Source organism: Melopsittacus undulatus, chromosome 13, assembly GCF_012275295.1.
Source record: "Melopsittacus undulatus isolate bMelUnd1 chromosome 13, bMelUnd1.mat.Z, whole genome shotgun sequence".
Classification (NCBI taxonomy): Eukaryota; Metazoa; Chordata; class Aves; order Psittaciformes; family Psittaculidae; genus Melopsittacus; species Melopsittacus undulatus.
The window spans coordinates 2,809,371-3,071,883 of NC_047539.1; the positions used below are offsets into that span (position 1 = coordinate 2,809,371).

The following is a 262,513-nucleotide window of genomic DNA, read 5'->3' on the forward strand; positions in this document are numbered from 1 at the left end:
GTCTAAATGGCATTTCCGTCCTTCTAAACAGTCATAAAACTTTGTGATGGCTTCTCTTGAGCAGTGTCTCTTGCTTGACATTAGACAGTTTAAATAGACCTGAAGTTGGGGGTACCTGGAGCCCTGTGTCCAGCTCTGGGGCTACCAACGCAAGAGGGATATGGAGCTGTTGGAGCAAGTTCAGAGGCCATGGAGATGCTGTGAGGGCTGGAGCAGCTGAGAGTTGGAACTGGATGAGCTTTAGGATCCCTTCCAACCTAAACCACTCTGTGACTTTGTGATTGGATGAAAGTTCTTGCTCACAGATTTTATGTGAGATGTTTGCTTAACAGTTGCCTTTCTTCCTTGCCTCTTTGGAGTAAGTGTAATGTTCCAAAAGGTGGGCACTTGGTGCACTGCAGAAAGGAAGTAGCTCACACTAAATATAGCATTAGCCCAGTCAGTGGCCTTATTTGTTTCACATAGTTTCATCTGCCAGTTCCTGTGGAACAGCAGCGTTCTGAAGCGTGGACGATTTGTCTCAGTAGGGGGGCCCAATGGCTTTCTCCTCTTGCTGCACTGTCTGTGAGTTTGAAATGTGAGGAGATTACATGATATGGAACCAATTTCTCCCTTTTCTTGGCCAGAAGGAGTAAGCAACACATCCTGGAGTGGCTGATGAACAATGAGTTGTGTTGCTGTGGGGTAGTAAGAGTGTCCAGCCAAGGAAAAGCTGATAGAGAGGATGTCTTCTTGAGGATGGCTTCCTTCTTTGTTCTGAAATGTGGACTTATTGCTAGTGGTGTAGCCCCTGGCTGCTGGAGATGTTCATGTTGCTGCTGTGCCTGCTCTCAGACCCTCACCCCACGGTTTAACCTGATGAAATGAGCAGCTTATCCTCCTTTGCACTTTGCAGACAGCTTGTTTTCATCTGGTCGTCTTTTATCCTGACTTGCAAAGCTCTTGTCCAGTGTCTTACCTGTGAGATCAGCCTTCTCCAGGGCAGAATCACTGGTGGGGATTTATGCTGCAGTGGATTTGGATGCATTTGTTGATCAAACTGAGATCAAGCATGCTTCAAGGTTCTCAGCTGGGGTCTCTGTCCTTGTGAAATTTGGCTGCTCTGGAATAAAAGGTGAGCAGATCTTCTGAGCAAAGGAGAACAGCAGAAAAGGGGCTGTGTTTTATCCCCCAGAAGCCTGGGAGGTTGTGACTGTGCAGACAAAGCATGCATAGGCAAGGTGACCACTTAGATAGAATCGCCAGCATTTAGCATGGTGCTTGATACAGTAGGACATCAACTCAGGAGTTAAATTCTGACCCAAAGGTGGATAGGTGGGTTGAGGTTGTTCAAATCCAGCTCATTGCTGTCAGTATTCCCTTTCTGCACTGTGTATTGATCGCATCTGGACAGAGACTCCTGTCAACATGGAACTGGCCATTTGTCCAACCCCAACAGTTGTGTCCACACAGAGTTTGGAACCTGGGAATTTTCCCCCATAGACTTGGTATTTTTGATTAAAAGCAATTTCTGGTATTCTTCTGAGGATGAAGTGTATTGAAGAATCATTTTGCCATGTGGACAGGGCTTAGCTTTTACTTTTTCTCTTTCAAAACCCACAGTGATTGGTTAAAAAGGCAAAGAGCAGGTCCGGCTCAAAGCAAATAAACACAAAAATACTACAAGATACAGCAAAGCATCTCCCAGAAAATGAGTCTTATCTCAGCAGGATTTCCTGGTTAAATACTTGAGATAAATGACGTTCATTTAAAATAAATGTAGCTAATCCAGTGTTGCTCCAGGGGGGGCTTGTGGGGTGAGTGGAGAGAGATTTAGATCCTTGCAGGGCTCAATATTTGTCCTAATTTACATGAGTATCTTACTGGGTTGAAACTCTGTGGGACCCTATTCTCTTATTTAAGCCAATAGAAGTTAGGCTTGATTACCCCTGTGTAAAACCCAAATAAAGGAAGAATCAGTCATATGGTTACTAAATTTGCATCAATTTTTATTTATTGCCTTAGTCTGTTTCAATGCCCTAATGTCACTGTCACAGTTGTACTAAGTTGATTGTTGTATTTAAGATCTAGAACCTAGAATGGTTTGGGTTGGAAGGGACCTTAAAGCTCATTCAGTTCCATGCCCCTGCCACAAGTTGGATTCTATGTCTGTGATTTTATGATTCTCTCTGCACTGTCAGTAGCTTTAAGTTTGGGTGTATGGGAGTGTGCATGTCCAGTGCTTGGCCTTACAGACCTGGTTTTGCATTTCAGAGCTGCTTCTGCAGCCGTGACGGAGGTCTCACTGCTACGACCAGAGCTGTAAGCAGAACAAGATCCTCAGGCAAGTGGTCTGTTTCCTGACATGACACTTCATCTTGCAGCGCTCAGTAGCACTGTGGCTTCCTGCCCAAGCAGAGCCTTGCTGTTTCCTCCATCTGTTTTAATTTAAAGAGGGAGGGGAAGAAAAGCCAGCCTGGTTTGTCCTTTGTTCAAGGGCTGCTCATAGCACGGTGCTGTCGTGGACAGGACTTGGGCAGAGCAGAGCTGAGCATTGTGGCACTGCACAGCCTTTCTGAAAGGAGTTTGCAGCCACTTGAGAGCACTTGTCCCTGATGATTTTTCTGCAGCTTCAGCAGAGCACTTTCGCACCAAGCTTGTGTTTGGGGTTGGTTTGGTGGTTGCTGGATAATGTTCTGGGACTGCAGCTCCTGCTCTTGGCATCTGAGGCTTTGCTATGGAATAAAAATGACCAAGTAAATGTGTGGAAGGAAGGACCAAAGGGAGATATTTGTCCGAGTCTGCTCAGTCTTGTCATGTTAAACAGTAAAGATTACTCAAGTGCTTAAAGTAATGAGGGGAATGAGCTCTGCTGTAATGAGTTTTTAATTGCATGCAGAAAAGGCTATTGGCCCCACCTGTCAAACCTATTCAGAGTTCTGCTGCTGTTCCAGCCTGCATTTACATAAAGAGAAGGTGAAGTTAAACAAAAACCTCCTGTCCTGGTGCATGCTATAAAATAAATCCAGACAACGTCCAATTTCCATGCCTGGAAAAAAACCCCACACTGACCACTTAGTGTCCTCTCCTTGTGAGCCACGGGTCGGAGGACAAGACACAAGGTGCAGATGGTGCAGCGTGGCTGGGCAGGCAGTGGCAGGGCTGACCAGCTTGACATCAATGAGTCAGGGCAATTCCAAGCACAAACACAGTCTGTGGAGACTGGAGGGAGCAGCCCTGAAGAGGACTTGGGGTGACGAGAAGCTCCCCATGACCCGCATTCAGAATGTGCTTGAGCCCAGAACCCCCCCGTGTGCTGGGCTGCACCCCCAGAGCGTGAGCAGCAGCTCTGGGACGGGATTCTCCCCCTCTTCTGCACTCTGGGGAGACCCCCCCCTGCAGTCCTGATCCAGCTCTGGGGCAGCAGCACAAGAGGGACCATTCACGTGGTGCATCTGGAGAGCTGGTGTTAAATATTGGGGTTGGGCTGCATCACTAACCATTTCCATTCTTGCTTCTCAGATTCAACTGACACTAATAAACCCATGTCCTTCGTTAAATCAACTCGAAAGTGATTATTAAAAGCAACCACCAAGAAGCCGGAATCCAGTCCAGTGAGGAGGAGGCGTGCATGAGAGCTCGTGTATAGCATTTGGACAATGCTGATGCTTGGATCACGACTGGTTTTGTTGCAGAGAGCGCAATCTATCAACATGTCATTTGAGGCTTTTTTTATTTGTCTTGGGCCAGGGCTGCCCTGGTTTTTAAACAGAGACTCTGTCACTCAGCAGCTTGGCCGAAGTTTTGTTCTTCTGTTATTTCACATGAGCCTCAATTAAACAAACGTTTAATTTATGGGCTAGCAGTTAAGGAATTTCTCTTGTTTGGTAATGAAGTTGGGAAGCCTGGAGTTACAGTGTTGAGAAACAAAGTGCTGTCATATTTAGCTCCCCAGTAATCGTTCCTTCACCATGGATTAAGATGATTGCTGGCTGTCAAGATCTCCAGCAAGGAACCAGATTGTGGTGGAATAAATGTGCTCCTCTCTGCAGTGATAATCATCTTGGCACAAGGCATTGCTTGACTACAGTTGTGCACAGTCGGCTCTGACACAGCACCATGGGAATCCAGAGCCCACCCAGTGCAGTTGCTCTGGATTCACACTGGTGTAACCCAGAGTGGCCTAGCTGCTTTACAAAAGGCTTCTACATGTCAAGGCCAAAAGCTCTGTGGCATGATGAGGCTGCTAAAAGCACCCTTATTAAGGACTAATGAAGAGAGCATCCTTGGTGTTGCTGCTGCAGGGGAGTTGGAGGAAGAGCTTAGGATGTACAGTGGAATGGTTCCTTTCTTTAATACTTGATGTCTTAATAACTGTCTTGGTACATTACTGCCAAATACAACGTGACCGCCCTAATCAACTGCTCCCGTTTTAAGTGGTATCAGCAGTGTTAATTAACTAAAGTTTTCAGAAGTCAGGGCAGTTGAAAGCTGATGTGCTTTCATTTGGTGGGCTGCTAAGCTGGTTTTCATTGATTTGTGCTCGTGCATTAATCAGCCATCTGAGCACTCAGTTGTTCCATTTGCCTCTGTGCTTTCTTTGCTTGTAAATGATATCTTTGAAGTTTACCAAAAGAATGAGTCACGTTGTAGCTTCCTAAGAAATTTCCCCCTCTGTAGTCATCCATTTTTCATGCTGCTGAAATCATAATCTGTATAATGAACGCAGGGAAAACACTGCTGTATGAAGCCATGTCTCTGCAGCTGAACTTTGGAGGTACATATCCTATTCTTTCCATGGCTGGCTGCTCTAATAAGAGAATGTTTAAAATCTCTTTCAGACTTTTAGAGCCAGGCTAAAACATTAACATCCATCCCTGTTCAGCACTCCCTGACTTGTCTGAGCTTGTGCACAATCAACCTGTTTCCATGCTGGATCTGAGCTACAGTGCGTGGCTCTAATACCCTTCGCTTGGGCAGTTTAATAGAGGAAATGCCTCATAAATTTACTAGCAAGAAAGTAATTGCTTCCAAAACATGCACAGTTTTTAATTAGCTTGGGTCTGTTTCTTTTGTAGCCCTGTTTGTGCACTGTTGACCTTGCTCTAATTTTAAGTGTTTGCAAAGGATCTGTCTTTTATTGCTGGACATGATATATGCAACTTCAGTGCACATTATATTTTGGGAGTGCATCATTAGCTGGGACCAGGTCCCATAAACATTGCCTGGATGAAAATGCCTTTTAAAAGAAGTGTTCAACGCAGAGGAAGACCATAATCATAGATAATCACTTGTATAACAAACCCTCTTAATGTTTCCTGTGGATGTTTGTGATTCCTTCAGCTCTCAGTGTTTCACAGGCTCTTTGTGGAGTGGTGGGATTATAGAAATTCCTCAGTTATTCCAGTGGCCTTTGACCAAAACAATCCAAGCTACTTTCTAATGTCATCAAGTCAATTCTACTCAGCAGTAAACAATAAGAGTTTCTCTAGAGCACCATCCTCAGCCTGGATTTCCACCCTCCCTCTGTGTGTGCAGGAGGTGCAGGCAGAGATGGACTTTCTTCCAAGCAGTTCTCAGTATTTATTGAGTTAATTTAAGCAAAAGATAGTAAGACTAAGGTGAGCTGGAGGGAGTTTTTCCAAGTGCCTTTTTGGGTGTTTGCTCATGTACTCAGCCCTGAAAAGTAATCTGTGTGTTTGCTGACTGTGTTTGCACTGTCTTTACTGTGCCGGTGTTATTTTTGTATCTAGCTCATGGCCCTCAATAGCCAGGGGGGATTTCAGGCAGTTTGGACAAGTGCCCTCAGTCTCTATTTATTTACTCATTTATATGTTTTAAAAAGGGTCTGGAGTGCTGAACTCCAGGCAGTTGCTGTAGCTGTCATCATCTTAGGTGAGGTCTGGAGCAGGGAGCAGACAGGAGCACAGTCAGTATCCTCCTTCAAATGCTGCCACCCCCCAGCAGGCCCTTGGTGAGCAGCCTGCAGACCCTAACATGAACAAAGCTGCTGATGCCAAGCCAGAGAATTAAAGACTAATGTTGGAAACTTTGCCCCATCCCTGGCAGTGCTTGGGGATCCAACCTGGCCTTGAGCACTGCCAGGGATGGGGCAGCCACAGCTTCTCTGGGCACCCTGTGTCAGTGCCTCAGCACTCTCGTAGTGAAGAAGCACCACAGTGATTTGTTGCATTGGTTGTTCATGAGACTTTCTTCCAGGCATCTCACATTTTAAAACCAAGTAACCTTCTTGAAGGTCCTTTGGTAGCTCTAGAGCATGAGCATTTGAATGCATTCAAAGCTACTTTTGCAGGATAAAGACTCTGACCAGTGTTTTACTGCTGGGGAAGACTGGGCACAGTTTGATGATGTGTCACTGAGGGAGAGACCAATTTTTGATGCCATCTCCAAATTTGTACCTTTCCATAAGATACAGAGGAAACGAGAGACAAACCAGCTTGTTCTCAGGGTTTGCTGGGCTGATGTGTCTGCACTGCCCTGAGCTTGTGGAGGGTCAAGCTGACAATGATGGTTTCCATGTTTCTTCTCAGGGTGTGACTTACTGCGGTCCCCTGGCACAAGGAGGTGGTGCACTTTGTCCAGCAGCTCACTGACCTTATCCCTGTGAAACTGCCTGCAAGCATGAGCACTCAAACTGTCTCCTCAGCTGTCACAAGGAGGTGAGGCTGTGCCAGGGTGTGATACAGGCACTGTGCATCTCCTTGGAAATGCTGCACAATTGCCTTGTTTCAATGCATTTATCTCTAGAGTTAGCTGGGTACTTCTTCTGGCAGGGGGGAAACATAGTGTGTATATTTCAGAGAGAGCTAAAGATGTATCTGGTCATAACAACTCAGTGCTACCACAGCAATTCAGGTTTGGAGGAAGGTGATCTAGTTCAAAAGGAAAGCATCCTCTGTAACATCCACATGTCAGTGTCTTCTGTCCAGTTTATTTCTCCAAAGGAAGTTCTGTTTCAAACTTGGATTCCTTCATAAATGTCATCAACAAAACTTGAAATACAAGTGAAATGGCAAAAAAACCCCAACTTAATTGTAAAGGATACAGGGTATGAAAAAATAGCAAGTACAATTTTGCTCTCAGAGCTTCAGAAAAGCTCAATAAAAAGATAATAAAAATGTGAGATAAAGAGCCAGCTTGGCAACTGGTGGAGCAGCTATTTCCTATGCTAATTGTGATGATTTGGCTTCTTGCATATTCCTCACTCGTGTTTGCTGAAGTCATGAGCGCTGTCACATCCCTCACTGATCTGCTGTCTGCAATGTAAGAAAGACTTAGAACTACTGGAGCAAGTCCAGAGGTGTCCATGAGGATGATCAGAGGGCTGCAGCAGCTCTGCCCTGGAGGCAGGCTGTGAGAGTTGGGCTTCAGCCTGGAGAAGAGAACTGCGTGGAAACATCAGAGCAGCCTTCCCGTATCTGAAAGGGGGCCTATAAGGATGCCAGAAAGGGACTCTTGCCCAGGGACTGTAGTGATAGGATAAGTGATGATGGATTCAAACTTAGGGAAAATTCAGATTAGATATAAGGAAGAAGTTCTTCCCTGTGAGGGTGCTGAGGCGCTGGCACAGGGTGCCAAGAGAAGCTGTGGCTGCCCCATCCCTGGCAGTGCTCAAGGCCAGGTTGGACACGGGCTTGGAGCAGCTGCTCCAGTGGAAGGTATCCCTGCCCATGGCAGGGGTTGGAACTGGATGAGTTTAAGGTCTCTTCCACCCCAAACTATTCTGTGATTCTATGAACTGGGGTCTGGCTCTAGTGTGTGGTGTTCTTTGCATTCCCATGTGAGGCAATTCCCAGCGTGCACTGAGAATAACTCCTTAAAATTATCTCTTACAAAATATCCGAAACATTTTAAATCTGTGTTTAGAAATCATCAGAATCTCATTGCTGCAAACTTCTGCATGGTTACAAAGCTGTTGCCATTTGCAGTTTTATGGGAACAGCTGTAAAGGAGCCAAGAAAACAGGGAAACCTGGATACCTGGACCTGTTTTAACTCACCTCAAAGTTGCTTTGCTTGCAGTCTTAGTCTTGGTTGTTGCCACAGGCAACTGCACCTGACAAAGCCTTGAATGCAAATACTCTTTTCCTGGTTAAAGGTGAAGGAAACACATTGTCACCAAACTTACTGATGCATCATTTAAGTAACCCCATTAGTAACAAGAATAGATTGATACCGGCCCAGGAGGAATCCAACAGCTGCTTTGCTTTCCAAAGCCATTAGGAGAGGGCGTCTTTCGGAAACAATCTATGCTCGGTACTAAAATAACTAATAAAAAGAAATTTATTTCTGTTGCCTTTAATTTTGAATTTCAGGCTCCAGTGGAGAATAAAATTTGTCAGTGTATATTATTTGCAGAAAATGTGTGCTCTGGGAGCAATCAAACCCTCGTGAGTAATTGCAAAATCAAAGGTGTCTTTAAAAAGTTAAGGAGTTGCAGGAAGATGGTAATAAAAATCATTAGGAAATGTGATTTAATTCACTGTGTTCTTCGAGGTCTGAATTTTGAGGCTTTCAAACAATGCTCAGATGAATAATTTCAAACTCTAGTATTGAAATGCCAGCCTGTAGGAAAGAGTCTGGGAATGCCAGGAAAATAATGCCTCTTGCTTGCACCCTCTGCTCCTCAGTGTAAGGGGAATCATTGATTGGCACCTGCTTACCTGGTGAATAATAGTTTAGATCTGAAGCTCTGGAGTCTCTTAAGGCCAGGGGTTTATACAGAAAAAGTGCTTTTAGGTAGAGGAAACTGCAGTTTTTAGGTGTTTTGTTACTTTCTTTTCTCAGGAAATCAAGAAAGAAGTTAGCGATAGGAGCTGTTGTGGTTTTGGGTACTTCAGTATCTTAAAAAGGTATCAATATGCTTCCAAGTGTCTTCCCACACACCCTTCCCCTTTGTTTATGCTTCCCTACTGGCCAGAAGTGGGTTCTTGGTGTCTGAGTGTCCTATTGCAGCTAGAGGTGAGGTACTTGTAAAGACCCTCAGGACTTGGTGGGTCTTGGGAAGTAAGATGTGTCCCACTTAACCTTGGATCCGGCACTCCTGCACTGTCCTAGGAGAGCACAAAAACTCTCATACACTGAAGCCTTACAGGAACACATTTGTTTTCCAGTTACCCTTCACAAACCTTAGAGCAGCTTCCAGTGCCTAAACAGGCTACAAGAAAGCTGGAGAGGGGCTTTGGACAGGGGCCTGTAGGGACAGGACAAGGGGAATGTCTTTAACCTGCCAGAGGGGAGATTGAGATGAGCTCTTAGGCAAGAGGTTGGAACTGGATGGGCTGTAAAGTCCCTTCCAACTCAAACCACTCTGATTCTGTTATATCCACTTTTTGGGGGGCAGCTGGATGTCAGCCTCTGTAAGCCTGAAGGATAAGTGATGTCAGCCACTTGTGAGTTTAGCCCTCCCTTGGCTTGGTCTGGGCTCCCATGGGTGGGAAAGTTCCTCTTCTGTGCCTTTTCTGCCTGCTCCTCCCAGTTTTCACTTCCCCCTGTGTGCTGGTTCCCAGTCTCTCCTTGAGGTGAGTCTTGGCTCTGTCTTGGTTATCTTCCTTTAAAAGTAGTGCTGAGTTCTTGAGAAATCATACTTGCTTTGTAGCAAATCCTATAAACTCAGTGGTACAACAAAATCTAATTTATTACAGTGCTTCTGAACTAATTGGCTGAGATATTGACACAGCAGCAGCTTTATAATATAACAGTTAATTCAAGTAACCTTTTCTCTGGAGACACCTTTGGTGGCAGCTTTACCTGGGCTCTAACAATAGGTGTATCTTCAAGACAACCATAACAAGTGGCTGACAAGGAGGAATGTGCTGCAGCTGCCTTGCAGCAAAGGTTTGTTTTGAATAGAGTTTTGGTCTTGATAACTTCCAGAATAACACCTCCCCCCCCCCTCTGCTTTGTTGATTTGCTTTATGTGTGTGTTGAAGCAGTTGCCTGCCAATTATCTCCTATTATGTTCACTTAAATATCTACCTTGCTTTGCAAGTGGGTTGGTTTCCTGCCACATTCTCCCTGTTGCTCTCCAGCTGTGAGTTTCTACTAGAATCTCAGAATTACAGTGTTTTGGGTTGGAAGGGACCTAAAAGCTCCTCCAGTTCCAACTCTTTGTCCTATCCCTACAGGCCCTTGTCCCAGGCCCCTCTCCAGCTTTCCTGCAGCCCCTTTAGGCACTGGAGCTGCTCTCAGGTCTCCCCTTCAGGAGCCTTCTCTTGTCCAGGCTGCCCCAGCCCAGCTCTCTCAGCCTGGCTCCAGAGCAGAGCTGCTCCAGTTCTCTCAGCATCTCCATGGCCTCTGGTCTTGCTCCAACAGCTCCATTTCCCTCTTGTGTTGGGGGCCCCAGAGCTGAATTTGTATCCTGCAGAGTGCAATTTGTACCATACCATGTGCTGCTGCTGAGACTGGTCCTTAGTAAGTCTGTTGGTACAAGAGAGCATCCTTGCCTCCTCCCTGTGCTGCTGGTATTGATGCTGTGTCAATTATCCATGCACAGCACAAGCGATAGTCCTGAAATCCTGTTGTTTTTTGCTTTCTTTGCAGGTCACACTTAACAGTGTGAAATGTGTGGCTGGTGAGCTCAGAAAATTGGTGGCCATCGTCCTTTTTTTCCCTTAATAAATGGGTTCATGTGATTGCCAGTAGCAGACCTAAACCTGTACCCTGAATCCAGATGTTCGCTTTTGGAGCAGATACAATCCCTTTTCTTACCAGATGGGTTATTTCCCAGGTAGATGTGGTCTGGGTTAACATGGCAGGGTGAGCCTGGCATCCACAAAACCACCCAAGGCAGATGCTTTTAGGAAGGTCCCCATAATCATTTCATTTCCCATAACCCAAATGCAATGCTGTGGTACACAGGGTACCTCCAAGGCAGGTGCCATGGGTAGCTTGAACTAGAATGAGCTAGGTGGAGTTCGTAACCTGGTCAGAGATGCTCATTACGCTCCATCAACCGGGAAGTCTTTCCAGCAAAGAGGGAATCAGCCTTTTCCTTCCCACTGGGTTTTCCAGACCCACTCGTATCTGTACCATGGGGGATTGGATGGAACATGATGGCTTCGTGTGCATCCTGGCTGCACTTACAGAAGGCTTGAGAGGTTGGGTGAAAGGCATTGAAGTTGTTCCATGCTGAGCATTTCATCTATATTTAGGGAGGAAAAGGAAGCACTTAACTACCAGCTGCAGATCGACTGACAAGGGTTATATTAGAGGAAAATAGTCCATCACATTTTATTTCCTTCCTGCCTTACAAGTCATTTGGAGAGTGCAAGCTGTCCTTGCGATCCAGCATCCCAGATCCAGGATGTGGATTACATTCTCTGCCTGTTCACCCCTCAGTAACCCTGCACCTATGACAGCATCACAATATAAGGGGGAAAACAAACCTAGGCTGCTACTTTGTGGCAGAAGATCACTGCATAGGTGCAAGATCCCTGTGTCTGCAGGAGGCAGAGGGGATGGGGCTGCTCCCCAGCTTGAGGTCAGGGTGTCTCAGTAGCCAAAGAACAGCCTTGGTACAAGCATGGGTATGAAATGTTAAGTTTCCTGAAGGTTTTCTTTCCTTCTGTTGTCTCTTTCCAAACAGGAGGGTGGCTCTGCTGTGCTTGATCTCTCAGTTATTAAAAGAAGATCACTGTTGTGCTAAAGTAATCCAGTTTTCATCCATTGGAATTAAAACTGTCTGGATGTAGCCCTGCCTTAATTGGCAGAGGAGATGTTCTCCTCTGCAGCGGGTAGGGATTTAACAGAAAGGAGTCTGCAATAATGAATCATTTCTTTAGAATAACTCGCACGAGATTAGATTTAATAAATAGAAGGTAATGAGTTCCAGAGGAACAGTCCCACAGGTGAAGGGCTATGCAGCTCTGGTGAGGGTCAGATCAGCCTTGGTTTGGTGTCTCCTTTTTGTTTCACTTGGAAAACACAATGGCAAATCCCATTTCCAGGTGTTCTAGTTGCCAGCTTTGGATGGAGGTTCATCTCCTTTAACAGGTCTAATTGCTAATGAGCACTTAAGTCACTGAATGTATGACTACAAGGCTACTTTTTTTTCCCATCTAAAACTGATGGAAACTGTTGGTACATGATGGAAGCTGTTAGTGCATTGGTACTGCTCAGGGACAGCATTTGCAGAGTCATGGAGGGGTTCCAAGCTCAGGTATTCAAATGGCTCAGTGTAACTGTGCAGGTTTTCATTTAGCCCTGAGGACGTGGGATGTAGCGACTCTTGCCTCATGCGCCTGGTGTCCTGTTAGGTTGCTTATATCTTCTATTGCAAGTATTTGTAACTTAATCACCAGCTTAATCCTGATTTCTTCCTCCTGAAGCCTAAGGTTACAAATTATAATTAAAAAGAAAAGCTTTTTAGCTTTTTAACAAGTATTATGACCCTATTAAGTTTAATTTATCTACAATATTTTGTGTTCTTTTCCTGAGCGGCTCCAGTTCAAGTCACTTCCACTGCTGAACAAAGGGAGCCTTAAATAACTGAGCCTTAATTTGGTGAAAAACCATATGTAATAATTCAATGAATTATTGGTTTGACTTCATACTGGTAGGTGGCAAAATCAGAGCAGTTGTATAATGTTAGTGCTTTGCACTCCCATTATATATGGTCTGTTTAATAATACCCCATGTGAAAACGTAAAAGCTGTTTTGTTTATTGCAATAATCGGCTGTCTTCAAATTTACATTAGGGAGCTTAGGACTGGAGCCATCAAGATCATTTTTTCAGCTGTCTTTTTGATGTTGTGCCCAGAGAAGTGGCGGATGGTGGAGATCAGCAATAGAAAACCAGTAGCTGACACCTGATGCATTGCACACCTGGAGTGGTAACCAGCACCTGAGTGACACCTCTGACATGGCATTATGCTCTGCTCTGACACGTCCTGTTTCAGGTACCTGAGGTCTCCAACGCTTCTAAGCCAACTGACCTTGGAGCACCTCTGCTATTAGGAAAGGCTGAGACCGCTGCACTGTTCAGACAGGTCACGAGACTTTGTCTGCCCATTACAGGGAATCCAGATGTGTTTATTACCCCACCAAAGGTGTGGATGTGGCTCACAGAGCCACATCTCTGCCAGCTTGGTGCTATATTGGTCTGTAATGGTCCTTCACAACCCCTGTGCTGCAGCAGACCTGGGTCTGTAAGAGGAAATAAAACAGATTGATAATAATCTTCTAAAAATTATTATTTAAATTATTAAATAATTTATTATAATTTATTATTAGTTTTTATCTACATTATATAGAATTCCTATCTTATAATGGGATGCTTACATATTATTTGCATTATCCTTTATTATAGTATTGAATTATTCATTTTAACATAAATTGTATTAAAGTAATTAATCATAGCAGGGTGCTAACTCCTGCCCTGCTGTGTGGCCGGTTGTGGCTGCAGTGTAAAAAGTAGCCAAGCTGGATTAACTTTTGTATTCATACATTCACATATGTCCTTGCACATTGGTGCATTTTGATGCTGCTGAATTGTTCCAGCTGCTGCCAGGGGTTGCAAGGAGAGGACCATTTCTACTACAGGTGTTTTTCAAAGCATCATCATAGACTGGTTTGAATTGGAAGGGACCTTAAAGCTCGTCCAGTTCTAACCCCCTGGCATGGAGAGGGACACCTTCCACTAAACGTGGAATTGAAAGTAAGTAACTGACGTGTGCACAAAGCCAGTCTCCAGCTCCCAGGATGGTGCTTTTCCTTAACAGCAAAAGAATACATTTAAGCTCAGTAAAAGAAGTATTTCAAGGAAAGTCACTGAAAGATAGGCTGATGATATCCTGACTGCTCCTCCAAAGATAGGTTTTCTTCTCAGATGAGGATTTAAATGGAGTGCAGTAGTTTTGGGTTTGTTTTTAAATCACGCTGCATGTTTAAATGCTTATGTGGTGCAGAGACTGTGACCTTTGCAGGCTCTGAATGCATTACTTCCCTTAAAAAGGATTTGTGCACAAGATTATTTTAGGTTTGGGGTTTTTTTCCCCCACATATGCAGGAATAAGGCAGGATTTGTATTGTTGTAACCTGCTGTCACGTCTGTAGGGAGTGATGGGTGGTGGGACCATTGGGACTGGAGCTTGGGGACCAGACTGTGGGGACCCTGGTTGCACAAGCTCCAATGGGAAGGTGTGGGCTGGCTCCCACATCATCTCACTGCTCCAGCAAAACTTGTCTTTCCAGACCACACAGCCTGGCTTCAGAGCCAGCTGAAGGAGCTTTTGTCTGGTTCTTTTTATGCTGCTAGCTTAAAAACCACCTCAGAAGGTTTCAGCCATTTGTCTTCTCTCGATGTATTTATCACCTTAAAAGACTTAACCAGGTAGTGAAGAATTCAATAAAACCCCTCACTGCATTAGTTTGAAATAACACTGATGTTTAGCACTGGCTTGCCTCTTATATGGATGAAACTGTTTCGGGTCTTAAATCTTTTGTTATCTGTGGAATAATCAGAAGACTGTTAAAATGCAATCTGTAAATGTTGTGGGCAATTGAGGCTGTTCTCCCCCACCCCATGGTTGTCTGGTGTTTTTATTCCTCAGCAGAAGTAATTGCTCTCCATGACACACTTAAAGGATTGCTCCCATTTCTTCGTTGTTTATAGCTGTGCTATTCCAGCACTACAAATATTTAATATTATTTAATCTGCTTTTGTAATGAAACCCAGACAGCTTTTGCTGGGTTGCTGTGGTGGGAATGGTGTCATCGCCTTCATCTGCAGGCAGCATCCCCCAGCCTTGACAGCTGTGTTCAGGAGCTGCACATTCAGATGGAGTCAAAATGACAGAGCTTAAACCCTCCCTTTGGTGCCCTAGCCCAGGTGGCTTTTTTGTCCTTCTGTGATAGGTTTCTATTGGTTGGCCTCAGGGCTATCTAGGGTCCCATCTGATGTGGTAGGAGCACTGCATTAAGGCAATAAGCTCAATAGCTTATGTGCCAAGCAAATCTCCCATGTGTCATGAGTGTTAAAGGCTTTGCTGGATGCTATGGGTTGGGGGGGGTTGTTGTCCTTAGTTTGTGTGAGAATCTGTTGGGTGTTAATGAATCAGGTTTGGGGAGAGCAGGGACTCTTACACATGGTGTGAACTTGTTACCTGGCACCTCCTCACACACTGGGAGGGAAGTTCAGGTCTCCTGAGCCTGGATCTTGTTTGGGACCTCCTGCCTTACGGGTGATGCGTTGCCTCTTCTGCTGTTGCTTTACTTGTGGCTGCATATACAGGGTAGGACATATCTCCTTGGTGACCCATAGCCTCCACCTGCACATATGAAGGATGGCTTTCCAGTGAGACTTGCTCCTGCTGTTCTGACCTGTGCTTTCACATCTCCTTGCGGAGCACAGCTCCTGCTGGAATGACACAGGCAGTGATAGATCAGCATTAACAATGTTTGATTGCAAAATTCTGCAGGTGTCAGCAGTTTTTCCAACCAAAAAAGCTTTTAGCTCTTGGGCAGGAAGTCAGGTGCCATTTTAAGTGCAGAGCCATCAGGATTTAAAACATAAACCCAAACAGGGAGTCCGTCTCTTTTCCTCTTTTTAACTTTTCTTTTTCAGGATGAAATACATAAGAAGCTCTTAGGATAAATCCTAATTGAGGATTCAGTCAAGGCTGTTGCTAAATGAACAGAGCAGGACTGCTACACAAATGCAGCTTCAGTTCATCAAAATAAGCAGCTCTTAAAATTCTCATGTGGAAAGAGGATTCACATGATTAAACCTCTTCATCACCTCCCCGTTCCCAAAACCAGCCCTATTGCCCCTTTCAGGAATCAACCAAATCCTTCCCAGTCCCCACAGCACACAGCTCTGGTGTTGCCCCTGTGTTATTTTTCCCTGGAGTTAGGGAATCCCAAACTGATTTGGGTTGGAAGGAACATCAAAGCTCATCCAGTTCCAGCTGCCTGCCATGGGCAGGGACACCTTCCACTAGAGCAGCACCAAGCCCTGTCTACCCTGGCCTTGAGCACTGCCAGGGATGGGGCAGGGAGCAGGCTTCAGCTGACCTTGGAAGAGTCCCTTTGTTAAGATGTACCTGGACATCATCTCAAAGTTACACACTTTCTTCAGGGCCCAAACCAGGGTCTTTCAGGTGTGTCACCTGCAAATGCAGACAGACTTGAGAAGCCTTTGGGATGCTCTGTGGAAGGGTTCCTCCTCCAAAGCAGGGCTATAATGGTGGTAGGTAGTGGGGGGACTTCGAAGGATCCAGTAAAGCACCCAGCAGTCAACTAACAGTCAACAGTACTAAATGAGAAAGCTCTAACAGCCACCCTGTATCTGTGTGTGTTTTCAAACCCTGTGGATAAATGTGGCTGAGAAACAGTGAGTTCTGGGTGTTTGTCTACCTGCATTTATGGGGTTTTTCCCTCTCAAAGCAGTTACCCTGCAATAGCTTCTGGATGGCTTTACCCTGGACATTGTGGTCACTAGAAAATTGAAACTTACTACATCTGGGAAAACAGTTTAATATGCACCCAGCTTATCATAGCACACATGTGGTGGTTGGTGTTTCTCATTGCTCTCTGGCTCAGCAACGTGCTGCTTTTCCTTCCAGTTCGAGATCAATGGCAAGTGGAGCACCTAGATCAACTCTGACCACTTCCAGGAGCTGGTGAGTGCAGGAGCAGAGCTGCAGCTCCCAGACTTTCACAGTGGCCAATGGTACAGCCAGGATTCCTTGCTGGGCACTCTTTGGGTCCAGAGAGAGGGGATTCAATGCCTTGGATGTGAGATACCAGCGGAAGACCAAAGCGAGGGATATCTGGGTGCCGAGGATGGGGCTCACTGAACTCTGGGCTGCTGAGGTTTGGTCTCCGTTTCTAGGCTAACACTGATTCTGAATCTATTTACCTAGACTTCTTTGATGTTTGATATGGAGAAGGAGAGTAAAGCTTTTATTTGATCTTTTTGCCCTGTTTTTAGGGCTCCTTGGATGAAAATACTTATATTGCTTTCTTATCTCAAGATACATCACAAATGGTGTATGCTGGCAGTTTATCCTAACTGGCAGCGCAATGAGGGAGGCAGTGGCTGTGGTCTCCACAGCAGAGAGGATGAGGAGGGGGAACGTTCATTTGACTTCTGTGCCCTGATGCAAAGAGAGACTGGCTTGTGCTGGCACCATCTTGGCAGCAAAACATTCCACATCCATAAGGATAAGTGCCAAGGGGACTTCAACACCACAGCTTTCTTGGATCTGTGCTGGTAAGACTGCAGATGGATCTGGATCTAAAAGCCTGAGCCCTGCTGGAAATATCATTGTGCTGACAGTAACAGATTTATGTCTTTTAAAAACTGTTGCCAATTCCTATGAAAACCCCCATCCCATCCACTTGGGAATGCTGTAAGTAACAGCACCCCTATTAATGTTTTCTGCAGTTTCTGGTATCTCTCCAAACATCTTCCAGGTTCATGGGCTTGGCAATGAATGTTTTCCAAGTAGTTTTATCCCATTCCCCAGCAGCCCTAAGCAGTGAATATAACTCTTCAAAGCCCTGTTAGGCTCCGACTGTGTGTGTCCAGTGTCCTGCTGATGGTGAATGCTGTGGGGAGCCAGCAGGCTTGGCCATCAGTGGGTGGCTTCCTTCGCTCCACGCAGGCAGATGGACAGCATTGCTGCTGGTTTGGGTAATCTGATGTAAATAAACTGAATCCAGCTGCAGAAACAGATGCAGAGGTTGGGGGAAGAAACCGTGGTCATGCTCAGGTGTTTGTGTTTTCCTGTTGGGCTCCAGAAGCAGAGATCAGAGGTGTTCCCAGTGCTCCCACCTTAAAGATGAGGTCCATAAGCCTGCAGTTCCCAGTGGCACTGTAGGTGGTGAGTGTTCCTGAGACTGTGATTCTTCTTTTTTTAAAGCACCTGATTTCTTACTGTGTAAAAATTGTTTCTAAAGACAAAACAAAATAAAATTGTTTTCCTTTGAGCACTTTTGGTGTCGCTGCTGTACGAATCTGTGTAAGAGAGGATGCTAAAGGGATTTTAAGGTCAAAAGCACTGATTTTGCTGAATATCTGCTTTTTTTCTTAATAGCATGTGAGGTGGAAGGGGAAGGCATCTGTATGTCCATTGGACCCTTGGAAACCTTACAGCAGCCCTAAAGAAAACTGTGGTTTTTCTGGGCTGTGGCATTGGCACTATTCCTCCTCCCAAGACCCCACTGAGACACACAGATTGCTGCTTCTCAGTGCTTCTCCACAGGCCACTTGGTTCAGTCAAAATAACACATAGGTACTGTAAGAGGCCTTTGCCTGATCCTCCCTGTGTCCTCACATTGCCTCCATCCTTCATCCTGATCCTTGCTGTGTCCTCACATAACCTCCATCCTTCTCCTGTGTTCTCCCTGTGCTCACTCCATCCTTCTTCCTGATCCTCCCTGTGTCCACACAAACCAGAGTGTTTTGGAAGGGACCTTAAAACCCATCCAGTTCCAACCCCTGCCATGGGCAGGGACACCTTCCACTGGAGCAGCTGCTCCAAGCCCCTGTGTCCAACCTGGCCTTGAGCACTGCCAGGGATGGGGCAGCCACAGCTTCTCTGGGCACCCTGTGCCAGCGCCTCAGCACCCTCACAGGGAACAGCTTCTGCCTAAGAGCTCAGCTCAGTCTCCCCTCTGGCAGCTTGAAGCCATGGTCCAGTTTGCAGCCCTCCTTGGCATGCTGCATCTCTGTCCAGCCTTGCTGCCATTGTGTCCTGCCTCAGAGTGACTCATCTGGGATGGGTGCTGTGTTTTGGTTTTGGGTGAGGATAAATATATTTGTTTCTGAAAATCTTCAGCTGGAAAACGTCCCACAAACAGAGAATTGTCATCCATCAGCTTTGTCTTCATCTGGCCGAGCTCCTGAATCATTTATGAAGTCAGAGCCACTGTTGTGCCTCGAGGGGATAGGAAGGAGATAGCTGAATTAATGGAGGGAAGGGCGTCTTGTTCATTTTATCAGCTGAGAACTGAGCCAGGAGTTGGCAAAGGCTGTGGCCCCGCAGGAGGGGACCGGACCCATCAGTGAGAACATGAGCTGCTCTTGCAGCTCACTGTGATGAAGGGAGGCAATGAATTCAAGGTAAAGCTTTCAGAAGCCTTGGGTTTATGGAGCTAAGCGTTCCTGGAGGTGGGAGCTCATCAGTTCCTTCCCTTCCTCCTCTTTGTCTGTCTCTTCCCCTTGCCAGCCAAGTGTCACTGACTGGCTAGAGGTGCCAGGAGCTCCTAGGTCTTATTTCCAGCATTGATGAGACATAGATGGGCCAGGTTGGATGGGGATTGGAGCAATCTGGTCTAGTGGAAGGTGTCCCTGCCCATGGCAGAGGATTGGAACTGGATGAGCTGTAAGGTCCTTTCCAGTCCAAAGCAGTCTGTGGGTCTATGGAATTTCAGGCTTTTATCGGGTATGCTCAAAACCTTCCTGGTACAGCTGCTCAGCAAGCAGATAATGGTAAACTAGTGCTCTTTCCCCCATCTCCCACCCTGCCACTGCTTCTGTGTCCCATGACCCTCTCTTTGCTGTGTGGGAGCAGCTTGAAAGTTTACAGAAATATGTTCATTTGGGGTTTATTTTCAATAAAAGGCAAGATCTGTAGGAATACAGCCCAGAAACAGACCCACCAGCACTGTATTTCATTGAGACACACATACTTTGCTCATGCAAAGATGCCCCCAGTAATTCCACGTTTATTCCATCCCTTGAATCATGCTTATGAACAGATGACCCTGTGAATGATACAACGTGCTGTGGAAGCAGCAATGCACCTGGCAAAAGCCCCTGGAGGAGGAAAACCAGCAGCAGGTCATTTTATCCAGGTGGATCTAGTTTGCTGTAAGGACAGTGGGAAGGAGTGACTGGGGCAGGGCAGCTGGGAAGGTTATAAAATGCACTGGGGCTTCCTAAATGGAAGGAGTTTGGTTTTGAGCTTCAGAGGTAGAGCTGTGAGCATACAGGAGTTGATGTTGAAGGATGTTTCTGCTTGCGGATGGTGCTCAAGGTGAGTTTTGTGGCCTGGTGGGACCAGGGATGGGGATATGCTGCCAACTGGACAAACTGTGCTGGTGGGGTTAGTGGTGACCATGGTTTGAGGTTCCTTGGCCATACTCCTTGGGCACTCATGAGGTGAGGGTTGCTGGCAGCTCTGCTCTGCCAGACCAGGCTCTGTGATGGCAGATGAGGAAGGTGCACTCCTCATCTCATGGGCTAAACCCTCAGAGTGGGGTAGAGGTGGCAAGTGAGTGATGGATGGGAAACCTGCTGGGAGATGGATATGAGATGGTGCAGCAATTGCTCTTGTACTTCTCTGCATTAATTAAATTAACTAGCAAAACTAAAACAAGGACCCCTGGGATCCTTTTGAGATCTGCTCTGGCTGTTTGGGGGTGAAAAATAATCTCCATTGGGATCTTTGGCATGCACAAGGAAGAACTAAGAGCTCATCTCAGTCTCCCTTCTGGCAGGTTAAAGCCATTCCCTCTTGTCCTGTCCCTACAGGCCCTTGTCCAAAGTCCCTCCCCAGGATACTCGTAACCCTTTTAGCTAATGGAAGACTGAACAATTTGTAGGATCATAGAATGGTTTGGGTTGGAAAGGGCCTTAAAGCTCATCTACTTCCAGCCCCCTTGCAAGTGACTTTATTCTGGTCAGCCTGTCTCAGGTATGTCTTTTCTGCTAGTATTCTAATAACAAGTGCATCCAACTGATGATTGCTTGTAATTGTAACGCTGTGAAGCTTCTGTAAGAGCCCAGCTGAGCTCTGTGCAGTCAGCTGTGTCTTTCTGAAGCAGTCTTGAGTATTTTTACCATGTTTTCAAGTTATTTTTGTAGTTAGGCTCTTCAGAATGAGGAGGGGTTGGTGCCTTTTTTGTCCCTGTTGGCAGCCTTTCCTGGATGCCTGATCCAGCACTGTGACGTGCTGAGTTATCTTCAGAAGAGGCTTTGTCAGCACATACCAAGGTGACCATAGCAGAGAGCAAGAAGCTGTGGGGCAGGGTTTCTTATGGCAGCTGATGTGGGGGGTTAGGTTTGATATCCCTTTTGTTGCCAGGGGATGGGAAGTGTTTGCTTCCTAGGCCCCAGATAGACCAAGACCAGTGCTTTACCCCAGCTGCCTGTGCTCACCCCTGCGGCAGATACTCCTTGGGTTTGTGTTTCTCCTCCCTGTTTTCTCTTTCTTCCTCCCAGGATTAACCAGAGATCACAGGAAACATCCAGACCCTTTTGAAGAAAGCCTTGTAAAGCTCTGATCCCTTCAAAGACCCTGTTTGATGTTGCTGTGAAGGATGCTGTGCATGTTTCCCTTAAGGGGCTCGTTGAGGCCATGGGTGGGATGTTGGTGTTTGCAGCTGCTTCTGTCTCTGCCTCTGGAAGGGTCTTGGGTTACTTGGGACTGAGCCATCGCAGGACCATTAACACAAACCTGGCACCAAATAAAGCCATTTCTCAGGGGTTTTTCTCGCTATCTTAACAACTTTGAGTCTGAGATCCTAAGTTTTAACCAATGAATGGAGGATCAGTTCTGTAGGAACACTGGCAGCAGTCAGCTGCTCCACATATGGAAATGATTTCAAGCTCACATGACATATATGTGCTGAAATCAGATCAAACAGAAGCAGTGCTGAGAAAACGCAAAGATTAGTAGAAAAATCAGGAGAGCTCGAGACAGATTCAAGTATTCAATAATCTTTTATTTTAATGGTATTTAATATTTTCTGGACTGTTTCCAGATTTGCTTTGTTGCTGCTTTGATGACATCATGTGGGTTTTTTGCATGTTTCCTATCTTCCATCTAAAGTCTTCAAAGTGCTTTTTGCTTCCCCATGTGGCTGTGCTGGGTGGGCTTTGTGGTCCTTGTTCTCCATGTTTCCCTGTGCCTGGAGCCTCCTTGCTCCCACCACAGCCAGCCAAGCTTTGGGGGTGGTTTAGCTCCTTATCACATTGGATCTTAATAGGAGTCATCCTGAGTCCTTCCTGCATCCTCCTGCAGTGAAAGCAAATGTGCTCTGCTGCTTGTACCACATAAGCCACCAGAAGATGACCATTTTGTTTTTCCCAACCTCTCCAATGTCTCTTCCTGGGGGTTTGGTTTGTTTTGTTTGAGTTTTTTTTGGGGATTATCAGTATTTTCTGAAAGGTGTTTAAATTGTTATCAAAAAAATCAATCTTTCCCCAAGGTTTTCTATATTTAATCAGCAAATATCATCCAATTGCGTGGGGATCAAGTAATTATGTCTCTCTCAGCAAACCTACTTCTCTTTCTTTCCCCAAGGGGAGGCGAGGGCTTCCCTCAGGATTATGTGATTAAACAGAGGTTTAAAAGAGAGATCTTGCTTTGTTACTTAAAGAGCTTAGCTTGAAATCCTCTCAGAAGTGAGCTACACTTTACAAGAGTAAGGGAACTGTGAGCTGATCACCCACCTTGGGTCCCACTCAGTTGGGCACCTCATGTCTGCATGGGGAAGTGAGCTCCAGGGTGGGATCAGCCCCATCCAGGGTCTCGGAGCAATCCTGATGTCCTTCACTGTGGTTGGTCACCCCTACTTTTCTCCTGAGATGTGCTTTGAAATGGCTCAATGTGTCCCCTCTGTTTCAATGGGATGTCAAGCATTAGGGGGAGCCTGATGCTTTGAGATGAGCCCAAGTGTTCTTGATCCACTAAGACCATGGGAATTGCAGTTGCATCCAGAGGCATCTCACTGTGTCTCTCCTTACCCTGGTGAAAGTCCATCACACCCCTCTCTGTTTGGCATTAGGTTGCCCCACATCCAGATCTGACTTCACTGGTGGATTTCCCTGGTTCATTCCTGCTTCTGCTCCACATCACCCATGGCCCTGTGCCTGTGCTCCACATTACCCGTGGCACTGGAGTGCCAGTTTCCTGCTGGCTCTGCTTTGGCAGGTCAACAATCACACATTTTATCCTAAAGGAAGGTTGAAATCCATGTCACACTTGTGTGTATCTGCCCATATACACATTTATAGGCATATATTCAAGGCACAAGAGCTATAAGGTCTCTGTGCTACCAGTAAGCAGAAGGGCTGCTAGAGAGAAGGACCCACTGCATTAATTCATTCGGTACAGGCAAAAAGCATCTGTAAAGCTGTTACATCTCCTCAGCAATAGCTTGCCATGCTCTGCCTCTGGAATGTTATGTGCATCTATAGCCCAATAGAGAAGTGCTGCCCATGTGCTAGTCCCACACTCTTGGCAGGCATGAGCACTTAGAGAATAACACCCGGAGCAGTCATCAGGGCCAGTATCTGATGAAAAGAGATGGAGATAGCTCTGGCTTGCTCTTTGTCACCAGCTTAAGGCCAAATCCCCAGCTCTGAGCTCTCCTAAGGGTCCTGGGCATAGGTGGTAATTTCTGAAGGTTTTACCTTTGTAAGCAGTGTCAGGAACAAGAGGTGGGAGGTTTAAAGACTCCTGTAACTGATGGAAATCAGGGAGGCTTCATAAAAGGACTGGAAAGCCTTTTACAAGCTTTTGCTCCTGTGTTTGCATTTGCCTTTCATTTCATGTTACCCAAGACTGTAATTTCTGTTCAGAAGGCAGCACATTTGGGGGATTTGAGGGAGTTTTCTGCTGTATGGAGCTGTCAGCTGTAATGCAGCAAGTGGGGAGGATGTCACCAAAAGAGGACTTGGGTTTTCTGGCAAATGTGCACTGTGATTTTGAATGAGAACACAAGGAGAGGGACTGATCTACCCCAGAGCTGTGCCCGTGTGTTGTCTGGTTCCCTGATGAGAACTGGTAAACAATGGAGAAATGCAACAGGAATATCCCAGGTGGAAATATGAGCACCTGCTGTGATGGACACTGCTGTGGTGGCCTGAACCCCAGTTAAACATCCAGCTGGCAGCATCTGCAGTGGCTGTTCCCAAGGGTGCTGCTCAAACAGCAGTTACAGGGTTTAGATGTGAGCATCACCCTGCAGTGCAATGCTGGGGGCCTCAGTGTCCTCACCAGCACTGCTGTGAAGCCAGGACAGCATCCTCCCTGAGCACTGGTGCATACCCACAGCCCAGTGCAAGGTGCACCAGGTATGCAGCTCTCCTGATAATTTAGCTTTGTGTTTTACCATTCTTACTACCAATATGTTGCCCTGTCCCTTTCCACCAACCACTGTTAAAGCTGGTAGATGCTGCTGAGACATGTTATCCCTCTGGGTAAGCTGGGGCCAGGCTCTGGTCACTGAAACCGCATGGATATTCACCAAGGTTTGGTGAAGGGTGCATTGAGGCTGTTCTCTTTCTCTGTGCTCTTCAATGGGTGTAGTGTTCCCAGCAAGACTCCACTGCAGGCAGCTGTGGAGCTGGGGAAGTGTTTGAGTGCAAATCAGGGCAAGGCAGAAGGAGAAAAAGGAATTCAAGGAGATACACATCTCCCAGAAGCCTGTGTTAAAAGAAGACAGTAAGCTGGGATGAATGATGCATGAGATAAAAAGCCTAGGGACAACAGGGAGGGAAAGGGAAGAGTTGCGTAAATAGGGGAAATATATGAGCAAGACAAAAGGGAAGAGCCATGAAAGTGGGAATGTCATTTATCAGGACTTGTTTCATATTTGCAAGAAGAAATAAATCCACTAAACTGAAAACCTGATGGCAAAAGTTTCAAGTCTTGGAGGGTGGCTGGCATAGAGGGATCAGTGACCTGGGTCCAATGATGCTACTTGCAATTGTTTTGCTTATACCAGAGTGAGCAATGGACCCGACCAGCCCTGCCTGGGACTTGCCAGGTCCCCCCAGCCAGTCCAGCACAGACCTCCTTTAAGTGGGCTCCTTTGAGCTGTAAGGGAGAGGAAAACCAAAGGGAACAGAGCCCTCAGGCTCTTAAACTGCTAAATTGAAAACATTTAATCTCATCAGTAGTGATGATCTAAATAGATATACTTGTGTGTGTGTGCATGTGTGTATGTATGTATGGTACAGGAGTAGGGGTTCAGTGAAGGGCTCCCAGAGTCACTTTTCCTTAGAGACCGTGCCCAAGGAGGAAGCAGAAGGATGTCTGCAGGCATGGACACCAGCACAAGAGCTCTGCAAGGCAGAGCAGTGAGCCAGTGCCTTGTGAGCGAGAGGTGCATGTCTGAAAGTAAGATAGAAGCAGGGGCTGAGGGTGACTCTGTGCTGGTCCCCTGCAAGAGCAAAGGATACCACTCATGTGGCTCATGGATGGTCTTGCTCTGGAGCAATGGGCTGTGGAGGTATCCAGGCTAATAAAAAGCTGAGTTGGAGAGAAGGTGGGATAAGAGCTTGGACTGTAGCTGTGTTGATGGTGTCTTGGTGCAGGGAAGGAACAGACAGCCGAGGAGGAGGAGAGGCAGTGGCTGTCCTTCCACAGAGCACTGAGCTGATCTCCTTAGAGGCTTGTCTGGAGATGAGGCTGTAAATCTTCTGTGCACTGCAGGTAGAAGTAGTTACAGGATATTCATCACATCCTGTACCATGGTGCAGGAGCAGCTCTGTCATCATAAACCTCTGTTACTGTGCCTCCAGTTCATCAGATGCTTCATGCACTTTACACACTGCTATTCCTTGTCTCCAAGGGGTTACAGTGGCTCCTGTGGTGCTGTCTGCAATCATGGCTGGGGTTGGGGGGGTGCCTTCTCTGGCTCCCACCACCTGTGAGACATCAGGAGTGCATGGCTGAATCACACTGCCCTGGTTCACACAGGGGGCTGTGTCCCCAGAGTGCTACAGCTCAGGCAATGGGTGTAAGAAAGCATTGCTATGGCATTTTATACCCCTTGGACTGGATTAATGCAGCTGACCTTAACACTCTCTGATAGTCTAATGGCCATTGGTGTATTCTGCTGATGTTAAACCTTTAACACTAAAACCAGGCTTTTGGAGAAAGGTCTTTGCTGCCAATGACAGTGTGTGAGCTGGATAGAGAGAAAACAGCTGCAGTCTTGGAATGGGTTGGGTTGGAAGGGACCTTAAAGCTCACTCAGTTCCAATCCCCTGCCATGGTCAGGGACACCTTCCACTAGAGCAGCTGCTCCAAGCACCTGTGTCCAACCTGGCCTTGAATAACTGCGTCTGATTCCTTCCCCCTTCTTTATGACCCTGCTGAGCTTTCTCAACCCCCCCTCCAATACAGAAACTCCTTTTCCAGAGGTTGTTTCACAGCAGCCCCCTAATCTGGAAGATGGGCTCTGGTGCATGGCCTCTTGGATGCATGGATCTTGCTCCCTCCAGGGTCTTTACACCTAGGGCTGTGTTCTGGTGGTGGGTTGACTGCAGGGTGTGTTTGCTGAGCACTTGTCTCCTGGTCTGTGCATCCCAGTGTGGCTCCAGGAAAGCATCCCTGGAGCTGGTGTCTGGTCTGTGCATGGCTCTGCTCCATGACCTGTCTTTTCTTGGTTGTAAATATTAACAATGTGAGGCAAGTGGAGTTAAGAGATGACATTAATGATTATGAAGTTCCTCAGCAGCCTTTTTCCTCTGGGAAAGGACAGTGGAATAGCACATCTTTACCTTCAGTTTGCAGATGCTGGCTGAGTGCCTGGAGCAGTCCAGGAGCACTGGCTGGGCATGGTTTCCTCCTGTAGTCTTTGCAGAAGGGGTGAGTTCTGGTGCATTGCCTGATGCAAGTTTGAGGTATCAGCTCCACCATTCCAGAGCAGCAGGTAAACCATATTCTGCAAAATATAATGACCATAGAACCAAGTTCACCTCCAAAATCCCAGACCCAAGGGCAGGCAGGCTGCATCTGTGGCTTGGCCAGAGCTTTCCCTTCAGTATGAGCTCTAGTGCTTGATTAAAAATGCAAAGCCCCTGGTGATAATGCTCATCACTCCTCTGACTTGGATTTTTGCAGCAGTCTCAAGGCCCAGCATAGCAGAGAGCCTTGGGAGCTGTGTGTTAGCTGCTGAAGTAACATTCCAGTTAAAGGCACAGGCAAACATCAGCAACTAAGGAATTACAGCTGCAGAAAGAGAATGGTGAGAAAACAGGAGTAATCTGTTTGTAACTAATGCTGGAAGGAGGACTCAGGCTTAGTCCCCACACTTCATTCTTCCCACTGCAATTTGGCAAATGTCAGGAGCTTTGGAAAGTTCACATTTTCTATACCTTTGCTTGAAACACAACAATTCTTCTGACTGTTCTTGCTCTCTGCTTCATTTCTTTGTGGAAAACCCATTAAACACAGAAAGGTCACATTCTCCAAAGCTCATGGTGAGCATGCTGCACATCAAACGTGTGGCTCTGAGCTTCCCATTGGAGGCTGGTGGATGTTGGAAACACTGAGGTTTCTTTTGGTGTCTGGCTGGGAGATGAGTTCTCCGGGAATCCCGTCCATATGTTCCCACTGCCACCTTCACCATACTGAGAGTCAATGTGTCTATAGCCCTTTACAGCATCTCTCTGTGTCCTTGTGTGCAGGCTGCAGATCCTGAGAGATCCAAGCTGTTGCAGAAATGACCTGCTCCTCTGGGAAACTAATGCAGCTGAGCCCATAACCTGCCCAAACCTGTGTTTCAATGTGCAGACAGCAGCAGCAACAGAGCCACCAAGGAAAGACCTACCTAGAGGTCAGAAGGTCCTGAAACTGGAGTCCTCTGCCTTGCTGTTTGACCGGCCAACATGGAAGGGCTGAAATGATAACCTCATGTTGACCTGTCTCTCAGTATCATACCAGTAAGCTTAGAAAAGCCTTGCTCATAACTTCACACTGTCAAGTTCCCTGAAATCCAACCAACAAAACCAAGGAAGAGAGGAAAAGCTCTGATAAGGTTAAAAAGAAATATATGGTAGCGAAGGGAGGAACTATCTTCCCAGCAAAGGAGCTGCTGGAAACATCTTATGCAGAACAGCTGGGCCTCCATGGTACCACATGAGGATGCATTTCTGAAGTTGAAAGGGGCTGCTTGATGTTAACTTCATCTCCTACCAGACACGATCCTCCTTATGCATCAGAAAGAACACTTACACAAAAGCTAATGTGAGTGTTTCCTGCTTTGAAAGAGGTACTTTACGCCATGCTTGAACTCAGCTAGGGAGACAACTTGTTTTGCTGTGAACTCAGCAGTCTCAACCTGCTGTGATTAAAACACAGCTTGCCTTTTCCTGGTATAACCAAGTGGGATTGCTGTGCCTGCTCCTCACGAGGTCCAGGGGAGATCCTAAAGCGCAGGACTAAGCCCTTTCAGTCTCATGTAGAGGGATGTAAAGAAGCTGGGAAGAACAAAACCAGGCCACTGACAGTCTCTCACCTCCTTGCAAGTGCTCTTTGCATGGTAGCTCATTATCTTCCACCAACGCCACTAAGGGCAGCGGATGCGGAGGGGGTGACATCCATCATTAATGCCCTCAGGAGAAGGTGTCCAACATCTGCATCTATTTCTGATCTCTTTGAGGCAGTTGTAAAACCCATGAGTGTAACTCTGACACACAGAGTGCTGTGATTGCTGCTGCTTGGAAACAGGAGGAGAGCAAATCCCCCAGGAGAACAAGAAATTGCTCTGCATGATCCTTAAAATACCATGAGGTGCTCTTGTCCCATCATTTGAAGTGCCATACAATTACTAGTAAAGGCATTAGTGGGAATGGCAGTAATTCTTCACTGTGAAGAGAAAATTGTGCTTTTCTCCACGTGGGTCCCCAACAGCTCTTGGCCAACACTTCATTAACTCTCCTTTTTTTATCATCTTGCTCTATAGACTCATTGCATCCGTAATCACTGCAAACTTTGTGCTGCAGGCATCAGGTGTTAAGCTCTTTAGTCTTTCATCTCTGCTGTGGATATTCCTCCTTTCCTGAGCTGCTGGGACCTTTTGTTGAGCAAGCTTGTGGTCAGTCTGGGGTCTGCTGAGGCCATGTGCTTTAGCTGGAATGAAAAGCTGGAGCAAGGTAAGGTGCTGTGGTGACCCTTCTGTGAATATGTTGGTGTCACCACTGCTTGGGTTGGTATTGCAAAGCCTGAAGCAGGTTTTCAACATCTGCTCATGGCACAGGGATGTCCACTAGAGCAGGTTACTCCAAGCCCCTGTGTCCAACCTGGCCTTGAGCACTGCCAGGGATGGGGCAGCCACAGCTTCTCTGGGCACCCTGTGCCAGCGCCTCAGCACCCTCACAGGGAACAGCTTCTGCCTAAGAGCTCAGCTCAGTCTAAATAATATCTGATCTAAATTCCTTGTTCTCCTTGTTGTAGCCGGGAACCCAGTGGGAACCTTGGATTTGGGGGAGGGTGGAGGAGCACATTTGCATTGCTCTTGGCTCTGCACTGTGGCTGAGTGAGTCAGTCTGCATCTGTCTCTATGTATCCCAGGCCCAGAGATGAAGTTTCCTCACCTGTGATCTCCTAGTGTTGGCATTTCCTTCCCTGCTTTCCCTCAAAATCAATGGTGCAGGCAGAACTGCTTTCTTATGCCTGCTTTAAAGCTCACAGAAACACTTCTGGAGGTTCTCTTAAATGGGTGCTCCTTGGTTTTTTTCTTATGGAAGCCTTCCAGTTTTACAGCACCGAAAGTCACTGTTGGATGACAGGATTTTCTTGTGCATTATGTGTTTTCACTTATTATTTCAATTATTTTGCCTTTCTCTGCAGTTTACTTTGTATTTTATTCTGTAATGGTCTTGCTGTGCCTAAGGATCTTTGGAGCTCTAATAATAATTGTAGGAGCAATAATGTAAATCATCTTGGTGCTACCTGCATGCATCTGGTAACTTTCTTTGCAATGCTAATAACAGAGATAGACTGGATCAAATGGGGTGTTTTGACATTTTCCTTTTACCTCTCAAAGGAGAATTGCCAGATATATCTGTCATTCCCACACATGTGGCAACCCAAGCAATTCAGCATGTCACCCATGGCTACCAGGTGCTACTGTCCTGTTTACAAGTTGTTAAAGGCTGCTGCTGAGGCTTTTTTATACGGTATATTAAATCCAAAAGCTTTGATATAGGAGATGACTGCTCAAGGATTCCAAACTGTAGCATTCATTCACTTAAGGCACAGTTCCTGATGTTGTGAGGTATCCACACAGACTTTGTATAAAGAAAAAGCCTAGAGATGTATGATTGTCTGAATCATCTCTGGCCATGGCAGTTTACAGTTTGAGTATAAAAGATATCAAAGACTTGGAAGAAATTGGTTATTAACTGTTCTGCTTTTGGACAGGGGGTTTTAGAGCGTTTTAGACTTGTCCAGCTTCACACCAGAAGTTGTGGCTGAGTCATGAGCACCATTTCCAGAGCAACAGTTTGGGGCTGCAGCCACATCATCCTGCCTCTGATGGGAATTACGTATGTGTGATATAATATCTTCCTGCCTTCAGGTAAGGATAGAACATTCTGTAGAGAAGAGGGAAGGGAGGCTGGTGGGTTGTCTGATGAGCTCGGTGCCTGTGGGACTGAGCTTTGCTCATCATGTCTCTGGAAGTCTTGGCTCTGTAAGCACAGGCTGGGAGCTGCTCAGATGAAGGTGGTTATTCCTCATGTGTGTGTTGAAGATCCATACCTCACCTCAGGCCCCCAGGATCACCATGGATTTCCCAACAGAACACCAGCAGAAGTGTGAAGATCAAATCACAGAATCATAGAATGGTTTGTGTTGGAAAGGACCTTAAGATCCTCTAGATCCAGCCCCCCTGCCATGGGCAGGGACACCTCACACTAGGGTGTCAAGTTCAAGCTGTTTGGCTGTATCACAGCCATGAACATCCGCTTAGGAGGTTGGTGTGGAGCTTTTGGGGATACTGGTGCTGGGTTGAGCTGACTGCAAGTGGCTTTGGAAGAGCTGAGTGATGATTTCTGCCACTGATGGACATTGCTGTACAAAATGCCCCACTGGTACTTTTGTGTTTGAGAACTGATGGGCCAGTGGATCATTTGGAGGAGAAAATGGACAGATGGAAATGCAAATTTGAGTGAAGTATAGAGCCTGCAGTTCTAGAGCTGCCTATGTCCTGAGCTGGACAAGTAAGAGGAGATCAAATGGATCAAAATAAGCTTTTCTGAGAGCAGAAACACTAATTGGAGGGGGGAGAAAGGCAGCAGCCCTGGAGGGGTTTATCTGTACCTCCTTATCGGGAATTAGGTAGCATTATCAGACAGCCTCTCCTATGAGGCTGATTTACTGATGAAGATATAACAGATGGGTCTTGAAGCAAGGAGCTGCACTTGGATCACACCCTGGGCACCCATTTTGTGAATCACAGTAGCAAAGTGTCTGTCTCCAGCCATCCCTCCCTTTTGTGCTCACTAAACATCTCTGCTGTTACTAATGTGCTGGTCAGCAATGAACTGGCATTGCGCCATAGCACACATCCATGTCCCTGATAAATGCCGTACCCACACATCCTCTAGGCAGGAGCTGGATCCTCATTGTCATTGCTTTGTTCTCTTCCATGTTATACGAGTCCATGTCTGCAGCCTCCTGTCTTTAATTCCTTTCTGGGTCTCTGTTCGTTGTTCCTGGGCTCTATTTACAAGCTGTAAGTGCAGTCACTGCCCAGACTGTGCTGGGCTTTAGTCAGTGGCTCAGAGCCACTTGAAGTGGTTTTCAAAGTGATGCTTGAGCCAAATCCTCAGGGATGTTTGCTTGTAGAAATGGGATTTTGGACATTTTTTTCAGGCTGTCCTAAATCCCATTTCTGGAACAGCTGAGGCTGCTGGGACAGAGGTGGAATTGATCTGCATGAGTCTGGCCAGAGGCTTTTAAAGATGCTTGTCACAAGAGGGACTTCTTCATAGTGAGTGACTTCCAGCCCCTGAGCTCCGGGCTCTGTTTGACCTGTGTAAATATTCTTCAGGTCCTATAGCTCAGACCTCATTGGCAGCCCTTGGAAATTAAAGTCCTCCATAAAATGAAATTCAGGTTTCCTAAACCACTTTTGAAAATGTTGCTTAATGTGCTTCTTGCACCTTTATTTGTGTTTACCTGGACTCTCCATGGCAAGTTTTCTAACTCTCCTGGCACCTTCAGATGCTGGTTCCTTTTCATTTTAGGTGCTAATTATTTCCTCACAGCATTAAGTGCTTCAGCAAGCTGAGCAGGCTGGTTCCTCACTCTTCTTTTATACCTCCATCCCATCAAATAGTCATGATCACTTTGGCTCATTACACTTTATATCCTGGACTCTAACTGACAGCGCGCTGCCAAGCCCAAGCATCCCTGGAACTTCTTGCTGCTAACTCCAGATATCAGACAAGATTTCTAGAGTCAGGCAAGAAATGCTGTGGGCTCTTCCCCCACTACCCTGAGACTTCTCCAGAGGAGGTTTTTCAGCCAGATGTGGGTGTTGAGGAGGTTTTGGGGGTGCCAGGAAAGAGCCCAGGTAGCAACAGGGCACAGGTTCTTGCCAATGGGTACTCCTGGAGGGATGCTCTCAGCTGAATGACAGCCCCAGCTGATAAAGGTCTTGCCATTGCTGTTAGCACTCGATCATTTCAGTCTGGGTTTTGACACTGTGTCCCTCTCCAGTCCTAAGATAATGGAAAAGGAAATTATATATATATATATATTTGAAAAGAAATTGCATCACTTCGATGAAGTCAAGAGCAATTGTACCAAGGCAGGGTTTGTTTCCTTGTCTTGTATCGCTGAATGATCCGGCAGGACTTTGATTTGAACTTGACTTTGTCGCTTTAATAGAAATGTGTTACATCATGTCTAATGCTTTATCAGCACCTGTAACGCCATCAGTCATATGAGGAGTATAATGACATAGATTTTTTTATGGTGAATAGCTGCTGTTGTTTTGGAGCTGATCCCATCTTAAATGGATTGAGCTTCCAAAACACTCCCAACCCTTTGGATTATTATTATTAAATTTAAGTGCATCCTTGAATGAATTGGCTTTGGAATTATGTTTGAAGAGAGAAACTTTGTTGTGAACCTGAAACCTCTCTCACTTGATCGTGCACCAGAGGGCACTGCATGATCCACCAGGAAACATGGATAAACCTCAGCCAGGATTTGGGGGGGTTTGCATGTAGGAAGCATTTGTGCTCACATTTGGAGGACTTCCCTGGCTGGTGCCAGCAAGACCACAAGGTTGGAGAGTCAGACAAGCCTTTTCTGACACGTAATTGTATCATGGAAGTTGTGCAGGTAACACAGAGTCCCTCAATGCTGTCAGAGTGTGCCCCAAGTAGCAGTTCCCATGTTACAGTGATACCAGGAAGGGATTAATACAGAGTGTGGCTATAATAATAATAATAATAATAATAATAATAATAATAATGTGATCACTACTATTGGTAATAGTTTTATGGGAAACTGGAATGGGACTAATGCCCAGAAACTTCCACTGTCAGTTTAATCTGGGAAATAAACTTCCTGTATTTCAAGGGGTTACCGTGTAAGTTCGCATCTCTGCAGTGCAGTATGGCACTGGTGTGATGGCCCCATGGCAGGTACCCTGGCACTGCTTGTGCTGCCTCATTTCCTTTAAACTTGAAGGTTCCTGCAATCCAAATAAGCCCCCTAGGACAGAGGTTTCATTTTTAGCACATCGCAGTCCTGCACTGTGCAAGCCAGGCTGCTTCTGGAGCTGCCAGGAGCTGTAAAGGAGTAATTGAGCTGGAACCCACTCCTGCACCTGCTTTGTATTAATTGTGGGCAAAATCCTGAGGCTTTTAGTCACTCACTGAACAACCACGGATGGAAAAATGCTTCTAGGGGAGGAGGTGTTTGCAAGGGCTGTCTACAGACGTCTCCTTAGATAGTACTTATTGGAGGGGAGTGTAGTGGAACCCACCCCTAGTCTTTGCTTGTGTAAAGGCCAGGGCATTATACCCAAGCTGGGGATTTCCTGCTTTCAAGCTGGGGATTTCCTGCATGGAAAGATGTGCTCATGCACTGGGGATACTCTTACATGGGCCTGTAAATCTATGGGGAAAACAGTTCCCAGGCCATCTGCCAGCTCCTGCGTGATGGCCCCGAGGATGTGGTTCAGATGAGCCAGTCTTGAGTATTTTGGCTAAGCCTGTGCCATGGGAGCAGGCTGGAAAGGAAGACCTTTGGCTGACCACATATCCAGGAACAAGTCATCATCTGGGTTCCCCCCCCAACACCTTATTGCTACCATACTGACCCTGTGCCCTGTCACCCCCAATGCTTCCAGCATCCCTTTTTCTTTAGCATCCTTTCGCATGTTATTTTCAGGGTTCCACTCCCAGCTATGGATGGTTGCTTTGGCAGTATAGGACCAGGATGGGAAGGGCTTCATCATGAAGGTCCCTTCTGTGAGGCCCTCTGCCTAGCCAACCTGCCTGGCTCCATAGCAAGATCTATCTCTCCTTGGATGGTCTCTTCTGACCACCCACCTCCTCTACCAAAACCATGAGACAAAATACGTCCAAAGGCAACTCTCCTGTAGAACAGGTCCTCTTACATCCTCTGTCCCCAAGAAGATCCTGGGTGGCTGCAGCATGGCCAGAAGGTTGTGGATGGATGTCTGTATATGCCCAGAGGAGCTGTGGCTGCCCCATCAAGGCCAGGTTGGATGAGGCTTGGAGCAACCTGCTCTAGTGGAAGGTGTCCCTTCCCATGGTGGAACCAGGGATTGGAACTGGATGAGCTTTAAGGTCCCTTTCAGCCCAAATCATTCTGTGATTTTAAGGTAAGCAGCTAAGCACTGGGGCCCCATGTCATCTGCATGTTCTTTCCAGGTCATTCAAGCTTTTTTCCATCCTATCACTTCATCTGCTCACATTCAGGACCCACCAGCATAGTTCAATTCCTTCTTCACCCCAAAAAAGAGTGCTGGGGTGTCCACAATCTGCTCTCTTTGTGCCTTTCCTCCAGCACAGGTGATAGCTGGTGAGGGGCAGACAGAAGAGAGGAGCCTGATGAGGGGGTAAAAGGCACATGAAAGGTTAATCTTTGCACTCCAGGGCAGAATTAAGTTACTGCAATCCCACGTACACTAATAGGAAGCTCTATATACTGATACTTGTTGTTGTCTTGTCCTAGTCCTTCAATTATTTGATTCATTCACATTTAGCATAAATACAGGATTAACCCAAAATGAGGATTTAGGAAGGAGAATCTCTTACTCTTTATTTTTAATCTGAAATGCATTCAGAAGATTCTCTCTGGTGATTGAGGGGACGTGATTTCGGTAAAGACACAGGCATGGGGCAGCAGAAGCAGCCCAGGGGTGGATGGGGCAGCCAGAACAGTCACTAATACCTGCTTCAAATAAACCCAACACATTTCTCTTTCTCAAGACTCCTCAATAAACTCTTCCAGCCTTGTTGGTTTAACTTCCTCTTTTGTCTTTCTTTCTTTCCCAAGCAGACACTCAGGACATCTCCTCTCCACTGAGGACTGCATTAATAGATGAATCAAGGCAGAGGAACATGAATGCCACATCTGCCTGCATGCCAGGTCAAAAATGAGGGTGCACCATCCCATCTCTGCTGCCTCACACTTTCTGAGCCCTCTGCATCTCCTGGTAGATGCTAGAGCTGGAGAGACTCAGCCCTGTCCTGAGCAGCCCCACGCAGAGCCCTGGGGATGAGGCTTCATGGGTGCCCAGAGGTTATTGCCTCTGAGCTTTCTTTGGTGTGTAAGTCAGGCAGGACCCCTTGTTTTTCCTTTGAGGTTTATTTTTGTGTGCCAGAGGAAGCACCAGTGGGAACTGGTGTTTCTGATGAGCTGTCCGCTTTCTAGGGTTCAGATCTGCACCAAAAGCCACCTGAAACTATGGGGGTCAAGGCACACGGTGACAAAACTCTGCTTGGCTCACCCACTGTGCTGTGGGGTAAAGGTAAATGAATCTGGAGGTGACTTTGCAGCCCCTCCACTGGGCCCTGCAGACCACCTTGAGCAGCAGGGCTGGTCTATCCCTGCTGTCTATGAGTGTTGAATCTGGACAGGCAGTTCAGCACCGTGCATTTGACGTGATGGCCATCCTGGTGGGACAGCACCTTCCACCCAGCACGCAACAGTGAGGATAACTTGCTGCACTGGTTTCTACCCTGGGATCCCAAAATGAGGACAAATTTAGCATAGGTTGAGATTGCTGTGCTAAAAGGATGACGCAGAACCATTGCCATGGAGACAGAAAGCCAAGGTAAGCAGCCACGCTGCTCCTGGCAGCAGAGACTTCACTCCTGGTCCTTCAGCTTTTGCTTGGAGCAAGGGGGGAAGATTAATTCCCCCCACTGCAAACACACAGTTTGGCATCGTTTGCTGGTGCTTTTGTTTTAAGCAGATGCCTCTGCTCTGTATGGGATGTCAATATTCAAGCATGGGCTGCAACGTTCCCTCCTCCTTCTCCTTTTTCTCCTTCACACACTTGTGTGCCAGCTTCACACTGAGCAAACACAGGTTGTGCAGTGTGCGGCCGGATGCACTTACACAATTTGGTAGTGTTAAGTTTTGCTTAGCATGGTCGTAATAATAGCACCACTTCAAAGGACTGCTTAATGAGTCTTGTGCTGAGTGCTCAGGGTTGCTCACATGAGAGCAGAGCAGGAGCTCATAAAAATCCAGTTAGTGGCTGCAAGCATGCTGTGGATCTTGGAACCCCAGGCAGGGTTTTGTGGGGCAGGCAGCAGCCCAGGGGTACAGCATCCTTTGCTGTAATGTCCACCACACCAATATCCACCCAAAATCACAGCAGAGAGTGAGCATGGAGAGGCTGGAAAGTGCTTGAAGGATTCTCTCCTTGCCAGGATGTGTTTTCTTTTCTTAGAAAGAAGGGGGTCAAACTTCCTTACCCTTTCTGAGGATGCTTTCACATAGCCCGTGTGGGATGCTGAGGCTGGGTTCTGGTGCTGGCAGGGGATCCTAATTCCTGAACAGGTGCTGCAGTCAGGTGCAAATAGCTGAGCACCCTTTTATTCCAGAAGCTGGTCTCCCAACAGCTAGGCTTGATGCCCATTGCTGAAGGTTCACAGTGCCTGTGCCAGGCTGGGTCTGCACTGGCATCCCCAGGGCCACCCAGCAGGACTTGTGGCCCCAGGACAGGGTTCCTGGTGCTGGGTGTGAACTGCTCAAGAACTGGGTTTGGCCACACTGAATGTAATGCTGGTAAAACAGCACATGGTAAAACCATGTGGATGGGGAGGTAGCTGTTAAGGTCTTGTAATCAAACCAGAGTCTTGGCTTGCATCATAGTACATGTGGGTGAGCTCTGTGTCCTCCTAAGAGAGCAAAAGAGAACAAAATGACCTGACCATAAATGTATGAAACATGCATGAGGGGTAAAATATTGTGTGCTCTTTGCAGAGATTCTCTTTGGCTTTCCCCTCCTATGGGAGCCTGGCTTTGAGTGATAAAGGGATGGTGATCACATTACAGCCACAGCACAGGTTGGCAGGTGGGAATTGCCGTGATGGATGAGCCCTGCAAATCCATCCAGTCCTGAAGGTGTTGTGCAGAGAGGTCATGCTCAGGAGCAGAACAGATTGCACAGACCAAGCCTTTATTTGAACATTTTACTGATTTAAGAGAACTTGAAATTCTCCAACTGTGTCTCTAACTCAGTTGAAGGCAAAAAAAGCAGACAAATAACTCTGAGGACAGCAGAATTGTCAAGACCTGCTTTCCTATGGAATTATAGCCTTAAACTCTTTACCTAGTAATCCCAGCTCATTCCCTTGTCCCCACTAGTTAGGCAGGGCAGGTGGCACCATGTACTGCCGCTGGTTCACAGCTCTGTTTGCTGATGGGTTGGACAGGAGATGTCTTGCATATGACAGGGTTGAATTTGCCTCTTCCTCTTAGGGATGTTATTTTGGTTTTTCTTGCTTATCCAGCCACTTGTCATGAAACTTGCTGGAAGTGCAGATCATTGAGATCTCTTCTGTGGTGTGAAATTGAGTTTGAGTTGGCTGATATATGCAAAATTATTTCAGTGAAAAAGGACAGGCAGTTAACTGGGTGGATGCACTGGCTCTGGGATCTTGGCTTTTCCTTAGGCTCAAGCTAGGAATAGCCATAAAATGAGAAGCAATTATTAAACCTGTCAGCAAACAGCTTCCAGTTTTTTCTTTTACATTTTGAAAACTTAAACCAGCCTATCAATAAGATTTCTTCTCTTCTGCTGTTAGAAGGTGATTTATGTCCTGAAGCAGGAGGATTTAAGTCTCTTTCACATTTTCCGTTCAAACTGTTTGCCAGTGGAATTAGTGATTCCCATCATTTACACACGTGCAGTCTTTACATGGGTTCTGCTTATACCTTGCTGTCAGTGTCTTGCACAAACCATCACCCACTAATTGTGGAAATGAAGAATCCCTTTCTTTTGTGTTCAGTTGTGAACAGCCATTAGCTGGAGCACAGATACTGGGGGTTTATGGATCTTCACCCTATCCCCTTGCTCTAGTCCTATAAAGCTTAAAGCTGATTTCTGTCTTGCAAGACAAGATGAAGGTTTTTTGCCAGATTTGCAGCTTTTGAAAGGCTCTCTCCTTGGACAGGGACAGGCTAAACCCTTTCCTTGGCTGGGCACAATCCCACTGCTAACTTGCTTTCAGGAATGCCGAAGCCATTGAGACAGATGGACACATGCACATCCACATGGCATGAATCCAGTTTCATTTGCTAATCTGGGTAAAAAGAATCATGATTAAATTAGTTAAGTACCCCTTTATTCTGTGAGACAGGTGAGAACTTTCTCCATGGTCTGGTCTTGAGCATCAATGTCCAAGTAGGATTTAGAAAGTCAGCAAAAGGAGACTTTGGGGCAGATACAGCAAAGTGGATTAATCATCTGTGTTTCACCAGCTTTTTTGTTTGTTTCCAAATTCCTTTTGAAGTTCTAAATAATCCCTTGTGACACTTGGTGAAAGCAAAGGAGGTTTTCAAAGCTTTGCATTTGAATTCAGGAGACCAAAACTCTGCCTCCAGGTTTCCAGCATGTTTTATTCTCTTTGCTTTTCATCTTTATTAAAGGGCTGTAATTTGTGTGATTAATTGCAAATGCATATGGGTATATTCTTGGCCTTACACAGTATTGCACTTTGAGAGTCCATTGTCTGCCCAGAGCAGATATACTGAAACCTGCTTCCATGTCAGCAGAAAAAGGATTTTCATATAGAAGTCTCCTTGGATTATGAATTAATTAAATCAGAGTTAAGGGCTCCAGCCAGCATGGCTGTTCTGTAGCAATTTGTTACATCAATGAAACTCTTTAGTCTGTGCTGTGAGAAACACTGACTGATGAGAGAAGCAGCAATGGGGTCTTCTAGCCTCAAAACCTACACAAGTGAGAAGATGGTTTCCCCTCCTGAAAACATGATGTAAAGAAACAAGATGTATCGTCATGCATCGAAACCACACTCTAATGGCAAAAGTTAACACATTGGGTTGAGAGCAGAAGAGTCAGCTCCTCTGTGTGTTCAGCCATCCCTGGCCTTCCTCACCATTTAGGTTTGAGAAGGAATTTACCAGCAATGTGATGTGGATTTTGGACAAGATCCTGCACAACTCTGTACCTGACTGATAGGCTTTCTGCCACCCCACTGTTTAGACTGCATATGATCTCCCAGCCTTGGTGCCCTTTGCACCCTACCCAGCTGCAATCAGACCCAAGAATCTGGGGAAGGATGGTTGAGATGGTGTAAATAACAGAGATGCCTTGTGAAAGGACAAGTGATGTCCCTGCTTGCTGCAGAGTCTGGGTGCTCTGTCAGAGTAAATGGAACAAAGGTCTGATCCAGCCTAGCAGCTTCTCTCACCTGAAGTGCCTTTGCCTTGGTGCTTTTTACGTGTTGCTGTAATGCCCAGCTCTATCTGTTCATCTCACCTTCAGAACCCCACTGTTCTCCCCAGTGTCACGAGAAGCTATCCTTGAACATCCTGGTTGGAAACAGAATCAAAGTGACACCACTTCCACAAAGAAAACAGCGACTGACCAGAAGTAAAATGGGCTGCTGACCAAGCAGTGCTGCAACCTCACAAGCTCAGCTGGGTCTAGCATTGCCAGCACTTGGTAATGCAAATACCTGCCAACACCGAATTCTGCCCCAGATTACATACCTCCCTTGCTGCAAGCCTTTCAGGAGACTTGTTGCCCTCCAGAAACAGGACCAAATGCAAGACTTAGGTTTTTGTAGAAAAGAAGACATGAGAACAATGAATCAAACCACGACTAATGGCATGCAATAAACCCAACACTGAAATCATGGCACATGAAGGGTTTTGAGCTCATTGTGGAAGGCAGACCTCCTGTGTCATGGCCATGGCTCAGCTCACTATAAAGGAAAGAGATTAATATCTGACAGTCAAAAGCCAAAAGATGCAAGAATCCAGGGTGGAATCACACAGAGGTTTATTTGTCCTTTACCATAGACTTAAAGGTGACTGAAATGAATAAAGTCTATGCAAAGTTCATTTCAGAAACACGATTCTGTGGCTGAAAATACAAACAAGGCCAAGGATCTTCCAAACACTGCACAGCCAGGAGATGCTGCTCAAGCCTGGCCAAGCCTGTGCCTGACCGCCAAGGCACTTGATCTGGAAATCAGACATAGCACACATCATCACTATGAAAAATATCACACGTGGTCTATACTTCAGGCTACTTTCCAGTATCTCAAGGAAGAGATCTTTTAATTGGAAGCCTTAATGTTTCTCGTCATATTTAAAATTAGAGCAGAACAGCAATAAAATTGGTCATGGGATTGAGACAAGTTCTAAGGGAGAGAAGGAAATTTATTCCTCATTTTTACATTGGAGCATCCTTTAGGAGCCCGTGAACATCAAATAGGACATTACAAGGATTAATAATTAAAGGAACAACAGCTACGTGTCTCTGAGATACACACAGGAAAGCAACAGCTCAGGTCGGAGGCTGGAGTCTCTGTGGACACGTTTTTTCTGCTGGCATTTCACCTCTGCCTGGTACACCTCATTATTTAGAAACCAGGCTCTGCCAAGGAATGTCTTGCCTAGCAATTTGCAGCTGATAGCTAACATCAGCATTAGCCTGGGAAGTTGTATCCATGCTTGTTATCAGATTGATTCTGAAGGAGGATGCAGAGGTGTTCACATAGATTGCAAGTGGTTTGAATAGACGTGTTTTGGGGGGAAACCCTCCATCCACCAGAAGAAGCCCTTGTGGAGTGGTGATAATGCTCCAGCAAACCCAGTCACCACAGGTCAATGGGACTCACAGCTCTACTTGCCCAAGACCTGGGAAAAAGCAGGCTCCAAACCTGCCTCCTCCCTGCTTCCAGGAGCCAGATGGATGTCAACAGGCTATGGCGACGAGACGGAGCCGCTTCGCTCCCCGGTGTGGCCTCCAGCCAAGCAGACTCCTCGTCACGCTGCTCTGCAGAGCCGGCGGCAGCCCCTTAGCCAGCAGTGTCTCGCCGGGTGCTGACGATGGTTCTCAATGTTGTCTTGGAGAAAGGAGTCTCCAACTTGACTGTGGTTTTCCTAACCAGGCCCAATTGTGCTTCCCATCCCTCCTCATCCTTCCTCCCTCCGTTGCTGGTAGTCTTCTTGTTCATTAAAAACCTGCTAATTATCTCAGCAGCCTGGAACTGGGTTGCAGCATGGAATTAAAACCAGCTTTTTGTTTTGGCATCCACCACCTCATGTAATTAATAAGACAACAGAAAGCCAGAGCATGTGGGTCAGCCCTGTGTGCAAGGAAGGGATTGATTGGGCATGGACAGCACCAGAGTTGATGGTTGGGATGCTCTGAAGCTGGCCTCAGCAAGGATTGGTTGCATTTTGTCCCAGAGATTAGGCTTTCTGTCCTGGTTGTTTCCCTTGTTTTTCCTCATTTAACTCATAATCTGGACAAAGTAGTGCTCAGTTAAAACCTTGCACTCAATATTCAGCTCCTCTGTTGGGTAAGGAATAGGGAAGTAGTCCAGCAAGACTTGACAGAGTGTTTTGGCTGTCTATGCTTAGCAGATCGGGATGGTCTGAGAGCCTGGACCATTGCAGATGGGCATTTTGATGGAGATCTGGAAAATGGCTGAAGGAACCTGAACCCAAAGGAGGGATCAATGCCGCCAGCCTGCCCGCCAGCACGAGGTCCTCTGCGTGCTGCCTTTGGCACGAGCAAGCAGCCATCTAATCCAAATGGAAATGCCTCCCTGCTTGCTGGCTGCAGGCAGGAGAAGGCTGAGGACCCTGTCTTGCAGAGCTGAGCTGGGGTGACGCAACCCTTCCCCACAGCCCCCCTCCACTCTGGGCTGGTGATGGAGTGGCAATGCCTTTGGGCACTGTCGCAGAGCAGTGGCAGCACCAGGACGGAGAGGACATGACTCTGAACTCACCAGAGCATTGGTAGAGCTCAAACTTTGCATCTATAGAAGCCCAGTCTCCCCTCGCCCACCTCTCGGCCGGGAGCATCCCTGCTTGCCACCCACTGTGCCTGCCCTCCAGAGCGCTGAACTACTATTTGTTGCTACTGCTGCTGAGTAGCTACTGTTGCTGCTTTCTACGGACTTGCTCAGCTGCCAGGATGCCCCTGATGGGCTGCAAGCTGCTGCCGGAACTGTCAGGCCAAGGTGGGAGAGCATCGCTCCTGGGGGAGCAGCAAAACCGAATTGGGGTTCTAGCCCTTTAAATCCAATCTGGTACTGCAAAAAAACGGGCGAGCAGCAGGAGAGAGCCTTCAGACTCTTTTAATTAAAGCTTGTACCATATTCCATCTTCCCAAGTCACAGCAGTCACTTCTTCAGGACACCTCAGGGCTCGCCGGCACCGCGGCATGGATGGGGGGAGTCGCTCACCTGGGACCGGCGGCAGTAGGTACGCACAGGCTGCTTGCATGGCTTCTCCCCCTCTCCTCGCTGTCAGCTGGAAGCATCCCCCTTTTTTTTCCCCCATGCCTTTTCCTTTGCCGAAGAGAAAGTCTAACGCGTTGCTTCTGGCTCATGGGGACGGAGGCAGGAGGCATCCTCCTGCAGCACACCTTGGGGCAAGGGGCTCCCCATCCTGCCACCGCTGCTCTCCTCCCTCCCTTTTAAATAGTGCATGACATAGAGTTGGGTTTTTTTCCCCTTGCTCCTTAAATCAAAATGCTGCTATTCAGCAGAACATAACTTGGGATGCCTGTTTCATAAATCACTGCAGAAGTTGGTCCCTGTCACGCTTTCACCGACGATTGCCCCCACTGGCTCTGCTCCCGTCTCCTCTCCCCTTTGCCTCCGCTTGTAAGTGCACCAGGTTAAGAGAGTTTTCCCATATCCTTTCATGCGCATTGCACTCTCAATGCAGAGCATTTCTTAGGAGTGAAGGACCGAATACTGGGGTTATTAGGAAAGACAGCATTATATTCACTCTGGAGTCTCCTCTCTTCAGCAGTATAACTCGTAGAAGCTTTAGCTGGCCTTATAAATTGCCCTTCAGCAGGAACACTGTGCACAGGGACATTTAGCTGCTAACTATCTCAATCACTGATCGATTTTTCTCTCCCTCCTCCTCCTAACCGAGTGATCTTTTAATTTGTATTTCCACGTAAAACAGCTATCTCTTTAAATTCTGTATTGCTGTTCCTTCGTCACTGTCTCAGGTTGATGCACCAGGAGGGTGCCCTGACCTTAATAAGAGCCTGTTTTCCTGTTTGCAGCCAGGTCCCAGGTGAGTGTGGGTCCCAAGGAGCCTGTCTCCTACATGGATTCCTGGAGGGAAACAGATGCTGTGCCAGGAAAACATTTATCCTGGTGCCTATCTGAGTTTAATAACACTTTTGACAAACAACAGACGTCCTCGAGGTTTGAAATAGGGTTGAAAAAGCATCCACTAATCTCCCTGCGAAGTGCTAGATGGTGGCCACCACTCTCAGTAAATCAGGAGATGAGCTGTTTATGTATAGCATGTTGAAATCTTAGCACAGGAGAAAAAAGATCCTTCTGCTAATCCACCAGCAAAAAACTCTGCCTTGCTGTCATTTCACAGGCTTGTGTGGGGGATATTGCGAACTCAGCACGGCTCGAAGCACACAGGGTTTTGGGAACTGTCAGGGGAAAGGGACTTTTTTCTCACTGTTGGTATCTGATGTAAATGAGAGAGTGATGGGACAGGGAACTTGCAAGTGAGAAAGGCAAGTGGAGCTGTGTGTCAGTGTATGAGCTGCTGAGCAGGAGCACCTGGTGATGAGGTGGTTGTTTGGGAGCAGGATGTTTTGACTTGAGCAGTCAAAGGAATGAGACTTAGAGAGGAGGAGGCACAGTGGAGGTGTCAGGACAGGGTGGAACCTGCGGCACAGCCCTTAACTTATAGGGGTGCAGGGGAAAAGAAACATCTTGTACCCTGGGGTTTTGCTTTGATCAGTTTTCCTGTTTGAGGTTCCTTCTGTCACTGGCTCCCATCTCTTTGGTAGCAATTTAACCATTTGTGACTTTTGATGACATGAGGAAGGATCTTTCCCCTTGCGACCGAGAATTAGGATAATAGCTCCCTTGTTCCCAAATGCAGCAGGAGAGCAAATGACTTGGCAAGGAAACCTGAAAGTGCCTGAAAGTAAAAAAACCTGTTCCTGTGGTCTGAGTGGGGCTGCAGACAGACTCTTGGTGGGTGAAGCCCCTGAAGCCTGTTCCATTCACCTTGAGGAGCTGGAAACCCCAGAGTTGGATTTGAAAACCACCGACAGATACAAGTGGAGTGAGGAAAGATGAACAAAATGTACATCTCCCTTCAGCAAAGTGACTCAAGCCTCTCAAGCATCCGGAGGGTGGGGAGCAATTATTTATAGTGCCATCAGCAGGGATTTTAGAACGAGATGAAGGGCTGAAAAGTTTGCTGACTGTTAGGGAATGAGTCCTGGCATGGATTGATATTTCCTGGGCCCATCCATCTCCAGCGCTACCAAGTGTGCAGCCTGGAGACCCTGCAAAGCTTCACTGGGGTGGGACTGCACTGAGCACGATGGCAGCGATAAGGACCTGAACCTGTCTGCAGGATGGAGTTTAAATGTCACCTACAACTTCCACTCTGAGCCACCTCTGCTGCCCAAGCCTGGATTTATCTCTTGGTGGATATCTGGACTTTGAGGGGAGCAGCACTCAGCAGGGGAGGGCTGGGTGGCCAGGTTTGGCTTTTTCATTCTGATCCTATGAACACTAAGGTTAAAGCTGGGGGGTGGTGGGGGGGTGGGTTATTTTCAATATCAGCAGTTAGTGTAACTTAGTGATTTGTGCTTCATAATTAAGGTCTGTGTTGTGTGTTTCAGAACCACTCTTGACCCATGATGAGAAAAGAAATTAGAGGGATTGGCAGGCAGAGAATCGCTCACCTGGCATCACTCAAATGAAAGATGACCTGCATAAGATTTGCTCTTTTAAATTAGGAAAATTGAGTCTGAACTCCTCTTTGCAGCTTTGTGGTGATGAAAGGGCCTCTTTTGTCTGGATTGGTTTTTTTATTCCCTTTCTTCACAAGGAATGATGAGTTGTATCAAGCTTGTTTCTCCCTATCTGGGCAGATGTGCTGGAGGGCTGAGATGGCCATTGAGACTGTTGCAGGTGGAGAGGGTGAATTGGAACCTCACAATCCTTCAACAAGTTTCACAGTCACCAGCATCTTGCACAGATTAACTGTGCAATGAGTTCTCTGTAGTCCCAGAGCTCTTTCCTCTCCCCAAGCTACTTGATAATGCTATGAGAGACCAGTCCCCAAGTGGCCTCAAAGATCAGAGCTTCATAAAAGTCCCACAAGGCAATTTGCTCCATCCTGCCCTACCTGTCAGTCTCCAACCATCTGAGATCTTCCTAGTACAAACAAGACCTGAATTTCTGAGGAACAAGCAAAAATTATTGTAGGCAATAACCTTTCCTGCTTCCTTCACCCCGTACACTGACAAGAGCACAAATACCAAAAGCATAGCTCTCATTTTTGCTGCTTCTTTGCTAGCCACCTTTAAACAAAAGAGAAATAGCAGTATATCTGGAGCAGGAAGGGACCAAAACGGATCTGACTGAGATAAAACCTAAATTTACTCTTTCTAGCTGCTGGAGTTTAATATATTCTTCTATTCAGAGCAAAGGATGTGTGTCAAACTCATTCTACATCTCTGGCAGGGTATTACAGCTTGAATTAGTATGATAAATTAAAAACAGTCATAAAATTCTAGAGGTCTTAAATCATAAAAATGTATCATGTGAATGAATTTGCACAGTTATTAAGCATAATGTTGGAGATATAAACATTAGCTTTGTGTGTCAGTGTAGCAGGATGGGAGCAGTCAAATCCAGGGGACTCGGCATGATCCAGATGTGGCTCATGCTGATTGTCTGGTCATCTTTGCTGATTATCTGGATGGTTTAGCTGGCTTCAGGTCACCTTCCAGGCTAATCCGCTATCTGATGTGGTCTTTTCTTCTTTAAATTGCTATCTTTTTTAAGTTCCTTCATGATATGTTTTTCCCCTTTAAACATCAGCAACTTTCAGTGTATTATTTGGAACCTACATTTTAATGGAAGGAGAGGTGAGATGCTGCACAATGTAAACCTTGTTTTCCACGGCCACCCAGAGACTGCCAAAAATCAATTATCTGCTAGAGGCTGATCTTTAGAAAAATGTGAAGCCAAATTGTATTAAAAGCCCTAGGGATCATTGAAAGTAGGTTTTCAAGAAAGCCATGTACAGGTATTGCCCAGACTGATACAGGTTTCACCCTTCAGATCCTTTTGTGCAGTGACCTAGTGTGCTCAAGAACTGAATTACTCTGAGTTAGTTCTGGCTCTGGCCAAAGCATTGACTCCAGTTTAACTGAGTGCTTTGGGAGCGTAAGGCTCTGTTTCAGAATGGATTAGAAAGCCCTTAGGAGCTGCAAATGCTTTACTGGAAGCTGGTGGGATGCCCCCAGGTGATTTTGCAAAGGATTCTCCTGGTAACTCTATTGCAAGAGTAAAGACAGGGATGGTCCAGCACACACAGACCTGTAAGTGAAAGGTTGTAGGGTTTAAGAACAAGAAAGCTGTTGTGCTACAGGACAGGTGCTGTTATGGAGGAGATACAGAGCCTGGTGGCCTGCGGATGCTTGCTGTTCATAATGATGTTAACACCATTAACAACACCACTGAATGATTCCAGATCTGCAGCCATGCCCAGGGGTTGGTGGCTGGTGGCTCCTGGGAAGTGCAGAAGTTCTGCTGTGGCCGATGGGCTGGTGATGGAAATGATATTGTTATGTGTTATACATGTTAACATGCTGCAACATGTGAGCTGTGGCAGTGCCAAGCAGCTTCTGTTAGGGTTGCATTGCCCCTTGGCACTACACATGCTGTCCATGCCAAGCTGTGTTATTTTTATAAGTCCCTTTCAGTGAGCTTTCCTGCAAAACCCTGTGGTTTGGAACTGAAACTGTAGATCCAAGTTCTATTGTAATGCTAATAACACCAGTAGGTTTAACCCTAACTGATACTGGCCTCAGAGAAAAGTCCAGAGCAAAACCTGATGGGACAGGACCTGGTGCAGCTCTGGGGGACACATGCACCCTCAGCACAGCACCCTGGGCCATGGGGAGGTAGCTGGGGTGTAAGACAGGCAGGAGATCCACTGCTCCCACCTGATGGAGCTCAGCCCCATGCCTCTGTGCTTTCTAAGTCTCTGATGAGTGTACAGAGTGAGAAAGAAGGTTCAGGCAGTTTAGATAATTCTCAGCCATGAAAAACAAGCCAAAAGAATAGATGGGTTCTTTCCTGCATCGGATTGGTCCATGGACTGAAGGTGCAATTTTGCTGATCAAATAAATGAAAATGTACAGTGCAGGGTTTCTCTATAAAAATGATGACAGGGTGTGTGAGAGGATGCTGTGAAGCAAGTATAAAGCTGGAGGCACATGCTGGTCCTGAGATATGTCCCCAAACAGAGGTGGAGAGCAGTCAACCATAGCAAGCATCCTTTGCATCAGTGTTTGTACTGCACAGCAGGCTCTTGATCTAATAGCAGGACACCAGGTCTTCTGGGACCTGAAGAAACCAGAGTCTGTCACAGTGGCTCCCTCTTCCCCCCCCCATCACCTCCTCCAGCCACTATCACCCAGGTGCAATAGACGTGTCTGCAAACAGGAGGGACTCAGGAGCAACCAGGGCTTGGTGAGAACAGCTGATGGGAAAAGGTTATGGTCCATGTCCTTGAGGCCCTCTGCTATTTCTGGGGCCTGCCAGAGGCACCTGATTATATTGGGAACAAGGATTAAAAAGGCCAGTGCTATGAAGGTATGTGACAAGGCAGAACATCCAGCCTTGCTGTGCAGTTTCTTCAAGACAAGCCTATGAAAGTCCCTGAAAAAACGTATTTATTTTATTGTGATAATGTGCTTAAGTCAGATTCACCAGAGAGGATTTAAAAGAACAGATTAGCTGAGTCTAATAGTGTGAATTATGAAAAGAACCTGCTCTGTGCAGAGCACAGGGTCACATTTGATGACTCACTAGGCTTTTTCTTGACCATTAGTTGAAGACTTTATGTCAAAAATGTGATCCACATAAAATAGTTGCAGTCTGATGGAGAACATCTTCCAGCTCTCAGTGTCCAGTAGCTACAGCAGGAAATGTTTTATTCTCTGTCAGCAGAAAAAAGCCACATAGACTCAGAGCAATGGTACAGGAGCTCTATGCCTTGACATAGCCTCTATAAATAGGGACAACAAATTCCCCTCTCACTTAATATCCTGGGGAGGGCAGGAGCACACATGTGTTGTCTTCCCAACTTTATCACCCATGGAAAGAAACTTCCTGGGCTTAAATCTGTGTCAGTTTCAATTTTTCCTTGAACCTCTCTCTGCTTTTGGTGATTATGCCCCTTCTTTATAACCATAATTGATAAAACTCTTGGTGCTTCTGAGCATTATCATGTCTTGCAAGAAAAAAATCAGCAACGTAATTGTGCACTATTTGCAAAGATACTTCCTTGGGCTTTGTTTAAGTCTTCTCTTGGTAATTTTATTGGATACCTCATAGAACAGCACGTGTTTAGAACAGCACGTGTTTGTTCTCTATTCACTCTAATAGGTTTCTCCTACACCCCTTTCAATCACCTTTTTGCCACACTGAGGGGTCCTGATGTGTTAGCCTCTTTTCATGCAGAAGCTTCTCTTTCCAAGCTCACTTCCTTCCTCTCACCCTTCCTCATTCTATTGTCTCCTATCTTGAAGGCATTGACTAGAAGTTAATTCATCATGAAGGTGCACAATGGATTCACATAACAGCATAGTTTGTTTTGTTCTCTATTTCTTTGCCAGAAATCTCTCACCCTCCATTTACTCATGGCTGTGCTGAACTTGGAGCAGATGTTTCCAAAGCAGTGTCCATATTCCACCACTGAAATTCAGCTCCTTTTCATTCTCCAGACATTGGATTTTGTCAGATTTTTTTTGAAAGCAAATCAGATTTTGTTTATAATGATTAATTTTGTGTCATTAATAAATGTTGTTTCACTCCTCACACACCTCCAATCCCCAGATGATTTCTTAATATATGAGCAGATCTATTTTACAGGTCACTCTGTGATTGCAATTGGAAGTTGCTTTCATTATGAAACCAGACTTTTTATCTTTTTTTCCTGTCTTCTTTTCTTGTCTCCTTCATAATGAAAAACAACACAAACAATTCACTTAACCCTTCTGCTATGACCTGTCTCTCTCAAGCATCCTTTTTGTTCGGTCATCACTATCAGCCACACCATCTCCATGGCAAGTGTCCTTCCTGTAATGTTTCTGAAGATGTTTTATTATTACCTCTTATGTCTTTAGAAAGATGTTGTTCAAAACCCTTTTGGCCTGCTCTATTGTTCTTCTCCATGCAGTTTGTCATGTTCAGAGATCTATTACCTCCTTTAATGAGATCTGTGCTTTTTGAGACATGCATTTTAACTCTGCCTCTGCTGTGGAGCTGCACAAAATATTTTCCTTTTTAGTGGCATATAATTATACCAGGATTGCACTACAGAGATTTAGAACATTTTACTCTTAATTCCTTATTTATTTCAAGCACCTTCTTAATTTTTTAAATACTTTATGTATAGTGTATATACACGTACCTATATATATGTGTGTATATATATATAGCTGAAAGAGGATAGACTGAGGTGAGCTCTTAGGCAGAAGCTCTTCCCTGTGAGGGTGCTGAGGCGCTGGCACAGGGTGCCCAGAGAAGCTGTGGCTGCCCCATCCCTACCAGGGTTCAAGGCCAGTTTGGACACAGGGGCTTGGAGCACCCTGGTCTGGTGGAAGGTGTCCCTGCCAGTGGCAGGGTTTGGAACTGGATGAGCTTTAAGGCCCCTTCCAGCCCAAAGGAGTCTGGTATTCTATGATTCTATGGTACATACTATATATATAACATAGTGTGTGTGTATTTTAGAGAGCATGCCTCAACTGAGGCATACTAGATGTAGTCTACCCTGTGTGTGCCTTGGCATCACGTATCCTGACCAATCAGCCTCCTCCCACCAAAATCTGCATGATGATTGTATTGGTATCCCCACCCAAATGAGTAGCCCCATGCTTTGGCTTATAGCAGCGATTAAATCATTGAAGGCAACTGCTCTGAACTCTGCTCTACACTCCTGCCTGCTTTGGATAGTACTGATCAATCAGCAACAAGTCTCAGAAGGCAGCAACACCAGCTGGAGGTGCTTATAGTTCCTCTTCAGCCACTGGCCTACAGAAGATGGGACCTTGGAGGGGGACCTGGGTTCCAGCCCTTTGCACCATTTCTGTGTCCCATTTTGACCCAAGGCAAGCCCTATTATTTTCACATCTCCAGAAAGCAATAGCTCTATTTAGAGGTAGAATCCTCCATACTGAATGAAGTCATAGTATTAACATCAGTGCTTGTATGGGCAATTTAAAAGCCCTTTTATTTTCAAGACGTTGCTGCAGGACTATTCAAGTGGGACTAAATTAAGTAATAATTGAAATGTTTGAAGAAAAATGAGTATTGGTGTCAGGGTCAGCATTAAATATGTTTTGCTAACATCTTGCAGGAAAAATCAGATGAAAATTGCAGTGCCCTATGAGATGAGTACATTTATTTCAGAGTAAATAAGTAGAACTGGAGCAAGACACACAAAAGCACAGCTAATAATACGTATAATCAAATAAAAACTTGTGTACAGTGATATTGCATGAGGTAAAACTTTGGAGTTTAAAACCAGAACATGTTTTGTTTACCAAACCCCCAAGAATGTTTGAAAGCGTGTATGACTATAATATACATCCCATGCTTTATGGAGTACTTACTTAACATATATAAGCTGGAGAAATGAAGAACCTTTTGACAAATAATGTCTCAAAGCGCTGCTGAGAAACAACATAAGCACAGGAAGAGTTGTTTTACTAAACTCACATGAGCACACACTGAGGTTAAGCAAGTTCACTGGTGTTTTTAAACACCCCCACAATTGCTTTCTGGAGCCAGGGCAAAGCTGCATGCATGGATCTAGAACAACAGGACAGTTCTGTGCTTTGCAATTGATTGCAACAGGAGCATCTATTGCTTCATACTTTAACACGCATCAGCTTGTTCTTACAATGGCATAGAGCAGCTGTCAGAGGAGCACTATTTAAGACGCCAGGACAGGTGACAAGGTTTTTGGTATTCAACACCGTGTTTCTGAATGCTGGGATCGAGCCTTAATGCTATCAGAGCCCTGAAGGCAGTAACTACCCTAAGCATCCTCACCTGGGGCTCAGCCATAGCTCTGTCAGGAGCCCATTTAAGCTCAGCCCTGGGCCTTTACATTTAGTTTGTGTTGTGTTCCAACTGTGTCAGTGCTCAGCTGGTCTTTGCTTTCTGGAAGGCTCTTAGACCTATACTGCAGGTAACTTTTCTTCTACTTTGTCTCCTGGATGGATACTGTAGCTTTATTTTCAGACCCATTTGCTCCTGGCTGAACTTTTGGGTTAATCTTGGACCTAATTCCTCACCTTCTCTGGGTGCTCTCAGCACTCAGCTTTGCTCACCAGGTTCAGATCCTGTAGGATCTCTAATAGTGAGGGCACTGCTGGTACTAGGGCCACCCTTGACTCTTGGTTCTTTTTTTCCTACCATGAAGCAGATCCATCTTTGCTGCTCCCTGACAAATACACTTGGTCAGGCATTTAATCTCTGGATCTATCCTCCTGCTAGTATAGGTAGTAGTGGTGTGGATTAGGGTTGGGTTTTGCTTTGTAGCTGGCTTTACTGGGAGCTAATGCTATGGAGGTCAGGACGAGGATGTGAGAATGGGGTCAAAGGGGCTGTCTTAGCTGGATAGATGAGCACATCTGTGTTCTCAAATAACTACTGAACACTCTCTGATTAAGTCTGGGCATCTCTTAGATTTCTGGGTCTTGATTTGTGCAGCCCTTAGTCGACAGGGGCTGAAGCTCAGAATAGCTATTCTACACTTATTCCATTGGCTTTCCAAGTAGCCACCCTTATAAATACCTGCTTAAGCTTAGCTTAGATCCAGGCCTGCCAGATTTTGACCTAGACCCTATTCCTGTTTGGTGCTCTCCCTGTTGACCACACTTGGCTCTTTGAGGATGGTAGCCTCTTGATCTGGACAAGGTGTCAAACGGGTGGTTTCACCTCTGCAGCAGAAGCATCTCTGATGAATGAGCTGCAGCACAGCAATTACACTCTGGAAGTTGGGTGAAAGGGAATAGGAATAATTTGCAAGTTCTGCCAACAGAATCCTTCTCATCTTTGTTGTTGTTTTTTCTCCCCATACCTTGGCAAGGCTCCTTCCTGTTTTTCTTTCATTACATGGCAAATTCACAATAGGAACAGGAGGTCATTTATTTCAAATCCTCCATTTATAATTGTGCTGATGCTGCCAGTTGCTTTTTCTGAAGCCTGTGAACAATGTGCAGTTGGTTAACAGTCATAATTAGAAGTTTTCTGCATTTCCAGGAGCTCTTGAGCACTCAGCACACTCGTTCCCTAACATCCTGCGGATCCAGAGTTATGCTACTAAACTGGGTTATGTCCAGTGAGCCCCAGAACTGCTGCCCTTCAGGTTTAGAGAATAGTATATGAAGGCAAAAAAGGAACAGTTGGAATGGAAGATCCCTTACAAGAATCAAATGATGTCTGGATTTATAGAGAAATACTGTTTTTGACAGAGTTTTCCCAGAAATCTTACAGGATCAGCTGAGGTGCAAAGAAAGGAATAAGAAATGATTCTTGCAGATCCATGTAGTCAGATAAGCATTGCTTTGTGGACAGAGAAAAATACGAACTGCTGCCTAGGAAGGTACAAATGAATGAATTTCAGCTGGGTAGGGATGAAAAAGTCAGCTGCAGGGAGGAAAAAATATGATCTCAGTCACATTATGATGCTGACAGTTCTTTTCTTCTGCCAGAATGGTACCTTCTGGTTTTGATCTTAAAGCACAGTTTGAAGTGTTGTTTGAAACTGGTGAATTCAGATTTAGAATAATGGTTTACTTAATTTTTGCAGCAGATCATTCTGGTTTGTATGGTAAGTTCTCCAGGGGGTGGAGTGGAGAGCTGAGTAACCCGCATCTCTGGGCTGGGAGCAAACAAGCCAGAAAGGACTGCTGGAGATAGATGAATTGGGTACAAACCCAACCCAGCTTCAGGCTGTGGTGTGGGTCCTGTCTATGACCCTCTTCCCCTGGGTTGCCTGGGGCATAGTAAATGTCTTTTGCAGTTCTTGACCACATGAAGACTGTGATTTGCAGTCTCTAGGGTCAGTGAAGCACATCAGTCTTTGATCCAACAGTGAGTCAGAAGGGGGGATGTGTTAGCTGAAGGCATCTCTCTGTTTAAAGAAAGATCTTAGGTCAAGGACTCTTGCCTCCTAGTTGAGTTCCCTCCAGGATTGTATCATGCCTTTGGGTGGATTTCTTTTATGTTCTCCTTTTGTTTTGCTAATAAATAATTAGATATTCACTGGACATGAAGAAACAACGATTTACTGCCTAGTTTTTCCTAGTAGGATGAGATACGGGTATTTAAGCATTTCTTGTAACTGAAACCAAACCAGCTTCTGATTTTGGATAGCCTGAAATTGAAGCATTCACTTTTGCTCTTCTGAATCTGACTGATGGATCCAATGCTCCCAGGCATGGATCACTTGCCTCTCATTTGTATGTCTGAAGCCAGGGGGGCTCAGAGCTCCATCATAGCCACATCGGCTCTGCAGCAACCAGTGGTGTCTGGTGAATTTAGTCTTTCTTGTCAAATGTTCTTGGCCTTTATTAAGTGCCTGAATATGAAGTGTTTTGCATTAGTCATCATCTTCTGTCAGGTTTGCTTTTTCTTCATGGCTTAAAGCCATGCATGAATTTGGGATTGGATCAAACAGAAATTCAGGTTCTGCTTGAGAAAACCAAGCGAATGAGAAGATGATTGATGCTTAGATGGACTGGAGATGACAAAGGCAGGGGATCTTTGCCTTTACCATTGCACAATATGACTTATGAGCTGCAGGTTTTGCATTTTGGTAACAGCTGTGTACACACGTGTCTGCTTCAGCTGCAGCCTCACCATTACCAAAGCTATTGTCCAGCCTGAATCCTACTAAGAATATTGTCAAAGAGAATTTAAGGCATTTATTTAACGTGGTAAGGCACTGAAACAAGCTGCCCAAAGAAGTGGTAAATGTTCCATCCCTGGAAGTGTTCAAGGCCAGGTTGGACAGAGCCCTGGCTGACATGGTCTAGTGTGAGGGGGGTTGGAATTAAGTGGTCTCAAGTCCTTTCCAACCCAAACCATTCTATGGTTACTGAGTGGAGGGATATGCCTGTGGTGGTGTGCTTCCATCCTCACCAGGAGCAGAGCAGCCCAAGCTACAACCAAACTTTCCAATACTCCAGGTGCCAAGTGCATTTCTTGAGCCTGTTCTCCAACTTAAAAGGCAATATATGCACTAAGAAGAAAATCCTTACATCAAAGCGCCTGTAAGCTGTGTTAGTCATCTTGGATGTTACTGAGCACCCTATGAATGAAAGTGCTTTGTGTATGTAGGTGATGATGATACGCTATGTCCCTTCCCACCTTCCAGCTATCTCTTGTATCTGTGATCCTTTCTTCTGCCTCCGCTGGAAAGAAAAATGAGATGTGAAAGGAAAAAAGTGTTCAGGGAAATCTGGAAATCCAGATGTTTCAGCTTCAGTCCAAGCTATGTCCTTTATGGCTTGTAATGAGGAGCACTGGAGTGACTGAAAACCCTGACCTGCAGCCAGCCATTGTACCTGCTCTCATCTAAATCTCTGAGAGGTGAAGTCTGGAGCAACTGCTGATTTTCATTTGAAGTCTTAGGGTTTGAGCTATTAATAAGCCTGGAAAATAACCACATGTTCTCTGAATTATGTAACAGATGTTAAATTCCCCAAGATGAAGAGGTGTCAGCCCGATGGAATAAGTGATGTGAGGACCATTCTTTCTCCTTTGAGCTGACTTTCTCCTCTTATTAGCAAAATTGGTTATCTGCTGGTGGAAGTAAAAAGGTAAATGAGTATAACCCCAGAAGCTTTGACCCAATCCCACTGTTCCCTCCCCTCTTTTCTTTGCCTCCTGTGTGCGTTACCTGCCTTTCCCCAGCATCAGGTTTTGAAGACAAGTGCCATCCAAAGCGAAGCCCCATTGAAAGAATGTGTTATGATGAAGAGCTGTTGAATGAGTCACTGCACTCATGCTGGCAAAGTGGGCTGAGGAGCAGGCCAGATCCTTACGTTTGGCAGCGAGAGCGAGGAGCAAAAGAGGAAAGTAAATCTGAGGCCAGGAGCACTGCAGCATTTGGCCAGCCGAGGGGGCTGGGTTGCAAATGCTTTCCCACTTAACCATTTCAATGATACGGCTGCCACCAAGGCAGAAATGTGTTCAGAGTATCACTGGCATAGGGGGAGATGGGCTGAAGGTGGATACAGATGATGAGCCCTAGACAGGGGATTAAAAAGCATTTTGCTTCTGTCTTCCTTTTGACAACCAGTTTTTTTAAGGTGCCTGTCTTCCTGATGCTCCTCTGGCTCCATGTGGGGATGGGTCCTCAGCAGCTCAAGATGGCATTTAACCAGGATTCCTCTCTTCCTAGTATCCCTGCTTTATGCCTCTTGGTACCTTGCATAAATACGGAGGGAAGCTGTCATCTTCTGTGTGTAACACAACTGAGCAGTCCTTTGGGAGAGACATTTATAAATGTGGATTGAAGACAGTGAGCCCCAAGGGTACCACGTTTTCTGTAGGTGTAGATACACAGCAAGACTGATAAATCGGTCTCTGTGCTGATAGAGGTGCCTGTGCTCTTGACTGTGACCCTGCTGGCTGCTCTCTCTGAAGGTTGACTTTGCTCAGGCATTTATGTGAGATCTGCTTTAGCATCTCCTGTTACACACCCACTGGCATGACAACCACCAGTGCTTGTTCTGACCAACGAACCCTTTCCTCCTGGGGATGCTTCTGGAGAATGTAGCTCAGGTCAGAACAAGCTCACAGGGCAAAGTCCTGCTGGAGGTGTCAGGTGTGTTCTACCACCACCACCATTAATGGGGTTGTAGAGAAGGACCCTCATGGATTCCTTCCTCTTTTTCATGCCCTGCTACCAAGGAGTGGAAGAAGTTGCAGAAAGTGAGTTTCTCCTATATGTGAAATTCAGCAGGATTGTGAATGTAATGGGGATCTCCCAAGTACCAGGGTTTAATCTGGGCAGCAGACTACCCAGCACAAGTCTGGGTCCCCTATGCAAAGAACTGATTGTCAGCCATTTTAAAGTATTAAAAGATAAAGATGTAGAAAGCCAGGTTTTGAGTGGTTTCACCATTTCCCCACAGTTCTCCTTAGCTTGCCCTTCTGGACCAGTCGACAGTCCTGCATTCTGTTATTCACTTCTCGCTACTGATTAATGGGCTTCTAATGCCATTACTTATTATGAAACAATCTGGAAGATCAGCTATTATCTAGGAAGGAAAATAGACAACTTCTTCCTGGCATTAAGTGGTTGGCTTTGCAGGGCAAGGTACAAGGGTCACATTTATAAGAGCAAGACACTATTGGCCAGAAAATTTGCAATGAAAGTCATCTGTAAATTTGCAACCTCCAGACAAAAAGTGAAGTTCAACTGTAAGAGAAGGAGTTGTGAAGCATGGAAACAAGTGGGGTAGCTGGTCCAGAAAATTGAAGGACCAAGTGGAGCCTCAGAGAGGCAGTAATTACAGTGGTAGTAGTAATAATAATAATAATACACCTTGGAAGCCTGGTCTTGTGTCAGGTGCTGAGCAATTGCAGATGAAATGACAGGTAAGTTCTTTCTTCAAAGCCAAGTGGCAGGAAAACAAGGCCAAACAGCTTGTGATAGATAGGAAAGGGAGACGAGGCTGGCAGCTGGCATAGGGAGGGTTTGTCTCAGGGCACCAGCAGGCTTGTGGCTGTTATACAGGTGGTTTTAGGAAAGATAACAAGGTGCATGTGTGGATCATTGGGGCATTTGGCCATGTGTGAGCACCAGCACAAGGGAAGGAAAAAAATGCTTCTTCAAAGTGTAAGAAAAGCCTGATAGTAGCTGACATTGTGAGGTGGCTGAAGGCATGGGCCAATCCCCAACAAGTAGGGATGATGGGGCAGCCAGGTACAAGCCATGAAGGGTCCTAGTAGTGGGTACCCTAGCTTGTCTTGGATGCAGAAAAGAAGGAGTAGTGTGAAGAAGTATGTCCATGGTTGTGGGGAATGATGTTTGCAGGTGTCTTGAATGGCAGTGTTGCAGCAGGTGGTGGTTGGTGATGTCTAGGAGCTTAGTGGCATGGTGCAGAAGGTATTGGTCAGACTTGGAGGTCTTGTGTATTGGGACTGGAGAGGAGATGCTTGTGAAGGGGATACTCTGCCTTGGGCTTCGGAGGATGGGGAAATTGTGGTGGGTGCCTTGCAGATATACCTGCATTTCACTTGGCAAATACATGGGCGGCCCTGGCTCCTCCTCCTGTGCAAGAGTGCTTGTACCCGCATACTTGTAACGTAGGAACACTGGCTGGACTCAGCTTATTCCTTAGTACAGCAGCAATATCTCCATGGGAGGGAGGTGAAAATGCTCTTGACTGTGTGCAAGGACCCTGTGCTCGAGGCTGGTGCTGGTCAGAGTGTTCATGGAGTCCATCTTACTGTCAGGAGGACTCATGGCATCGTATATTCATGCTCAGAGGCACAGTGCCAGCATCTGCCCAGTTCTTCTGAGGAGATGCCTGCAGATGCTGCAGGTCTGCTCTCTCATGACTCCTGGGCTGCACTTGAAGCCAGCCCTGGCTCTTTCATTTGCCTTGTGCCAACTCTGTGCTGCAAAACATATGAGCAAATCACTGTTGCCCCCTGGAAGGAGCAGGGCTGTGTCCCACAGCACACTATTCCCATGGCATTTAACATTCTCTGCAAACCCAGCTTTTTATTTAGAACTGAACATCTGTTCCAGATGTGGTTATTCACTGCCTGCATTGCTGCGCTCCTGCCATTGTTGTCCTGCTACACAGGGGAAGGCTGGCATGAATTATTGAAAGATTGAGTTTAAATAAATGATAAACGGGTACAGTGCACGCAGTTGAGTTTCTGTCTGCTCCTTACAGAGTCACACTCCTGGCTTTAATGTCTCCATGATGAACTCACACATCCCTCAGAACCTGCCGTCTCATCTGCCTGATGGGGCTGATCGAAGAGCATGGAGAGGGGCAGCCCAAGCATGAAGGTGGCCGAGGGGACGAGTCTCCTGGGGAGAAGGAGGAGCCACAGCAGAGGAGCAGGCAACCAGAGTTTCCCTCCTGGCAAGTGCCTTTCTCATCTCAAACCATTGAGAGCTGCTGTGGGGGGATGCTTGCTGGGGACAGTTGGTGTGGTGGGAGGGATGCTGCCAAGGGTGGGCAGTGGGTGCGTGAACTGGGAGTCTGTTACTGTAAAGGACCCTTTAGTTAAAATCCTTTAGTCAAACCTCATCCTGGTGAAACATCTCACGGGACTGTGCTGAACACAAACCTATCCAGACCAGCTACGTGCACATGATGTGAGGGCAAGGGGCGCACTGAGTTTGATCCCACTGTGGGTCTTAACTAACCAAACCCTCCCTTCTCGCTGGCTTTTGGCTTGGAAGCCTGAAGAGATGTTTTTGGAGGCCTGAAGGGATTTTTGGAAGCCTGGTAGCCTTGGAAATGGGTTTTGTCATTATTTTTCTTTTCCTCACCATTTTGAAGAGTGGCTTGACTCACAGTTGCATGAGGCTGTGGGGATTCGCAGCAGACCATCTGTTTCAGCTGTTAGCAGTCATTAATTTTTTTCATGTTTTTTGCTACTTTTGAAACACTTTGGGGGGGGGAAATATGTTCTGATGGCACCAGAGGACTTCAGAGTTATGAATCCTCCAACGTTCTGTTTTTTTTCCCAGGCAAACAATATACATTGGATGCGGTTGTTGTATTTTTATTGGGCTTTCTACATGGGGAATTGGTTTCCTGTGGGCAGGCAGGAGGGCACAGTGTGTTGTTTATCTCCCCTCCACCATGCGTTTGGCTAATACCAGCCTTGCTGCTACACTGCAGCATGTCTACTAAGGAGGTTTTTTGTGGTTAACTCTAATACAGAAGAGCTTTCATTAAATTTATATATATATGTATGTATATAGTGAGATTTTCTTTAAAGCCTTCTTCTGTTTCTGGAGCTCAGCACTAGTTAAATCAACCTTATTGTCTCCAGTTGTTCTTCTTGGAAACTGGAAAACTACTCAAATCTTGACAGGTGTCCACAGCTGATGGCTCAGGTTTGTGGATCAAGTGCCGGGGCATATGGCATGACAAATAATAGAGCAAATTGATCCTATTGACATTGTTCACCCTCCAACCTGCACACATTTATCCTTGTGCCTTGCTCTTGCTGTGTGACATCCTATTCCCCGAGCCAGCTCCTCTCAGTGTCGCTGCTCCCCAGCCAACGAGTTTGGCTCATCAGTGTTTGTGCAAGGGGTTGTAGCACTGGTTTTGCAAGACCCTTGGCTTGGTGTGATGGGCAGGTGTCCACTGTGGGTTTGCTCCCTGTGTGCTTCATTGGTTTGTTCGGCTGGTGCTCGTGATGGAACATCATTCTGGGCTTTGATCAGGAGCCTCACTGGTCCTTTCCTTGTTGCTTGCATGGGGTTTTTGATGCAGCAAAACTCTTGAGTTTAAGGGGTGCTGAGAAATGGCAAAAGTTGGCAGTACGAGGGAGTGTGCAGTATCTTTCTTGAACAGGGGAAGTTCAGGCTAGATATAAGGAAGAAGTTCTTTACTGTGAGGGTGGTGAGGCCCTACCAGAAGTGGTAAATGCTTCATCCCTGGCAGTGTTCAAGGCCAGATTGCACAAAGCCTTGGATGACATGGTCTGGTGTGAAGTGTCCCTGCTGCTGGCAGGGGATTGAAACTGGATGAACTTTGAGGTCCCTTCCAATCCAAACCATTCTATGGTCTTGCATAGTAACATGTGGTGGGGAGATGGTGGCAGCTCCTCGGAGAGGATGTTGAGTCCTGGCTTCATGCAAACATTAAGCTGTGCCCTGGTAATGGGCAGAGCAGAGACCTCTGCGCTGAGTTTATGGCTGTTCTAGTTTGGATCATACATCACTGAAAGGAAGAGTTGTAGGATGTAAATCATTAAACATGAGCCACGAACCTCAAACGTACCCTTGAGTCTTGTGATGGTGGGAGACTGCAGAACAGAAATGGAGCGTCTTTGACCTGCCTGTGACACCTGAGTGAAGTGACAGCCAATGAGCCATGGAGTGTTTCCAGCCATCCATTAGGACTGAGGCTTTCAGCAAGATTACAAATGTGTCCTTTGAGCTGGCCAAAGAACAGTTACTGTTTCTGGTGTGGGAGCTGGTTCTGTGCACTCCACAGCCAGCACAGGGCCATGCTGAGAACAAACCCAGTGTGTGCCAATGCAGAGTGAGTTGGCACCGAGGGACACCATGGGGAGGGTGTCCTGCTGCCTGCTTCAGGGTGGCATGTGCTGCCACCTAACCCCGTAAACCCCAGATATCTCCATAGTGCAAAGCAAAGAGTCCATAGGATGTGCCCTGAGAGCTAGGCATGACAATACTCTTGCATGGATGTTTTTGGCTATGGCTTGGGTCCACCTCTTGTCTTTTGCATGCAGAGGAGCAGGGCATGTCACATCCCTGCCTCTCTTGCTCTCAGTTCTGAGCTGGGAGCATGCCCGGGTGATATGGGGCAGCCAGCGCACCGTGGTGCCTGCTTCAAGCTTGCCAGTGGAAGGTGGAGGAATGCACATCTGGAGGCTTGGAGACATTCGGTGCCTGTGTGGTTTTCATTTGGAGGCCTTTCCGTTGCTGATTGACTTAATTAAAACTGGGGAAAAAGAAAGGAGAACAGGCAGAATTGGACTTTGTTTTTGGGGTTTTTGTTCTGTTTTAAGTAAATCCTGGCCTCGAGGGGCTGCTGAGCCAGTTTTCATCTTGAAATTTTCCTTTTTAATAACAATTTCATTTTTCAAGTTCCCTTAAAGAATTCTGAGCTGTAAACTCAGAGGAGGTGTTAGATGCTGTAAACCAAGCCCTGGGTCTCTTAACTTGCTCAAGAAGCATCTTCTGGTTTGCAAAGTCAAATTTCTGGAGAGAGAAAAAAAAATCATTTATTTTCCAAAATCCTATTGCCATTTTTGTGATTTAACTGAATTCACCAAGATACCTAAAATAACTCTCCTATTTTTTTTGCCACAGCGTGGGGAAATGAGTGCTGGTGCTTGGCTGTGGGATGTTTTCCCCCTTCACCCTACCTGCTGAAACCCTGCTCCATGCTATGGAGGCTTTCTAGAACATAGCTGGAGATTTGCAGATGTGACGAAAAGGGAGGAAGATGATCAGCAGTCCTGGAGCCCCCATTTGTTGTTCATGCCCCATCATGTGTCTGCTTGTGCTTGCAGCCATCCTCTTCCCTCCATCAGGTCAGACCTCAGTGCCTATGAGTGACCCTACTTGCAGCAAAGGGCTGCTTGAAAATCACTGCCCAGATGCTGAGCAAGACATAAAAGTAAGAAAAAGTGAAGAAACTCTCTCCCCATCAGGAAATTTGCCCATTAACACCCCAGACACAATAATCTCAATGGAGGTTTTCCCCTCTGAAACAGCTAAAATGTCTCTCACTGATGCAAAGTCTAAAAATAAGCGTGTTCTCCACAAACAGCTTAAAGATGTTGAAAATGAAAAGCAACAAAGGATGTAGAATGTCTGAGTCACTAAATTACAGGGCTATCTTTCTAAGAGCAAAACAAAACAACCCCCCCTGCTCCTGCTCCCCAGCCCTCCCTGTTGAAATTCATTGTGAGGTTTCCCAGTTATGTTTGGGGCTGTTTGCCCTGTGGTGCCTGTGCAGAGAGTCAGCTTATTTTTGTGGGCTAGTGAAGGGCTTGAAACCTTATCCGTTTTCATTACAGAGTGTGCCAGAGCTGCTCTGTATAAATAAAAGGATTGAAGCCAGTCTGCTAGAAGCATGAACAGGAGGTGCTTTTCTCTCCCACATGGGCATTTCTGTTGGTTTTTATGGGAGGGGGACACATCCCCCTTGCATGAGCTTTCTGGACGTCAAGTAGGGAAAAGTGTAAGTGCACATCCATCTCAACGACGTGTTCTGGCCCTGGTTAAGCCACAAGTATTTGGATTCTTGGTTGGGAGCAAGCAGGTTTTTGTGGGTGTAATCGCATTTGTCTATAGCTTTAGTTTGTTTGAGATAATGTGATTAAAGAGAGTTCTTGGGTTGTTTTGGTTTTAACTCCTTGAAAGTCTCCTTTCATGATGAGCTCCATTAGAGTGGACTGTGTTGCAAAACTGAACCTTTTTTAGCATTTGCAGATAAGCTGGAATCAAAATCTTGGTGTTTGAGGCAGCAGGAAAGGAGATGGACTGATGCCAAACCTATGCCTACATCTGATGTTTGCAGCCAGCCCCAATCTCTCTAATAGGCTGAAATGAAACCTTGGATTCAAGCAGATGGTAGGGCTGGAGATGTGAATCTGCCAGTGCTGTTGCATTCCAGACCTGCTTTCAGGGTGAGCAATACCCACACACTGGGGTTTGAAAGAGGTGGAGGCTGCCCCTTTACCCGTCATCATCACCTTCATCCATCTCTTCCTTGCTGTGTCAGGGAAAAGACGAGTAGCAGCATCAGGCCAGGCTGCAGTACCTGCCTGGGTCACTCCTTTCCCAAATAACCCATCGATTGATTACTCAGTTGCCTGCATTGGCAGGTACACTACAGGCTGTGCACAGTGATCATAAATTCTGGAGCAGAGCTTGCTCAGCAGTGATTTAATCTGGATCTTTAGTTCTGAAATGCGCTAATTAAACTTCAGGATAAAGCATCCAGTGCAAAAGCAAGATGAATAAAAAGTGAAAATGAAAGTTTCTCCTGGCATAATTAACCATCATTAAAACATGAACATCCAGGCTAGGGAGCAATTGCACGTCTTCCACTAAGTGTTTCATCAGAAAGAATGGGAGGAAATCAAACAGTATAAAAAAGTAGGCTGGAAGTTGAAAACCTTATCCCACTCGTGAGACCTATTAGACTGTGAAGTGTTACTGAACCCCCCCTGGAGTGAGTGAACGTGTATTTCTCAGGACGTTTAAAATTGGACTGGTTAGAAACCCCCTCCCTGACACTGTGGGAGATAATTGCAGACCCTCCTCTCTTCTGTGGCCTTACAGATCCATCTGTTTTAATTACAGTGGGTCACCCCTAACTGAGCAAAACTGTTTAATTTCAATAGAAGACTCTTTTTTATCTCTAAATGTGACCCTACAGGCCTTACATCTAGTTATTATGAGGGATATTTTTAAGACACTAGCCTCTTCTAAATCACACACTGGGTCACCCTGCCTCCCCTTGGATGATGTGCTTATTGCTGCTATATTTACCATGTGCTCACCTGATGCTTTGGCCACTGCTTTCCTTAGTCTCCAAAAAGGCACCTGAAATGAAACTGAGACCCACACAGCTGTGGGCTTGCTGAGCATCTTCATGTGAGCTGGGTGGTACCCGCATGTAGTCAGTGTGACTGGTGTACAACAGCTTGGTAGCCTATTACATCAAGTGATAAAACACTTGTTATTAGAGTGACAGCTCAGTGCTGACAGTGACAACTCGCACTGGTCCCCAACAGGCAGCCAGGCAGGTCTCTGACAACAACCTGCCCTGCCTGGCATAATTTCTCAGTGCATTACTTTGTCACCTTAGTATTATATTGTCTCTCACTGTATCATTTTCAGGAGCCTGATGCAGCAGTCTGTGTGCTGATTACTGAGGTGGTCTCACAGAAAGCACACCCTCCATCACCACCCCCTGGCCACTCCACCAAGGATGTCTTATAACAGGGTTTGCTGTGATCAGCTCTGTATTTTAACACTGAAGAAGAGGAAAGGGCCACTGGCTGGTTGTATTTATGCAGACACAGGCTTGGAGGTATTCTGGATATATTTAGGAATCAGTAAGAAATGAGAATCACAGGCTGGTTTGTGTTGGAAGGGACCTTAAAGCTCCTCTAGTTTTAACCCCTATGAGGCTGAAAGGAAGGAAAGGGGAAGGATTTTACATCAGAAAAGTACAACACAGGCAGGATGTGAATTAAACACCTTTGAGCCATAAAACTGATGCTTACTCTGAAGGCTTTGTTCAGTCCTTACGTGATTGTGGGAGTGTTGCTGTAGATGCTGGGTGCCTATCCAGGCTGTCTTCCAGATTCAACCAAGGCAATTTTAGTCATGTTTGGTTTCCATTAGAGACTCTTCTATAGTCAACTGTTTTCACTGTGAGAACATCCCTCCTGGGTTTAACCTAAGCTGTCTTTGTCCAAATTTCACCCCACTGTAGCACCCAGTCCAGCTTCCCTCAGGTATGACTGTTTCAGTGGATTTGCCCATGCTGGGCAGTGCTTTTGGTGCCTTCATAGAGGCAGCTGGAAACACAGGCCAGCTCCACCAAGCTCCGGTGATAACTATGGTCAGGAAAGGTATCTCCCAAGTGCTCTGTGGTGGTAGTTTTAGTTCAGCTGAGAAGCCTAAGAAAATGCCCATCAAGCTGGGAGGAGTGCACTCCTTCAAGTACTTGCTCTTTGACTATGGAGAAGTCAGGACTGTCCTAGAGCTGCCAGCATCTGTGACCTGGAGCTGCTTGTCCTGCTCCTCTGCCCTCCTCAGCATCAAGGAGCAGGTCAGGCAGGCTGGCTGAACTGGGACACCAGGTTCAGAGGCGCACACCTCTGTGTGCACAGGAGAGATGTGCAGACATGGTTTCTTCATCTCTAAAAAACTCCAGAAACAAAACAACTTACACACACACGTGCTTAAAAGAGACCTGGAGAGTATTCAGGCATCCAGACTTCTAAGGGGCTCAGCCCCAGATGGGTGATTCTGTGAACATGGACTATTTGTAGTTGGTGGAGTAATTGGGGTTGTAGACTAAAAGGGTTGGTGGAGTAATAGGGATTGTGGAGTAACACGGGTTGTGGAATAATAGCGGTTGTGGGTTTTCCTGCCAGCTCTGGGAGGGAGGAAAGGTGGGAGGTGGTGGAAGCCCGAAGGCAGAGCGGCTGGAGGGATGGACGGGGCAGCCGCTCCCTCCGCATCCCTCGTGTAGGGGTGTCAGTGAGCGAAGCACGGAGGTGCCGGCCAGGAAGGGGTTAGCGGGGGCCTGCCGCAAGGTGGGCCGCGGCGGAGGGGGGTGTTCCCCGGGCGGGCGCTGCGCCGCCGCCCTGGCCGGGGCTGCCGGGGGGGAGCGCGGGGCGGCGCGGAGGGGCTCGGCGGGGCCATGGGGGGGCTGAGCCGCAGCGCGCCGCCCCGCGCTCGGCATTAGCCTTCAGCATTACCTATTTCCATCCCATTTTTACTTTAATTTTAGTGTATTTATTTCATTTAATCCCCCCCTCCCCCCCCCCCCCCCCCCCGAATATCTCTTTCTCTGCCTCCTTCCTCCATCCTCCTCTGAATAACTCGGTCAGGAGCGATCTGGAGGAAGGGGGGTGGGGGGTTGGGGGGGGAAGAGGAGCCGAGCAAACCTGTGGCGGAGGAGCCGGCTGGTGGAGAGGTGAGTGGAGGAGGCGGGGAGAGCCCACAGCGAAGCATGGGGAGCATCAGTTGCTCCACGCGGTCCCCGGGTGGGGGTAACCGGTGCTCCACGGGTGACCGACCTGTTGGCCACAACGTGGGCTCCCCCAGCCCCACCGTCTGGCTCAGACGGGGCGGTCCCCAGCGGGGTGCAGCGCGGTTCGGGGATGGCGTTTGGGGTGAGGGGGGGGTCTGCGGGTGTGGATGCGCTTCCCCTCCAGCCATCCCTTGGTACCCCATCCCTCCGTGTGTATGGTTTGTTCACGGGTGGTTTTCTCCCACCTCCCCTTCCCCTCCCTCTTTTTGGTGTTTGGTCCCCACGCATGTTTGTGAAGAGGGGAAGGCAAGTTGCCATGGAGCAGTGTAACATCACTTTTTATTGCCAAAAAAATCCCTCTTTTTCTTAATTTCTGGGCCTCTTGCCTTGTCCATACCGTGGGTGATGTAATGAGTGCTCGGTATCTATGCGGTGTCCTGCTCTTGTGGAGTTAGATAAGAGTGAAGATCCCAGAGCAGAGGCAGCATCCGCCATCTGTTTGAATAAATGGGTCTTAATGAATCTGTTAAAATTGTACCCGACAGAGGAATCTGGCCCCAAACACCTCCTGATGCCGCTGTCAGCAACCAAAAGGCTCCCAAAGAGAGCCCTGCCTGTCACCTAGATGCCTGCTAATAGCTTTAATGTATTCAACCCAGCCTCGTTTTATTTCTGATATAATTTCAATCACCAGATTTAATACATGATTTGCAGTGATTGCCTCCTGATTTTCCCCACTTGAGCAGCAAAAGGAATGCATTAAGAAGGCTGAGCTGCCATGCTTTGCTGGTGTCCTGAGTGTGAGCTGCTTCTCCTGTTACTCACCAGCAGCTCAGACCTTTTCCACCCACCAAGTTTGACTGTTTTCCATGTAGCAGCTGCATCCCCCTTAGTCCACGCTGCTCTGTGTCGCGCTGTTCTTGCGAGCTTGTCACGCTGTGCTTGCCAGCTTGCTCTCGGTGGCTTTCGGAGTGTGTTGAAAGTCATCAGGATACAGACGGGCTCCGTCGGGAAATGATAGCAGGACGAGATCAGCTGAGGGAGCTGCTTGCTGAGGTCTGCCCGGGCTGGGGTTGCCTGTAACTCCACTGGAGGAGAGGTGTGCGATCCTGTCTCACTCAATGTGCTTGCTGGACTACAAGAGGATCTCCTCATTCCCTGGGAAATCACATTTCCCCATTGTTCAGCTGTAAGATAGCTGCACAAGGCCGTGATTGGCAAAGGACTGGATCACCCAGGTGGCTTACATCACGTAGGCAGCTGCCACCGAAATGACACTCTTGATTGAAGGCCAAAGGAACCATATACGTAACTGCTTGTGATTAAGCTCCATATGATGCCTCAGAGCAAGTAAAAAACCCCTCCTTCATCTCATCTTGTTTGTAACGAGACAACCATTGCAGGGATATCATTTGGGTCATGTTGTGGCTTTTGGGGGATTTTTTGGTTTGTTTTGTGTTTGGTTTTTGGTTTTTCTTTGCTTCTGGCTGTAAACTTCCATGATCTGCACCAATCCGCTGTTGCACCCTTGCGTGATGCCCCATGAGAGCCTGGTGCTGTAGGTGTGCTGGTAGCTGGGAACACAGATTTTACCAGGTAAGAGCTCCCAATGCCATTGTTTTGTTTAAACAAGGAATATTCCAGCTGGCTTCTTTTGTGGATGGAAAAGGTCTTTGCATGCGTCCTTTCCCCACTGGCATGCATGTTTGTGCCTGGGAAGGGTTTGATAGGGGAAGCTCAGTCTTTTCAGTTTTGGAGTCTTTGTGGATGCTTAACTGTTTCCTCAGAGTCTGCACTGTACCTGTAGATAAATGCTTTGCCCTGGCTCTGGAGAGGCAGTTTGTGTATCTCCAGGCAGAATCCCAGCTGGCCAGTGAGGGATGGGGAACGTGGTGGAGGGCTCATTCTGCAGGAGCTGGCTTCTGGTGCTGTACTCTCCGGTGATGTGTAGACCTTGCCTGGTTCTCACAACACCTTCCCTTAACTTTTCAGTGGGGCAGGATCAGGCCCTGGCCTGATCCTACAGACTGATGGAGTTCATCAGTGAGCAAACCCACTGTGCAAGCATCTCCCTGCTAGTGAATCCTAGTGAGAAACTTAGCTTGCAGAGAGAAAGAATAGCATTTAAAGTGAAATAGTTTGCCCAGGTGCTAATTTAACCAAAATCCCCATCCTTTCCTGTCTCAGCTATGCGGGGAGCAGGGCCGTGTCTACTCTCTCCGTACTCACACTCTCCCTGACTTCATTATCATGCAGTTTTTATCCAGTCATAATGTGCTTGAGGATTATGCTGATGCAGCGTGTTCCTGTAATATCATAATATATGGGTATATATAAATACAGATGGATATATAAACAACATTTTTGTGGCCGCCTGTCCAGGCTTCCCTTCAACAGACTAAATCCCAGTCCAGGCTTGGTACCTGTAAATGGCTGGTCCCATGCATCTCCCACAGCCTTCAGAAAACCTTCCCCTGTAAGTTACAATGCAATGCAAATCCTCTCATTTTATTTCTCTTGAAATGGCCTAATTTCCAAGCAAAAATCATTCCTTGACCAGTAGCAAGGTGGTAGTACTCTGCATGTCTTGTCTTCCACAGTTACTGTAAACTGAATAAAATACCCATTGAGAAGCTACTTATATTAGCAATACCAACTGACATAATTCTGGTCAATTTGTGCACATATAGCTTCATTGATTCAGCATGAAATATGCCAGGCAATCTATTAAGCAATGTAAAATGAAACAGGCAGAGGCTTTTCAGAATATGCTGGGAATACTGAATGGATCTGGGAGCATTTATTTTAGCCAGGTGGCTTGCTAAGGTAAAGTGAAATGGTTTTTGAGTCCTGTAGCCAATACCAAGTCAGTTTTATACACTCCACATTTAAAGATATATTAGTTAGCTCAGGTGTTAACTGGGGAACTGGCATGAAGAAGCTTTGCAAGACTGGGTAGCCTTTAACTGTATTTTTAACCCATGAGTGTTAAAAGTGTAAGCAAGAAACTAATAGTGGGTATTACGCAATAGTACTTGGGCTATCATAAGAAAAGGACAATAGAAACAAACTGCTTTATAGGTCTGCTTCTAATTAAACACAGTCTACTTTGATAAAAGCATGAAAATGTGAAAATGTTTCTCAGAATAAATACATTAAGCAAGTGGTAATTAAAGCCACAGTGTGGATTTAGTCTGTTGAACCTAAAGTCCATGGGCAGGACACAAAATGTATAGAAATTCAGTGGGTGGTTATAAAGATGCCCTCTCATTCCTTGAACTTAATGTCTGCTTTGTGGAGGCTTACTGGGCATAATTGTATATACATTTTTACAGCATGATAAAAGAAAACCTTAAGCATCTGCACTACATGCTGTCATTAGGTCTATTCATAGATGAAGCTTTCAGGCAGCATATACCTCCCTTTTTCCTGCATTATCGGGCCATTTAACCTGGGTGGAGGTCTTGGATCCACACTGTTTGCTGCCTGTGGCCATACCCTGCTGTGCTGGCATCTCAGCCAACCTCCTGGGGTGTAGGCATTGCAAAGTGGGGTGTCGAGGCATGGGTGCTGCTGTGCTTGCATCTGAACCACCAGCACTGCACTGGGACCCAGCAGCACTTGGAGAGACATTGCTGGAGGTGCTGTTTTGGGCTAAGAGATCCATTTTCCTCACCCTTCTGTATTTCCTTCATCATCGTGTGTGTTTATTGAGGTTCTTCCCTGTGGTGTCTGCAGGAGGGTTTTGGCTATTTGTAAATGCAGCAGGGGTCAAAATGTGGCTGCTTTGCCTGCAGTCACCCTGTGTCCTGGGGTGGCACAGGTGACATTGTGGTGGGCATGTGTGCTTGCAGGGAGCTGCTGTGTGCAAATAGTTTCCTCAGGATCTTTTTATCCTTGTTGCTGGCACGTTAAACAGTAATGTGAGCAACCCGAGAAGCTGGAAGCTTGCTCAGTTGAGGGAACAGCATCCACTGATACTCTGCACAAATTCCAGTTTGGCTTTATTCCTTCCTAACCTAAATTCTCATTGCATTTTATACTCGTTCCTGCCAGGGGCTTGATTCTGCAAAGAGGTCAGTAAGGCAGAGCCTGGCTGAAGTTAATGAGTTGCAGTGAGCTTGTTGCCTGCAGCAGGACTGACTCTGTTTGCAGGACCACAGCTGTTTGCATAGATACGGCCATCAGTTTGAAGGGTTACCCAATCCTGCAAAGCCTTAGGCAAACAGCTAAGCAAACAGCCCATTGGCTTGGATGAGCACTGCTGGTGCTTGCAACCTGTCCCAGTGAAGGTAACTGGAATTTTGCCATTGCCTCCCATGATTGCTGTGGCTCCCCCCCCAAGGGAAGTGTGTCCCATAAGCATGTGTTTGAAGACCCAGATGTGTTTGTGCTACTAATTGTCAGGCTTTTCAAAGGGTTTGAGGGCATATCCAGGGGCTACCAGAGATGTTACAGTAATGTGTTCTTTGAGATATATTTGTCTTCATCCTTGATCTTAAGTACTCTGCTGTGACCCCTTTTAAAAGCTGCACTTTAAGAAAAATATCCTCTCTACCCTTTTTTCCTGCAAATTGTTGACCTCTGCCAGGGCAGTGATTTCCCCATGGAAAGCTGTCGGCATATCAACTATAATGCAAATGAGATTCCAAATAGTTGATCATCCCTGCCAGGTATTAAAGTTGGGAGTAGCCAGCCCAAGAGCAAACCCCAGGAAAAACAAGAAAATGAAGTCTCCATAACTGTTTTCAATTACTCAGTCTCGCTGCTTCTCCTTATGTTTCAAGAAGAAACATGCAAATCTCTCTGGGTCTAACTTGTTTACAGAGTGCTCGTGGGTTTAAAATACAGCCAGCATCAGATTTCTGTTGTACATTCCCTTCAAATAAATACTGAAATAAAAATAAGGATGCTGTAATTTGTGCCACCCCAAGAGCTAAATACTGCGCTCCAGCAGGAAATGATCATTTTGGTTTCTTGGAACAGCTTTACTATAATCTCCCAAAGACCAGTAGCTCACAAAGGAAGGAGTGCAGGCTTTCTCAAGGCAGCTCAGCTCTCTCTGATAGTACCTGGTTTATTGTGAATTAAGGTCTTGGATGATGAGGTGATCAGATCCTGTTGAGCCCAGGGTGTGCTTCAGAGCTTTGCAGCATTGGATCTCCAGGGCTTACCTTTTTGAAGATGTTCCATTCCTGCTGACTTCTGTGCATGCATAGATGTCAATGCAGGTTTGGGATCTACCTATATAGCTCCCGTAAGCATCAATATAGGGTAGTGGTTGGTGTTAAACAGCTGGTCTGCCTGGGCAATGCACCATTTGATGGATGCCCTTGTCACCTCTGGCAGCAGTGTTACAAGCCCTGTGCATCCTGCAGCTGACTCCAGTTATCTGCATGAAGTGGTGCCATGAACACAACAGTCTCTGAACCACTTTCTCACCATAGCCCGTTCCTGGCTTAATAGCAGTTAACAGTAACCAGCCTGGTGGTTCTGGAAACTTCTTGCTGGGGCAGGTCTTCATTTGGGTCAGTTGACCCTCTCCAGGCAAGTAAAGTGTGATTCTGGTTTTAGATTTGGATCCTCTTTTAAAGCTGGGCCATGGTTTGTTTATGAAGACACTTTCTCAAGGAAACTAATAGCCCCGAATGTTGGCAGTGGGAAAACGCTTGTTGTGTATCTTGGTTTGCATCTTGCACTATGATCCACCTTAATATATATGATTATTCCAGTGTTCGGGTTACCCTTGCCTCTTTACTTTCCTTCTTGCTCATTTATGTGTGTTGATGGCTCCAGTCCTCATAGCTCCTGGGAACCTTCTGTAGGAACCATCAGCTATGGCTTTTAAAAAATACCCCTCACCAGATGTCCAAAAGCCTCCTTTAAAGAAGAGACCTGGCATAAGTCATATTTATTGGGAGTAATTAACCGTCCTGTTAAAAACCTTAAATATTTTAGCATTTCATTAATAATACATAATCAACCAACAGGATATTTGCAGTGTGTTACTTTGCTGTAAAAAAAAATGCCATTATTGATACATTTCATGTTTATAATTACTCATTTGTGACGCACTAGGTCTGTTATGAATAATCCATTGTATATTGTTTTCTTAAATAGGATGCTTGCTCAGTGTGCTGGGGGTGCCAGGAATCTCTGCTAATAACGTCTTCATGTCTGATTTATGCCTGTGAATTGAAGGCAACTAGACATGATTAGATGAACAGAAGCATGCTCAGAAAACTGTCCTCAAGATACTCTCAATAAGCAAACCCTCAACAGTTGTGAGTGGAGGAGGAAATGGTTGAACAGAGCAGGGAAATGTGTTGAAAATGCTTTATAGGGACACAGGGGACACTTCCTCACTGTGCTGACATTCTCTTCATCTCAGCTAACGTGCCTGTGTTTCTTACTGCCAACAAGGACCTTGTTACTCTGTGCTCTATCAGTTAGATCTCTATTATCTTCTTGTGTTCATCTACTTGGAAAAAAAACAAGCTGGGTGTTTCAGAAGAAATCTGATGGTTTTATTGGTGTAATTATCTGAGCAGATGCGGGTGATGGTACAAATCCTTTCTGGCATCACTGATTTGCCATGTGTGCTCCACTAAAAGTGCTTCATGTTGACTTTGTCCGTACCTCCATCTCCTGAGTGATGGGGAAACCGACTGCACGGGTGAGGGCAGAAGTCCCTGCTGCATCCTAGCAAGGCACCCCTGGGGTAGGCACAGGTTGGTCATTTCTCCCCTTGGCAGTATTAACTAGTCAGTTTTGGAAAGGGAATAATGAACTGAAGGTGAGGTGGAAGGTGCCTGGGACAGTGCTGAGGAGCTGGCAGGTCTACCAGCTGCAGGTGGCATCATCTTGGCATTGATGCTGCTCAGCCCCTTGGGCTGCCTTCACAGACTCCTGGATTTTAGGGCCCTGGAGGAGTGTTGGAGCATCTAATCTGGAAACCAACGTATCACAAGCCATTAAATTTCACCCTGTTAACTCCAGTACCGAGCTTGGTAGCTTGCACTTGCTAAAGCGTGTCTTCCAGTAAGGCATCTGGTCTTGTCTGGGAAACAGCAAGGTAGTAATTCTGGTAGTTTGTTCCAATGGTTGATCACTTTTGCCATTAAAAATTCTTGCTTAATTTCTAATCTGTATGTTTCTAGCCTTCAGCTTCCAGCCACAGAAGCCCTTTGCCTGGAGATTTTAGAGCTTTTTAGTAGTCTGCATTGTTTTTCTCTCATAAACTTTGGCCATGTCATCAGTCTTTTCTTGGAAGCCCCTGGATGACGCACACTATGGGTCCTGTTGTCTTATAGAGGAGCTGAACCCATAGGAGGGAACAGGAAGCTGGTGCATGCATTCTGCAGCTTCCCTAGGGATAAAAGCTCCATTTCCAAACTGATCTTTTCATCTTTCCAGATGAATTATTGAAGGGGGAAGAGAGGAAAATTCAGTGATTTTTGGTTTGTTGCTGACTTTTCTTTTAGCTGTTAATATCAGCTCAGAAGCTTTCAAACCAACTGTGGTTTAGGTGAAGATGGGAAGGTTTTACTAACCCTGGCTAAACTTAACCCCTGGGGCAGCAGAGGCTGGGGGCAGCAGTAGCAGAAAGTGGTTCAGTGGCAGAAAGTGGGAGAGGGCAGCAAAAAAGCTAAGGATTGCTGGCTGCAAAAGGCAAAGATGAGTCTGGGGGCTAAGAGGAGCTTGGGTGAATGGATGAAATGCTGATGAGTCCTTATGAATGACTGGTCTTTAGTTATGCAGGTTTAAACCCGTTTGGGAATGGAAAGAGGTCTTTATCCCTTTAGAGTGTGATGTGCTTGCCCTGGAGATACAGAGCTATCAAGTCCTTGCAGTTGTCTCCTCCAGGCAGTTTAAGGTGAGGATCAGCTTGGGCCATAGTAAAAAAATAACAAACAACAACTATGGTTTTAAACACGTGTTCTCACATGTTCAGCTTTCAGAGAAAAACGTGTATATGTTGTACTTGACCTGGTATCCGCAGCTCTTCCTTTCTGCCATGCAGAATTCAAAGGCAGCCGTGAAGCATCAGTTGTTTAGTGATGTGATGTCTTTTCAAGTGACCTTCCTCTTTTTAATTTCAAGTTTTCTGGAGAAGGTGGGGAAAAAAGAAAGCACAAAACCATCTGAAGCTCCTATTGCTTTGTAGTCCTTGAACTAGGAAGTCTGTCTCTCATGAAGTGCCTCTGTGGCACTATATCCATTAGACTTGTCACTCAGATCTTGGTTTCTGTATTTCAGAGGACTTTTTTCTGTCTTGTATCCTTAAATGCTGAAAATGGTCTAAGGGTTTTAAAACCCTTTCCTCCACAGATTGCCATGGGGAACGTTATTGCTAGTATTCCAACCCAGTATTTACCAGCAAGGAGATCTCCTTTTTCTTAGTCATTGTCTGAAACAAGGGATATTTTCTTAGGTTTATACCAATAAATCATCACATACAGCAGGAATGCTGTGTACAGCGTGATAAGGATGAGGGTAGATGTGAGTTTGGAGGGTCAGGGTTGAAAGTATTCCCAGTGTCCAGTTTTAGTCTCTACCTGTATCAGCACCAGCAAATACATAGTGAATCCCACATGTGTGTTTGTGCACTGTGCATTGTTGCAGACCAGACATCTTTGTAAAAGATACTAAATTAATCTGGATGGATTAATGTCCTGAAAAGTCATGTGTGTTAATGCCCTATGATAACCAGCCCTGCTCCCAGAGAGTGAGAGCACTCCTGTTTTCCAGAAGTAAAACTCTTTCAGAGGAAGGTTTAGGGCTCACTTGCACTCACAGCCCAATGACTTTGCATTACAGTTGGAGGAAATTTGGCTTCCAAAAATGGTCCTGTGTGTTTACTGCTCTGCGCAGGCTGCTGAGGCGGGCTGGGAGCAGGGAGGCTCTTGCTTTTCTCTTCCTGCAATAGATATGTTTATATATAGCCCAAATGTGCCTTTCCATGTGTTTTGGGGAATTTGGATTTATTGGTATCAATAGTTGGAAAATACAAATTTCCTCAAAGATTTTCCTCCCTGGGAGGATCTATTTTAGGGCTTTCTTTTAAGGCTCCCTATGCACCAGATCTTATTTTTCTCAATCTCAAGGCACCCTTCCAGGACCCACTTATATTGGTTTTGTAGCTACAGCAAAAGCCATCTGCCTGAGCACACTTTAATTCCTGTGTCTCTCTACACACCAGAATTGAGACCGATTAAACAAAGACTTCTGCATTTTATTGCAGCAGCTTAAATCTTTACACCTTATTACAGAGCTCTCGATGCTCTCCTTCTTTGCATCCTCCCCATGCCAAAATGAAACTCTCTGGGCTATCCAGACTTCGCTTTGGGAGCTTGGGCTCATATTTCATTGGAGGTGCCAAGTTTTTGCACAAAGTAAATTAAAAAAAATTAATCTTTAAAGCTATTTTTAGCAACAGTGAAGGCAGGTGATAAGGGACAAAGTGACTTAGTGCATTGCCTAGATGAAGGACTTTGCCAAACCTACATGTCTGCAGCAAAACTCTTGATCTGTAGTCCCTTAACTATATTGGCTACAAACATGGACATGTTTGTTCATATTGCTCCCATGCTAGAGAGCATGGGCTAACCATGACTCAAGCTGTTACTGTCTCCTTGGGAGAGAGGGAAGGGGCTAATGCATGGACAGCGATGAAAGGAAGATGTACAAGAATAGCAGGGAAGACTCTTTGGGAAGTCGGTTGTGTTCCCTGACTGATGCATTGTGCCCAGAGAATGCAGATCCAATGGCCCAGGAATTTCCCAGGTGATATTTAGGTCGTTATTTGCTCTTCCCTTTGGATCCAGCTAGATATTACACAGCCTACCTGTAAAGATCATGGCAATCCTTCAGCTCGGGGGAAAAGGAGATAAGTTTTTCAGAAGCCACTGCTCTTATTTGTTTTGGATGTTATAACATTTCTCTGCCCAGGGAGAAGCATCTTTAACACCATTACTTCATTTGATGAATTTTTAAAGGGTTTTAGAGCAAGCTGGGGGACTTTACAGCTCCTGTTCCAGTTTCCCTACCATCTGGTTGCTTCCTGGATTTTCTATGTATTCCTGTTGGGTTTTTTAGCCCAGTTTCCTAAGAAAATGAAGCTTCTGCTGTTGCATTGCACATGTGTGCTTGTCCACCCATGTATTATGTATTTTTCCCATGTTTTTCCATGCCATCAGCTTGAACCTTCTGTTGAACCTCAGCCAGATTTGTGGAGAGATCTCAATTGTCCTGACATATTTTCCTACCAGCATCGTTTCTGCCTGTGCTGTTTGATGCTCATGGGGCAGTAGCTGTAGGGCCAGTCAGGGGTGAGGACCAGTTAGACCAGATCACAACCTGCTGGGCAGCAGCCAGAATCTACCAATTACACCTGCACAGAGAAAACACAAGACACTGGCTGGGTGTAATACCCAGGCAGTGCCATAGATGTTGTGCGTTATGTGCCTGAGGCTGTAACACCAGGATCAACTCCTGGACATCATTTTGTGCTCCACACAAGAGAAAGATTAGCAAGAAATCTTTTCCAAATTGATAACCACCAAGAGAGATCCAGGATCAATACAAATTGATCCTGATTCCATCTTATTGACTGATATTTAAGCTAAACCTTAGAGTTTAATCGTTGTGTATTGGGTCTGAAAGCCTTTTTTAAAGACATATAACAGGAGCTGGTGATGAACGCAAAGCAGAGCGAGTGTAGACATGTGAGCATCGTGTAACTGCTTTTTTATCCCTGATATTGCTTACAAACCTTCTCTAAATTTCACAAATGTGGTTGTGCTGAAAGGAAGGAGCAGAGCTGGCAGTGCTGCTGCGCCGGGCGTTATGGGGGATGTAACCTGCTGCTGAGCTTGGCACAGAGACTGAAACCTTGGCAAGGTACTATGGTAACATTTCCATACACATGTTTATGGGTTCTTTGAGGGCTTTTTGGTTAAATGTCAATGTTTTCATCGTATTATTCAAAGAGATTTAAGTGCTCCAAAATCCCACTGTGCCTTTGAAAAGTACTTTCAGTTTGTGAGGTGCTCAGAGGAAAATGTGTCTGTCTTGACTGCTCGGTGATGGAGAGCAAAGCTCACTGCTGAGCTGCCTGCATGGGGGCTTGCTGTGCAGCTCTGCAAAGCAGGGCAAGTGCTGGGGCATCTTCCCCATTCCCATCCAGAGGAAGTGAGTGCACATTGCTTCAAGTTTAACATGATGAAGACACAGAAAGCTGTCACGCCCTGCACTCCAGCATCAGTGTCTGCTGCTGACTGAGTACTGGGTGTGGGATGGATCCCATCAGCACCAGTGTGAGTTTACCTAGGGTCTCAGCTGACACTGGAAGGAGCAGCCATAGGCAAGCTTAAGGTTACCATGTTTCTAATATGGATGTTTCAGTTAAATTCAGAATGAGACTGGACTGATCTGACTCTGCTAGGACAGACCTCTTGTTTCCAGACAGGTGTTGGGCACCTACTTCCATTAAGCTTCTTATATGTTTCAACACAGGGTGATTTGCAAAACATGGTGCTTTTCCTTCTGAGATTCCACATCCCACACCCTTCATTACCCTCGCTGGCCATTTTCTGCCTCTGTGCAGGCTTGGTGTTGACAGCAGGCTCCTGTCTACAGGATGCTGAGTGCTCCTGAAGTGCAGCTGCGCATCCTTGTTTGAACATCTGGCGCTGGCGCTGCTGCTGGTCCGTTTTTGAGCATCTCTTGTTAACACTGGAGGCAGGCTGAGAGCTGCTGAATTCCTGAATCTCTGCAGGGTTTCTGTTCAACAATATTCCAATTAAAAATATAATACTCGTAGGTGGTAGAATTTAGGATTTCTCACAGTCAGGTATCATGGGTCATCACCCGCAGTGCTAAAGTGTATTACAGGCTCCCAGGTGGGAACCGATTTGAAGCACTTTAGCCCTCAGGAAGATGCATTGTCATTTTTTTTAGGTGGCTAGAAGGCAGGGGAAGTGGCTTCTGAAATGCTTTAGTGCACCTGAATCCATGGCTTACAGCTATTCCAATGGTGGGAGTGCTCCCTTCACCCAGGGCTGTCCCCAGCCTCATGGGCTCGTCTCACACTGCATTTGCAGTACAAGCTCACCCTGCCTGGGCTGCTGCAGGTGTTAGATTTAAATCTTTTCATTCGATAGGGTTAATCAGTGTAATTGCTTTTACACTGGGCATGTGATTATTGGGTGAAAACATGGATCGATTGTTGCCTGAATACTCTGTGGTGGGACTGGAAGCTAATGAAGATAGTGCAAAGAGCTGGAAGGGTCTCTCCAGCCTGCAGTACCAAAGACGGCATTGCCTATGGGTGTCCCTATGGGTAGGTGAAGTTCCTGTCTTGGTGTAGAGCACTGTCACAGTGAGCAATATATCAGAATGAAATACATTAATCGGCAAGGGCTGGGAAATTACAGCTAGGCTTAATGAAAAAGAAAACCTTGTTTACGGTTTCTAATGTGCTGCTGAAGAAACTGGCTCCCAAATAAAAATACTTAAAATTACGATTAGGATTTATTTACATAATTACTGCAAGAGAAATTCTGGGTACGTGCTAAGCAGCGCAAGAGAAACCTCTTTGCTTCCCTGTGTCTTGAGCTTAGTTTGCTCTTGGTGAGTCTATTAAAGCTTCTACTAACTCAGTGAAGCAAGAAGGCATTTGTTCCAAAATGAATGCATATATATGTGTGTATATATTTTTTTCTATTGACTGTGGTAAGAACATATGGCTGAGTAAAAGCCAGATCATCCTTGTAATTGTAGTGTTGGCTGGAGAATGATTCAGTAGGTGGCACTTATTTCTTTATGGCAAAGCAAGTGTGGCTGTAGTGAGAACGCCTTTGGAGTTTGTTACCAAGGGGCTTTGTCCCCCACTGGTATGAGAGAGATCTGCCAAAGTTGCCATAGAAATTTATCTTAATGGTCTGTTCCCAATGGTACTGCCCAATGTGTCCTGGCCACCTTCCAGCCCCTGCAGAAACCCTGGGCCAGATCTTCGGATGGTGCCTGTGTGCCTCTGTTGACTCTGCTGATTTATATCTGCTGGAAATGTACAGCAGAGATTGCAATAGGCCCATGATGGGGCTGCGCTGATTGAAACCAGCCAGGGGGATGACAAATCTTCCTCTTAATATTTCAATTGACTTTGGCAAACTTGCCTCTTTCTTGTGTATCCTAAATCAATGTGTAAGTGCTGCTGACAGTAATTTCCACTTTTGTCTGTGCAGATGGTTGCCCTTCACCAGGCTGCGGTGTTTATACCTGCTAAGTTTGCAAACACTTTTCTGCTACAGCCTCCCATTGAGCAGTATTTTTCTTTAACTGTCATATTTGTGAGATGAAAATGTTCTTTCTTGGGCCCAGCTTGAATGTGAATTTCCTTCTTTCAGCAAGGGCCACTGAAATCTGGAGTGGAAGTGCAACCTGCAGCTCCATCAGCAGGATGCTCTGGGTGGGGGATTTGAACCATCTTAGGGCTCTAGGTGCTCCAGAGCAGGGTCTGAGAGCTGGTGTCCAGACTCTTTCAAAGTCCTCCTGCTGGATCCTGTGACTTTTTAGTTGCATGTCAATGTAGATTCCTATGCACTACATAATTATTAGCAATCTTTAGGCTGAAAGCTGCAGTATAAGTGTTGGAGTCTCATAGGCCTAAGGCACTGCTATCTCTGCTAATTCTTGTTTGGCATACAGAAGAAGCTGCTGCTTTTGTGTTTGTTTAGCCCCTGTCTTTGAGGCACTAAATAAAATCTGCAATCCATCAATGGTGCACCCAACTTCAGTGTGGGTTCCCTGGGGTAGGATGCTTTGGTCCAGCTACTCTTTCAAGGCAGGCTGTTGTACTTTTAAATAAAATAAAGATTAATTAAAATAATTGAATATAATAAATATTAATAAAATGATTAAATATCATTAATAATTAAAATAAGCCTTTCTCTTTCCATTTCTCTTGTGCACAGGGAGAAGATGCCATTCCACCATGTAACAGCTGGCTTGTTGTACAAAGGCAACTACCTGAACCGCTCACTCTCCGCTGGCAGTGACAGCGAACAGCTAGCGAATATCTCCGTGGAGGAACTAGATGGTGAGCCTTGTGGTTTTCCAAAGGGAGCTGGGAATGGGGAAGGGCTCGTTTTCACCTTCTCTGTAATGTCTTCATGCAATAACCAGAGGTATTCTCCCTGTGAAGCAAGGAGCAAAAGGCAGGTCAGAAGTGAGATAGCTCAGCAGATCAGGGACAAAGAAAAGGTTCTAATCACGATCATGTTGAAAGCTGTGGGCTGATTGTAGCCTCAGATTCTGTCCTTCTGCTTAGCAATAGGGCAGCTTTTTGAAAGAATAAGGCTGCTTTTTATGGGCAAAACTCTGTAAGAGTTTTGCTAATATCTCTTTTATAAAGATGTCTCTCTTTAGCCTTTCCTGAGAACCTGCAGAGCAGAGTGTGTCTTCCTGTCAGGTCTTCTCATCTGCTTTGTGGCCTTTCAAAAGTAAGGTTTCCCTCTGTGCTTCAATATAACAAGATGCACAGGGATGGCTTCTGGCTTAAGAAGCTGGAAAGAGCTGTCAGACTCCCTTTTCAGGGTCAGTGATGAGAGCACAGACCTCAGGCTGGCAAAGGCTATCAGGAAGGTTGTCCACATCTGCTGTCTGTATGATCCCATAGTTTCCTCCCTGGAAGCTAGCTGCTGCTAATCCCTTCTGCCCAGCAGACAGGATGGGAGGCCAGGTAGGCTCCCAGTCTGGTCTGTGGAGGGAAGGTCTCTTTCATAGGCAATTTGTGGCTCACTAGGGGCACTTCTAAGCTAAAGTTAATGCTGTTGACAGCTGGTCTTTGAGAGCTGTGGAACAAATTAAAGCTCTTGGTTTGCTTCCCAGTGGGCATTTGGTACAGGCCACGATCATAATCATACCTACTGAGAGTTTGAGGAGGAAATGAGCAAGGGAATGGTGCAAGGTGGAAACAGACATTCCAGGACATGTTGGAGGCATTTTGGCAAAACAGAAGGCAAACATTTCTGCTCACCCTTCCTCTTTTCACCTGTGCTTTGGTAAAGCAGACCTTGGTTTTCAAGCCTTGTCAACTCAGAGCTTTTGGATTTGTTTTTGTGTTACATTAACTTATCTTTAGTACAAACAGTGCTTTCTGAGTATTTGTAACTGCTTTCCATCTTCCCAATGAGTATATGCTGAGATGCAGTTCAGGTGAGAGATGAAGTGTGAGAAACCACTTTCAGTGCAGCTTAGTTAAGACCCCAGGAACACAAGAACATCAGAGGCATCTTCTGGGCTCTTCTACTGGGTTACAAGTGGTTTGCTTGAAGTTTTATGTTTTTGAGCAGAACTGAACTGGCTTAGCTTCTGTGCATCCTGTAGACTACAAACTACATTGCAAGGTGAAGATTAGTTGTTGTTCCTATTCAGGATGACAGGGGTTGGCTCCGCAGACAGGAGAATGTTGGATGCAGTTTTGCAGTTTATTTCAAATGAGAACAGGGATTTTTCTGCTGTGCCTACCCTGATTAGAGCATGTCTGCTGCAATTACCTATGAGATTTGCAGGCAGCTGTCAAGAGCAGATTCAAGTGGCATCAGGGCTGCAACCCACTGTCAGGGCCATCCCAGCGCATGAGGGAAACTTGTCCTTGATTTGTGCCCCTGCTGTTTGCATGGAAATGGTCTGTGGCTGGACACGGGAAGGAAGCCCAATTTCATTTCCATCCTTCCCACGTCTCCCTGTTGCCAACCACATAGGGCAGTCTGCAAGCTTCACAAGCCCTCTTGGCATCACTTTCCCATCGACACCTCTAGGGTGAGAGCTGTTGGAGAAAGCAGAGCACAGCCCCATAGCCAGACCAGCCTTCCCAAGGAGAAACCAGTACTCGAGAGGCTGTGCATCATTTCCTTCAATTAATAGCAAATGAAATGAACGTAGTGTAGAGGAGTTGCCTTTTGAGAAGGCAGCAGCCGAGTCACTGTTAATGCAAGTGCTGCATTCATTTAATGTGGTCAGTGCCCCATTATAACTGTGCTATTGAACTGGAGAGCAGCAGAGTTCATTCATCTCTGTTCACAGAGTATCCCCCTCGTTCTTCAGGAGCATGGTTAGAGCTCTTTAACTAATCATCCATTTATTCTCTGGCTGTTAAGCACAGGCTTCTTGTTAGAATTTAGTCTTTTTTTTCCTGACAGCCTTTTACTTTACAAAACCCTATTTTTGAGAGCTTTATGTCTTTGCCATGAAGATATGCCCCAGTTCTAAGCCTAGCAGAGAAAAGCTCAACCTCAGACCATGTTTTTTCCACCTGTAAACACAAAAGTAGTACCAAATTGATAAGTGTCTGCTAAAGCCAGAGCAGCAGAAGAAGCTGGAGATGTTTTTCTCTTTGCCAGCTACCAAAGTACAGCCCAGCCACTGGAAATTGTGTGTAATATTAGGTCAGTAGTCACTATTTAGTGTGTTTCATTGCTAATACATGACCACTGCCTAGATGTGCTGGTAATTGGTGACAGTACAACTGTTACCTGCTGAAGAAACCAGAAATGGTCTTTATGCCTTTAAGCATGAAATAGCTCAGAATGAGTAACAAAATGTTCTTTCTTGAGAAGTTAATGTCAGTGTATGGGAGCTTTGTGGCTATATCAAGCTGTAATAGCTCAATGCCAATAACGTACTTGCATTTAATCTTACAGGCTGGGAGAGAGATGCCAAATTCTCCTTGGTTTCTTTTTTGATGAGATTTTTGTCCCAAGGGAGTTCCAGCCTATTGAGAAATTCCAGTCACACACATTAAATTATTAATGGTTAAGTCAGTGGGAATTTTCCATAATGCTCCTCTGCATTCAAGGCTCCAACAGGTGCCTGCATTTGGGAAAGCGGTGCAGGTTTCAGATGCGCACGCCCCATTGAGAGCTCAGGTTGCTGCTCTGCCTCTTCTCCAACCGGTTATTTTCCCTCCTAGAACAACTTTTCTGACTTGCATCAGCCATCTGTCGACTTTAACACCGCTTTAAATACTATGCTGGCAGCAAGGAAAGAGGCTGGAGAGATAGCAGGTCACTCTGCTGATGGCTTGCCTGTTCCTAGCAGCGGTGTTTGCTATTTGCAGTTCTGTAGTAGCGTGAGGCTTTTTAGAAGCTGTCACTGTCACAGAGGGAATTAACTTGCAGAAAGCTATATTAGGTGATACTTAGCTTTGTAACATCAAGTGAATGACGGAGTTGAAAGTGGCAGGCCATCCATAACCTGTCTCTTGGGGACCATAAAGTACAGCGGGTTCTCAGATGGATGTTATTGCCATATGCTTAGTGGTTTCTATGCATGGGATTATAAATTAAGGCTGGGAGGAACTGTTTTACATATAGATTTTCTGGCTATTGTTGGCTGGCATAAAATTGTGGCACAGTTTGTGCATACTCTGTGGTTTCCACATCCCTTTTAAAACCAGCTTCTGTCTTCACATAATGAACAGCTAGGAGTATTTTTAATAAAAAATGGTGGATGGAAATAATCATGTCAAGCTTGAGTCATCCACCTCCATAGGCTCTATCTAAAGGGTATTGTCAGGAGGTAAAAACATCTCCATAGTAGGAATCTGACAAATATCACCTGAAGGGAGGCACATGCATTTTAAGTAGGCTTTTCAGAAAGTGCCTGTGAAATGTGTGCTAGGCAGTGCCTTGCAGAGAAAACCCAAAATGTGAACCACAGCAGCAGCTGTTTGTCCAGAAAGATATCCTGATACATCCTTACCTGACCCAGATTCCTTTGAAATCAGCAGGGCCCATACAGGAGGAAATGTTGCTGCGTGGCAGCAGGACAGCTATTGGCATCTGGTGCCTTAGACCACATAGCCTCTGCTCTAGAAGGGGTCTGTGGTATCTACAAGGCTTTTTCTAGGCTGGGAGTTGGGTTTTTTTGTGGTTGTAGACCTCAACCTAGCCTGCTCAATGCACCCCTTAAGGTTGAGATCCAGAGTGGAAATGCCATTGTTTTGCCTGCCTAAACTGGCGATGTCAGCAGGGCAACACATGAAATGGGGGCAAAACTGCTGCTTGTGGGAGCTTGGGGTGCAGTGAACTTCAAGACAGGAATCTGTGGACTTCCCTCACCAGGGGATCTTTCTATTGTTATAGATTATACACCACGTTGCAGGATGTGTACCTCTTTCCTGCTTATTCCCAGCAACCACCCCCTCTGTCACCTGCAGAAGCCCTTAACTGGGTCACTCTTCACTGGCCTCCTGTGTAACAGTCAACCATGAGCAGCTTCAGCATATACTGGAAAACAGCTCCTGAAGTAATTCAAAGAGCATGGTTAAATGATGCCCATATGGATTTTAAATTAATAACTGTCTCTGGCATACCAGTAATGCAGGAAATGCCAAGTGGCTTAAGGTGTGTTGGGGCTGCAGGCAGTTCTGGAGTGCCAGCAGCATGGTAAGGTGGTCAGTCATAGGGCTGATGACATGCTTGGTCCCTGCTGCAGGGGACAGAAGGTAAGATAGCCCCACATCACAAACACAGCTATGCCATCCCGATCCTTGGATATTGTAAGTCCCGGGAAGGGAGGGACCATGATGCTCTCACCATGCAGTCTCATTTTGGACTTGTTATTCAGCAGAAACCCTGTTAGCCACAAGGATCGTGTCTGATCCAGATCCTAGCTCTCTCTTGTGTTATCAGAGTCCCTTGCTTGCAGCAGTCAGGGCTGCTGTGCAGCTCCTCATATCTCTCTCCAGGTGTTGATTTTTCTCCAGGTCTGTTTGTTTGCTAGCAGAGCTTTTGCTCCTGCTGATGGGCACAGGAGGCAGAGGGGCAGGCAGATTCCCTCCAGCCTCAACAGCCTGAGCCATGTCGGCAGCTCAGGCTGATTATCTTTGGTGTCTCAGGTGAGATCAAACGGTGTTTTGGAGAAGTAATGTGCTCCAGAAGGGAAACCCAGGGGGGAGAGTCATTAGTCACTTGACTGACTCATGTAACAGCAACAGGCTGAGTCTGCTCTGTTTTTGTCCATGGGAAGGAAAAAAACATTTGGGAAAGGGGAAAGACAAACAAGGATGAAAGAGCATCTGCTGGTGAGGAAGGAGTTGCAATGATATTCTCTTAGGAGACATAGCAAGGTTTGATGCATGTGCTGGGGTGGAACCACCCCAGGGTGCTCTGGATTTGCGCATGGGTCTCCAGGTCCACGCAAGCAGCCTGTTAATGAAGTGAATGAAGCTCATTTTCTCTTTTGCAGAGTTCTTTTTAAAGAGAGGTTTATCCACAGTGTCTGTGCCGTGAGTGGTGATGGCTGGAAATGGAGTAATTTCTGTCTTATGTTGGGTTTTATTAGTGTTTCATGCCTCTGAATATAAAACTGTGGCAAATCTGTGGACAAAAGCAGCTGTATCCTCAGTTCTGCTGAGCTCTTACTCATTTTCCAGTTATGTGTTTTAATTACAGTGTGGGTTTCCTTGGGACTCAGTAGTTTCAGTCTCCATTGAAAATGCTAAAAACTGGTGTAGTATTAATGTTCTGTAAAGCATTGTTTTATTGTAAGGTGCACGTTTACCCCAGGCTGTGCATGGCCAGTGGAGGAGTGGAGTTGTTGATGGAGGAAATTGTGGCTACCTGTGCCAGGCTGCATTCTGGCTCAGCTCTCATGATGTTCAAGGGGATTCACTGGGGCAGAGATGTGCAGTTCTAATTCACTATGGTCTGCCCCAGCATCAGCTGTAGCCTCCATTGTTGGCATGGACTAGCACAGCTGGCAGATGGGAGGCTCGTGCTCCACTGCAATGCATTAGGCTGGTCTCAGTTCCCCTGCCCTGGCTTTGGGAAGCTGAATTTAGTAGCTCTTCCTGCCCCAAACAGGCAAAGATACTGTATGGACACCCAAAGAGGCTGAGCACAGGGAGGTCTGGCACCTCTGGGCTTCACCAGAGGGTAAGACCATGTCTTGAGGGTTTTAGCTGCTGCATTGACTTAGGCACCAGTAAACCTTGAAGATGAGAGTGGATTTTCTCCAGCACTAGAGACCCTCAGCAAGAAGGTGGCAGAAAGCTATTGACTGGGGTGAAAACCTCCAGAACATCAAGTATTTCCATCCTCTAAGGCATTGCAGCCCAATCCCTACACAAGACATCAGTACTATGGCAGGTTAATTACCCAGGAAGACAAATGAGGTTTTGGGTGCAGCCTCGGGATGGCTTGCAGAAGCTCTCTTCATCCCCCCTCTGCCAAGGGAGATGTGTCACCTGGACTCAATGCCCCCAAATACGAGAACAGACATCAGCATTGTCTCTGAGGAAAGAGTCCTTACAGTGAGAGAGTATAAATAAAATGAGAATGGCTGCCAACAAATTAGAATTACAGGGACACCATCTGGACAACAATTAAAGAGATTGTTTGAGCTCCAGCTATGCTGACATAGTTATAGGAACTGGCTGGCAAGTGAGTTACTCGTGGTGGATATGCAGATATCCTTGATCTGAAGCTTGAGGGGTTTTGGCTTGTTGTAGTGGAGGAGACTCTATGAGCTGGAAGAAGATAGTTTTGGGGAGACGGATGCAGACTGTGTCTTCATCCAGCTCTTTCTCACTGCAGAGATGCTGCTGAGGCCCTGATGCTCCCTGACATGCCATGAATCCTCCCTGACCAGTGGTCCTCGCAGCCCTTTCATTCGCTTGTGAGCTGGGCTCTTGGGCTCTCAGTGGAGGGAGCTGATAACTCACTGCCTGTGTTGCCTCAGGCCATGGGAACAGAGCAAATTCAGATCAAGAGCTAAACATGCTTTAAAAGGCATTAAATCTTGCTGTGACACGTTTATACAAATTTTAATATGGATTTTTAATTTTTTATGCAAGCTTCTAGACTGGATCATTTATTTTACAAGTCCCTTCAATCCCTTGCCTTAAAACCCAGGCTTTAGCAAGTCACTCTGGTTCTAATGGGTGTTTCTTTGTGGACTCGGGGGTCTCGTCCTTACTTTACTGCTCTGGAAATGTACTTCCTTGGCAGTGGCTTTCAGCTGTGCATGGGGGAAGAGTGGCCAGGGTAGAGTTACTGCAGTCCAGACCCATAAGGATGTGGGACTGGAAACAAAGGAACCTAAATGTTCTGTCTCCCGTATTTTCCAGATGAAGGCACAGGAGAGCTGTGGATACCGCAGGGTGGTTGTATGTTCTACACTGTCTGCACAGCCAGCCAAGTGGCCAGTTCCCAGCACGCCTTTGCGTGTTGATCCAGCTCCCAGTGACCTCGTTTGGGATGTAGTCAGTCTGTCCAGAGCATCTTCCCCTGGCAAAGGGAGACCTTAGACATCCTGTACATGGCACTGAATGGGTCACTACTTATCTCCTTCCCTGAAACCTCTTTACTGATTCTGGTTTATTGGGCTTGGGGCTGATGAGTGGCTTGAAAAAGGCCTGGACAAGCTGCTGTTTGAGTGAGTTGGAAGATGAATGGCTCAGCATGTCAGTGAATCCCAGCTGCACAGACCTGAGTGTGAGGACCCGAGTGCTGGCCTGAATGGTTGCAAAGTGCAGAAGCAGGATTGACCTGAGGGTCTCATGAGCACTGTCAGGTATCTGGTTGCACAGACAGTGTCTTACAGTTAGTCAGAATCAGGCTTTGCAAGTCTCTTCTTTAATTACCATGTTAATACTTCGATAGTTAAGGATTTTGAGGTTATGATGCTGTACATGGGCCCTTTTTGTGGTTGTGATGCTGTGAACTCTCAGACGTCCCTCCAATTTGTGGAGACTGAAATTTCAGCCAGGCTGCATTAGTTCACTCTGTATTTCAACACATCACCTTTAATCAAGTCATAGCAAACCATTAGCAAACCTGAATCAATTCCCTTGCCTGCACTGGAGCAGGTACCTCACCAAAGTTCAGACATCTGCAAAAGGCCTCTGTTCTGCACTGCATCTAGAGGCTCTCTATAGAGGAACATTCAGAAAGAGTTTTGCACCCTAACTAATGAGGCTCAGGGGTTAGATACACAGAAGCAGAAGCTGGAGTCCAGGTACCTATTTGTAGCTCTTCACTGGGATAATCTGGGTACCACTGATCTTTGTGTTCCTCAGTTTACCCAGCAGCAATACTTGTGAAGGGGGAGGAGGGCAATCTGCCTACCACTACTTGGGGTGCTTCAAGACCTCTGGGTCAAGCATCATCTGTGGGTCTTGCTCCCCATGAGCAACAGCTTTGTTTTGGCTCCCCATTCCCCTGCCACTGTGCCTCTGGTTTCAGCCTGTTGGTGATATGGGGGGGAACTGGCCCAGAGGATACTGTCTTGGCACAATGCTGCTGAAGAAATGACAGGGAGAAAACCTCAGTGATGCAGAGAGGGTTTCACCTGGCTTATTTGAACTGATTGTTTTTCCAAATGCCATCCAAAGCAATGCAAAGTCAAGCTCAGTGCTCCTTGCCTTGGTTTGGCTGTTTGGGCACCTGCTCACTGGTACCCAAGAGCATCCTGGGCCTGCTGTGCACCTGGGCAGCAGCAATCATCCCCAGCTGCTCTTCACGAACCTGCTCTGCTGACAGCACTTGTGGTCCCTGTTCTCTTCCCCCTGCTTATGAGGAAAATGAATTTATCTTTCTGAGGGTGAGGCCAGTGGCTCCGGCAAAGCAAGACGCCTCTTTGCAGGATGCCAGTGATGGAGATAGGCAACAGTAATGCAGTGAATTAATCAAACAGACCTAGCCATCTTCTTCCTCTGGCTGGAAATCTCTGTTCTCCAGTTTTCCTTGTCCAGTTGTGGGTCCTGAGACCGTCTCAGCCCTTCGTGAGATGTGAAATGGGTGCAAAAGCCAGTGTTAATGAAGGAGTTGTGTAAGAATGTTCCCTCCCAGGATTTGCTCTGGGTGGTTTCCCAACAAGTCAGAGCAGAGGAAGAAAAGAGGAGAGGAGCAGAGGGCAGCAGGAGAGGCTGCACTGCAGCAGGAGGGGGCAGGATGGGTGCTGGGTGAGAGGGAGTGGAGGGGGCAGAGGACAGGTTTTGGAGCCAGAGAGGAAGTGAGAGGATGAGCAGCATCCCGTGTTGTATTTGCTGTTCCTAAAGCTAAATGTGCTGGCAGCCAGAGCCATGTTCAGCTGTCACAGGACCGTGTGGCCACAGCCAGATGGGTACAGGGGAATGGAGCAGGAGCCCAGCAGGGGAGCACTGCTTTTTTCAGCGTGACCGGCTTTGGTGACATCAAAGAGGATCAGTGCAAACCCTTTGAAGTCAGACTTAGCTCCTGCCTTGTGTGAAAGCAAAGCAGTGCAAATCTCCAAGGGTGACTGTGATGCTCTAAGGAGGTGGGTGCTGTGCAGGTCTGCAGGGAGGACTGTGCAGGTAAAGTGATGCTCCTAAGCTCAACCACCTTTGCTTTCTGCTCTGACATTTGATGTCAAGAACACATCCAGCAGCACAGGGCATGCAGCAAAGCTCATCAGTGCCAGGCAGAGAGAGGCAGTTCATAAAATGCTTTGGGAGCCTTCTGTGCCAGGGCAGCCACTGCAGTGAGGGTGCAAGGACTGAAATCACTGCAGTTACAAAGGCTGGTGCCAATCTGGCTCAGAGTTTTCACTCTCCAAATGAAATGAGTTAAAACTATGCTGGGTTTTTTGCAGACTAAGGTCAGCCCAAGGTCTTACACCTCCCAAGTGGCTGGGTGATACTGCTCCATGCAAGGCTGTGCTCCGGGTGCAGCAGAGAGGGCTCAGCCAAGGACTGTCTGGGCCCCCCTGGTCCTTCCACGTGTGGGTTTGTGGAGGATGAACTGAGTCAGGACCTTGCTGTCTGCCTTGGTCTCCTGTTCATCCCCACACTGAATGACTGTTGCACCCTGGGTCCAGCTGACAGGACAGAAAGAGAGGGATTGTGTGGTGATAGTGGGACCAGTGGCAGGACTCATGCGAGCACCACATGAGGCAGCACTCTTAATGAGTCCTGACATGGGACCACAAGCCTCAGTTTCCTCCAGTACACAAAGTCCAGGCTTTCACATTCAACAGAAGGAAAAATAGATAGGACCAAACATCCCTCTGGAATTTGAATGGATTTGATAAGTGATGGCTTGCTAAATCCTGCCTGTTCCTGGAGCTGGGGTGTAGCAGGCAGCCAGCATTTGGAATTTTCCATCTTCAGTACTGCAGAACAGCACAGTCTCTTGTTTCCTTTATGTTGATAAGAATTCCATTAAAAACACACAAACAAACAAACCAACCAAGAAAAAAACTGAAGTCTTGGTAGTAAAAGATATTTATGTCTGATGTTCCTGAATGCACATCGTTAGCATGTCATTTAGGAAAAGCCCCTCTTTCTAAATAAGCCATTAGCACACAAGTCTATTAGCAACATGTGGGATGAGGCAGTATGTTGTATTTTAGGATTATTCTTTTGGGTAATTTCTATTTAATTTACTAGGAAACACAAATCTCATTACTTTTCTTTCAACTAAATCTAATCCAGGGCATGAGATTTTCTGAATAGGTTTGGATGGGGTGGGGGGAGGAAACATGGCTGTGTAACTGATTGTAATTGCTCTTACTTCCTGGAGGTAAAGAAGATTTGAAGCATCTTTTTTCCTCAGCAGTTCTTCCTCTTTGCACATAAGGAGTAAATTGTGCTTTGCAGGGACACCATAATTTCAGCCTTTGAAATGCGAAACTGTGTTTGCCAATGCGTCTGATGGATGAAATGTCCATCACAAGTACTTAAATGCAGCTTGTCACTGCTTTGTAAATTGGATTTCAGTGTTGCAAAAGGGAAAATGAGGAAATAGAGAGTTGGAGGATACTGCTGAAACCACTTTGGCCCTCGGGGAGGTGAGCGTGCGATGGGTTCAGGTTTCCCTCCCTAAAAGCACCAGGGAGGGACACCTCACACTAAACCATGGCACCCAAGGCTCTGTCCAACCTGGCCTTGAACACTGCCAGGGATGGAGCATTCACAGCCTCCCTGGGCAACCCATTCCAGTGCCTCACCTCCCTAACAGGAAAGAATTTCTTCCTTATATCCAGTCTAAACCTCTGCTGTTTAAGTTTCAACCCGTTACCCCTTGTCCTATCACTACAGTCCCTAATGAACAGTCCCTCCCCAGCATCCCTGTAGGCCCCCTTCAGACACTGGAAGCTGCTATGAGGTCTCCATGCAGCTTCTCTTCTCCAGGCTGAACAGCCCCAACTTTCTCAGCCTGTCTCCATACAGGAGGTGCTCCAGTCCCTGATCATCCTCGTGGCCTCCTTTGGACTTGTTCCAACAGTTCCATGTCCTTTTTATGTTGAGGACACCAGAACTGCACACAATGCTGCAAGTGAGGTCTCATGAGAGCAGAGCAGAGGGGCAGGATCACCTCCTTTGACCTGCTGGTCACACTCCTTTTGATGCAGCCCAGTATACAATAGCCACAAAAGTTCAGAGGCCTAGGGCAGGTATGTAACTTCTGTTCCGAGCTCAGCTGTGCAAATAGGAGATTTTTCAGTTCACCAGCCATTAAAACCAAAAGAAACAAGAAAGAGGATCCACTTAAATTCTAGCCAAATCAGTGCATTTTTGGGTTTGCATTTTTTTTTCCCTCCATGAATCAGAAGCTGGGGAAAAAAAAATCTCATCTGATCCAAAACAAAGTGTTTCATTTAGAGTTTGAGCTTTTTGAGCTTTATTTCTGCTCGGAAGATGTGGCAAAGTTGTAGGTTTTGGCTCGCCAAGTTACGTGCTTCCATTAAAAGAGTGAAAGCAAAACATTTTCTTTCAGTAGGAGCCTGGACACACACCTTGTGCAGCTGCTGAGAGCTGATGAAGTGTTTCAGAGAGGCTGAATCTGTGTTTAAGGTGAAAGCACTTCAAGGGACAAATTGTCTTGTGATGTGTCTTCTCCAGCCAAGTCAATGGCAAAGTGTCGTGGTAGGGTGAGAAGGTTTGAGCAAGGACCTCCAGTGTCCTCAAAACTGGTGGCATCATGACTGGGTCATCTTGAGACTTCCTGTCCTTGGGGTCTTACTCTTTCAATGGAATTGTCATACACGAGGTCTCAGAAGTGAGCCCACTCAGTTGCTTTGCTGATGAGCTCCCATGAACTGAGTCTGGTCAGCTGGGGAGCCCGTGAGGACGGGGTAGCTCAGTACAGTGGTGCTTCTGAACAGTAAAAATGAGACAAAATGAGGTTTGGTTTGGATTGAGATGCAAAAGAAAGGGGGGGGGGGGAAGTTTCCCCACTGCTCACTCCATTTTGGGTCTGTGTAAGGGGTTAAGTACCTAATGACTTCTTCAGAGTTCATTCCAGTTGCCTTCCAGGCTTGTTTCTCAATAGCTTTATTTCATTATATTCCACATCTTCTGGGGTTTTTTTGCTTCTTGCTTTCATTTTTCACAATAAAGGTTGCAATATATGAGCCGAGGAAATGGAAGCAAAGCAAATAAAGAGGCTGGTTAAATACAGGGCTCTGGAGGAAGGTTCTGGCTGGCCTCAGGCTCTCCTGCTGTCCTGCACTGAGGTCCAGCAGTTTCTTTTCTGCCTGCCCTGGTTTTTTTTTTGCTCTCATAATAGCAAAGAGGAGATGTGCTTTGGCTTCTGTAACTGCTACCAATAAGGATAAGGCTTATAGGGGATAAAGATAAGGCTTTTAGGGGGAGAAGGTCACATAATTATCTCTAAACTGGAGAGACATAAATTTGACGGGTGCAGTTCCAGAGGAGGTCACAAAGATGATCGAGGCTGGAACACTTTGCATATGGAGACAGGCTGAGAAAGTTGGGGCTGTTCAGGCTGGAGAAGAGGAGCTGCGTCAAGACCTCAGAGCAGCTTCCAGTGTCTGAAGGGAGCCTACAAGGATGCTGGAGACAGATCTTCATCAGGGACAGTAGTGATAGGACAAGGGGTGATGGGTTTAAACTTAAAGCAGGAAGTTCAGGTTAGATCTAAGGCAGAAGCTGTTCCCTGTGAGGGTGCTGAGGTGCTGGCACAGGGTGTCCAGAGAAGCTGTGGCTGCCCCATCCCTGGCAGTGCTCAAGGCCAGGTTGGACACAGGGGCTTGGAGCAGCTGCTCCAGTGGAAGGGGTCCCTGCCCATGGCAGGGGTTGGAACTGAATGGTTTTAAGGTCCTTTCCAACCAAAACCAGTCTGTGATTCACTTAAAAAGCTGTTTATCATTAGCTTTTCCAGGCTTTTAGAGATTTCATTTGGTTTTGAGCAAGTGATTGGAGGTCCTTTTCTGCAGGTTAATTTTATTGTCTTCTGTGAAACAGTGCAGCGAGTCAAGGCTCTTGGCTGGATTACATGAGCCTGATGCACACCTTGTATGTGTTGCTATGGCATGAAAGGAGTTTTGCTGGGGGAAACTGCTGACTCCACAGTGCACTGGCTGTTGTTTCTGGTGGTGTTTATTTGCAATAACAGAGCCTGAAGCTGCTGTTTTCAGGTATTTTGTGCAGTTATTGTGCTTTCTAAAGCTTTCCAGGCTGCTTTGGAGCATAAGACAAATTCAGGGTTGGAATCACAGTGTTAAGACCCATTAAGGCAAATGGGCCTTGAACACTTAAACTTAAATGTTAAACACTTAAACTTAAAACTTTAGTGTAAAGGCAAATAAAAAGCTCCTCTCTTAACTTTTGGCCTTGGCAGTGTGTGTTTCTTCATCAGAGCAATGTTTAAAGCAGAACAGTGCACATCTGAATTTCCTAATTGCCTGTCTCCATGCCAAAGCCACCCATAAAGTGTTTCTTGGGAGGAAAAAGGGTTGATGGCCTATTCCTAGCTGCATGTGTCCATCTGTGCATATAGGCACAGATAATACTGACATATCTTAGCTGGTAAGGATATGTCAGTTCTTGATGGCAGAAAACCCACCCCATCCCAGTTGTAATGCACCCAAGTCCACTTTCTATGTCTCTATTGTGGCCTCAGCTCTGCTTGGGCTAATGATGGTTTCATCCTCTTATGAGCTTGGTGAGAGCAGGACTGGCTCTGGCCATCCAGAAGGCTAACACAGGCCTTACCCAAAGGCAGGGGAGGAACCCTGGTGTGGTTCATAGCTGTGTGCAATGACCATGATTCATTCCCTCACCTGGAGAGCTGATTGAGACTTCTCTAATGCCTACTAGAGAGATGGGCATTTCTAAAGCATGAGGATGACCCTTGGGAGCTACTGGAGATCAGGTCAGCACGTGTAGCTCATTACAGTAGCTTTTGAGAGGCCCTGAGCTTCAACTTCAGTTTGAAGCTATGTGTGAAAATGCTGGATGGCTGTGACAAGCTTTTATGGGTGTCAGCTCAGGGATGTGTGTAGGAATCAAGACATAAATACTTGGTGAGTGCTGCAGTGACTTTTTAATTTTAGTGGGAAAACCAGAAAGTGGCAGCCAGAAAAAAAGCCAAACCCCAAAATAGTAGTAGTCCTTTTGGGAAAAGGAAGCGATATTCCACTATGAAGAGCAACCCCAATTAAATGGGAGCCTTTAAAGAAGGGAATAGCTAATTACCTAGATAAGGATGAGACAGACTCACACATGGAAAACAGATTTATTGGGGAACTTTTATCTATGTACATATGTCCAAGATGATTTATTTTCTTGCCACAAGCCCAAAATCGTCGGTGCTTTGTAAATATTGTGGTTGATGGCTGTAAAAATTTCCGATGAGATCAAGTTGGAAAGCATCATCTGGTCAACCACACTTACCAGAACCCAAGAGTTTCATTAACAGCTTCAGCAACTGGGGAGGCTCTGGGGGAATGGCCAGGCACATTGCCACCCTTGTTTTAAATAACCACTGGCATGTGAAGGCAAGGGAGACCTCCCCCAGTAAGACCCCTGTGCTTGGTGGCCTCGTGTGACTCTGTTGGAACAAAAGACTGTTAAAAGCAGGTTTGTGTTAAAACTTGACACAATTGTCCAACAGGGACAATATATAAATTTCCTGACTGAGATGTGGTAAATGGCTCATGGCTTTGCTGCAGTCACATGTTGAATATGACTCTGATGTCAGTCTATGCTTGCATTGCATATAGTGGGCACGGGTGTCTCGCACCACTGCAGGGCTCTGTGCCCCCTTCCCTGCTGTCACTTCCAATACGAATTTTCATCACTTTTTCATATTTCCAAGTATTTTTTGATTTTGTTTTGACATAATAAGAAAAAGAAGAGTTCAGAAAAAGTAGTTTTAGTGTCTACTGTATTTAATTTGCGCTAACTTTCATGTGGAGTTTAATTTAGACTGATGAGAGAGGCAGTTTTATGAGTATAAAACTCCATTAATTATGGATCCTGTCTTAATTATAAATGGCTCTATTTTAAAGTGAGTTGTACAACCAAAATTAAGACTTGGAGCAGTTCAATCAATACAAACATCAATTAGACCTTACTTTGTACTCCAATTAATTTATAAAGCTTCCCAATGAAGTGTAAAAAGTACGCCACTTTGTACTCTGCTTTCTGGCATTCCTGGGCATCAGGAGGTCTCTGCAGTTTCATTAGCAGCCTCCTAACGATAAGCATGGATGGAATAACAAACCTCCCAATGGTCTGCTTTTGCCCAAATAAACCAACAGAGTTAAATGCTAAAATAGCCCAATCTGGCACAAGCAAAGGGGAAGACAGAAGCTGTTACAAGCGTTCAAATTACACGTTTTGGTCATTTTACTGGGTCCCTCTGTGGAAATCACTATCCCACCCGATCATGACTGCTCTGGGGAGCTCTGTGACACCCCAGGGTAGGACATGGTCACTTGTCACAAATATGAACCTATTTAAGTTCAGGTTCAGTATTACCACCATGATATAACAAGACAGGCAGAGGCAGGGCACAGTTTGTTTCTCTGCACTGTCATCACCAGCTTTGTCCACTTGCAGTATTTGGTAGTTTAGCTGCTGACTGGGAACATGTCCCCTTTACAAGCTTTGCTGGAAGCTGAGGATCCAGCCCACCCAAGGAGTCAGGATCTGCTCCTGGAGACTTTGCATTGGTCACTTGAATCCCAGCTAGCACCTTCAGTCCGTGCTACAGATGGGGTGAGAATGAGAGAGCATAAAACAAGATTTTCTCATTGCCAGAGGGTGAGATGAAAGGACCTGAGTACTCCCGTTGGGAACCCAGGCATGAACAGATGAAGTATAATATCTTTTTGCTTCTAAACTGAATGTAGGTCATCTATAAGCTGCTGGGAAAGAGCAATGGAGAGCCATTTGGGCATTGAGCAGAAGGATGCCTTTCACCAGAGTATGGATGCCACATGCTGTAAAGTCCTGGGAAGAGCTAAATTGTTAATGCAGGACTTAGGAAGCCATGGAGCTCTCTGTGAGCTGTAGAAGAGCCCCTAAGAATCTTCTCCTCCCACAGCTTCTCAGGGGCAGAGGTTCTGCCTTCCCACCCAGTGGTACAGCAGCTACCCCTTGGTATCCCTTCCCTCTTGGACCTGCAGTAAAACGAACAAGAAACTATAATTTGCCCATGCATAAGGTCATGTAGGAAGTGGGGAAGGGATGGAGCTAGGTGTTAGCATACTTTTCATTTCATTCCTGGTGAAACAGGGTGTTTGAGCAAAGCCAAAGTGTGGGCTGTGTAACTGTTTGAAGTTAGCAACCAAAAAGCAAGCGACAGGCAGGCAAACAAAGCGAAAACCTGCTCTGAATTATCATAAGCTTTTTTTCCCCTCTTTTTTTGATGTTTTAAACCCTTTCAAGCAGAGCCATTTGTACTGGAGCAAATTCTCACAAGATATTTTTAGACGATATGAAGAGAAAAATATTACTCCATAGCAAGCTGTTTACAAATCTGCTAACCTTGTTTAGTGCTAGTAAAACTCGGGGCTTGGTGTGCTGCGGAGCACGCTAATGACTTGACAGGAATTGCGCAATGATGTCTTTCCAAAGTGATATACGTTGGCTCAGCCCTGCAGCTGGGCCCATGCACAACATTCTGCTATAATTAAGTGTGAATGTTTCTGCAGCTTTGCCATTAAAACAGGGAGAGTGAGGCAGGGAAGAGGCAGATCCTGCCAATTACAGGCTACTTTCCCTAATCCCCTTGCTTCTGTAATAGGGCCATTCTGCAAATGGTGACTGAAACCCTTATCAGCTGATTTGAGCAGCATCAGAGGCATCACTGGCCAAACTGCTGCTTCTGCCTCTGCAGGAGGTTAGTTAAAATGGGCTGGTTCTCACTGGAGGTGGCCAAGATGGATGGCTGTTGCTGGCCCATTGTCTAGTTTAGGAGCCCAGGTACTGCCCACTGTCATGCCCTGGGCCTTGGCTGACCATGCTGTGGAAATAACAACCATTACCCATCATATCTTGGATGCATAAATACATGTAGCAGGATGGTATTCAGATGCTTAGGTAATAGGGCATATAAATACATTGAAGACTGATATGGGCTTCTATGGATAGGAGATCCAGTCCCTCCCAGTACACCTTACTGGCCTGTACCTCTCATGGGTGTTGGGTATGAAGATATGACTAGGCTCCTAACCCTGGTGACTTGCTTATATTGGTCTTGGGGAAGCTCCTGTTCCAGTTGCTTCCAGTACTGCTGACGACCACAGTGAGGTAGTGTGGAACTTCCACCTTGAATATTTAGGGGGTTGGTCTGGAAGCCTGAACGTTTATTTATTTCCTCCTACTGAAAATAGCTAACAACAGACAATTGATCTTCTGAAGGCTTTTGTGGAACCTCAGTGCTTCTGATGACCACTGAGTGGTTAGCAATGTTTGAATAGGCCAAGTTGAAAGGAGAGATTAGATGATGCTGGTTGTGTGCTAGCTAGACAAAAGCTTTTCAGTCTGATCGCAGCTGAGGATGTGGTAAATCTAAGTGTGTAAAGTGGGTGAATGGTGTGGAGAATGAGAACAGGGAACAGTTGTTTGATGTCTGTTCCAAATCAAGAGCTAGAAAATGTCAGCTGGAAGTTGGAGGAGGTGTTTCAACTGAGAAGAAAGTGGATCATCATATACTGCGCGATTAAACCGTGGAACTCCTTGCTGCAGGACAAACAAAAGTAAATGTGATCACAAAAAATAACTGGAAAACTTTGTGGAAGTCTTGAAATGGTTTGAATATAAGCCTGTTTTCGCCATTTGTAAGCATGGGCACACTACTGGTGCTGGTAGTTGTCCTTCAGTCAGTTTGAGCATCTCAAGTCTTCGTTAGTACCCTTCCTTAGGAAGATATGAATTCAGCTTGACAAACACTGCCCTGGGTGAGCTTCATCCAGGATTTGGGTAAGCATAGGGGATGCATGATCGCTTGAGAATGCTTACGGTCCCTTTCTGGGATTTGTGTAGTGCTCTGTATATGATGAACAGGATAGGATGGAAAAGAAGAGGAAAAGCAGCTGATGGGCTACAGCAACAAACTAGCTGACTTGCTGGGGATTTTTCCTCCCATTTTACACTAGGAGAGAATTTGAGATGGAGATGAAGAACATGTAGCTGTCTTCATCCTTTCCCACCTCCTCAGTTGCATCGCATGGTTGTGTCCAGGATCCTCCAATGTGCTCGTGCTTGGGCACAGTCCCCCATCCACAGGCAGCCTGCACATGGGATACAGCCTATGTAAGGAACACAGCTGGGATTTCCCTCCTCCTTGTTATCCTTGGCCACTGTGAAATCCCCTGGAGCTATTGGCAACCTGCATAACTTGCAGCAGCTTTCCTAATAGCTCTGGTGATGTTGTTCTAGTGTAGTAATGTCTCCAAGATAACAGGCAGATTTTGTCCAGCGCAGTGGGATCAGCTGGCTGCAGATGCAGGGAGTCTCTTCAAACAGAAGCTGCATCACAGCTTGGGACACAAACCAGCATGTGGCATGTTTTGTTTTGAGAAAGAAGCCACTTTCATGGGAGAGGGAATATAACGAAAAAGAAGTTTTCAAAAGTTGAGAGAAAAAAGCATCTTCTCTGAACTGACTTAGACACATTATTCCCTTGTCACTGCTTTCTTAGCAAGACGCTTCCCTGGTCCTTTCTCTCCCCTAAGGTGTTTCCATAGCAAACTCCTGAATGAAGCTATGCAGGTGTTTGAACAGGGTGCCTGAGCTGTCTCTTCATGGGGAAAAGAGCCCATGTCAGGTAACCAGCAGGGCATGGCCCTGAGCCTGCCCCTTGCTCTGTTAGGGAATTGTGTGGTGGTTGTGTTAGGAAAAGGATTAGTGCTGGAGTGTTTTTCTTTCTGCAGCTGGTTTCTTTGTGCTTGGAATCTAGACTAGGGGCTAGATTTACTTTGAATTTAATTATGTGTTTGATGGCAAAGCTGCCAAGAGCTGTCAGGTGGTTCTGATTTTAGGTTTTTCTTCTTTATTATATTTCTGATGAATCTCAATAAATTAATATTTGTAAGAAATACTTCCAGAGTAATTTTATCGAAAAATTTCGTTATTGCCATGGGAAATTCAATGCAATTTTAATCTGGGACCCGTTCCATTTTGCAGTCTAGCTAGACAGCAAGTTTCAGAGGTAGGCATTGTGGGAGTATCGTGTCCATGGCGTATGTTGTATGTGTATATTGTGATGATCTACTGAGCCTACTGCTGTGACTCTGTGCCTACTACCCAAGTGTCTATGCTGCTGTCTTATGTTTGTGGTTAATTAGATAAGAGTTGATGATAATGAATAAAATCCCCTCTTTGCTGTGTTATACTACTAAAAGTGAGGCAGGCAGCGCATGCAGGTGAGCGACACAATGACAGCAGTTGATGTGGATGAGCTACATGAGACCTGCAGCTATGTGAGCCCCTTCTTTATGAAATGAGCTTTAGTGTTTATTTTAGCAGTGAGTTGCTCCCCACTCAGCAACCTGAGAGAGCAAATGAAGTATGCACATAGTGGGGCCTGCGTGGCAGTCCTAGAAGCCCGCTGTCAGATTGATTACTTAAAGTGCCTTTGAAATCAAGTGCTGTACAGTCAGCTCTAGATCATCTCACAATCATTTTTCATGTGCCAGTAAGTAAAACCATGGTGAATAATAGAGCTGGTTGAAGACATGGAATCTACTTCATCTTGTAAATCTGAATGGACCTCACTGCCTCTTCCCTCTGCCCTGGAGTACAATGCAATCCTCATGGCATAAATAACAACTGCAGTGATATAATGGAATTATACAAAGGCTGCTATTGTGAATTCTGTAGAAATAAGGCCAGTGAAATAGAGTACAGGTTGAGCTGATTTCCTTTTGCTTTTGTCTGTCAGGATAAACATGTCCCGCTATGTTTGTAAAAGCTTCAAGGAGTTGTCTGTGCTGATGGGACAGCAGTGTGAGATCATGGAATCATACAATCGCAGACTGGTTTGGGTTGGAAGGGACCTTAAATCTCATCCAGTTCCAGCCCCCTGCCACAGGCAGGGACACCTTCCACTAGACCAGGTTGCTCCAGAGCAGAGCTGCTCCAGTCTTCGCAGCATCTCCATGGCCTCCTGGATTCACTCCATGTGGCTGCAGGGGGAAGGAACATGCAGAGCTCAGAGAACTCCTTTCATTCCAGAGTTTCATTTCAGTTGGATTTCTGGATGAGGAAATATGCTCCTTGCCCCTCACTCTTTGCTGGTCACCACCAGCCATTGAGGTGAATCTTGTCTGTGGCAAATGCTGGCGGATCAGCCTGTGGGATTTAGCCACTGGTATCCTTGTCTGCCCACAGCAGATGAATGTGCTTAGTGCCTGAACATCCAAACTGGTCCAGTCTCCTTGTCCTCATACATGCAGACCCCATGGCTTTAGTCCTGCTCACACTGTGGACAGGGAGGATGGAGATTTCACACTGTCAAGCCACCTTCAGGCTTAGTCCTGGGGGGACAGAGGGAGAAGGTATAGCTTGGTCTTCAGAGGGGACTGGAGCCCTGCAGGGGTGCAGGGTGATTAGGCTGTCTATGCAAAATTACTGTGGAAGGAGACAGGTTTCAGTTTTGTTTTCTGAAGTTTTCTCTGTTGTTATGAAAGAAAATGCCCAGAATCGATGGATAGGCAGCACAAGGACAGGAGACCCAGGGAAAGGAGTTTCTTTGTGTTATCTGTTCTCCCTTTAACGTTCAAAATGGTTTCACATACTCCTGCAACACCTTATCTTTCTGCAGAGGACCTTGAAGTGTTATTTACCCAAAGAAAGCTTACCAGGAGCGTGAGCTTCTGTGTGTGGCTGGAAGAAGCAGATGTGAATGTGGGAGTCAAAAGCCCTTTCCAGAACTCTTGTAGGCTTGGAGAAAGGAAGGCATCAAATGGCTCTTCCAGCACTGGGCTGAAAGCATAGCAGACAAGAGAAGGGAGGCTTTCTTTTCTCTCACCCCTGCCCACTGCCTAAAGGCCACCACTTGAATCACACCCAGATGGAAGGAAAAGTTCTTTCCATGATTTTGTTTCTTTTCTCCTTGTCTCTTGCTGCACTTTTTTTACATTCAGCTTCTCATTTCTTATCTAGTTCGTTGCATGAATAAGATATGCCACATATTTCCCTGACATGTCTACTGACTATAAATACTCTATCCTTCTGTGGAAAGAGAATATGGATTATACGTGTGTGTATATATTTTGTATGCATCTAGAATCTTATATGCCATTTTCCCAATATTGTGTCTTTAATGGGAATTCACTGATTAGGTGCATAAAAGGCTACAGAAGACGGCAGTTTCACTGAGCTCAGTTTTAATACAAAGAGTACTACGGTTGCTAAGAGACTGATACTTCAAGTTTGGAAATCTTCATCCACACTAGATACATTATCTTGGCAAATTGGACTTTCTGAGTTGGCAGCAAATGGAAAAGAGTAACTTTTAAAAATAGAGATAATTTAGATGACGTCAAAGACATCTGGTGTCCTTTTCTAGAAATGTGAGACTGATCTATTTTGCTTGTGTGTATAAATCACTCTGCCCCCAGTGTGAGGTTCTACTTATGCCTGCATTTGAGTCTCATGTATTAATAAGTTCTCTTTATGTTGAAGATGTCCTAATTAAATAGGCTTTGTTTACCACACACACTACCTTTGTGTACCTTGGAGAACCTCAGCTTCGTGCTTCTGTGCAAAGCAGGATCTTGTAGTGCCCAGAAACACCCACCAGGCTCCATGGTGACTCAGAGAGGACAGTCACTTATTTACCTTCTTAGTAAATTTGCTCCCTCATCCATGTATGGACCCTGAGGGTGCACACTCAGAGCTGTGTAGCTGCAGACTTTGCTACTACCTTGCTAATGGGCCTCTCTCATCCTAATTCCCACCCAGAACTTGTGGGTGCAGAGGAAGGGGGAAGGTGTGCCTGGGCTTGATCATGCCTTATCAACCCTAATGGATTTTGGTCTCTAGAATTCCAGTGTTTCTGAATGCAAGGAGGCTTTGAATGACAGCTGGGAATCAGTTAAGGACTCTCTAATGCTGTACATAAGAGGCAGTGGGGAAGAAATGAGGGAACTGGAGAAAGCTCTGAAATGGGCAGCATGAGGCTGACATGAGAGGAAGGGAATAAATTAGAAATGACTCAAAGATGGATTATGGAAGGAGATGGCACCAGGTCTCTGGGGGAGAAGGATTACACTTGCATAGTGGGTGCAAGGAGAGGAGAGATGCAGCCTGGTGAAGAAAGGGCACCCCAGGAGAGCAGTCAGAGTGCACATGAGGAAAGTGACCTAGGGATGAGGAGCAGGAAGAGGTTCAAACATCTGCTGGAGGATTTTCCAGCCATAACCAGTATTCTGGTTAGCATCATTCCCAGGGGTTCGTTGGAGTGCCAGCTCCTGAAGTCACATAGATGAAGCATAGTTGCCTTTGTCATCTTTGCAATCTAGCTTGCAGTGCTGGGGAAGGCTGTTCCCCCACTTCAGGTGTTCTGCTTCCCAAACAGAGATAGATGGCTGGGTATGAATTATTTTCTCCCAACAAGAGCTTAAGCTGGACTTCTCCATAGTTGAAAGGAACACATTTGAATTTTAATATCAACTCTGAAAGGCGGTTGCAGCCTGTGCACTTGTGTATGTGTTCAGGTGATGAGATTTTATGTTATTTTTGGAAATGTTCATTTGTGCTAAGGACCAGGAGATTCAGAAAGGACCACTGAAATGTGAACATGTGATGTATTTTTTAAGTGTCGAGTGAACATAGAGTGCAATGATGATAAAGGCAGGTTACATGGGTGTTTTTCAAGCATAGACAATGCACAGTAATTGTATGTCAGAAGTCATTCAGGTTTGATATCGTGCCAGCTAATTAAACCATCCTCTCTGAAGAGACTTACTGTACTTTCCGTTTTTGCTGTTTCGTTCTCAAGAACAAAGAACTCTGAAGGCAGCTCTTGTGTTCAGTGCTCACGTTGGCATTCATTTGGATGGAAACCAACACATAGGAAATGGGAGCTATGATCAAATCTTTGTCTTGTTTGACTGGTGTAAACCAGCTTCGTTTCCATCAAAGGTGGTGGAAGGAAGAGAAGGGACGTGTGTTGTCCCATGTACTGTGTGCATCTGCTCTCATTCCTTTTTGGTGGCTTATCTCCATTCACATTTTCTGTGATCCATGACACATGAATCCTGCCATAGTTTTTGGTCTGTCCTGAGTAATATTGTCATTATGTTCCTTCCACATATGTCAGCTTTGGTGAAGGTGAGCAGTGCAAGAAAGAGGCAGTGCAATCTGCTAGTTAGTGATGAGAAGCCACATCATGGCTTGAATGACCTGCATCTTGGACAGTGAGCTCAGCCTGGCAGGTAAGAGAACAGCTCTTGCAGATAAGGGAAGGAAGAGCTTTTCTCTGTCACCAACATCTCGTTCCTCCATTTGGTGATATTCTGCTGGTATTCTATGAAATTCCTGATATATTTAATTCATGGCAGAGCAATGTATTAGTAAAAGCAGGATCATAGAATCAGGTAGGTTGCAAAAGATCTTTAAGATCTTCAAGTCCAACCTTTACCCCAGGACTGTCAAGTCCACCGCTAAACCGTGTCACTAAATGAGAAATGAGAATCCCAACCATAGGATGCCCCCAGTGGGTACAACCTGACACCTGTAGGAAGAGCTGGATTCTCAGTCATGGGTGCCAAAGTCTGACTGCACAACATGCTCTCCAGTGAGCCTTGGCCAGAAAAAATATGGCATGTTTTCATGGATGCAGGGATGGAGAAGGTGTCTAGTGCGAGTCCTTCTAGCCTTTTCTGTAGGTGGGGGAGACTGCCTCCGTTGGATAATCAAAGTGGCTGGCAAAGTTTAGAGCCCTGGCAGGCAGCCCATCCTCCTGTACCAGATGTCAAGCCTGCTCTGCAGTGTAAAGTGGATGTTTTAGTCCTAAAAGATGTTTTTGTTTTGTTGTTTTGTTTTGGGGTTTTTTATAATGTGTTTCATGCATCAGCCAGAGGAGGCAAACACTTACTGGGGCTTTATTGCATGTTTACATTGGCTTCTTGAAAGTGTAAATACCTCCAGGTTTTGAGCAGGCTTTACAGAGGGAACAAACTGTCAGAGGTGGGGTGAGGAGGTGGGTAGACCTGGGTAGGGCCTGGGAGCATTGCCATTGGTTCTGATGAGTGAAATTCATCATTGAATCATCATAGACTGGTTTAGGCTGGAAGAGATCTTAAAGCTCCTTCAGTTCCAACCCCCTGTCCAGGGACACCTTCCACTGGAGCAGCTGCTCCAAGCCCCTGTGTCCAACCTGGCCTTGAGCACTGCCAGGGATGGGGCAGCCACAGCTTCTCTGGGCACCCTGTGCCAGCGCCTCAGCACCCTCACAGGGAAGAGCTTCTGCCTAAGAGCTCAGCTCAGTCTCCCCTCTTTCACATAGGACTTTGTGTGCTTTCCCCAAAGCTCACCCCTGAGAGGGAAGAGCCAACTTTGTCTTGAACCAGAAAACATCAGGTTCCCCTTATCTTACATTTGATGTACTATAGAAGGAATTATCAGGCTGCTCCCAGGAAACAGGACATGGGGAGGATTTAACATTCATCTACCCCACTGTGAATGGCTTCAGGAAGTGTTAAACCTTTGAGAACAAGAGCAAGGTTACTCTGTCAGCTGCTGTCCTCATCCAAATGGATCTGATGATCTGCAAGGAGTAAAATGATTAGGTTGTCTTTTTTGGTGTCCCAATCCAAGCAGTCAGTACAAGCAAAGAGCCTGAATCTCATTTTTCTTCATTTTATTGGGAAGCTGCCAAACTCATTCCTACTTTTGGGACAAAAAACCCCAGAAAATATGTTACTGAAAGGTATAAATGCAAATAAATACATTCTTCAACCTTATTTAAAGTATCTTTAAAGCTTGTGAGTAAAGAAATCCCTTTTGAGGTTGTCTGTGCCTGCCTCCAACATGTGTTTTACAGTTGAATTCTCAAGGACTGCTTTCAGGTACACAGCACAGAAAAAGGACAGAGATTTATTCTTAGGAATGTTTTATTTTTATGTGACTTTGATACATAGAAACCAAACAAGAAAGAAACACAAGTATTTCAATCGCCCTCTTGGAATGGTTGAAAAAGGCAAGGTTTTTAATACAGCATTTTCCTTGTTTACTGCAAAAGATAATCATAGTAAAAAGAAAACCAGAAAAGTTTTTCCTACACCTACTATTAAGCACTTTATAAGTAAAAGCTGTGTCTGGAGTTGCAGGTGAAACCTTTCACATCGCAAAGGTCCTGAGCAGGTCTCTTCATATCTCAGTGACCTGACACACTTTCTGCTTCAGAAATGTAAGTAAAAAGTAGATCACTTGGGTAAATTTGTTCAGATCAATGAGCAGCTTTCAATTACCCACTTACATTTCTAGCAGTGGATGTTTCATATTTGCTTTACAGCATCTCTGCCTGATTTCTTTGGCTGGAAATCAGGCTGGGCATGGCTTGGTTCAGGAAAAACCCAGTGACCAGCGTGGTGACCTTGTCTTTAGCCAGCATATCCTGGGGTGGCTTGTGTGGATGCACACCAAACTTTCTGAGGTTAACTTAGCAATATGCATTCTGAAAATCCCCTTTGTTTTGTCCCAGTTGCAGCCTCTTGGACCATAACCCATCCCAGCAGAGCGTGAGCTAGAGGAGCATCTCTGTGGTTTTGAACAGGATTTAGGGAGCAAATTTGTTTGAGTCTCACTACTCTGACTTTGCACAGGGTTGCAGACCTGCTTGGGAGCAAGTTTTCAGCTGTTTGATGTCAGCCTGAGTAGGCAGAGGTCCCCTTACGGTTTGTTTATAGCCCTGGTCTAGGACAATATCAGATCAGCGAGACAACAGGTTGGGCTCAGAATGTGCAGAATAATAGCACTTGTCCCATATGCCAGGACATGTGGCTGGATGCTGCCCAGAGATAAAGACCACAGCAATTCCATTCTCCTCCAACAGATCTTAATTCAGTGTCATAATAACCTCAGGTGTTACAGATGTATCTTCAGCCACAGAGAATGAAAATCTCAGATAATGTAGCTCAGGGCAAAATTCAGGGGTTTTTTTTAGTGATTTGCAGAGTTTTCTGTTATCTGAATATGGAAATACTTTGGGATTGCTAAAAAAGCCCCATATAAATGCTGAGGCTGTATCAGTTTTGCTGTGGTGCATTTCAATGCTTCCTGTCCCTAAACAAGTATGTACCAATGATGCTTTGCAGGCAGGGTGGGAAAAGCTGTCTCAAATTGCTTTATACTTTACTTTGTAAAGCAATAAGCTGGGACCGAAAAGCATGGATCGAGCTGGGGAGCTCAAGCTGATTGTAATTCTTCCAGTGGAAACATTTTCCATCAGGGAAAAATGCAGATTTGATTACATTCCCTGTTGAAAATGGCCATTTCATCTGAAAATAATAGAAGAGCCTCATTTCAGTAATGCTGCAATATTTCCTTTTGAATTTATGATTTCACTTTTAAAAATACTAAATAACATGGCCATGAAATATTGGGACTTCACTGCAGTGAAGCCTGTTCTGAAAACTATTCCTGGCCAAGGATGATAGATGAGCCTTGGTTTTGTTACACTGCAAAGCCACCGAAAGAAAAGCAAATTGAAGGGCAGATTATTTCTGTATTTTCTTCACCTTTCTTTCTGCTGGAATATTTTATATTAACCCTTTTGATCCATTGAGGCCTGATCACAGCTGCTATAAGGCAGGAGAGGCAGTGCACAACTGAGCTGCCTAAAACCCAACCAAGCACAGGATTGTAATTTACCACCCTGCAGAGCTCAGATTTTGGGCAGTGCTTCCATTGCATCCTTCCTGCCTACAGCCAAGATTGTTCCATCACCCATCTTTCTCCTGCAATGAGCTTTTGCATCTGTCTGCATTACCAAGAGCTTGCAACTTTTGCTCTTTTCTGGTCTTCAAAGCAGTCTTATCTCTCTGATGGCAATCCTGAGTCTGTTTGGGTAACCAAGGCAATTTCTAGTGTAATTAATAGGTGTCACTGAAGGCAGTGGAGCATTGGTGCTGCAGGGTTCAGGTAATGAGGAGAAAGGCTCTACTGCCAGGCTGTTACTGGTTTCTCAGGCATTTGTGGACATATGAAGCTCACTTTGAGGTGAAAGTGCTCAGTGGAGTTTGGAGACTATAGTGATTGTCAGCCAGAGATGTACCCATTTTTACTGTGCAACTGGAAGTGAAAATAGGGGGAAAATAAATGGCTCAAAGAGATGGAAAGAAAAAAGAGTTTAATTCCTTGCATTAGTTTGAGTTTCTTGCATAAATAGCAGAAATCACAGTCTGTCTCTGGCACTCAGACCTACAGTATTTCTGGCATTACTGAGTGCTTCCCAGAAAGTTCAGTTTCAAAATGGAGCTAGCTCTGCATTTTTCCTCCTTTTGAGTGAGGACTGTTGTTTGTAGGCTGAAGCTCATATTCCTGTAAACAGTGAAGAGGGTGAAGTGCAGAGGGTGCATTAAAGTCAGATTTGGTTTGCTGAACTCCTGTTCACAAGATACGCTCTCAGTGAAGCAAATTATGTGTTATAATGGCTTTGGCTTTTAAGGAGAAAAACTGCCTTTTTCTGGGATAGAGCAGATTCTGGAACTTGGGGAACAGAAACTGCAGAGGTGCAGGCAACTTAGAACTGAAAAGCATTAAATCATAGGAATAGTGTGGTCCTTCCAAGGGGCAGCCTCTCACCTCGGGTGGTGATACCATAAAAACAAGTGGTGGGAATAAATCCAAGGGCTGGGTGAAAAATGTGTTGAGTGGAAGGGGATGTAGAGGGATGCAGAAGGGGTGCTGATCCCATCCTACCTGGAGGAGTCTGTGGAAGAGCAATAAGTAATATCTCACATTGGACTTAGAAATATATGGGCTCATTTTGTAAGTCCTGAGCAGCCAGTGCCATGGACAAAGGTGCTTCTCTGGTCCTCAGTATAACTGTAGTAAGAACATACTAATGTGCCACTGGGTAGCCATGTGGAAGCTACTTAGAGGTAGAGGGACTGGGAAAGGAGTCGAACTCCAGCAGAACTTGCTGCAGGTACTGCTTGTCCTGACTCGAGGGTCATTCTGTGGTGGGAAGAAAGATGCCAACTTATCATCCTTGTCAGAGTCAACTCTCCAGGTGTTCGAGACACTTGTAACAAATGGGTCTCTGCAAAGCTGTTTCGAGGACATTATTCTAAATGGCAGGTACCTGTGTTTGAATATTGGGCAGTAAATTTCCAGCAGAGAGTACTCAAAGTGTAATTAAGGCACCTTTGCAAAGCCTAGAGAAAGTGCTACAAATGATGGGAGAGATTATATTGCCTAGGCAGTTATTGCCAGGCAAGACTGCAGGCTGCGACTCTCATTTTAGTAAGAAATGTTTGAAGACTGTTCCAGCAGTAAATCAATACAGGATGAATATTATATATATTATTAACAAAAAAAAAGAAAATGAAAAAGGATGAGCAGCCATTATCTCTTCACCACTAATGTGAGTCGTCCTTAAGCAATCATGAATCAAATCACTCTCATTCTCCAAGATGCCCCAGGGTAGCATCCTAAGCTCATTACCTATTTATGTCCAGCAAACGTTTCACTTCTGTTGATGAATTGAGTATTGATGTCAATAAACCAAACCAGACATTATAGGTTTATGTCTAGGCAGCTTAAAAAATATAGTTGTGAAGTTAAACAATTCCCTACCGTGGCTCAGCTGTTCCCAGGCAAATAAGGACTGTGCATGAGGTGCTTTGAAGTGGTTTAGTGTCATGGGAGGGAAGCCCTGCTTGTTTCCTGGATGGAATTCTGGCCAGAGCACGGGAAGTTATAGGGAAGAGTGGAAGTTGCTGTTTGCCAGACTCTCCTGACAGCAGCCTTCAGCACGGCGCTTCCCTGCTGGCCCCGTGCGATGCTGGAGGGCTCAAGCAGTCCCACGCTGCTCAGCACACGCCACCCGCAGAAGGATGCAGCCACATTTACTCCTCACAGCTTTGTGCAAGGGAGGTTGAGTGCTGCTGTCCACGCCAGCCTGCCCTCGAAGTTAATATCCACAAGTATTCCCGGTCTAGCCCCTGCTGCTTGCACTGAAGGCTTCCATTTTAAAGCGGATCTAATAGCTGCAGATAGCCTTTCTGTTGTACATTTATATGGTAATGGGCTGTTCCCACCGGTTACTTGGCAAGTGTTAAATGTGTTTGGGAACAAAACCACAGGAAATGTCATTTCCACAAATAATTTTTCCTGGGGAAGAAAAAGAAAATCTGCCAAATTATGTATGAAAAAGCTCCTCTCAGGAAACACAAGATGAAACACTTGGTTTTGGGGCAGACCTTTCTGAGCTGAAATACTTGGTCAAGTTCACTAGCATCAGTTTGTTTCACCTGTTCAGTATAACTGTGTGGATTTGAGCTGCTGTATCACTAAGACCAGTATCAAACCTGGGTGTTTATTCCCCATTTCCAGCTGCAGCCTCAGTGCTCACGTTTGTGGTGGTGCTGACAGGACTTGGTGCCAGCACCTTAGCAAGATGCTGCAGCCCTTCATGTAGATGCGGCTCCAGGTTGCAGTGAAAGAGTTTGATCTGGGGATGCTGAACTGTTGTGCTGTGATTGAGAATAACCAAGTGAAATATTTTGACACTTTCAATTGGAATATGTTGGGGGGTTTCCATTAGATGAAAATTGTTGTTATTTTGACACTTTGCTGCAATTTGCAGTGAAAAAAACATGCATAAGAATAGCAGATGGAGGGATGGAAATTTCCACTTTTTTTTTTCTTAAACAGACATAGTAGTTAGAGACTCACTTAACAGTTCACTCAAGGACATGCTATTTGCAGCTTTTAGATCATTCAGTTTGTACTTTGGTGCCCAAACCTGCAATTAAGTGAATGAGATGACTTGCAAGATTTCGGGTGGTGGTATTTCTTCTCTTATCATACTAATGAAAACAACCATATAGGAGTCTGATTGTAATTACTGTGCACTTCGGGTGTGGTAGTTACAGTGTCATTACAAAATATATTGTGGTGGTATTTATACCCAGTGAAATAACCTGAAACCATCTGTAGTGCCTGAGGGGAGTTTGTGGACACCGATGGCTCAGGCTCGATTGATTTCATCGTGATTCATTCTCATTCAGGAAGCAAAACAAAAATCATGATCGTTGCCTCTAGTTACCAGTCAGAGGGAAATCATCTGTAAATAAACCTGCTACTGATCATGGAGAAGGGATGAGCTGGGGAAGGGAGCACAAGGTCAGGGTCCTGGTTGCCTGAAGCATGGAGAGGTGTTTTGTACAGAAGGGCTGGAGTGGGTGTGATGTGAGCTGGTGGCTGAGGATGTGTTTCTGGATGCAGATGGATGCAGAGAGTTAATGACTTGCTAGGCTGGGTGTCAGGTTTCTGACAGCAGTCTTGTTTGCACACTTCAGAAAGGTAAAATATATATATATATATATATATATATATATATATAAAAATCATCTTTTTCCATAGTTCTTCCTTTCTGTCTTCCCAAGGAGTGGAAGTCATTGGATGGCCATGTGCTCTGTAATAAGTAAGCTGGGAGGTGCAGCTGTTAAATGTGAGGAAGGAGGGAGAATGAATTAAAAGCAACACACATATAGCTTTTAAATGCTCAGATAACTACAAGAAGGGATTGCTGTGCTCTCGGCTCCTATGGAATATAAATCCTCACCTCTGGAAAACCAAACTTGCCTGAGGGATGTATTTCACACCCAGCTCACCATACCTGCCTCCATGCAGCTGGCTCTCAGATGAGGGTCTTCTGTTCTGGAATCTTGTCTGATTCACACAGCACTCCTTCCTTTTTGGTCCTGGTCATTCTTTCCAGCCTTGTATCAGTTGGGAATATAACTAATTTTGTGGTCACTGTCCCTTTGAAATTGAAGTTGTTACTTAGGACGGGGCCAGATGCCGATCCCTTTTCTCCCCTTGCTCGCTTGAATAATGCTCAGTGTTAAGCATTGTGTATGGTCCATCTGACAGGGTTTCTTCCTCTGCAGCAGTATTACTTGCTGATACTGTTTGAATTAATTCTGGGAGTGAGATGGTTTAGTGCTGCCAATAGTCACTGGCTGTTGGGTGAGCACTTTGATGTTGAAATCACCTTGCACAGATGAGCAGTATCACTGTTTCCAGGACCTGGAGATATTGAGACATGATGAAGAGCACTCAGGTCCTAGCCTGGGCTCCTTGAGAAGTGATGTTTCCTCAGGCTCAGGTCGGTACCATCACCAGCAAAACAGACTACTTTCTGTTTTCTTAATCTTTCCATATTTTCTCTTCTTTTTTCTCCTTTATCCTCCAATATAGTTTGTTTCAATTGCCAAAATTTGGCACTAAAAGCAGATATTAAATAGCGGAAAGAGAAATAAATATTGGTATTTACTAACTTCCCAGGAGATGTGTAATCTGAGTAGAGGTAAATGGTTAGGTGTAGAGGTTATGCTGCCAGCCAGGATGGGCAAGGGGCAAGATAGCTGCTGGGGCAGTATTGCTTTAAGACCTGTTATCCTGTTATTTTACTGTTCTTTCTAAAGACAAAACAGAGCTCTGCTTTTCTGGATCAGTCTAAAGCATCCCTATGCAGAGCAGCTTCCAATCAAAATGGAAGAGGTCTCAAGGCTTCTCCCAAGCCCTGTCAATGTCTTTGTTGACAGATTTCCTCCATGGACCACATCCGCTCCCAGTTCTCAGCCAGAAGCATCAGTTGCCATGGCGACTTCTTTGGAAAAGCCATATGGGGAAAGTGCTGATGTATTTTTAGCTTTAGGTAATGAAATTGAACAGCTGGAAATAAAGGTGAGGGCCAGCCAGGCTGCTATAGGTTCACGGACCTCTATTTGGGGCCGGCTCTTTGGCAGCACTGGTGGGGAGATCTGGTGGTGCTGTGCTTGGGAAGGATGCTCAGTCCTATGTCTCACACTATGGGTGCTGTGCAGGACAGTACCTGTGAGTATGTGAGAGGAGAAAGAATCACTATAAAGAAAAGCTGATAAGAAAGTGGTGTTACATGTAAAGATAAAGAGGAGGCACTGACTGAGGTCATAGCGACTTCATGTACAGTGTGTTCAACCTATAAATAGCTCTTCAAGTATACCTCTGCACAAGTGGTATTTATAGAGTGATGAGTGAATGCCAGCTCCGTTTGATGTCAGGAGTCGATTTCTGAAAGATGTCTCAGGCTTGGTCAAAAGTCCAGGTTTCTGGAAGCTATGGGACAGAGCTGGACCCCAGATGTGGGGGGTTTTCTCCTCTGATTGAGGCTCAAAGGTTGGAGTGCTGTTAAATGCACCTTCTGAAATCACTGTTTCTGGAGAAGATATTCACTGGCATTCAAATCCTACAGCAGAGCTCCTGTACAGACATAATTTGTTCATGTAATTTGGATCAGTCTCACATGCAAACTTCTCTTAAGATAGCCTATTTTATTTTCTAAAACACTTCCTGCAATATATTTGGTTCTTTCGTCTTCAGCTGTTGAAATTTTATTTTAAAATTAATTGATTTTGGTGTAATATTTACTGCACTTAAGCTTTCAGCACAGCATATGAAAATAGATTTCACTACAGCTGGCAATGTCTAATGGGATTTGTTTCTACTCCAAAGGCTCTTTGCATTATGTGCCCATACTTCCAGCTGAGCTTGCTTTCAACAGCCTCCCCATACCAGCAAGCTTATACCAGCTTCGGCTGGCAGGGAGACAAGGTGAAGTGTTTTAAGCTTAAAGGAGCCACAGTTGATGCATCCCTAAACCCAAAGTGTTGGTATAATAGATCTGGCCCGATACTCATTGAAATTAATAGGATCATCCCCTTTTGCATCAGTGGGCACTTTGGCTGGATTAGAAATTGATCATATCTCATTATGATAACCACATCTGTGATGAAGATTTAGCTGTAGGTTGTGGAGGTGCCCTGGCCCTGGCACATCACCAGGGTATTATACACAGCAGAAAGCAGCGTGTGGAAATTGGAGCAGAATTTGCTAACGCACTGGTGTTGTCAAGGGAGGTGGTGAACTTTGATGTGAGGTGATTTAGAAACAGCTTTTGAATTGTAAAGCTCTAAATAACTTGTTAGAAAGACATCACTGAACCCATTTCTTGGTGGATTATGATGGTCCCTTGTAGCCCCACTGCGGGGGGCTAGTACCTCTGTGGCATGTAGGGAGCAGAGGGAGGTGACATGCTTACAGTCCATGACAAGATTGGGAATATTTTCTTGTCTGAGGCTTAATGCCTGAAGTACCTAGGACTGGTGAAGCTTTTCCCATCCAGTCTGTTTCCTGACACAGAATAGATCTTTTGGGTTTTAATTCCACTCTCCCTCCCAGTTCTTCAATGAAATGTTTTCACATGAAGATTAAACTCCTTTGAGCAAAGCTGTAGTGGGTCCCAGCATGTTGGTTTTTCATATATCCTCATTCCCAAAAGAGATATGATAAAACATACTGTGTTTTCCTCTCCACAGCATGGGACAAAGACTGCTAAACCAAATGTAAGAAATCAGCACCTCTTTCTCTCCCCACCTCCAACTGAATCCCTCAAGCAAACAGGGTTGTAACAAACTGAAATGATAAGGTTCTCAGTCTGGCATTTGCAATAGCCAGGTCTGGGAGGTTTGATGGTGGAGCTTCAAGTTGAGAGGTCTGTGAGGAGCAGAAAATGTGGCTATTACAGGCTGGAGTGGGGAAAAGCCAAGTCAGATGTTGGAAGCTGAGCCAGGCTGAGGAAAAATTATGGGAGTGATTCCTTTGATGCAATCAGCATTTTTATTGATCTGAGGCTGTTTATTGCTGCAAAACTAAAGAAAAGCTGTGAAAAGGAGTGAGAAATGGCAATTGCCTGGGTATTGTTTAAAAGATAAACCTTCGAATTCATTGGACAAGGGAGAACATGTGCATCCAGGCTTCGGCTGCAGGGTTCCAAACCTGTGGAGGAGGCAGTCAGCACACAGCTATCCCTGTGCACGTAGTTTTGTTGGAGGAAGTTAGAGCTTGATCTGCTCATGTGACATAAAGTAAATCTGCCCTGCAGACATGCTGAGGGGCTGGGAGAAGAGAGAAACGCCTGGCACTGGGTTTGCTGCAGAGCCATATGTGGGGAGACTTAACAATGGATGAGGATGGGTTACAGTCCAAGGCAGGTGCTGCAGGGAGGAATGGAGTTCAAAATGTAATGAATAAATAATTTTGCAACAGAAAATAGGTATTGTAAGTGTGGATGATCTTGTATATATCTGTCTTCATACAGAGGTGTGCATGAGTGACTGCACACACACAAGTGTATATGTATCATGATGATGCTGACAATAATAATAATAATAATAATAATAATAATAGGCATCATTAACATTAGAAAAGGCACTATATGCTGCTTCTGTGTCCCATGTGTCCAGATGCACTGACCAGGGAATCCTCTACCTTATCAACTCATCTCTTCTTTGTTCTCCTTTACAGAAATCCGTGAAGCTTTCCGGGTGCTGGACAGGGATGGGAATGGCTTTATATCCAAGCAGGAGCTGGGCATGGCAATGCGTTCCCTGGGATACATGCCCAGTGAGGTGGAGTTGGCGATTATCATGCAGCGCCTTGACATGGATGGTGAGTCCTCACTGTTGGTTCTCTGTTACTGGTGGAGGGCAACCATTCCAGGTGCATTGCAACCTATGGTTTGGGCTCAGATCATTTATTGTCATCAAGAAAGGTCTGAACAGAAAGCTGTGAAGCTTTGCCTTTTACCACAGCAAGGAAAGGGCAGATGACAGTGAGCCACCTCCTGTAGATAAACCTCAGGTGACTCACACAATGGAGATGGAGCTGATACAGTTGGCTGAAGACAGAGCAGCTTTTGCAAGTCTGTTGTAGCTTTTCTCTGCACTCCTGGGCAGCATCTGGCCCAGTGATGCTTCCCTGAGATGATCGGAGCACCCAACAGAGAAGTTCTGCTTTTTCCCGGCCTCACCACTCTTTGCAAGTGAAAAATGCTGTGGATGGGAGGCTGTGCTGTGTTGTAATGAAGTGTTGATGGCTTTTGAAGAAGTTTAGAAGGGTGGAATAATTTTGAGCAAAGTCCTGCTGTGAGAACTCGTCAAACGATTGCTAAGAGGTAATAAAAGAAACAGAACCCACCATTAACTGGAAGAGAAAAATGCAGCATCAGGATGCTGGAGCCAAGGAGGACTTGTTAACTGCTGCAAAGCTACAATCAAAGCTGATCACAATGAATGGGCTGTCTTTAAAATGTCCTTGCTCAGAGCAGGAAGGGAGACTTTCTGAGGCCTGAAGTGTACAGGGAAGCTGGGGTACAGATCCAACCTTCTCCCACCCCTCTGCAAGCAGCTACAACAGGGTGGAAACACTATGCAAAGTTAGATGAAATCAAAGCGGAGTGGTGGATGCAGTCCTGGTCTGAAGGGGGATGCTTGGCAAGTCTATGTGATGCCAGCATCCTTGGGGAGACTGCTGAGAGCAGAGATCATGGGAGATGGTGACAGCAGGAGTGAATCTCTTCTACCTCCCTGGGATATCCAAGTCAAATGCCCTCACGAGATGCACAGTATGACTATATTCATCAGCCCAGGGGGAGCAGAACAGAGGCTGTCACCCTGCTCGAGGGTGCTCAGCATCTCCCCTAGACAGGGAGACAAAGCAAAGCCTGGCAGATGGAGAAGATCAGTGGTTGAAATGATCTCACTCTTAAAAGAAAAGGTTGGGGCAGGACAGAAATCCATCACTTGAAAAAGCACTTTCCCCAAAAACATTATTGTTTGCACCTTGTTACGTTCTGCCTTTCCGAGCAGAGCAGATGATTTCGCTTTAGGTTCGTAAAGGCCAGACTCAGCATGGTGCCAATTCATGGGGTCTTTTACTGAAACACTGTGCTTTTCTGGAAAAAGAGTGCTGTGGAATTGGCTTCCAGTTTTGATTCATCTCCAGTTATTCCCTGACTCTCAGTCTCACAGACTTGAGACTTTGGCACTGTTTCGTATACACTCCTAGTGTGCAGGGACCTGTAATCGGAGAGATGGAGTTAAAATGTAGAGTAATGGGCTGCAGATGGAAGGTGTTAGATTCCTGTTTGAGACTTCAGCAAGCTAGATATGTTTTCTGCAGAGACGGGAGGTGATCCTCCATCTCTTCCAGCTCAGCAGTTCCAACAGTTCCAAAGGTACAGTCTGGTTGCACTGGGTGTTTTTATTGTTCTTATGTCTCAGCTGCCTGTTGCTGCAGTATTTTGAGCAGAGGGTTTGGGGGCATGACACAAGTCTGTGCTATGTGAAGGTCAAATGGGCCATACATCAAAAAGAGACAAGGTAATGGGAAATTCCTTAGGCACTGAGCACATAGGGGAATATTATGTGAAAGATTTACCTTGACTGCAAATTGAATTAATGCTCTATGACTTGAATTATTATTATATGGCTTATGGCTACTTTTCTCTGATGGATTGTCTTCTCTTTCTTTTGTTTTTTTCTTTTTTCCTGGGATTTAACTCGAAATATGTAGTGAGAACCAACAATAGCTTCCTCCTTCTTTTCCTACTGTGCATAAGCATCATTCAGTAGCAGGGCTTAAACCCAGTGAGCTCCCAGGGATGCCAGTCATGAACTGCACCCCCAGGAGCATCCTCACATTCCTTCCCCATACCCCTGCTGAGGGTTGCTGTCTCCAAGGCTTTGGCTCAGCATCAGGTGGACGGGCAGCTTGGCTGGATGAAAGGTCCCGTTCAAGTCGGAGTCTCCTGTGGTCAGGAGAGCCAGGAGGGAGGCAGTAATCCTGTGTGTCTCCCAGCACCTGACATGAATTACGATGTGGCGGCAGGTAGTGCAGCCAGACGTCCGTCCCTCCGCACAAGGCTGCTGCCAGTGTCTGCTAATAATGAGGTAATACAATTGGCAGGGGTTTCTGTTTAATCTGAAGCAGCCTGAGCAGACCTAGTGCAAACATACAGTTTTCATCAGAAATTACCTTGGGAGTGCATTCTCATTGCAGGATGGCAAAGTCTCTGTATCTGCCATGGCTTATTTAACAGATGGGCTTCAAATAATGAGCAACTAGAGCTGGTCTGAATTTGCTTCTCATTGCAAACCTCATTTTCCATGGGGATACATAGGGAGGCTCAACTCTGTCTAGGTCAGGATTAGGTCTTTTGAGCTGTGTGAGCAGGACTGCTAGGCTGGACAAAGCACATTTTAAGAGGAGCATATGCACAGTATGTTGGAGTGGGTTTGTGGCTGAGCATAAGCAGATATGACAGGAGTATTTCGCACCTGTATGTCACCTTCTGCCACAGAGGGTCTCATTGAGCTCAGTGAATAATGCAGCGATCAATTCCAGAGATGCCCAAGGACAGTTGCTTCTGGGGCTGTAGTGTGCAGCTGTTCAGTAACACACAGTGAGCCTCCAAATCAGAGCAGAAATGAAGGTGCATTCCATAATTCATTGCATTTGAATGTAAAACATAGTAGGTTAGAAAATGCTGCTTGAACTTAAGTGAAAATGGCAATTGCACATCCTGGATTTTGCCCAGCAGCTCTTCATGGGTGTCTTACTGCTTTTAATTCCTCCATGTGTTACCACCAGCTTTCCTTCACAGATGACATGCCAGCAGCCCTGGCATTGACAGAGTGGGAATGGGTGCAATGAGGGGATTTGCCCACACAGAATGTAATGGGGTAATGCTGAGGATGTTCAAGAGCCTCCAAATGTCCCCTAGGGCTCAAAATGGCAGGAGGGGACTCCTGCCTGTTGGAAATGCTAGAAGGCAGGTAGTCCTGTGCCATGAAACCCATGGAGAGTTGTGGGTTACTTCTCTGCTGGGCTTTGGTGCTGTGGCACAGCAAAGCTGCTGCAAGGCTGGGGAAGAGATAGAAGTTTAGCTAAGAAACAGTAAAATGGGACCCCAAGATGTCTTGGGGCTGACAAAACAGAGCAAGATGTATTTTCCTGCATACAGACAGATGTAAGCTCACCGCAAATCCTGTTTTGAGACGCATCAAAACCCAGCTTCTCTTACCCAGGGACAGCTGTCCAGTGCTCCCAAGATGCTGACCACAAGTTTGCCCATTGACTTGCTTTTTTTACCCCAAAAGCTGAGGCAAGTTTGGGCCACTGGGACAGGAGATATTTGGTTCCTGTGCTGGGGCAGGGGATGAGTAGTGGGAATTAGTGGTGGCACATGGGAAGCCCTCAGCCTTGGCTGAGGACACTCCACAGCCCTGCAAGGGACCACACTCCAAGGTACATTCTGCCCTGGTCAGCTTCTCTGAATGCACTTATTTCCAGTGAATATCTAACTCTTGCCAGTCCTCACTGAAGAAAGGAGAGCACCAGAGGCTGAACTATCCACTGCACTTCCTACAAATGCCTTCTCCACCTTTTCTTCTTTGCTGTTCTGTAAGGTCTGCTTCACCCAAGTGAAAAGGAAAGCAGCAGCTGCAGGGGATATATTATAGTTGGCATAAAAAATGTACCAGGGAGAAAAATGAGAATCTACTTGGAATATTTCAAAGTCTCAAGATGAGTCTTATAAATCATCAAAACCATCGTTTTATGAACTACTGGAAGGTGTTACAGCCTTGCTGTGATGGGAGAGGTGAAAGTACCCAAACAGAAGGGAGATTTGATTTTCTGTGCAAAAATGCCTCTTTTGGGGAAGGGAGGTGAGGAATTGTGGCTTCATCATATGTTGAAGCATGAAATTCACATGAGGCCAGAGCTTTGCTTACATCTTTGATAGAAATGGTGCATGATGGTATGGCAGCTGAGGGTTGTTTAGTATAGCTGGGCATCTCTCCAGTGTGCTGTACTTATAAGGACTTACTGTTTGCTTTTGATCTGAATGTAGAGGTCAGATCTCACCTTAGTTTATACCCTTGATTTGCTTTACTCTAAGACATAAATTATTGCACGAATGTAAATATTGCAGGCTATGAGAGATGCCTACGGTTCTGTCTGCAATCTGGAGAGTGACCTGAAGTGTTCTGCCAGAATGTGGAAAGTAAAATATTTTATATATTTATGGGCTGGAAAAGAAATTATTTGTAAATTCTTCCAATTGGCAGTAACGCTAATAGAAATGCAGAGAAATGGCACATTAAATGTGTTGCTTTATCTGGGATGCCTGTCCTTTAAGCAGACTTTTGCGATAAAATAGATGAATGTGTGACTTGAGTGTCAAACTGTTTCATTACAACATAAGACACTTTTATCTGAGGAATAAAATAGGCACTCAGTGTACTAATTAGAGGAGCAGCTGGTTTTCAGTATCCTGGAAAAATAACTTCAGGCTAACACCAGAGGAAAAAAACCTCCAGTGTGTCAAATTGTTTATTATAGTATAAATAGGAAATACTTTGATCAAGCAAAAGATGAGCTGGTTTCATCAGTGTACAAGTGAGCTACCTGTTACCTTTTATCACATTATGTGATGTGTCAGCAGTAGTAGATGAATCCAGCTATAACATCCTTGTGAGTAATAAAAGACAGGGACAAGAAATCCCCATTTAAAATGGTGCATATTCCCAAGCTGCTTCCAAGGGCTCTTTGTAGAGCAGGGGGAAAAAAATAAGCCAAAAAACCCCACCCCAAACCCACAAACAGTAAAAAAATCCCAAGCACAAACACAGGCTGGGTGGAGAATAGGTTGAGAGCAGCCTGAGGAGAAGGACTTGGGGTGTTGGGTGAGGAGAAGCTCCCCATGACCTGGTTTCAGTGTGCACTTGAGCCCAGAACCCCCCTGTGTGCTGGGCTGCACCCCTAGAATGTGAGCAGCAGCTCATGAAGGGGATTCTCCACCTCTGCTGTGCTCTGGGGAGACCCCCCTGCAGTCCTGATCCAGCTCTGGGGCAACAGCACAAGAGGGACTTGGAGCTGTTGGAGTCCAGAGGAGGTCCAATGCTGGAGCGAGTCCAATGGCGATGGCAAACGGAAGTGCCAAGCTTTCCCCTGTGGCCTGTGTGCTCTTAGATGTTGCATTGCTGAATATTTGCTTCTCTCCATAAGATCAGCTTGTGCTGTGTGGGACAGCAGTAACATCACAGGCTGAACACATGGTCTCTTTTTTTGTTTCTCCCTCCTTTTTGTTTTGGTGCAGCTTTTTTTGTTTGTTTGGGGTTTTTTTGTGTGTGTTTTGTTTGGTTTTGTGTTTGGTTTGGTTTTTTTTCTTATTTTACTGCCCTGGACAACTTGTGTTTCAACATTTCAACATGAAATTACGTAAACCAGCCCAGGCTGCTGAAGGTAGACCAGAAACCATTTCTGTGTTTAAAACACAAAGTTAACAGGAAAAGCATGGACAAGTTATTGCAGACTTTGTGTTTGTCCTTAAGAGCCTCTGATTTTCGTATGAGAGAGATGACCTAGCAACGTTTCAGCCTGATTGTCCTTTAAAGTGTGTTGCTGAGCTGAGAAATTTGGTTGGAGAGATGGATTTGATGAGATTTGTCTTTATTTATAGAGGCCACTTTCTTTGTGTCTGCTTTTATTTGTAAAATGGGGATTATCATATTATGTATTCCTGCTGCAAAGAATGAAGAGTCATTATTGCTGCTGGGGAAGCTAGTCAGGTTTGCAGTTCAGTATTAGGAAGAAGTTCATGAGTAACAGCAAATTCTGTCTTTGATCCAGTGCATGGATGGCTGAGAAGGGAAGGTGATGCTCAGTGCCTCAGTTTCCCCACTGCAGAACAGCTGTGTCATTGTTGTATGGAGCTTTATCTTCTTGTTTCAGCGACTTTCATGGTTGTCTGTAACTAAAACTGTTTCAAAAGTGGAAAGTTTTATGACTTTCCCTAGCTCTTGTTGAAGTTATGGATTGAGGCTGTAATTAGGCAGAGATTACCTGGGTTGTGCTAGGGAAAGGTTCAGGCTGGTGATGGGGCTGTTCTCCTCTGACCTTAAAATCTCTGAAGCCAAGATACTTGTCTGGAAATATCCTGTGGCTGGAGCTTTTCTGTGCACATCCTCTGCATCATTTTAAGGCATAGCAGCAGCAACAGTCTTCACCAGACTGTATTATTACTGCACAGGTTACTTTATGGGCACAATGACACAGACTGGGACAGAGAATCACTGCAGCTAGCTATTAAGAGAATAAAAATAAACAGGAGTGTTGTATGCGCCTGGAACCCAAGCTGCAACAGAACTAGCTCATTAACTTTAAATATATCACCTAGCTGCACTCTGGAGGTCAAACTCGAGGGGAAAAAAGGGTGAATACTTATCAGTCTCCATGCAGCAGATCCTCATCTCTGTTTAAATGTGTGCCTCATTTCAATGCCATTACAAGAAACTTTTAAGGAGGAGGAAGAACCTCATTGTCCTGAGACTGGCCATGGAAAAGGCTTATTTATGAAGCAGTCAGGCCAGATTATCCAGGCTCCCAGTTTAAGGCAGGAGGCTCTGAAACCCAAGTGTAAGTCTCTGTTGTGCCCTTTGTGTATAGGTGATGGAATTCGTGCATGTTTTCACTGTCTTTCTTTCCCTCTCCTGATCTTTCTCCAGCCCAATGAATATTTAATCTGTGCTCCAAGGGAGCCGCTCCAATGGGAGATGTTTGGACAGACAGCAGTGGACTGAGGGCTTGGGACTGGGGCCTTGTCAGGGGATAGAGGGTGAGATGTGTTCATGCTGCTGCTCCTCTGAGCATTTAATTATTCCTTCAAAGCAGAAGAGCTCTGTCAGGAGCCATGCAAGAGCCCACGCACAGGCTGCTGCTACCTGGGATGTGGGGATTTGCCTTCCCACCTCTGCTTAATCTTTCTCTCCTCTTTCAGGTCTGGTATGTTTTGGGGGTGGTTTGCCTGACACATCCAACATGGGCAAGCCACTGCTGATGGTAGATCCTGTTGGATTGGGACAGTTGTGCTCTTCCTTATGAGGATACTGATCCTTCCCTGTGAGGGTGCTGAGGCGCTGGCACAGGGTGCCCAGAGAAGCTGTGGCTGCCCCATCCCTGGCAGTGCTCAAGGCCAGGTTGGACACAGGGGCTTGGAGCAAGCTGCTCTAGTAGAAGGGGTCCCTGCCCCTGGTAGGGGGCTGGAACTGCATAAACTTCAAGGTCCCTCCCAGCTCAACCCATTCTATGATTCTGTGATCCTATGATTCTATGATTCAGATCCCTCTTTCTGTGATAGAGAATTAGTCAGGCTCACACAATTGCTCCTGCGGCCATTGACAGTGCATCTATTTGATATTCCTTTTTATTATCACACATGCCTGCTTTTTGTCATAACTGAGACAGTGTCTTGCAGGGAGCAAATCTTTGTGGGTATCTGGAAGCACTTAGTCCCCAGAGGATGCTAACAGACTAGTAATGATAAGCAGATCTGATTTGTCTCTGATGATGTGGCCAGCAATGTTCTGAGTCATAGTTTTAGTCATTCAGGGTTCAGCCACATGATTGCTAACCCTCTTCTGACTCTTTGACATTAATGCTGGGATTAAGAGGAAGCATCATGGTAGAGAAAAATGTTAGGGCATAACTGTTAGTAAATAAATAGATGTTTTAGTTGGTTAAGGGAGTTAAGAGGTTTAGGGGTTAGTGGTACAGCTCAGCTCTACTGTTTTGCTAAGGTCACTCACACAAGCAGTAACTGTCCCTTGGCTAACTCAGGGATGGGGTGGCATCTGGGCTACATCCTGCCCAGAACCCCTCTGGTCCTTGCCCACCATGTCCCCTAACAGTCTTCTCCTGCCCCAGCTCTCCTGCATTATTATCCCTTGAGGTTTCCCTGCCTTCCAAGTTTGTAAGTAAGTTATTGCAGTGTGTGAGTACCTTCATCAGTGACTTCAGCATAGCTCAGGTTTATAAACCGTGCCTGTATTTGTAGCTAATGGGAGCAGGGAGAAGAAAATAGCTGCAACTATCATTGGACAGGGAGCACAGTCCCCACATCCTGGCCATAGCCTTTCTCCTGCTTGTGCCCCATCTATCCTTAAGAGGTTGTTTTCCTGTAGTGTGATGAGTTCATCCTGAAGTAGTTGCAGACAGATGGTGGGGGAAGGTTGCGAGCACCACACACGTAAATTGTCCAGGGGGGACAGTGAGAGACTGGAGCTTTATGATCACTGCTGACAGCTGTGTTGTTCAGGGCTTGCTGGATGGCTCATGGGAAGGAGCAAGGGAAGGTGAGAGCAGTGTAGACAGCACTGGTGCTCCAGCCTGGCCTTTACTCTCCCTTTTTCCCACCCCTTAACCCAAATCAAAGTTAATTTCTGAAGAAGTTGTGCATTGCTCACTCTGAATATCAACTACATTGAGGCAAGGAGCACATCTGTAGGCACAGAAAAGCCAAATGTGGGGCTCTGTGCAGTGTTTGATTTGCTTCCAATGCAGATTCTCAAGCAGATGCTTGATGTGTGGATCACACATCAGCTTGTAGCACACTGTGTATGACTATGGAGAGGAGGAGGAGGAAGGCATCTTTTGACTGTACCCTACACAAATTTCAAGCTGAGTGGTCCCGGCATCCGATGGGTAGCCTGGATGCTTGTAGATCCTGCAGGCAATGTGAGTACTGGATATTACCTGGTTATGCCATGGCTGTGGAGAGCAGCCCCCTGCATTTTCACCTTGCAACCATGCAGGGTTGCACTGGGTGTGTCTTGGAGCCTACGTGTTGCTTTTAATAATATTTCTCTCCTGGTTTTTGAATACTGTAAATGGAATTTTCAGGCAAAATTCTGAGTTCTCTTTCCTGATATTAGGATGCTGCAGTCTCCTGAGATCCTGATGCCAGGAAGCTTTGTTTTCTGCAGCTAAAAACAAATGTTAAAGGGATATTTCTACCAGGCAAAATGGTTTGGGGTCTAGTTTCCTTGCTAGTTAACAGTTTTAATTGAAAAAGCAGTCAATACGGTGATTATGCGTTTTGTAATGGCATCTTTCTTCTGAGGTTGTGGAAAATGCTATAATTAAGCTGATAATTAAACCCTGTGAAGTTAGTTATGATCCCTGGCAAAGGCACAGGGAAGTCATGAGCAAGGGTTTGCCCAGAGTCTTGTTCTGAGTCAGACACAGAGCCCAGGAGTCCTGGCACCTGCTTTCTCCTGAGTCATGTGTAGGACTAAGTCCTGCCTCTCCTCTGTGGATGAAATGACATTGCAGAAAATGTGAATTGAATAACTCAGTGTCTTGGGGTCACATATGGATCACAAAATGTATGCAGGGGCAGGTACTAGAATTCCTTAAAATGCAGATTGTCTTCTTGCTAATCTGTCTAATTCCTTTAACCTGATTTGCATGATAGTGTATGGGTTTGTTGATACCTTTCCTTCGATGTATTGCAATGTAAATCACCCCAAATCCACTGTCACCTTCCATTACCTTCCCCAGCATGATCCAACCTGCTGTGACCAATACAGTCCAGCTCGATGCCATAAACTGATGCCTCCCATGGGGAAGCAGAAGGAACACATTTTCTCATAGCCCATAAACGTTTTAAAGAATGGCTTTCTAAGTGGTGGGATGCCCACCCCTTTCCTTGTCTGTTTAGAGAAATGAGCTCCATTCTGCAAAAGCTCAACCCACTCCAGCCCCACAGGACTCTTCAGTGTGGGCTGAGCCCTGAAGGTGTGAGCAACTTTAGCAGTTGGATGTGCTCTTCCTGCACGTTACAGCATCAAAGCTATTATGAATCCCTGCTGTGTTGTTTCCTTTCAAAGCCCCAGCCATGGGCTCACCCCCAGGATATTCACTCTTGTCTTCAAGAAATCACAGGCAGAGCCTAGTAAATAGAGATCAGTATTCTGACAAATGTTTTGACTCTGCTTATTTTCACGTTGTGTTTTTGCAAAGATAAGGACATGCAGAGATTTTAATCAGTGCCTACACTCAGACCAAGCATATGAAATATAATAAGAAGGACAGATAGGAGCAGCATGCAGTGCACGTGGTGAAGCTATCATGCAGGTCTGCTGCAGGTACTGCGGTCAATAGCGACATTTTCATAGTAGTCCTTGCATTGATCTGCTTTAGCCCAGTGGCTTTAGACACTTCTTTTACCCCTAATACTTTAGCAACTACATGGAGAGGTGGATGCGGTCAGTTCCAGCTGAATGTGAACAAAAGACAATCTGAAAGTCTTACAGTTGCTGGTTCCATTCCCAGACTATATAGCCACCCATATTGATCGGCCTAATAATATTTAGGACGATACATCTATGGACTGATAGACGACGGAGAGATGCAGACATTGAACTGCCCTGCTCAGAGGAGCAGGTATTTTTAAGATCCTTCAACAAGCATGATTTTCCCTTTTTTTCCTTCATTTTTATTAAGCATCACAGAAGTTCTCTGAGGGGAAAGTAACATTTGATACAAGGCTCAGATATACTTCAAACAGCCACGTGCCTCATCTACAAAACACACAATATACTGCAGGGGCCTGGGACTGCATAGGCTCAGTTCATTAACAGCAGGAGCAGTCTCCTCTTCCTGCTAATGGTGCTGAAGCTGTGTCTACACTGCCTGCTCTACATGCTGAGCACACCGGCCTTCTAAGAGACATGCTGATGGAAAGCTGAAATGAAATGCCTTCTGGATTAGTCTGGTTCTTCCCTCTGCGTGTACTCCCTTCCTCTGGAGAATGAGGTTGGCCCTGTAAAAGCTTTGCAGAGACCTGGCTGTCTGGCAGCTCTGTAGAAAGGAAGAGCCTTGGCCATGCTAATGGCTGCTGTCTTCCTGCCAAGAATGGGTTTTCTGAGAAGTGACTTGCCTACAAACTCTCCAGGGCTGAGGAATGATCTGCTGTTCATCATCTCTATTTGGGTCCTGTCTTCAGGTCTGGATATGCCACAACAGGAGCCATTCATTAGGATATCAATGCATTTGGGTTTGTAGGCACCATGAAGTTGTTTTATGAGGTGCTATAGCGCATGTGTGGGTCCAGAGCAGCATGCTGGACAATGGCACTAAGTGGTACTTCGGTGAAAACATTGATCTTTTTCTTTCATTCCAGGGGATGGCCAGGTTGATTTTGATGAATTTATGACTATTCTGGGACCTAAGCTGGTGTCATCGGAAGGCAGAGATGGCTTTCTGGGAAATACAGTAGACAGCATATTCTGGCAGGTAAGTGATTGTTTTAAAATGCAATTTCAGCCAAATATCAATAGTTTCCAGGATTGATCTGCTGAGAAGCATGAGATGTTTTGCTAAGCATGAGGGCTTGTGTAAAGGCTACTGGGATCTGACTCACAGTGTGCTGTGTAAGACCACCCTGTGCTGCTGCAGGGATAACCATGTTGTGCCAGTGCAAGTTGCCCTAAAGTGGTTTGGTCCTGCTGGCTTCAGGCATCAGAGGGGAGGTAGGTCTGACAGTGGCAGCTGCCTTGCGTCTGTTGTACAGTGTGATTTTAAACAGCATTAAACCTTCCTGGAGAAGCAGGGACAGTCCAGGCTCTTATGGTAGGGATTAAAAACCTCCCAGAACTCAGTGCTGCACAGTTCTTGCCAATGAATTAGATGTGTGGCTTCCTGTGAGATCACTGCTCGTTTCATTGATCATCCAACAGCCTCTGCTCGCTAATAAACCTTAGCTGTTACCAAGTTTATGGAAATCAGTAGAGTTAAACCTGGATGTAAGCATTTCTGTCTCCTTTTACTACCTCATAGCACTGTCCAGACAGAACTGGGTGGAGTTTTGTAAAAGTCTTCTAAAAACTTGTTTCTGGCCTCCTGACATGTGATAGAAATTGAAATCCTGGTCTGGATTCTAGCATTAGGTTATCAGAGCAAGAGTTTGGCGTTGGGGAAGCTGCAGTGATTTGTGACATATCTGTGGGGATATGAGAGCTAAACACACCATAAGGGGCAGTTATGTGGTAGCCATGAATGTTTCATTGCCTTCATTGCACCTTGCAAACCTCATCCCAGCACATGAGCAATGGGGAGAGGTGGAAACACCATCACTGTCCCACTGAGCCATTGGTGCCTTCCGGACCCTACAGCGGAACTGGCCTTGCTGGAGCTATTCAAGAAACAGAAATACACACTGGGAAGATCAAATTCATGGGCTGAATTCTCTGATAGAGAAGCAGAGAAGTCTGGAACCCTCCCTAAAATTCAGCTCACAGGTTAACCTGCCACCATTTAGTGACCCTTCAGCCTGTGTGAATGCCTGTGGTGGCTTTGCTCAGAGGAAGCAAGGCAGGGAGGATGTGTGCTCTGGTTTTAGAGCAGCAGGATGCTGGGGCTGAGCTTTCATCATACTCTTTCATGCAGTGGGGACCATGGCCCTTGTGCCCCTCAGGCTGCAGTGGGATGAGTGAAAAGAGGGCAGAGGCTTGAGGGAAGCAGCCTCATGATGCAAAGGGACAGCCCTGGGGGTTGTCTGCAGGCAACAAAGCTTTGGCTGAATTGAACAAGTGCTCCAGGGCCTCAGGAAAAATGTTTATGGTCTTTTAGTTGTAAGGGTAAAAATACAACTCTTTACATAGCACTTTCCTGGATTTCAAAGCCCTTGAAGAGAAGATTTAATCTCAGATTTCAGTTCTCCTGGGGTAGGAGAGCTCATGAAGAATACAATCATTTTGCTGCTTATTCCCAAAGAAAAAGCAAGAAAAACCTCACATATGGAAGTGTCATTCAGGAAACAAGTTCCCTTCTTTGCCCATTCCTACCTGGCTTTACAGAAGCCATCTGCAGGGCTATAAGTCACCTTGTCCTTAAGCAAAGCATTTATGCATCTGCATTATCTCCAGAGGGATTATGTCTGCATTGAAACAAAGCCCTTATTGGAACTGGGACTTGGCTGTGTTTCCATATCCCTTCGACATGCAATTTTCACATTTGTTGGACAGGAATGGCAGGGAGAGGGGTGAGTCTAGGTTGCTGATAGAGCACTTCACCCCTGCAGCCATGAAACCTCACCCCAACGCTACAGGCAGCAAAAGGCACCTTGAAGAGGCTCTTGTACCAGTGCCAAGGGGAGAGGAAATCCATGTTAGCATCCAGAAAGTTCCCTCTTCCATCCAGCTTCCCTTCAAATGTCACAGTTTTGTCTCTTGGGGTGTTTGTGTGGAGGGTCCAGCTTTTACTGTGGCACTTTGTGCAGATTCTGTTCCAAGTGTGCCCTAATAACACTTTAAATAATGCAGTGACAGAGTTAAATAAGCAGCAGCAGAAGGAGGGTGGAATTCAAAGGAATAGGCAAGGGCCTGGAGATGTATTTGCAGATGAAGCTGTGAGTTGCTGGGGTACAGGAAGGCAGTTCCAGCTGGCAAAAGCTGCAGATGGAAAGGATCTTACAACAGCAGTGGGGCTGCAGTAGATGGGGAAAGGGGAGAAGCAGCAGAAGAATAGAGAAGAGAGAGAGGGATAACGCATGGAAGAGGCAGGCTTGGAATAATAGGGAAAGGGCACATCAGTCCTATCATATGTATGGCTTAAAGAGCAATGGTCAGCCTGAGAGAAGCAGAATTCAACTGAGACCTGAACATTGGTAGGGAGTGAAGACGTGGAGGGTCTCTCAGATGTAGTTTCCCTCCTTGATTTCCCATGTGGCCTTTGAGTCATATGTGTGTGTGTTTCTTTCTCAGGTAGCAGCAGTGATCAGTTCTGCTCCAGTTAGAATGGCCCTCTGTGGTCCTTCAGCTGAGTTGGGAAGTATTTAAGAGGAGGGAAAAATCATCCTGCAAATACTATTTTAAGCCAAGTCAATATAGACCATCAATATCAGGAGAGCTGAGGAAACATGGACTCTGTTCCATCTCACAAAGTCTCTTTCCCACGTGAGATGCAGCACACACCAAGCAGTTTTGTGGAGAATACCCCTGGATGCCTCTTGCTCTATTTCCAAATGGTTTTATCATCCTCCTGCCAACTGCATGCAAATGGAAGTTACATGTACTCATGCACAGACATCTTTAAATGTCTTCAATGTTTAAGAGAGTGTTAAATTGCCCTAAATATTTTCTTCCTTCCTTCCTTCCTTCCTTCCTTCCTTCCTTCCTTCCTTCCTTCCTTCCTTCCTTCCTTCCTTCCTTCCTTCCTTCCTTCCTTCCTTCCTTCCTTCCTTCCTTCCTTCCTTCCTTCCTTCCTTCCTTCCTTCCTTCCTTCCTTCCTTCCTTCCTTCCTTCCTTCCTTCCTTCCTTCCTTCCTTCCTTCCTTCCTTCCTTCCTTCCTTCCTTCCTTCCTTCCTTCCTTCCTTCCTTCCTTCCTTCCTTCCTTCCTTCCTTCCTTCCTTCCTTCCTTCCTTCCTTCCTTCCTTCCTTCCTTCCTTCCTTCCTTCCTTCCTTCCTTCCTTCCTTCCTTCCTTCCTTCCTTCCTTCCTTCCTTCCTTCCTTCCTTCCTTCCTTCCTTCCTTCCTTCCTTCCTTCCTTCCTCCCTTCCTCCCTTCCTCCCTTCCTCCCTTCCTCCCTTCCTCCCTTCCTCCCTTCCTCCCTTCCTCCCTTCCTCCCTTCCTCCCTTCCTCCCTTCCTCCCTTCCCTCCCTCCCTCCCTCCCTCCCTCCCTCCTTTCCTCCTTCCCTCCTTCCCTCCTTCCTTGTCTGTCTGTCTTTCCATAGCAATCCTCCCTCCCTCTCGCAAGGAGCAGCTCCTCCCTCCTTAAGGGGAGGGAGTCCTTCCAGTTAAGTGACAAGGGCTGTGCTTTGTATAAGTGAGTTTTGATGCATTTCCAACACATGGCATTCAGAACTGGAGAGCAATTTAGATCAAGAGCATTACAGAAAAGACAAACATTGCTACTGGTAAATATTAGCTCCTTTTTTTGGCGAGCAGACTCCAAATCTGTCCAGTGTGTCCTGCTGTTCTGAGCCAGTGAGAGGGATGACAAGAGAGGAGAAACTGGGATTTCATATTCATTTACAGTTTTTGCCCAGATTGTTTCTAACTGCAAAGACCTTCAGGCACAAGTGTTAAATTGTTGGCACAGGACGTGTTGTAGAGGATCTCCAGACCCTGGGGGTAAGCAACAGAAGAAATAATAATCTTGGCTTATAGGCTTTTAATTAAAATAAACCACTCTGTCTTGGCTAAAATGCTTTTTGAAGTCAGAACAAGTTTGAATGGTGAAACAACAGCATCTGCATCAGCTGCAGGATAAATTCTGTGCCTAGCAACACTGATGAGATTATTTGGAAAAGTCAATACTTTCTGTGATGACCATTTGAGAAGCAAAATATTGCCTATTTTTATTGCTTTTCCTTCTCTATTTGCTCTCTGCACACGGAAGCTGCACAGAACACCATTTCAGCCTATGCATTGCCTGTGCAAGGGTATCTGGAAGCTTTGTCTTGCACAAGGGGGTGGCACTGAGTCATCTACTCAGAAATGGTGCCCATTCATCACATTGGGTATCATCCAGTGTAATTCATTGGTGTTCAGCAGCAGGCTGGTTGGTTTGGGATAAATAAGGCTGCTTTGCAGGAGTGGGAAGACTAGAATACCAGTGCAGTGCTTCGGGCTGGGGAGATGCTGCTCATGGAGCTCATTTTTCACTATAGAGCTGTCTCTGCATTTTGTTTCTGGGGGGAAAACATAGGACCAGGGAGGCAGGTCCTGCAAACAGAGCAGATCAGCAGCTGCTCATGTGTTCTGTGCTTGGAACAACCTTTTCCCCTCTCCAGTCTCCCATATACCTTTAGCTAAGGGAAGGAATACACTGGTTTTATGATCTTTGGTGGATGAGTGGGTACAGCTATAGGGTAGATCCTGCTGCACCCCTGTGCAAGGAATGAAGGATAGCCAAGGAGAGACCAGAAACAGCGGAATACCCAGTGCTCCTCATCCAGCAGGCTCAGCAGTGTGCACCAAAGGGCATTTTGCTCCCTGGATGCAGAAAAATAGAGCAAGGGCCACATCCACATGTATGGTATTGCATCTGGCACTGGCCGGGCAGGGGGCTCAGGGAGGTGAAGGCGGCTCAGAGCCAGGTGTGAGCAGAGGAGAGCAGGGGGACATAGCTGGGATGGAACACAGGGTTTCATCTTCTCAGCATGGCTACTGATGCTTTAATGGTTTGCTGTGAAAACCGCCCATCCGTAATCAGTTGCCACTACAAATGTAACAGCATCCCAGGGGAGAGATCTGGGCTTTCTTGATCTGGTCAATCAATTAGTGATTTAATAGAGTGAAATGAAGGGGAAAATGTGTAGGAACCTCAGTGGCACAGGGCAGAGTATGGAGAAGCTGTGTTGGGTGATGGTGTGGAAGGGAAGGCAGTGGACAAGGAGCCGTGTCAAGCTGCACTGCCTCCAGCAGCGCCTGGGTTGCTGCTAAGATGATTTTGCTTAGACAGGGATTTTTCTTTATGAAGTCCAGTAGATAAACCTAATGCAATTTCTCCCAGTATGTCAGCTTTCTCCTCTTATCCCTGCAGAGGAGCTAATATGATGATGGCGAATTAGCCTTGCTGGAGCTGCAAAGAATGTGTTTGAGTCTCTGTGTGCAATTTCACATGGTGACAGATCCCCACCACTGCAGATCATGACATTGCTGACACAGCAGCTTGCCTCTCATGGAAGGGCTGGCCAGGCCAGCCACTTCTAGGTTGAAATTCAAGGAGTCTGCTTTAAACATCAGCCTCAGGAAGAGGTGCATCATGCTTCGAAAGTGCCAATATTTCTTCATTTGGTATTAAAGAAGCCTGGAAAAGTGGCTCACATGGAGGCATGTGCACTAGGGACATCTGAATGCCATCTGATGAGTCCCAACAAGGGTTTCAAGTGCCTTTTTGATTTATGTGCTGGAAGCCGGCTCTGACAGTGCTGAGGCTATTATTAGTGGAAGAAGGACAGTTCTGGTTGCCTTATTAAATCTTCTTTTGTTGACAAAGACATTTTCATGTTGCACTCAATGATGGTTGTCGCAACACAGTGAAATCCTTGCAGGTGATGAATCCATCAACAAGAGACTTCTCTTTATTTGTACTCTGCGTATCCATCACAGAAGTCCTATCATAGCTGCTAGTGTAGATGTGAATATTGGAGAGGTTCATGGCCTAGATCATTGTTGTAAGGCTGTCGTTGGGTAGTGAGCCATCTCTGTAATCCCTATTCAAGTGTACAAACTTGCCAGCAGGCAGGAGTGAGCAATACTGTTTGGGTGCCCTTACTTTTACCTGTTTCTATGGAGGGACCTCTTTTTCACCAGTACACGTTTTCCCGTGTGACAAAATCAGTTTTCTCAAGACACCAGGAACAATTTTATAGCTCAAACCTGAAGACAGTGGAAATAGCAGTTTTGAAAGCAGTTGTGAACCAAAGCACGGCTGGCACCAAGAGCAGGAGCAAAGCAAGACTTCATTGTTGAATTGTGTTTTTTAGCTTCAACCAGGTTACTTATACATTTAGCCTTCAGAAATGCACTAGAGCTTTTGTTCAAAGCCTATTTAAAGCAGGCAGTTTATATCAAGAGGCATCCTGCCTGCTGGGTGACAGTGTATGGCTGTCCTGGCAGGTGGTGATTTGGCTTTGTGCACACTCAGAGCACTCATGTACATATGCTTCATCCAGCTCTTATGGTACAGAGGTTATTTTTTTCTTTATCAGCTTATATATAAACTCAGTCAGCAGCTCTGTGTGTCACTGGGGGGCTTTTTGCCCCTATCTGATGAGTGAAATAGGAACTGCTCTGTAGTTTTCTCAGTGATTTGCTTAGAAATGTAAGGAGCACTGCATAGGAAAGGTAAAAGTGTCTGATCATCTTCTGATGTGTGCATGGGTACTTGAAACATGGGTGTAGAAGAGAGTTTCTTGCTTTTTTGTGGGCTCCTTGCTGAGAGGGGTCAGTCTTCCCAGCACCTCTGAGTAGCACAGCACATCTCTGGTGCTGGTTTTATTGGGGTGGGTGTTTCTGTCTTTGAATGCACATTGATGCTTTTGAAAGGCACCATCAGGTGGTGGAGCAGAGGTGGCAGTTTTCATGCAGGGGTGTTTCAAGGGCAAGAGTTTTGGCTTCGAATCCCTTATCACTTGCTCTCCCAACATTGGGAAGGAGTTTTTTTTTCTAGAGCTGAGGCTCCACCAGTCATTAAATACTAAACCAGCACCAGGTCTCATGATCTGTCCTTCCTCTCTGCACAGAGAAAAGGGCATGTAAAGATTCACAATTCATTTGTCAACAGAGGACACTATCTGAATCCCCAGTTTGAGATGGAAATTAGAGAAGAATAAGAGGAGAAAACCAGGAGAAAAGACACTCCATCACTCATAAATGCACAGAGAAAAAGCTAAGGTGTTGCCAACTGTTTGCAACAAATGTGTTTAGAAAGAAAAACAACCTTTTGTGTGAAAGAAAAGCTAAAAATAGAAATTACTCTTTTGGATAAAAATAAAAGGAGAAAGAAAAAACAGAAAAGAAAGAATGCAAATGGAGAGGTGCAAAGAAACACCAGCCATCCATATAGAGGTTTTTCCTTGGTCATCAGAGTGGATGTGCTTCCCTGGCAATCAGGATGGAGATGCTCTGGCCATGCAGCAGACACAGCCAGCTCTATCCTGTGCCTGCCCTCCACCTAAGGATGGGGGAAGATGGAGACATGGCTTTCTAACAGGCACCTGTGGCCCTGAGACCCCATTTTCTTCCATGTTCCTTTGCTGACCTCTCTGTTGGCAGTAGTAGGGGCAGGGTTTGGGCCACAGATCTCATGCCCCTTCCCCTGGCATATGCACAGGCTTTTGCCTTGGTTTCCCCAAGAACTAATGCTCTAAGTGCTGCCAACAGACCTGCTGCACTTTGGTTTAGGGTTTTTTTACTGTTTGGCAAGAATTTAATGGACTGATGTGTGATGTGCAGGCACTGACAACATGTGAACATCACCTCTTGTGGTGGCACTGTTTGCCACCACACCGGCTGAGCCTAACAGGATCTGGTAGCTCCTTCCCCACCGTCTGACTTTATTAATACGAATTCCCATGAAAGGAATAATGTAGTTTTACCAAGTGGGTGGAAAGGTTCTGATCTTCAGGAGAAATTCCTTAAGGTCTGTCTTCAAACAAATTTACCACTTCATTAAGAAGCTGTTTCTTTGTCTGTGTGTTTTCTGCACCGTTGTTTGACTGCCCGTGAAGGTTTGGTTGTATTTCTGTGCTGAAGAAAGCAATCCCACACTCTGAGGTCCATGCAGTCTCCAGAGCTGGATGGGAGTCCTGATGTAGTCTGTAGTGCCACAGAGAAATGCTTTTTATTTGTATTCTGACCATTGAATAACACTCAACACTATGAAGTGGTAATTAAAATAAATAATTGTGCGACCCAGTACATTCATTCACAGTCAAGCAAGTGGACTGGGGTGCAGATGCTTATGGCAGCAGTCCAGAGGAACCTGAGGAAGCTGTGGAAGTAGTCGATGTATGTGCGAGCTTACATTGTGAGAGCACAATGTATGTGCAAGCCTGTCGGAAAGCCTTCAAAATGTGTTTTGATAAGCAGATGTGGTGTGTCTCTGTTCAGTTTGAGTCAGGTTAATGCTGGAGTTCCAGCTTTCCTATTCTGAGCAGAGACACAAACATCAAGAGGTAACCCAGTGAAGTCCACAGTGGAGCCCTATTTTGGAGCAGAGCGTAGGAGTTACCTTCCCCTGGAGGAAAGATGGGGAGAAAGTAATCATATGGAAATGCTTTGCATGTTTTTAATCTCTTTCTAATCTTGCCAAGTGTGTTAGTTTGGATGTTTTTCCCCCAGAGGCTGCTTTGCTCAGGGGATTATTAGTACAAGACGTCGCTGTCAATCCGTCAGCTCCCCCCGCACGCACAAAGCTCCAATTCCTGTGAACTTTTGGAAGTGACAGAGCAATGAAAAGAAAAGTGAAATAAATTGGTGCTTTTTAGGGGAGCAGCATCTGAAAGGAGCTGTCAGAAAGGCAGACAGGCTGCATGTAGGTGCCAGATTCCAGGGCTTTCAGGAACTGCGATTCCCTGTGAAGATAAACCCCTGAACCTCAGCTTCCAGCACTCGTGTCCTTTGTGTTAAGAGAGAACTGAGCTAGTATTAATATTTATTTGGTGTCTAGTTGGTATTCAGGCACATGTTTCCACAAAATTGGTCAGTATGTTAGATTATAACATATCCTTTCTCCAGTGCTAGTTTCTTTCCTTATTAGAAACTGGCATGAAAACTGCTGAACCTCTGGCTCAGAAATCCTCTTGTGGTTATTCAAATAGCTTTCACTAGACTGTACTTCTTTCTCCTACTGACATTCAAAAGTGCTGGAATCCTAAGGGCAGTTTCAGAGCAAAAGTGGAATCTATTATAACCATAGAATCAAATGATGGTAACCCTTCCCTAGGACCTGCTGGTTTGGCTCAAGGAAAAGTGTGCACTGGAGTGCTGCAGCTTTCTGCTTTAGTTCTGCTTTAATTCTCTTTAGAATACATCTGCCATAGGATTTTTGTTGTTAACTTTGTAAAATGTTTAGGAAAACAAGAAGAAGCCACTATGAGGGATGTCCACTCTGGTCGTGGTGTGTCTGGAGCCACCTTATGGCTCTTTTGCTTAGCTTCATGTTTCCTCCTATGTAGGACGGACGTCAGTTTAGTCCCATCTAAGTACTTGATTTAGGGGAAAACAGGCATCAGTTCAGTGCTTCACATGCCTCAGAATAGAGGTGAAGAGAGAACAAGCAAACTCATGTGGGACAGGGCTGGACTGGTCCAGAATATAAGCCCAAAGCAGCCTTCTGTGCAGGAAGGTTATGTGTGCTGGCTATCTGAACCCAGACTATGGATCTTGAGCTCAGCTTGCTGGTATGCTTTACATTTATGCTTAGGTTTGCATCTTCCTGAGTCGTGCTGGAGATAACGACAGTTAGAAAAATGGTGGCATAAATCTTTCAAGATTGGTATCTTAGGAACTAAGGGAAGAGCTGCATCTTGCCTATTAGTGCTGTGCTCCTTCCTCGCTTATTGACATGGAGTTTTCATTTTGGATAGCTGGGTAATACCTTGGAGAATAGTTATGCTGATGATTAGAGGTAATCACTGTGGTTTTGTGGATCCCATTTTATTGCAAAATTACCCTCTGTTTTTTCCTAAGTGAAACTTACATCAAAGACTCTGAAATTGCCGTTATTCCCAGGATTTCTACATTGTTTTTACTGAATATGTCCCTATTTTTTACCAACACACTTTTAAATGTGGGGTTTTTTTTACTCACAAATAACACAGCATTCTTATTTAGCTGGGGCATGTTTTCCAGCAAACAAAAGGGGTTTCTATTATGTCATTTGTAACAAAAAATGAATCCATTTAGGAGCTGGCAAAATGAAAATGACTTTTAACATATTTGATGTGTTTTTTTCCATTTTTAAAACTCATAGTAATTTGTCACTTGTAACTGTTGGGTATAGAATTCTGGTTGCTACACATAGCCCGGCTAGCTACCAAGGGAGTAGAAATGCACCTGATTTAGGGCAGGTACCTTTACGATTGGTGAGAGATGACAGATCCTTCCAAATATTACTGTACCAGTGTTTTTTGAGTGTATTTTGTAGGTTGCATTGGTGGATTGCTCTCTCTACAAACTTCCTACTGATCTTCCTGGGTTCCCATGGAGTACAGATGATCATAATCCATACACGAAGAACAAACACTCATTTGGTAACCTGCATCATGCTTTACTTACAGCTCCTCTTTGCAACTAGCTGTCACTAGTAGTGTTTCTGGTTAGGGTCAAGGACTGATGAAAGACCAGGGGCAGGGGAAAGGCTGTGGCAAGGTCTTCTCATCTCCCCACACAGGTCGCTCTGATTGCTTTAGAGACAGCTGACTGCTGATTACTGTAGAGGAATTAAATTAGGTGAGTTAAACCCCATATCAATCACCGTCATGCATACTGGCACGTGTAATGTAGACTCAAAAGGTTTATGGTAATCAAAGTGGAGTGGTTGATTAAAGTCCATTAAAATTCACTAGAAAAAACCTCTAATCCTCTCTGCACTTCCACCCTGCCTCTGTTTGATAATCGCTACTGACTTCACTTACCAGTCCCAACTGAGTGCCCCAGCATCAGACATGTTACTGCTGGCACCACGAAAGCCTGAGTACGTGCTGTATGTGCATATAGGAGCAGATGGGAAGCAAAGGTAGCAATAATTTGATTTGCAGCAGACAAGGTATGGGACATGTGGAAAGAAACATCCTGAAGGTGGTCTGTCACACTGGTGCATCCAGGGACATAGGAGAAATCCAGATGATGTTAACATTTTAATTGCAACAAGAATTTATGATTTCAGGAATCCCATGGTGTATGGTTTATTGCATCCCAGAAATTTCTAGTGAATATGGTATCTTGATTATATATATATATATGTATGTATATATGTACTCCACTTCTAAATGTGGAGCAAGTACAGTCTTTGCTGAGGAGACTGCTTTAAACTTTCCTTTTCTGAATGTTTCTCTTCCATGACAGGCAGAAACATCCCAGCTCATATTCATACAAGATTATTATGAACCTCATTAAGAGTTGGTGCTCACAGCTAAACCTTCATAGGGTTGTTTGCCATTATCATTGCCTGGCTCTGGCTGTTTTCTAAACCTCCACTCCTGTCTTGCATATGCCATTTGATAGACATCTAAATTGCTCCTGGAATTAAATCTCCATCCAGTTAGTTTAGCACCTGCAAAATTAAATCCTGGGTTTAGAGTCTCTTATGAATTTGGGTCACAATTGTTGGGTGCTGCCTTTAAGTAGACACTCAGGCTCTGATGTCTCAGAAGTGCTACCGTGGCATGGGCCCTGAGTCAGCCCAAGGCAGGGAACATCGCTGCCTTGCCTGCCACAACATGAGTGGCAGCAGATGCTTTTCTAACTCTTGGCTGGTTTTAATGCACCCCAGAGTGCTTGTTAGAGAACTGAATGGTTAATAGAGTCCCAGTTAAGCATTTATGTTGCCTTTTGTCATTCTCCCTCATGTCAGCAGTTTTCCTTTTGTGGCTCTGACGTTGCTGTGTGTGATTTCCTCTCCATGGCTCAACGTGCTGTCCCTGCCATAGCATGCGTACCTTCAGTCATGCAACAGGTTTGTGATGCTCCTGTGCCCACTGATCACCTCTTCCCATAAAGGTGCATGATGTAGCCCTTGCCTAATATGCCCTTTACCTTTATCCTATCAGGGCAGTGGTTTGTGCTTTTTCTGTGCTGGTACAGTACAGTCATGTTGATTATGCTTTTGGACCAGAGACAGGTACGGTTTTCAGCAGGTCAAGTCTTGTACACTTAGTTATCTTAATTCCTTCACTAGAAAGGGGTAAACAGAAGGAGATGTACAAATACCCTGGCATACCTCATTACAGACATCTGTATGGCAATATATATGAGTAGAGAAGCTCTGTGTTAAATGGCTCCATTAATCTTGAAAAGCTGCTCACCTCAAAGAGAGGAGAAAAGGGAATTAGTGTAGTTCAGTCCCACAGAGACAATAATTCAGCATCCTTGTGTGTTAATAGCATGATTTACTCTTAAAGCATGTGATTGCAGAAGGCTTTTGCACAGTGTGGCCAGTGAATACTGGCTTCTCCGATCAGTCCCTGAGTGCGTAATTGCTTTTAGTTTTCCCCTGTTACTGATCTGCAGATGATTAATATAAAAGTTAGGGCCCACGGGTCAGTCCTAGAAAACAGAATCATAGAATGATTTAGGTTGGAAGGGACTTTAAAACTCATCCAGTTCCAACCCCTTGCCATGGGCAAGGACACCTTCCACTGGAGCAGGTTGGTCCAAGCCCCATCCAACCTGGCCTTGAGCACTGCCAGGGATGGGGCAGCCACAGCTTCTCTGGGCACCCTGTGCCAGCGCCTCAGCACTCTCACAGGGAACAGCTTCTGCCTAAGAGCTCAGCTCAGTCTCCCCTCTGGCAGGTTAAAGCCATTCCCCCTTGTCCTGTCTGTACAGGCCCTTGTCCAAAGCCCCTCTCCAGGTTTCTTGCCAGCCCCTTTAGGCACTGGAGCTGCTTTAAGCTCTCCCCTTCAGGAGCCTTCTCTTCTCCAGGCTGAACAAAGCATGGCTAATTTTTATGGCATTCCTGCCTTGGGTAAACACTGTTTCTGCTCCTTGCTTTAAAGGGATTTTCAGAAATTATTGCATTATTGGAGTCTCTGTCCTTAAGGATATTCAAAACCCAAGTGGACTGAGCCCTGGACAGCCTGCTCAGGCTTTAGGCAGGAGGTGGGAGATGCAACGGTATGGGTCCTGCTCAAAAGCAAGGGGTAGGAGGTGCTGTCCAAGGCCAGGTTTTGGCACAAACTTGCAGAGGACTATTGAGGCTCTGCAAAGCTTTTTAGTGCTGCACAGGCACTTGAGCTAACTGGAGTAGCTGCTCTTTGCATCGGTGTCATCTACCCATGGTGAAACCCCTGTGACGCTGGGCATACCCAGAGCCTCAAATGCTAACATCCTTTTGTTCCTTCACAGCTTCACTGAGGCTTGCTGAGAAGTAAATCAGATATTTCTTGACTCTCTGTGGTTACAGAAAATATAAAGTGGTGATTTGCAGCAAATCTGACCGGGAGCTGGGTCTGGCTGTAATAGTGCAGGAAATACAGCTGGTACATGGGATGCATCAGCCTTCAGCTTTGCAGGCTTTTAGTTTTGTTCTCATTTTGCCCTTGGCCAGTTTCCCTCAGCTGCGATACAGCAATTGATTTTTTGTTTGCAGATGCTAAAGTGAGCCTAGTTGGCAGGTCCTGCTGCACTGCAGACAGGTAGAAACCTCTCAGCTCTCGTGAAGGAGCGCTGTGAAGATGCTCACCTCATGGTCTATGGATTATATAACCTGTTTGAAATGCAGATACAGGTTTCTGACAATAATCTGGAAAACACTGGGGGTGTTCTTATTTGTTGGATGATGTGTGCAAACATTTCCCCAAGTTTTGCAGGTTACCTGAATGCACAAGAGTTTCTGGTATCTCCTGACTTCATCCAGGGCTGCCGCTTCATCTGTATTCCATCTGGGTTAGTCATAGGCAGGAGATGCACCCCTTAACTCCAGGGCTTCCTTATGGAGTGATGGGATCTATAAAAACCTTAGCAGAGGGGTGCAAAATGGTGCTATTTGGTAAGACACCTGCAGGAAGCAGGACACAGTTCCAGAGAGTTCCCTTCTGTCAGCAGGCCCTGCAGTTGTCACACTGGATGTGCCAAGAGCTCATTTGAAATAACCTGATGCTCTGTATTAATATAAAACCCAAGCAAGTATAGTAATAACATCCAGGATCACGAATTGCAAAGAAAATGAGATCTAGAAGTCATTTGATAAGACTTTCCTGTAACTGGGGATAAATAAGATACTTGATTATGAGAACTTGAGTTCTTTATTGTTGCATCTGAAAACCTGCAGCTAGAGGTCAAAGCCTCTACTTGCTATCTGGATGAAAACATTTCTTGTTAATAATGCCAAAGTAAAGAGCAGAAAGAAGATACAGCAAGTAGGAAACAGGAGCAGACACAAATAGATCTGTATATTTCAAGCAGACTATTACTAAAATGGAAGTTAAAAGTGGAAAGCTTTAATACTGGAGATGGGCTCAAGCCTTAATGTCTGGCATGGGATTTCAGGGTCTCTTGAACTGCTGGATCATAATGGTAAAGAAATTGTTAATTTAGATGTTGATTGAAAATGCTCCACAATTGGAAAAATGAGGGCATTTGTTGTCAAGGTTTTTTAAGCCAATTGAATTATATTTACTAAATTGGAGGATCTTTTGGGCATAATGACAATTCTATTGAATTTGAAGAGGCAGTAATATTACATCTCAATCTGCAGGTCATTGTGGGTGGCTGGATGATGAAGGCTCATTCGCTTTCAGTGAGAACAAGACATTTACAGACTTTCAGATCTGACTTAAAATATCACTGACAATAAAAAAGTCACATTCTTTCAATATAATAAACTCAGTGATTCATAAGTCTCTCTTCTCTTTAGAATGGGGTAAGGTACCTCAGCTCAAAGTATTTCCTGTGTTCTGACCTAGAAAATCTGGTTTTCACTGTGTAACAGTGGGTAAGAAACCTTGCTTAAGGGTATAAGGCACAGTTTTAAGAGGTGATAGGGCCATATCTGGAAAACCAGAGCATCTCAGTGGGCACCTGTAAGCTGGCATTCGTCAGGGTGCACACCCCTCCATTAGAAATCAGTCTGTGAGACACCCAACATGTAACATAACCCACAAGCAGATGCTAAGTAATAGGATCTGCTGCTAGATGAAAGGCCCATGCTGAATCGTGCTACGATTGCTTGCTTCTGTGCTGTAATGGCTAAACTAGAGCAGTGCAAAAGCAGCAGCTTGGGCTATTGCTTTGGAAAGTTATTTCCATGTAGCTCAGGGGAAAAGTAAATCAGCAAATGGTTTTAATTAGCAATATTTTCATGTCTCACCCTCACTGTCCATGAGGAACTCTGCAGAGATCCTGCTCTTCCCTCTGCACTGATTGTGAAGGCATGAAGCACTTGACCACACTGAGTTTTGCAGGCAGTCATGGCAGTGGGATTCAAACCTCCTCATCCTCTTTGATGCACCATACAATGGGCAGAAACACCCCTTTTTTCTGGGACTTGGGGATCCATTTTAAGCACCCTCTCCTGTCTGGCCCATAGGACCTCTGTGGCAGAGCCATACCTGGGCACAATTCTTGTAAGTGCACTGATTTCTCTTATTTCCTTCATTGCACTCTGGCTCCTCAGGGAATAACTTGAAGTGCTGCACATTGTATTTCTTAAATTCTATGCAGAAAGCAGGAACTTAACATCTCCTGGAGCAATGTCTCAATGTATAATAAGGTATCAAGGGAGCATGACTTCCAAAATCCTTGTATCTAATCTTATCACACAAGCAGAACTTGTTTTTAGGATATGATCAGATCAACAAGATACATTTTTCATTAATTTTGGATTTGATGGATGCTTCAGTTTTTACAGTTCCTGAAAACAGACCCCATAAGATCTGAGGCAGCTGGTGATGCTGAGGGATACAGGGGTTATTGCCCCCAACCTCCTGAGGCAGCCAGGACTGCAGCGGAGGGACAGGCTGTAGGCTCAGCAGGAGGTGGAAATGTGATGGCAAATGGCAAATGGCTAATGAAAGAGGTTTATCTGCTTGGTAATCACCAAAAAACTCCTGTTGCAACCTCACTGGAATGCCTCCTGCTAAAGACTCACAAAGCCTTTGCTCATCAGTTCCAAGTGATCAGACTGAGTGCTTTGGGGTGCATTGGTGGGAACATTCACATGGGCAAATCTACTTACACCAGCTCATCACTTCTCAAACTCATGGAAGTCGGGCATGGAAGACTCACCCCTGCCTGTATTTGCTAGCCTGTCTGCATTTCACTGAGCCCCTGCTGTCCCAAAGTGCTCTTGTGCTTCTTAGTTTTCCTTGCATCAAAAGATTTCAGCACAGACAGTGTGGTTTTAATGCTGGCCATGTGCATCTTCCTTCCCCATCTGTTTTTTAGCTGCATCTGAAATACTTCAGAGCAAAAATCTCATCCTAATAAAATTAGACATGATAGTCCCTAGGAACAGAGAAGAATGGGGCACCTGCTCTCCATGCATTGTACCAAATTGCCCGTGAAGTGGATAATTAAAAGTTATAGCAAGTATGTGTGTGGTTATACATTTAGTTTATTCATAACCTCTTATAGCAGTGTTACAAAGCATCACAGATGACTTACACTGTGAATGCTGTGGTGCTCCCTGTTGAAAAGCAAATTGTCCTAGGCCTAAGCCCTTTGGCTGTACATCTCAACTGCACCGCGTATGTTGGGCCATCAGGTTGTTAAGCCACCGCAGGATGATACAAGATGTTAAAAACCATCATTCTGAAGTCATCAGAAGTGATAACATAAAAAGGAACAACTGTTAGACACTTTTATCCCCTCTCTTGCTCTTCAGTGTAAGTGTTGCATCTTGGATTTTGCTTAAAGCCAGCCTTGTGGAGATCAATACATTGCTGTAACATGTTATAGAACAATTTCAGACTAACAACAAAATGCAAAACATGGTTTTCTTTCTACTGTAAAACTCACCTTAGCCTTGGCCATAGCCTGCTCCTTGGCCTGCTCCATTCCCTTCCAGTCCTCACTGGAAAGCATTTAACTGCTTCTCTTTGCTGTTTGGCCACTTTTTCCTACTGCTTTGGCTGAGGCTTCTTTTATCTTTGGTTTATTTTTGTGTGCATGTGGACTTGTGTATGAAGTAAGCAGCTCTCAGAAGGACTGCCAAGCAGGGAAGGAGGCTCAGAATAATAAAAGTCATGAAAACAGCTCCTTCCCAAACCCCAGCCATTATTTTCTTGCAAGACATATTGAAAATGCAAAATCAGCTGATTAGCTGAGCATTCAGCCTGGATTTCATGATTTTATGTTTGGCTTTTATATACATATATATATACATATATATATATTATATATATATAAAATATCCCTTTTCCACTTTCATAACACCCAACAAAGAAATCAGTTCACAATCCACTTCTGTTTTGCTTTTGCCTATTTCCAGCCCAGTCAAACTCAGCAGCAAAACATCTGGCAGCTCAAATGCAAGTGTGATCACAGCCTGATGTGCTACATTTAGGGGATTTCAGACCTACCGCACTGAATTTGAGGTGGTAACTAAAGCTCGTGTTGAGACGTTGCCCCTGGCTGACCAAAGATAGACACTGCCAACATGGAACTTTGACAAACAAGTTGGTTTCTGTCTTTCATTTTTCAGAGGGAAATTTCACATTTAGACAAAAGTATTAAATAGCACATTTTCAAAGTGAATTGTTATGAAATCCCATAAACGTTGAGGCTTTTTGACCAAAGTAAAGGCTCGGGCTGGGTTCTTGTTCAAAATAATTCCATGTGACAAGCTGATGAGTTCTGTATTATCCGTTCATGGAAGGCAAATGATCCACATTTCTATGGACAGACAAAAAGGAGCAGGTGGTGTCAGGTTTTCCTGTCAGTTGTCAACAACACAAGTAATTTCTATCCATTAAGATGCTTTTCAGTCCTCTCAGCAGGAAAAGGGCACAGGTCTCCAACATGTACACTTGGCTCAGCAATTCCCGGATTCAAGTAATATCTAAAATGTAGCTTAGAGTACTGAAGAGATCTCAATGAAACCCACATGTGCTTTCAAAGTCATGGCTTGGGTTCTGGGCCTGTCAAAATAGCACATTTCTTAAATAGCACATTTACACAAAAGGCTACTCTCAGCTAACATTGGTTGTGGTCAAAGTTTTCTTCATGTGAAAATGGCCGTCCAAAATGATGCGTGGCTTTGCATGTCTACTGATACAGTGTGGTGGCTGATATTTATGCAGAAGCATACCCATGTCTATGCTGACTTGACCCTAAATCCTTCTCTGCAGAGCAGTGACTCAATAGTGTTTCCATGGCAGGTGCCCAGCTGATGGAACAGGGGTGCCACATGCCTATATGAAGTGGCTACAAATTTAGATGGGCTTCTTCAGGACCAGACTTACCTTCTCTATTGCTAGCATGAAATTCCTTACTGAAGTCCCAGCAGGCAAGTTGATATTCAAATACAATGGTTGGGGCACTTGGCACCATCAGGTAGAGCAGGTATTAAACAAGGCAAGGTGAGAGATGAGTCAGTCTTGCAAGAAGTTGAAGTGAGAGCCAGACTCCTTTCTTTTCTCTCCTTCTTTTCACTTTTCTGAACTCGTAAAAGGGAATGTATTACAGACCAGTCTTGTGCCCATGAGAAAGTGCCCTTTCTTCCAGAAGCTCTTCAGGAGTGAGGCTGTGATGCACGTAACAGCATATAAGCATCTATCTGTGTAGTGTGAAACAAGAAAGACCATTACCTGGCTCATATGAAAAGCTTTTAATGGCCTTGCTATGTTCTGAGTCATCAGCAGCTTAGCAGCATGAATATGATTTAAAAACCCATAAAAGTGGGAGTTGCTTAAAGTTCTATTGAAAACATGTGCCAGATGTCACCCGTTTGACTCATGTCACGTCCAGGGAGAAGCAGTTTGCATTCAGTTCATCTGCAGTAGATGCCAGGGCTTGGGAAGAGAGGGGTTGGAGCCAGATCTGGGAGCACCCATGTCATCAGGCCACAAAGAGCTGCCTGGGGTCTTCTGGAAGTGAGGGCAGTGGGTCCTCCTGAATCACAGGGCTTTGGTTTCTGCAGAGCTCCTGGTGGGCTGTGATTCATCAGGATGTACCAGGATGTATTCCTGGTGTAAAATGAAGGGAAGCAAAGAAAAATTCCAGGCAATTTGGTTTTGGTGCGACCCTGACAGAGCAAAGGGCTGCATGGAGGGTTGGAAAGAAAACTTATTCATTTGGGTTTGCCTCTTGTACGTCACTCTTTTAGTGAGCATGGGAACAGACTGTTGCTTCATACATGACCTGAAGCTGATCTGACTGTTGTGTTTTTGGTAAACAGCTTTAAGGCATCTCTGTTTCACCACTTAAAGTCCCATTTTGCAGTGCCTCTTGTCCTCCCTCTCTGTGGGAATACCCCAGTCTGGGACCATGACTAATTCCACTGACTCCTGTAATGGGAAAGTAGCTTGCAAGAATTAAGAAACAGAGGAAATCAACCAACAGCATAAACAGCTGGATTACTTATAAATCAGAATGGAACCACTGACAGAAAGGGCAGAGCTGGTAACTAACACATGATGGATTATTCCCTTATGCCTAATGCCAACATAATGATCTGCCTCTGTGATGTTGCTTGAAGTGGGATTTTAGATCACCAGAAGACTCAGAAAACCACACTCTGCTAAAAGACTCCTTTATTCCTAAAACCTATTTATCACCTGTAGCATTATTTCAGATGGGTTTTCACAAAGCCAGGTGACTTCTAATTAGTAGCACTCACTTAACAAACTATTAAAAAGCAATTAGCTCAAGGAAATTTATCTAAGGTGTTTGCAGGGCTGATCTAAGGAGTGATAATGTTTTCTTGAGGGAGACAAGTCAAATTTACATAGTCTGACAGGGGCCAGGCCTGGAATTCTGATAAAATCCTGAAGTCTCCCCATGCCCCTGTTAATTGTAGGAAGTCTTCATTAGTGCTCATAAAGACCAGCTAACAGTAACCCTGCTTCCTGGGGATGCTCTTTCCTATCTTTACCAGGGTACTTTGCTTTGGCTGTTTCTATACTCTGAGAGAAGCAGTTTGTCTTTGCTCTCCTAGATCCCGAGCATTTCATTTATACCCATTCCTTCATTGATTGACTTCACGTATAAATTAGAAATTAGGGTTTATTCCTTCTTACTGTGTGTTATGTTGACTTGTCAACATCATTTGAGAATTATGCATGAATACTGCAAACTACTCAAAATTATATTTTACAATGCCTTCCTTTTAATTCCATTCCATTATGATGTATATGTATATACAGCTCAGCTTGTCTCTGAGCTCAGTGACTTGGCAACAGCAAGCTCACGGGGAGATGGCTTCAGCTGAACTCACTTCCCTGCAGCTCTTATCAGCTTTTCCTTTGAAGAATTAACAACAACAACATCGAACTTCTCCAAACAGAGCGTGCAGGGGGGAAGATGGCAGAGGCTGTTATGAATTTGTGCTACTTCTATGTCAATTTTATTCAATCAACCCCCACGGCAAAAAAAAAGGGATGAAAAAAGGAAACACACATGGCAAAAAAAGAGGATGGATGATGCTGACAAATACACAGCCCAAACGTAACCTTATTGTTGATATTGTCTCCATTAGCCTAATCTCTTTGGAAGCAGCTGTGTAGCCAAGAAGACAAAGTGCAATTATTTTGTTTCAAATAAATATTAACTCTGTTTTCCCTGGCTAGGGCAAGTGCTGCTGCCTGCAGTCTGTCTCCATAGGGCAAAGGATCCCCTTGCATAAATGCCTTACAAAAAGAGCATCTCTACCAACAAATGTATCTATAACAGAATCATAGTCCTATGTCCAAGAAGGCTGTTTCTTCATTTTGGCCTTAGTCTAATGCATAAGGGGCCTGTTCATGAAACCTGAGTGGTATTAGTAACATGCAAAATGTGGGTACCTTTTCTGCAGAACCCACTGGAAAAAAACACGGGTGGAAACCTGAGTCATTTTGATTCCTCAGCTACAGACAGATATGACAGTCTTCTCGTCTCACCTAGCTGATAAAATCCAGGTGCACCTGACATGCTTCAGTAGAAAGCAAATATTTCAGCCTGGCTACACAGGTGACAGCAAAATTAATAGCAAACAGGCACCAGTGGTGGCTACATGGCTGGAATGGTCACAGTTACCAAAGAGCAGCAGCACTTGGTGTATTTTCAGTTGTTTGCTTCCTTTTCCTTATACACTTCTTGTGCAATCAGATGTTGTGAAAGGAATGCATCAGGGCAGCAGAGAATGAGATAGCCCAATGAGGACCACAAAGCACGTAGTGAGTAGGCACCCGGAGGGCACAGACCACAGCTTCTTCTGCCCCTCGCTGTAGCTGTGCCAAACAGGACAGAAAAAGGGCAGAAGATGATGTAGGCAAAAGTCCTGCCAGATACAGATTTCTCTCTTCTGAGGTATTTCAAAGCAACATCACATGGATGAAGCGCTCCAAGAAAAGCATTGGAAATGACAGGCTGATGGGAGTAAATCAGCTGGAACAGCTGGCCAGGGACCACAGTGTTCCTGCAGGGAAATCCAGCTTTTTGAAGCATCTTTTTGTGAGAAGGGAAAAGGAAAACTTGAAATGTGACAAAAAGAAGAACTTCTGCAAATGCTGGCACCAGCACTGGTATGAGTCGTGCCCTGCACAAACCTGCTGTGGAGCAGCATGTGGGTGACATTAGTGCCAGGGTGACCATTTCAGCACCATGATACTGATTCATTCCCTCCAATAGCTCCTCAGATGCAGCACCTTATGCATCCCTTTCCCACCAGAAAAACACAGGGATTTTGGAGGGAGGTTTTCTGTTCTTGAAACACATTTTGCAATACACTTGGATGAAGCTTTAAATTCATGAAACCATCTACATTTTAAAGGGTGCAGAGAGCTTTTTATCTTTACTGGCAGAGCTAGCAGTGCCCATGCTTGTTGATGGCTATACATGCAACCTCAATATGCATTTCCATCTTGCCCTGTTCAGATTATTAGCATCCCTGTTCCTGCATCTTGTCATTGCTGACACTATGTAAGGACTTTTTTCTTTCCAGTAGGTCTGTGAGGAGCTGTGCTGGGGGAGCCATCTCTCCTGTGTGCTGTATTTGCAGCATGCATGTGTTAAGATTCTGAATACCCTAGGAGAAACCAGCAGCCCCATTTGACTAATGGACATGATCAAACACTTTGTCCTGTAAAGCTGTCCACAGGCCAGGACTGAATGAAAAGCAGAAGGGCATCCTTGCTTTACAAGCCATCAACCCTCCTGCCACTGTAGGTTACAATATTGATTTCAGTCTCTCTATTCTATTATAGAGTCATAGAATCATAGAACAGTTGGGGTTGGAAAGGACCTCCGACCAGGTGTAGGACCTTGCACTTGTCATAGTTAAACTTCATAAGACTGGCATCAGCCCACCTCACAAGCGTGTTGAGGTCCTTCTGGATGGCATTCTTTCCCTTCAGCATATCAACTGAACACATTATCCTCTTCATTGGCAAAGTCAGGATGGGATGCTGATGTTGCTGTGTAGCCAAGGCCCTTGGGGCAAGTAATAAACATTAAGTAACATGTGAAAAGAAACTATTTGAGGGTAACGAAACCAAGATCCCTTCCAGACAAAAGGCTACCCGGAATCTTATGGTGTTACTGGTGTCCCTCACACACCCTTTCTTCCAGGGGTTAAATCAGCCAAATAAGTAGATACCCCTTTTCATGTTCCCTGCCCAGGGTGAGTGTCTGCAGTTCAGGAGTCAGCCTGCCAGGGCTACAGTGGAAGCAAAGACCAGCTGCATCTTTTCCTCTCGCTGTTAGGCTTCCAGTTGATGAAGTTTTAATGAAATCAGGGTTTAGAAAGGAGAGTTTTCATGGATCAGCGACGTTTTCTATTAGGAAAAAATCCCTGATGAAGCTGTTGAAGATGCATGCCCTTCCTCAGAGCCAAAACAGAAGCTGATAACTCCAAGGCTGGAAATAGCTTGATCATATTAATACACTTAATAATTTGGTGAGTAAATGGGGATTGGCCCCTGTAGACCAGAAGAGGCTTCAGCAAGGCTACAAGTGATGTTCTTGGTGCAGTGGGATGGAGAGAAATAGGGAATGATTGCCAGGGGAATGGTCTGGTGTCAGGAGAAAACAGCGAGGGAGGAAGAACTTGAATGTGTCATGAAGCTTATTTTCCATATCCAGAAGAATGATGAATTTTAGTTCCTAAGACTATTTGTCTTGAGAATGAAGTGTCTTAGGGAAGGGTATGTGCGGGAGCAGGCACAGGCTCTGTCCCTGGGAAATCAGCAGTTGGTGGTGGGGAGTTGGGGGAATTTTCCACCTTTTCCTGTTGTTCCTGGTCAGTCTCTGGGTGAGTTGCATCAGCTTCAGGAACTTTGCTTCTGACAAAGACCTCTGTGATTGAGCAGTATGGAAATTGCATGCAAAAAAACCAGAAAACACTTTTCTTCCTTTTCTTTCTTCCAAGACAGCATCTTCTTTAGTGCTGGTTTTATCAACTCAACAGTTTCCCTGTGGTCCCTGGTGGAAGGTGACATGTGGCAATCAGGGATTTTCAGGCAATATTCAGGGTTGTTTTCCCCATATGCAGCAAGTTTTCACATCCTCACATGTGGCTTGTTCAAAGGCAGTGATTTTCCCAAGGGGAAAGTATCCTACAGTGTGAAAATGATCTGTTCAGGGGTGAGACATGTATTGTCCTTACAGAAGGTGTCTTGGGGCAGGACAGTGTCTCACAGTCCTTTGGTGTGGTGCGTTGTGTTGCTGCTTTTCTGTTTCTTTCCTTTGTCTTTTTTGTTTATTGCCTTGGTTTGGGTTATTTATGTTATACCTATAAATTGATGTCACCTTTTCTAGGTAGGAAACATCCCTTTGTTAGTGAATTGCCTAATCCTGTCAGCGAAAGAAATCACACAAATATTCCTGTCAACACAGTGGGACAGGATTGTGTTTTTCTTGTACTCTACCATTAAAATTATCAGCTGCTCTTGAATTGCCATGCATTTCTCACCACTGATGAAAGCAATTGCTTGAGGGGGAGAGTGGGCACTTGGGAAAACTGCCTTGTTTCAGTGCACATAGGAGGAAATACGTTTAGCACGAGATGGCAGAGCTGGAGCTGCATGTCACCAGGAGTATGTGGTCTTGTTTTATCCCCACAGGCTAACATACACAGAACGGCTGCATCCAGTCACATGCTGTAGCCTTCACAAGGCTACCTGTGAAGAGGAACTAAAAGCAGCAGCAAAGCTTCACTATCTTCTTGAATAGCCTTGTTCCACTGTGCCTGAGGAAGCATTGGAAGAGTAGGGCATCATGGCCAGCTGCTGACAAGGGTGCTGGGCTGTGTTTTGTGGACACTAAGGCCTAGAGCTGTTCACCTGCTGCTGCTCCCCGTGGCCTCCTGAGCTTTCCTGCAGCCTGGTACCAGCAAAACCTGGCAGCAGGTCCCAACCAAGATGCTCCTATTTCCCATGCTCGAGGTGTGAGCACTCTGTGCCTCCCTCCTTGTTTCAGACCTGCTGCTCTGAGTCATGCATTAAAATTAGTTTCCTGAATTGTATTTTTTTGCAGTGACAGCTGATTTGTATTTTCTCCCTTCTTGGCTCTGGTGTATTGGTAGCTGGCAGGAGCCAGCAAATGCTCAGAAGTGAATTGCTGGAGGGGACTTCAGAATTGATCACCTTGTTTTTACCATGGCAAGGAAAAAATCATGTACTCCTAGCAGCAGAGTAACATAGCATCTACTCCAGGCTTTACTGAACTTTCTACCTCGCTGTTTTCGGTTGGATTAATCTTGTTTTCAAACAGTGGTCATTATGCAGAGAGCAAGAGGTTACATAAAAATAATTACAAGATGCAAATAAAATGAAAAGACAAATCCACATCCTAGCACAATGAGACAGAAATCAGAAAGTATTAAAATCGCTTGTGTCTTTTATTCAGATCTTTTGAGCCTTAGTGCACAAACACTGATATTTCATATGCTCTGCTCTTGAATTACTGCAGTGCAAAAGTGGAGAGGCTTTTGCTCTGTGTTTCTCTCCCTAGCTCAGTTTGATATTCATCAGCTTTCTTTAGAGCTTTAGACTTGTCAGGTAAGATCCATGACAGGCACAAGCCTAGTTGGGAGCTTCATCATCAGCTCATGGCTAATGTATAATAATGCAAGCCAAGGGGGTTAGAGGTCAGATGTTTAGATGGGTTAGAGGCTTTAGAACTCCAGTTTCTACAAGTTGCGGGGGAGGCTGTGAAAACAGCAAAACCCAGACCATAGGAAGCTATGAAACAAGGAGACCAACCTATAACACAAATGTAGGTTGGCTTAAGAGCAGCCTGAGAAGCTGCTCTCCGTCTATCTTAGCTTTGCCTGCCACTAGACAGCAGTGTTAGAGGGTCTGTTTGCTGCCTTGGTACTATTAGTTTTTCTTAACCACCATATGCAGTGTCAAGAATGCCCCAAGTTCCCCACAGTGGCTCCATTTCCCTGATAAAGCTTTTATTAACTATTAGTGCCTGTCTTGCACTGCAGGAACACATCTCCCCTTCTAATCCACTTCTCCCACATTCTCAAACCATTTGTAACTGTTAAGTAAAAAAATGGGTTTCCTTTGGCAAAAGGCTTTCAGGAGCCATTCAGCAGCAGGGCTGCTCGGCCAGTTCATTCACTCTGCTTGGGTTCCTGCTGCCTGATCTAATTCAGAAGCAGCTTAAAGATTGTTTTTCCAGGCAGTGATGCTGCCCATGGGGAGAAGAGCAGTGGGTTGAATTCAGTCTGTTTGGTGAAGCAGACAGGACAGGTTATTTTTGTTAGACGTTGGCTCTCGTCACTTCATAATCCTTCTGTGTTTGTGGGGTGTCAGGTTCATCATTACTGTGGGAAAGCAACAGTCCACACTCCAGGTCTGGGAAGCTGCTTTGTTGGCACCTCTCATGGCTCTGGAGCATTTAATGCAGCCCAAAGTGCCCTCACATTTTTGGTCACTCCATGCCTGGATCAAGACATGAATACTTCGTACTCAGTGCAGCCAGACACAGGAGGCACTGTCCCCCAAGGGTCCCACATGTCCCTCTGGGGTGCAGACCCCTCTGCCCCTCATGGGGGAGCATCTTGTAAGGCAAAGAATGAAGGCCATTTTTTTCTTGCAAAGCATGGGGTTTTGGCACACCCACATAAAATGACCTGCTACAAAACCCCCTTGTGCTCCCACAGGTTGAACAGAGGGGAACAGGACTGCCTAAAATCTGCTGCCTGCAGTGGGACACACAAGCATCACCAGCCCAGGGCACATTTCACCTCATCCCACTGATGGATTTCCACTGGGGAGATGAACCCAGTAGCAAATCTGTAGGGTAGACTGGAGACGCTTCGCTCCCACATGGGAATTCCCAGCTCTAGCCCTAATTAAATCTTGTGAGTTTGCTCCTCCAAGAGGCTCCCACAGGACCCACATTGAAGGTCAAGACGTTGCAGTCCTATTTAGGTATACGCTTTGATTAAGATCAGTCTGGGAGCCTGTTGCTGAGGTTTGGGAGCTTTAAAACTAAGCAAAAGAAATCATTGGAGCTTGTTAATTTGTACTTCAGCCTGAGTGTGTTCTCTAATTAGGAAATAACCAAACCACAACTTCTCTGTGCTTTGGTTAAACTATTTAGATTTAATTGAATGGGCCCAGGATTACTGCTGCTACTGTGTTTTATGTGGTGTTACTGTGATTTACCTATTGGGGGCCTATTTCTCTTAGTCCAGTTTAATAATAATTATATCCCAGCTGTGAAGTGAGGAGATCAGTGCAGAGGCAAAGCTGATAACCTGCTCCCCTGCTTGAAACACCACTTCAGAGAGCTAAAGTCTGGGTTTACGTAAAGGACAGCACCAAGCTCACCAGCTGGTGAGGTCTAGCAGAGGGAACTATGTCTCCTGGTTTGTTCTTGTACATCCAGGACTGTACAAGAGGAGTTTGTTGCAGGCCGGCTGTCAGCAGCATTTTCTATCACCAGACCCAAGCAAACAGCAATGTCTTCAGGGGTTTGTTTTAGAAACGTGCTGAAAGTGATTTGTGTCCCAGGAATCCTGTGTCATGCAGCCAGAAGGTTTAAGGGGTGCTCTAAACCAACACTAGGTACAGGTTTGGGCTGGAAGGGACCTCAAAGCTCATCCAGTTCCACCCCCTGCCACAGGCAGGGACACCTTCCACTAGAGCAGATTGCTCCAAGCCCCATCCAACCTGACTTTGAACACTGCCAGGGATGGGGCAGCCACAGCTTCTCTGGGCAACCAGTTCCACCCAGATAAGCTGATAAAGGAGGTTGTTTTGATTCATACACACAATGGTGTGTAATCTACAGATATCTGTGCCCCTTGCAGAGCTACCTGCATCCCAGAGTGCTCCTCAGTAGACCCACACGGGCTATAGGGTGGCTGGAGGGACACACAGGAGGACACCCATGAACCATGTTAGCTTTTATTGCCACATAGAATCATAGAATGGTTTGGGTTGGAAAGGACCTTAAGATCACCTCATTCCAAACCCCATCATTTCATAGTGCAGACTCAGTCCAGGTGCTTGGGGTTAAAGGTGTGTACAATTCCCTGCTGACACGGCTGCTGGGAAGCATGGAGCAACCTGCTGTTACCCAGCACAGTGATGAGCCTGTTACTATGGAAATGAGCTTGTTACCTCTTCCCAGCAGGCAAGGTGTCCAGCACCAGGGAATCTGGCTGCTCCTGAAGGCTGTGGGACAAAGGGGTTCTGGATGACAGCATCCTGGGTGCAACATCGTCTCCTGGGAGGAGGAGATGATATATCAATGGATGAAGCTCTGCTCCCTCTTACAGGTTAAAAGGGGAATTGTTGGAGGCCTCTGTGAGCTGCCAAGGCCAGATTTATATCTGCTGTCCTGCAAAAAGCCCCTTCTCCACCAGTGTGCTGGGATGGTGGCATTCAACAGAGGACACCCAGGGCCTTGTCTGACTGCCTGCTCTGAGTGCCCTGCCAGGCTCTCTCCCTGCAATGAGCATCCCAAGGGGAAGGTGCTGTTTGCTGCATGCCCACAACCACCCCAGTTTAGGGTAAGGATATTTGTTTACTTCTCTAACCCCAAATGATGTCCCCTGCAGGGGAGCTGACAGCACAGAGGGGTAGGCAGCTCTTTGGTGAGGATTATTACACTTCAGCCCTCTCATAGGAAGCTCTTCTCAGTGGCTAAACAGGGTTGAATAATGCAATGGGTTCAGAGAGGAGCTCTCCCTTGCACTGCCCCATCATTTCCTTCCTGCTCCCTGCAGAAGGGCAGCAAGCTGGGACAAGGCTCCTGTCAGCAGGTCCATGTGAGACCTCTGGATGGTTGTGGCATAGTTCACAGAGATAGAAAGTGCTTTACACACATAGGAACAGCCCCAGACCCTGCCACAGCCACAGAGCAGCCCTGAGGCACCTCTGCATGCTGCTCCCTGTTCCATAAATACAAGTGCACTGGCCTGGAGCAAATGGTATAAAGGCAAAAAGAAGTAGTGATGGGGAAAACAAAAGGGACTACTCCATCTTCAACTTGTGGCACGTAGTCAGCCAGCCTCCATAGGGACATATGCATGGAACAGAGCAAAATATACCTTCTGTGCTTTCATTGCCAGTGCTGTGGGACTCCCACCCCTCCTGCAATGGATGTGTGGGCCAGGAAGGAGAGGTGGGTAGAGGAAACCAGCTTTGCTGTAATGTAGTCATGATATGGGGGAACACAAAATGTTGCTGCTTTAAAACCAGCAGCGTGTTACAGGCTGTGAAATACTTTGTCCCTCTATCCCAGGAGAGTCACTCCAGGTCTTGGGCTGGCAAATGTTCTCCCTTTACTGGCATGTTAGATACAATGGGAAACCCTCAGATTTGGAGGGTATGTATGTCTGGACATTTTATAATACATGCACAATAAGACAATATTTATTATATATGTATAGAAATACATGTAAAATCTCATCCAGGAGCTTTTACAGGGGGGGGCTGCCACGGTGGTGTGGGTTGAAACAGCACTCACTGCCTCTTAGGCATGAGTAGTGAGTCCTTCAGCCTTCACAGCACAGCAGATCCCATCTGCAAACACAGCTTCACCTGTGCATGTGCAAACACAGCCTCCCTGCCCATCCAGGCTCCTGACTCCTCCAGCATATGCTGTTTTCCTCTCCTTATAATATTTCCATGGCTGAGCTTATCTGGGAGATACAGTCAGTAAAAAATGGCCATTCATCCAGCCCACGGGCAGAGATGGGAATGTGTTCAATTCCACATGGAGCACGGTGGGGTTGTGCACTTTAATGCATGGGGAACATGCAACATTGGTCCTCTGGAAGAGGCCCAGATCAGTAGTTTCTGAGCTCAAAGCCTGTCTGGCTCAAAGGACAGCTGCACATTCTGCTATGAGCACTCGCAGAGCTGCCTGTGCTCAGAGCCTGTGCTCAGGAGCAGCATCCCTCTGGTTAGCACAGCACAAAGCCCAGCTGCTCTGCAAAGAGTTAGTCCCAGTGTTTTTTGGGCCATGTTCCCTGTTGTGGCAGAGCCAGGCTGCAATTGCCTTGCAGGTATTCCAGGCACAGGGCTGATATGCAATAGTCTGAGAGCAGGACAAAGGTGTATCTTATCAGTCAGAGATTATCAAGGGCTGCCCCACACCAGAAATCTATGAAATGTAGGTGTGGTGCTTAGGGACATGGTTTAGTGATGGAATTGGCAGTGTTAGGTCAATGGTTGGGCCTGGTGATCTTTCCAACCTAAATGATTCATTGATTCTAGAAGCTTTTGTTTTTGCAGACCTAATATTCAAAAGCACCAGGCACAAGCCTGCTCTCATGATGCTGTCTCAGTCTCCATTTGGAGCCTTCAGCAGCCCAAGATGACCTTTTCAGATGGCTTACATGGGAAACTGTGCCAAACAGACTGAGACAAAATAAGCATCCAAGTGCTCTCCTGGCTCAAACCATCACTGCCAGAGGAGCCAGTCCTGCCTCTTGTTGAGGAGAGCATTTTTATCTTGTGGCTTTGATGATTTACAGGTCACCAGGGTCACCCCATTCACTTTGCTGCAGGGTCCCAGCCTGGCATCACCCATCTGCACAGCAGCGAGGCCAACTTAGGATTCAAGAGAGAAGCCTCCCACTCTGTTTTTAAAAGCAGAGCTGATATTAAAGGAAATTATCATACATAATATTTCAGCATTTAACTCTTCAAAGAATCAAGCTCATCCCATAAGGTCATTTCCCTGCATAGAGCAGAAGAAGAGCATGCCAGGTAGGACACAGAAGTATCTGAAGAAGCTGCTAGGAGTGAAACTAGTGCTCTACAGGCATGGCAGCTGTCATTATGCTGCAGGTTTTGGAGACTGGGGATAGGGAGACTGAAGAAGGGCCACAAGGATGAACAGGGGCCTGGAGCATCTCCCTTATGAAGAGAGATTGCAGGAGCTGGGCCTGGTTAGTCTGAAGGAGACTGAGAGGAGATCCCATCAATGCAGATCAGTATCTCAAAGGCAGATGCCAGGAGGATGGTGTCAGACTCTTTTTGGTGATGCCCAGTGACAGGATGAGGAGCAGTGGCCATAAACTGAACCATGAGAAGTTTCACCTCAACTCAGAGAATATAAGGAAGAACTTCCTTCTGTTGGGGGTGGCAGAGCACTGAACAGGCTGCCCAGGGCAGCTGTTGGGTCTCCCTCTCTGGAGACATTCAAACCTGTGTGACCTGCTCGAGGTGTCCCTGCCTTGGCAGGGGGTTGGACTGGATGTTCTCCAGAGGTCACTTCCAGTCCTAACAATTCTGTTATTTGTGACTTTGCCTTCATTCCAAGCAGGAAATGTAATTCAAGGAGGAGTCAGGAAGCTACAAGCTGGATCAGATCAGGTCCACTTTCCTTCCAGATACCTCCTGGGACAACATCCTCCAACTCCAGGAGATATTTCTGGTGGAGGCAGTTACCAAGACCCACAGAAACTGCAGTGGACAGTCCCTGGTGCTCTCCATAGAAACCAAACATACCTGTACCAGTACGGGTTTTCATTCAGGACATTCACTGCATCACTTGGGGCATTTAAGCATCAGCATTAGGCACACTTTGTTTCTTTATCACTGCTTACAGCATATTGCAGTGGTTCAGAAGTAGCATCATTGATTTCTTCTAATTGTAAATCCTATAGAAAGTTTTAAGCTTGCAACAGTCCCAGTTTTGCTCTCAATGGAGCCAATAAATGTGAAGAGTTGCTCCCAGGTTACTGTCATCACAGCAATAAAAAGCCAATGTAACTGAAAAGTGAATCAGGGAAACTGTCAGACTGGGGAGCAATGATAATAGCAGAAATTACCTGAGAGCCCAAGCCCAAAGCAAAGTCTTGTCACTGGCTACATAGAGCTGGAGCACATTCTGAATACACTCCTGTGCTGGTACATATCTAACAGAGGACATGTCCCCTGTGTGAAAATACTAGAGCATAGAACAAAGCAGGAGCCAAGCACTCAGTGGATGAGCCAGCAAAGGTGATTTTGAATCCCATTGGAGAAGGTTTCTCTTCCTAAAAGGCAAAATTACGATGGAACTATACACCAGTAATTTCTCCCTATATTAGCATAAAGCTTAAAAGCAAAAGTTGGAGATGCAGCAGCAGATGCATATTTGTCAAGAGAACAATTATTTCCCACTAGGTAGATTAACTGGTGGTGGAAGACCCAAACCCCCACAAGTCATTACTGTTTCCACATTGTTAAGATCAGACAGTAAGCATGGTTGTGCTTGTAATCCAGATAGCTTGAAGCAAAGCAACAAGCAGCATCACAGAAGACTCTGAAAAAGCCTTAGTGGTATAGAGGGAGACTAGGAAAGACTTCTGAGAGGGAGAGGAAAGAAGCAGCATATGTCAGCATTGGCAGTGGTATGTACCGAGGTGAGTTTTCACACCTGTAGCTCTGGAGGCTGGCACAAAGGAGGAGGAAGCTGATTTGGAGATGTTCTTGTAACACAGTCATCTTGGGACATAGGGAGGCAGATACTGAAGAAGTCAACTGTCTTTTACTCTACATAAGGACAGGATACATGCAGCATATTGGAGGTCCCTTGTCCTCAGATCACTGCCCATGTAAAGTCTGTGAGCACTTCTACTAATTATGTCTTAAGGAGGCTCACACACCCCTGCAGGTATCCTCTAAAAAGGGTGCAAGTAAAGAGCAGGTCTTGGGGACAACGCTGTGGGCTATGAAGCACTCACAGGGCTGAGCATCCACCTGGTGATGGGTGAACACAGGTTTTGAACAGCTTCTAGAAGGACTGGTCCCTGAAAGGGGAGAAAGCAAACTCATAACCTACAGCAATAAAAGTGTATTGGCCTCAGAGAACTGCCCCTGAACCAAGAACAAGAAGTAAACTCCAATGCAGGTTGAACATCACACCCTGATGAGATTGGGGTGGGGTAACTAGATGCAGACAGGTTGCTTCTATTGCTATGATGTAACCTCTAGGATGAAACTATGGGTTTGGCATATGGGTGGACTCAGGAAGATGCTGGGTCTCAAGTTCAGGTTTGAGTTTCTCCAAGGCAAAGACACCAACAAAGTGCAGGATAGGTGGTGGATGAGACATCATTGCTTTTACCTTTGTAAAAGTGCCAGTATGCAATCAGGACTGCAGGAAGCAGACCTGGAAGGATGCAAACCCTGGGCAGCCTCAAGGCACTCTGCAAACCTCCACTAACAACGCCTTCCAACACCGCTGTGAGGAAACTATGTGCATTAACTCCCATTTCCACACCTCTAGTTGCCAAGAGAAATGCTTTCCACAATGATGCAGGTTGAGAAGTACACAGCTGCTTGATTTTTACTTGCTCCTTTAGCATTAAAGCAAGCAGAACACAGGTGCTGAGATTTCCTCATGCACAACAAAGCAGGCTGGAAATCTGTGACTAAATACCAGGGATTTGCAATACAGCTTTGAACTGTGCAACAAGGATCCACTGGTGACAATTGTGTGCTCACTACTTTTAGCTGGGCAGCGTGAACACTGAATCCCTGAGGAACAGGGACAGGAGCAAACCCATCAAACCCATCAGGCTTGCTTTTCAGTGAATTCATTTGGGACAAATAGAGGAATTCTGTCTTTTGCCCCTGCCATTCACTTTTCCACATGTTTTCTGCACCAGGTTTTCTATTGTTGGAGATGATAAATGAATAGAACTGTAGAAATCGGTGCTATAAATGGATAGATACAAATGTGTGCAAATCTTCTTGTGTGCACACATACACATAAATATTTCAGGGTTCAGATTTAATCGAGGTGCACTTAATTTTCCTAGTTAATCACTTTGAGGATTAATGATTTTGCATCTCTGCAATGTGCAGCAGTGGTGAGGGAAGACACCCTTAGATTACACACCAAGCAGCTCAGAACTGATCAGGTCTGTCCTGTCCTCATCAGGCTGGAGGGGAAAGGAGTGGGAGTTTCTTGCTGCACTATTTCCAGAATGCTGGCTGGGCAATCTGACCTCATGCTTTGGTTGTAGAAGTGGGCACAAGATTGTGTCACCTTTCCTTCACGGCAGCATTAAGCCAGAAGTGTTTGGCCTTTTGGGGTTTCTTGAAGGGGGGTTGTTTAGAGAAGGACATACACGTCCTGGTGCTCACTGTTTGCTGCAGGTAAGCGTGTGGTTTGGGAGAGTTTAAGGTGCTGTTTAGAGGAGGATCATCTGCAGCACAGTGGGTGACTTGGAGCATTACCATCCTTCTTTACTGACTGCACTGAAGGCTCAGGGAGACTCATCTCCTCAGCTGGTGATGCAAGTCAGCCAATGCCCTCTCTTGTGTACCTTGGCAGCTATTAATACCACAAACCTTACACATGTGTAAAGTTCTTCTGCTGCAAAAATGCTCATTTCGATATATTCTATAGAAACCATCTGGTTTAAATATCTGGTGTGTGTAAGAATAACATTTACCTACATGATCTGCAGCTAAGACGGAAATGTTTTCTGCTTGTGCTTACCACAGAGGCCCAATCGGAGAGTTAGAAGGTAAAAAAAGGGGCAGAGACAAGGTTGTGTCTCATAGCAAGGTGTAAGAGCTATTAAGGGGAATGTCTCAGGGTTTTAAGTCTGTTGTGATGGCCAGGACTGATACCAGATTGCTGCACCTCCACCCTGGAAAACCAGTCCTGGCATAGGACTGTTTCTCTTCTGCTCTACCAACATGAAGTAAGCTGGCAAGAGCTGTGGCAACATCCATTTCCAACATTCACACTGTTAGTGTTAAATGAACCCAAAAGAGCAAAATTTGCAAAGTTATATTGAGGTGTTGAAATGAGGTTGAAAAAAACCTATGAGCAGGGAGCTGCAACAAGCCCACATGCCTCTGCCTCCAAGTACCAACCTTGCGGTGGCTGAGTCTAACTCTGTTCTTCCCACAGTTTGACATGCAGAGGATAACACTGGAAGAGCTGAAACACATCCTTTACCATGCCTTCCGGGACCATTTAACGATGAAGGACATCGAGAACATCATTATCAATGAAGAGGAGAGTTTAAATGAAAACTCTGGCAACTGCCAAACAGAGTTTGAAGGTGAGAAGGAAAGTTTCTGTGTTTCTGTACTATTCTCTTTCTGCTTTGCCTGTAAAACTCACTCAGATCTGTGACATGCTATGGGCAAGGAGGCATGGAGTTAGCATGGAGTTACTTTAGAGTAAGTAGCAATGACACAGAGAACTCAAGAGCTGCCATTAGCCTTCTTCCATGTGGTCTAAGTAAAGCTGATCCTGCTTCAGGCAGGAGCATGAACTAATGGGTGCCTTATGGCTCTCCTTCCTCTGACGGGATTCAGGCAGAGGGATGTGCAGCTCATGCTGAGGTGAGTATCTAAGGTAGACTGAATTTCCCTACAGAAATACACATATCTCATCCCATCATGGGAAGACTATTGGCACTGGGTCCTGCCCTAGCAAGCTGTGTTAGGCTCCATCAGTGTTCTGTTGTCTTCCCATAAACAGAAAGATCTGCTCTGGGGTCCCAGGGAGTATGCAATATTCAGGCTACATATATAGGCAATATATGCAGGCTACACAGGTACACCCCACGATGACTCATCTCAACCCATCTGAGGGTGTCTGTAAGATCAATGTCTAAGCAACCCTCAGAAGTAGCTAGAGAAAGGAAAATGTTTGCTTTGACTGCTGTAGCAGACACAGCATCCTCTCAGCACTGCAACAAGACCACCAAGTAATCAGCAACTCTGATCAGACAGAGCCTCAACTTTTACAATAGATTCTGCACTCTGAATGGAGTCAACACTAGCAAGAACATTTCCTATTTTCATCCACTTTGGAAGAAACATTTACTTGGACAGAGGAATTTGTGCTGCTCCAAATCATTGCTGGTTTGATCAACTAAACATACATCTCAAGTCATCCCGTCCAACCCAAACCATTCTATAACTGTCTTAGAGAACTTGATGTGGAAAAATAATGTGAAGGATTTGGCTTTATTCAACTTCAAGAAGGGAAGCCACAGGAAGATCAAGGATGTACATCCCATTCCTCAGTGTTCAAGGCCAGGTTGGACAGGCCTTGGAGCAATCTGCTGTAGTGGAAGGTGTCCCTGCCCATGGCAGGGGGTTGGAACTGGATGAGCTTTAAGGTCTCTTCTAACCCAAATCAGTCTGGGGTTCAAGGAATACTTAACAGAGAACATCAGGGTTTCTGCACAATGCCTTGGGACAGGTTCTGTGCTTTGCCATCTGCAGCATTGCCACTTTGCATAGGTCATTTCAGGAGAAATTCTGATATTCTGCAGGATCAAACAGCCTCTGAAAGGGCACAAGGCAGAGACACTGAAGTGTTGTTCAAACAAAGGATAAACAGTGCAATTCTTAGCTTGGCCAATCAATGGGATTCAGCAGCTCTAGCCAGCACACTCACCCTCTACGAAATACTGCTGAAAAGAGGTAAAAGAGCAGAGCTGAATGCTAAAAAGCCTGCAGGAGGGAGGCAAGAAGCATTGCTCTTCAAATCCAGCCAAGCAGCACTGAGGTTTTGTTCCTCCTGGAGAGCAGCAGGGAGGAAGAGAGGCTTTACTTACATAAATGGAGTTGTTAGTCCTCACTGACCCCCTGATTCAGTGGAGGCATGAGCCAGCTGTCACCACAGCAAGAGACATGCAGGCTTCTTTCAGCTTCACTACTTGGGTGAACTATTATTCCAGTCACAAAAGAAAAAAATGGGTCCAAAAACCTAACTGCTCAGAATCTCATTCTGGAAGCCCCAGCTTCCAAAAGTACAGCAAGAACAGCTTTTCTCGTGGGATGTTGGCATTGCTGGTGCTAGGCAGAACTTAGAAGCAAAACAGACCCTTTTTTTAGATGTTAGAAATACACACACACACACACGCACAAATCCACCAGAGAATAAAGATCAACTGAACACTGCTGACAAAGATGCAAAGTTTTGCTTCAGGTCCCAGAAGAAGGGGGACAGTTCTGGTCCATGGCAGCTCTGACATGAGCATTTCTCTCAGGAAAGGCAGGCTGAGAGCAGCTTCTGTCTCTGCAGGTCTCCAGGCTGGACATGCCATTACCTGAATGACATACTTGTGCCTTGAGCATTTCCATTTCCCAAACACTAAGATCCCTATAGGGCTCAAAAGCAGAAATTCTAAGGCCTCATGGCATAAATCAATGGTACCAAGGGAGAGCTGTCACCAAGGTTGGACAGCATCTCAGTCTAGCTTTAAATGGCTGTATAGAACTGTCTGCATGTAAGTCAGTCACCTTTTACTCACTTCTTAATTAGTGGAGTGAAAAGATGCTTTTTGGTTATAATTCCTCAAGCTTATTTTAGGTGTTACCTTGGGGTAAGATGAATTGTACCTTAAAAAGCACCATTTCTTTCAGTTCTAAAGGTAGCCTAAAGGGACCAGTTTAAAGGCTCACATCTATATTTAATGTACATTTCACACATCCCACTGAGGCACCTTTAACTATGGGTAGGAATGAAGCCAGGATGAGTCCCGACAGTTTTCACTGAGATTTGGGAATGACTCCTAAGTGAAGAGACTAAGCAGATGATACATTCAGTAGTACCATGTTGAAATGGGGGATCTGCACTCACTGTCACCTCTGGCTATGTTCTTGCCATCAAAGAGAAGCCCCCAAACCCTTCTCTGTCCTGTGGACAGAGATATTCCCCCCTCCTCCACAACTGGGGTTAAGCTGGCTCAGCCCTGCATGAGCAGATTTCTGTCATTCTCACATATTCGCCATTTTAGCTTCTTGTCATAACGTCTTTGCAACTATATAATGTGTCTCCTTTATCAGCATGGATGGTAATACCTTACATCTCTCTCCCACACTCATATACACACACAACCACACACACACTAACCAAAATACAATATTTATATTATGGTCACAAACAAGGGCAGGATTTTGTTCAGTTCACTCTAAACATTAGAGTCATTTTCAAGACATTGAGCCTAGGCTTACATTACAACCTCCCCTCCTATAGATCATAGAATGGTTTGGGTTGGAAAGGAGCTGAAGATCATCTAGTTTTTTAGAGCAGGAGAACGAAGTTGAGAGGCAAGAAGAGTGTATGATGTTTTTATGAGACACAAGAAAAGGATGTGGGTTTACAGCGACATTGTACAACCAGAAATTCCTAGTACAAAAATAATCTGCCTGGAAGTTCCCTTTATCCAAACACTCACGACATCAAGCTGGTGGCAATCAGGAGTGCTGGCTGGTTACAGTGACCCACACTGTCCTGCCGTGGGTATTTCATTCTTAGCCCTGACACTCAGATTAACTGGATGTACAAGAGCTGCTGGCACAGCTCCCCTCCCTGCTCCCCACAGACAAGCACTGGGAGCATCCACTTCTCAGCTAAAGACTTGGGAATGAAAAACTGCCCTCTTAGAATGAAAATAACTCCCGACAGCCAGAGAAAGCAAATATCACTCACCTTTGGCAGGGCTATGACAGAAGCCACTATAAATACACTGTAGCTGTTCATGTTAGCAAGCCTTTTTCTGCAGGTAAGAAATCTCTTAGCACGTATCCGTGACCATCTCAAACCCATCACGGGCATCGTGACCAGCACAGCAGCCACAGCCAGTGGACTGGTGCACCCTGAAATGGAATGGACCCTTTAACCTCATGTCCTGGTGAAGAAGTTATAGTGAAGTTGTAGTGACAGGACAAGGGTTAAATGTGTTAAAACTTAGTGTAAGTTTAGATTGGATATAAGGAAGAAATTCTTCACTGTTAGGGAGGTGAGGCACTGGAATGGGTTACCCAGGGAAGCTGTGAATGCTCCATCCCTGACAGTGTTCAAGGCCAGGTTGGACAGAGCCTTGGGTGCCATGGTTTAGTGTGAGGTGTCCCTGCCCATGGCAGGGGGTTGGAACTGGATGATCTTAAGGTCCTTTCCAACCCCAGCTATTCTATGATTCTATGATTCTAAGTTATCATGGTGGTAGCTCTGCCACTAGTGACACCATGGTGACATCCTCACCAGCTTGTCCTCTGCATTTTGAGAAGATGAAGGATGTCCCAGCTTCAATTTGCCTTTGCTTCTTGAGATCTTATTTACATGAGAGCCTGTGAGGTGCTCTCCCTTCTAAGAATGGGCCAGGACATCTCCAGAGGAGCTTCAAGCTCTGACCATACTTAAGGGACCAGCTCATGTCCAAACCCCACTGTGTCCTATGGGTATTAAAAACTCCCACTGGAATGCAAAAGAGATCGAGCATCCAGCAGTGTCAGCTATGGAAATGAGCTGGGAAAAGCACAAAGGATCTATGAATGTGGAGAAAAGAGAGAATTGAGGGCAAAACCTCACCAGTTAGCAGGGAGGGCAAGTGGTTCTTCATATTTAAGAGGACAATTCACAGAGCAGCATGTACTTGTGTTCACAGTAAAGAAAGTCAGTAATTTCAGCCTCTTTGTCTCCCTATGGATTGCTAGAGGGCAGAGGAACTGTAATATTCACCATCTTCCTGGAGTAATTCCTACTGAGCCTCTACATTTCAGCACAGACCCTTCCCCTTTCCTCTGGAGTTATTTGGTAGGTTATTTGACTATTTGGTGTACCTTCAGTCAGTAAAGAACAATAATGATGGTTTACCTGGATCCTGCTGCTGTAAAGCTCTATTTTTACTTGATGCTATAACAACAGCCTGAAGAAACTGTTCGAGTAGGGAACACTTCTGCAAGAAACACCAAACATGCTTTACTCTTTCCCTTTGGAAAGTTGCTATCACAAAAAGCCCTGGCCACTCTAAGGGCTGCTCCCAGTCACCATAATCAGCACCAGAGCCCCATACTGAATGTCAGTGCTGACTGTGATGGCTTGTGTCACTGTTTCTTTCTGCTGAAATAAAGAAATAACTAAAGCTGTGATTTAACAAGCTTTTCAACGTGCTGGAGCATCCCGCACAAAGCCAAGGAACCACAGGATGGATTCTGAGCGCATTATGAAAGCAAGCAAAGGAATCAAGGAATAGAGCAATGCAAGCAGAAAGCAAGTCATTTAAGAGAGCTGCTGTAAGGGGGATTTCATTGCACAGAATACAGCAAGTCCCATGGAGCGCTGGTAGTGCCCTTGGCAGCCTGACTCAAAGTGCTGCCTAACGAGGGCTTCTTGTGCCTCTGGTGCTGAGCTGATGCTGGGGGATCGCATGGGAGCTGGGATTTGGTCATTGGCACTGCTAAATCCTGGCCAGAGGAGGTGGTGGGGCCTGAAGCAAGTGTTCAAACCGCAGCATCCATTGCTCTCTGCTCTCTGTGCAATGAGGTTTAAGCCTGGATCAGGAAAGTTTTCTTTCCCATCTATTCTAAAAATATCCTCCTATACTTTTCTAAGCATGGGCCCTGGAGGCATATCACAATCTGAGCTTGTTGCCAGTCACCTGAAAGTCTCCCACCATCACAAGTCCATACATAAGAAGAACACAATGGGTACACATCCCTTCTCAGGCACAAACAAGACCATGTGTTACTGCCCATAGTGGCAGCGCATCACTATCCATCCCATATATGAGGACCCTCTGTGATTATCTCCGGGACCTCCAAGGCCTTTTCAAACAGATTAATATTCACATTACTCCCGTACCACATATTGTTCTGGTATTCATAGGCAGAGAGGCAAACACGGAGCTCAGAACTGGCTTTAGCAAGTCACAGCATGAATCCTTCAAATGCTAAAAAATCCCAGCTCTGTCTCATTTCAACTGCTGCGAATTATGCTCACCTCTTTTGGCAATTATTCTGCAAGCATTCATTTGAAAAGATGATTAATAAGTCTGAATTTGCTTAGGCACAGAAAACAGAAAGTTTGGGAAAATGACTAACATACTGTGCATACTCATACTGTCTTTTTTAAGTATTGTTGGGGAGCAAATCTTGAATCTCTGCTCATTCCCAGTTGACCTGGATGAGACTAAGGGATTCACAGCTGACCAGTGTTTCATATTAAAGAACTCTAGAGAGAACTTCAGAAAGAGCTTTAAAAGAAATACACAGAGAAACCAAAACACACCTAGAAGAAATTCAAGGGTTTAAAAGCCCAGGACTTCCTGCAGTGGGAGAGGCTGGTCTATTAGGGAAGTTGGTTTGGAAGTAATGACAAGTAAGGTGGTTTATGTGGAAATGTCCCAGGAGGGAGAGGTAAGAATTGTCTGGTGCAAGGAAGCTCTGAGGTGTGGACTAGAGGCTTCTGCCAAGGCAATAATCAGAGGCAAAAGAGGATTTCTGTGCTCAGCTGATCCTGGTGGAAAGCAAAACCATTACCTTGGCCCAAAAGCTCATCTTTCCCCTGTCTTCCCTTGCAGTGCACGCCCAGAAGCAGAACAGACAGACCTGTGTACGGAAGAGCCTTATCTGTGCGTTTGCCATGGCCTTTATTATAAGCGTGATGTTGATCGCGGCCAACCAGATCCTGCGGAGTGGCATGGAGTAGCCTCTCACCATGACACTGTGAACCAAACTGACCATGCATGCGCATGCCACCGGGTGAGCTCCCCCCGAACCGACTCTCACACGGCAAAGAGACAGAGGCAGGCAGATAAAGCACCATTCGACAAGGAGCCTGAGGCCAGCAGCGTAATGTGTCTTGTGAATCAACTACATTCTTTTGGCAGGGACATAAAAGGGCTGTCTTAATGCTTTAAAGGTTTTGTTTCCTAATGCAATAAAAAATAATATACAGGAGTCCCAACTTATTGCTTCAAAACAGCAATGGTAACTTGGAAGAGACTTACATCCAGCAGCCTGTGGGGCAGTTTTAAGGAGGCACAGCCTCATGACTTATTGCAGCAGGGCTGTCTTTTAACCTAGGGGCCGACTGACTATTCCACGTAGCTCTCCGCTGGGCCCACATTCCCAGGAAGTTGATCGTAGCATTGCCACAAGCAAGTTCTGTTTGTTTCGTTTCATGTACGCCAGCTTCACCTTGTTTTTCCCTTATGACCATGCCTTTGAGTTCATGGCATTAGAGGGGAGCTAGAGCATCCTTGTACAGTATTTTCAGAGTAAAGAGAAGAGGAGAATTTGCCAGCATCATACAAAATCTCTATTTTTGCTTCATAAACACTGCCTTTGACACAAGACTGTGGGGGAGCACCAGTCCCCTTGCCATTTTATTCCAACCGTGAATCAGGGCTTAAGAAGCATCACCCATTTTCACACATCTCTGAGATTTGTGCAAAGTCTTCCAACCGACTCTGCAACCACCAGCACCAGTTAAAACTCCTTCTATTTGGTCCTGTCTACACATCCAGCATTTGCTTTCCAGCAGTTTTGCCTTTCTTCTATATTGGTCTTCAACAACCTCACCTGAGATTAGAACCATGAGGAAAGCTCAGAAAGAGCTTTCCTCCCTTCTCCTCCCCTGTGCAATTTTATTCCCTATGTCCTGGTTGTACTCTGCAGTGAAACCTCCATGTCAGACACCTCATGGAGAGTTTATATTTTCACCTACATGGTATTGTGTGATTTTGACCAGCTCACTGCTCCAGTCCCTCCCAGGAGCCATCCCACCACCACCATCCCATGGACAAGTTCCAGAGCTGAAAAGCAGACTGCAGCAAGAGGAGAAGGAATCAAACTAGAGCCTACCACCATATGTTACATAATGTGTCAGACTTTCAGATCCTTCAAGTGTTAGTTAATTTTCCTGGATGAGATTATAATGAGCAGCAAGGAGAAGATGGAGTCATAAAGACTAGAGATACCATGTCCCATGGAAAGCAGAAGGACTGGGCGAGACTGAAGCCAGGATTACATCAGAAAGCATTTTTCCTTTTAAACTCGACACAAATCCTTGCATTTACCTTCGGATGAACTGTGCACCTGTGTGATCTGATTTCCTTGTCCTCATGGGAGAGGTTTCCCAGCCAGTACTTATGGTGCTGGCATGGGAAGTGTTCATGGGGCAGTCCATGGAGGCACCTGGGCACTGGAGTTGTGGTGGTTTCGTGGTGCTGGCTGCATGAGCTCCTGACACCCCAAGGAACAGTGAGATCTTGCTCCTGTAAACGTAGGTGACTGTTTCCTGTGCCACAAGAAGGGCAGGATGGCTCCCCAGGGGACTGCAAACCACCACCTTCCCTCATACTACACAACAGCCTTTGACCTAAGCCTGGATCCATCCCAAAGACTCATTTCAGGTCTTTCTTTGATTGCAAGTTTGATTGGTAACATTTAACCTGTACTTTTTACTAGTCTAATTTAAGAATCTGCTTCTCATTGTTCTGTCTCCAATCACCCCCTTAAAACTCATGTCACCCACTCTGGATTTCACCTTTAGGTGTGCGTTTCAGTTGCCCACCTCCACATGGTTGCCATTTTCCTGGTGCCTCCTCTCATATCACCAAAGATGACATCTGTCTTTTCCAAAGCAGTCATTTTCCCCTGCCTTTCACAAACACACACTTCTGTATTCCTTTTCTGCTGTGACTAAGGGAGGTCAACTGCAAAGTAGTCCACAAATAACAGTTATCTCTCCCAAAAGATGGAGATGATACTTATGGTTGCTATAGGGCAGCACCAGACTCCAAAACAGTGGAAAAACCATAGGCAAGCTCTGAGGGTGGGATGTGCATTGCTGGGGATTCAAGGCACAATCCCAGCACTCACTGCACTGGACTCTGCAGGTAATGAGCTTTGAGAACAGTTTTAGGTTCCAGGGGCATGTGAAAAGGTGGCACAGTGGAAAAAGCCTAAATGTTACTTGCCACAGAGCAATACTTATTTTCTTCCTTGGGACTGTGCTGGAGTGAGCACAGGCTGCAGATGGAGATGGAGCAGAGAGGTGGGCACAAACAAACAGCCCTACTAAGTGGCAGCAGAAACACAGGGCAGAGCGGTGCCTCTCCACTGAGCCCACAAACACAGGCTAAAACATACAGACCAGGGATTTCTCCATGTTTTTATCATTCATCTGACAGCTAATACCAGGCAGACTCCCAATTGCTACCATATGGAGGAGATGAGGGTTTGCATTTCTTTGAGCTTTCTGGATGGTTCCATAATTTCTACATGCATGCTCCATCAAAAGCCTTGTAAATACAGTCATTTTTCAGTGTAATTCTTCACCTTGAAGCTTCATTTGTAAAACCAAATCTAGAATTAATATATTGGTAAAAGCCATAGCCTGGTATCAGTAGAGTTCATTGCAAAACTCCCCACTGATTTTACTGGGTACAGGATTTGGGGGGGTTTGGGGTTTGCTTTTTCTGTAGAGAACTCAATTTATCCATTATGAATCTGTGTCATGTCTTGCCAGAGGTCTCCTTTTCCTTCCTAGGGCAGCCTTTCTCCATCTAAAGGTGTCTTGAAGAGTTCTTTAATCTGTCAGGATCTTCTGGTAGCTGGTGGCAATTCCGGATGGATCAGGCCAAGCCATTTCATCCTTTCCTCTCCCTACAACATTTCTACCAATACCTTTCTATCCTTCCTAGCCAGCAGCACTGGACCTGCGTCTCTAACCTACCTCCCTACTGGCATTTATGTAACATCCATTTATCTTCTTTCTTTCCCCCTCTACACAAGAAGGCAAAAAAAGGGCTTTTTGTTGCTTTTACAGACAGTAGGTAAAAATAGAGCAGTAAAATTTTGATTGGAACCTGAAGCTCAGGGGGAAGAAGGTGAAGAATCAAAGAAACGAAAACAAAAAACCCCACATCCATCCTTTAAAAAAACCCCAAAACTATTTAAGTGCTAATTAACATACTTTAAAAAATACCCAGACTGCAGCAGTGCTAGGTAGAGCTGTCAGAATAAGCACTAAACTTATGCTCTTGCCAGTTACATGAGAATTTAAGTGTCTTTTCAGCACTGCAATTCCGTATGAAAAGGATATTGCTATGGCAACCCTGGCTGCTCGTGACATGTGTGCCACTGTGTCGGAGCAACACGCAGCAATTCCAGACGCTCTCCCAGCTGCAGCGAGGATGGACAAACAGCAGCTCAGGACAGTGTTTCAGCTCATGGATTAGCAAATTATGAGCACCCCAAAGACTTGTCTTAGCCACAAAAAATGTGTGCAATTAAACAGATATGCTCAGGGAAGGCTTAGAGATGGATGTTATGACTGTAGCTTGAGTGAGGCTTTGGTTTTGTTTGGGAGCAAGTGAAATCAACACAACGTAAGCACTGTGCTGTGCTTGTTGAGGACTGTTTTGGTAGGTCCTTCATGTAGGGATCGATCTCTGACAAGAAGGATTTGGGTTACAGCTTCTGTAAGGAACAGGGCTGCATTACCGATAGCTGCTGGCTTTAACCATTGATAACCATTGGCTTTAACTTTGAAGGCATATCCTGATTTTCTGCTGCCAGAGGAAATGACAGAGGGAACAACAGGCATGTGGCAAGCTGAAATACTTTGAAGTCCACAGAGAAATGAATTCCAGCAACAGCTGCTGAAGGAACATTGCTTACCTGTCAGATCCAAAGCTATACCATAGGGTCAGCCATGAAGAAAACCACAGGTGAGCAGTTCCCAGGCAAGACAAGGTCATCATGGTGGTGACAGTGGCCATGACAGGCTATGGCACCGAAGGACTTCATTAAGATCTGACCCTTTTGATGAGTCCACCACCTAATAATCGGAAACAGCATCAACAGTTATTTAGAGAATTAAACCTGCCCCTGCTCCCAGGTAAGCTAGAGCTGAGTATCTGGGTAACATCTGCTGATCTGAATATATTTCATACAGACTATTCAGTGGTTACTGGGAGTTCATATGCTGGATGCAGTGCAATTTTGTAAAAGAAAAGATATATACCATCTTTTTAAGCTGGGGCTGGGTTTTTTTGGTCCTTTGCCTGTAAGAAATAGGATAGTAAGCAAGCAAGTCAAGATAGAAAGCATACACGAGCATGCTGCTCTGGATGGCTAAAGTCTGTTTGACAGACCAACTGACAAACCAACCCCACACTGCACCTTTCTGCCTCTACAGATGACCAAAACATCTCCTGTGATGGCCATCTGAGGTCCAGTGCTGGCTTTGCCCGAGATGACACACTGCTTTGCATGCTGCTTGGTACAAGAAGACCCTCTCTTTCCATTGTGCTCACGTGCACAGAGCAAGCAGTGCTGCAAAGGGCTGTCATTGCACAAAAGCAAGAGGTGCACAGTCCCAAGTCAGACTTATAGCTGAGAGGAGAGAAGCAGTAGGAGGAATACATTAAGATCACTAAGAATGAAGTTCCCTATTTTATCCACCCGTGTAATAAATTATTTAGTTTCTGTTTTATGGATGACTATTTGAAAGAAGAAAAACCAACTCTTTAAAATGAGGATCTGATGAAGTATCTTTTTTTTTCCTTGGCTCTGAATCATGCTTACATTCCACAGATGAAGATGTACAGAACCTGCTGGGTTTCAATCTATTATTTCACTGTACTGTGATCTCACAGTGCAATTACATTTCCCTGGCATGACTTAAAATCTATTACTACCCCAGGAATTAAATACAGAAAAAGAAAAGCTCACAACAGTTTCATCTCTACATGTTGTCAGCTGTTAGCAGGACTGGATCTTGCTTTTCTCTAGTTCAAGAAGGATGTTTTAGGTAGCTCTGGGAACTGTCAAAGCTTCATCAAGAGCAAGACGGACAGAAAACCTGACAACAACATTTTAATTGGAAGAGAACTCTGCTCCTGCCTCTCCAGAGGCAAAAGTCTGGAAAACTGCCTCCATTTGGCATCTTCACTAGGAAAGAATTTCAGCCCCAGATGCGAGGAGAGGAGGGACAAAGCAGAGATAGGAAATCCTCTGGATCTAAAGATCAGCACTTGACAGTTTGTTGAGGAAAATAACTTAGGTTTTTTATTCTCTGTCAGTTTTCTTTGTAGCCTCGAGGAGAACTAAATGAAATTTGCCATTTTCCTATCAATTATTTTCTACAGCTGTTCATGGTCAGCCTTTGCCAGCATCATGAATAAGCAGCTTCAAACACTGCTGCTTTTATAAAGCTTTATGTGAGATCCATACTACAACTTTCCTTTAACAGCTGGTCTTCTGTCTTCATCAGCCAACAAGCAGACATTTGACCATCCCATTTGAAGCTGTTGAGCTTGCTCTAGTAGCCACCCCTCTGGTCTTGTCAGGACTCAGACATGTCTTACCTCTCTTGTGAGCTGTCCCTTTAAACCCAAACCAATGTGTTTGCAGCATCAGGCCCCTAGGGTTGCCAGTTGACATCAGTCTTCAAATACATGCTTCTGTATTCACATTGCACCAACCCAAGAACAGCATTACATTGACTGCCATCTCTTTCAGAGGAGCCAAAGTTATTTCAGCTTCATGCAGCAGCTATTGTTCTCTTAGATTTTAACTGGGCTGGGGGATAGAAGAGAGATGAAGTTCCTTGTGGACTCCAGGTTAAATCAGAAGGAACTCATTAGAGTTCTTTGGCTTAAACTGTAATAAGCCCAGAATCCAGCCTGTTGCCATTTAATCCACACTAGGGTTGAAGTAATGAATGCCTCCTGATTGATCTCTAGACAGGTACTCACTAATACATGCATCTCCTTTTCGTTATAATTTCATCCCTCACTGTTTTCAAGCCATTTACTGTTCATTACTGAAGTGACCATTTTTCGCTTGTTGAAAAAAGACATGGTGTTTTAATTAAAGACAACTCACAAAGTCAGCAGCATAATGGTAAAAAAATAAAAGAAACACAAAAAACTTTGTACAAAAGACTGTAAATATTAATATAAATTAACTTGGCATGCAACTTCACTAAATCCTGTTATTGCAAGTTACCTGAGTGTATAAAGATGTGTATAAAGGAAAACGAATGCCATATGTATCGGCTGTTTCCTCTAACCAAACACTACTGTAAATATATAATCTGTATAAAAATATTTTAATTTTACCATTATTTATGCAATAGAAATAAAGGTTTTTTTTTCTTTTGATGAAGGATAAAGTTCCTTTTTTCCCCTCTTTTGAAGAAGTCATTGATATTTATTCATGCCCAAGTACAAGAGCAAAAGCTAGATTTGCATAGAATATTAGGACAGAAAGGCTTTCTTCCTTCTGAGGAATACATGAACATTTGGGGAGTTATTTTCTTTTGATAATAGATTTACATATTTTAATGTGTGTTACTACAGAAAGGTGCCTTGGCTGTTCAGAGCTGGAATCAACACTTTGAGAGCGACATGGATGCACAGGACTTATTAGCATGCCAAAGACAGATAGTGAACTTCCCTTGTGGAAGTGGAAGTCAAAGCCACTGGTGTGGTTGGTGGGCACCACGAGCAGATCTCAAAGAGAAAGGTCACCCCAGGTACTCTTTTATAGCACTTGATTAAAAAATCAGACCCCTTTTTTCTTATACATACCAGAGATTCAGAGCCTGACTCCCTGAACTCAGATGAGCTTGGGTCCAGTGTGTTGCTGCTGGGAGCTAGACATTGACACAGGTTTTAATCTTGTCTCTTCTACTGCCAAGGCTCCATTCCATGAGTTAAGGCTAAACTGCACTCATGTGTCCTGAGAAGCAGCTGCTCTATAAGCAAATCCAGATCTCTTCATTGCATTGTAGAATATTCTCCACAGCTACTAGTCCACTGTGTCCTGCAAACATTTGCCTGGGGAAGATAAAAATGAGATTAATTAGGGCCCCCAGAATTGCTTATAATAGTGCCTAAATTAAAGCTTAAAAGGAAACAGCTGATGTAGGCAAGTTTTCTTCATCCATATGGACCCAATTCCCAGTGGTAAGCCTCCAAAGCTCCCACCATGTCCACAGGCAGTGTATCACCTCTGCCTTGTGCTTGGAAAGGTGCTGTGATGCTTTCCCTAGACCAGACCATTTTAGCAAAAGTAGCATTTCTGATTCCTTCATTTAAGCTCTTAAAAAATGAGTGTTTTTTCCCCCAGACAATGAGATATATCACACTCCATTACATGGGCTCACATTATTTATTAATTGCTATCACTTGGACAACAGCCTGGCGGCTCAGATACTGTTCTTTATTCCTGGAACCATCACAGCTTTCGGTATGAGTAATAGTCTATGCATGGATTACCACTGAGAAGCAAGCGATGCAGAATACTGATGTTTAGAAATCTGGTGATCTAACAGTTTATAAAGGTGCTGTATACTCCAGCTGACCTCTTACATTATGTAAGTGGAGTGTATTTTAATGAATGGGTTAGGAATGAACCTGAATTCACTACAGGAACGAATCAAATGTATTTGAGAAATTCCTATATATTTATCATAGGAATGAATGAGTAATTAAATTCTCTGCTGGAAGGAGAAACTCTCCTTTGGAAATGGCATTCTCATGCAGATAATTGTCCTAAATATCCTCAGTGGAACCATGGGTTTGTATGTTGTATTCCAGTCACCAGAATGGCTCAGAATTGAAATTCACTGGTGTCATTGCTAGTACACATCCCCTCTGCCCATCAGCCCTCAGTGAGGATGAACACCATGCTGGACAGGTTGGGATGATACCATTGACTGCAGGGGGAAAACAAACTGTAAAAGAGAAAAGCACACCAAATTTGGACTGAGACCAAACTCTTTATCCCACCATAATGAGCCCATGAACACGAACACTGTTCCAGCTCTGCCAAAGCCTGCTTAGTGTTATTTAATGCTCTCCATTCAACAGAGAAATACAGGTGAAGGAAACCAACCAAAAGCCCCATTCTTCAGCTGTGCCTCAATAGAAGATTTCAGGTTCCTGCTGCTGCCGGAGCCGGCATTGGCAATGGGTAGGAATGACCATGCGGATCTAATCCAGCTCCTGGGGTGTCAGTGGAAACATTCCCAGACTTAGTGGGATTTGGATTAGGTCATTATACAACACAGTATTTCACACCCTGGCTCTTTGCTTTGTTTAAATGAAGTCTGGCCAAGGCCTCAAATTTAATTACTGAAATACAAATGCTGAAGAAATAAGGCCTTCCTTACTCTGAATGGAAATCAGGCATGGCCCCATCTAAAACTTCTTGCCATTATTTGGGTCCCAAAGCTCAAGACTATCAGAATGTCTTTGGTTAGACATCGCTTTTCCTCCAGGTAGGTACACTCTTCTCATGACCCTGCAGGCTGGTTTTGCTGCTACAATTCCATCCACCCAATACACACTCCTTCCTGATTAACATCTACAGAAAGGGTTTGCTAATGCAAATCCAGAGGCAGTAATTTATTTGGTACATGCTAGTTAATCCTGGCAAGGCTTTCCTGTCTAAGTATAGACTAATATCCTCCTGTTTTAATTGCTTCTTCAAGAGTTTCTCAAAAACCAAAAAAATTTTAATTAAAAAATTTGCCAAGATCTTTTCCCATTTGTTCTTCTTCCTACCAAAAATTATCAGCACATTTGTAAAGTTCTATAGAAAGTAATTACAGCAGATGCTGATCGCTGCTCTAGCGCCGAGGCTGCTGAATGCTGCACATCAGGCTCCAGACTTCTACTTTTTTGTAACTCTCAAACATTCTTGGTCTTTGCTCAGAAGGGAGGCTCTCCATGCAGGGCCTGTGATGCTTTCATGCCAGCTGCTAAGGTCAGGGGAAATTTGGGAAGAGGAAAGAAAGGAGGCGATGTGAGGACTTCTGATGAGTGCTTGTAGTGACAGAACGAGGGAATGGCTTTAAGCTGACAGAGGGAAGATTGAGATTGGATATTAGGAAGATCTTTGGGAAGATCTTCCAACCCAAACCAGTCTGTGATTCTATGAACTGCTAGGGATACAGAGATTTGGGCAAGGAACAGTAAGGAATGGCTAAAACCCCATTCAATTTTACCTATAATTTATAATGAAAAAAGTCCTGTCCCACCATCACCTATCCAAAAGATAAGATGATAAAGCCACTGCACGTTACAACGGTGTGTAAGTATCAGACTGAAGATGCCAAGTGCATGCCTGCCACAGTGCAATAAATGTCTTCTAACCCCAATTTCTCCCTAGATTTTCACTTGCCCATAATGAGCTGGTTTTAGAATAAGCTGTTAAAAATAGTTCACCCTGTAATGACAGAAAGCTGAGGTAATCACAGGACAACCATACATGCCTCTACAGATACAGGAATTAATGCAACAGCATAATCATAGGGTTAAGAACCTGGAGCATGATACTGATAGTGCAGACAAGCAAATTTTCAGTGTCCTGTGAGTGCCCAGAGACAGAGCTGCAAAACTACTTGAGAAGCAGTATCTCCAGCCTCAGCTTGTGAGCATCCAGCAGTGCTCCCTTAAATGCTTGCTGATGGTGCAGTACAGCTGCAGGGACAAAACAGGGCTCTCGGAGGAATCTGAGTGCCAAGGAGAACATGACCGTGAGCATGGCTGCAACTGAGCCACTTCTAGATTCAACAAGTTCCAGCCTGCAGAGTATGTTTTAGAAAGCCTTAAAACCTTCTGAAGTGAAGGGTTTTGAATGAAAGGGCTGAGAGACCCCAGTGCTGGTGGTACGAACAGTACCTCTATAATAAGGGTAATCACTGCATGTTACACGGAAAAACTTCTCAAGTGATTACTGTTTGCAGAGTCTGATTAAATATAAATTAAGCTCATCTGCATGTTCAGCAAGATATGTGCACTGAATAGCAAGAGCACCCTTCCCACTGGCTGCATGGAGCGACTGGGGAGCTCATCCCGTGGCCTGGCATGTCTGCACATACAGGCTGCACCTCCTAAACACTGATGGGCTTGGGGCATTGATCACCTCTCTAGGAAGACTGTTCCAGCATTTGACCACCCTCTTGATAAAGAAATGCTTCCTCAGGTTCCTGGCAATGCACCGAGTGCTCCATGAGCCCTTGCCATTAAGTAACCAGACAAACTCTAAGTGATGAAGGGACCAGTTCTGCATCACCAAGCATCCTGGTTATGATTAAGAAGAGATTTCTTAACCTCCTCCCACAGTGTACAAGAGTGAAAACTGCCTGATTTCTAAACTGAACTATGACACAGAGACCCCATGCATGACTGGTGTCATCTCCAGCTTATAGTCAGTGGCTGGGGAGCAGCACAGCCCTCTGGTACAGAAGGGATGGGACTGACTGAGCATCCTGCATGTAGGAGGTGTTTGGAAAACCTGTGGATTTCTCATTCATCCTTGACTCTGGGCTGAAGGTCAGACCTGCTAAGTGAAACCAAAGGGATAATTGTTTCTCAAGTTACATGGTTGGAAGTGGCAAACATGCACCCAGAGACACTTCATTCTTTCGCACTCTCACTCTTCCAAAGAACCCTTTTTGTGTGTGTTCAAGAAGGAGCCTGGAGACTTTGTGAACAGATGAATCAAGAAAGTCGAGTGAAGAAGCTGATGACTATGACTATCATAAGCTACATGATCTGAGGGAGAGGGGATGCTTCTTCTTACCATGTTGTGTGAGGTCCTACTGTACTGGTGCCAATTTCAGTGTCTTCTCTCACTTCAAACCAGAGAGAATCTGAAAGCCTGAGAAATACTGGGAATAGCTTCTTATGGGGAAAGAAAGCTCCAGAAACAGGCTCCAGATTAGGACCTGTCAACACCGTCCTGCCAAAAAATAGAATGTACTTGCAAGTGCATAACCCAAACTTGAATCCTGAAGCTTTTCAGCTGCCTACTTTGAATATTTATTATTTCTTACTTGCAATTTCAGAGAGCATTTTTAAAATCAATTAGCTATGGTCCTATTCATTTGGAAACTGAGCACAACATTCCCTGCCTCTTGGACAAATTAAACTCGCAATTATTTTAACATGCTTGTCCCCTGTAAAGAGGAAAAACACACATCGGTTCAGAGGACAGAAGAGACGAAACAACCCAAGAGGAATAACACTGTTCCAAAAGCAAAAGGTTGAGCATATGTATTTGCTTACACTGGTATGAGCAATAGGCTCAGAGAAAGAGGTAGATAGCATATTAGGGTACTAGGAATCATTGTTATTCCTGTAGAAAGCACTTTCAGTGCTGCCATGATAAACAGCTTCTAAGAATTCAGGGTATGGAGTGCTGACATCTGTCAGGCAGGAACCTGGAGTTCACATCACAATTGCAATTACCGCAGTATTTTTAACCAAATCACGGAGTCAACTTGCACGAATGAAAAGGCTCCTTTATGTAGAAGCTGGCAAAGGTAAAATCATTTCCAGCTTTCAAGAAACCCAAAGCAACCTCCAGCAGCCTGGGTAAACAGTGTTTCTGTGACAGACTTGCTGAACTACTAACCCGGTCTAGCAGAAAGCCCTGCGCTAGCACAAAGGTTGTTATTGCTGCAATTACGCCAACGCCACATTCCCAAAGAAGGATTAACATTTAATTCTTTCTAACTTTGGTTTATGAAATATTGACATGCTGCTGCCTTCAAAATAAGCTATAAAGGCACCTTCCATACAGCGTGCAGCGGGAGCTCAGTGATGTTTATTTACTTATCCCTTTCACTAGGTCTGGCTCTGAACACTCATGCTGAAATTGTTAGAGAAGGCCCCAGGCTGAGCTAAGCATACACCAGCAGGTAGAGCTAATCCAGTGTTAATAAAAATCAATGAAGCATTCTTACAAGGCAAACTGTTATCCCTTTACAGCTCACAGTCTCCTCACCCTGACAGAAGATGATGATGAACAGATGTAGAAGCATCAGCTGGGGGCAGCTCCAAAAAGCTGTCTGTTCAACACATCCTTTTACAGTCCCAACCATCTGATTTATATATTCACTGACATTTCTTAATACTTTTGGGACACCTTATCTCATTGGCAAAACAAACCCACTTCTGTCTGCATCATTTCTAAGTGTGAAAGATTGTGTCATTGAAGTTATTGCTACCCCGGTGATACCAGAACCCTTCCAGCTACAGTGACCTCATTAATGAAAATCCTTCGTATCAAAAAGGTCCAGCTTTGTAAAGGTCTTATTGTATGACAAAGAAGTCCTGGGATAACAGCATCCTCGTGGCCTTCCAAACACAATCCAGTCCAAGACATGACCTCAACACAAGGCTTTATACTGCCTCTCACCGAAACAACGATGCCTTCTGTATCCCAGGGAAATTGTTCACTTCTCTGGTATGTTAAGGTGGGGTTCAGGAGCAGAGCTTGTGGCTTACACCTCTGCACTAATCCAGACCAGCAGCAATCATCTGCACTGAGCACCTGAAAAAACATGCTTAGAAATAGTAATCTGCTTTCCTTCTGTCTCTCTGAAAAACAGGATGAGGAATTACCTTTTTGTTGGCATTTGCAATATGAATTACATTGCACACACCCGTGTGCACCCTGCTGCATAGCAAGTACAAGAAGCAGAAGCCTGAAGGCAGGAACATCTCAAAGGCTGCCATAAGCCCCATGTTGTCCCCAGTCCCACTAAACTACAGCTACAGAGGTTGGTTGTTTAAGGAATGGAGGTAGCTGGCATGGGAGACATCTTCCCTGATTTATTCCAACTGCAGCAGAGGAACAACTTTATCTCTGGGTGTTTGTCTTAACACTGGCAGCCAGGTTACACTGTAAAAGCCCACTGGTTATTAGGGGAGGCTGCAGTGACAATGGAGATGTTGGCAGTTTTAATAAGCAGTTTAATGAACTGTTCATCCTAATTGTGCCCTAGACTCTACTGAGTCACAGCTGCTCATACAGGAGTACAAGCTCAGATGTAGGCATCTAACCTGTAGCCATCCACATTTAACCACCTGAAGCCTCTCCCTGTGTCTTTAGCTATTAGTTAAAAGTGATAGAAAAACTCTTAATGGTTCTTCCCAGGCTGTACGAATCCGTGAGTGTCCTGACCTCCATGAGAAATATTCCTGTTGAACACACAGCTCCTGTTTAATGCACAGATGAGGTTTTCTCACCACTCTCCCTCATCCCTCCAGTTAGAGCTGACATCAACAGCAAATGACACCAGATGAGGCAGAGGATGGCCCAAGGATAAGCTTCAATATTTCTCACTTTTGGGAGGATTTCCATTTATCTTCATTATATCCAAACACCTCATTTTTCAGAATCCGATCAATAACTCGATAAGACACTGTTGACCCAAGTTCTTCTCACAAATCTTTCACTGAAGTCAGAGGCAGAGCTGACCTAAGCAGCAAATAAAGAATTCATGGGCACTGAGTAGTACAAATTCCAAATGCCTTTTTCCTTTGCAAGAGTAAATGAGTGTAAATAGCACAATCTGCGTCTCTCCTGGAGAACAAGAAAAGCATATTCCTCTTATTTGGCTTCCTATTTGGTTTTCCTATTACTTTCTGCATATAGAAGAGCTACCTTAATTAATGCAAGCTTATTATGAAATTAGAGCACCAATATAATTAAAGCATTGATTAAAAAGCCAATATAACAACCAGCTGAAACGCTTTTGAAAGGGGAGCAATATGAATACTTCTACTTCATTAAATATTACAATTCCATCAATATTGAAGCATTCAATTGTATTGACTTGATTTCTACATTAAGCTGGGAATAAGCATCTCTTGGGACCTAATTATGTTAGTTTTGCTTCCCTTGTTAGCTGGAGTTTGTGTGTTTGTTTGTTTGGTTTGAGATTCCCTAAACTTCTGAGAGAGCAGATCTCCCATCCAGGGAACCAATTCTCCAGGAAGATAATTTATGGGTAATGAGGAGTTCTAGTAATTGTGTTTATCTCTGGAAATTAACTTTAAGAAATCCATCACATCTATAAAAAGAAGTCGTGTCTGTTTTCCAGATAGGCCCCATAATGAGTTTGTTAATGAACCTACCAGCTAGGTCAAATCAACAAACAGCCTTGCCCCAGATTTACTGAAGGTCACTCTGAAGCTCTGTGAAGAACTTTGCTTCTCTCCTTTCCACATCTCCCTAGAAACACTGCTGCAACACCCAAAGCAACCTCCAGCTCCTCAATGACACACGGAGAAGTCACATCTTCAGAGTCACCTCTAACACTGGTTGAATTTGCAGCACAACAGACTCCCAGGGAGGAGTGAGCCTCCCCTCCAGGAAACACTGACCCTCAAAGGGTCTAGCCCAAGGGAAATGACATAAACTAAACAGGGAAGGCAACTCATACTCCCATAGTCAGCAGTAAGTGGCACAAGCCACTCAGAGAAGGACTTGTCAAGGGGTCATAGACCCGGAGATCGGGCTCAGACAGCTATACACAACAGGAGTACCATCTCCATCCCAACCTCCTCATGGGAATGTGTGTTACTGCCCTTGGCTTTGAGCCCCAGATAGGCTTTCAGGTCCCTTCCAACACAACCCATTCTATGATTTTATGACCATGGCCATGCTTTCTTCTGGGAAGAGCTGGCTGAAGCAATGTCAGTGTCATACTGTGCTCTCCCCATGGTGAACATTAACACCTCAAGTAAGATCTGGGAACATCAGAAAGCCACATGCCCTACCTCTCCCTGAAACTGAGTAGGGTGAGGAAAACAAGCCTGTCCTTGAGGTGGTCAAGACATTTGTAAATGCTTTCCAGCACACACTGAGCAATAAGATGCAAGATAGATGAAAGAATTGGGGTTCTGTTTCAGGTTCTTGCAGACTGTTTGCTCTGAGGAAGTAGCACAGCTTGCTTTGCCTGTTCTTTTCCCCCTATGATATCCTCCAGTTCTTTTTACTTTGGGAAACAAAAGAGCTGTGAAGTAAGCACCAAAGAAGTGCAGACGAAAGAAGAGAGGAGTAGGTTTTGTAGCACTCTTTTTGATCAGCATTTGTACTGGAACCTTAATTGGGTCTGCAGGAATGTCTGATCTCTCCCAAGTGTGCAGTTCGCTCTCTGCATGCTCACAGGCGATGCTAACACCTCCTGAAGCAAAACTCACTTTACATAAAACTCATAGAACCAATGAGGCTGGAAAAGACCATTTAGATCATCAAGTCCAACCTTTATCCCAGGACAGACACCACTAAACCATGTCCCTAATGCATGGGGTTTTTCATCAGGAAGGTGTCTTGACATCTCTTGGGACAACCAGAGGGTAGCCAGGGATCTGACACCACACAAGTGTAGTCTTGTCCATCCCCTGTGCCTGACATGGCTGCACAGTTCAGAGCGGAGGTTTAACAAAGCCTGTCTTCAAATAAAGCTGAGGTAAAGCATGAAAAATTGCTGGCTTGTCCCACTTGGTTAATGCAGCTCCTGCAGTTAGTGCAACCCCTGTAAGCTGCACTAGGTTGGTTTCCCTGTTAGGAGGCATTACCCCTTGGCAAAAGACATTAGTCAGCCTCCAGAGGGAGGGTTTGTTTTGGTTTATTTTGCTTTGGTTTGTTGTTTTGTCTCGGTTTGTTCTGTTTCAGTTTTAACCCCCCAGCCTAGAAGACCCACAACGAGCTCTAAGCTGGACTTGCACTAAGAAAAGCTAAACCTATCACCATCTCTTGCTCCCCAAAGCAGAGTACGTTAACGTTCTCACCACTTTCAGGAAGGATGCTGAAGCAGTTTAAAGTTACAAATGCAAATCAAAGCCCAAATGAGCTTTGAGATTGCAGCAAACGTGCCACAGTGTCGTTCACAGCATGGCAGAATGTTCTGCCACGTGTGTGAGATGCTCAAAAAGCTAACTGCATGTCATATTCCCTGTTCCAACTTAGGCAGAGTTAAAATAAAGCCCCAAACCCAAAGAGGGGTTATCAACGTGACTGTCTCTATCAAGTGATGGCTCAGGCACCGAAAGCAGCTTCTGAAAAGGAAAAAACCCACTTTATGACATCTAGTGGTAAAAGATGTGCACAAAATGCACTGACACGGCAAGAAGCCCTGTGAGACTCACATGCCAGTCAGGAGAGTCAGGCTATTTTCAGCACTGTACTTCTTGGCTATAATCTGTGTGCAAAGTGTAAACTCTTTCTGTGCAGGTCTATCAGAAGTCAAGGCACTACTTGCTGTGGACGAGTGCTTCCAATTCCACACCAACTATGCTGCACATGGAGAGCCAGACCTTTGCGTAGGCAGATATCAGACTGACACTACAAGACGGTGTCAGCTCAAACCCAGATACCTTAGAGCTTTCATTATCAACCTTGTAGCTGGTTTCTCTGAATTGATGCCTGGCTGCATCCTTCACCCTCCTCATTTGAAAACATTCGTGCTAGGATAAAACAGCCACCAGACTGCACCCAGGGCCACCAAAGTGAGCTCAGACTGTTCAAATGATGGGAGCAAACACAGAGGGTATCTGACATCCTAGAGCATGCACAATTTCTGGTGGAGCTGTGCTTTTCTCTTACTGCAGCAGTAAGAGATGGCACCCTTGTGCAAAAGCATCTCCTTCGTGCCATTTATATCCACCTTGTTATCCAAATAGCCAATTATGGGTATTTGTTCCAGACACCTTTGGAGGAAGTACTGTGATCATAACAGATTGCTGCTTCAGGATGCTGGAAAACCTCAGCTTTTCCAGGTCATTCGGTGCTGCTTGTCCATCACAGCAGCCCTGCCTCAGTCCTGCAGGAGACCACAGCTGGAGAAACCCTATGGACCTTGGCAGACCTTCTCCATAGCAAAGCCTCTGCCACAGCAACACTTCATCCCCTGCCAGAATGAATTCAGAAGAGCAGCGGGGCTGTCAGTGTGCTTTCCCCCAGGAATCCAATGCAAGTGTGATCTGTTTAACAACTACCACCAGAGCTCAGGCACAAAAGTCTTCCTCACCTTCTCCTCCCTTTCTGCAGGCTCTCACTCTTCACTGCACCAAGGAGTCTGGTTGGCTGTAAGCAAGCTCAGTGCTGCTTCCTACAAGGCTCAGCTCTGCTTGGGTCTCCTGGCACCCACCAAAAGAACTGTATGGTCTGAGAATGGAAACACCTTCCTCTAACTGCCTCCTACATCTCAGCAGCAGAATGCAGAGTTTTCCATGGTGGCATCCATGTCATTGAAACAACCATGCTCCAGGGTGGTCATCACCTCCTCCAGCCCATGGGAGCTGATTTTCCAGCTTGAACATGGGTTCAGTTTGATCTTGCTGTGACATACATTGAAGGTCAGCAAGCAGAAAGCATGAGGGTTGTTGATAGTGCCCAGAGTAGGTGAATCAGGGTCTCTTGAACCCTGGGAAGGTGGCAGAAAAGGGTGGATGTGCCTTTGGAAGGGGGAAAGTCAATACTGCAGCGTATGCCTTAGCTGCTGTGCATCTTCACTGCGCTGCCAAAATGCACCCTGCTCTATCTAACGACTCAGCACAAATAACAACATTGAATTAAGGTTGGTCCTCAGTGAATTAATGAAGAGCCATTTAGAAGAACATTAATGTTTACACAGAATAAGCTGCATCCCTGGCTGCCTTTTAAAGCAATTCTTTAAACTATAAAGAGCACCAATTAAATAGGTCTGAAACATTTGCCTTTTTGCGGCTAGAAACTCTGTGTCTGAAGAGTTGCTGTCCTCCAAGTTCAGCAGAAAACCTACAGTTTCTGTGTTAGACTCACAACCCAACAGCTTTTTAAGGCCAGAAGGCTGTCTAGCTGCAAGGAGAAGGACAAGGTGCACTTGGCATAGAGGGACTTACTCAAATGGCACAACAATGGGTACATTGTGAACAGTGCACCCTAGGACCTCAGTGTTACCTAAAGCTCTTACAGGGACTGAGTGGCATAAACCAAGCCAAAACAGCTGAAAACCAGGTTCTTTGGTACTCCTGCCATTTCTGCCAGGTCACAGGAGACCAAGCTGTCCCACTGAAGGCCACTCTGTAAAAGAAGGCAGTGCTATTTTGCTAGCACAGTGACTTAGTTTGTATTTCAAGTCCTTCAACAAAGATGAGAACATAGCCAAAGAAGTGCACAATGTTAAATGCCAGGAGAAAAATCTATTTCTAACCATCTAAAAGGAATCTCTCCTCCATACTCTCCTCACACCCTGATAACATTAACCTCCCTTAGCTTTCCCCCTGCACTAATATGAGCCATCTTGCTGGCTCCAGGGCTTTCTGGAGAGGTCTCCTTCAAAGAGCATTTCTGCATAATTTACTGTAGGACTCTGTGGAAGCACCACCAGAGAGTCCCTCCATCACATCCTGTACTCAGATGCCCTGCTAAGCATCTATAGTTAGAAGAGATGACGCAAGCATTGGTACCTCTTGCTCCCCCTTTCCTCTCCTCCATCCATGCTGGATCCGTACTTGCTTTCAGCCAGACCTTAATGCCCACACGCTTCCTGCTCGGAGTCCTCTAGGTACCGCATTAGTCACGCAGCTCGTCAACGTGAGCTCTGGGACAACATTCATTTGAACCCATGTTCCAGCACAGCTGCCATTGCCTCCAGCGGAGGAAATTCAACTGCCAAATCCTTCACCCAAGGGCTATGGCAGAGCTCACACCTTCCCAGCATCAGATCCCTCTCATTCTTGCAACAAAGGAGCTCAGACAACTGAGTGGGCTCAGAGCTTGTCCTCCCCTTGTAGGAGGACACTTCCCATGAAGGCTCTGTCTGCAATGATGAACAAGTATTACCGTAGACAAGGACTTGTCAGCAGTCTCTGCACTGTGCTGGCTCAGTGCTAAAGGATGGAATTCACCCCCTCCTCCATAAAACATGGGGCATTTTCTAGAGTGTGGTGTGGGAAGAAGAAGGGAACTTTTAAGCCACCTCCTGTGAGAATAGCCACTGGGTGCACTGGAAACTTGTCCAAGCATCAGCATGGAGAAGAGAGTCTGCTTAACTAAAAAGAAACCAGGATACTACAGGGAAATCATTCTTCTGACACTCAGAAAGGCCACATCTTGTCCTTGGAAATGAGTAGGGGTTGAAGCCTGACAGGCTTGTCTTGTTTTCCATCTGAGAGTGGTTGGTGTCATTGGTTTTGACCCCAACAGAGGTGTCTGGTGCCCTGCTGATGCAATGAATCATCATCACAACATGAGAGCAGTCCCCTGGAACTTGGCCCTCCACTCAGAGCAGACAGTTTACTAGCCAGGTCTGTAAGCACAGGCCTTGGTAGGAGGTTAGAGGTGTCTCTGGGTCTCGAGGATTCAGATCTGAAAGTAAAGGATGCACAAAGCCCAGACAGTATGACTAAGTGCAGGAATATAAAATATTCAGTACTGGTATATATACAGCATTCAGAGAGCACTGCAGAAAAGGCAAGGATAAGAGAAACAAATCCAAGTCTGCCTGCAGGATAAGAATGAGAAAGGTCTCTATTAACATTTAAAAGGAAAGATTGTTTCACTTCTTCCTGCTGATGAGCTCAAACTGATGGTGACCACAAAGAAATCCATACTGATATCCTGATGAGCCTTTGAGTTACACCAAAGTGTGGTATTAAAAGCAAAGCTCAGGCCTCATATTTCTTTTACTGCCAGTATCCTTCTGGTCTGGCAGACAAGGGTGAGATTGCAGTCATGCCAAGGAAGGGCTGTGGGTAACCAGCTCCCCCTGCTTTGAGGATGGCCAAGACAATGTTGGTGTGTTTGGGGACAAACATCTTCCCCTCTTTTCTGGGAAGGCACTTGGAAAACCAAACAAAACAGATGTTCACTATTGGCTTGGCCATGCAAAGATCTGCAGCACAGGTGAGGGATAACGCTGCCTATGTGTGTGGAGCAGCATGCTCAGAGCTGCCACCAGCACTGCACTGTGCAGGGCAGCATGACTGAAAGCCAGGTCAAAACGAGCCAAACAAGAGAGCATCACATCTTTCATGCTGTAAGTAGATGATGAAACGGAAAAGGAAGCACTAGAGCCAGACAGGTGCATTGTGATACAGCCACCAGCAAACGTCTCAACAGCACCAACAGTGAAAACAGTGGAGACAAATGAGGCACGGGGGATGCAGGAGCAGCACCACATCCAATGCTGGAAAAGGGCTAAGCCTTCTCCCTGGTTTGGCTCTTCCCTTGGCTTCCCAGCCCTTGCTGGCAGCATCTCGGCTCTCCATCCAGCTCCCACACTTGCTGAGGAAGCTTGAAATCTCACCCCAAGGGTCCCAACCCCAATAGCAAGAGATGCGTTGGGAGTCTCACGTCTGACAGCGAGAGCAACAGGCGCTTCCAAGCAGGAAGCAGCTCCCTTCCTTTCTTGCCTTAGGAACCTGAGGACCTCTCGTGGTAGAAAGTGGAAATGCGTTTATATGAGCCGAGTAAGCGAGGGGCGAGCGGGCAGGACCTGCGGGTGCATCGTTTCCTTAAAGAAACCTCAGAAACGGACAAAGGAGGAGACAAGATGCACCCAGACCAAGGCAACCAACCCTCCCCTCGCAAAAGCTCCAACCAAGCAGCAATGCTGTGCAGGTCCATGTAAGGGGTACAGTGACTGATCCCAGGCACAGCTGCAGGTTGGGCAAAGGGATTCAGAGCAGCCCTGAGCAGGACTCGGTGTGTTGGTCTATCAGAAGCTCCCAATGATCTGGCTTCGGTGTGCGCTTGAGGTCAGACCCCCCCCGTGCTGGGCTGCATCAAAAGGAGAGTGAGCAGCAGGTTGAAGGAGGTAATCCTGCCCCTCGACTGCTCTCATGAGGCCCCACTTGCAGCACTATGTGCAGGTCTGGTGTCTGCAACACAAGGACATGGAGCTGTTGGAGCAATTCCCTCTAAGCCAAACCCTTCTGTGATCTTTGTAAGAGGTCTCACTGGCAAGAGAAGCACCTTTCAGACCCACAGGAACACCAAGTTAACAGTCACATTCCTATTTATTGCCACATTTACTGAGCATCTAACTCCTGACCTGGAGCCGCATCCTGAGGGTGCCGGCTGGACAGAGTTCCTTACTTGTGCTCCTCTCCCAGGCAGATACATTCTTCAATCTACTTTTTGGTAAGGCAAAGCTCAGCTTTCCTGGATAAAGCTTCTCATGGAAGTCAGCCTGTCACTGGGTTACCACTTTCAGGGAGGAACCACTCACGGCATTATTCAAAAGCCAGTTTTCTTGGCCCCATTTGGTTCCCCCTAGACAAGCCCTAGCCTGCTCGCAGCCTTGCCGGGTTGTTTGCTCTTCAGACACGAGGTGGCACTGAGGATGCAGCTTTCTTCCCTGTGCCGCTGGTCTCGGACACTCAAATACCGACCCACAGCTTCATCCTCCTGAAGGTGACAGCGCTCAGACACCTCAGGGCAGCATCACCCACTGCAGAGCATGCATGTGGGACACCACCCAGGCAGGGTACCAAAGCATCACAGTGTGCCGGTGTTGCCCTCACACACCTTATGCGATGTTCCTTCTCCTCCTGAGGCCTCCCACTACAGGGAGGGATATAGGGCAGTACTCCAGGGTGGCAGCATGTAGCTGCTGCCCTCCTGCTGATCATAGAACCACAGAATGGTTTATGTTGGAAGGGACCTTAAAGTTCATCCAGTTCCGACACCTTCCACTAGACCAGGTGCACTGCCTCCTCTCTGGCTCTTTGGGATGGGGCCTGGCACGCAGGACAGGCAGGGGCACAGGCAGGCATGCTGCCTGCAACCTCAGAGCAGAAATGGTTCTGCCCTGCACTCAGACCATGCCCAAATGCTCTTCCCTGTTGCCATCCTTCATCTCAGGCATTTCAGCCTTCTCCTCCCTTTGCTTCCCACAGCCCCCAGCATGGGGACATCCACATTGTATGGGGTGTCTTATACTAAACGGCTGGAGCATGTTCCATACAGTGAACCTGAAGAATAACAGTCATGAAATGTTAAACGTTGCAGTGAGGAGCAAACACCTCCTGGGTAGTTTTCCAGGCCGATGGTTACAACAATCTCTCTGTATGTTTATAACACAGATAACAATAATTAAGGCAAACCCCACCAGAACTGTGGGCACTCCTAACCAGGTCACAGACTGAAAACATAACCCCCCTTGGAAAACAATTACACTTTTCTGCACTGTTTAACTCAGTCTCATTGCACTCCAGTCTTTAAGACATATTCCAGGATGCAGTTACATGGGTTAAGATCCCAAGTATTCAGCAATAAATGATGTCCCTACTCTGCAGGGTGGGAACGGGAAGGGTTTTGTACTCACAGGCCATAGCTGACTTCTCGCAAGGAACAGTATTAGCTCTATGGACTCTTTGTCTGTCTCACTGCAGTTTAATAGCAAACCTGCAGAGAAATGGATGAGCTCATTACCTTCTGTAACTTCAAGCACAAATTGTGGTATGAGGGAAATCGTTCATTAAAACATGAAAAGCAGCTTCTTTGATTTTAAGGTTTGAAGGCCTCTGGTTCAAAGGCTTGAGTAACAAATACATTTCACCTGCCACCTTTTTCCAGGAGGGATTCAAACACCACGAGGACTTCATTTTGTGTGCAATCAAATATTAAGTCATATTTTAATTGGCGTGTTTCACTCCTCACCATTAACTCCAACCATTAAATAATCCATGCAGGACTAATGACAAAATCCCCCCTCCTCTGGCTGCAAAGGGCTCTCAACCACATCCCTTCACCTGCAGTGAAACTGGTGCTAAGTGGGATCACAGAGGGCTGGGAGTGAGATTCCCGGCTGCATTTCCAGCTCCATAGCACAGCAGGCAGGAAGGGTTCAGCCAGCCCCAGCATTCAGCCACAGGCATGTTCCTTGCAAAGCATTATTCTCCTTAAATTCACATCTCAGAAAGACCATGTTTTCCCTTGCCTGCTATTGTCAGTGATCACTTGCCTCCCAGCAGCCAAGAGATGGCAGCTGATTAATATCAGATCTCTGGGCGCTGTTAGATATCCATCAGAGGCCTGAGGAGTGTGTCGCTTGCCTATTGAAACAGTTTAAGCACTGATGGGATTATAATTATCTTGCTATCAACTGCAACAAAGCAGCTCAGCGGGAGCTGTTACACTTAAACAGAGGAGGTCAACCAAATTATCCTAGTGGGAAAGCAAATGTGAGACTGTGACCTGGCTCTATAGATTGCCTATAATTAATGGGGTTTATTATTTATATTGGGGCCAAGCTCTCACCTGGCGGTCCCAGGCCAGGGGGTCACACTGGATGGTCTCTTGCTGTCACGTCCCATTGAGGATTCAATGTGAAGCCTCTCTGCATCAAACATGGAGCAATTCCTGACTCCAGCGGTTATGGTTGAGCAAGAGGGACCTGCTGCTTTTGGGTCAGGAAGCATGAAAGAGATGGAGCTTGCTATTTTCTCAAACAGAAGGAACACGACACAGGGAATGGGAGCAGAAGGGGGAAAAATTCCACCCAGCTTCCCTGCCAGGGCTGGGGAAGGCAGAAAGGCTCAGGGATGCTATTCAAGCCTAGATGTGAAAACCCCTTCTGACAGCAAGGACAGTGATGCCTGGGGAAGCACTGATGAACGCTCCACAGCAGCTCCAGGGCCAGATGGGATGAACATCTGCCAGGAAGGGGCTGGGTACAGCTGCCCCGGGGGATAAAGATGTTTGTCACCTCCCAGGCCAGCTCCATGTGTGCTGGGGCTGTGGGTGACCCATGCATCAGTGCTGGGCATGGCAGGGCTGACCCTTCCTGGGGCCTCCTACTGGGTCAAGGCACCTTACTCGTGGTCAGAGATTGAGCCATCTTGGAGCAAGCAGCCCATTGCCCACCTCATGCTGCTCATCTGGCCCTAATCTCTTCCATCTCTTGCTCTTGATTCCCCCTTTCCTCCCAACAGCTCCTGGCTTTTCCCCTTGCTGTGCCATATGCTGCAGGTGCCACACTGGCCCCACTACAGGACACCGAGACAGAGGCTCTGGGCATTTATTCCATTCTCATTCAGCTCAATCAGGGTAAGCATAAAGACTTGTACAATATTTGGGGGTTTTTACCTTATTAGAATAAAAAGACAATCTCAACCCACAGCCAACCAGGTTCCCAAGGCCCACATCCTCCCATCTGTCCCGATCTCTTTCCTCTTCCCTCTACATGAGTGATCTGGATCCTCTCCATGAAGGACCTCACCCTACCAACCTGGGAGAGAAGTTCCCAAACACAACAGTTTGAAGGCACCGTTTCATGATGGGGATGTCTCCTAGTCTAGAAAAACCATGGCTTTGGCCATGCTACCTCCACCACCAAGCCTGTGTCGAAGCACTGCAGTGCTGGCAGAGGCAGGATGGGTACCAGCTGCTATAACAAGCTGTGTCGATGTCTATTTATTAGCAATAAAAAGGGGAAAAAGGATTTGGATTATAGACACTATGATTGAAATTTAAAGAAAGAAAGACTGGTTTCCAACTCAAAATGCAAACTTAGAGTGGAAAGCAGTAGATGGTAATCTAAACAGCAAGCTGATGACGTACAAGAGACACACAAATGATATACAAAGAACAAAACAAGGAGTGAGAACAAGAATAAGGGGAAAAACAAAACCAGGGTTGAAAAGAAGATGAAACAGAAAAGAAAGGGAGGGGGAGAAAAAAGTGGAAATAATAAGGAATCAAAAGAAATAGCAAAGGAGAGAGAGAGCAAACAAAAGAAAACACACTGAGAAAAAAGGAATGAGAGACACCAGAGATGGAGCAAACTCATGCAGAGAACAAAGAGGGGAATGTTGGGCAGCCTGCAAAAACACGAGTGTTGAGCAGAAGGTGGTTTTAGTTCAGGGTTTGTTTCTCCCCACCCCACTCTATTTTAAATGGCAATAAATGAGATTACTTTTCCCCAAGTCAAGTCTGTTTTGCTCATGATGGCAACCAGCAAATGATCTCTCTGCCCTTCTCTTGACCCAGAACCTTTCCCATCCTATTTTCTCCCCCTTCCCTGCTGGGGGCCAGTATTCCCAGGATGAGGCTTCAAACACATTTCCAGTGCTGAGGAGCACTGCAGGAAACAACCCAGGCTCCTCAGGAGCACTCTGCAAGGCTACAATGATCCTCACAGTAGCTGTTCTGCTCTCAGAATGCCAGAGGTTGTTCCTGGTTTAGCGCTGGGTGCCAATTCTGTATCTCAGCACAGCAAATCACCTTGTCCCCACTCTGCTGTTATTTTCCTCCCGGCTGTCATTTCTAAAGAGCACAGTTAGAAAACAGTTCCTGCATGGGTTCTTGCCTAACTATGAAATACTTGCCTATAACAGTAAAACCTAGAATTACAATAGCCAGGAAAGACATTTGGAGAGCTATTACCCATCACATCTCAGCCACCAGATGGGAATAAAATAAGAAACTCCTCCTCTGGGTAGCTCTCCGGGTTATACAATCTTTCCTCTTGTTATTTTGCCTTCTGTCAGAGCAACAGCACTTGACACGGAGGATGAGGATGGCTCTTCTAGGCAGTGATCCCTGCAGGCTTTCCAAATAAATATTTATCAGGTTAGGAGAGCCTGGAGCTAATGCCTAGGTTATTATTTTCCCAATAGGACTGCCTTGAGCACAACCAGGTATCTCAGCTCCAAGTGCAATCCAAAGCCCTTGGGCCAAATTCTCAGCTGGGGCTTGCAGGAGTAACTAAACCAGCAGTGCTGTAAATAGGCCCCTCTATTCTGCTCTTGTGAGACCCCACTTGGAGCACTGTGTGCGGTGCTGGTGCAACCTGCTCTAGTGGAAGGTGTCCCTGCCCGTGGCAGGGGATCAGAACTACATGAGCTTTAAGGTTCCTTCAACCCAAACCAGTCTGGGATTCTAGGAACTAACCCTTTTTTCCCTACTATAAATCCCTACCTCAGCCCATAGGTGAGACCTCCTGGGGTGAGAAGCCCCAGGTGGCACAGGCTGCTGCACTCAGCTTAGGCATGGGCAGGTATTTATCACAGTAACCCTCATGGGCTGTGACACTGAACCCACTCGCTCTTGATCCTGGTATCTTGGATAATGATACTGCTGAGGTGGGATTTCAAGCTTGCATAAGCCAAAGGTACAGCAGAAAACCTGGTCCCACAAGTGCCAACTTAGCTGAAAACCTGAATAAGCTGAGCAGCTTCACCGGTTTCAGCATCTTATGTGGCTCCTGCCTGTGCAAAGACTTATGGCCATTACAGATTAAGGGAATTTTCTGATTTATAAGAACAAACATTTCAGGAACCACATCCTCCCAATGAACAGGATCAGCCCACGTACAAGATCTTGGCTTTTCAGTATAGATGCGGAAGAGCTCAGCCCCTCACCTCCCTGGCACTAGGCTGGTGTGGCTGGAAGGGTTTATGTCCCTAAAGCTGGCACAAAGTTTTTCTGATGTTTAAAGGATCATCTACAGAGCACTTTGGTTTGGCATTTACAAGGAAGAGCCCTTTAATACTTCATCTCAATGTCCTTGGAAATCCAGCCGAGACTCTTTATGGTCAATATACACTTTTCCCACTCCCCAACTCAATGCAAGATGACTTCTCATCTGCAAAGATGAGCTGCAGAGATTTCAAATGCCTAATTTCACACTGCAGAATGGAGTGCTTAAATCTGTATCTATTAGCTGTGGATGAGTGCCCAAATTGCTCAGTGATCAAGCAGAGAGGTCCATGAGTTAAAACTTCTGACTTAGAAATGGCAGCAGTGTAACTTCATTGGAGGGCTTAGAGAGAACTTTCCTGAAGTTTGGCTCTCTGCCTGGAGCAGCACAAATGCCCTCATAAGGGCGTCAGAAGAGCAAGAGCTCACTGTTGACTTCAATCTGCTGTAAAGCACATCAGATTGTACTGTTTTCTTCACAGAATCATACAATGGTCTGTGTTTGAAGGGACTTTGAAGCTCATCAAGCTCCAACTCCCTGCCATGGACAGGAACAGCCTTCCATTAGACCAGGCTGCTCCAAGACTTGTCCAACTTAGCCTGGCCAAACAACCTTCTTATCTGGACCCTTCCCCTTAGGAAGTCTTGAGTGTGTAAAATGCACACAACAAGAGCACAGGTTTTCACCTTGTGTCATCATTCAGGAGACCTGTGGCTGTAAATGGGGCACTCCATGACGGAGCTCCCTGTACCACGCTCTGCCCAAACAGGCCCAAGACTGGAGGCTACACTTACCTGGACTGACTGCTACTACCTGCAGTGTCCTCAGCTCAGGTGGGAGAGCTACTGCTCCTGTCAGTGACAGTGCACCCAAGAGACAGACTTACCTCCTGCATAGGAATGTATCTACCCACACCTCACTGTCCTTCATATGGATCACATCACCAACCAACGTTTTACTTAGGAGAAGATGGATATAGAAAGTGGGTCTAAGGAGTGCCCCAAGCTCTAGGTTACATTTAGAAACACCCACCCTGAGCACAGGAATGGATTTGCAAGCGATGCTTTTCTACCACATAACATCTCTTTTCAGGTTCTGGAATGTAACTGCATTATCTTGGTGAGTGGCAGCTGGCAGGGATGGATGAAATGGGAGGTTAATCGGCATCGGGCATCTCTCTTGATTTCGCCTTCATTTCCATTTCTTTTAAAAATGGAAGTTCCATTAAAACAGCAGCACTTTTCTACTACATAAGTAACAGAGAAGAATGACTGCCTCTGTATCTCATCAGCAGTGAATCTTTGTAAAATCACTCAAGAGGCAAGGCTCAAATCATATATTTAATAGGAACCACTTGGAATCACTTTTTAAAGCAATTAACATATTATTAGAGATAAGCGCAAGATGCAACACTTAGATCCAGATTTCTAAGACAGATTTCTATGGTTTCAGAGGGTGCAGACCTCGGGTCGTTGCCTCGGCAATCATCTCTGCATGTCACAAACCAATGTCAGAACAGAACTTCAGCTACACTCACACAGCAGATTCAATTTGCACTTTTAATCCCGATTTTACTCATGCTGCTTCTTTTCAGTCATTTGAAAGCACTCTATGTACACCATGGAGAATAGGGAAAACGCCTCTTCAGGGTTTCTGCCCCACCTCAGGGTCCTGGAGTAACATGTTCACCTCCACCGTCCCCTTCATATTTGATATTGTTTTCTTTGTGGTGCATGAAGGAAAGGCATCTCTGAAACTTATTATTCCAAAGGATAAAAGAGCCCATCACCAACAGGATCCTCATTGCCAGGTCTCTTGTGTTGCCTGAGGACAAGTTCCCAAGTGCACACGCATCATCTCCATCAGGCCACACAAATGCCACCAAGGCAGCTGCTGATGCTCGGTGGTTGCTGCCTCCTGCACTGAGCTGTGTGGACATTCCAGAGTGACTCTGGCTGACAATCCTGTGTGTTCAATAGAGCAAGCCCGTCCTGCCTGCTGGCTGAAGTGTATCCTGCCAACTGCAGTAGCCGAGGTGTAGCCACACATTCATCTCTGCTGCTGGTGACGGTGACAGAAACCTCCAGCAGCTGAAGCAGACGGAAGGCTGGGGGTGGTGACACCTTATACCACCAGATTAAATCTGACAAAGCCCATCTGTTGGCACCCTGAGCACTGGCAGGAGTAGAGCTGGACTGGGAACCATGAATTAGAGCACAGGCAACATCCAAGGGCTTTTTCGTTGTTTATCCTGAAACATGCAGGCTCTTCCCAACACTAAACAGTATGTGGCTTCCACTGATGACTGACAGCAACCTGATGGCTCAATTACAGGGCATTTTACCATTTTGACCATCAGCTGTGAAGTCTCAAATCCCCCAGACTTTTCCTGGAGTCCACCTCATCAGTAAATAGCTTTCCTTGGAAGGCAGCAGCAATGCAAGGGGAAACACGTCATGCATCTGAAGACATTGTGATGGTATTGGTTTTGTAAGTGCTAAAATTTATTACACAAGAGATGATGCCACAGTGAATAAGAGAAAAATTCTACATTGACTCCCTACTTTGCAATTCAGGACAACTAAGAGGTTTTGCTTCATTAAAGAAGGGAAAAAAATAGGAGACAACCCCAATGAATGAGGAAGTCTTGTCAAGCCTAAATGAACAATCAGTCCTATGCAATGCTCATGGCTGTAGAAGGAACAATGAAAGATATCTGCTTCTGTACAATAAATTACTAAAACATCAGTTATAAACCTGCTGCATGGCATTGAAAATTAAACTCATTAAACATACAGGTAGCTTCATCCTGATGCAAATGGAAGACAGGCATGAGTGCTCTGCAGCAAACAACTCTGTGCACATCCCATCTTTGGGAAACATATTTACATGTACATCTCATATATTAATATATTTTAGTGCACCCTAGCCAGAGGGCAACCAGAAACAGTATTATTCTGTGAGAAGGACAGGAGATGGGCTGGCTTCTCCTCTCCACTGAGCGAATCCTGTATCCACCCATTAGTCTAGCATCCGTATGAAGCAACTTTGCAAGACCACGATTCCCTTTTCCAGACAGCCAGACACAGGACCCCAAAAAATAGTCTCCCATGATGGCTGTGTAGATCTGGTAGCCAAGATTACTGTGTGCCAAAAAATGCAGGTGAGATCACCATATTAACAAGCCTCAAATGACTTCAAGGTCAAGGATTTCAGCCAAAGTGCCATTTATTGACCTCTTGCTCTCCCTCTCCCTTCCTTACTCCACCACAGCTCATGAAGATTTGCAGCAACATGCACTGTTTGGGGTGGACCTTGACACCTTCACACTGACCAGGCACAATAGGCAAGCTCAAGTCTCAGAAAGAGACCACCACTACAAAGTTATGCAGACTGCCATTACTGCTATCTTTGTTCAGAGCAAGGATGCCTTAAAAACAAACCCTATGGCCTCCGTAGGGGGGAAGCCCGAGCAGGACTTTCTCTTGCATTACCTGCTCTCAGTCTGTTGCACATATCAGCACATCCATCCTTATTTCTACAAGAAAAGAGGAAAAATAAAGGGCAAAGATGGGTATCCAAGGACACAGTGCCAGGCCAATGGTCCTGCAAGGTGGGAAAGGTGACTGTGAAGCTCCCCAGGCTTCCATGGAGCAGGAAGCATCCCACAAGCCTTACTCACCATATGCAAGTCCAACTGACACCCAAATGTGCAGGCAACTGCCCAGGCAGGCAGACATCCAAGGTCTTTTCCAAGAGAAACCCATCTAGAGTCTCCATAGAAGGGAGTGAGTGATGCTGCATGGGGTGGCCTGGCCAACAGCAGCACGGGGGTGATAGAGAGGAGGAGGCAAGAGGAGACCAATGATTCTATTATATAGGATTTTGTTTGATGACATCTGTGACTAAGGGTTGGAAAGATCCATGGGAGCTACTGGGTGCACTTAGCATCTCCCAAACTCAAAGTGGCTGCTGGATGCAGAGGCAACAAAGGGAAAAGGGAGAGAGGACTTAGCAAAGTACCACATCTTTCTAACTCAGCTCATTTGGGGCTTGGCAAACTTTCCCCTATCACAAGCACCTAAGTTTTCATGCTTGCCAGGCAGGTAAATCCAGGGTCTTTCAACTCCCATCCTGGTGCAAACAAACCTGGCCCTTTTGGAGAGCTTGGAGTTGCCTGGGAAAGCAACAATTCGCTGTCAGTAAAATGCATACAGGACTGCATGAGCTTATTACAGTCATTCCAGCAGAAATAAGTGGTATCTTTTAGAGTGCTTGCCAGAAGAAAATAGTAGTTCTGACCCAATTTCACACAGTCGGAATCAGCTGTGGGAGACTAATATACAATAAAAATAAAAAGACAAATGCCCATTTCCTCCATGTCCTCTCCTAATAACACGAATAAAGCTCTGTTTTGATATTTCATCCTTTCCAAAGGAGTCCAGTCAGATCAGTCCACATCATCTGGGTTTTGAGTCAGACTTCTCTGACTCCTCCAATCTTTACTTGATGAAGTTTTTTATCATCCACCTTTGTCCTGTGCAGCTGCGAAGAATCAGATCAATGCCAGCCATTCCCCTGTTCTCCACTTCCAAGCATCGTCCTGTTCCCTTGTTCAGGATGGCACCATTCTACAATTAAAGGATATAGGCAAAATATGAGGAAAATGAAAGACACGGGGTTGCCTGTGAAGCAAGGCAGGCCTGTGTGGTGGCCAGGAGTGCAGCTGTGTCCTTGTGTATTGCTGGCAAGCTCACAGCACTTAGCTGGGTGGTAATGCCATTCCAACAATAAAATAACTCCTGAAATACTCAATGTGAATTCAATGAGCAACCATTACCACTGACAACATGGACCCCTAACAAGTCAGCAACTAAAGGACATCTGTAATGTTTAAACAGCATGGCTGCACTCTGCCTTAGGAAGGTGTGACACGTCTGTAGAATGTGTATTATTTACGCTCTGCTTTGGGACAAAGATACTGATATCTCTCTTGCAGTGAGGGGCCCAGAACTGAACATCAATTTCATCACAGTTTATCTGTAAGAAACAGATATCTGGAAGTCATTGGCAGGGCAGGTTACATACACTTGAGGGTATCAGAAAGGGAAACTTCCACTGAAATTGTCCTAAAATGCTGTCCCTGCCCCTGATCCCTTTTAACCTTTTCCTTCTGCACTAGGACCTGGCACCCCCTGTGGCATGGGACCATTTCAGCTTTGCCCCACACTGACACGTGTCAAAGTGCCACAGCCCATAGTTTGGGAAGCAGACGAGCAGCATTGATAGCAGACCCATAACAAACCTGTATGAAATTCCAGCGCTTATGGAGGCTGCTCTTGACCTTCTCACAGTCGAGCAGCTGAGGGAAGCGGCTTTTCACGTTATCCACCAGGCAGCGGGTATCAGGTAGGAGAGTTGTGGTTCCGAGGGCACCGAGATGCAGGAATCCCTCCTTGGTGTAGCGTGCAAGCTGAGGGATAGGGAAGGAGAGGAAGACAAACATTAGCCTCTTTGGAACATCACTAAAAAGTGATAAAGGAAATGACAAGCTTGCAGAGCCCCAGGAAAGGAGCTGTGAGGATGATGCAGACTGACAAGAGGAGAAGAAGCAGCTTTCTCCAGCCTTCTTTTTGTTGTTTTAGGAATTTGCTTTGCAGATGCAGGTGAGGAGCTGGGACACAGGGAATGGATAAGAATGACTCTGAGCCTTAAACCCATCACAGGGCAGACTTCCAGCCTCCTTTGGGCCTGAACACTCTGCATGTTGGGGCAATGGATGATTTCCCCTGGTTTTCAGGGAGCCAGCTGGCTTGGCCTGTGAATGATGTGGCTTCTGGCATGCCCAGTGAGCCAGCCTTGATTTGGCCTGTGAATGAAGCTACTGGTGTGACTGGCACAGCTACTCCAACAGCAGCAACACCAGTCAAAGAGGGGCAATATATAAGTGGCCCCATTCCCCAAGGATGTGAGCCCAAATCTCCCCATGCTTTAGCCCTGAAGCAAAGGCTCAGGATCACAGCTATCCCCTGCAGTTTTCCCTGCATCCCACTGCCCTGTGCTTCCCAGGACCCAGCTCAGCTGCCAAGGAGATGCAGGCTGGGAGCATTGGGCAGAGCAGATGGCTCTCAGGGATGCTGGGCTGTGGCACTGAGACAGGACTACGAAGGGCTCCTCCATTCCCAGGGTCTAAGGAATCCCACAGAAATATTTCCCTAAATATGCTTAAATTCAGGAGTGTAAGAGATGAATGACAGCAGCCTGCCTTTTCTAGTTCAAGGGAGAGATATACACAGCTGCTTATTTAATCTATGAATCAACCCATTATCTAGCAGACAAATAGGGAGTATTCAGCACATTAATTAACTGGGCATATCTATGACCCAGATGCTTTAAAAGAGACAGTAAATCACACTGGGAGTTTGCATTATCTCAGTTAGAATAATTAAACACTGAAAATGAAGTTAAAACAATGAAACAGGGTCTGACTCTGGCCAGTAATCACAGACACACTTATGGTGCTTGGAGACGATTTGGCCTCCCTTGCTGCTGGCTGTAGGTTTAGGTGTGCTGAATCCTCTGTCTAGGTCCTGTTCTGCCCATCTTCCTCAAGGAAACTGCTGGGAGAGCTACGCTTTTATTCAGTGTTCTGTGTACTGAAGCAAGAGCTCTGCTTCTTTAAATCTCACAGAGGTTCACTTGCCAAAGGTATTTAGCCCTGAGAAGAGAAGGCTCAGGGGAGATGTTGTAACAGTCTTTCAATACCTAAAGGGGGCCTATGAGAAATCTGGAGAGGGACTTTTGACAAAGACAAGGGAGAATTGCTTTAACCTGACAGAGGTCTCTTTAGCTCTACAGTAATTTCCCCTCCAAATTGCTGTGCAGGGGTGGAAAGGAGCGCAGCCTGCAGAGCTTAAAGTCATATCCATCACCAACTCCTCCTCTTACTGATTCACTGTCTCTCCCAGGCATGGGATACCTGACTGCAGGTCAAGGATCCCATCCACTTCCAAGCTCACACTAGGCCAGGCTTCCAGCAAGGGCATGAGGCTGCAGCAACCTGGGAATGACCCCTGGGCATTCGGATGCAACTCCTGTGAATTAGGATCGAGCACCAACACAGAGGATGAGGCCACTTGTCTTGCCCGAAGTAAGAGGTATATAATATAAGACAAAAATCCTCAGGGCAGAAGAAATCACCCAGAGGTCCCAAATGGGCACTGCAAGTGATTCTCCTCGTGCTCCTGAGATGTTTCCTACCATGTACATAAACAGTGTGCTAGACACCTTATTTCATGATGTTCGGCAGCTTGTCTCCAGACAGTTGGCCTAATGCCCACAGGGCATCATGATTGCTGCTCTTACACCCTAATGCCTAATGTGGTGGGAAAAATAAGCAGAGCAAAAATCAGATCTTTCCTGCGGAAGGGAGCAGGGCAGGGGCTGAAGGGAGACAACATGAGATGAAAAACAAATGCAGGGCTTATGGAAAATGCATTAAGTGTCTATTAGATGTGTCATCCACCATGTATAACAGCCAGATAAATAAAGCCCTGAACACATGTCTGGATCTAACACACTGCTGATGCCTGATCTACCCTGCCAGAGCAGCAGAGGCTCAGCAACAGCCTCTGCAGCCTTCAAGCCTGTCCAACCATCAAACCTGCAGGTGATTAATCCCCAAAAGTCCCATCTAATTTGCCAGTGCAAGCTTAGAGCTCCTAAGGCATTTATGGATTTTGCTGGGCCTGACACTAGAGAGGCAGCTGAGGAGTGCAGCTTCAGCCTGGTGGTATTTTCTACCTGTCTTTGCCCAGTAAGAGAAGTGATGGGAAGCGCCTCCAACCCATCACCACGCAGTGCACTGACCAACATTTTTAAGAGCAGTGGGGCTGTTCAAGGCCTTGAGCCTACATTAGAAACTGAATATACCACATGAATGCTTCACAATATCAGTAAATTACAGGTATTGTTATTAAAACCTCAGTGGTTGCAGCACTGCACCAACTCAACAACTCCGCATTACAAGCAAACTTGACTGCTTCCAGGCAGCCAGCACAGCCCTGGATGATGATCTCTGTTTGGTAAATAAGATCATAGAATCATGGATTGGTTTGGGTTGGAAGGGTCCTTAAAGATCATCCAGTTCCAGCACCCTGCCAGGGGCAGGGACACCTTCCACTAGACCAGGTTGCCCCCCCCGCAATATATCTGTCCTTTAATGTGATCTGTCCTACATCCCACTGCCTGCTAAGCATGTTTGCCAGCTCCAAAAAGCAGACCAAGCCAGGCACAACCTCAACAGTGAAGGATACAGCCAGTCAAGCCAGAAAAAGACAAACATGGAGGTACCAGCCTGAGGAAACACCTGAAGGTGTAACCAGCCTGGCACAGGAAATGGAAAGACCAAGAGAAAGGACCAGAAAAAAAACAGCTTAAAAGTATTAACATTTATATATGTATATTAACATATAAGCATTTAAAAACAATTAATATTGATGAGGTCTTAAATCTCTTTATCAATAGCAGCCAAAAGCCACATCCCCAGACAGAAACACTGATCCATACCCACAGCCTCTTATGAACAGATAAAACTGCATCTTGCAAAGCTTCAGGTACCACTTTGGGGAGCTACTTGGCCCCACGTGTTCCCATTGAATCACTTGGGCTCATCTCCCACCGTCAAACTTCCAACACCAATACATCTTCTTTAATTATCATTTCTGGCTGGCTGCATCTCAGGGATGAGAGGAAGTTAATTAGATGTCTTAGCACCTGGGAAATAAAAGCCTTGATGACCTTCATTGACTCTATCGGAAAATAATTTAGGGTTGTTTAGCTTCCTTTTTGCACTGAGCAGATCATCAATTAGTAACCATAAGTAAAGCCAACAGTTTTTAACACAATTTAAGCCCATGTGCTATTTTGTCACCCTTGATATTGCCGTGTCTCCGATGATCTCAGTACTGATGGTTTTGTCCTCAAGTTCTGATGCTTTAAATGGGCAAAACGTATTTTATCCTATAATTAAATGAAATGCTCTGCTGGGTGAACATTATCTTAAGTTTTATAGTATTATAGTGCTTTCTATCGCCTTAATATATCACCATAGTTCTGTCACTCCAATGAGGTATTACTGTATTATTAGTGTAATAGATCATTACGGCAAGGTGTTTTCATGATGTATTGCTTAAAGGATTAAGCCATCAGGAAGGAAAAAAACCCATGAGCAGGCTCAATATAATTACAGGATAAAAGGATACTTCATCATGAAATCTGACACTGGTTTGACCTGGAAGTGAATGAATGCAGGGAAATGGAAAGCTACAGAGAAAACAAGGGAAAAATAAGAATTCCCTCCACTGATGGGTGCTACAACAGAGGCCAAGATCTCATCTGCATTCAGCATTCTGTATGGGATTCATTGTACCAGCTGAATGCTACACACTGCTTGAACCAATCAGCAGTCATCAGCAGAAACTCAGGATATAGTACAGGTTGCCCTCCCTTGAACGGGACACATCCTTCCCTACAGAGTAGGTCATTCCCTCTCTCTGAGTTGGATTGCTCACCTACAGATACAGGAGCATGCCATGCAAGTGGACTTACACAATGAGGACTTCCAACATAACCCAACACTGCCTGGCATGGCAGGGGACAGGACCTATCACACTGCTGTCCTTGTGCCAAATGGCAGCAGGGAGCCTATACCTCACCCTCACCCACCGCAGCTGAGGAACTTGCTCCTTAATTGTGAAATGCATTTAAACACATATGTAATAGGCCACAGTATCAAGGAAAGAAGTGGAGAGTTTAGGAAAATACAACAATATGGAGCACAGGCAACACTGTATGTGTTTTCAGATGCAACTCCTTGTGTGTTTTTTATATACACAGAATCATAAAATCACAGCCTGGTCTGGGCTGGAAGGGAACCCATTACTCCTTGTCTTACTGCTACCATCCCCGATGAAGAGTCCCTCTCTCTCATCCTGTTAGGCTCCTTTCAGATACTGGAAGGCTGCTATGTATATACATACATATATATACATATATATATATATATATATATATATACACATATATATATAAAACAGTGAGTTATTTAACAATGTGTTTACACTGCTTCTAATTATATTCCCAGCAATAACTCACACCACACAGCCCATTAATTAAACAGTAGCAGTGAAAGTCCAATTCTTTCACATGGCACCCATGCTGCTGCAAAAGGCCAATTCAAAGCTTCTGCACTTACTGACAGCTACATTTAAAAGCATTTTCAAGGAGTTAAACTAATTGAAGCTACCACAAAACAAAAGAACAGCCAAGAACTGGCTCTCAGCTGGAGAGGGAAGGGACAATGTGGAGGTGGAAGACCAGGAAGAAATATCAGTGCTGAGCTTGCACAACAGGTGAGCTGAAGTGAGCCAGTAGCACTGCAAGGTTTGTCTTGAACATCAGGTAGGAAAAGAAAACATTGTTATGTTTAATCATAAAAACAGCTAACAGAAAAAGAAATAATCTACTTTTAGCCATTCATCTTAAGGCCTGGGGTTAGCAGACAATGTCAGGCTAATTCAGTTTCTCATACTATAATGCACTCAGAGGTTCCAGTTTCTATCCAGAAAGTCCAAAAACCAGTTTGTGCCATTTAAGGAAAAACCTGTGTGCATTCAAGCAACAGCTAGGTTATATTTAGCAGCGACTCCATCAGCCACAGTTGACTGATCTTTGTTTAAAGGCAACGATAAACCCAAGTGAGATTTGTGTCTACCTCAAAGGACTCCTGCAGCTGGCTCCTTGGCTCAGGTGGCTCCTGAAGTTTGCAGTTCAGGCTCAGATGAGCTTTGGGATTACTCAGTCCTGGTGAGCCTAGGTAAATCCTAGGGTGTCCATACTGCAAGCACAGGCTCTTTATGCATTCCCATCACTGGAACAATGCTGCTTGTTTTTTTTTAGCTGAAAATGAACCTATGATCAATGAATTTAATCCTGTTTCCACCCATTGCCACTACACACCGTGCAAACACAGCGACAGTAGTACCCATCATCTGCAACTTCCCTGCCTTGGCTAAATTTCCCTAGCTAGAGCTTTTACATGGGAAATGCAAGCAAAACCAGGAGATTTAAGTCAGGTACACACAACAAAACCTGATGTTAAAATACTCAGGGCCTCACTGGATAGAGCTGAAATGCCAGAAAAACAAGTGCTGCTACTGTGAGGCTTCAGAGGGGTCAGGCAGAGTTTTGGTAATGAAAGAAAACTTTAAGATTCCATTGTAATTCTTGTGCTGTATTTTGTTCCTGGTCTTTGCTGATGGATCCAGCAGCATTTCCATGCTGCTTTCTTTCTAAGACACTGTAGGAGATACAACTACAGAAGAGGCTGAATTAGTCCATCATCAATAACTCTCAGTACCTGGCACATCCACTAATCCTCTAAAAGAAGACAGAGGAAGCTCTGGTGATATCTTACTGTGGCCTTTCAAAGGCTGGCAAGAAATCTGGAGAAGAGCTTTTGCCAAGGGCCTGTAGGAACAGGACAAGGGGGAATGGCTTTAACCTGCCAGAGGGGAGACTGAGCTGAGCTCTTAGGCAGAAGCTGTTCCCTGTGACGGTGCTGAGGCACAGGGTGCCCAGAGAAGCTGTGGCTGCCCCATCCCTGGCAGTGCTCAAGGCCAGGTTGGACACAGGGGCTTGGAGCAGCTGCTCCAGTGGAAGGGGTCCCTGCCCATGGCAGGGGTTGGAACTGGATGAGCTTTAAAAACCCTTCCAAACCAGTCTATGATTCTACGAAAAGATGAGATATAGAATGAATCTTGGAATGATGACTTTTAATCTAGAATAAGATTAACATTAGGATAAGAAGCTTTTGGTTTGCTCAAAAACTTCTGGAGAGGTAAAAGGAGTGCTAGAAAACTAAGACTACAGTAAATCCTGGCCAAGCTGAAATGGCTAATTGTCACCCTGTTAAAAAGCACTGCTTGTTTTCTTTACCCAGTTGATATGCTTTTACTCTGCTGGGTGAAAGAGAAAGGAAATGTTTCAAATGCTCTATTTGTGTATGCTCTGCTCTGCTCTTTGGCTATTTGTCTTCAGCATTATTTACCCTGGTCTGGAAGATTTTTTCAGATGATGCTTTTACTTGCAACTCTGGCATGATTATGGTAATCCAGAAAACAGCTTCTCTAAGAGTAGCTGGGAAAATGCACCTTCGTATCTGAGGCATCTTTAAGAAGAAGCCTGGACTTGTACATTAGAGAGTGAAGGCAACAGACAAGCTGCACATCCATACTCTGACCATGAATCCTCTGCAGGGTACCTCCTGCTCTGACCACATACGGTCCAGCACATTAAATCCTCACCTGCGGTCCCCAGCCATGGCACGGGTACAGTATTGCTGTGTGGTTCTCTTGGGGGCCCTGGTCAAGGCAGACGTCTTTTGCCTTGTTGTTTCGAAGCTGTAAGATATAAAAAGTACAGTTATACAGCCCTGTCTCTTTGGAGATGAGCAATAAACTGATGAGCAGCAATGTCTCCAGCCTCTTTGGCTATAGAAAAAGTAGACGGTGCTATATCACTAGGCAGAGCCAGGCAGAGAAGGGTTTAGTGTGCCATATGTTTTCTTTAAAAACAAGGCCTAATGATGACTGCTTTTATATAATAATCACTATTCAAAGGAGCCAACTTCCTTGAATACAGTTTTCTTCGTATTTGGTCATGTGTGGTGGTAACAAACACAGTTTTAGGCTGCCGTCTGCCTGTTGCCAGGAGCCTGAAATTGGTGCAGATTCACTTGTATTTCATCTAAATCTCAAAGTGCTCAATAAGGCAGCAAGGGAAAAAATGACCAGGGAGCACAAGGAGCCCCTTTGCATTGCGACAGGGATTCAGGAGTGGACACAGAGATAGCAAACCAGCTGTCAAGTACTGAAGGACACACTTCAGAGGATGCACAGAAGTGTTTGGTTCATGCTACAAAGCTCAGTGCCCACTGAAACCCAGCCACCAGGTCTGTCAACACAGAGCTGCCCCCTCTCCAAGCTCCCCATGCAGGGAAACTGCAGCAATGCTTCTGAAAATATGAAAATAATATGATGAATGATACAAAAAGTGCTCTGAAAATTGCACTTTTTGGGAAGTTTTAGCTTGCAGGGTTTAAGTTACTTTGATAATAAATCTTTCTTAAAATTAATGCCCATGTGGGGTGCCTGGGCTGTGCTTCAAGAAGCCTTCTCAAACTCCTACTATTCCATGAGACCTACTGCAACAGAGTACTATTAGTTCCCATAAATGCCTGGGTTTATATTCCCAGTACGGTCTCAAAGCCAACAGAGATTGAATTAAGTCTCCTTATTTTATCTCATCCTTAAGCTGTTGTGACAATGCACTGTATCCTACAGAGACCTTGTAAGGAATTAGGCTCAGTTTAAGTCAAAAGGTTTTATAAGACAACTATGCATTAAAAATATACATAGAGCTACGTAATACATGGAGTCAATGGGTAATATAGATAATTTTCTGTCAGTTCAGTAAATGAGGTATTAAAATATTTTACTGTATATGGTTTCCAAGCTCAGAAATAAATCCCCAAAATAGCTTTTTAGAAGGAACTGTGAAGAGGCTTATACAAATTTATGTAACTATGCACAGAGAGCATGTGTTTTGAATCCCATTCCTCTCCTTTGAGGCTATTTCTCATCAGAGACTTGCCAGCTGTAAATACTACCAGTGTGCTCTAAGGGACTGCTCAGCCATAATTACCTCGCCATAAGCGATGGTGTTGTTGTACCTTCTCATCTCTGGGTAAACATGGTCCAGGTACCACTGGAAATTTTTACACTTCAAGCTCTTCCTCAATGCTTTTCTCTCAGAAACATCCCCAATGTCAATACCTGGATTCTGAAAAAGAAAGACACATCATGTCACTGAACGAGTAGTCTTAAAAAAGGTTAAAAAGGAAAGGATTTCACTGATGTTTGATATCATAGGATCACAGAATGATTTGGGTTGGGAAAGACCTTAAGATCATCTGCTTCAAACCCCTGCCACAGGCAGGGACCCCTTCCACTGGAGCAGCTGCTCCAAGCCCCTGTGTCCAACCTGGCCTTGAGCACTGCCAGGGATGGGGCAGCCACAGCTTCTCTGGGCACCCTGTGCCAGCGCCTCAGCACCCTCCCAGAGAAGAACTTCTGCCTTAGATCTAACCTGAACTTCCCCTGTTTAAGTTTAAACCAATTCCCCCTTGACAGTCCCTGATGAAAAGTCCCTCTCCAGCATCCTTATAGGCCCCCTTCAGATACTGGAAGCTGCTCTGAGGTCTCCACAAAGCTCTCCCAGGCTGAACAATGTCAACTTTCTCAGCCTGTTTCCATACAGGAGGTGCTCCAGCCCTCCCAAACAGAGGAGAAGAAGTTATGAAGGAAAAATGCAGTACAACAGAGGTGAATCTTTAATACTGTCATGGATTCCCTTGGGCTTTGGATCCATTTGAGGAAGACTGACTCTGCCAACAGGCACAAGAACAAAGTACTTTTAAAAGAGCTCACCTCCTGTTTAGGTATTGACATACAGGACTCCCAGGAGAGAGCTCAGTGGGTAAATGTACATGAGGACTTAAAAGACTTCCATGCTGAATCCTGGAAATGCAAACCCCTGTCTGTGCTCTGACCACCAAAACCCTTCCCCTTACACACCCTTAAAAGGTATCAAATAAGGGGTAGAGAGAAAAGAAGAGAGAAAAATGTAAGATTTGTATATAATAGAGGCAGATAGCGAAGAATAAAGGACAAAATTTACAGGGGAAGAGAAGTTGAGGCTGAACCTCAGAAAAACCTCTTGACAATTTGGACAATTTCCTGGTGAAATAGTCTCCCTGGAGACACAGAGGAACCCACAGCTCGAGATGATTTAAAAGCAGACAAAGCTATGGTATCTGTCCTCAGAGGAATAATCTCACAGAGCCAGGAGCAGGGGCTGAAGGGAGCTGCTTCCTTTTAACCTTTTATTCCATTACAGCATCCAGGAAACTAATGCAGCAGTCAGGTGAAGGAAACCAAAGGCACATTGCAGCAGCCCCTTTTACTCCTTCCTACAGGTGTCTGGGCTCCAACTCTATTGTAGCTCCTATTCTTGTCTTTTACCATGATCATTAAATACAGCTGGGAAAGCAATTTTCCATTACAACGCTTGTAATGATCTTCTAATGAATTATTCACTCTGCTTTAGAGAAGATACCAATTTAATGCACAACTGGTAGTTCACAGGTAAAAATAAAGATGATTCAGTGTATACAGGGAGGACAGGATGAAATCTGAGTGGGCAAGGTGGGATGCAGAGCAAAGCAGGATCACAAACCAGTCAGTCCCTAAAATACTCAGTGCAAGGGGTTAGGCTTGGTTTTGAATATAGCAGCATCACAAAATAATTATGTGTATATCCATAAACCCCTGCACAATACCACCAGTCACACAAGGCTTCTCTAAACTTAAATCTGGTCCATATATGTATCTCAGACTGGTTTTAGAGTAACCCAGATTGTGTTTTCCCACCCCCAGCAACAGTTCATGAGCTGCTACCTTTTCCAAGCCACACAGGACCTGTGTCTTCCCAGTGTATCTTAATCCCTTTCTGCCACCCTCCAAAGCTGTTTCTGAGCAGGAGCATGGTGCTTCACCTCTAAAAAGGAATCAACCCTAGGAACAGTGCTGGACCAATAGTAATTTATGATCCCTGCCTATGGAGATCGAGGACTTGCAACCTTTAAGATAGATCTGAAATGACGCAGTCCTGCAAGCAACTCTGAATGCTTGGAGTGGTGCCCACCACAGCCAGTGTTCTCCTGCAGCTCAGTGGGTAAAAGGCATATATTTCCATCTCTATTCATCTATTTCTCAACAATAAACTAATCCTGGACTCCTCACCACCCCCAGGACCACCCCCACCACCCCCAGCAGCACAGGCAGCTCATCAGCCCTTCAAAGGTACCTGGCCTTGAGCACTGCCAAGGATGGGGCAGCCACAGCTGCTTGGGCAGCCTACAAACACAAGTCTTTAACCCAAGAAAGTTGGTTTGCACCCATATGCACCTAAAGACATAGGTACAGTGGCCATACCTCCAGCGGCAGGTTCCATGCGATGTACACGTGCCACTTGTAGTCATCCATCCACACCTCAGCCACTCGCAGTGCATTGCGCTTGGTGTAGAAACCAATGTTGTTGTTGTAGGGCTTCTTCTTGCGCTCGATGTGAGCCACCCTGGAGCAGGGCAGGACCTCCATGCTGCCACCACACAGCCACACCTGCAACACAACCACACAGCACCATCAGCAAGGGGCTCAGCAAAGGGTCCACACAGACATTAATGAGAGAGAACTGGTGGGTTTGGAGGTTTCTATAATGTCCTGGTGAGCACAGAGCATCACAGCACCTTGCTGGCAACAGGAAACATGACCAGGTTTGGTCTTTACTCAGTGGCAAGACACAGAGAATTTAACCTGTGCCCGGAGCAAAACATGTGTCAGCTTTAGAGGGATCCGGTCTATATTCAGCACATGGTATTAATGCATCACAGGACTGGGTGCTGAGTTTACAGTGATGCTGCTACTAAATAAAAAGGATTAGCGACTGGAATAGTTGAAACAATTGCAAGATCTCCTACTGCACAGGCAATGACTCAGGGAAACATATGGCAGGCACAGATTTCTCCCACTTGAAACCATTTGTTCATTATTTTTCTTTCACGTGCTGTTTAAAATTCCCATAAATCACAGTGTACAAGTTAATAAAATCTTTTGAGTTTTTTGAGATCTTCTTTTTATCACACAGAAGAAGAATGTTTGCAGGGAGATTTGCCATACCTGGGTTCTTACCTCCGTCTTCACCAAGAAATTCCTTATCTTAAATTGAAGACGCATATCCAGGACACCAGGCACTGGGCAATCATCACAAACACATATGTCAAACAGGCCAAATAATCCCACTTTTGCCTATTTTGCAGTCTGCTTTCCATTATCATTTTGCAGTTGTTATAACACCCATCATTTCTGGGATCTCTTCCAGGCTCACCACCTTTTATCCCATCTGTGTTCCCTAAATTTTACCAGCCCTGCTCAACCCGCTCTCCCAGCAGCACCAGGAGCCTCCTGGCCTGTTATCGTCTACCCTTTTTCATCTCTAAGCAGTGGGTTTAGTGGGCACATGGCCATTCCAAGCCCAAGTGACATGGACAAGGGGCAGTACCTCAGGGAGATGTCTTCCCTTGGGGTAATCCTGCTACTTGTACTGTTCTCACCTGCATTGCTGCAGAATACAGGAGCCCACAGCAAAGAAACAGAGCCCTATTTTATCAGCTGGTGCATTAACATGGAGACAAATCCCCATCTTCCTCCTGTTCTGCTGTTTGTCCTTTCCAAACACCTTTAAATATAATTTCATGGCTCCAGAGTGAATTCAGAGCCCATCTCCAAGATGAGGGGCATGTCCATTCCTCCTGTCCAACTGCAACCACACTCACCTCTAGGAATTCCACAAGGTCTGCCTGAAGTCTTGCAACAGGCCACATACTGGCAAAGGAAGTAAGTGAACAAGGTAGTTCTAAAGAAATACATATATATATTTAAGGGAATATTCCTAAGGGAATAGTTCAGCAGTGTTTCTTGCTTGCTCAGTTCCTCAATGTCTTGGTGAATCAGGAGCATCGAGCTCTGCCCTTGGGTGCTCCCAAAGCTGCTGGGTTCAACCACAATGCTGACTAAAACTGCCAGTCCTGGAAGGTGCCCAGCACCATCTGGTTTTGAGTTTGGGGGTTTTGGTAGATTTTGTACTGATTTGAGGCTAGAATAATTGTTTTTAATATGTAAAAAACATGATCTTATTAAAAATGTCATTTCCCAGCAAGCTTGCCTCTAGCAGCAAAAGTGCGCTATTGTCTTGAGTTAAATAATGCATATGTCTTTACACCTGACAGCTTTCCTGCATTTCTGGAGTATCTATGCAAACTATATTGAAATGCACATATTGTAATAACCTGAGAGAGAAAAAGCATTGGGCATTGTGCAAAGGGCATTGGCTAGATATGTATCATCAAGCTAGTTCCAGACAGCTCAATAAAAATCTAATTCGGAAAAGGCACTTATGCAAGTTGAGGCCATCTCCTAAATAAAACCCAAATCACCATTATAAATTATAAAAATCTATTTTTACAAGGCATTTATAAAAGTTTCTGCTGGCAACAAAAGAGAGACCTATTACACTGGAAATGTCAAGTCACACCTGACATCACTGTCCTCAGTGTACAGAGGGGTAAATGATGGCCCCAAGAAGATGCTGCTGGCTCCCCTGTGGCCTGGCAAGGACTTTCTGTTCCTACTGGCATCCAAAAATACATGTGAACAGGTCCACAGGGGCTGCAATCCCAAGGACATCCTCCACAGCCACAAAGCATGAGGTGTAGTTGCCCTACATGCTCAGTGATGCTTTATTCCTGCAACAACAATGACTATAGAGCAGTGAATGGCCTAGGGAAAGGCCACAGACTTTCTTCTCTTGGTGCCAAGGTGAGATGAGCTGCAAGACACCACAACCAAAAGGGCTCGGGAGACCTCCATCCTCCGAGCAAGGCTGGAAGTGATTGTCTTGCTGATGCCCCAATGTTCCAACCTGCAGCAACTTCATCCCTGCGGCACTCCGACCCTGAAAGCAGAAGGTTCTTGGAGAACCTTCATCTATGTCCCTATTGAGCAGCCGTTTGTCTCACCAAAGAACTTTAACAGAAATTACCTTCCTATTAAGTAATTTTTTCATGTTCATGGCAAATAAATCTATAATCCCTTAAGGTACCCTATTCAGTGCAACTAAAGGTACTCTATTTAGTGCAACAGCATTAACAGGACAATCAGTCCAGTGTGTTGTTTCTGCTAATTCCTTGAGAAATTATCTCTTAGTAGATGGGTAATCAAGAGCCAGCATAACATTAAGACCAATCAGAGAAATAAGGTGTTGTCAAATTAATTCATGTTTAGCCCATTTAATAAGTCAGAATCTCTTCTCTTGCTTCCTACAAAGGATGAAATCATGCTCACTTTGTTTTATAAAATATGCCTGCATGGCATGTAAAGGCATGTTTAAAGACTCAAGACAGAGTATGTAAGACAGCAGGTTAAATACAAAGAGCAAGCCTCAAGTTTCTCCCTTGTTTTCTGACATTCAGATTTCAACATGACTATTAGCTTGCCATTCATCCACCCGTAAAGAGATGCAGAATTAAAAATAGAAGCATTTCCCTTCAGCAAATGACAGTGACTCAATAACTTCTCCATCAGTCTACACACAGGAATAATCAAACATACAGAAAAATGCTTGGACTTATAAATAAATGGTTAATGCTAAATTCTAGGGAAGAAATCCCAGAGAAAAACATGAGATAAATCCATCACCCAGAGATCTTTGATGTGTTTTTCACAAAGCTGGTGGGTAATGCACTTGCAATTATTTTCCAAGCAAAATGGGACTGTCCTAAGAATTCAGCATGGAAAAGCAGTGATTCCTTTCAAGACATGAAATCACAGAATCCCAGAATCATTAGGGTTGGAAGGGATGTCTGGAGATCATCTAGTTCGACCCACAGCCAAGGCAGGGCCACCCACAGCAGGTTGCACAGGAACACCTCCAGGCAGGCTTAAATGTCTCTAGAGAGGGCGACTTCATGATCCCTCTCGGAAGCCTGTTCCAGACTTGTTTGGATTGGAAGGGACCTTAAAGCTTATCCAGTTCTGACCCCCTGCCATGTGCATGAACACCTTCCACTAGACCAGGTTGCTCCAAGCCCCATCCAACCTGGCCAACCTGCACAACTCTTGTGTATGTATTCCTCCCAGCCAAGCCATCAGCATCTCCTCTGCCATCAGCCTTCAGGTCTCCGTTTGCAAAAGCAAAGTTGGGTTTACGATGCTCTTATGGAGCACTCTGCAGATCTTAATTCTAAGAACATGTTCTTCATCTGAGACAGGGGTAAAAGAGTTTAGGAGCAACCTGGAAAACAACAGTGACCAGGCCTGCTGGACAGAACCTTGAGCAAGGCGAGCAGGAGGACCCTGGCATTGCCTGTGGTTACTGCACTCTTGGTAATAGAGAAAGAATGGCAGACTGCTCACAAAGCACAGTGTACCAATGGTCCTTTGTGCATGTAATAGAGACAGCAAGAAAATCCCCATTTCTCTTCACCAGCTCACTGCAGCAACTGCAGAACCAATTTTCTAAGTGAAGAACAATTACTGTCTGTGACCCCTTTTGCCCTCAGAAATGTTCTGCAGCTATCAATTTGCTTTCTCCTGTCTGCTAGAGCCAGCAATTACTCCAAAGGAGCATTATTTAAACAAAAGGGCTTTTGGCAATCTGCTCAGTGCCAGACAGGCAGAAAAGGGTGACCCAGAGGAGATCTACCTCCCAGGATGGTGCTGCAAGCCTGTCTTGTGCTACCCCAGGCTCATAGCATCATCTATGCTCCCTCATTGAGCAGGGCTAGAAATACACCCCATACCTTAAGGTTGATGGTGCCAGTGATCCTAGTGCTTCACAAGTCTGGTTTGCTGTGAGGGAGCAATCCAGAGAATGTGTTTAGGTGCCACTTGGGACAAGCAGGAGGATGCTGCTGATCACTGGGTGCTGCTGTCTCACCCCATCCTCTGCAGCAGGTCAGAGCTGCTTCTTATAGAATCATAGAATAGTTAGGGTTGGTTCTTCCAACCAACCAAATAGTTCTTCCTCTATGTCTCCCTCTGTTCACCTGATGGAGCAGGGTGAGCCTCAGGGCTCCCTCCCTTGGGTGCAGAGGCAGCAGCACTGATATCCAGCCAGCACTCACTGAGCAGCAAAAGGCCCACAAAGGGGAAGGCATGACTGCAGCTCGAGCAAAAGATGGGTGGAAAAATGAGTTCTGATAATGGAGGTTTAATGCATCTAGCATAAGAAATACTTGTTCCCCTCCCCAGCAAGCACTGCTTGCTATGCCATGATGCCCACTGGCAGGGAAGCAGAAGAGAAAATGAACTTAAGGAGACTATTTCCATCAGAATACACTGGTGCAGGGCCTGCTTCCCCTGGGATGGCAGAACCACTCATACATCCCTCTTCTCTTCATGCGCCTGCAAGCCAGACCAGGGAGCTGGGGCTCACCATCTGCTTTCTGCACAAATTAAAACACAAAGAGGGCACTTCTGCAAGATGAGAGGCAAAACCGGGGCTGGTCCCTTGCTCCCTTCCACCCAGTGGACAGCCAGGATGGAGTCCTGCCCCAGCACAGCATCCTCTCAACCATCAGCATCTCCAGATGAGACACCATACTGTTGGTGCCCCTGTGCCACTGCCTTATATATTAATGTGCTTCCTCCTCATCCCTGGGATATCAATAATAATAATAATAATAATAATAATAATAATAATAATCATAATCATCATCATGGTAGTAGTAGTAATAATAATAAAAATGAAAATAAGAAGGGACAGTGACTATCTTGGGTCCTGGACCTGGTGTTCTAGCTGGAGCATGACATGAAATCTATGATGAACACTGACAGCTCCCATTAAAGGATCCTGACTTCAGTTGCTTAGAACTTTGCCAAATTTTAACTATTCAGACTGAAATAAACCCTAGAAGAGCTCGAGCCTGCCTGTAGTTAATGAAAAGAGACATCATGTCTACTGGTGTCAAGATGAGGCTGTGAGGTAAACTTTTAATCTCTGAATGCACTGTGACAGAAGGAAATAGGGGGGGGAAAACCTGCTCCTAACTTTCATTATACAAACTTCAGGCTTTTTCAGCTGATAACTTTATTTCTAAGGCGATTAGCAAAACCATGCCTTAATTAGTAACAGATTTCCCATTTAACAGCTTTGCCTTATCTTTGGCCCCCTTTCTTTCTTCTAAGAGTAACTTCCTAAGTTAAGGCAAAAACACAATTACCCAAGGCAGTGAAAATAATAAGGTATCAGAACAAAGACTTAAATAGTAAAATAGAGAAGCGGCAAAAAAGGTGCAGAAATAATTATTTCTCCCTATGCTCCCTCATATAGTTCTGAGAGACAGTATCTCCTCAAGTTATTCCTTTTCTTAGAAGAAACAACAAGTACAGATACATTTCCAGCTATGTAGGTGAAGCAGCTTCTATCGCATCTGTTCCCACTTTGGCCATGCTCCATCCCACATTCCTGCAGGACACCACAGGAGGATGTTCCCAGTGCCAAGCTGGCACTGCAATGGCCCAGTTCACAAGATGCCAGAGCAGCAAAGCAGTCAGGAATGGGATGACGAAGTCACTGCCCCAAACCTCTGTAATCCCTTGTGCCCAAAGCATGGCTACTGCCGCTCTTTGATGGGGACAAGACTTGAGCAAGCAATGCCAACAAGGGGCACTGCCCACTGCCCATGTCGTCAACAAAGATGTTAAACAATGCCAGCCCCAACAAGAACCCCACTTGAACACCGGAAAGCCTTATGGGTTGGAACTTACACATATAACTTAGCAGTAGTACCTTCATGTTCCTGGCACAAGGCTTGTGTAATGTGGCAGTGAGAGAAGTGAACCACAGGAAGCCTGTTAAATCCAAAGCCTGGTGATTAAACACCTCCACACTGTTAGGCAGTAGTTGTTTATGGGTGACAATCATAAGCTGCACAACTCCCCCACATAGCAAACTGGATAACGTTTTCTATTTTTATATATACTTACACATATATACATATAAGTTGTATCATCCCTGAAGTGCTCCTTCAAGCTATTGTGACCACACTATCTCATGTAACATCACAGCAAAAACTTCACTAGAAATGTTCAGCTGAATTACATGAAGGTAAGTTAGGAAACCACATGGGGGGGGGGGAAGAAGGAATCAGCTCTCTTTAGGAACCATTTATTTCCACCACAGTGAAATACAGTATTAGTGATCTCTTCAGGTTGGACACAAGCACTCCTTGAAGAGAACTGCTTTCCAGTTTAGATATGTGGATTTTCACAGATGACATCAAGGGAGGACTGGTGGTGTGAGAATTTGTACTATAGCAGTGAATGTACCACATTTGAGGCTTTTTTGCTACAGATCCAGCAGTGTTTTATCTCTAGCCAAGACCACAGCTAAAACAATCGTGTGGTGTTTCTAAACACGAGCAGGGACAGACCCTCTTGTCCATCAATCCGCCTTGTGGGCAGATGATGTTTGCACTGATGGACCCAATAAACACCATGTTCTTGGAAATCTCAACACAACTTCATCCTGAACAACTGATACGTGATTTTGGAAACCTCTATGAAAAAGTGAAAGAGATTCAGCATCCCGCAGCGGAAATGGGAAAAGGAATTTTGTTGCTAAACCTGTAGATTTCTTCTCTGTCATAAGGTTATGGAAAACCTTTCCGAGAGGACCAGGGCCAAGCAGTCACATCAGGCATCATATTCACATGCCATCTCCTTAAAATACGATTTCTGAACGGACTATTTCCTAACCTGACCACCTCAGGCCATGTCTATTCAAGCAGAGAATGGAAGTGGGAGGAGAGGATAATACTACATTTAAAACAGTAACTTATTTTTCTTTCCTGGCATCCTTTTTCTAACATTTTATCCTCACGGATAATACCACTTTGGACAGGTTCCTGTCTATCTTGTGCCAGACCAGTAACAGAATTGTCCAGATTGTGCAATGTCCAAATGTCTTTTCTTTCCTGCTGAGAGGACTAAATTCACTCCTGTTATAATGGCCACTTAAAAATACCAAGTAAGAGTGGAACTCAGGTGCACAATTCACTCCACAAATCCTAACCCACAGCAATACTGGGTAATAGCCGCAGTTTTCATCCTCTTAACTCAGCAAGGAACATAAATAGTTTAATATTTGACATATTGGAGATGTTAGAATAAAGAAAGCTTCACATCAACGCAAAGCAGTGATTCCTCTGCGCTGCCACAGTTCAAGGAGAGCAATACATACACACTGCAATTGTGTTTGCTCAAACTGCAGGCTTTTCCAATGAAAAATGTATGCTGTGCTTCTCCAACAAATGCAACACAGCCTGTTCTAAACAGCGCATCGTTCCCTGCTACAACAGGTATTGATCTGAGTTTATCACCAGATAAGATACGTAAGAATAGGCTTGGTGTGAAGGTACCTTTAAAAGGCTGATCACAAAGCACAGCACAGGGAGGATTAGCTGTAATGACAAGTGTCTGCATCCTCTTGGCTTGGAAAAACTGCTGAATAGAAGCATTTTGCTACTCAGTGCATCAGGACTGATATTTTAATTGCTGCATAATTAAACTACAGCAAGCAGAGTGACTGCAGCTTTGTCATTTTAACACTTAAAAAGCTATTTAAAAAAAGAAAAGAAAAAAGAAAAAAGAAGAACACAGTATTTTTAAATCCACTTCTCAAATGCTTGGTGAAACTGCAGAGATGCTCTCACACCTGAACTCCCATCCTTGGCTGGAGCTCAAGCTCATATCTGTATTGCCAGCTCCCATATGGCTGAGGCATTCCTGCAGAGCACAAAGCTCCAGTTACACACTGAAGTGGTTTTCAACTATCATGGTATAAATCTGGGTCTCTCCTAATAAGTTTAGTACTAAAACTCCTCGGTGCTCTGATGGTATCTGATCATTCCTGGCAGCTTGACAAGGACCTGATTATGTTGTAATAGTATAATGCAAAGATTATTGCAGACTCATAAAAGGCAAGTGCTTTAAAAACAGCATCAACAAAACCTGTAAGCCCTTTCAGAAGGAGAACAACATGCTGGGCTTCATATGCTCAAAGCACAGAAATTACCTGCAGGATTTGACCCTGAACTACTTAGAGGTTGCTCTTTTTTCTTATTATTTTAGTGCCAGTAATGTACTGAACGCATCTTGATCTCATTTTCCCATTACCATTTCTGTCAAAGCTGTAAAAGTAAAATCACTTAAAGAGTTCAGCAGAATTTTGCTCTAGTTTTCAAGCAAAAAAGCCTTGAGAGAAAATTATTCATCGACAATTCTTCGGACCAACGTGATTCCATGGGGGGAGAGGCAGGAGGAGGGGGGAAGGTGCCATGTGTCACTTTAACCATAAGAGGCAGTTCTAAACCAGAATTATACATGCAGAGAGAGGCAGGCATGTGATAGAGCAGCTCCTGAGCTGACAGCACCTTGGCTCCACCGAGCTCTTCCCAGTCCTCTTAACTGCAGCACATCACGACTGCAGCTTCTGTGATGTGTAATTATAGATACCCTCTCATCAGACCCTGATGGGGAAGGCACTGGAAGGAAGCCGAGCTCCTCCAGAGCTGTTCATAGGATTGAATGTGACTCAGCCTATCCTCTCTGCACAAAACTGCTCCAGGAACTCATCAAAAAGAACAGCTAATGAGTTTAAAACTAGAGCACGCAAATATAGAGGGAGGAAACATATGCAGCGTCTGTGTGTGTCTGTTATTTGGGGTGAATGCCTATGAGGACATACAGACACACACACAAGGTATTTCATACTTTGTCAGTGCTCAAAGCCAGACTGACAATGTTTCTTAAGCTCTCCGATGGTTTTGCCACAGTCTTTCTCATTCATTATGCTTGCAAAGGATTCTGAACAACAGTGCTTAAAAAAGCTGTCAGGTTTATCTAAGGCTATTTACCTTCATTTTAGGTCTAGTGGAAGGTATCCCTGCCCACGGCTGGGTGGTTGGAACTGGATGATCTTTAAGGTCCCTTCCAACCCAAACAAGTTTCTGATTCTATGAAATGATGTCCACAACAGCTGGACAGACCCAGAGTAAAACATGTTTGCTGGTCGTGCCAAGACCAAGAGTGATGCTGTGTTCCCACAGACACCTGAATGCCACTGCAGTAACAACTGGGGATAGCTCAGGAAGGGCAGTCAAAATTTGGAACCTTGCTGTTGTCTGATCCTTTCTTCATAGAGGGGAGAAAGTATCTGCCTATTTTACCAAGGACAGATCCTCATCTGTGGGCTGCTGATGCTGCTGCCCAACAGGCTCCTCCTTCCAGCACCAAGTCTGCTGCAGATGGGCTTAGTCTGTGCGAGTTAAACTAAGGTCCAAACCAGATGGTTGGAGAGTAGGGCAGCTCCGTCATATTTTTGCCATTCCCTCTGCCATCTGCTTATTTTCTCTGGCAGTGTTAAAATCCCCTCTTCAGTGGAGCCGCTGTGTACTTTGAAATAATGAATACTTTACAACTCAAAGCAAGTATGAAAGTTTAAAGCCTGAGCAATTGCTGTGGCTCTGAAGCTATCATCAGCAAACGCACTGGTAACTGATTGTCACAGCCAGCCTTCAACCTCAGCTTAAAACGATGTTAAATTTGGGTACATGTGCAGGTAAAGCACTTTGTAAAGGCTCTCGAAGATTAATAACCTGCTAACAGCTGCTCATCTCAACATGGTAGGCACCATCATCTGCTGAGTATCACTCCTTCTAGTGTGGCCAGGTCCTGAAACATCCCCCATCAGAACAGAACAGCCACGGAGCTGGAGCTCTGATCTTAAATTTGGAAGCCCTGTCCTTTGGGGCATCATTTAGGCTGATAACTGTGGTGCAGCTGCTTGATCCATCCAAGACCATTAAATCACCCTGGTGGCCCTCCAGCTGTGGACTCTCTCACCTTCAGAAGTTTCCAGAGCAAGCAGCCAGGACCTGTACACACTGCTGGATGCTGGTTTAACAAAGGCCACAGCATTTCATTGATGTAGACATGCTTTGGGTGCACAGCCACAGATTTCAGAGGACTTGAACTTGGTCTCAGCAGCCATAAATTCAACCCTTCAACTAGCAGCCCTTCAAAAGCAATAGCCAAGAGGACTGAGGCTGTGCAGGGACCAATTTGGAAGAGATGGAAGTAAAAATGTATCTAACGCAAACCTTTTTTTCCCCTCCTGATATACACAACAATGATTAAAAACAGAGCTGCAATACTTATATTAATAATGCTATTAACACTGCTATTATACAATCTAATCTTTATCAAAGCCTTGTTTGGATAGCGGGTCCTGCCCCCCCTGAGACCAGCAGCACAATTCCCATTGTCTTTCCCAAAGCCAGGATTTCAGCCTCTCACCAGCAATGGCTTTCTGCAAACCCAGAAAGGATTCACATGGTTTTGAAGAGGGCTATTGTGGATACACCTGCACACCTGGGTGTTACGGCTCCAAGTTACAAAGGGCCTTGCGTGTTGGTGGCATGAAAAAGCCAAGTGTATCTTGGTCAATTCACCTTTTTTCCCCTTCTACAGTGAATTTAAATGTTTGGATTATTTACAGTAATTACAGTAATTAAATATCAGTTTACCTTAAGAAAATACTCCAGATCTGCTGGCAAAGCTGACTGTATGAGCCCTCCCTAAACCTAACCCAAACAGAACCAGTGAAGGCAGACCAGATTTACTTAGTGCACTGCTCAGGATGACCCAACCCACAGGAACAAGAGCACCTTTAGTGGTCCAGTAGAAGATTTGATATATGGACATTGATAAATGTCCAAAGGAGCAGCAGTGACCCTTCCCCAGCACAACCACATCCACCACTGCATATCAGCAGCTGGGCATCAGTTGTGCTCATGTATCCTGCTGTTATAGTAGGGAATTGTTCTTCATGGTTGCCCAGAAAGCATCTTGCCTCACATATTAAATCCTCTCATAAACCCACACTGCAAGTTGCTCCTTTGATCCACAGGACCAAATTGCCAGGGTAGAGATCAAAATGGACTTGAAAACCTACCTCTGCTGCTCACAGGCTCCATTAGCTTGTTAAAGCTGGCACCCCATTCCCAAGGAGTACGTGTTAATGCTCTCCCACTCCCAAAAGCCCAACCATAAAGCATCTCCTTCATTTCTTTCCGCTTACCTTGGGGCCTGGTCACAGCATGGACACCACTTTGCAGAGCATAACAACTAATGATTTTTCATGAAGCAAACGCTGCTTGGCTGTTGTGCTCATTACATTGCACCTCTTCAGTGCAATTTGATGGCAGTGAGAGCCAAGGGAATCATTAGCTCTGTGCTGTCCCCGGATGACTCTGACATTCCTGCTTCTGCCAAGCTGCAGAAAGGCAGCGCAAGATGCTGTATCAGGATGGCCTGATCATCCCTGCAGAAGCACAGCTAGGTGGGTCTCCATGCTGCCATGGTGTCTGACCACTGCCCTCAATGCTGGCTGAAGGTTAAGTTACACACACAAAGCTGCTGTAAATCAACCATGCAAAAGGCTGCGCTTGATAAGTCCAAGAAGGAGTTTTATGCAAGAGACACAAGGAAACACAACCAGTCCAGTGTTTAGACTTGCTTGTGCTTATGAAAACCCTGAAATATGAAAATTCCCAAACTTCCCCTTGCAGATGTATATTATATGTGGTCCAAGACATATTTTGGGAAGCACAGGGATGGGTAGGAGAGCCACAGCCCCTCAGACACTGTGGTGTCCACTGGCTGGGTGGGTGGTGTGAGCATCCTAGGGCGGTCCTCCCTCCTACACATACCTTACTACAGCTGGAAGCGGACAACAGCCCTCTGAAAGTCCCTTCAGCCTGAACTAAGCTACAATTCCTGTGCAGAGATGCTTAAGACAGATGTTTGGAGGTCACAGAGAGGACACCACTGAGATAGGGGAAAGGTGTGGAATACTGTCTTGATTCTTCCACTGAGCATCTTGACAAGTTATTTCTGTGCTATCTACTTCTGTTCTCTCTTTTTACAACTCATGTAGTCTAACGTGAGGAGAGAAGCTGTCACAACACATACAGATGGTTCCTAGGGCGATGGCAGTCTAACCTCAGCTGAGGCACGCTCAGGATACTGGAATTTAAGGCATTATTTTGTGCAGCAGGACTTCTGGGATATTTTAAACTTAAATGTCAACTATGGTGTTTTTCAGATGATTCTAATCTCAGAGTCCTGTGGAATTTTCCAGTTCAGCAGAAGATCCCTTCAGACACTTCCCCAAGTTAAAAGACTTTGCATCATGCAAGAACTTGCTTTCCTTACCCTCCTCACATACACTGTAAAGTAATTCCCAGACAGCCAGTGTCCAAGAGGCACCACACTGAGAATGGAGTCTGAGATGGCTTCTGGGTTCCTTAGAGCATGGAGGAGATGGGGCCATCTTCATGTGATTGTGCTAGACTGGACAGCTAAACACAGGTGAGATGGAACATGGTAGATACTCCTTTTTGTCCATCTAGCAAACAGCACTCAAGGATCTGAACTATGGCTGGAGTCTATAGTAACAACAGGTTGGTGGACAACAAAGATGTGATCAGGAGACTCTTAAAGGTCAGGCTCTGCTTTGACTGATCTAAGATCTACAATATGGTTATAATAGAGAAGCCAAACCAGGAGAAGAGAGTTGGGCAACATGGGCATATTGCCACGTGTGGAAGGATAAACCTTAAGGAATTCTGACATTCAATAAAAGCCCTGTTTTTCTCAATGGTCATTCCCTAAAATGAATTAAACTGTGCTGAAAGTCAGTGAGAACAGTCATTCCCCAGAACACTCTACAGCTTAGCTGTAGGAGCTTAATCTGAAGTCTTCAGATCAAAGCAAACGAAAATACCTCTGAATGGGGCACAGACTCAGTTCATTGATTTACTTACAAAGTTTAGGAGTCAATATGATTTATTCTGCATGAAACTGCAGAATGGAGATAGTGGTACAACCACAGAGGAACACTTCCATACGTTTATCTGACAGAATACTGCTTATTCATTTGATGCAACTGTGATTACCCCATCCTGTTATGTATAAAAGTCTCACTCAGTATTTAATAGATTTTAAGAACTGCAGTTCAAAGTCCCCAAACGCACAGTCATTGTTTAAGATTACCTAACATCCATTTATTTCTATGTTCATATTACAACCCTTTTAAAAATCACTCAATTTTCTCCTCAAAAATAACCCAAACCCCCAAAACCCCTGTGGAATAATGATGCCCTCCATGTCTGTAAAAGGTACCGTGAGATTGGTTAGTGGCATTTTAGTAACAGGAGCACAATCTTTATCCTTTGTTCCCTGACTCCTCTTGTCCTTGATTTGCCAATTAGAAATAACTGTGGTGGAAGCGATACCAGCCTGCAATGCCGGTTTCAGACACTGTCACCCAAATAGCTATTAGGGAGCCATAAAAAGGGCTCATAAGGAGATTTTTCTCTCCCCAGTGAAGCGTGTTGATAAGAACAATTGATGTTTTCACTTATTTATATGGATACGTACTTAGGAACACACATACTCGGATATTTGATTCTAACTTGAAGAAACCAATTACTATTCCCTGTAACTGAGAGCCTCAGAAAGCACCAAGAAGTATGAAAATGGTTATTATATTCTAATCAGACATTTCCAGGGAGAACATTTCCACTTTTTCAGCCAAAGCCTGGAACAGCACAAAAAACAGTCACTGTTGAAATTAGTCTTTAAGTCAAAATTGCTCTTTTCCAAGCCGGCCAAAACAGGGCTGCACTTCAGGCTACCCCACATGGTAACTAACATCCGTCTCCCATATGCATTCCCACCCATTCCTTATAGTCCACACCACTCTAGCTGTGGACATCTCAGAAGCATTATGAATGCCCAGTGCTGGGTATCCTGCAGAGGCTGAGGGCAGCACAGGGAGCAACACACACATGCAGAGAGCAACCACTGGCCCATGCAGTCTGACTGCACCTTTTCTCCTACTGTTTTGATTGACTCCAAGCATCCTTATCATCCTTTTGAATGTCCCATGACTGCAGGCTCCTATGGCCCCAGAAGTGCAGCACCCAACAGTGCCTCCCCAGTGGGACAATCACATCTTCTGCACTATGCTCTCCAGGGACACAGACCTCATCTATATTGTGGGAAGATTACAAGATAGCTTTGAAAACACACTAAGGCTTGGCCTCTCCAAGGCCAACCATGTGCCAGTATCCATGGATGGGAATGAAGAACAGAGCAAGTACATGGTGATACCTGACCCCAGATCCTTCCCAGCTTCAGGCATTCTGTGGCTTAAGGAGTCCCTGAGCAAGAGCTCTTTGTATTCAGTCACACCGCAGTGTTATTATTCCTGGTACACATCTGCCCACAGATACATTTAATTCCAGTCTGAGACACTGAAAAAGATGGGTGCTCCTGATGCAACTGTCACTGAGCTAAGTTCTTCTGCCACATTTTCTGCCATGTATACGAAGTATTTCCCAAGCCATTTATCTAAATGAAGTATCACATACTTGAAAACAAACAAATGGATGGCCATTACCCAACCACATCACAAATTCTGCTTTGTCTAAAGAAGAGATGCATCTTGCTCTAGAGCCCACTTCAAGCTTCTTGCCTCTTCTAAGCACTCAGACTCACTTACACATCTTGAGCTGGCTTTCATTAAATCGAGATTAAAAGGACTTCTCCACAGACAAAATCATAACATGGAAAATGTCTCATTTCAGCTTTTGGCTCCCAAACACAAGCCCTGCCATTCAAGGGCACACCAGCACTAATAACTTTTCTGCTGAAGCAGCTACTTCTATTCCTTTCAAATGCATGACAGAGGTTACAAAACCCAGAGCAGGAGCACAGGGCACGTTTTCAAGCACAGATCCATGGCAGGCATGAACCGTGTTTTCCTCTGGGAGACTCCACTCTACAAAGCACAGGGATGCAAAGTGCCCAGCTCTGTCCTCACACTTCTACCTTACAGGTACTTGCTGAGAATTCAGCAGATAAAGGTCTGGCCATGCCTAAAACTGGAGATGAGCCAAAAGCATCTTAAAAACTTTTGTCTTGGAAGATATGGAATATGGTGATTTCCATGAAATCCCATCAAAAAGGAAATGTAGCATTTCAAGAGAATGGATCAAGCCTCATTTAGAGCTCATCAGAATGGAAAGTGTCTGTATTTTTGGTTTTGCATTAAGTTTATCATTTATAACAAAGTACAATAAAAACGAAAGCTGTGAATGGAGCAAAATTTCAGATTCAGTGAGACAAAAACATTCTCATCAGCTACAGCATTTTTTTAACTTCAGTTTTGGAAACTTTTCAGGTTTTTCTGAAATGCATTTCAAAACCCAAACGGAAATAATGGGTTTTGGAAACCACAGTGCAGCAAGTGAACAAGGCAGAAGAAAAGAGACAATGAGCAGTGCTGTATCTTCAGGTCATGATAGCATTGTGACTCACTTCTCATTCACAATTGTTATTAGTGCCTAATTCATCAGTATTCCTGGGTTTGGGATGAGTTGAGAACTACAAATATAGCAATTCCCTGTAAACACACAAAACCACCAGAGATGGAAACAAAGCAGAAAATCAGAAGATCCCACCTTGACTGGTCACAGATTCCCATCACCAAACTTTTCTGAACCAACTGCTGGAAAAAACGCCCATTGCTACAGGCTCAGAGGCTGCCTTTTATGCTTCCCTCTGCTTCAGGAAGGTCATGCAGGAGAACCATCAAATCCCAGACTGCTTTGAGTTGGAAGTGACCTTAAAGCTCATCAGTTCCAGCCCCTGCCATGGGCAGGGTCACCTTCCACTGGAGCAGCTGCTCCAAGCCCCTGTGTCCAACCTGGCCTTGAACACTGCCAGGGATGGGGCAGCCACAGCTTCTCTGGGCACCCTGTGCCAGCGCCTCAGCACCCTCACAGGGAACAGCTTCTGCCTAAGAGCTCAGCTCAGTCTCCCCTCGGGCAGGTTCAAGCCATTCCCCTTGGCCTGTCCCTACAGGCCCTTGTCCCAAGCCCCTCTCCAGCTTTCCTGCAGCCCCTTTAGGCACTGGAGCTGCTCTGAGGTCTCCCCTTCAGGAGCCTTCTCTTGTCCAGGCTGCCCCAGCCCAGCTCTCTCAGCCTGGCTCTAGAGCAGAGCTGCTCCAGCCCTCACAGCAGCTCCATGGCCTCCTCTGGACTTGTTCCAACAGCTCCATGTTCCTCTTGTACTGGGGACCCCAGAAAGACTGCTCCCACTATTGATGGTTTTGCCCATCATAGCAGCATGATAAAATATTTACTGTATTTTACTTGTAAGTCACTTGGGCAGCCTTAAAGTCACTGCACACCTTAAGGCAATGAAAAGCCCTCAACCAAATTCCATCTAAAATGAAGTCTGGGCCACATTCTGGCTCCACTTCAAGTTACACTTGCAATGTGTGAGCCAAGTCCCTAAAGGAAAATGGAAGTGCTTCCATCCACTTCAACAGGCTTTAAATCAGCCTTAAGCATGGTCCCACACGCTGCACTCGGCAGCGGTTCGCTTGGGAGGTGCCAATGCCATTATTACCTACAAGGGCTGAGATTTCAAGCAGAATATGCTGGTAAAACGTTTTGGTTTTAATTAAAAAGATGCATTCAGGTGCACAAGGATCTGCTCCTCTGAGGCTCCGGGTCTGAACTGTTCCTCTCAGCTCTACTTCATTAGTTTAACCAGAAGCCGCTCATTGATCTTTACTGCAAATGAGCGAGCTCTAGCACACCGTTAAGCACAGTTATGCACATCATGCCAGAGGCAGAAAACAATCCTGCATGAATGCTCACATCTTCCTTATTGCTGTGGAGAGCCCACATGGGAAGGTTGGGGTTCTCCTCCTGCCTCCTTGGTATTTCTATGCATTTTTAGGTTTCTGTCTGAGGCTAGAGAGCAAGACTCTGCTCCCATCACACAATAACAGAATCCCAGACTGTTAGGGCCTCACAGGGAACAGCTTCTGCCTAAGAGCTCATCTCAGTCTCCCCTCTGGCAGGTTAAAGCCATTCCCCCTTGTCCTGTCCCTACAGGCCCTTGTCCACAGCCCCTCTCCAGGTTTCTTGTAGCCCCTTTAGGCACTGGAGTTGCTCTAAGGTCTCCCTTTAAGGAGCCTTCTCTTTCCCAGGCTGAACCATCACCAGATGTTTCCCCAGTAGTTTTGAATAAGCAGTTTCCTGCTGAAAGCACCACAACAGACCAGCTGCACATCTATTTTCATCACTACCTGACCCAGTTCAGAGTTGACAAAGCTGCCTAAACCATCAGCACAACTGGGGAAAGAAAGGATCAGTTTTGGTGTCACCAAGTCTTCCCCTCACCAGAGAATCACATTCCAGATGCGCACACACATTGATAATGTGTGTATCAGTGTACCAGTGATCACAGGGCTTTGTATGTGCTCACAAAGCATATAATAACTTGTTCTCATTTGCTGTATTCTGTCTGTCATGGTTTGGGTGCTTTTAAATGCCTTTAGAGCTATTTAGAATTACTCATCCTTCTGCGGCATGAAATGAGACTCTGAACTCAAACTGCTGGTACAGAGCTTGTCACTGGCTCTTTCCATCTTAGTATAATTACTTTTGAGATGGACGGCTTCACGAGGGAGACATGACTCAGCTTTCCCAGAGACCAACGCTCTCTAGTTCTCCAACACCCTCTTTGCTGTAACAAAACCTTGCTGAAGGCATTAGGGGTGAGCTACTGCCTAAAGCCTGGCAAGCTTTGTGCCAGCCAGGAGTCCAAGCTGAGCCTGGCTTCAGCATGAAAGGGGCAGGCACAGAAGCCCCAGCAGGAATCATGTTGAGGAGCCTGAGCCTAGTTGGGATGGGCTTACCAGGTACCAGGAACTCCACTCCCATGCCAAACACTGCAATTTGGAAATTCCTTTTCATTCTCATCAGTCCTAGGTAAGAGCACCAGAGCAGAACAGAAACACAGACCCTGCTCTCGTGGAACTTCTCAGGTTTGAGCTGCAGCTGCACTGGGAGCACTGGGATTTACTAAGACCACTGTGAGAATCATAGAATGTATGAATAGTTTGGGTTGGAAGGGACCTTAAAGCTCATCCAGTTCTAATCCCCTGCCACAGGCAGGGACACCTTCCACTAAAGCACGTTGCCATAGAACATTTAATTGTGGATGCTCCTCACCAAACCCATATCAACAACTAACCCTTCAGGCAGCAGTGTCAGTGACAAGCCAGTCTAACACCAGATGCTTCTTATTTCTCTTACCCCTCATACATGTAGGAGAGAGACAGGATTTCATTTCATCTGTGTTAAGATCATACATTACTGGGTCACATACATGCTGCATAAAGCACAGCCAAAGCCTTGACGTTGCCAATAGCATCTTGTGTTCATGGCAAGACGGACTTGGATTTAGTCCCAGATCTCTAAAATGTCTTAAAATGAACTAATAGCAGCTGTGAAGTAAATGTATGGTTTAAAAGTAGCAATTAATTTATGTGTTGTCGGGGCTGCACCCCACATTATCTGAGGATCAACAATTAAGTGGTATTTAACTCCTTCCAAAAGGCAACAATTACTTACGACAATGGTATTGCTGTTGCTGTTTTTCTTCCAAGTGCTTTGCTTTGACCAGGACCTATTGTTGTATTTCATTATCACACTGGTAGTGTTTCCCTTTTTGCTTTTTTCTACATGAAAACCAAACCCTTGAGTTTCCACACACCAAAAAGGAAAAGCAGGCTGAAAACAAACTCGTTTTCTGCTTTTCCCTTTCTGCTGCAGGAAGAAAATATTGAAAAGCTCTGGATGAGTCAAATACTTTCATAACGAGTTCATAGCTCCCCCCACCCTGACTTTGTTTTCTTGGCATCAGCAAGAGTAACGCTGTTCATCTTTTCAAGCTGGAAGATGTGGATGCAGTGGAGATCTGGCAGCAGTGGGAGGGGATGGCTGAAGCTGACATTGTCGCCTGCCTCAGTTAGCACAGGACTTATGGACAACTTCCATACATGAGCTGTAAAGAGCTGCAGCTCTGAAGCAAAGGCACATCCCACTCAATCACAGCTGCAGCAAGGGCCAGGACACTCAGGACAGCTTTACTCTAGTGCTGGATTTGAGTTAACAACCTAAAGCAGGAGTCTTAACCCTGCAGTTACAGCCATGCCAAGTCTCAAGCAGTCATGGAGCCAAGCAGCCTACTTGCACATGATGCCCCACCGTTGGCAGTGCAAGGCCAGTCTATGCTGTCCTCACTCCCTGCTTAGCTCCAGTCTTTCATCCTACGTTTGGGTTTGCATAAAAATAAAGCAGGAAAAAAAGGTGTTAGCTGGGACCATCAATTCCCTTCCATGCTTTTAACAGCTTCACCCACCAACGTCAGGGTGAGATGAACCAACCCTCAAAAGGTACTTGTCTCCCTCTGGGCTGTAGAGATAGCCCAGATGTGAAGCCAGACAAAGAAAGTTGTTTCAGGATAGGCAGGATGGATACAGCTCATCCACACATGGGATTATTTAGGAAGAGCTTTGGTCTGGGTTGGCATCCTCATGCTCTTGGCTCTCCAGAGACCAGTGCACTTCTGTGTATGTCTGGTTGGAGCAGTGTCTTTCAGATCCAAGGCAAAACCCATCAAAATCAATTAAAATTCTTACAAACATCACCAGACATTGAATCAGGTCTTAAACAGTCAGCAGAGAGAAGCTCTTTAGGTCCTTTTTAAGCAGAATAAAGAGATTAGTTTAAAAAATAAAGGCTTTCACCTTTGCAGGACGGATGCAGGAATTGCATCCACAGAAGTACCCAGCTCCCAGTGCTAGTTAGGCTAATCAGGACTAAGTAACTTCAATCCAACTCCATTTCAGTGCTGCAAATCCCACTTACACTGTTGCTGTGCTGTGCAAAAGACTTTTGCTTGCTGTAAGACCCAGGAATTGAGCTACAAATGCAGTTCAGCACATGCAACCTGAGGGCTGCTATATACACATTGTTATACCTGCAGTAACTACAACAGGAACAAACTCAAGCACTGCATAAATACAGTCACTGTGAGATTCACACTGTCATGGCCACTGCTGGCCAAACAATTACAGGTTTCTGAGCTCATCTATGCAATAAGGTAAAATCAAATCTATAAAGCAGCAGGAAACATGAGGGCTAACGCTGCAAGAAAATACCTTTGAAAACTGAAGTGGTGACTCACAGGAAGATTGCCAGAAGCAGTGGGAACTGGGATAATTGGAGGATTCTAAGAACAGAATAATGAACCCCAAGTTTTAAAGGATTAATCCATCATTCATGTTACTGGGTGGTTTCCTTTCCGCACCAGCCCACTGAAGAGCAAATTCAGGGCTAGGCTGGGCTCTTACTGAGACTCTTCTCTGACAAGAGCCCACCAAAGAGAAGCAGGATTAAAAGTCTGGAGCTGGGCACACTGTCTCTGGCAGCCTGTGCTTGGCCTCATGTGATTTCACTCCAACTCTAAAATCCACTGGCTTCAAACCATGGAATACAAAGACATATCCAAAATGAAAAGCACATTCTTAGAGGGTTCTTCTGCTGCCATCTGTAAATCATTATTTCTCCATCATAAATAAAGTGAAGTGCAAATGGCTATAAGAGGGGGAAGAAATTCCTTAGCTCCTTCCAGCAGGAATTTTTACTGCAGCTGAAAAGGAGGAAAAAACACGTGTGCAGCGAGGGTCCCACGTATCCATTCAATGGGGTAAGTCCAAAGCAAAGGAAAACAGGGAGCAAATGGTTTCTGCACTTGGCTACAGGAACAGTCTGCAGGAGCACAGCCCTCTCAACACATGGCCAAAGCACCGACTGCTGGCACACTGCTCTGCTCACACCCTGGGACAGCCACAGAGGATTCAGGTCTGAATCACAGAATCCCAGACTGGTTTGGGTTGGCAGGGACCTTAAAGCTTATCCAGCTCCAACCCCTGCCACAGGCAGGGACACCTTCCACTGGAGCAGCTGCTCCAAGCCCCTGTGTCCAACCTGGCCTTGAGCACTGCCAGGGATGGGGCAGCCACAGCTTCTCTGGGCACCCTGTGCCAGCGCCTCAGCACCCTCACAGGGAACAGCTTCTGCCTAAGAGCTCAGCTCAGTCTCCCCTTGGGCAGGTTCAAGCCATTCCCCTTGGCCTGTCCCTACAGGCCCTTGTCCCAAGCCCCTCTCCAGCTTTCCTGTAGCTCCTTTAGGCACTGGAGCTGCTCTCAGGTCTCCCCTTCAGGAGCCTTCTCTTGTCCAGGCTGCCCCAGCCCAGCTCTCTCAGCCTGGCTCCAGAGCAGAGCTGCTCCAGCCCTCGCAGCATCTCCATGGCCTCCTCTGGACTCACTCCAGCAGCTCCACATCCCTCTTGTGTTGGGGGCCCTGGAGCTGGACACAGGACTGCAGCAAACTGCCAAAATTAATACCTATCACTGCAAGAGGCAGCAAGGGGCAAAACCACACTGCTGCCAGGCACCTCCTGTCTCTTCCCTGGCAAACCACTGGTGCACTATCACGGACCAACAGGGCTGCTCTACAGTCAAAAAGAACCAGCAAGAAATCATCCTGGAGGACATATGACCCACACCCACAGTTTATGGACTGCAGTGCTCGGGGCTGGCGTGACAACTTGAATCTTTGGCTTAATTCTATCCTGGGAATGGGGTGGGGAAGAAAGCTGGCTCAAAGAAAGAAGCTGTTTGGCAGCTATCTTGTATCATCTTTTAGACAATTTCTTTTTCCTTTCTCATGTGAGTCATGAGATGGGAACAAGAGATTGTAAAGATTGAACAAGTTATCTGCTCCCCATCACTGGAAACATAAATCCCCTTTTTCTCTCTGATAGCAATTAACAAGGAACAAAAGCTGATAAAACTAGAGCTGGTTTCTTGCCATCTTCGCTTCATCTTCACATAACTATTTCCTTAAACCTCAGCCTAGCTGTTCCGCGTCTGCAGCACAGTGGTTGCTGCCGATGAGGCTGTCTCAAGAAGAAGGATAAGGACATAAAAGGAAGAAAAAAGAAGATAAAAAGATGGGGGAAATGCTTGGCATGCTAAAAAGGGCCACAACCTACAAAGCTTTTGCTCAGAAGCAACACAGGAACAGAGATGAAAGGGAAAAGACTGACGTCTGTTGTTCTATTTTATGTGGGCGCTGTACACAGCCTGAGCTAATGGGGCTTCTCGCTGGAAATCACACAGGACAGAATTAGCAGGAGCTACAGCAAGTAAAGGGATTTGAAGATTAAATCCCAGGGCTACATAACCACTCATCTGCAGTGCACTGCCATGCTGCTCTGAAGTCTTCACTGTCACAGCTCAAGCCAGCTGAGCTAACCAGTGTTGTCTGCCTGTCTGTCCTTTCCAGGGTGCCTTCAGTGAACAGGGAAGAAGTTGCTGCTGAGCAGGGATGCACGATGGGTGAGACACAAGCAAGGTGAGGACTGCGCTGAACACCCCTGCAATTCATAGAGTCACAGAGTGGTTTATGTTGGAAGGGACCTTAAAGCTCATCCAGTTCCAACCCCTTGCCACAGGCAGGGACACCTTCCACTAAACCGGGTCTGCTAATTCCTTGTGTTTGCCCTCAGAAAGCCCAGCACTGGAAAATATCTACTCGTCTTGTGACAATATATAATCTCCTTATTCACCCATAAATGTCTTCTGCCACCTGTGCTTGACTTCCTGCATGTTGCAGTGAACCATGGGCAGACGATCCTTGAAAATCAACCCATCCACCCAGACCTCATTCTTTTTTCAAAGAAAGGTCAATATAAAGTATCTCAAGAGTATGTTCCCATCTTCTTCCATCTCACCTCTGAGCTGAGAACTCAGCGAGCTCTACCAAAGCTACACTCAGATACCACACTGATAAAATATAATAGATAAGACATCACAGAGGGATGATTTTGGCTTTGTTTTTCGTGAGCATAAAAATGCTTGAAGCAATTTGTCCAAACTTGAAACATATTATTGAGCTCTATATTCCATTAAAGCATCAAAGCCACGTTTCACACTTTGGTTCTTTAGCAAAAAAAATCAGTGTACTAAAAAAAAAGCCCCAATTCCAAAGTCTGCTTTTGGTTTGAACTGTCAAAATATTTCCCATAGGCAGCACAGGTACATTACAACTGTCACTCACTCCAATGTCTCCCCTGCTAAGAACAATTTTACTTTCTTACTTGCTAACTTTTTAATCCATTTTATGGCTACACTTCATCCTAATTGTCTATTAAAGCAAGTAAACAAGATGTGATTTCCATAGGACACCCACGGAACGCATGTGAGAGACTACACAGCAGACACATCAACCAGGCTCGCTGCTTTGACAGAAGGAACCAGAAGAATTTGCATAAACAAACACACCATTAGGGCTGTGGTTTCTCAGCAGTGCTTCAGGTATCAGGAAAGCTGTAAGGTATTTGCTAGTATCCATCTGAGCCAAAAATAACTGCCATCATTAGCTCTAGCAGCTACCGAGAGCCTCTCCTGTAAGCATTGGTGTGGTGCTTGTCCCTCTGTTAGTCTCTGCTCCATTTCCATCTTTCCCTTCTTCACGGCTGGTCCCACATGGGGCTCTCCCTGCCATTTCACCCCTGAACACCACCACATGAACAGACTAAAGCAGTTGGAAGGGATAAACCAACCAAACTCCTGTGAACTGTTGGCAATTTCACATCCTCCACGGGCTTCTATGTTCACATGAGTTTTGATATGAAAAAGCACATTGAATCATGACATCTCAGCCCCTTCAAGATCCATCTGAAGCCACAAAAATCCAGCTCAGCTCACTCTGACAAAGTTACAGGATTACTAAGGCTGCTTAAGAGACAAGCTGTTCACACTGGAGACAGACACATTATTTATCAACGCCAGCAGTGTGATTGGCATGGGCAATTTCAGCACTTGGAGCTGGCAGCTTCTAGACCAGAAGGTACCATGTCACCTTGGAAATACGCATGTCCTCTTGCTTTCAAAGATACTCCAGGCTAGTTAAAAGTTATTTGTATCCTAAATGCACTGGCAGTGTAACCCACGCTGCCAAGACTCACTAGATTTGCTGCCAGTGTCAAGGGGACAGCAGGATTCACAACAGTTGGCTGCCCAGAACAAAACACTGCATCATACTCCTCAAACAAATGCCCTGTATCCAATTCCCTGATGCCTCTTTTACAAATCGAGCTGCTTAATTAGTCCATGATGAGTTATTGCATATATTAATAGGGAGCCCCTGATTAAGCAGTGTGATGCTGCCTAGCTCAGCAAACAGGCTCCCAGAGCTCCTGTGCATATTGACCCCAGTACATGAACACTACAAATTTCAGTCAATGAAAAAATCTAATCGTCCCTTTTTTCTTGCTTCTTCTTCAAGATCACAGGCTCCTGAGCAACAGCTCAAGCTTATTTTGTCTTACTTCCTTTAATATCAGTCATATAGCAGTATGAATATTCTAAAGAAGATCACAGGTCAAAATACCCTCACCATTCTGCATGCACAGCAGCGTTGGCTGCACAGCCAATGGTGTGATGGCCCATTGCAGTGCTGGCTATGACTGAGCACTTGAAAACATCATAGAATCACAGAACAGTTTGGGTTGGAAAGGACCTTGGAGCTTATCCAGTTCCAACCCCCTGCCATGGGCAGGGACACCTTCCATTAGACCAGCTAGCTCCAACCCCATCACTCTCAACCCACCTGAAAGCTCAGCCTTGTGAAAATAGATCCAAGGTTCTCGTGAAATATGTGTCTTACAAACACACTGTGGGTTTATTATCTAGACAGGATCCCTCAGCGCCTGGAAGTGAACAGCCCAGCAGTAACACTAACATGCATGACATATCACCCCACAGTCCTGAGGTCTCATGAACACGCTCTCAATGTTCCTTTGCTGTTGCAGGTGCCACTGAAGTGAAGGTATTTTTCAGGCAGTTTGGTTTGCAGAGGAGCAAAAGGAGAATTAAGAGCTTGGCAGCCAGGAGCAGGGTTTAGCTTGGCAAAAGTGCAACCAACACCCACAGCGGCCTTCAGCCAGGATCACCGGGTGGGAAGCTCACTGGATCCTCCACACTTACAGCACCTGTAATGCTAACAACCCATAACAATTACATGACGTTATGATAACCTTGCAGAGCATCATCTGATAGCGTGGTGGGGAGCTGGGCAGGTCAGCCTAACATGTGCTTTTGATCCTTTGAATTAGTGGCAATTAATTGGCAGCTGGATTTGCTGAGCTCTGTGTCCAAATATCTCTGCTGCTCACACGCTGCATAAACAGGCACAGTAAAAAGTTTCTTATTCCCATTTTAATGGTGGGGAAGCAAAGTACAAAAGAGTTACTCGGAATTGCAGAAGGTGCCTGAAACAGCTGGAGACTGAACCAACCCAAACCATTCTATGAGTTTATGAGAGTGACCTTCCCAATGCATTGGAAATAGGTGAAATAAAATCTTCCTCTTTATTTATAGCCACTCTCTGTGCTGCAGGACAATGTGTGCCTGCTCACGCCCTGGGACTGTAAAGAACAACAGCCAGACAGGCAAATTCCCTGCACAAGGCTTGCAAAGGACATGGAAATGGAGCTGTTTTCTCATCTGGAGGCTCAAACTGACAACATTTCAGTTTGCAGAAAGGTCATTTTACAGCTTTGAGCCCTGCTTTACAACGGACATGGTAAAATTCACTATGCCCCTGGAATGAAACACAAGCCTGAACCTATCTGGGATGTTAAACTGAACCAAATAGCATCAGGAAGGAGAAAAGGCTGTAGTGTCAATTTACCCTCTGAACATATTACAGGTGTGAACAGGGGGAAAACAGGTACAATAAACCGTAACAGTTCAGCATTTCTGGCTTCACACTCACAAATTTCAACATTTTGAGCTGGTGCAAAGCATGGTCCATGGAATCAGCCATCTTCAAAGAAATGAACAGTATTTATTTCTTCCTTATTTTAATTACTAACAGTACCCAACTTCCCTCTCCTCAAGCAGCCCTGATTTTTACACCAATTTTAAGCTCCAATATATAATCACATATTACAGCTGTAACTCCAGCTGTGGCTGCCAAGAGTGTGGGTGCTGGGCAGGACTGGGGCTGTCACAAACAGACCCTGAGCACAACTGGTCCGGGGATGCTCAATCCTGCACACGTGATACAATCAGGCTTTGCATTCACAGCAGCCCAAAAGGTTCCTTGCATACAGGAATCCAATTAAAGAACTGAAAGGCAGGCTCTCGTACCACTCTGCCCAGACAAGCACATCAATTTCTACCCACAATTAACTAGGGTGAAAAAAACAACCCTCATTCTCTATTGACTAAAATTCATACCTCGCTTTCAGATAAAGGCCACTGTCAATCTACCACCTTTGTCCAAAACAGCCTGAGTAAGTGTTAGAAGTAGGGAATGCTGAAACTGCTATTGAAACCAGGGAAAACTTCAAAGTGACAAGAGAAAGAAACAAAAAGGCTGCAGGGAAGCAGAGTGATGGGAGGATACATAACTGCTGAGAGGGGATGGGATTATCTGAACAACCTTGAAGACAAATACCCTTCCTTGTGATGGGCTAACATCTTGAATTTGTTTCCTTGCTTTTTAGGAAAAAAAAATCTCTTCAGCTACTTAAATTCTCTTTATTGTTGTGTTTTTCAAATAGGCCTTTCCCAAATCATTCTGACTTCAATGCAGCCTTCGGAAACACATTACTGATGAAAGAGACAGGTCTGCGGTCCTCACAGCTCCTGCTACCATGACAATCCCTTTACTTTTCCTTTCCCTTTCCTTTTTCACCACTTCTCCTGTCCTCTTTCAACTACCTGTACTTAAAGCTTACCAACTGTGATATTAACAAAGAAGGTAAAGCCATTTATTCTTATTGCTTCACTTATGAGACACCACCAGAGCTGTGACTGAGAATCAAAGTGTCCTTTCAGACGTGCAATGGCTTTTTATTAATGTGGAATCTTGATTAGAGATTTAACTCAGATCATAAAACTCATTTTATTCAGTGCTCCCAAAAACCCTGAATGTTTGGTGAGCCCCTCCTTCCTCATTTCAGTATCTGCTGATAACTGACCACCCCAACCAGCCCAGAGATGAACTCCATCACACGGCCGTTATGCTCCATGGAACATGCAGCCTCTGGCAACACCAAAACCCTCAACACTTTAAATTGTATGAATTCAGAGGCAAAGCAACAACAAACATGATCCTGGCAAACTTCAGAAAATCAAACAGTCAAGATTTCATTGCCCCATTGGGATTTTGACAGCGGAAAACAAGATTATCTTCACTTTTAACATGGTTTGTTGAAAAATAACACGAGAGAGTCTGCTCTGGACATGAAGGTATCCTGCTCAGTATAATGCACAGGAACACTCCCGTATCTTAGAATAAGAGAAAACCAGAGAGTAAAATCCAAGAACAGTTGGTCTGTAACACAATACTGCACTATCTGTTTCAAAAGTTGGCTGCTATGACTTTCATGACCGTGTACAAGTCACAAATATAAAACCATTAAACGCAATTGAATTTGAAACTAAATTCTGAAGCGACCACAGTTTTTCAAGCTCTAAACACATAAAACCCGTTTCTGCCTGAATTTTCACTCAAATTTATGAAAGCATTAAAATAATGATCTTGAAATAGATGTTTCCAGCAAATACCAGCTCAGACAACAACTGTCTCATCCCACCAGTATAGGAACCACTAAGTCCTTGGCAGATGCAAACATTGTAAATGGTTTGGGTTGGCAGGGACCTTAAGATCAACTAGTTTCAATCCCCCCAGACCTCACACTAGATCATGTCACCCAAGCCCCTGTGTCCAACCTGGCCTTGAACACTACCAGGGATGGGGCAGCCACAGCTTCTCTGGGCACCCTGTGCCAGCGCCTCAGCACCCTCACAGGGAACAGCTTCTGCCTAAGAGCTCAGCTCAGTCTCCCCTCTCTTGGGCAGGTTCAAGCCATTCCCCTTGGCCTGTCCCTACAGGCCCTTGTCCCAAGCCCCTCTCCAGCTTTCCTGCAGCCCCTTTAGGCACTGGAGCTGCTCTCAGGTCTCCCCTTCAGGAGCCTTCTCTTGTCCAGGCTGCCCCAGCCCAGCTCTCTCAGCCTGGCTCCAGAGCAGAGCTGCTCCAGCCCTCACAGCATCTTCGTGTAATAGAAATTGTAATAGAAAGAGGCAGAAAGCTTACTTCTCGCCTGCTGTATAGTAACAAATAAACGCTGTTAGCAAGCTCAGCGTAAGCACTCAATATTTTTCTGTCCTAGTTTAAACTTCATAAAGATAAGAAGGAATAACTGCACTGCACAAACCTCTCAGCTCTGTGCATGGACTATTTTACAGGAGGAAAGAAAGAAAAAAATTGTTTCAATTAAAGTTTTAAAGGAAAACTAACTTGGAAAACCTCAGCATTAGCAGGCAGCTAATGACACCTTTTGTTTTTGCTGGGCAAGATGCCTGGAATGCCTAATACTCCCTTATTTTCCCTGATCGAGTAGGCAGCCATTCAAGTGCCCCAAAAGCTCAACCACAGGGGTTGGGAAGTCATTAATCACTGCACCAGCTGACCTGCTGCAGGCATTAATGTGTTTTTCCAGATAGAATTAGAAAATCCTTCATCCTCCCTTTAATTTGCATTATATTCACCTGCATTTTCAACACTTATCATCACATACACAACAGAATAACCAGGCTAAAGAACTGAATGTAAAATTGAGTTTCATTTCCCAGATCATGTATTATGTTTTAATTAACTCTAATAACTACTTATAGCTATTAGCACAGTGCCAAGTTAGGACTTCATATATATGAAGTTTCATGAAAGCTATTTCTGCAAGAGTATTTTTACAGAGCAGCATTTTTCCAAGCCCCAGGTGTTGTCTGGTATTTGGGTACAGTGGACTGGCTGATTTAGAAGCCAATCCCACGGAAGCTGAAGAGGGTATCCCAGCTTTACATCTGTGGCTTCTTTTCCTGAGGCCAGGCTTTAAGCAGCTGCTCCAGTGGAAGGTGTCCCTGCCCATGGCAAGGGGTTGGAACTGGATGAGCTTTAAGGTTCCTTCCAACCCAAACCACTCTGTGATTCTATGAAAAGAGAGCACCTAGTGTTCGCACACCTTCATGCTTAAGAGATGCTTGTAGTAAGTATTCAAGAGACTTTGCCTCCATCAGTCCGAGCCTGATCTCCCCCTTGCCCTGGTACCTCCAGAAGCAAGGTGATCCCAGTGCTGAAGATCCCAGACCTTGGTCCACAACAGTAACTCCTTACCCTTAGCTTAGATACTTTAGGATCTATATGGATCAAAATAATCCATATCCACATGGGTGTTTTAGGGCTGTTACACAGAAAGAGGGTATTTCAGTAGACTTTGAGTTGCTGAAAACTATTTGACCCTTGGAAAGGAAATGGTTTGGCCTGTGGAGGCAGATGGATCCATCTCCCAGCTCTGTTGGTGTTGTGAAACAGGGAAGGACCAGTGGGAAACTCCAGTGTTCCCAGAGCTACCACTCAACATTCAAACAAAACAGAGTTTGAAGCACTACAGTGCATTTGCTTTTGAGGCAAGTCATCAATTATCAGCACAGTTTTCCATCACTCAGGAAGCTGAGTGAAACCAAGGAAAACATTTCCACATGGAGAAAGTTTCAGTGTTTTCTTCCAAGGAACTCGGCAGCCAATTCAATGAAACACTCAAACCCCACATTAAACAGGGCCCTGCCTCCTGCCTTTCTTCTTCATAACTAGGAAAACCAGTTTATTTTCTAAAACTGGTTTCCATTTCATAGCCTGGAACATAGTATTCCAAGTGTCCTCCCTCTCCAGTGAAACTATTTCACATAATTCCCGCAGCATCTGGTTTTATTTCAGGACTTTTATATTGGCTTTGCCAAGCAAATGTTACAATTGATACAAGGGATGGGAACTAAAATGGGGGTGAGAATCTATAGTGTGTTTATTCTGACTTCTGAGAAGCTTTACTAAGGTCAGACTATCCTTTTGGATATGGGGATCCAATCTCTGCTTCCAGCATTTTTCTCCTGAATTCAACACAAGACAGAAATACCTAAAGAAACAAGGGGCTTTCTATTCTCTATTTTATTGAGCCTTAAACCATTTTGCCTTTCTATAGGTGGCACAATCTATATTTAAACAGAACAAGTGGGAAAATACATGAAATCCAGCGATTTGTAACTGAAAATGAGAAAAAACCCTATATTTTCTGTGTGGTTTTAGGTTTTCACGGTGAAGGAGGAAGGGGAAAAAATGCAAGTGAATTTATAAGCGTGATCTTTCTTTAAAGCCTTTCCAAAGAACTAGGAAATAATCAGGTCTGGGCAAAGTTTTGATAAGCAGCTTTCCAGTGAGGAAATACTATCTTTTTTGCACTAATGTTGGCCAGCAGCAGAAGAAAATGGCTGTTTGGGAACTTCACTGCTACTAGGACACAACATCCCTCCTAGCAGGATCTGCTTAGAAAGCTTCATCAAACACAGCTACCTGCAACACCCCAAATCTCTCTACCACTTCTAACTCCAAATTCCAGGGACAGAGGGGATTTGCTTACCAATGATGAGGCTTTTCCTGATTTCCCAGACCATGGGCATCTCTGTTACACCAGTGATGGAGCTTTGCCAGGAGAAGAGGACTCTGACGTCTCCTGACCCACTGTTCCTCAAAAACCATCTCTCTTTAGTACTCATGCTACTATTATTACTACAATCATCATGATTACCATAATTTCTACCCTCTGGTATTCTCTTTCCCAGTTGTGTTAAGAGCTCTATACTTCTCCCTGTCAAAGGAGAAGCAGCTTTTTCACTCTTTCCAAGCCTGCAGCATAGAACCATAGAATTAAGTAGGTTGGAAAAGACCTTTAATACCAAATCCAACAATTTCCCAGCACCGCCAAGACCACCACTAAACCATGTCACTAAGGGCCTCCTCTATACAGTTTTTGACCACTTCCAAGGACAGTGACTCCACCAGTCCCTGAGCAGCCTGTTCCAATGCCTGACCACCCTTTGGGGAAGAAACTGTTCCTAATATCCAGTCTAAATAACTCGATAACACGATCCACAACACCACAATCTCCAAAAGGTGAGGAGTTTTCTTTAGCTTTCTAATTTCCCAGTATGCTAATTCCCAGTATTAATAATCACTTGCTGCATCTGGTTGCCTGTGTAGTATTTACCACTTGAAAGGATATAACATGCAACTGAACACACTTAGTCTGGCACAGCATTTGATCGGGAGGAGCCCTTGGTGCCCTACACTGAGTAAAACCAGACTGCATTAGCTCTCAGGAGCTTAATGCCTAGTATATGGTAAATATATAGCTTTAAACATACCCACTTTTGATCTCAAATCAGAGGAAGAATAATAAAACAAGCCACTAAAGATGGGAGCTGGGGAAGATGCAGTGACTAAAAGCATCCTTTGTTTTGAGGCTAAGCTGGCTCTGAACCAGAGCACTCTTACTAGAGATGAAGAAAGCAGTTAATTTGTTCTGCTACTAAAAAACAGATTAAAGTACAAGACTAAAGCACGGTAAATAACATTATGTTCCTTCTCAAAGCCAATCAAATGGTTGTATAAAACAAACAGAATCTTTATAATTCAAATAGGAAAGGAAAGGAGGTTGAATTTGCACAGGACAGACCCAGGCTCCGTGTTTTTCAGAGTACTTTTCTCTCCGGGAGAGAAGCAGCAGCAACCTGTCTTCCATTCAGGAAACACTCGGCATGCTGGCAAGTAATCCATCATTTCAAGCTCTCTTTTTTTATCTTCAAGTAATTATTTAGAGCTCACAGTGCATTAATTTAACAGTAAATCTCATCTACATAGTATGTGAAAAGCTCACATTTAATCAGAAATCAGCCTCACGCTTGCTAAACATCACTCACCCTCATTGCTTTGCCCAATTCTGGCAGTTGATGGAGGACAAGGGTCTGCTACTCACAGGAGGCAGCAGAAGTTACCCAAAGTCCAGTAACTCACCTTGATTGACACCGTGGCCAGTCTAGGGCTGGGTGAACAACTCACATGGAACAATCAATCCAGCTCAGACAATTCCAACCACCTTCTCTGCTTATGAATTGCCAAATGACTTTGATATTTTGTAAGTGCAACAAATATTTACACACAAGCACACTAATTTTTACACTATTTACACTAATTTACGCTATTTGCACTAATACAAGCATCTGGAAAGGCTGCAGGTTTCAGTGGAAGCCCTGAAGCCCCACACTGTACAAACACTCTAACATGTTCCAACACACATATAGGAAGGGATGATGTTTTTGATGGACAATGGGTAACAGCAAAGATGGTTTCAGGTATAGCAGGAGCTACGTTAACCCCCACTCTACCTAAGCCAAGTGAATGTGCAGAAGGACTTGGGGGTGTTGGTTGGTGAGAACCTCCCCATGACACAGCTGTATGGCTTGAGGCCAGAACCCCGTGTGCTAAGATGCAATCCCACAGCATGAGCAGCAGGTCCAGGGAGGTGAACCCTCTACTTCACTCTCATGAGACCCAACTTGCAGTACTGTGGGCAGTTCTGGTGTCCTCAACATAAGGAGGACTTGGGAGCTGTTGGAGGAAGTCCAGAGGAGGCCACGAGGATGATCAGGGGCTGGAGCACCTCCTGTATTGAGACAGGCTGAAAAAACTGGGGCTGTTCAGCCTGGAGAAGAGAAGGCTGCGTGGAGACCTCAGAGCAGCTTCCAGTGTCTGAAGGGGGCCTACAAGGATGCTGGGGAGGGACTCTTCATCAGGGACTGTAGTGATAGGACAAGGGGGAATTGGTTTAAACTTAAACAGGGGAAGTTCAGGTTGGATCTAAGGCACAAGTTCTTCCCTGTGAGAGTGCTGAGGAGCTGGCACAGGGTGCCCAGAGAAGCTGTGGCTGCCCCATCCCTGGCAGTGCTCAAGGCCAGGTTGGACACAGGGGCTTGGAGCAGCTGCTCCAGTGGAAGGTGTCCCTGTGAGTGGCCGGGGGTTGGAACTGGATAAGCTTTAAAGTCCCTTCCAAACCAAACCATTCTATGGTTCTATGACCATGGTAACCTCATTGTTACTATAATATAACTGATAATAATCTAATTGATGTCACACATTGATAGAGAGTGATCTGGGGATGCATCCGAGTGTGAACAACAGGGTCTGTCAGCACTTATTAATCCTCCACATCCCGCTCACCAAAGGACATCTCTCTAATGAATTTCTCCCCCCTTCCCTGCCAGCCTAATGCAATCCCAATCCCTCCACTTTGCATTTCATTCAAATCACAAGAGACACTTCAGGAGGTAACAAATTGAAGGAATTCTTGCCCTATATATTTTCACAACAATAATTTGCTTTACTTTATGCAAAAGATGTCATGAATATGTATTCCAATAGCAGCACACATAAATCAGAGCGCAGGGTGAATACACAACACGCAGCTCCTCAATTAGAAACCTGCCTTCCCTGGAGATTAAGCAGACTGTTGGCAGAAAAACACCAGGAGCCACTTTGTCCACAGCAGCAAGAGGTTTAAGCAATGCACTAGCCCAGATTATATACACTCAAGCACAGGCTGTGGCCACCCTTCCTGCTGCTGGTTTGCTGTGCTTCCCCCTCAGACCTGTAAGACACAATGGTCCCAGATATTCCCAGGTCACAGAGGTATCAGCCTGTAATGCTCGTCCTCACTGGTTTGAAATAGAATCATCATCATCATAGAGTACCAGGTTGGAAGGGACCTCAAGGATCAGCTGGTCCAACCTTTCTAGGCAAAGCATGACCTACTACTAGATGTCCCAGCATCCTGTGTAGCTCAGTCTTAACAGTGTTCAGTGTTGGAGAAACCACCACTTCCATGAGGAGATTATTCCAACAGTATAGTGTTCCTCTTAATGACACCCACCTGAATCATGGGATGTGGTTCAAAGGTACCAGGTTTTGACTCAGATGGCATCCACAAGCATTGCTTCAAAGCAGAAAACTGATGAAACACTCCCAGAAAACACATTTTCAACCACTCTTTTAAAGCATCCTCAGCCCAGGGGATTATTTCCCATACCATGAGTGGGCAGGATCACACGCCTTCCAAAGACCTTGAGATCAGAGCAAGGCAACTCAATTTACTGGAAACATTTAAAGCACAACCAGCAGAAGGCCATTACCACAACCCATTTCAACAGAAAATTTCCACCTGTTGTGATGATAACAAAGAGAAAGAGGAAAAAACCTGAATAATGATTGCCTTTTTATGCTTGCAAACCTCATAAATCCAGGTGGGTTTACTCTAGTTTGTGTTTTAACATTTCCTCTTAGCTAACACCAAGGAGTTGCCATTTTCTGCCCACAGGGAATTTGGTATGGATCAGTTTGAAAAGCATGAGAGCAGAAAAATGGCCATTTTCTAGTAACTTCAGTTATTACCTGCTGCTCTGCACATGTTGATAAGGAAGTAATTTTAGCTCACTTCTTTAAGAGATGATCATGCCACTTCTAGGACACAACAGTAAGTTAAACAGCAGCTCCTGTGCAATGTGCAGGAATTGCAAGGCAGGACGTCATGAAGTATGTTTTATATTTGTACCGGCTTGGAGTGAACATCTGTTGCCTTTAAATAGCATTGCCTTTCAAAGAACTGATACAGAAAGGAAAAAGGAGATAAGGACCATCTGGGAAGGAGACTTCTATAGGCAGGTCCTGCCGGTGCAGAGCCCTACAAGGGCAATTCCAAAAACTCCCTGCCAGGTCACAGTCAAAGCTAGTTATCTAAAAGAGGTCATTGACCAGTACAGCATGGGATAAGGGGCTACAAGAAACCTGGAGAGGGGTTTGGACAAGGGCCTGTAGGGACAGGACAAGGGGAATGGCTTGAACCTGCCCGAGGGGAGACTGAGATGAGCTCTTAGGCAGAAGCTGTTCCCTGTGAGGGTGCTGAGGCGCTGGCACAGGGTGCCCAGAGAAGCTGTGGCTGCCCCATCCCTGGCAGTGTTCAAGGCCAGGTTGGACACAGGGGCTTGGAGCAGCTGCTCCAGTGGAAGGGGTCCCTGCCTGTGGCAGAGGTTGGAACTGGATGAGCTTTAAGGTCCCTACCAGCTGAAACCAGTCTGGGACTCTGTGATGTTCCAGCACTGGATGAGTATCATAAAGTTAAAACTCACATTTGACATGATAAACAAGGAAGAAGCAGCAATCAGTTCTCTAAGGTGTGAAGTGCCTGGCTCTTACACAGCCTGCTACCAAGTATTCAAGATAAGTGGCTTGACTGTCACATTCCTTGCTGGAAGGCAGGAACATTTTCACATTGATAGTTAAGTCCATGGTGTCATGTTTGCCAGCTTCAGACTTTTCACGTGTTGCTGACGTTAAGGCCGCTGAGACCTGTCTCTCCTTGACCCAGCCCCTGGGTCTCAGATATCAGCTGTTGCACTACACTTAAAGCATCCTCAACACTTGTCCTTTTTCTTATCTTAAAGCAATGTTTCAATCACTCTTAGAAGAGAAACATCTTGTTTGAGCTGGGGACAATTTCTCAAAGCTGCTCTTCTTGAGAGCATAAATGCTTCCTGCAATGATTTTTTTCACCTAACCTCCACTGATGCATTGATTCTGCTTGTCTTCTTTCCAACCTACTGTTCATGTGCAAAAAATCCCCTATTTTGGCAGTAACAGCAATGCCAGAAAACACGTTTGAGATGTCTGTTCTGTCAGCTTCATCTCTACAACTCATCAATGGCAGCGTGCATGGCCCTGCTACCTGCACATCAGCTTTCAGATTAGCACACATTTTATGGCCCATCTAAAACTCCCTGAAGTGGTTTAAAAAGGAAGCGCTGACGCATCAGTCTTTGCTGCAGAACTGGAGTGGCAAATGCAGCACCCGTGCAAAAGGAAAGAGAATCTTTGAGCATCTCTACTAGTGATGTGCAAGGAAGGGTCAAATGAGGAGCAACAGCAGGAAAAAAATCAAACAGAAAAATCTCTAATATCTGCCAATGCTGCCTTTAAACTGGCTAGGATGGGCTGGCAAGTACAGCACCAATGAGGAGGATAAAGTCAGGCACGCTAATCTGATTAACAGATGATTAAAGAACATGGATTGAGAAAGGAAGGGGTACAGGGTTAACAAATACCACTCTCCTACCAGCAGAAGAGAAGACACTGTCTGCCTTGATGATGAAATGAGTGCAGTTTTGACAGATCTGGGTCTGCTGTGCTTAACCTCCTCCTGCAAGGAGATTTTGAGCTGATTTGCTCTGTCAGAAGAAATCCTGCCTGAGCGCTTCCCCTACATATTATGCTTTAGCTGGTGGCAGGGTGCAGAAACAACTTGGAAATCACTTGCTGTAAACTTGTGTGCATCTTCTGTGCTTTATGGCCTCCCCAGAGCTGCTCTATAAACAGGCATGAGCTGTGAAGTGAGGCCACACAGAGGTGAAATAAGGACCGGGAAATGCCTCTCCTCTCGGCAATCCCAAATGTAGTCCATCCTGCCTAAGGCATTTATCCAAACTCCCACGGCAGCAGTTAAACTTAAGCAGGATGAATCACTCCTGATACCCAACTCTTTCTTTTCATTATAAAGGACACACATGTCCCTGCTGGATTTTTCAGCAAGAGGTGGAAGATCCTTCCACCAAAAAGCCCTTGAGTTGCAGCATCACCAACAGCAGCATCACACGGCCTCAACCAGACGTGTTTGTGATGCGTCTCTTTTGCATGCATAGTAAGAAGAGAAGGAAATAGGTGGGGCAGAAGAGACTAAAAAACTGAGCAGACAACATTCAGGAGTCCTCCCTTCTCCTTCAGTCATTTTTGAGACTAGGCTTTTGAGAAGTGAACTGGATGTGGCCAACAGCCAGTGCTTGGTGAAGAGGAGAAATGTGTAGTGCTGCTGCCCCAGAGGCTCATCCCGGCCTGGGGCAGAGCTGTGGGTGATGTTCAGAGCCAGGGCAGTGTCTCTACATTTAACAGCCCTCAGTGCATTTTTTCATCCATTAATTAATCCAGGAATTTCTAGAAGAAGTGAACTTGCAGCACAGCCAAGTGTCCATACATACCCTGAAGAAGCATCTGCTTTGGTGTTTGTGCTCCCTTTGGTATGTGTCCAAATGGAATGACCCAAGAAAAACCAATTCTCCCTCTGCTTGCCCTGTGGCACTTCTGATTTTGCAGTTTTCCCACATCCTCCTCCTCTATCCAGGCTCCAGATGCCCTCTCCACTGAGCACTTGCCCATGCAGGAGCCCTTTTGTACCCTCCATTACCCTCACTGCCCTCCTCTGAACCATTACCAACTTGAAACGATTTCTGAGGTCCCAGAGCAGCCAGGATGTGGGCAGCCATAGCAATGACCTCTTTTCTTCTCCACTCCTTTCCTGATAAATCCCTGTGTTTTCCCTGCCAAACTGACACAAGGTTTGCAGAAACTGCCCCCAACGGGACACTGTAACACCAATCCCCACCTCCCCAAGCAGAAGATAGAGTTTCATAAAGGAAAGGATGGCAATTGGCAGAGAAATCAGTGGGGCATCTACAACACTACATCAAACATGGGTAAATCACAGCAATGCTTCTACATTTAAAGTACCAAATGCCTCTGAAGCAATTCTAACAGAGAAACCTGCATGTCTGTTTACTTCTGAGAGGCACAAACCCTTGCAGGTGATTATCAAGAGCATTTGCACAATGGGGTTTTCATGCTCTTCCACTGACATTATCAGATACTCTCTACAGTCTATTCTATTTACATGATACACATTTGCCAAGAGCTAAATGCTTTCAATGAGATCTAGTACAAACTGCTCATTCAGAATAGAGTTCTCTTTTTTCCTTTACAGCGATGCTTTCCAGTAATGAAAGCAGCCAGTCCCAAAATGCCCTAGGACTTCCTCTTAACTAGAACTAAAATATGGAAAACCAGGGAAAAAACCCTAAAATCTCATTTGCACTTTGTGAGATGTGCTCTTAAGCCATAAAAAGTCTGCAGAAGCATTATCATTCTCTCAATGCAATGCCTGGGTATCTTCATCCTTGGGCCAGGTCTCCTGCAGCTATAAAAACCATACTGCTGCTCTTCCTCCATAAACTGACATGAATTTACACCAGCAGGATAAGTACTGACTGAACACAACCTCTACCAGATATAACTATTCATTTATCTACACTTCCAGTAATGTACCTGAGGTGCGTATATCTGCTTGAAAAGCATGTACCGTGCACTACTTCAAATGCTGCTATAAACCAAGGAGTTTTATGAATACCTGTTGTTTAGTTAATCATCGATTTATATCTGAAAGCTGCATGGTGGAAGTCAGATCAACTTTAGAGAAGAAGGAAGAGATAGAATTTTATGAGAAGATAAAAAAAAAGGTTTCTTGTATATTACCATTATAGTTCCTCCTTCAGATGTTTCAATGTCTAAAAGAAATTTACAGCTCTCTCTATACTCTCCTTCCTTCTCCATAGCCATCATTGCCTTTAGATATATGTACCAGTTACAGTAATATAACTGAAAATGATGACATGCCATAGGTATTTTATTATGCATTCAGTTTTTTAGGACTTGGATTATAACCACACCGTGGAAACCTGGTCAGTAAAACTGGGAGAACTTCTGCAGAGAGCAAGCCTGACAATCCCCATTTCATATCACGTTCTCAGAAGCACTGAACGTATCTCCCTCTTAAGCATTACAGGTCTTCTAAATATGATGCCACTAAACACATATTTCCCCTTTATATGTGTCACAGAAAGAGCCAAGCAAATCCATTAAGCATGCAGACTGCCACACCATTCCCCAGTCCTAATGAAATCAAAGCTCATCCAGTTCCAACCCCTGCCACAGGCAGGGACCCCTTCCACTAGAGCAGGTTGCTCCAAGCCCCTGTGTCCAACCTGGCCTTGAACACTGCCAGGGATGGGGCAGCCACAGCTTCTCTGGGCATCCTGTGCCAGCGCCTAAGCACCCTCACAGGGAACAGCTTCTGCCTCAGAGCTCAGCTCAATCTCCCCTCTGGCAGGTTAAAGCCATTCCCCTTGGGCTGTGTTTCCCTCTCAAGGGAGCTGTGGTCATAGCAGGACACTCCTAACTTCCCTCCAGAGCACGTGGCTCCTGCCCCCCCATCATCACGGGGACATCTCCACATCACCAGTCCATTAAACCAACAACACACCAGAACAGCAAAACCTGCTCCACAAAGACACTTCTAAGCACACTAAATCCAAACCTGCCTCTGGTCCCTCACCTCACATGGGGAAACCAAATAGCACACTTTGCTCACCAGAAATCCTCCTCCATGAGCCCATCCAGGCTCTGGGGACCACAGTCAACACAGGATGCAGCTTCAGTTATGGTTAAGCTTATACATTAGGAAAAATATATATTTAATGTCAGTTTCAGCTGAAGTAACCATTCTGTTACTGTTCTTGAACATTCTCCTTGTATCATACAAATAATAATCTCCGAACAACTGTTTGCTCCTGTAATATAATTTCAATAGACAACATAACTCTTGTAAAAATGAGACAAAAGACATGACAAGACACTCTCCCGTGTACCTGACAAAAGCAGCAGATGATGCAAATGAACAGTTCTGAAAGGCTTTTAGAATGGTTCACTTGGCTGATTTCTGACTGTCAGCAAAAATTACCATTGAGATGCCCTGGTTAGAAAGGTCTGTATGCTGCTCCTGCAGCTCCTCCAGATCCCAGTGACTGAGACCTCTGAGGCAGGGATCAAACAGGTTTGTTTTCTTAATGACGTTTACACTTTCTGAATTTTGAAGCTTTTGTTCTACGGCCTTAGAGAAGCACATGGAGATGTATCTTCAGGCAGCATGGGGGCCCTGCAAGGAGATAGAGGGGTTGGGCAAAGCCTTGGCCAAGAGGTCAAGTCCAAGTAAAGCAGATATGATCAGGAAGAGAAGCTGTACATGCCTGCGTCAAAGTAAAGCAGTGAAGAAGTGATGCCACTGCCCTGAGAGGATGGTGCATGCATGGGCAGGGGAGGAGCAGGCAGAGGGTGACCTACCACCATGGCACATCAACAGTCCCAAGGCTGGGGAGCAGTTCTTCCCTTTCTGGGCAGCAGAGATGCTAAAAACTACAGGGGATGACTCAGTGGCTGTGATGAGCTTGGACTAGAAACGTGGTTGAAACCCTCTCCCATGTGCATCATCTCTTGTGACCCACACCACCTCTGAGCACCCACTGGAGTAAGCACAGATAAAGAGAAAACAAAGCTTGACAAAATCAACAGTGAGATATTCCAGGATCTGGAGCTGACTGAGCAGAAAGCAAAGCTATAGGAAAGGTGTTTTAAATATTCACAGCCAAAGCCCAAGCTCCTGATCCTTGTAAAGAATTCAACAAGGAAAATGGTTTTTTTGCAAACCACACCAAGTTTTGAGTACAAGTGGCCACAGCTAAAACTCTGAATAAAAAACAGCTGTAGCTGTATACATTTGTATGGTTTTAAACCTAAAATCCCAGGAAGGAGAGAGGAATCACTCAACTTCTGGATGCAATCTGAAGTTGTGTTTGTAGCTCTGCAGCTGCAGAGCCAACCAAACCAGACTGACCAGAGGGGCCAGAGCCTCAGGTATGGTTTTAGATTGACTCTCCTGGAGTTCACGGCTGCTTGGAGGGCACTGGGAAGAGGAGGATGTGTCCTGCCAGCACAGAGGATCCAAGGAAAATCAGGAATGTTTCAGCCTGGGAATTTGGATCAATTCTCTCCATCCAGAGCTCTAGGGACAGAATGGGCAGGCCCAGGGAGAATACAGAGTGCTTGGCTTAGCACAGACACATCTGTGCTACAGAATCCTGCAAGCAAAAGGATATCAGTTACCTTCCTATAGTGAGTAGTAGATCTCTGGATGGAAAAGCGCACATAGTACGGAGTTTCTTTACCATTCACATGTCTTTGCCAGCAATGTTCATGCTAGCTTTTCCTAAACACTGAAGGCTACAGCACATACCCACAGTCCTGGCTAATATCCAGCTTAGATCTTTCATTTGGAAAGCTAACAAAATGCATCCTCAGAAGCAATTATAAAAACACTGATATGCCCTGAGCACAATCCATTCCTGAATGACACCAAAGCAACACATAAGATATAAGAGATATTGGAAGCAGACTGCTGAACTGAACAGGTCAGCAATGAGATTGCTAATTACCATAGCTTCTCCTGCACAGAGGTACCCTCCTGCCCTGGGATGGGAGCTGTGCAGGACAGGGATGTGCAAAACACTGGGCAAAGACATAAAGCATTTAAGAGCTGATGACCCAGGAACATCCCCAGTGCCACTGGCTATAAGTGAGGCACTTTGGAGATGCTGCTTGACCTCCTGTCCTGCCACCTACCACCCCAGGGAGTGACAACACTGAGAGATCCTCTTCCTCCTAAAGTGAGGATGCACTTTGCCAGCCAGTGTGGGAAATCCTTTGTTATCCTATTGCTTTATGTTATCTGATGGTTTTTTGCTATCACATTGTGTCTTGGAAAAGCAGAGCTATGGACTTAAACCTCCTATTTTACATACTAAGTTCGATATATTTAGTCCAAATGTAAATTTATACCTAATTGTCTTTCCCAATTTAACTCTCTTGCGTTGACAAAATTAAGTCCCTTCTACAGAAATAAACTCGTGTTCTTTGTGCCTAAGGCAGATCTAGATGGTTATCTCCTCTCTGGGATTACACATGAATTCTTCATTATAAAGCCGCATTATTTGCACCAGTTTCTGCAGCACTAGGAAATTCTGACTCTCTTTTCGGTCCCAGCTTCAAGGCACAAATCTAATATTAAGGAACCGCAGTCAGGATTTCTTAATAAAGTCAAAATGCAAAAGAAAAAGGTGATCTTAGCTTGATTGATGCCACTCCATTTGTATATGCCCACTGGCAGTACTTTAGTTAATTAATACATATTTTGCATCTGTAGATGAATATGAAATAATGGGGTTTTTATTGAAGCTTTAAGTATAAATTTATCCAACGAACAGGCTGGCTTCCTCCCTGGTGTGTTCTGCCAGTATCTTCCTGTGCAAATAAGACATAATAACTCTCTAGAAGGTGGTGACACATGACAAAACCCAAGAAGGATGCGACTGTATTTTAAAGCTCCATGAGTTAATTAGCTCATAAAATGGGAAAACTGGAGGGGGCAAGGGGGAAGGATGACAAACACCTTCTTCAGTGAAAAACTCGGGTTTGATAACATTAAACCTTATGGCTCAAGTTCAGCTCCAGAGGCCTCAACCCAGAAAAGCACTTAAGCAGCACTTACATTTAAGCAGGTGCCACAGACATTAAGAGAACTGCCCAGGTGCCTGAAGGTTAAGTGCTCCATTGGATCACAGTCTGGGTAGTCAAGGGTAGAATTCCATTTCATTCTCTGATCTGCCTCACCAGCTTCCAACCCCAACTGGCGCAGGGACGACTGGACGCTGAAAATATTGCTAAAATCACAGAGTCCCAGACTGGTTTGTGTTGGAAGGGACCTTAAAGCTCATCCAGTTCCAACCCCTGCCACAGGCAGGGACACCTTCCACTGGAGCAGCCCTGTGTCCTTGAGCACTGCCAGGGATGGGGCAGCCACAGCTTCTCTGGGCACCCTGTGCCAGCGCCTCAGCACCCTCACAGGGAACAGCTTCTGCCTTAGATCTAACCTGAACTTCGCCTGTTTAAGTTTAAGCCCATCACTCTTGTGCTGCTGCTACAGGCCCTGATGAAGAGTCCATCTCCAGCACTCTTGGGGCCCCCTTCAGATATTGGAAGACTGCTATCCCGAGTGCAGAAAGAAAACCTAATACATACTTCAGTTCCATGGTATTAAATACATTACTGGTTGAGGTTTTAGTTAAAGCCAAGAAAGTTGTGGTCAATCACCTGAACCCTTACTCAATTTGAGGAAGGGACTTGGCTGGCAGCTTCACACTACTGCATGCAGGAGGCAGCCCAAGTTGTAAAGGTCAACCTGCAACATTTCCCTTGCCATGGGACTCCTGAGACAACCCTGGAGGAGATGAATGAAAGCTTCATGCAGTGTTACTGGGGTTAACTACCTTTCCTGCATTATGGCAGTGGTGATCACAGTGATTAGATCATCTACAAGGCTGTAGCCTTGCTGTGAATAACAAACACACCACAGGGAAGCCAGAAAGTTCACTGCTGTGACAACATTCACTTTACAGGGAGCTCCGTCTGGGAATGCTGTTCAGAATGAGTCCCACAGAGCACCACCTCTGCAGTCTCCACCGAGTAGCACAAGGACACAGTAGACTGAAGGATAAATGCACTGGGAACCATAAATCATGTCTAGTTATTTCCACTGCTATTCAAAATGATGTACAGGGCAAGTCTCAAATGATATCACATCAAGAGACATATTCAGCAGCAGCCTCTTGCTAGTCACAAAAGGAAAGAGGAGATTTTCCAGGACAGAAGGAGATAAATTATCAGCTCCCACTGAATTTTGCTGGGAATTTTCTCCTCCTTGTCACACTGAAGCAGCCACCCAAATCTGCTGGGAGTGGGAAAGCTGTGCAAGAAGTGAGCCAACTAATTTGAGATGACTGAACAAGCTGATACTACTTGCAACTGTCATTAACCCTGGTAGAGTCCAAAGATGCCAACACCTTTTCCAAACACGAGACAATGCAATTCCTGACCCAATCAAGCTTCACATATACAAACGCTACCTGAACAAGCTAAATCAGGCAAAGCGAGCTCAAACATCTAAAAGAGGCCAACAAGAAAGCTGAAGAGTGGCTTTAAACAAGGGTCTGTAGGGACAAGACAAGGGGGAATGGTTTTAACCTGCCAGAGGGGAGGTTGAGCTGAGCTCTTAGGCAGAAGCTCTTCGATGTGAGGGTGTTGAGGCTTTTGCAAAGCTTCAGAGCAGGGCATGATTGTGTACCAAGTGTTAACATTCATATTAAGAGTTTTACATCTGCTTTGTACTCACTGCCTGTGACAGCACAACCGCAAATCATGCCCAGGAGCCAAAAAGCAAAAGGTCAGGAGGCAGGTGACTGACACACAACCACACTGGCCTGAATGGATGATTGTAATGTGGCCCAGCCTGTCAAAGCTGTCCTTATGCTGAAATAAAAGAAAGGGCTACAAAGCAATCCCAGAGAAGAATACCTGTCTCAAAAGGATTCAGATGTTCAAACAGTAAGTGCAGGGTCCTTCAGAAAAACTGGGATGCATGAAGGGCACATGCAGGAGGGAGGGGAGGAAGGCCTGCTTTAATCTGGGAGTGAAGCTGGTGTTGCCACAGGGCTGGGACAGGATTTGGTCATGACAACTGTTACTGCTAGTAGAGTATTCTGCTGACTCAGCAGAACTGGGATGGACTTACCCAGGGAAATGCAGTCTCTGTTTCTTGCCATCACCATCAGGCTGTCAGCTGCCTTTTCACTCCATCTGAGGAGTTCAGATGGAAAAGAAACACAGCCTGAACACTTATCACAGCCAAGGCTGCGATTGCAGGAGAGGCTCTTGGAAAATAGTGGGTTTGCTTGTCAAAATGAATGGGTTTGACCTGAAAGTCCTCGAGAATGGGTGGCTGCAAAGCCTTACAGAGACACTGAACACACTAAGTGGTTGGGAATTTCTAACTATGAGGTTTTTGGTTGACAAATCACAGGAGTGTAATGGCACTGATAGATCTTCACCAGGAACCAGCCTCAAGCCTTGGAGAAATCTGTAGCCATAAAAGAGAGAGTTATCCCTGAAAAAACCCAATGCTCAGTGATTACAAGGCAGGAGCACCCCCAGGCCTCAGGCTATTGCCCTGTCTGGATAACCAGAGGCCACAGGAGTGATAAAACCAACTCTGTGGCTCTAGATGAGGTAAGGAAGAGCTCTGTGTCCCACAGCACCAGCAAGGACATCACAAGTCAGTCTCCTCATAAGAAAGGACAGATGAAAAGACACACAAAAAAATAACCTTGCCTTTGCATGATGAACAGGGAGCGTTCAGGAAGCTTTATGAATATAATGGGAAGAAAAAAGAACCTCATTTCTCATCTCAGTTTATTATGAGCCTCATTTACTGGTGTGTAATTTCACGTCAATTTTTCTCTTGGCATTTCCCAAGTGTGCTTTCTGTAACGAGACAAAGTTCAGTTTGGCTTGGAGTTGGTTTTTAGGCAGACACAAGCCTGGTTTTTGTTTTATAGGGTAATTTATATCGCAGACACTGTAGGCACATGCACAGAGTAAATGTGCTGCTGCTCACCTTGTAGAGTGAAAGAAGAAAGCAGATTCCTAAGAGTTATTGCTTCAGACACCCAGAATACTTTAAAGGACAGTTGTCCTCCAGGGAGTGATGCTATAAAACCAGCTTTCAGGGGGCCTAATTTTGCTACATCTCAGCAATTTCTGACCAAATTGCATCTGCCAGGCACTTGGAGAGCCAGGATCACTCCAGCTCATGCATCATCCCCACGTTAATGAGTGCTCAGTGCTGGAAACGTAACCACATCCCAGCAACAGGGGTGGGAAGGGATGTCCCAGCACTGCTTCCACTCAGCAGGGCCCAGAGGGCTAATAAAGCAGCAAACCAGTGTGCCTTGCAGTAGGAGGCTGATCATACTTCAGCTGCTCATACCCATCTCTGCTGTTCACGATGACTTAAGTCATTTCTTTCCCTGCAAGAACACGGAGGGTGAGAGTCAAAGCATGGCTGTGCTGGTACCACCTGTGCCAACTCCTTTGCTTCCCAGACGCACCACCCTATGGTGAACATCAGCACAACAAACCTCTGGTCCACACAGCCCTTAAAATGCCCATTAATGTATCCCAAAGATGGAAGCTAGACCCTGTATTTCAGTGTGCTGCAACAGCCCTGCCCAGACAAGAAATGCTTCCTGCTATGGGAAAGTCTCTTAAGTCTTCCCCATAACAGCAAGGGCTGGCTGGATGCAAGGGCTGCATAGGGAGGCACTGGAGGTATCCCTGGGGTTGGAGATGAAGGGAAACCATTGCCCCAGCATCAAACTGCCAAGTACCTGAAATCTGTCTTGTAAAACATTTCAACCAGAGCCCAGAATGGTGTAAATATCACAGCAGACCATGTATTTGCCTATGCAGAACCACAGACAGAATAGTTAGGGTTGGAAAGCACCTTAAGATCAACCAGTTCCAACCCCCCTGCCATGGGCAGGGACACCTCACACTAAACCATGCCACGCAGGTTTGTTCAACCTGGCCTTGAACACTGCCAGGGATGGAGCATTCACAACCTCCCTGGACAACCCATTCCAGTGCCTCACCTCCCTAACAGGAAAGAATTTCTTCCTTATACCCAATCTGAACCTCCCCTGTTTCAGTTTTAACCCATTACCCCTTGTCCTGTCACTACAGTCCCTAATGAAGAGTCCCTTCACAGCATCCCTATAGGCCCCCTTCAGATACTGGAAGGCTGCTATCTTTTATCCCAACAGCCACAATAACATGGCAGAGTAGAGGGGAAGGATCACCTCCTTTGACCTGCTGCTCACACTGCTTTAGATGCAGCCCAGGACACGGGTGGTTTCTGGGCTGTGAGCGCACACGGCCGGGTCATGTTCAGTTTCTCATCAACCAACACCCCCAGCATTGCCCAGTGTGTTAAACCAGTGTCTGGCAGATCCCAAATCACTGCCTGCCAGAGGCACCGATCCTGTTAAAAACCAGCACCAAGCTGACACCTGCCAGAGTCTGAAGCGAAGATAAGACACGGCTGAGCCCTGAAATGGATTTCTTCATCCACCACTGAATCTCAGCTGCAACACACGGCCTATTGCACGGCAAGAGTTTTCACGCTTCCCAGCAAAGATGATCAGCATCCTCCTGGCATAAAAACCAACTTGTCAGTAAAAACACTAGAATCAACAGGGGTGAAAACAGCAGTTCCATCCCCTCCTCTACCTGTCCCCCTCTGCCAGTGTAACAGGCAGGGATGACAAATCATTTTCTATCAAGAGGAAAGAGAGAGACAGGAGCTCTGTGCCTGTGATTTCCCTTCCCAAGGAGGGGCAGCTATAAACCATCCAAGCACAGCAGCAGCGAGCAGAGCTGTTCCCTGGCTCCCAGCGCAGAGGTTATAGCCTGTTTAGACATAATCAAAATACAGCTCCATTTCCATAAAGGGGGTTGTGATGAAAAGCAATTTACCAGTTTGGAAAACTACACCAGAGCTTCTTATAAAGCATCTTCAAGCACCTACAGTAAATAGTGAGCTGACAACTAAAATGCCAAACATAGGATCTGAATTCATACTTGCACTGATTCCTGCTCTTAAAATAAATGCAGGCAGTGATTGGATATTGTTCAGGGGTGCAAATATTTCTTCCAACCACACAACAAACCCTCTGCAGAGTAAAATCAACTTCTCTAACAGGAATATAGGTACAAATAAACAGGCTGTGGCTGTACATGATGGTAATGTATACTACTTCTAAAGATCTATTTCTAAGACCTTTTCCAAGGTCATTCCTGCTTTGCCTATTATTTGTTCCAAGTAAACTTGATTTTTATTTAGAAACAGCCTTAAGTCCCAATTTCTAAGTGGATTTAGGTCCCTGAATGATAAAATTCTTTTTAAAAGCTGGTCTTGAGTTTAAATTGTTGGCAAGTCTGGGTTATGGGGTGTGGGTCTTTTCATGTTTCCTAAACTGCAGGAGTATTGCTCTTGGCAATACATAAGCAGGTCAGTGATACCCTGCATCAAGCCCACTGCTGTTACCAGTGCTCCATGCTACAGGGAAGCTTTCTGTGCCTGGAGATAGAGGAAGGAGGTGTGATCCATCCCCACACAGCTTTGTCCTGCAGATCAAGCTGGGCCAATGGTAACTCCTATGTCTGTCAAATAAAAATTCCCTGGGCTTTAGTGGTTCTCCTTTTGCTTTTACTACAGTTTATCCCACAGCTTTTCAAACTGGGTCATGCTATAACCTGAGGGTGCTGAGGCGCTGGCACAGGGTGCCCAGAGAAGCTGTGGCTGCCCCATCCCTGGCAGTGCTCAAGGCCAGGTTGGACACAGGGGCTTGGAGCAGCTGCTCCAGTGGAAGGGGTCCCTGCCTGTGGCAGGGGTTGGAACTGGATGAGCTTTAAGGTTCCTTCCAACCCAAACCATTCTATTACTAGCTCCAAAATAAGCCCAGAGTTTCACCCCCTTCCCTTCCTCCCAACAGCCCCATTGGAGCATTCCCCAGCACTGGCACTGATTCTGCATCATCTGCATCTGACCGGCTTTGTGAAGATTGTAGTTCCTCAGTATAAATTCTCTGACATATCAAAAAGAGGATATTGGAACAGTGCACACTCCCCAGATAGTCAATGGGAAGCTGGTGATTCTCCCCCAAAGCCTTCAATTGCTCAAAGGCGTGTTTTCATCTGTTGATGCACCAACACCTCCTGCAACCAACTGCAGTATAAAGCTGGGAGGCATCTTGCAACAAACTCTGTGCTCCTCAAACTCCTTCCCTCAGAGTTTTGGGCTGATTTATTCCCACACTTCCCCCCCAAAAAAACCCTTCACTGTTTCATGTGTAATTCCAGGCCTAATTCATCTCAGCAAAGCTGGGTGCAGATGGGGGATAAAAACCCCTTGTGCATCCCAAGAAGCTTGTTTCAACCCTAACTACTGAGGCTCAGTAAGCCCTCACAAGCCTAAAAAAGCCTGATGAATAAATTACATGCTTTTCAGCTACCTATTTTTCAAAGTGATATAAAATGGAACAACACTTTATCACAGATCTCCCATTTCCCACCCATGCTGGTGCTGCTGAAGCCAGCAGACATGACAGCACCAGAGGGACACTGGAATACACACCCAGACACTGATGGGCAGAGTGGTTAAAAAGGGATTTCAGGTGGTGCCATCAGCTACCTTTGGCTTGCACCCTGACTTTAATGTATTAACCAGAGAACCAAGAGGGAGAGAGACATTTGAAGATGCTGAAACAAAAAGCCCTGGCAAGACAACGTTTCGCATGACAGCAGTAACACGCATCGCAGAGACAAAACGTGACACCTGGTATTAGATGTCTGCATGTTTGGTTGACATTATAATAGAAATTCCACCCTAGACAGGGGTACTTTGATGACAGGCACTAACTATATAGATATCAGGTTCATACAAGTAGAAATCCAGACACATATCTGGCATAACAATGGTATTTATGCACTCCCCATTATGCTCATGTCTTTCACTCTCCATTTTAGAGATGTACACAATGTTTTATAAAGACACAGGGTAGCTGCATCAGAGCCTGTGTTCCCAGTTGGAATAGGAAAACCAGCCAGTGCTGGTATTATTATTACAAAAAGAGAGGAAATAAGATCAAAACATCTTTCTCATGACTCAGAGCCCTGCCCTGACATCCTGCCTCTGCTCCCACCCAGCACCAAGAGGGATTTTCTGCCTCCTGTAAGGCTGGATACAGGCTGCCCATCCCTCTCCTCAGCCCCAACAGAGCCATGGATATCACAAGAATTGCTCATTCTAAATACCCTCAGTTTTCTTCTTAACAAAAAGATACAGCCACAATTTTATGTATGCAGGAAGAGAAGGATTTGATTTTCTGAATGCAGAAAGAGTCAAGCTCCCCTGTGGAATTTAAATATACGTATTTGATGGCTTTCCTGTTTTCCTTCCTGCCTGACCCTCTCAACATTTCGGCACATGAATAATCGTGCCCATACAAACAAAATGGGCTCCTTCATGGATGAAACGCACACAAGAGATTTGTACCATTAAAATACTATTTAATCTATTTTTAGGGTTTCTGGGAGATTGAAGTGTACACAGGCATGGTATCCTCTGGGAGAGGATCAATGTCACTGCCAGTGCACTTCTTGTGCCTAGGTAGCTGCAGGATGACAGTCTGATTATTAAAGATATCACCACTAACAACAACATGTCCAATGCCCTCATTGTACCCACTGGATTTTTAAAGCTCCATATTCCCTTATTGCTGCTCTTCACACAGATGCAACTCTGCCTGCTGCATGCACACAACTGCTGCCCTGGCAGCACCAAAATCTGCCCTGTTGAATCTAGATGACAGGTTCGGCAGAGAAAAAACCCAGGATATCAGGAGGACACGTTCTGCTTTTCCTATGGAAACAGTCTTAAAAGATCCAACCAAACTTCAGACAATGTAACTTTCACAGAATTTACTTTCATAGTAAAAAGTAGCTCATCATTAAACCTCAAAGGGATCCCTGAATTGGGCTTTTCTTAATGAATTCAATAATCGATTCTTACTACACAAATAAGGTGGGGGATGGATCAGCTAATGAGCATTCCCAGTTAATTGCTTTCTTCAAGTGACAATTTGTACAAATGATACCACCAAAGTGGTAATAATATCCTTATTGATTAAATTAATCTCTAAAAGACAGCTCAAATAAGTTTAATTAGCAATGGATACACTGAAAACAACCTTGTAACCCATCCCAGACTTTGAAATCCTGGCAACAGTCATGCAATAGACTCTTGCATCTTTATTCCAATAGACACATGCAATTTTATGAACCATCCTTAGTGAATGCCTGTGACTAACCATGAAAACCCATTAAATCCTCCCTGCAGAGGACAAGTGAGACACGCAGCAAAAGCAGACTTCCCACTTGGTCACACAGGCACTGGGACCACAAGCAGCTCTAAAATAAAGGAACAAGGATGCTCAGAGAAGCCTCAGTGCCAAAACTCACACGTGGAGCTGGTGGGGACCCAGAGCAGCACCAACACCTTCAAGCCGTGGAAACTGGACACCAGGTTTACCACATCAGAGAAGAACCTCTTAAAAAGAGTTAACAGAGTTGACTCACAGCTTGTATAGAGAGAGCACGTTATTCCTCCTGGGACCAACAGCAGGAGCTGTCCCTATTCTGGTAGTGAGACCAAAACCCTGGCTCCAGCAGCTTCACAGGCATCACCTGGTCACCAGCAGGATGAGACTTCCACAAACAGTCTGCTGAGGGATGTTATTAACACATGAACAGATCAAGTGTTTGGTCCTTGAGACTGTCAACGCTGTAAGAATGACCTGGCACTATTGTGATTTGGTTGCAAGACACACATTCAAAGGGGAGAAAAAGAACCATGCTGAAAACCTCTCAGTTGAAATATTAGCTTGAACTGTCTTGCTTAGCAAACACTTCTCTGCTCTTTGCCAAGAAAAGAAGAATTAGACTCAGTCCTGCCTCAGGAAGTGAAGCAGTGGACATCAGGGACAAAAGGAGTGAACAAGCACAACCTTCTGGAGATACTCCAGTGTGATAAAAGCAAATGCAATAATAGAGAGAACAGCATGCTCTCCTTGTCAGGGCCAAAGCCACCCCGCAAGCAGAACAGGAATTTGCCTGGGGCAGCCACATGCTTAATGGCTTTATTATTATTATTATCTGAGCAATTTGAGGATGCTTCCCAGCACAGAGGAGAGCATCGAGCCCAGAGCCACCTCTGTGCATGTAACAGGTTTATTTTTCCCACCTAGCTGAATTCAGCAGCTGAAAGAAACACATGGGCTGTTCATTCCTCCACACACAGGTACAGTACAGCTCATTTTAGAATATCTGAAGTCAAAGAAAGCACCCACAAAAAGCCTCATAATTTTCTATTCAAGTTGATTCTTTAAAATGGTTTTATTAATAAAGAGCCTTACATTACTGGTAATGTGATCTGGCTGGGACACATCCCATCCACACAGAGCACAAGCGTAAAGGAAGGAACCATTAGAAACAGCTATACGCATCTGAGACCCGACATCTGTTTGAATCCATAACAATTCTCTGCTTCCTTACACACACAATGACTAACCTTGAATAAACTATGTATAACTGAAACCATACTATGAAGTGGCACTCCAGTACCTGGCAACCAGAGATACATCTCCAGGATCTCTCTCTGCATGTGCTACCTG

General features: G+C 45.4%; 2 protein-coding genes and 1 long non-coding RNA gene across 3 annotated transcripts; 2 read left to right on the forward strand and 1 right to left on the reverse strand.

The window, feature by feature from the left end:
• The first annotated feature begins 3,502 nt into the window (after positions 1-3,502).
• On the forward strand, positions 3,503-17,879 carry LOC117436949 (uncharacterized). The gene is made up of 3 exons (XR_004550237.1): positions 3,503-4,308; positions 6,531-6,659; positions 16,565-17,879. It is a non-coding gene; the product is annotated as an uncharacterized lncRNA (long non-coding RNA).
• Positions 17,880-79,943: 62,064 nt separating this feature from the next.
• On the forward strand, positions 79,944-167,643 carry CALN1 (calneuron 1). Its single transcript, XM_031053700.2, has 5 exons — positions 79,944-80,064; positions 114,778-114,921; positions 126,281-126,393; positions 160,799-160,952; positions 167,214-167,643. The coding sequence occupies exons 1-5, from the start codon at positions 79,947-79,949 to the stop codon at positions 167,339-167,341; spliced, it is 657 nt and encodes a 218-aa protein (XP_030909560.1). The 5' UTR covers positions 79,944-79,946; the 3' UTR covers positions 167,342-167,643.
• A 27,548-nt stretch (positions 167,644-195,191) lies between these two features.
• LOC117436951 (polypeptide N-acetylgalactosaminyltransferase 17) lies at positions 195,192-210,144 on the reverse strand. The gene is made up of 5 exons (XM_034069069.1): positions 209,980-210,144; positions 207,629-207,766; positions 206,230-206,325; positions 199,170-199,337; positions 195,192-198,495 (listed from the first exon to the last, which is right to left on the reverse strand). The coding sequence occupies exons 1-5, from the start codon at positions 210,142-210,144 to the stop codon at positions 198,367-198,369; spliced, it is 696 nt and encodes a 231-aa protein (XP_033924960.1). The 3' UTR covers positions 195,192-198,366.
• Positions 210,145-262,513: the final 52,369 nt, after the last annotated feature.

What these genes read in the sequence shown, in the direction of transcription:
- LOC117436951 (XM_034069069.1), bottom strand. Translation starts at nt 210,144, where the DNA reads ATGGAGGTCCTGCCCTGCTCCAGGGTGGCTCACATCGAGCGCAAGAAG. An exon ending in ACACCATCGCTTATGGCGAG is followed by an intron (nt 206,326 to 207,628) that starts GTAATTATGGCT and finishes TATATCTTACAG; the next exon opens with CTTCGAAACAACAAGGCAAA. An exon ending in AGCGCTGGAATTTCATACAG is followed by an intron (nt 198,496 to 199,169) that starts GTTTGTTATGGG and finishes CTTTAATTGTAG; the next exon opens with AATGGTGCCATCCTGAACAA.
- CALN1 (XM_031053700.2), top strand. Translation starts at nt 79,947, where the DNA reads ATGCCATTCCACCATGTAACAGCTGGCTTGTTGTACAAAGGCAACTAC. An exon ending in CTCCGTGGAGGAACTAGATG is followed by an intron (nt 80,065 to 114,777) that starts GTGAGCCTTGTG and finishes TCTCCTTTACAG; the next exon opens with AAATCCGTGAAGCTTTCCGG. An exon ending in GCAGCGCCTTGACATGGATG is followed by an intron (nt 114,922 to 126,280) that starts GTGAGTCCTCAC and finishes CTTTCATTCCAG; the next exon opens with GGGATGGCCAGGTTGATTTT.